Source organism: Bactrocera dorsalis, chromosome 6 (genome assembly GCF_023373825.1).
Source record: "Bactrocera dorsalis isolate Fly_Bdor chromosome 6, ASM2337382v1, whole genome shotgun sequence".
Lineage (NCBI taxonomy): Eukaryota > Metazoa > Arthropoda > Insecta > Diptera > Tephritidae > Bactrocera > Bactrocera dorsalis.
In genome coordinates, this window is record NC_064308.1 from 12,846,098 (window position 1) to 13,134,455 (window position 288,358).

At 36.4% G+C, this 288,358-nt stretch overlaps 3 protein-coding genes and 1 pseudogene across 16 annotated transcripts; 3 read left to right on the forward strand and 1 right to left on the reverse strand.

Annotated features, from left to right (window-relative positions):
- The first annotated feature begins 9,026 nt into the window (after positions 1-9,026).
- LOC125779186 (uncharacterized) lies at positions 9,027-10,127 on the forward strand. Its single transcript, XM_049459830.1, has 6 exons — positions 9,027-9,168; positions 9,231-9,308; positions 9,378-9,398; positions 9,498-9,679; positions 9,766-9,916; positions 9,996-10,127. The coding sequence occupies exons 1-6, from the start codon at positions 9,159-9,161 to the stop codon at positions 10,118-10,120; spliced, it is 567 nt and encodes a 188-aa protein (XP_049315787.1). The 5' UTR covers positions 9,027-9,158; the 3' UTR covers positions 10,121-10,127.
- A 28,014-nt stretch (positions 10,128-38,141) lies between these two features.
- LOC105227165 (paired box protein Pax-5) lies at positions 38,142-237,174 on the forward strand. 14 transcript variants are annotated; one of them, XM_049459623.1, is made up of 14 exons: positions 38,142-38,342; positions 51,630-51,670; positions 51,739-51,932; positions 55,157-55,333; positions 56,140-56,178; positions 95,241-95,406; positions 98,473-98,670; positions 157,183-157,622; positions 209,699-209,784; positions 209,870-210,077; positions 210,366-210,461; positions 214,195-214,803; positions 226,088-226,198; positions 226,516-237,174. In XM_049459623.1, the coding sequence occupies exons 4-14, from the start codon at positions 55,276-55,278 to the stop codon at positions 226,680-226,682; spliced, it is 2,178 nt and encodes a 725-aa protein (XP_049315580.1). In that variant the 5' UTR covers positions 38,142-38,342; positions 51,630-51,670; positions 51,739-51,932; positions 55,157-55,275; the 3' UTR covers positions 226,683-237,174. The 14 variants fall into 14 exon arrangements, with proteins under 14 accessions (XP_049315580.1, XP_049315571.1, XP_049315572.1 ...); XM_049459619.1 differs by having other exon boundaries at positions 38,143-38,443; XM_049459614.1 differs by having other exon boundaries at positions 38,142-38,443; positions 51,630-51,932.
- On the reverse strand, positions 228,999-232,889 carry LOC125779668 (uncharacterized; annotated as a pseudogene).
- A 31,981-nt stretch (positions 237,175-269,155) lies between the features above and the next one.
- On the forward strand, positions 269,156-271,066 carry LOC125779155 (uncharacterized). The gene has a single exon (XM_049459798.1). The coding sequence runs from the start codon at positions 269,847-269,849 to the stop codon at positions 270,798-270,800; it is 954 nt and encodes a 317-aa protein (XP_049315755.1). The 5' UTR covers positions 269,156-269,846; the 3' UTR covers positions 270,801-271,066.
- The last annotated feature ends 17,292 nt before the right edge of the window (positions 271,067-288,358 follow it).

The following is a 288,358-nucleotide window of genomic DNA, read 5'->3' on the forward strand; positions in this document are numbered from 1 at the left end:
ATCTAACGAAGCGTTGATCGAATTTTTCAAATCCCTTTTTGTTGGTTTAGCGGCATGCGATGTCGTTGTGTGGTGACCACTGGCTGAATGTCGTTTTGTAGTGGCATCCTGTGGTAAATTGCGCTGTTTTATTAGGATGCGCCAGTTTTACCGGGTAGAAGGGGTGGATGCTTAACTCATTTAAACATCCTGGGCCCCTTAGGCGAATATTTTGCCTAGTCTTGCACGTTGTTGCATGTATTTCGGCCTACTGCTTGTAGGGTTGCCGAGAGCGCAGAATATTATACATGCTGTAAATCCTGAAAATGCCTTTGGTTTTAAACATAGTATTTGGTATTTATTTACCTTTAGGAGCGTCTGGCAAGGAACTATATTTTGCGGATTTATCCGACTTACTTATATTATTATAGTAAAAAAGTGTATGCGTTGCTTGCTTTTATTAATTTTATTTGCGGTTTTATTTAAAATTTATTATTTATCGTTTTGGCTTACCGGTGGTTTATTATATGCCTTTTCTATATTATCGGCTTATAAAGGATAGTAACTCCATGCCTGGCTCAGATGTGGCTAGAATGGATACTCCTTAGCCCTAGATTTAGGACTATGAAATTCGAGGGATCTTGCGAGCGAGTAGCCGGTAATTGCGAACGTCTTCATTTAGAATTATAATTTTTTTTAAGTGGGATGTTCAAGATTCCCATTCAAAACCTTATGTGGTGAGCTTATGTAGGGACGATAAGAGCGACCGCTCCTTTTTTTTGCTATCCCTTTGGAACAATTTTGTTATATATTGTATTTAAGTGCGTATGCACTAATTTGGTTTTTAATAGCCATCGCTCAAGGATTGATTCAGGATTGTGTTTTTTCCATTATTGGCGAAAGCCATCCTGCGGGGTCGAAAAGTAACATATATTTGAGTTTTTAATATTGTTAGACCGAAATCTTACTTTGTTTTTTCTACCAATATGTGAGGTATTGGAATATTGTGGCTCTGGTGGTAGTCGTACGACCTACCGGCCATTATTTGATCGAGTAGTTGTAGCTTTAGAGAAGTCTTCACAATACTGATCTTCTAGAGTTTGAAATTTCCTTAATTGTGAATTGTACTCAACTTGAGTTGGTATGGTTGTAACTAGTTCGGTAACTAGTCCACTTTACGTTTCGCTGTGCAGCGTTTGAACTTTTTGTGCCTTCGAGCAACATGGTGTCTTTTGGCAATTTTTAGAATTTTGGTTTTCGGGACTTGCTTTTGCTAAACCCGTTGTTTCTTTTGTGTAAGCGCTTCTTTGGAGTAAATTAGGATATCTGCTATAATGAAGCATCGAATGGTGTCTTTTGTGACAATGTAAGCAATTAAATTTGCTTTTGCAATTTGTATATGTATGCGCATGTGACAGACAATTTGTGCAAAGTCTCTTTGACCTGACAAAATTATTTCGTTCGTTTACTTTTAAGTTTTTAAACCTCTCGCAAGATGTAAGTTTATGCCCTCTTTTACATAGTTCGCATGACGTTTGTTTTCTTTGTTCTGATGTAAACGTTTGTGTTTTGTAAAAGCTTTTGTTTAAATGTTTGTTGCTTCTAGCTTGGGGTCTATGTAAGCCTGCATTTTGGTCGTGTTTAATGTTCTTGTTTTTTATTCTTTTTTCTTTTAACCTTTCCGCAATTTCATATTGGGCGGTAAGAAAATCTTTCATTTGTTGCCACGTTGGGCACTTTTTTCGTGATGAGAGCGATATTTACCAGAATGGGGTCCCAGCTGTCTGTGGGAATATTTAGTGTCGATAGAATCGATAAGCAATTTGAAACAGTGGATTCTAGTTTGATGAATTCTACACTTGTTCCTTTCTTAACTTTTGGCAAGTTCGATAGTGTCATTACTTGTTTATCGACCAGTATTCTTTCATTTTCGTATCTTGCTTTTAGAGCTTCCCAATCCAAATTGAAATTATCGTCATTAAGAGCGAACTGTTTTACTATTATACCTGCTTGGCCTTTCGTTTTGTATCTGAGGTGATACAATTTTTGCGCTTGTGATAATTGAGAATGGTTTATGTACACGGCTGTAAACATGTCCCGGAAGGACGGCCATTCTTCATAACCTCCATAGAATGTTTCTGTGTCACATGCGGGCACCTCGAGGTGGAGGCCTAAACTTGCCTCTTGATATTGTTGCATTTGTGGCAGCTCTACTCTCGGATGTGGAGTAGGTACAATTGCTTTTATTAGCTTTAATTGATCGGAGATCATAGCTTTTGTTTCTTCATATTGGTCATATATTGCGTAAGCCGATTGTTTCAAATTTTGTGGTAGGTCTGAATCGTCAGATTCTACTATGGCGTCATGAGCCGTTTGGAGACGAGTCTAGAAATTTTCAAGATTTTGGCTTTTTATTTCTAATAACGATTCAGAGTTTTCGTGGATCGGTGAAGAGGCAAATCTAGTGCAGTATCTTGTTAAACTGTCACTTACTGAAATAAATTTAGCAACCTGTTTTAGGCGTGTAGCTCCTGCAGGTGTATTTTGATTATTGTTGTTGTTAACCATTTTTCAAAATAACATTATTTATTTATATTTTAGGGCGAAAATATAATTGAATTGTTAATTGCTATGAAAAACCCGGACTTTTTATTAATTAAAATATTTTATGTCCGATTATTTTGTATTTAGGTACACCCTAATACTTGGACTTATATGTATGTTTGTATGCGCATATGAAGTTGCTTATGTTTTGTGCAATTGAGAGCTCGTCGAAGAGATCAATATGCTTTGTACATAAGTATGCACGAATTATTTGTTATGATTTGTTCGTAAGCAATTGAGAGCTCGTTAGAGAGATCAATTAGACTTTTGTCCACAATCCTGCTTGTTTTTGTTTGCCAAAGAACAAGAGGTATTGCCGGATAATTGCAAATGTGGAATTTGAACTTTTATGTTTTAATATAAGATGTATGTACAATTGTAATGTGCCAATAATATATTTGTATATATATGTAGTGTTCATAGACTTATTTATATTTTGTGATACTAATTTGTTTTTTTTTTTATATTCGCTCCAATAAATGTATTTTTTGATTTTTGCTTCACCGTTCCGTTTAGTTATTTACGGAAACTACGATAAATTTTTCTTTGAAAATTAATTAAAATTTAATAATTTGATATGTCATACCCAGCGTAGTGTATGCTATCATAGGCTGATTCTATCCCGTACATGTACATATGTATGTATGTTCGTATGTATGAGAAGAGAGAGCGAAAGTGAGTTGGGTAATGTCCCTGTATGCTCCAGTATACACTTTGTTAATATATTTCTTTTGTTTCTGTTTTGAAATGTATTTGGCAGATTGAATGCCGTATGTTTGTGTATACTTGTATATTTATTTTTAATTTTTCGCAAAAGTGAGAGAGCGAGAAAACGGAATAGCAAAAAGGATATTTTCCTTTGTTAGCGCATATGTAAATATGTATTTTTAATATAAAATGTTAGCAAATGTATTTATTATGTATGTATGCATTTACTTTTGTTTGTTGATAATGCTAGTTGTGTTTTAAATTTTCTTTTGCTTATTTGTTTATCCTGCTTACTGTTTTTCTTTTGTTTTTTTTTCCACAGAAGAGGTATTGCTAAACACAAATAGGCAAGCGGTTACTACCTATCTATATATGTATGTAGATTAGGGTGTGCCATTCTGAGGCAACCTTTTTTTTTCAACTGAAAAACAGGCTCAAAACTTTCGAAAATGTGTAAAAAAAAACGTCACTCAAAAGATGAGCTCCTAATATTAATATTAAGAGGTGTCTATTTCAAATTTTCTATTTTCCATATAAATTACATAGAAAAAAAATCATTTTTTTTGTGGTGGTTATTGTGCGGAGGTTTTATATGTGTTCCGATGGCTGCCAGTAGGGATGGTAAACTCGATCCCGATTATACTCGTGAATCGAGTTTTCTCGTAAAATAATCGATTTTTCGAATGTCAAGAACCGATACTGGAGATCGATTCCGAAAAATCGATTATTTTACGAGAAAACTCGATTTTCGAGTAGAATCGGAATCGAGTTACCATCCCTACTGGCAGCTATCGGGACACATATAAAACCTCCGCACAATAACCACCACAAAAAAAAATTATTTTTTTTCCATGTAATTTATATGGAAAACAGAAAATTTGAAATAGGCACCTCTTAATATTAATATTAAGAGCTCATCTTTTGAGTGACTTTTTTTTACATATTTTCGAAAGTTTTGAGCCTGTTTTTCAGTTGAAAAAAAGGTTGCCTCAGAATGACACACCCTAATGTATATAGTATATACATATATTTATATATATAAGTGAATATATAAGGCCGGATTATTTTCGTTAAATCCGAAATATTAACCGTATAAAACTAGTCAACGGAATCGTTACTAGCGTTGTAATATTGCATACAACAAAATTTTTTTTTCATATAATACATACATTTTAAATTAAATGAACTGAATACGCTCACTTTGGATTTGTAGGGTATATTCCTGTATATGGCATGCCTGCTCGTATTTTTCCAATTCCTCTTTCCTTCTTCCAGCTGCTTACGGGGTTCTTGAAAGTGTTGTTTGTTTGTTAAATTCGCGACCGATTGTTTATTAAATTTTGTTTTGTTTGCTGATTTCGCGCCTGGTTTGTGTTGGGGTTTTTTGGTTTGCTGGAATTGTTTTACTCTGTATTTTTATTTTTGTTGTAATTTGTTTTTGCGTTTGTCACTTAACCCACCGTAAATCTTTATATTTCATGTGTATGTATGAATGTATGTTACATTTTTGTATACTGCACTGCACTTTCTTTTGTTTCTAATTTGATTTTTATTATGTTTAAATATTCTTAAATTTTTTCTACCGCATTTTTGTCTCTGTTTGGGTCACTGCACTTTATTTTATTTTTTTTTTTTGTTTTTGGTCGCCACTGCACTTCACTGCACTGCACTGATTTATGTTTCGTGTCATACATATAATATGTGAATGTTGTTTATTGTTTTTGTTTTTTTTTTTTTTGGCTGAGTCACTTTTTTTTCCTGTGTTTCTTTTGGCTTTTGTTGTTTTGATTGTTCACCACTGCTCTGTACCGCACTGCACTTAATTTTGTCTTAATTTATTTTCTTTAAAAATCCATAGTGCCTGTCACTATGGCTCGAAGGACCATGTTTACACGGGGCAAAGAAAAGTACTTTTATATTTTTCAAAACAATTTACTTTAATTAAAAAAATATATTTTGACACTTCACATTTGACAATAAAAATTTATAAGTATATAAAGGCATTCACTGCATGTCAAGTCACGATCGTATAAAAAGCGTATCCAGATGAAAATTGGACGATATGTGCAGGATCCCGGTCGAATTAGTCGTTGAATGACGAAAGCAGGATTGATCCGATTTAGTATATATGATCTATAAGCGAGAATTAATTGCAGCGCGCGGGTTGGGTGTCGAAAAAACGAAAATTGATGTGAAAAGTCTATGCCGAATGTTGACGTGCGAATTGTATCTAACGAAGCGTTGATCGAATTGTTCAAATCCCTTTTTGTTGGTTTAGCGGCATGCGATGTCGTTGTGTGGTGACCACTGGCTGAATGTCGTTTTGTAGTGGCATCCTGTGGTGAATTGCGCTGTTTTATTAGGATGCGCCAGTTTTACCGGGGTGGATGCTTAACTCATTTAAACAATTTATAATCACTGATTTATCGATAGTTCATCAATTATATATGGCGCGTTTTTGACCGGAGGCACCGGTTGACCTAAAGTGATGCTGTGAGCGCGCGCTCTCTGCCCTCTATCTCGAAAACGGTTCACCGTATGAAAAATTTTTTCAAACAAAATTTGTAGAGAATTTTGTATTCTACAATATTGATAAAAAATACAAATAGCAAAAAACCCATAGTAAATGAGATATTTAAAAAAAAAGCGCAAAAAAACGATTTTTGTGACCTTTGACCTTGAAATTTAATAGTTGGGTACACCCTACCATATGTAGGTTTTGAGACAACTTTTAGGATGTCAATATACAAGTATTTATAGACTTACAGCTGGGTATCTCGAATTCCGAGGTGAACTTACTATAATGACTGGACTAGACTATTTGGCTGCCACATTGACTTGTGACGTTGCTGATGCTATTTAAGACGATTGTTGTTTTTGTGGAATAATATTTGTACTTTATGCGGGCGACATATTTACATGTGTACGCATATTTGTATGTTTTTTTGTGTATACATTATTTATTCGGCAATGTCGTTCACATACATTAGCATATGTATGTAAGTATATATACAAGGTCTGTCGCAAAAGAAACAAAACTTTTTAAATATAACTGTTTCTGGTGACGTCACCTATTGGTGGGTATATGAAATAAAAAATTTGATCTCTTGTTGACATTTCGTAAAAATTTTAAGACAATAACTACAATCGATATTATCGATCAAAAAGTGACAGCAGCTTTTGGTCATCGGTCGTAAAATGCATTTGAACAAAGAGCAAATTTTAAATTTTGTTTAAACTTGGGAAAACGTTTACTGAAACATTTCAAATAATGAAAAAAGTTTATGGTGATCAGTGCCTATCCCGTAGTAATGTGCAAGAGTGGTTTAAGCGATTCCAAGAAGGTCGTGAGGACCTCTGTGACGATCAGAAGTCGGGCCAAAAAAAGTTGTCTTCAGAAGAAAATAAAGACAATGCTGAATTCTTTTTACGATACCGAGGGTATTGTATACCGCGAGTTCGTCCCAACTGGCCAAACGATTAATGCTGTGTTTTACCTTGGTGTTATGAAGCGTCTTTTGTCACGCATTCGTCGTGCTCGACCACAATACCGTGAGGCAAGGTCCTGGCGCCTGTTGCACGATAATGCGCCGTGTCATCGGTCGACGCTTGTCACTGATTTTTTGACAAAAAACTCCATATTAACCATTAATCACTCACCCTAATCACCTGATCAGACACTCTGTGATTTTTACCTATTTGGAAAACTTCAGTTGTCCATGCAAGGACACTGGTTTCAGGACATTTCAGCTATCCAAAATGCAACGACCGATATTCTCAAGAGCATTCTGAAAAATTACTTTAAACACTCATTTGAAATGCTACACACAAAAAAGTAAAGTGTGAATTCTAAACCTTTGGAAGCAATATTAACACCAATTTATGGTGTCATTCTCATTTGTAACACCAAAACAGTGCAACGTGAGAAAATGTGGAGTCATTTTACTAATTTACTCGCTGATCTGCACATTAAAGTATAAGCTTAACACTATTTGGTAGTCAGCATTGCTGTTCATTACAAATGGCGTTACCATAAGTTAGAAAAAAATTGACTACAATACCAATCCACTACTTGCAATTTGATGTACGCCATAAATGCGAATTGCTTTTCTTGCAAAGTATCACAATTATACGAGTATATATAAAAATTTATATCCTTCTTTTGTCGACTAATTTGGTTTTAACTTGAAAAATTATTGACAAATTACGTCTATACCCATCTCTCACAATGCGAAAATTCCCTAGAGTAAACTTATGGTTTATTAATTACCCAATCTGGCAATAAATTCTCGCGATGTTCAAAATCGCTCTTAACCGCTGTCTGTCTCCCATCTCATGTATGAATGGCAGTATACACTAACTCGCATATGGATAGAGACAATGTTTGAATGATGGATCATGATGTTTTACAGAAACGATTTACCGACGGTTTTTTAATTTGTTTGTATTTGTCTAGAGACAGAAGCGCCTACTTAAATATATTTCAAAATTAATGGTAAGGCAGGAAGTTATTCTTTGTATGTGCTCGTCTTCTTCTATACAAAAAATAAAAATTGTTCATTTTTCGAAAGGTCTAAGACAAAAAAGCGTTTAATCACAATGGTAAAATGTTGAGGCCTATCACTCAGCTACGGACAATTGTATTTCATTTTAAACGAGAAAAAATATGTTGAAAAATGGAAAAATCCAATTATTCCGACATCAGTTTTTGTTCCTATTCAAGTGCTCGCAAGTGTACGTACATCTGTATGTATATAACAAGCGAAATTAACAGTTATTCGTGGACGCAAAGAAAGGGTTGCCATCAAATAATGCAAGATATACCTTAAGTATGAAATATTTTTATTGACTTATGGTATATTTACATTCCCATACATGGGAGCAAATGTATATACTCGTACATATGTTACTTGTGCATTTATGAGTAGATATTTGTTTAGTTTTATAATAAAACCACGGATTAATAGTACCTATGCTGTTATGTGCATCTGTATGTATTAAAAAATTGTTGAATAATATATAAATGTTCATCTGTAAAAAGGTGCAAAATTTAATCTCAAACGATAGTATAGTTTAAGAAGAATTTATTTTTCAATTTAAATATTAACAAATACACACCAGTGATCTGCAGTGAATGAGTTAAACACAACTTTGAGCCACTTGCGAAAAATTGAGTATGAAGCAAGCAAATTATTCACGGAATGAGTATAAGTGTGAATACTGCTCACTTACAATTATGAGAGAGAGAGTTTTGGCTTGTGAGCTGCTTAGCTTGTATCAGTGATCAGCAGTAAATACTTGGCTTATGAATACGCTCTCATATTCATGAATCACCCCCAATGTTCACTCACACTTGCTCTCACTAAAAATATCTTCTCACAATCACATGGCTTGCTTGTGTAATAATGAGTGTGAATATGTCTCACAATCACTTATCGCTCACACTTGGCTTGGCTTGCTTCTCTGTATACAATTCTTTGAGCTATTCGTTGCATACCATTAGATGAGTTGAAAGGCTCATGAATACATTCACTAATAACCCTGCCAGCAATTCGGTAGTCAACTACGCAAAAAACACATTTCTAGTTAACTTTTATGAACTAACTAAAAGCTAACTACAATGTAATGCATAAATACCCCACATCAGGGCGAGCATAGAGAATGCACGTGTTTATGTTTTTGATTTTTTTTCCCATCTTTACTGTTAGTTCTTTGGAATGTCTCTTTTCGTTATTAGTAGGCTGTAGTTAATTGTCCGTGAATCAGTTGATCAATCGTGTGCAAGCAAAAGTGACGTAAAATTTTGAAAGATAAAGTTATTAATTAAATTAAAAATAGTACAAATTTTCACATTCAGTATTCAACCAATGCCTCAGTGTAAGTATTAACTACAATAAAAATGTTGTATATAACTTGGCTTCATAGAAATTGGTTTACAGATAGCGACGAAACAAGCTGCTGCCCAGGTTGTAGCAGCCTCAAGGAAAATATTGAGCAACAATTTAAGGAGATGAACAGTAAGAAATTCGAATTGCAAAAAATTAGCGAAACTTAAATTAATTTAAATGTAAAAAAATTCTTTTCAGATACCATACAAAAGCTTCAAGGTAATTAATCCTTATAAAACAGATTGTTATTTATATTAAATATAAATAATTTCACTACATCTTAATTCTTATTATTATTCATTACCAAATGCAATGCAGAAACTATTGTCAACCAAAATGACATAATTATGAAGTCCTTGGCTGAGCAGAAAGTGTTGACGGAAAGGGTTCTTCACCAAGAGGTAACCAACAATAATGTACGTGCAGTTTTCCCCATAAAAAGTGTCAACGACTTACACGACTTCAACACTATTATTAGTGAGGACAATCGTGACCTCTACGTAAGTCTTAAAAATTGTGTTCCATGAATTTAATACCTTGCTAAAATGCATTACTATACTAAAAGTTTTTATAACTTACTTAACAGGTTAACAGGATGAAGGCTTTGTTAAAAGGACGCCTGGCGAAAACATTGACAGATGTTATTTCCCAAAGTGTGTGCATAGAAGTCAATTTGGATGGAGTCCACGGCAAGAAGCGTTTGAAAGATTTCAAAGCTTTTTACCAAACTTTAATGGGTAACCCATATATTGAAAGCATATTTCCATATTTCCAATAACATAGCTCAAATATATGTATTTTAAATATTTTAAACAGATGCTTGTCGTTCGCTTGGTTTTGAAGACAGCGAAAAGGAGATAAGGAATGCCTTAAAAATCATTAAAAAACGGCATTTCCATGCAGAATGTTTAAAAAATAAGAAGAATAAAACACAAAATTAATAATTTATTTCTCGGCCTTTTTTTAATTTGGGTAATTGATTTGTAGCTAATTTAAAAAAAGTCAACTGATAGCTTACTACTAAATAACTAATTTTTAACTAACTACTAAGTAACCAACTTGTAGTTAACTTAAATAAATAGCTAATAGCTAATATATAGCCAACTACTAAGTAGCTAACTTTAAGTTAGTTGAAAAGTCATGCAGAGTCGGATAATTGACTACTGCCTAGGACATGGCAATGTTAAAATAGTCAGTTGGCTCCATGAAAAATAGTCGAAGTATCAACCGCCTCTAGTTGCGAAATAGTTAGATTAAAGTGCATTAAAAGTTAGCTGAGTTGCCGGTAGGGAAGTGACTCACTGTTTATTCATGAATACATTCACAAATTCCGTGCCTATTCAAAATGTATTTTATACCTACGCGGAGGGGCTTAAAAGGAACGAAACGAGCGATTGTAGTGACTAAAAAACTGAAACTTCTTTGTTTATTATCCTTTTATTCAATTATTTCTTAAACCTAGATGCAAGCTTTATCTTAAATTCTAGAAAGTGAAGAGCTTAGGTAGATGAGTCCCTGAAGTTTATACCTACGCGGAGGGGTTTTAAAAGGAACGAGTGAGTCTAGCGACTTCGTAAAAACTACAAAACTGAAACTTCTTTGTTTCTTATCCTGTCGCAAGTGGCTCAAAGTTGTGTTTAACTCATTCACAACTGCGCAAAGTTGGTAATTATCCATCTCGGCAACAAAAAATAGGTCTTGCAAAAGCCATTACCGCCAATTTTCCAGTTTACAAATGCAGCGCAGGCGAGATAGGAGGAATTGTAAGTGAGTTTTTTTAAGTAAAGGGCGATAGTAACTATAAATACGGACGGCGATTATAATCCTTTTTTCACAGGATCTCTTTTACAATCCCGCGGAAAATTCAGGATACCTGGTTTCAAAGCTAAAAAAATTGAATGGAAAAAGGCGCACGAATCTTAGCCAGAGTTCATGTGAATCAAATACAGATGGACGTAAGAACACAGCAGAGGAATTTGATGTAGGTTTCTTCAGAAATTGTGTCGTAGGAGGGAACTCTGAAGATTTAAAGCAAAAATTGAAAACAATGTTGAATAAGAGAATTCGATATTGTACCCTACATCTTGATGTTTTGAAAGCTTTTCCGATTTTTCGATACGATCCATCCCTGGTATATAAGACAACATTTGTAAAATAATCTTTATTACTAGTAAACAGTTTTCAGATTTCATTCGATTTTGAACTGCGCTACAATCGTTTAATAGCCAATAGCCTATTTACTTCTTGGCGAAGTTATTTAAAATTCACAGGTGACGTTTTGAAAGATACTATTGGAAGCTGTCTAATACCAGGTGAGCATCTTCACTTAGGAAATACATATGTATGTATTAAAAATTCTGATTTAAATTTTAGATTTTTAGAGTGGTTTATTGAAATCAAACCGTTTTTACATCTGCTACGACTACTACCTTCATTTACACTACGCTCAAAGGAAAATAAACAACAACGAGTAAATTTCGAATCACCCATCAATAAATTTATAAATTTTCAGAATGTAAGTATGTATGGAGTAACGTTTGTGATAAAACTTTAACTGTTGTCCTGCTTTTATTCAAATATAAATTAAAAAGTAGCAATAAATTGTCCTATAAGAAAATCAATAATTTAACTATCTTTATAAGTTTAGATAAATACACCAATAGACGACTTCGAATTAAACTGGAAAAAGTAAGGAGGAAATTGTTCAGTATTTTATTTTAATTGACGGTAAAGCTTTACATGTGCCTATAACATATACTTTCATTGAGGTATTTGATTTATATTTTAAGTCATTTTATGTATTCCATATAGAATTGGATCCAGCATTGTCAAACTTTTTGATTGATGATTGATATTCTTAATATTTACGAGGTGTCTCCTTCGAAAAATAAGGAGGTAATCCCCTTTGACGAGAAAACTCGATTTTCGAGTAGAATCGGAATCGAGTATACCATCCCTACTGGCAGCTATCGGGGCATATATAAAACCTCCGCACAATAACCACCACAAAAAAAAATGATTTTGTTTCCATGTAATTTATACGGAAAACAGAAAATTTGAAATAGGCACCTCTTAACATTAATATTAAGAGCTCATCTTTTGAGTGACTTTTTTTTTACACATTTTCGAAAGTTTTGAGCCTGTTTTTCAGTTGAAAAAAAAGGTTGCCTCAGAATGACACACCCTAAAATATATATATGTATGTATAGATTTCTAAAATTTTAAGTATAGATAATTAGGGTTTTCACAAGACTCCTAAAGTTATAAGTTATAATGATTCAAAAACATATCATTGAGAATTGTAAATGTGTAAACTCATTTTGGTATGAAACCCAACAACAATTTTTTTAAACAACTGTAAAAATGTATAATTTTACGATTTTACGATGCTTTACGACGGGTTGTGAGTACCCGAAATATATGTTATAAATATTTATTTATCTATATATGTATGTACTATATATGAATTTTATTTCCGCGTACGTATTTTGAAGAGCGCAGAAACCCGAAGTCTACGCCAAAATGAGAATGATGAAATAGTGTTGTTCCCGATTATTTTTCGTGCCGGTATATATATTTGTAATATAAGTTAATGTATATTAAATATATCTATGTATGTATGTTTGATTTTATCTTGGATCTTTAGCCGTTTTTATGCTTTAATCTGCCAGCGCTTAATTATGTTACGAATTGCTTCAGTAAGCAAGAGAGGCAACTAAAAGTTTCGGCAAGTATAAACTGGAATATTTATATGTATGTATACATATCTTTCCCTTTTTTCTTTTCGAAGAGCTTAGCTAGATTTATGTATATTTTTACACAATCGTTTTGTAAGACTTCAAACCATTGCCAATATAGGCTTCAAACATACATACTTACATATTCATATATACTCTGCTAATATACTAATAGGCATCGATACGACTCACTTTGACTGAAGTTCTGGGGGGGGCGTGGGGGTCTCCATACAGGGTTTGCCTTTATCTGAAAAGCTCTACTCCTCTTGTCTCCGCAGGTTGGGTTAGGTGTATATGTTGGTTTATTAATTTTTTTTTTTATTATTACTGTTATTGTTATTATTATTATTATTTTCCGCGCCCGTTTATATTGAGTTATTTTCCATAATATTTTAGTTTCGCGTCCGTTTGTATTTGATCGTATAATATATGTGTGCACTTTGTCACTTTACCTTCTTAGTAAAATTTTAATTTTTTTTTTGTTGATTTATTGTGTCACTGCACTTTTTCGAACATCTTTATTTCCTGTGTAAAAATTGTAACTGTTTTTTTTTTGTTTCAAGCGCATATATATATATATATACATGGATGATTCTATGTTATTGTCCGTAACTGTATATACATATATATATATATGTATGTATATCAATATATGTATATACTGTTTTGTTTTACCGCACTTTATAAATTTGTTTTCCGTTGTTTTAGAGGTATTTATTATATATATATATATAATTTTAAGTATTTTTTTTTTTTTTGTTTTTTGAATACCGCACACCGCCAAGAATTTCCACTCTTCACGTTTTAACCGTTTTGATTTTAGTTTTCCGCCACAGTGCCTTTCATTTAGGCTGGAAGGACCATATTTCTTTTGTTCACCAATATTTCGAGAGTACTTACCGAGAATTCGAGAGTTCTGCCGGACGATGTGGACGTTACCTTATATGGTTAGAACACGGAACAGAGGAATGCTTTAGAAGATTTTCTTCTTCTTGAGTTTCACGATTAGTATGATTATATTTTATTCTTTTTGTTCCAATATGATTTTACAATATAAGCTTTACAATTTCAATTTTTTTTTCTCTCTGAATTTACCCTTCTTTTCACACCGCCGTGTGATCTATGGTTTTGCTTATCCAATATACTTAAGTTTCACAATATCCGTTTTACAATCTAAGTTCTTTACAATTTCAATTTTCTTTTCGTTCTTTACACTTCCTTTCACAACTATGCCAATATCTTTCAGTTTTAAACACTCTCTTTTAATTTTAAACAATATCTTTTCACTTAAACAATTCAATTTTTTGTACTGAGTTTTTCGCTAACGGACCGGTGCGCGTGTATGTCGGTGTAAGTGCTTTTTCGGACTGTGTCGAACAAGTGCCGGCACAGCGTCACCTTCCCTTGGGTACAAAATGAAACAGGGACAAAGGATCAGTGATGCCCCTTTCTTTTTTCTGATTAGCTTGTTGATGTAGAGAATGTTGTACTTATTCAGTGCTGCCTTTTTTCATGATTAGTGTGTTGATGTGGAGAGTGTTGTACTTATTCAGTGCTACCGACTGGAGTTCATTTCGACATAAGAGAAAATCAAGGATTATTATTAGTATTATCATACGTTGTTCTTTAATACGCAGGCTTATCTCTTCAACAACGGATGAATCGACGTTGCGAGTTTTCGAGAGAAAAGTTCTGCGAAAGATTTGTGGTCCTTTGCGCGTTGGCCACGGCGAATATCGCATTCGATGGAATGATGAGCTGTACGAGATATACGACGACATTGATATCGTTTAGTGAATTAAAAGACAGCGGCTACGCTGGCTAGGTCATGTTGTCCAGATGGACGAAAACACTCCAGCTCTGAAAGTATTCGACGCTGTACCCGCCGGGGGAAGCAGAGAAAGAGGAAGACCTCCACTCCGTTGGAAGGACCAAGTGGAAAAGGACCTGGCTTCGCTTGGAATATCCAATTGGCGCCACGTAGCGAAAAGAAGAAACGACTGGCGCGCTGTTGTTAACTCGGCTATAATCGCGGAAGCGGTGTCTACGCCAATTAAGAAGAAGAAGAAGAAGTTTACTATCACTGAGTGCGGTCAACATCCAAGTGTGCTCCGCAATTGCGACAATTTGCAAACAAACTAATCCGTGCTAATTCGTGGGTGTGTGCGCCGTGGGAGGCATTGATGTTGTCAACATGTTTCACATCGATTTCCTTGGATTCGTGGTAGAAATTGGTAAAAATAATTCAAATCAAATCACATTTTTAATCGAAGTTTTTTTTTTTTTTAAACAATAACAAATCAAATAAACACTCAAATAATTTATTTTCGCGGGGAAAGAAGTGCTTATCAGCTGTTCGTTTTACACGTTATTTCTGCATATATGAAATCAGCTGTTCTGTTCTAACAATTTCTTCTGGCAATCAGCGCTGCCATACTGGTCAAATAAAAACAAAAAAAAAACTTCTTATTAAAACTGCATTATCGACACAACGACAGGTTCCTAATACCCAGTAGAGAAATAACTAGAAAATAAAAATGGCTGAACCTCTTCATGAGATGACGCTCAGAAGCAGTCTCAGCTCATTTAGAGTAAATAAAATAAGAGAATTAGAAAAAACTAACTCACTTATAAATGAGGGGCTTAGAACTTTGGAAGCGATGTGCAATCAGTTACATAAAGATAACATGGAATTTAAAAAAGAGAACGAAGAACTAAAATCTAGTAAAAGCAATCATGTGAGTGTTGAAGCAAAACCTTCTAGTATGAAGGTAGATCAAATATACGAAACCGATGAAGATGAGCTAGCTAAAAAAAGTGATGCTCAAAAAGAAGCGCTCTTCAAAAAAATGCAAAGCTGATACTTCTCCAACAATTGTCAGCCCTTCGAAAAATAAAAATAAGGAGCAGGCGGCCAACAATGATACTAAAACCCACCGCCCACCTCCTATTATAATTAAAGACGTAAAGGATTTTAATAAATTACGTTCCAATATTACAGATCTAATAAAGAACAACTTTACAATAAAGCTTTTGAGCAACGGCTACTACAAACTTAATGTCTTCGATGCAAACAGTTATCGCACAATAACAAAATATTTATCTAATGAATATATACCTTGGTTTAGCTACGAGAGTAAACATATTAGGCCAATAAAGGTAATGATAAAAAATATACACCACTCATGCGATATACCATCCAATTAATAAGCTTAAATGGTAGACTAAAGAACCGCTATATATGTTTTTAGTAGTATTTGATGCCACCGAAGACATTAAGAAAATTCACCAGATCAAAACCATTCTTAGTACCGTTGTCAAAGTTGAGCTTATTAAAGCATCTAAATTAATTCCTTAGAGCAAAAACTGTCAAGCTTTTGGACATACAAAAAACTTCTGTGGTAAGCTATCGAGGTGTGTGAAATGTGGAGGCAAACATCCCACTATTGAATGCCGAAAAGCTGGAAAAGACCCTGCTAAATGTTGCAACTGCGGCGATTATCATCCTGCAATCTACCGTGGTTGTGTCGTCACAAAAGAACTGCAACTTAGAGATAAAAAGAATGGTAATTCAGTGGAGAAGAATGCCAATGCTCCGACGAACAAACCCGTTGTGAACACAGGAGAAAAAAGTAGTCCGTTATCTCAAATCTTGGATAAACTAATTGAGCAAGAGAAACTATTTAAGTCCTTTAATCAGCGGCTCAACGCTCTTGAGTACCATCTACAAATTATTGATGAACAGTAACTTTTTGAGATAATGCTATGGAACGCTAATGGCCTTTCCAAAAGTAAAAGTGAATTGGAAATTATTCTACACGACAGAAATATTGATATATGTCTATTATCTGAAACGCATTTTACAAGCCAATAATTTTTTAAATTCGAAAATTATGAATTATATCACACACCACACCCGGCAAACTCAGCACGAGAAGGGAGCGTTATAATTATCAAAAGCAATATTGAACACTGCGAGGAAGATCCGATTAAGATGGAAGAAATTCAAGCTTCAACTAGTTTAGGTTAATTGCACAATCACCCATTGTATCTTATTGCTCTGTATAGTTCACCTAGACATAATATAAAAATAGAAACGTATATGAATTTATTAAAAAAATATGACGGAAGGTATATAATTGGTGGCGACTTTAACGCAAAACACACTCATTGGGGATTTCGTTTAACTACAACCAAAGATCGAGAACTTCTCAAAGCTATACAAGCAGTTGGATGCAATTTTGTTTCTACAGGAAAACCAACTTATTGGCCTGCAGATAGATAGAAAATGCCAGACCTTCTGGACTTCTTTATAATCAATAAAATACCGAAACTCAATTTATGTATTGAAGATTGCTCAGACCTAAGCTCTGACCATTCTCCAGTGCTACTAACTCTGTATGAAAAGCCAATTATTTCGGCCGCCAAGCCAACGTTATGTAATAAACACACTAATTAGTATAAATTTAAACGCTGCGTGGAAGAGTACACCAAATACCCGCGTGAATCTAAGTGGTACCAAATACCCAAAACACATCTTAGAAAGTATCCATAAAAAGCGCAAGCTTCGACGGAGATGGCAGCAAACTAGGTCCTATGCTCTCAAAACCGAGCTTAAAAAATGTACAGCGAAACTAAGAGCACAAATTAAAGAGTTTAAAAATTTTTCCTTCAAAACTTATCTGGCTAAACTCACAGCTGATAAATTCACCGACTATTCACTCTGGAAAGCTCCAAGAAATATTAATAAACAAATAAAACATGTAGCACCATTAAAACTAAACGAAACTACATGGGCCAAAACAAATGAACAGAAAGCTGCCGTATTTGCAAATCATTTGAGAAACACATTTACGCCTAACGATGGGTATGAGATAAACTCTGAAAATAGTTGGTTGGATCCACACATTAACATTTCTCCAGTTACTATTAAAGAAATTAAAAATCTTATCGGGAACACAAGACTCAAAAAAGCATCTGGGTACGATTTAATAACTGGAAAAATATTACGCAATTTACCAAAGAATTGTATAAAAAAACTTGTAAGCATTATAAACAGTACTTTATGAATAAGATACGTGTCATCGCTTTGGAAAGTATCTGAAGTCATAATGATACCTAAGCCGGGTAAGCCAGTACACGATGTTACATCATATAGACCAATTTCGCTGCTGCCAGCCTTATCTAAAATCTTTGAGAATGTATTTTCGCCCTCTATAAAAGATACCAACTGCCTCGGATGAGAGACCCCCCTTTTGATTACGAAAACAGCAAACGAAACAAGGATTATGATTTGAGGGCATGCACCTGGAATGTTAGGTCCCTGAATTGGGAAGATATCGTTGCCCAGCTAATTGATGTCCTCGCTAACATCACCGCCGTCCAAGAAATGCGTTGGACGGGACTGAGGCGAGTAGGCCTTTGTGGCATTTACTACAATGGCCGTATAAAGGAGCGCAAGTTTGGTGTGGGATTCGTGGTGGGAGGGAAACTCCGTCGCTGACTACTGACATTCACCCCGGTGAATGAACGTCTAGCCACAATCCGCATAAATGCGAAGTTATTCAACATATCGCGGAATTGCACCCGCGCCCCGACGGAAGAGAAGGACGATGTAACGCTCCGATGTACTAACATCAACTCGAACCACTACCTTTTTGCAGCCAAGATTTGCACCCGTATTTGTACAGCAAAAAACGCACGTAAAGAAACAAAAGGAAGGCTCGACGTCGAGAAGCTGCAATCACAACAACAGCCGAACGATTTTCTACTCGGCTTGCACTCGTCAACAACTCGGTATAAGGGAACTATGGGGTGGCATTTCAAACTCCTTACATACAGCTGCAACCGAAACCATTGGTTTTCGGAAAATGCAAAAGAACAGCTGGTACGACGAGGAGTGCCGTGTCGCAGCGGAGACAAAATAGATTGCCTACATCGCAATGTTACGACCGACCACAACACGTGCGGGATTGGATAGATACCGAGATTTGAAGAGGAAAGTGAGACGCATTTGCAGACAGGAAAATAAAGAGGCCGAAATTCGTGAGTATGAAGAGCTTGATAAGACCGGAGCATACTCTTGTAGAACCCCCAAAGGTGATCTAGCGACCGATGCCCAAAGCATACTAAAATTATGGAGGGAACACTTTGCAAACCTGCTGAATTGCAGTGAAGGTACAACACCAGGAGAAAGCGAACCCGATTCCTCAATCGATGGCGATGGTGCAGACGTTCCATTGCCCGACCATGAAGAAGTTCGTATAGAAATTACTCGCCACCAAGGCGGCGGGGGCCGATGGATTGCCGGCCGAGCTATTCAAACACGTCGGCGAAGAACTGATAAGGAGAATGCATCAGCTTCTTTGTAAAATATGGTCGGACGAAAGCATGCCCAACGATTGGTATTTAAGCGTGCTCTGACCAATCCACAAAAAGGTAGACCCCGAACGAAACACTCCAGCTCTGAAGTATTCGACGCAGTACCCGCTGTGGGAAGCACAGGAAGAGGAAGACCTCCATTCCGTTGGAAGGGCCAAGTGGAAAGGGACCTAGCTTCGCTTGGAATATCCAATTGGTGCCACGTAGCGAAAAGAAGAAACGACTGGCGCGCTGTTGTTAACTCGGCTATAATCGCGTAAGCGGTGTCTACGCCAATAAAGAAGAAGAAGAAGAAGATAGTTGAAAGCCATGAATAATTGATCCCATAAACATGGAATTTGAGAAAAAACACATCTAAAAAAAACACACTGTAGCACTTAAAGATCACGGTTTTAACCCAAAAAATGTTGCAAATATCTTTAGTAAAAACAAAATCCCACAGCCTTTGTTCAAAGTTGAGCTTGAACCAGAAATCAAAAAACTGGGAAAAAATTGTTTTCGTTTATAAAATTCAATATTTGCTACATCACTGTGGAGCAACCGCATAAAAGAATCGGCCCTGTATAATGCACCAATTGCCAAATGTATGGTCACACCAGGTCTTACTGCACACTTCGCGCAGTGTGTGTAGCTTTTGGCGAATTTGCACGACTCTGCCACTTGCACATCAAACAAAAAATAGAATAACCAAATGCAAAAAAGACTGGAAACTGCGGTGGAAGCGACACAGCAAACATAGGTTATCCAGTCTATAAGGACGTAAAAAATCGAATGAACCAACGTGTAGTCTCCGAACGCAACCATAATGTACCGAACGTTTTATCTTCTAATCTGAATCCGTTGATAGCTCCATCAAAAACCGTCAAGGGCGTATCGTTTGCAAACGTCTTAAACTCAGGCCTAGGAAAACTCACAGCTACAGTAAAAACAAGTTTTATTGAGCCGCAAGAACAGCAGCTCCACGTTCAATCCGGTGGTCAATCGAATATCGAAGCAATGATAGCGTCAATGCAAAAGAGCATGATGAACTTCATAACATTCATGCAGAACACAATGCAAGAATGCTTAAAATTGCTTTATGAAATGCAAATGGTATTCTTAATGACTCCAAAAATGATTATAGAGCTGCCAAACTGTGCTATAATCTGCATCTGTATGTTTTTCAATGCAATCACAAAACAAGCTCACTTTCCTCCACATCTTCAAACCTACAACATAAACCATCTCACCAATTTGGCTTCAGGGAAAGCATGGAACGATCAAGCAAGTACAAGGATCACATCTGGAATTCAAATAGCTTTTGAAAAACGGGAATATTGCTCTGCAATATTTCTTGATGTCACGCAGGATTTTGATAGAGTATGGTTATGTATAAAATAAAAACGCTACTCCCACAAAATACCCCCGAACTGTTTAAGTCCTACCTTTATGATTTTGTAGTTCGATGTAACACCACTACACCTGAAGCCCAAACGATGGAAGCTGGTGTACCACAAGGTAGTGTTCTTGGCTCAATGTTGTATGTTTTACACACTTCATATATCCCAATAAATGATCGCTCATACGAAATCATATTGAAGCTGTGGCTTCAGGTTCTTTGCACTGGCTTATTAACTCTCGTTCATCCCTGAGTCTGGAGTATAAAGTCATTATATTGTATACAACACAGTTTTAGAACCAATTTGGACCTACGAATCTGAGCTGTGGGACAACGCGAGAAGCATCAACATCAAAATTCTTCGTCATGCGCAATCAAAAATCTTTCATACAATCACCGGAGCACCGTGGTACATAGGCTGCTATACATATTTCTGGACTAGGCAACACTAAGTGCTGCCAGGTGCAATCTGATATTTCCATTGGAAAGTTTGACATTTTTTAGCATAACATCACTCAGAACGTTTTGTCATTTAATCGTGAATTGTTTTATTTACAGGGAATTAAAAAATTCATCTCGGCCAAAAAATGCAATTAACTCGTGAACATTTTCGTGCGATCATTTTTCACAACTTTCGACGTGGATTATCACGACAAGAGTGCATCGATGAACTAAAATCTTTGTACGGCTATGAAGCACCATCCTATAGCACTGTGAAAAACTGGTACAACGAATTCAATCGTGGCCGACGCTCGCTCAAAGACGAATTCCGTGAAGGTCGTCCAAAAACAGGCGTTGTGAAAAGAAAACAACGATGTCGTACGTGAACTGATAATGCAAGACCATCATGTAACATACCTTCAGATAGAGGCATGCCTATGCATTTCTCCCACCAGCATACATTCGATATTGCATGAACACCTGGCCGTAAAAAAGATTTGTTCTCGTTGGATCCCGCACAATTTGACAATCGCTCAAAAAAGGCTCGTGTAGATTGGTGTAAAGAAATGCTGAAAAAGCACGATCGCGGTGCTTCAAAAGACGTTTATAAGATCGTCACAGGTGACGAATAATGGATCTATGCGTATGAGCCCGAAACAAAACAGCAATCGACCAAGACGAGCCAAATCCAACAACAAAAAAAACATTTTCGTTGATAAATATGCCTATTTTCATTATTAGGCCAGAAATATATATAGCAGCCCTCGTATATCCGAAATGAGAACATCCAACGCGGCATAAAAATTCCAGATGTACGAACTGAAACAGAGCAACGAAGCACAAAATATGCCTTGAAACTGTCGGTTCACCCAAACCAACTAGCAATATCGTTATTCCGTGTGAACAGGAGCTGAAGATTACATAGAAACGACTTACCAGCCCAGACGTAATATATTTTAGGCCCAGTTAGAAAAATAATCATCCATGTAGGATGTAAATTAAGTGAGTAATTTAAGATTCGCAAACTTATTGTTAGGCTTTTAATTCGGGTATGTTTTATAAATAATAGTAAAGTTAAAAAAAACGCTTAAGGGATCAGTAGGGTAACCTGGCCTTTTATCATAGAAATTTTTATTCTACAATAGAACTTTTTTTACATATCATAGGGTATATCGTGGAGTATATAAACAATTTTTTTTCGGAATTTTTTGATGGCACCTGTCGGAGAAATGGCTAGGTGAATAAGATGCGTTTTTTCACTGGCGGACACGATTTCTCATGTTTGGATCATCTGAAACACAAAAACTCTATTTATTCTTAAAAAGTACGGGAAAGGTTATTGTCCCTAATAGAATTATGAAAAAAATATTGATAAATAAAAAAAAACGTTTTTTCCCATTTTTTTCACATAAATAAATTTTGTCATAACATTGTCAAGAAATTATAAAAATTATGAATCCAGTAGGGATGATAGCCATGCGTTTTGCGAACATTTAAAAAAAATGAAGCAAATCGGTTGAGTAATTCGACCGGAATTATGTCCGCCATTTAAAAAAGTATGTTTTGAGAAAAACGCGTTTAAAGTTTGAGGCACAGGCCAGGTGTGGACCCCGAGCGCTCCGAACGTCGAACGGTATTATTATTTTTGGGTCTTTTTCGAAACCTTCGAATGGTAAAGTGGGTTTCTACATTACTTCTAAGGGTATAAGGGAACAGAAAATGTAAAAAAAAAATTAAAAAAGATTAACTTTTGCATTGCGAAATCTTGTTAAATTTATAAGATTATTGGGATAAACTACTCAACAGCCGAAATCTTGTGAAAATCTTTTTTGCTGACCTAAACTTAGTACTTGTAGATTGAGTTCACGACCAAGGTCTGGACCAATATTATTCATATTCAGTGCTAAACTATAATCTTAAAATTTTAATGAAAACTTTTCCATTTAATTTTGAGGATGGAGTAATGTGTACAAGTTCACACAAGTGAGGAAAGTTCTCTGATCACCATTCACATGAGAGTGGCCAGAAATGATTCTTTTACATATAACTCAAGTAGCTCACGACTTCTGGTCCTAGACGACGTATCCTCTGAATAGCCAAAGAACATCCGTTTAAAGGCGAGCTAAAGTCAGAAGGTGAAACATCCCCTCTATAGGATTGGGTGCTGGCAACGGCACAACGGCATACTCAGCCTCCAAGAGGAAACATCCGAAATAGGTTGAGGCTGATCGACTTCGCCGGGCCCGAAATATGGTTATCCATAGTACTAGATTCTAGCATAGAAAAATTCACCAAGCTACCTGACTGTCTCTGGCACCAACCAGATTGATCATGTTGAGATAGACGGAAGACAAGGAAGGTTCGACGTCGAGAAGCTGCAATCACAACAGACAGTCAAAAGGTTTTCTCCTCGGCTTGCACTCCTGCTCTCTGAGAACACTCATCAGCAACTCGGTATAAATAAACTGTGGTATGGCAGTTCGGAAAAGAGAAAAGAATAGCTGGTACGATGAGGAGCCAAGATACCTACGGTGGCCAACGAGCAAGGGACTATAAATCTTTCGCAGAACCTTTTTCTCGAAAGCTCTTAAGGCCGACACATCAGATGTTGTAATCGCCCATGCCTCGGCACCATATAGCAGGACGGGAATAATGAGTGACTATAGAATTTTTTCGAGAGAGGACTTTACTTCACAATTGCTTACGCACTCCGAAGTAGCACCTGTTGGCAAGAGATATTCTGCGTTGAACTTCGAGGCTGATATTGTTGTTGCTGGTAATGTTGGTTCCAAGATAAACGAATTTATCCGTAGCCGTGTACTGTCATTCACTCCGGTATATGAACGTCTAACCACAATCCGCATCAAAGCGAGGTTCTTCAACGTATCGCTCCACCACCATGGCAAAATCGTACTTGACGATTTTAACGCCAGGGTGGGCAAGGAAGGTATCTTTGGCGCAATAGTCGAGAGCGAAATGCGTGAGTATGAAGACCTTGACAAGCTAGCCAACAAGGCTAATGCTCGAAATTTCTAAGAAAAGATGCGGCGACTTACAAAAGGTTTCAAGACAGGAGGATACTCTTGAACTTCTAGGGGTTATCTAGTAACCAATGCCCAGAGCATACTAAAATTAAGGAGGAAACACCTCTCCAGCCTGAAGAAAGGCAGTGAAAGCATAACATCAGGAGATTTCCCAATCGATAGCGATGGAGCTGAGATTCAATTGCCCGACTATGAAGAACGACAAAGCGGCGGAGGCCAATGTATTGCCGGCCGAGCTATGCAAATACGGCGGCGAAAAACTATTTAGGGGCATGAATCAGCTTTTTTGTAAAATATGGTCGGATGAAAGCATGTCCGACGATTGGAATTTATGTCTTTTTTGCCCAATCCACAAAAAGGGAGACCCCTCAACTAGCGTTGTGTAATGGAAATGTAAGGTTCTATCGAGCGTATTGTGGGAAATATTAAAGCCTACCATCAATAAACTGGTTGCACCTGATCAGTGTAGCTTTGGACCTGGAAAATCAACATATATCCAGATATTGGCCATACGGCGAATCGTGGAAAAGACCCATGAAAAGAGAATCGACACATATCACCATTTCGTTGATTTCAAAGCTTCTTTTGGCGGCACGAAAAGGAATTGCTTTTATGCCGCGTTGTCTGAATTTGGTACCCCCGAAAAACTAATAGGGCTGTGTTAACTGACGTTTTGCATAAAAAAAGCTCCGTCATAATCGAGAAGGAGCTCTCCTCAATTTCAGACAAGGTGACTCCTTTTCGTGTGACTTCTTCAATCTACTTTTGGAGAAAATATTTCGAGCTCTAAAACTAAACGGAGAAGGTACCATCTTCTATACGATAAATCGGCGTTAACAACTGTGCCATTAGTTTTGCTTTCTTCAGAATGGATAAGGAAAGCAAATGGGTCTGGTGATAAACGAGGGCAAGACAAAATATCTCCTGTCATCAAATAAACAGTCGTCGCACTCGGGACTAGGCACCCATGTCACTGTTGACAGTCATAACTTCGAAGTTGTAGATAATTTCGTCTATCTTGGAACAAGCATTAATAGCAACAGCAATGTCAGCTTTGACATCCAACGCAGAATATGTCTTGCCAACAGGTGCTACTTCGGACTGAGTAGGCAATTGAGAAGTAAAGCCCTCTGTTGCCGATCAAAAGCCGAACTCTATAAGTCTCTCATTATTCCGTCCTGCTATATGGTACAGGGGTATGAATGATGACATCATCTGATGAGTCGACGTTAAGAGTTTTCGAGAGAAAGATTTTGCAAAAGGTGTAGGGTCATTTGTGCGTTGGCCACAGCGAATATTGCATTCGATGGAACGATGAGCTATATGAGATATACGATGACATTGACATAGTTCAGGGAATTAAAGACAGCGGATACGGTGGATAGGTCATGAGTGCAAAAACACTCCAGCTCTGAAAGTATTCGACGCATTACCCCCCACCGCCGGGATAAATAGTGACAACTCAAAAATTTTCGAAATAAATTGTTTTCGATATATCAATAATATATTTATGTACCTACCCAAGAAACACGTTGTCACTACGGAAGGGCGGCACGTCGCACGGCTAAATGAAGCATAGCGAATATGCAAAAATGTTGCCTTGTTTGAATAAACATATGATTCAATATTTTTATTGTATTGTTAATATTGTTATTAAAGTAACATAATTGAAATCTGCCAATTAATTATACAAAAATAAAAACAAAATTAAATTATCTTTGGCTTCAAAATGATTATTTTATCATAAATCTGGAGTTTTTACCAATATTCCCCCTTTTATTTCAAAAGACTATTTATAATTATAAATTTTGCAATATCATAAAAATTGTGGAGGTAATTGTAAATAGGTATGGGTATAGATAATTCATACCAGAACAATATTTGTGTCTATTTGTAGCTTTTCCGTTGTTCCCTAACGTCAAAATTACTTCTTCTTTAACAATCTCTGTATAAATAGTACGGATAAATACGTCTGCATATAGTTTCATATTATATAGTATAGAGTTAACGTCAATAAAAAATACTAAAACATTGAAAAATATAACTTACTTAACATCGAGAAGACTGGGCGGCTCTAAAATGTAGGAATTACGGTTCGCTGAACCTGCTTTCTCATTCATGGTTAAACATATGCGTATATGTACACTCCATTACATACTATCAAAAAATAAGTCGGTATACCACAGCTTTTTAGTTGCCGGTTTTGTTATGCACTTTTGCCGACTTGACTACGGCCTCCATACAGAAATAAGAATTTATGTATGCTCGTATGTGTATATATGTATAGGTATAATAGGGTGGGTAAAAAAGGGAATTTTTTTTCGCTTCGTATTCTGAAAAATTGATCGATAGGAAAATTTACTCTGAAAAAATTTTCGATTAAGTTAACCATTTACGAAATATTTATAGTCAAAAACTACGATAAAATAAAACCAATTAAAAAATTCAAAAAAATAAATAAAAGAAGAATAAATAAGTGTCCTTTTTTATAGAGCAAATTTCCTACAAAACTAGGAGTTTTCCGATTTGGAACATTTTTTTTTTGTTTTTGAGTTATAAAATTGACAAATAAAAAACTGTTTTTTTTTTTTTAAATAATTAAATTTTAGCCGTTGATAGTCTTTTACGAAAAAATCGAAAACCATTAGGCAGAAGACCATACTTGAAAGCTTTTCTAAGAGGTGTCTATCAACCAATTTTTCAGAATACGCAGCGAAAAAATTTCGGATTTTTACTCACCCTAATGTATATACATATACAATATAAGCAAAAAAAGAGGTGAATTAAATCACTACTGTTCGCACTTAATATGGTTTTTTCCATTTAACGGTTATATTCCTTTGCATGTAGGGTGGATGAACACTAACATATATAATATGTATATGTGACTATAAATACATACATATAAATAATTTTCTGATATCAATAAACGGATAACTAATAACGGTATAATCGACTATATCTAAATAATTCTATAGAATAACAAACTCTAGTAAAATTACATATGTCACATAACTTATGGCTCAAACCACGTCAAGTGGTCCATTAAAATTTCGAAAAATCTCCGATTTTGAAAATTAGCAGTTCATTAGGGAGGGGACCAGACGCATACCTCGTGATATAAATATTTCATATAACTTTTTTTGTTAAAGTTATTGAAGGTTGAAATTTAGAGGACGATAAAATTGTAAAATTATTTTCTCCTAAACTACAGGAGATAAATCGGTGAAGTTTTGTGAAGTCAAAGAAAAATGTTCGTGCTATATTATAAATATTTTTTCATGATCCATTTGTTTAAATAATAATATAGCGCAGTGCGCTCGTAAGCTCCCGACGTCTGTGCCACAAGAAAAGCATAAGCGCAACGATCGCATATTGCGCAACAATTGATGCTCCATACGTTTTAAGAGAGGTAGGAGGACAAAAAATTCAATATCTTTGGGATGGTATCATATATAAATTGATCAGAATCTCTTTCTAGCTCTCTCGCTTATCAGCTGGCAGCGGACCTTGATCTTTTTTCTAAGCTGGAAACAAAACACAATCAGGGTCCCGTCAACCAGCAGTTGGTGAAAAAGGCGGGATGCCAGAAGAACAGTGCTAAAACGAACTGCAAAAATTAGTGCGTTGTTGAAGTTTTGTAAAATTAGATGTCAGTAGTTAGTAAAATTATTTACAAATATATATGGGTGATATAGGCCTACGGGGGATACGAACTTCTTCTTCTTTACTGGCGTAGACACCGCTTACGCGATTATAGCCGAGACAACAGCAGCGCGCCAGTCGTTTCTTCTCTTCGCTACGTGGCGCCAATTGGATATTCCAAGCGAGGCCAGGTCCTTCTCCACTTGGTCCTTCCAACGGAGTAGAGGTCTTCCTCTTCCTCTGCTTCTTGCGGCGAGTACTGAGTCGAATACTTTCAGAGCTGGAGTGTTTTCATCCATCCGGACAACATGACCTAGCCAGCGTAGCCGCTGTCTTTTAATTCGCTGAACTATGTCAATGTCGTCGTATATCTCGTACAGCTCATCGTTCCATCGAATGCGGTATTCGCCGTGGTCAACGCGCAAAGGACCATAAATCTTTCGCAGAACTTTTCTCTCGAAAACTCGCAACGTCGACTCATCGGTTGTTGTCATCGTCCAAGCCTCTGCACCATATAGCAGGACGGGAATTATGAGCGACTTATAGAGTTTGGTTTTTGTTCGTCGAGAGAGGACTTTGCCTCTCAATTGACTACTGAGTCCGAAGTAGCACCTGTTGGCAAGAGTAATCCTGCGTTGGATTTCCAGGCTGACATTGTTGGTGGTGTTTACGCTGGTTCCAAGAAAGACGAAATTATCTACAACTTCAAAGTTATGACTGTCAACAGTGACGTGAGTGCCAAGTCGCGAGTGCGACGACTGTTTGTTTGATGACAGGAGATATTTCGTCTTGCCCTCGTTCACTGCCAGACCCATTTGCGTTGCTTCCTTGTTCAGTCTGGAGAAAGCAGAACTAACGGCGCGGGTGTTGAGACCGATGATATCAATATCATCGGCATACGCCAGCAGCTGTACACTCTTATAAAAGATTGTACCTGCTCGATTCAGTTCTGCAGCTCTAATAATTTTCTCCAGCAGCAGATTGAAAAAGTCGCACGATAGGGAGTCGCCTTGTCTGAAACCTCGTTTGGTATCGAACGGCTCGGAGAGGTCCTTCCCGATCCTGACGGAGCTTTTCGTGTTGCTCAACGTCAGTTTACACAGCCGTATTAGTTTTGCGGGGATACCAAATTCAGACATCGTGGCATAAAGGCAGCTCCTTTTCGTGCTGTCGAAAGCAGCTTTGAAATCGACGAATAGGTGGTGAGTGTCGATTCTCCTTTCACGGGTATTTTCCAAGATTTGGCGCATGGTGAATATCTGGTCGGTTGTTGATTTACCAGGTCTAAAGCCACACTGATAAGGTCCAATCAGTTTGTTGACGGTGGGCTTTAATCTTTCACACAATACGCTCGATAGAACCTTGTACGCGGTGATGTGGAGGCTTATCCCACGGTAGTTGGCGCAGATTGTGGGGTCTCCTTTTTTATGGATTGGGCATAGCACACTTAAATTCCAATCGTTGGGCATGCTTTCATCCGACCATATTTTGCAAAGAAGCTGATGCATGCTCATTATCAGTTCTTTGCCGCCGTGTTTGAATAGCTCTGCCGGCAATCCGTCGGCCCCTGCCGCTTTGTTGTTCTTCAGGCGGGCAACTGCTATTCGAACTTCTTCATGGCCGGGTAATGGAACGTCTGCTCCATCGTCATCGATTGGGAAATCGGGTTCGCCTTCTCCTGGTGTTATGTGTTCACTGCCATTCAGCAGGCTGGAGAAGTGTTCCCTCCATAATCTAAGTATGCTCTGGGCATCGGTGGCTAGATCACCTTTGGGGGTTCTACAGGAGTATGCTCCGGTCTTGAAACCTTCTCTAAGTTGCCGCATTTTTTCGTAGAATCAAGCTGTTCGTACTCACGCATTTCGGCCTCTTTCTTCTTCTGTCTGCAAATGCGTCTCGCTTCCCTCTTCAAATCTCGGTATCTATCCCATCCCGCACGTGTTGTGGTCGATTGAAACGTTGCGAGGTAGGCAGCCTGTTTTCTCTCAGCTGCGACACGGCACTCCTCGTCGTACCAGCTGTTCTTTTGCACCTTCCGAAAACCAATGGTTTCGGTTGCAGCTGTACGTAAGGAGTTTGAAATGCCGTCCCACAGTTCCCTTATACCGAGTTGTTGACGAGTGCTCTGACAGAGCAGGAGTGCAAGCCGAGTGGAAAATCTTTCGGCTGTCTGTTGTGATTGCAGCTTCTCGACGTCGAACCTTCCTTGTGTTTGTTGGCGTGCGTTTTTTGCTGCACAGAGGCGGGTGCGGATTTCGGCTGCAACAATAGAGTGGTCCGAGTCGATGTTAGGACCTCGGAGCGCACGCACATCTAAAACACTGGAGACCTGTCTTCCGTCTATCACAACATGATCGATCTGGTTGGTGGTTTTTCGATCCGGAGACAGCCAGGTAGCTTGATGTATCTTCTTATGCTGGAATCTAGTACTACAGATAACCATATTTCGGTCCCCGGCGAAGTCGATCAGCCTCAACCCATTTAGGGATGTTTCCTAGTGGAGGCTGAATTTACCGACCGTAGTGCCAAAGATACCTTCTTTGCCCACCCTGGCGTTGAAGTCGCCAAGCACGATTTTGACATCAGGGGATACGAACACGCAAACATAATATCGGTATCGCGCTATTTGCATACCTCATGTGGAAACTGCAAAATACGCAAAAGTTGTTTATAAAATCTAATATTTTTCAGCAGTGGCATCATTGACAAATGTAAAAAAAAATGCGAGTTTTGACAGCTCTCTCTCGAGCTTAAGAGACTCGTATCAAGTCATCTATGATGGTATGAATGAACAAAATTTTTTTTGCAGATTATTAAAGGTGAATATTTTCCGCGTTGTGTCACATACTTTTAAATTTTTTTAGCATGAAGAACACTTAAAAATTGTCAATTGTTTAACAAAACATTATGCAAATTATTAATATTTAAACAAATGGATCATAAAAAAAATATTTAGAATATAGCACGAACATTTTTCTTTGATTTCACAAAATTTCATCCATTTATCTCAAGTAGTTTATGAGAAAATAATTTTACAATTTTATTGTCCTCTAAATTTCAACCTTCAATAACTTTAACAAAGAAAAGAACAAAATAACGAATTAACGAAATATTTATATCACGGGGTATGCGTTTGGTCTCCTTCCTAATGAACTGCTCATTTTCAAAGTCGGAGATTTTTCGAAAATTTCATGGACCACTTGACGTGGTTTATTCCAGTGATACATTTTGTACTGAAAAGTAAGCGACATCAACTAGACCAAAGTGATAAACAGTACATTGGGTATGGAAGGGGAACTAATTAAAAACTTGTTAGGCTGATGGAAAAGAAATCCGAAACTGGATGAGGCAGGCCACAATTTAGAAAAAATGAAATTAAAATTAACGGGTAATTAGAAATGTTGTGATCAAAAGGAGTTGTTACAATCTAGTACGTAGGTTGACTTTTATCTTTTGGGATTTGGCAATTTTATCCCTGCAATCTGACAACTCACAACTTTATCGTAAAATTTGACATTTTTGATGATTTGTGTTGTTTACAGTATGTTTATGTGGGCGAAAAAAAGGAGTCGTGACAAATAATGAATCGAGGACTTGCGAGTATAAGCCCGGGGGCAGTCGTCTGTATGGGTATTATAAGATGAGGTGACTTCCTGTACATAAAAACTAAATTAAGAGGACAAAATTTGCGTTCAAAAATTGCGTTCAGAACGCATATTTTGGAGATACCAAACGCATTCAAAATGAAACTACGACTGAACATATGTATTTGATGTTCGTAATGAAACAAGTAAGGAAGGGCTAAGTTCGGGTACAACCGAACATTTTATACTTTTGTAACTTGCAAAAATCGAAGCCATGGAAATAGTTTAAAGTTTAAAACCAATCATGTAGAGCAGGGATGGGCACATTTTTAGCCCGCAAAGTTAGCAAAGTGCGCACGGGGGCTAGATGAGGGGAATATCAGTTTACGGAGAGAAGGGCATAACAAGTTGAGAAAAATTGCGAAAAAAAATGAATTACATTCCTCCGTGAATTGATGTTCATCACAGAGTGGTTGCGGCAATACTGACATTGTACACAAATTTAAGGGTGGAAGTTTACTTCATATCGGAATTGTACAGTTGTGTGAACAAAAAGGGGTAAACATAATTTGCAGAGTTTAGGGTTTCGCATTAAAATTTTTTTTTATTTACCTTTGCATGGTGGGAAATTTTAATCACTGTTAGGAAAAAATATATATATGTTATGTTATGTATCTAAAAACAATTTTATTTAATAAGAAAACAGCATATTTTAAAACTTCACAACACCTTATGGTTGTTTTTATTTTGTTCACACCACTGTACATGAATGATAGATCAGTCAGTGGTGGTGGAAAATACGTTGCTCTCATTTGTAAATATGGAGTGGTAAAACTTTGCTCTCACTTCCCTCTTCATGTTTGCCCGCGATGATCCCCTCACCTAGCCCTCAAAATGTGCACTCGTGCCCGCACGGGCAAAATGCCACTGAGGGCTAATGTGCCCATCCCTGATGTAGAGTAAAGTCAGCTGGATGTTCGAAAATTCTAATATTAGTTTTACTAGGAGCGTTCCAAAGTAAACAGGACTTAAAAAAAACTGAAAAAATGTTTTTTCTTCGGCAAAATCAATTTATTTTATTCAAAAAAGTCTCCCTCTGCTTTAATACGGTTTTTTTCACGGTCCAAAAGCATGTCGAACGAGTGTTTTAGCTCGTTGGCCGTTTCGCTGCCACTACGCCGGTGCAAGCCTTTTGAATGGCCTCTTTCCTTTCATGGCCTCTTTCCTTTCATGGTCAAACGCATTTTCCGGAAAGGAAGAAGTCGCACGGTGCCATATCAGGCGAATACGGGGAGTGGTTAAAATGTGATTTTTGGTCAAATAATCGGTCACAAGCGTTGATTGATGAGACGGCGCATTATCGCAACAAACGCCAGCTTTCATCTTCGCGATATTCGGGTCGAATACGGCGCACCAAACGCTTTAAAATTCCAAGGTAGAATACCGCATTAACGTTTTGGCCTGGTGAAACAAATTCTTTGTGGACAATACCCTTGGAATCATAAAAATAAATCAGAATTCTCTTCACTTTTGACTTCTCCATGCGCGATTTCTTGGGTTTTGGCTCGTCCGGTTCCTTCCATTCAGCACTCTGGCGTTTCGTTTCGGGATCATATTCGAAACACCTCGTTTCGTCACCAGTGACAATATTGTAAAGGAAATTTTTGACCTCTTTAATGATGTCCTTCGAATGTTGGATTCCGAGCAGTTTTTGGTCGTTAATCAATTTGTACGGAACAAACCGTGCACACACCTTTCGTAAGCCCAAATTTTCGGTCAAAATGCGATAAATCGATGTTTTGGAGATGTTCAATTACATTTCCATGAATTTCAATGTTGATTTCGGCTGATTTTAGATGAATTCACGCACAGTTTCAATGGAATTTCCGGTGATCACAGATTTTGATGGATCCACATGTTGATCGTTATTTATGTCCTCACGACAAATTGACCATCCTCGGTCAAACGATCTTGTGCCCAATCTGCGAACTGTAGAATAGTGAATAGCGACCCATTTCGTAAATTTTAGACTTTTTACTGAATTTGAAAACGTTGAAACTACTCGTGCACTCTGCTACAGGATAGGCAATCATCGCCATTAACTTGTTTCAACAAGAAGATGAAATTCTCACTAGACAATCGATAAAAATAGCAGATTTTAACCCACTAGTCGACATATAGATGGCGCCACCAGGGGGCGCTAGATTCAAAAATTCCTGTTTACTTTGGAACGCACCTGTATATTGCAAAAACAAATGTTTATAGTATTAAAAGTTTAATTATTTATTAATTAAATATAATTCGGAAATATAAAATGCAATAAAACAATATTGAACAGGTGTTTGCTTGGTGTGCTTTATAAAATATGTTGCACTAAAATCATAATTTTCTATTTACTAAATCTAACACTGAGATCATTGTATAGGGTGGGCCATATAAAATTTTAAATTTCGAAGATAAGGCGTAAAAGATTGAGTGTAGCGTTTGCTGTATGGCACGTAGCGCCGTCCAGCTGGAACCAAATGTTGTCCAAGTCTTCCTCTTCAATTGAAGAAAAATTCGGTTAACATTGTACGATATCGCTCACCATTGATGGTTACGGTTCCTTCTTCATGTTCTAAGAAAAATGGGCCGATGATTCCACCAGACCAAAATCCGCACCATACAGTGATTCATGCTGGGTGCATTGGCTTCTCGACGATTACGTGCGGGTTTTATTTATTTATTTATTTATTTAATAAACCATACGCCAATCGGCTTTATACATCAAATAGTTAGTAAAAATATACAAAATGATATAGAGATATGAATGTGAAAAGTGATATATACAATCGGTTGAATGTAAGTAAAGAGTTAGTGGTAGATAAACAGTAAATTTTTGGTTTGCGAGATGAAAGCTTGATATGTCCCTCCATAAAAATCAATGTCTGCGTGTAATGAGTTTACGAGATTAGCAATCCTATTATTTGGTCCGTGGTATATGTAGTTTCGTTGAGTCTTGGTTGTTTTTAACAGTCTGTTATGCCTGAGCGAGAGGCTAGCAGGTGCAAGCTCAAAACTGCTGAGTGCTTCTGAGGAGTCAATCAGACCGTTGACAATTTTGTAGAAAAATGCCGCATCAGCGACCATCCGACGCGAGGTTAAGCTGTTGAGTCTGAAACGGGAGCGGATGTCCTCAGTGGAGAGTCCCTGCATCCTTAGCGATTGATGGAACAACAATGTCTTGCAGAATTTGTTTTGAATCCTCTCAACTCGGTTGATTTGTGTGTCAGTATATGGAGACCAGATGACACAGCCATACTCTAATATAGGCAGTACAAGTGAACGGTATAGTGTGACCAGAGAATTTGGGCTGTTGAAATCCCTTCCTGTTCTGTTGATGAGTCCAAGCACTTTAAAAGATTGCACAGTTATTTTGTCAATATGTTTTGCAAATGTGAGTTTGTTGTCTATAGTAATGCCTAGATCCTTGATTTCGGTTAATTCCTGTAGATACTCGTTGTTGAGATTGTAGTTGGGGACGATGTTGTTATGAGAGCGTGAGAAGGATACGACAGCGCACTTTTTCGCATTGAGATCAAGATTATTATTAAGGCACCAGGTTGTTAGGCAGTCGATATCTTGTTGTAGTTGTGTGACGTCGGAATCGTTAGAAACAATTCTGAAGATTTTCAAATCATCGGCATATAGCAGACATTCAGACTGTATGTTGTGTACAATGTCATTAATAAAAATATTAAAGAGTAGTGGTCCTAAATGCGATCCCTGAGGAACTCCAGATGTGACCTCATATTCTCTAGACAGATGTCCATCCACCCTGACTTGTAGGAACCTGTCAGTTAAATATGATTTAAGCCAATCCAGTGCGGTGCCATTGACGCCATATTTATGTAGTTTAGAGACAAGTATCATGTGGTCAACACGGTCAAAAGCTTTACTAAAATCGGTGTAGATTGAATGTACTTTTTGTCCTTCATTCAGTGCGTTGAGTATGTAGTTGACATACAGATAGAGATTTGACACAGTTGATCTGCCACCCACAAATCCATGTTGTTTTCTGTGCCCAAATGCGACAATTCTGCTTGTTAACGTAACCATCGAGGTGGAAATGAGCCTCGTCCGAAAAGATGATTTTTCGGTAAAATTGACCATCCTCGGTCAAACGATCTTCTGCCCAATCTGCGAACTGTAGAATAGTGAATAGCGACCCATTTCGAAAATTTTAGACTTTTTACTGAATATCTGTCACTTTCCGAATGGTATTTGACGTTTCCAATGTCGAAATATAGATAATTCAAATTTAAAACGTTAGATGGCCCACCCGTTACTAATGTCATTTTATATTTACTGGCGTAGAAACTCCTTACGCGGTTATAGCCGACTTACTGTTCATTGAGGGCATTTTTTACGTAGCGGATCCCAAAACCAACGCACAACCTTGTGTAGGAGATGTTTCGCCTTCTCACTTGAGCTCGCTTTCAAACGGCTGTGCTTAGGGTACCCATAAGATACTTGATCAAAGACCGGAAGTCGTTAGCTGCTACAGCCATATGTAAAAGGATCATTTCTAACGTCATTTACTATGCATAAATCCTGCTTACCAAAGTGCGAAATGTTTTACTTTTACTTTTACATTTACTAATTTATTTGTATGAGAGATAAACTTACTATTACTTTATACAAACAGTATTGTTCATCAGTTGTTGACAGCTCATAGTGGTTGATTTCTTTCCAATCCCACCAAACACTCAGCATAACCGTTAATCCGCACATTATTGTCGTATTTCATCCACTTTTCGTATCCTGTTACCATTCGTTTCAGAAATGGTTCCTTTTCATTTCGTTTCAGCAAAGAATTTACTACATAAATATAATTCATGTGATCGAGCTTTTCTTGTAGTCAGCCTTTTTTAAATTGATCAAAACCGTTTGATGACGAATATTAAGTTCCTTAGCGTTGTCATGGCTGCTTATGTGATATTTTCCATAATTTCATAGGTTTTTTCAACGATAGGTCGACCAGACATTGAAATTTCCAGAACGAAAGCGAGTTAACCATTGTTGTGTCTCCACAAACTTTACAAATTTCATTGGTGGCTTGTGTGGCATTCTTTCCTTTTTTATACAAAAATTTCAAAATATAGCGAATTTCTTCACTTTTGAACAGCTGTAACTTTTTCTCAACTTCTTCGAATTCAATTTTTTTTGATTAAATGAAGCTTAAAATCTCACTTTTCCAACACTATATGGTACGTCACTGGAGATATACGACTGCAACGACGTCTTTTGAATACATACGAAAAGACTTTTTCGACTACCTAATATTATACATACGCACTCACGTATACCATATATGTATATTAGAGTGTTTTTTATTGAACTATAAATTAAAAAATAAAATTAAAATTATCTGAAAATTTTGGTTCTTAAAATTAGCATTAAAAACTGGACCAAGGCCTGTGAAAATTTTCCATAGAAAATACACTATAATCGTGAGTTTTTATCTTTAAATTCCTACAGATCAGAGGTATTTTATGGCATAGCTTTGACTTTAGCATATTTCTCAGAATTGTTCACTCTACAAAAGTGCCCAGTGCAACAAAGTAGTAACTCACACCCGATTTTTCCAAGAATTTCGAATTTTTTTGTATATATCTCGTGACCTCGGATCTTTTTTTATAGTAAAAAAAATTTCCTACAAATTTGTCGTGTTCATTTTTTCTATAGCTCCTGTCTTAATGTTAATAAATATTGGGTTGCCAAAAAAGTCTTGCGGTATTTTCGCTAGTTGGCGCTGAAAGCGCGTAGTTCTAGTTTTATTCGTCGCATCGGGTCATGCTATACCTTTTTGGAAAGCTCATTTCACGCGCTAACACGTGTTTGATTGATTGTCGTTTCTTTTAAGTCATTCGTGAGTTATAGCGTCGCAATATTTTACAGTACTACGGCATATTTTACAGTACTACTACGATAAAGGCAAAAATGCATCTCAAACCACCTATAAAATTTGTGCAGCAGTGGACCCAATACAGTTTCCATTTCCACCGCATAACGATGGTTTCAACGTTTTCGTTCTGGTGTAGAGGTGGTCGAAAATTGCGATAAAATCGCTGAATTGGTCGAAAGAGACCGGCATAGTAGCAGCCGTAGCATCGGTCAAGAGCTGGGCATGAGTCATCAAAAATTCATTTAAATTTCAATAAAGAAAAATTCAATAAAAATACCGCAAGACTTTTTTGACAGCCCAATATTAAGAGCTAAAATTTTGAGAGAATTTTTTTTAGGGTATTTCCAAGGAAATTTCGTGACGGGACTGAAAAAAATTAATAGTTCAACAAAAAAGCACCCTAATGTATTATATTAAAAAATTAACAGAATATAAGAATTTACAATAACATTTGATAACGTTTTGGGCAAAGTCATATATACATATTTATATATTATGTGCCCATATATTTACATATGTAGATATGTATGTATGTATTCAAAAGTAAATTAATTCGTATATACTAAAGCGTGGATTGAATTTCTGCGACTAGCAAGAGGAAGCGCTCTCCACACCAATCGAAATTAAGGCACACATCCATATATACAACCACTGGCCTGTGATCCTAGTTAAAATGAAACAAAGCGAGTCAAACGTATGAGCGAAAGAACGGCCGCAAACTAACGATCGTATGGAGTGAACGAAGCGTAACGATGTTTGACTTTGCTTTGTACTGCTCTGCTCTACACCAGGTATAATAATTTTTATTGCAAAGGTAGTTTTAATCGAGATCTTATTGTTTGCGGATGTTTCGGAGCGCAGGAATAATAAAATTGTTTTCTTACAGAAGTACAAAATAAAAAAAAAAACTATATTATTAAATTCAAATCTCAATACGAAACTCTGTGCAACAGTTAAGAGAGCAACGAGTGACAGAAAAAATATTTTAAATTTGTGTGATATAAATGTAATACATACATATAAATGCAAATTTATATTATAATGATTTATAAATATTAATTTCTTCGATCTTTGTGCAACAAATTCAGTCGTTTCAGTGCGGATCGTGTAAGGATCAATTAAAATCTATATGAGTGTTCGTAATTGTATAATGTCTAAGTAAAATTAATATTAAAGCCTCGTTTTGATATGACAACCTCTTCTATTTTCACAAAGCAAGAATACTCTCGGGATAAATAAACATTACATACATTACAGGATTGACTGTTTTTTGAGATTCTTATGAATCCTACAAATTATTATATTTATAATTTAAAAAATAAGACAATATGTTTGTAAAATGTTTGTTTCAGTAACTAATTTGGTCATCTGTGAGAAGAAAATATATATGTGCATAAATGACCTTATGGATTAAAATTTATATAATAATAATAATCGGAATTAATTGAAAAAGGAGTTTATTTTAATCGATTTTTTCTTGTTTATATACACCTGTAAATTTTGCATAGGGTGTAACAAATTATGGTTGGTAAAGAAAAAATGGTTACAAACGGACTATAGCCATTCAGACTAATTGGTTTCGCTTTATAAATACAGAAAGTGATATAATTGTGTAATACATAATTTTATGTTTGTATAGTTAAGATAGTACACTTCCTTGTTACTTATATTAATGGTAACTTTTAATCGGTGTTCTACCTTTATGACTACAAATGTAAATTATACCTTTGAACTCCTATCACGGAAATAGCTATAACTAGTAATATTCAAACCAACATTATTATTGTAATTGTAAATTATTATAAATTGTTTAGTTATTACTAAAAATATCGTATAAGAACATGCAGGATGCTTCTATTAACCAGTATTAAACTCTTGATTTCCTCAAAAAATAAAACATTAACTACGTCGTTGCTTGTGTGACTGAGAGTATATGCATTCAAATGGATATAATCATGAGCCAACTCTATCTACTCATGGCATTGTTTACAGTTTTTTTTTCGTCTTGAGTATAAGACTTAATAAAAGTATACGAAGATGGGAAAATATAAGAGTTCCCATCAAAGATAAACAAATTGTAGCAATTAAGAGGGCTTACGTATTACCATTGAAACTGAAATTTAAAAAAAGTTCAAGGTCAGGTGCATGAGAATTCCTCATATGCATATACATTAATGCATATATTGAAAGAATAGAAAATATTAAAATACATACAGTAAAATCTTTTTTACGGGAGGTACGTTCTTAAGAAAACCATGTAAATCAAAATCGTGTAAAAAAATACACGATTCATATGTTTATTTGGAGTGCTGTTCCACAACCTTAAAAAATCGTGTGATATTAAAGAAAAATCAAATAGTTTCTTAAAAAATGCGCAAAAAAGTGATATTAAACTCCATTAAGTAATAATAAAACAAAACAGTTCAAATTTATTACAAGAAAACAAATTTAGTTTACAGTTTAAATTCAATCCATTAGTACAAAAAACAATCTAAAAAATTACGAAACAAGAGTACTCTTCACTTAAAAATAGTACTGTCACCAGAAGATATGTCTAACAGAACTGTTGCGTTTTGCTCTAATGCCGAACTATCTTCATTATTGGCGGCCTCTATAAGATGTTTTTGTTATAAAGTCTGTTAAAAGAAGTTGTTGTTTTTTTGTTTATCCAGTTGTTTAGATAATTCTTGATACCCAGTAACCCAAGATTTAAGTTTACGTTGGAATAGTAATACACGCTCTATGTCAGGATCATGAGCAAGAAAAAGTTGTTCCAAATTTGTAGCGAATTTCAAGCCCTTACGAATTAAATTAGACGATAAACCCGACCTTCACCTTCGTCATCGTCGATATCAACATCTTTATTCTGATTGATAGTCATAATTTCAATTAAGTCGTCATCATCAATACGATCTTCTTGCATTATTTCATCGATGTCAGCCGTCTGGATGTTGTGAAACCCATCGCCACACACACTCTGTCCAGAAAGTATCGGGAATTCTTCATTTAAATCTCCCGCTTATATGGAAGACAGGTACATTTTTTTTCTAGGTCGGTATAACTGTCCTTAATTACGATGCCAAAAATTAGCGCGATCTGTTAAACTTTTTCCATGCTTCCATAACATTCCAATTGTTTTCTTCAACTGAATCTAAAATATATCTCAACGTTTGCTTGATGTAGTACATTTTAAATGATGCTATACTACTCTAATCGAGTGGCTGAATCAGAGAAGTGGTATTAGGCGTCAAAAACAACAACGGAATATTCGGATGTACCAGAACTGGGTGACTTAGTGCATTACCAACAAGCAAAAGTATTTAGAGTTCTGAGCCTTTTTGTGTCATATATTTCTGGACTTTGGGAACAAAACAATCACTAAACCAATATTTAAACAAATTAGCCGTCATCCATGCCTTTTTATTCGATATAAAATGAACTGAAAGTTGTTTAATGACCTTTTCGTCGGCATTAAATATTTGATCTGGAGTATATCTGCTTTCTTGAACTATTTTTGCTAGTTCATCCGAATAGTTTGATTTGACATCCATGTACAATATTAATTACGGCACTATAAAAACGAAATAAAATAAAATTGCTTATTGCAATTTTCTATGACAACAATCTAACACAATGTTACCTTTTGCAAAATTAATAAACAATTACGATTATGCAATTTGAAGATTTCACCAACTTATAAAACATATACTAACTTAAACTTTAACTTTTAACAGTATTGAAATTATATATAGCGTCATCAGCAAACTGATATGTTGAATAACGAGGGTATTTCCTTTAAAGTTAACAAGCCGTGAAGTAGAGTTGCCATTTGGATGATATCCAGCACTTCAGAAAATCATGTTGAAAAAATTAGAAATTTGTGTTAAAGCGCCATAATCCATAAAAAAAATCTTCGAGTTAGAGAGCCTTCGAGTTATAGAAGTTTTCACGAAAACATACATTTTTTCAAAAAGCTTTAAAATATAGGTTTATACAAAGTTTTTTTCACTTTATGATTTTGTAATTGATTTAAGAAATGTTTAACTTTAAGCTATAATTTTATTTTTTTATAGATATTTCAACATTTAATTTACAGCATAAAATCAATACGGTGTTTGCTCATTTTACTAAATTTTTCTATCATTTCTTCTGCTTCCACAGCAATGTCGTTGTTTATGTTGAGGAGTGCTAAGCCGTTCAATCTTTTTATCGTTGTTCTGAGCCAAGTTTTGATTCGGCGCAAATAAGAGAAGGATCGTTCAGTCTGGCTTGTGTAGCTGGCAAAGTGCAGAGTACGTGTAGGAGAATATGAATCGACGGATATATATCCTTATCACAAGTGCTGAGGGTTTCTAAGGCAAAAAGCACTTGTGTTCTCGTAGTCATTTGCATTTTTTTTTTTTTTGCCATTGTTGTTGAAAAAGTGCTACTTCTGCTTTGAACTTAATTTTTTGCAGTTTTTCGTTTCCGGGCAAGATTTTCCCAAAACGTCTAATTAGGCACTCAATGAGTACAGTTAAGTCCTTTTCTTCCAAATTTAGGTTAAATTTTAGTAACAGCTGACTCAAATTGAAAATTTCAAGAACTTTATCGGAAAATCACGTTTTTAAATCTTGCATGACCGTGTCAATGAGTGGAATGTATGCAGAAACCTTGTAAAAGTCTTCACAGTTTTGAGATGGGTGATTGGATCCGCCCCTGCGAAAATGTTCATCATTCATCTAGCTAAGAACTATACTATACTTAGTTAAAAGTCGCATGATTAGAAGCATTGGCCTTGGAAGCGTCCATGTAGTCATAATATAACTCATATAGATATTGAGTTTAAAACGTAATCAACTGCTCGTTATCAAGTCAATTCCACTTGTTTATAACTTGGGATACCGATCACCAAAACATTTTAGACAACGAAAATACAGACGAGTTGCCCAAATTAGAGGTTTATCTTGACGAATTCTAGGCCCGCTAAAAACGACCATGAGATCACAATTTGAAGCTTAGAACGGATTGAAATCTATGAAGATAACGAAGCAGATATAGCAAAAATACGGCAAGGCAAGAACTAAGAACTTATTTAATAGGTTCAGACTCCCTTGGTATCATTTAGGTACTAAACCTGGCTATCTAATAACGCATAAGTAGTCTCTTGAGGGCACCAAATGGTTTGGACTTCAGTAATATACCACAAATTGAGCGATATTTTCGTACGAAGACCGCCATAGGCCCTATGGTCCACATGTACATTAAAGAAAAAGTTGAAAAGTTATTTTCAGATTTCGGCAATAAATAAAGCATATATTAAAGCAGTATTTGTGCAAAGTTTAATTTCGATACCTTAATTTGTTATTGATTTATATATGTACATATATACCTTGAAGTGAAAGAATCATATAAAATCGCGACATATGGGAAATAAATGCGGTTGTAATCTGATTTAGCTACTTTTCACAGCTTAATATATGGTTATCCAAATAGGATATTATAGTACAACCAATTTTGTTGAAATTGGTTAAGTTATTCCAAGGGTACCAAAGCCACATTCCAATTTGCATACTTTCTTAATGCTTCTGACGTATTTATTTAATGAGTATGTAAAGTGAGCGTGGTTATCATCAGATTTCAACCATTTCACTCTGAGGTACTCAAGGATTCGTTCCAGCAAGTTTTGTTGATATTGATTTAGAGATTTGTGAGATATGTTCATCAAACCTATTAGAGCACAGGGCCAGTCCAATAACACTACGAGCCCTCGAACACGTTTGTCTAGTTCCATTAATATTATTTCAATTTTTACTTAAGTTATCGCTTTCGGACGGACAGATCATAGATTGGAATTCAATTATTGGAATATATCAGTTAAGATTATTGAATGAGTTTCAAGCAGTATCTTATTCTATATAGACTTGGGCCAAAAGTGGATAAGGTCGAATCAATATTTTTGTCACCCTTCAGTTAATTAAAGTAAACATTATTAAACTTTTTCTGTTGAATCGGCGGCCATCCCTTTTACTATGTATTTCCATAAATTGGCGATCTCTATACGATTTAATAGTATAGAAATGCTACTAGTAGTAATTTATTATGAATAGAGCAATAACCTTTTTAGTTCACTTGCTTCCGACAATTCCGAATAATAATTACTACATACATATGTATATACCATACATATGTAAAACTTTCAAAAGCAACAGATCGTTGAGGGAGAAATTACATATCAAAGTACATTCATACGAGTACATAGCAATTTATGCATGAACATATATCCTAGGCATTCGGTGACCACACTTGTTTTTTTTACTTAAGAACCAAATACGTAGTACACGAACTGTAAAGATAATAAACATCTACAGGTGGCGATGCACATTTTGTTGCAGTTTATTTCCCCTTCCTAAGTTTGGAAAGCATATGCCGCGCAAATGCTAATACACCAAGAACTATCGTCATATAACAAGTGGTTACTAAAACTATGGTGGTAAAAAAACTAGTGATACACTCAAGTCTTGTAACTATGCTTCAGCTAGTGGTAGAAATGTTGACCTTCAATTCTATCTCTTGCATCAAAATTTGTGCAAGTGAAAAATTGGAAAAAACAATAGGTAACATTAGGGAGAAATAACGTATAAAAGCAAAAGTCAATTATAAACAGGTGAGTCTCTTAAATGACCGTCCGTATAAAAATGCAACAACCACCGATATTTTCATAGTACATTTTCCAAGACACATGTTCCTTGCATTTAATACTTGTGAAAGAGGGTTGAAATAACAAACACAGTTTGAAATAACGACACATGAGGTAACCTCTCCGAACGTTTGTTTGTGTTAACAATTTTTTATAGATAAAAAAAAAAAGAATTGATAATACAGATGGCCAAATAAAAATTTTATGGGACCTAAATTTAAATTATGTATTACTAAAAAAACAATTTATATGTGTAACATGTACACATTCAATAAAGCGACTGCCGATCCAAGTTTGTTGAAAGTATGAAATTGTGTACATAACCTAAAAATCAACGTGTAGCAACTTATTTGCAAAAATTTATTATACTGTTTTATGATCTTAACAAAGTTCAAACTCCAGTCTGACAAATGGAAGGGGTATACACTTGGCTTACATTAAATTTGTTTATAATGTCCTCCCTACATCCTTATAGAGCTTAAGAAGATGTTAAAAAAGTTGCAACTGTTTTATTTCATTGACGACCTTGAAGTCAACATCTACAACTTTCATAAATACATATGTTCATCTATATGTTAGTTGTTATGAATACTCTGAGCTACTAATAATCTTAAGACAAATGCTGGCACCTATTATCAGAAATCATCAAACCAACCACTGAGGCTTTGGTTTATCATACTGTAAATGCTAAAAGCATATAATTTTAAGTATAATCTTATATTGTTTTGCATACTCGTAGATACGTTGTTGTAATACAAAACAACCTTGTTACATAATATGCGGAAAATAGATTTTCGATTTGAGTGCCCTTGTCGTTGCAGCAAACAACGGTCAAGCTTAAAGCATTAAATTTATAGGCGAACGATGGATAGAGTTCATGTGCTGAAAGATGCCAAAGACTATGCTCTAAACACAAGTGCGGCTTCACATAAAGAGGCACAGGTTTTGTTCCGGTAGTTCACTTCGAAATTAGTTGTTTTTACATTTTTTTTATTGCAATCATCATTTTTGCATAGTTTACAAGATGTGTTATTTAAGCAAGAAGTCTGGAATAAAAGGAAGCATTGGCGCGTGCGCCCTCTAACAGTCGCTTACCTGTTGATCACCACCGCAAATCAGTTGATGTTGAACATTACGTGCTTAGTAAAAACAAGGAAATCACCAACTAAAAGAACGATAATAATACACCTAACAATATTAGTAATAGTAGTACTCAGTAAAAGCACCTGAAGTAGCAAATCAGCAGGTAATAACGACGAGGGCAAAAGCAGGCGCAAATTCGGATAGCATCAACAATGACCATCATCATGCCCACTATTACGCGCAACTAACGATTTGCACTTTTTGCATTCGCTGTACATATTACTTTCAATCGAGATATTTTTGTAGTAGTTCCTAACTTTTGACTGGCTTCTTTCTTAACTTAAGCTGCTTGTATGTTCTCTGACATTGCTTTGGTGTGTTGCGTTACATTGCAGTCTAATGTATTCAGTTGATATAAGATATAATATAAAACACGTGAAAATTTGCACCGGTATTACATTAGTCCTGCACTAGGTCCTAACCGAGGTTTTTTTGGCAACATACATATGTATGTAAATATTTATAACTCACGAACCGATTTAGCTGAAATTTTTTATCGTTTTATGTTAAAAGTCAAAACAATTCAATATTCATGTAAAAATCATTTTAATGTTTTTTATTTCAAAAACTACAAAATAACTTCACACGGCTACTTCCAGTACAGTAATTTTTGTTTACACGCGTCTTTATTTATAAAAAAGTTGGTCTCACGTTGCTTGTCCGCGATGGACTCTTAAGCTACTGAACAGATTTTAGTAAAATTTAGCATATTGTGTCCAGTTCGTACCAACTTAGAGGATAGGATAGTTAAAACAAGTCAAAAATACAATGAAAGCTTTCTTAAATGGACGCCCTATTAAGCGGCTAAATTTGCTATTTTCCAATGAGGTTTATTTGTATGAACACATTGAAAATTAAATCTTAAGTAAACTCCCTTGGATTGTTATACCGACAAAAACGTTTTCGTAAATACTATTTTCACTGTATTGAATAGTTTATTATATTAATAATAGTATAAAATGTATACCACAGCAGCGCGTGGCCGGATCCCCTAGTATAAATATAGATTAAACTGATTGTTTTTAGTGAACAAGGTGTTTTTTTTTTTGGAAAAATCATGTGGAATCGGTATCAGAACAGAAAATCGCATTGGCAGATGCGATTGTAGAACTGTGACCGTGTTGAGAAAATTTTCAATCATATGATCATAAAATGAGTGCATGATATAATTGACAAAAATTTTATTTTTCGCTTGGTCCTTTAAAACTTCCATTTTTAGACTCCTCTAAGAAAGCTTCTCTAAGTATGAGGTACTCCAAATTACAGCTTTCTTTGTTTTCGTATTGTCAAATATCTCTTCCAACTTACTAATAACTCGCATAAGAAACCATTTTTGTAGAGCATTTTCGGACTTATAATGTTTTTTTTACATAAGAAAATAAGTAAAGAGAGGCAACCGGGTGCAACCAAACATTTTATACTCTGGCATCTTGCAAGAATCAAAGCCAGGCAAATACTTAAGGGTGTAAAACGAATAATAAAGTGTAAAGTCACCCGGAAGTTCGAAAATCTTCATATTAAGTAACGGGTGATTTTTTTGAGGTTAGGATTTTCATGCATTAGTATTTGACAGATCACGTGGGATTTCAGACATGGTGTCAAAGAGAAAGATGCTCAGTATGCTTTGACATTTCATCATGAATAGACTTACTAACGAGCAACGCTTGCAAATCATTGAATTTTATTACCAAAATCAGTGTTCGGTTCGAAATGTGTTTCGCGCTTTTTTTTGTTCAGCGATGAGGCTCATTTCTGGTTGAATGGCTACGTAAATAAGCAAAATTGCCGCATTTGGGGTGAAGAGCAACCAGAAGCCGTTCAAGAACTGCCCATGCATCCCGAAAAATGCACTGTTTGGTGTGGTTTGTACGCTGGTGGAATCATTGGACCGTATTTTTTCAAAGATGCTGTTGGACGCAACGTTACGGTGAATGGCGATCGCTATCGTTCGATGCTAACAAACTTTTTGTTGCCAAAAATGGAAGAACTGAACTTGGTTGACATGTGGTTTCAACAAGATGGCGCTACATGCCACACAGCTCGCGATTCTATGGCCATTTTGAGGGAAAACTTCGGACAACAATTCATCTCAAGAAATGGACCCGTAAGTTGGCCACCAAGATCATGCGATTTAACGCCTTTAGACTATTTTTTGTGGGGCTACGTCAAGTCTAAAGTCTACAGAAATAAGCCAGCAACTATTCCAGCTTTGGAAGACAACATTTCCGAAGAAATTCGGGCTATTCCGGCCGAAATGCTCGAAAAAGTTGCCCAAAATTGGACTTTCCGAATGGACCACCTAAGACGCAGCCGCGGTCAACAATTAAATGAAATTATCTTCAAAAAGTAAATGTCATGAACCAATCTAACGTTTCAAATAAAGAACCGATGAGATTTTGCAAATTTTATGCGTTTTTTTTTTTAAAAAAGTTATCAAGCTCTTAAAAAATCACCCTATATATGGGGCTTAAGAGTAGTATTGGTCTGATTCAACCCATTTTTGATATAGAGACAAACCATTCTAAGAGAAGGATTATCCCTTAATTTCATTTATATATATCACACTTTAACCGACATTTTCGATCAAAAGTCAACTGTAGCTACCGGAGTCTAAATATTCAGTACTTGGGAACTTGAGCAGTTTTTATTGGACTTAAACAATTGTCATAAAGTGACACACACTAAAGATATTATTTGTGCAAAGTTGTATCGCATTATATTAATTGCTTCTTGATTTGTGTACTTAAAACTGAACGAATCAAGTGGAATTTAAAATTGTTCTATATGAGAAGTAGGCGTGGTTCTTATCCGATTTCGTCCATTTTCACACTGTGACATACTAATGAGAAAAAAAAGTTACGTACTAAATTCTAAATTGGTTTGGTCGGGTCCCGAGATATGAGATCCCATCGACCCATTTTTAACTCGGTTCCCGTAAGTCTATCTCATACTATCTCTGCGGTAAAATCTAATGTCTCTGACGTATTTAGTTATTGATTTATCGCGATTTTAGTAGTTTTTAACAGTACCGTTTTATGGGAAGAGGCCGGGTTATCCTCCGATTTCATCCATTTTCACACTGTCGATAGAAGTTCTTATAATATTTGTACTTAGCAAATTTGGTTGTTGTAGCTTAAGTGGATATGTATGTACATTAAGCTTGTTAGAGAGCAGGCCAAATCCACTTTTTCAAAAAATTTTGCCCACAGATGCACCTTGCTACTGCGATCCTCTGTACCAAATTACAGTTTTATACCTTCATTTAGTGCTTAATTATGGCACTTTATATGTTTTCGGTTAATGCCGATTTGTGGGCGTGACAGTGGTCCGATTATGCCCATCTATGAACTTGTAATTTTTTTTGTGAGGAACTTACATACATACCATGTTTCATCGAGATAACTCAATTTTTTAAGCAAGTTGCAGCTTGTACGGATGGACGGACAGACAGACAGTCAACCGGAATTCAACTTTTCTCGTCATCCTGATCATTTGTATATCTATCTATCGTTAGGTGAACAAAACTATAATACTCTGTAGCAACTGGTTGCAGAAGTATAAAAATTGAACGTTACACTATTGAAGAGCGTGTCTTCATTATTGTATAATATTTCAACACACTCTAGTACACTCTTATCTTAATTAGCGAAATGATTTGTTTGATTACTTTAGTATGTCTCTTCTCATCATATAAATATTTAATAAGCTTATGTTCCATGTTGTTTTACAAGGTATGTTCCAAAGTAAACAGGACTTAAAAAAAACGGAACAAATCGTTCTTTCGGAAAAATCAATTTATATTATTTAAAATAGTCTCCTTCTGCTTCAATACAGCTTTTTGCACGGTCCAAGAGCATGTCGAACGAGTGTTTTAGCTCGTTGGCCGGTATGGTCACCAGTATGTCAGTGCAAGCCTTTTGAATGACCTTTATGTCTGCATAACGCTTTCCTTTCATGAGCAAATGCATTTTTGCGAAAAGGAAGAAGTCGCATGATGCCATATCAGGTGAATACGGGGAGTGGTTAATGGTTAAAATGTGATTTTTGGTCAAACAATCGGTCACAAGCGTCGATCGAATGCTTGATTCTGAGCAATTTTTTGGAGATGTTCAATTCCATTTCCATGAATTTCAATGATGATTTTGACCGATTTTATGATGAACTCACGCACAGTTTCGATGAAATTTTCGGTGATTACGGATTTTGATTGGCCCACATGTTGATCGTCATTTATGTCCTCACGACCACTTTGAAAACGTTGAAACCACTCGTGATAGGCAATCATCGCCATCAACTTGTTTCATCAATTGAAACGCTTCGGTAAAAGCGTTCAAAGCTCATTTTCTCACCGATAACACAAACATACTGACACTTGAAATGCAATAACTTCACTTCCAATCGATGAAATGTCATGAAATTCTCACTAGACAATCGATAAAGATAGCAGATTCTAACGCACCAGTTGAGTTATAGATGGCCACGAGGCCCACCAGGGGCCGCTAGATTCAAAAAGTCCTGTCTACTTTGGAACAAACCTTATATATCTTCTTGGATTTCTTTTCTGCTCTCGCAACATGTTGCTGCAGAAAATAATACACATGATTTCTAATTCCAAATGATACTTTTTATTTCGGTCACTGTCGGAATTATCTTCATAAAATGATATAGGAACATATTCTTGGGTATACTTTAGTAACTCCAAAAGTTAAAGCCATTAGTCCGTTAATGTTGGTAAAAAGTTTTGAGCTGAATAGGAATGAAATGGTTCTAGACCTTGGTCGAAACCTCATATTCCTAATATAATGATTTACGTCTAACTAGTTACTAACTAAATTATTAATATTAAGAAAATTGGCACGGTACATAAACTTGCCCAAGCATATGTAAAGGGTGATTTTTTAAGAGCTTGATAACTTTTAAAAAAAAAAAAAACGCATAAAATTTGCAAAATCTCATCGGTTCTTTATTTGAAACGTTAGATTGGTTCATGACATTTACTTTTTGAAGATAATTTCATTTAAATGTTGACCGCGGCTGCGTCTTAGGTGGTCCATTCGAAAAGTCCAATTTTGGGCAACTTTTTCGAGCATTTCGGCCGGAATAGCCCGAATTTCTTCGGAAATGTTGTCTTCCAAAGCTGGAATAGTTGCTGGCTTATTTCTGTAGACTTTAGACTTGACGTAGCCCCACAAAAAATAGTCTAAAGGCGTTAAATCGCATGATCTTGGTGGCCAACTTACGGGTCCATTTCTTGAGATGAATTGTTGTCCGAAGTTTTCCCTCAAAATGGCCATAGAATCGCGAGCTGTGTGGCATGTAGCGCCATCTTGTTGAAACCACATGTCAACCAAGTTCAGTTCTTCCATTTTTGGCAACAAAAAGTTTGTTAGCGTCGAACGATAGCGATCGCCATTCACCGTAACGTTGCGTCCAACAGCATCTTTGAAAAAATACGGTCCAATGATTCCACCAGCGTACAAACCACACCAAACAGTGCATTTTTCGGGATGCATGGGCAGTTCTTGAACGGCTTCTGGTTGCTCTTCACCCCAAATGCGGCAATTTTGCTTATTTACGTAGCCATTCAACCAGAAATGAGCCTCATCGCTGAACAAAATTTGTCGATAAAACACATTTCGAACCGAACACTGATTTTGGTAATAAAATTCAATGATTTGCAAGCGTTGCTCGTTAGTAAGTCTATTCATGATGAAATGTCAAAGCATACTGAGCATCTTTCTCTTTGACACCATGTCTGAAATCCCACGTGATCTGTCAAATACTAATGCATGAAAATCCTAACCTCAAAAAAATCACCCGTTATATTCATATGCCTGCAAAAAAATTACCTCTAGTTATAAAACTGACATACATAATTTAAAATAAATTATAATAGATCAATTGGAAAATCCCCGGCCTACCCTAGTAACACATATTTTTTGGCAAAATTCGTTTTTTTTAATCAACAAAGTTCCTTTCATGGGATACCATTTTTGTAGTATGATTTGTTTTTTGATTCAAAATAAGTACTCCTCAGTTTCGGCTATTACCTTTTCATTCGACGAAATTTATTTCTTCGAGTATTATTTTTGGATCTGAGAGCAGGAAATAGTCACTGTAGGCCAGATCTGGAAAGTGCGGTGGATACAAAATCAATTCGAAGCTCGATTCATGGATTTTTGCCATCGTTTTCACTGAATTGTGACCCGGTGTATTATCTTGGTGAAACAACACCTTTTCTTTTCTTCGAATTTGATCGTTTTCCGGCGATTTAGTCCTTCAAACGATCCAGTATCCAGTATCGATGTGAAATGTCCCATATCGAAGCTAAAACTCAGTTCTGTTATTGTGGTTTTGTTTTAATTAGAAGAAATGGAAGTCTGCGTTTTTGCATATATTTGTTTTCATAACAAAAATTATTTGCATTGCAGAAATTACAATGTTATATAATTATGATTCCGACTATTACAGGATCCATTACTAAGCACAACATGGAATTACAAACATTACAAGTAAATAATAATACCAGTTCATTATCACAAGTGATATCTAACAGTAATACTATTGGATCCAATCACAGTCATCACTCAAGCTCACTTAATGTGCAGCATTTACACCAACCAACTTCACATAGTACATCTGCACTTCACCTACATTCTTCACCTGCTGGGACTTTATCAGCAACTTCAGCGCAACACTTAGCTCAAATACAATCGCATCAACACGAAAATCCATACTCGCAAGCTATTCAAAGTGATAATGAGAAAAATAAAGGTAAATGTGTAAATTTTTTAAGGAAATTTATGAAGATCAATGGATATTTATTAAGACTATATTTAGAAATTGTATTTCTTGCCATTTGAAATATTTATACAGCAGCCACTCGTCAATTGAATATGGAATTGTTTCATTGAAAAAATTTTGATAGAAACTCTTGCATAGTTAATGGCTTAACTGCTGACTATATACTATTTTAATAATTTCAAGAGATATTTAACTGAACTCATGCTTTGTAAGGTTTTAAAGGAAAAAAATGATATATTTGTGTTTTTTTTTTTTGCGGCGACATGAGTAATATAATTTTATTAAATGTAATGACATATTCTTGTAAAACTTTTGAACTGTTGAACATTGAAAAAATTTCAATGCAAAACCTTAAATATAAGTAGACGGCCTGGTTTTTACTTGTACGTCATCACTTTTCCGACCAATAGAATTGTCTTAAATTTTAAATTAAAATTGTTACCAAAATACATTGTTACTGAAGATCAATGGATATTTATTAAGACTATATTTAGAAATTGTATTTCTAGCAATTTGAAATATTTATGCAGCAGCCACTCCTCAATTGAATATGTAATTGTTTCATTGAAAAGATTTTGATAGAAACTCTTGCATAGTTAATGGCTTAGTAACTGCTTAACTATTTATACTGTTTTAATAATTTCAAGAGATATTTAACTGAACTCATGCTTTGTAAGCTTTTAAAGGAAAAAAAGGATATATTTGTGCTTTTTTTTGCGACGACATGAGTAATATAATTTTATTAAATGTAATGACATATTCTTGTAAAACTTTTGAACTGTTGAACATTGAAAAAATTTCAATGCAAAACCTTAAATATAAGTAGACGGCCTGGTTTTTACTTGTACGTCATCACTTTTCCGACCAATAGAATTGTCTTAAATTTTAAATTAAAATTGTTACCAAAATACATTCAGCCCTATCACGCAATCCATCGTAGCAAAGCTACGAATACGAATGTCCGCTACGAATACGAACAATTTGCTATCATTGAATTCATGTGAATTCGAAACTTTTGTTGCCAGACTTAATTTTGAATTTTGACATGTCGAAATCAGCTGTGTAGAAGAAAAAATAAAAATTAGGATTAATAAAAGTGGAAACGTTTATATTCAAATTGATTTTACGAACAAAAAATATGTATTCGCTAACGTTTTCATTTATGTTGCTTGAGGAAGAACGTGAGAGAAGTCGGCGTGATATAAAAATTCACCGAAAATCACTGAGGGACAGGAGTAACCCTTTCGATGTGGACGAAACAATGTACAGTTCATAAATCCATAAAAATTCATTGTTAAATTTTAGGCGGCCTTTACGTATGTCCTCGATGTTCTAGAGAGGAATGCAAGTTCTTCAAGATCGTCGTCTATATCTTTACTTCATCGATTGTCTTCAGTTTTACGGTTTTTAGCTGAAGGAGGCTATCGGCATGGAGTGGGTAAAGACTTCGATATTCCAATGGCTCAGTCAACATTTTGTTGCATCTTAAAAGAAGTATTGGGATTGCTTCAGTCTCATTTATGCCCTCAGTGGATAAACCTCGATTTAAGTGATGTTGAAAAAAGGGAAGCGAAAAAGGATTTTTTTCAGAAATATGGATTTCCAGGCGCGATTTTATGTGTAGACGGGACACATATTAAAATCGTTGCCCCAACTAAAGATAAGTTTCTCTATTATAAACGCAAAGGATACTTTAGTATCAATGCCATGATTGTAAGTTTGGTGACAAATTCGCATTTCAAACATCTTAATCAGTGTTTTGCAGTTATGTGACAATAAAATGAAAATAGGTTATGTCAATGTTCAGTTTCCTGGCAGCAATCATGACTCTCACATATGGAAATTTATTTCTCCGTTAGCACAAACCTGTCGTACAAAAACTCCGCTAAACTTAAAAATTTTCCGTTCCGAGTGAATTCAGTGATCGCAACTCTACGAATTTCGAACTTACTTTCGGAACTGTTCGAATTGCATGATAGCAGCTTCGTAACTTTCCCGAAAAAACACTCTACGATGGATTGCGTGATAGGGCTGATTGTTTCGACTGTTCTTTTGTGTGTATCAGATTCATATGTCGTCGAAAATTAAGAAAGTACTTTCAACATTAAATACTATAGATTATGTTTTAACTATGTATGTATGTATGTAAGTCCAATATTTACATGTAAGGTATCTTCGCTCTCTCTATAAAATAATGACAAAATAACGGGTGATTTTTTTGAGGTTAGGATTTTCATGCATTAGTATTTGACAGATCACGTGGGATTTCAGACATGGTGTCAAAGAGAAAGATGCTCAGTATGCTTTGACATTTCATCATGAATAGACTTACTAACGAGCAACGCTTGCAAATCATTGAATTTTATTACCAAAATCAGTGTTCGGTTTTTTTTTTTTCGGACAAATTTTGTTCAGCGATGAGGCTCATTTCTGGTTGAATGGCTACGTAAATAAGCAAAATTGCCGCATTTGGGGTGAAGAGCATCCAGAAGCCGTTCAAGAACTGCCCATGCATCCCGAAAAATGCACTGTTTGGTGTGGTTTGTACGCTGGTAGAATCATTGGACCGTATTTTTTCAAAGATGCTGTTGGACGCAACGTTACGGTGAATGGCGATCGCTATCGTTCGATGCTAACAAACTTTTTGTTGCCAAAAATGGAAGAACTGAACTTGGTTGACATGTGGTTTCAACAAGATGGCGCTACATGCCACACAGCTCGCGATTCTATGGCCATTTTGAGGGAAAACTTCGGACAACAATTCATCTCAAGAAATGGACCCGTAAGTTGGCCACCAAGATCATGCGATTTAACGCCTTTAGACTATTTTTTGTGGGGCTACGTCAAGTCTAAAGTCTACAGAAATAAGCCAGCAACTATTCCAGCTTTGGAAGACAACATTTCCGAAGAAATTCGGGCTATTCCGGCCGAAATGCTCGAAAAAGTTGCCCAAAATTGGACTTTCCGAATGGACCACCTAAGACGCAGCCGCAGTCAACATTTAAATGAAATTATCTTCAAAAAGTAAATGTCATGAACCAATCTAACGTTTCAAATAAAGAACCGATGAGATTTTGCAAATTTTATGCGTTTTTTTTTTTAAAAAAGTTATCAAGCTCTTAAAAAATCACCCTTTATTAACTATTAAATTAAAATGTAGCAATCATCATTAATTTTAAATATTTTCTTTCAAGTACACAATTTAAATAATTACAATGGCAGTAACGGGTGTGATGAAGATTTGGGGACTAGTTCTTTAACAACAAACAATCCGATAAGCGCTGAATCTTCAACAAATTCAACAACAAACTTCATGCAACAAACCGCTGTAGAATGGTTAAACGCAATGAATGAAGCTCAAACATCTGTCGGTGAGTACGAGCATCTTTTTCATATCAGTATAGTACTAAGTATACCTATAAGAAGCCAAACATCGAAATGGTTAGAATATTTACGCTAGAACTATTTTACAATTTACAAATTACATTGCTGCAGTATATGTATATAATATTATACTCTTCAGAACAGAAGTAAAGAAAAATGGGATTTTCTATGGGCGGTATCCGTTAAATAGGCATTGTTAGAAGTGAACATATGTTACATATATTATATTGTATATAAATATAATATAATATATTATATATAATTATATATTATATATCAATATTAAATGATAACTTAAGAATACATTTTCTTAAATTGTACATGAATAATGTTGCCTCTATTATAGATTTAATCCAAGTGAAATTCTTACATTTTGTTAATAAAGCAAATGAAATAAACATAAATTGTGGCCTATCTCACTTGACTTCATACAAATATACTAGATATAAATAATATCTTTTACTTAGAAGGGTACAAATCTGTTTCTTCTTCCAATAATTGATTATGTATACGTATCACAAGAAAAATTGTTACGTATTGAATATATTGATTTTGTGTATGGATAAGCTCTTTAAGTAGGAATTTAAAAAGTACTAGTGAGTTGAGAATTTTGAGAATGCTAGAGCAATTTGATTGAAAGAATGACACTTTTTAATAAATGAATGTAGGTAAAATTAAAATCATAACAGCCTGCAACTATGGTTTTACGGTGTAGTTTGTTTATTCTATTACGGTTTATAAATTATTTGTTATATTATATATAAAGCGAAATTACTCTTATATCTATTTTCAGAAGACAATCATAGTTCACAAGGAAGCTTATCGGGTGATGGTAAGTTGAAAATAATAAATAATTTTAAACTATAGAAGGTTTATATACAAACCCGTTTCAACTTTGAAATACTACAGCGAGCTCCGATGACAGTCATCTTTTACGAATCTCTTTAATTCATCGATCCAATCATAAATTAAAAGAATGGTCGATTTTCAAAAAACCGACACAAAGCGTCAAAAGCTTTATACAATTTTTTTAATGATATGGCATACGCATTTAATTTTTCATATTACGATCACCCAACACAATTTCATGAATTTTAATGATTTTTTCTGGCTTAACCGTCTGTTGGCCTTCCTGAGCGGAGTTTATCATTAGTGTAATAGAAGAAGTCTTTTTTGTGATCAATAACTTAAGAATGATTGGACGAAATGTCACAACGCTTCTATTTAAAAGCCCAAATCCTTATCAGCATATACATATATAATGCTAGAATGCAAAAAAAAGAATAAATTAGCAAAAAAAAAAAAACAATTCGCAATAACATCTGAAACAATTTATGTGAAAAAATATAAAAAAATCTATGTTATGACAAATATTAGCATAAAGAATTCATTATTGTAACTTAGTAATTTAAGCATTTTTTTAAATTATTTTAATTTTATTCAGAATATTAATACAGTTCCTTCTAAATGTTGCATATTGTATCAAAAAACTACAAAACTACGGTAACCTCATTTACAACTTAATGGATGCCATGGAACAGCAATTAACTCAGGGGCTTCAAAATATTACTCACTGCTAGATTATCTTGTTTCTTGTATCCTCGCCAATTCACATATTTCAACGTAAGCCTTATTATAAAGTTTTACATAAAGTACTTTTGGTTTTTTGGAATGCCATTCGATTTTTTTCGTATTTTAGGGTTTACTGTTTACAATATTTGTAATAAATCCATTCGAGTTTAAGGCCTTCCATATTTTTCTAAAATCGATTCACATACCAGTTAGCAAAATATTTCGACTTAAAGGTATATTAATATTTTATACATTTGTTTGAAATGAGGCATGAACATATCATTTGAAGCCATATAATAGTGTTTTAAGCAAAAAATAGATAAATGTAAGTTCACACGACTGCACACATACATATGTATGTATTATTGCCAGTAGTGTTTACCTTTTCTTACCCAATATATCAACACAGACTAGTGCAGAAGCCTTATTATTTGTTATTATATAAAGAAGGGAAAACATTCAAGATAAAATAACTAACATTCAGAAAAAAATAATTTACGGACGATCTGAGATCGAGAAAAGGAAAGGAAATGCGCATCGTGATTGAATTTTTAAGGGGTTAAAACGGTTTACCTCTATTTCCGGCAAAATTCCGAGTCCTATTAAAACAGTTCTATGGAAATTTTGTAGGTAATGAAAATATCTTTAGCTTTAGTGTGCAGTGTACAAAATTTGCAATAAAAAAATCTTAAGTCAAAATTTTAGATTTTTGTTTAAAATGTGTGGACTTTATGATTCCTGAAATCTCTTCTTTCTATTACTATGATAAATTTGCTTAGAAAAACCAAAAAATAACCCACTATACAGCTGAAAAACGATTCAAAACTCGTTTTTTTATTTCATCTACATAGTAGCAGCTGTAAAAACAACATTTTTAAATCGTTTTTGCATGTTCTGATGAAATTTACCGTAGTAATTTATATACACACTTTTAATACCATCAGGAAGAAGATACAATCATAAAACCTCCTCATATTATACAAAAATCTGAATGTAAATTCGCGATTTTTCGATTCCAAAAAGCGTTTCATTTGTTGGAGCCGCCGGTGTCGGACCATTATAGCATATGTATTACTACCATACAAACCAGTAAATGGTACAGTAAAGGTTTAAATCCTACTTTTTACTAGCTTTAACTTTAGATACAAATGTTTAGTCCAATTGCCATTTTTTGTTTATATACGAGTATATGCCCCTGAAGTACGATTTTACCTCTATTAATTGCTTATTTTATCTGTGACTGCCGCTAAGGTTAGATAGTTAGATGTGTTCTTATGAGCTGGCGTTTTTCGTTTGTTAAAAGAAATGGATCCAAGATGAGCAAAAGCAAACCCATAACGCATACCCAGGCTCCATATTCGCCAGAGATAGCTGCGTTTAACTTTTGATTATTTCCAGAAATAAAGAGAACCTTAAAAGACCATCATTTTACAATCATAGATGCCATTAATGTCGTAGTTTTTTTCAAAACGCGACCAACATTCTTGGATCTATAATAAGAGAACTTATACTCAAATTACTATTTATAAGTTATGCAGGGAAATCTAGGTCATGCATTGCGGTGGCTAAGGTATACATTAAATTATATTATTATAAACTTCTAAATTTTAACACTAGCAATTTAAACATTTTTCAACCGAAAAATTATTTGAAAGCATTTGGGGCCTTATCTTAATATCTAGAGAATTATATCGGAAAACCGGTACGTAGCCCGATACTCTTAATTAATTTTTTTTTTGAGAAAAACTGTGAGGCAGTTTAATGCAATGCGTATTTGGTTGCAGTTCTTTTCTACCATTCTCAAAATCTAGCTAATTGTACGCGCATGTTTTTTGTCAACCAAAGTGTTGTAACATTTCACCATTCAACGAACAGACAATTGTCAGACAGTACTACCGAAAAGTTCATGGTTGCAGTTTAAATCTTGCAATACATCGAAAATATTTGTGAGCTATTATCCACTCATCTCAAATTATTATTGAACTTTTTCTCAACACTGCAGTTATGCCGTTATTTTTTACATGGTGCATTTGGTTTGGTTTGGTGTCGTTCGCTCATCATCTAGCAAAGTAGCCGAAGAAGAAATGTCATACCAGTTCAAGGTCCAAGAAAACTCTCTTTGCTCAGTAGCAACGATTGGTAGAATCCATGTACATTAGGGTGATTCAAAAAAAATTTTTTTTTTCAATTGGTACTCGCAAAAATAGGATCCTAGACATCTCTAAGAAAGCCTCTCCAAATATGAGATTTTAATTGTAACGGGAAGGTCCTCCGCCTAACGGTTTTCAATTTTTCTTATTATCAGATAGAAAAATTTATATCTCGCTTCCAACTACTTGAAAAAATATCTTGTTAATTAGGTTTTGTGGGAAATTGAATGCTCTAAAATATGGTCTCTTATGATTTTTTCGTAAACCCAACCGTTTAAAAGATATTAACGGTTGAAATTTGACTATTTTTGGAAAAATTCTTTATTTCTTATTAATTTTATAATTCAATGAAAAAAAAATAATTACGAATAGGTTTTTGGAGAGGCTAACTAAGAGGTGCTAGAGGAGGACCTATTTTTCAGAGTACCAAACGAAAAAAAAAATTTATTTTTTTTGATCCACCCTAATATGCACTGATTTTTGACGATGAATATCTCGTAAACGCTTAACTTTATCGAAAAATTACAGTAGACCATTTTTATAGAGCAGTAAATTTCCCACAAAACTCTGAGTTTCATCATTCATAATAATTTTTTTTCATTGAGTTATAAAATTAATAAGAAATAAAGAATTTTTCCAAAAATAGTCTAATTGCAACCGTTAATATCTTTTAAACGGTGGGGCTTACGAAAAAATCATAAGAGACCAATTTTAGAGCATTCAATTTCCTACAAAACCTAATTAACAAGATATTTTTTCAAGTAGTTGGAAGCGAGATATAAATTTTTCTATCTGATAATAAGAAAAAATTGAAAACCGTTAGGCGGAGGACCTTCCCGTTACAATTAAAATCTCATATTTGGAGAGGCTTTCTTAGAGGTGTCTAGGAACCTATTTTTGCGAGTACCAATTGAAAAAAAAAATTTTTTTGAATCACCCTAATGTACATATATGAAATTTTAACACATGCTTATGATTTTATAAGTATATAATATTTTTATATATGAATTGTTTCGAATTTTTGAATAATTGAGATATAAACTGTCCTATTTTTAAAGTTCTGTCAAATTGAAAACAGTGTTCTAAATTAAAAAAAATCGGCTCCTAAACTAGTTTAACAAAATCAGTAGCGTCAGTTGCATTTTGTCATCCTACGTTTTATGTGACAGTCCACGAGAATACTGTTATACTTTATTCTTATTCATGTTCTTATTCCCAAAAATTTTCAGGAAAATATCTTCAGCCGACCTTGAGTTTAAATAGTTTAACGGCTTTCTTGTATAATACATAGTATATATATTATTACCCTTATCCTTCATTGAGTTACACCGGATATCCTCAGAGCATTCAGAAGAAAATAAAATCATTTGACAATTTTTGAATTACTCTGAAAATATATTTAAATTGTAACATTAACATTACTGCACATTGTAGATAATTAATTTCTATCTTTTAGTCAGAAAATAATTTCTTTTTTTTTAATTTTTGTATGTCTCGGATGTTAATATGCTAGTAAAGCTTCGCTTCCCAGTATTAATTTTAAGCATCTCGTCTAGCGGTGTCTACGCCAATAAAGAAGAAGGTAATGCCAAAACATTGTAAACAACTGAAACAAACAAAATAATGACGTTTGGTAAATTTAATCACTTTGCTTAGAATACATATAGCAACTTATATATGTATGTATATGTATATATTAATATCGTCTCGTATTGATCTACGGAAAATGCGAGAGTAGAAAATGTTTGGTTACACCCGAACATATCCGTTTCTTAGTTGTTTATAAATACTTTTTAAATTTAACATACAATATTTTGCCCCTTACACAAATACCAAAACTCTCAGATTTAATATCACTTGACAAATCACTTATAACTTATGTTTTGACTTTTAGTTCTTACACCATTGGGAATTATTCTAATTATGATTATGACGGACAGTTTCATTTTCACTCTCCGACAAACGTAAAGCAGAACAAGTAAGGGGATATTTAGTTCGGTTGTAACCAAATATTTTATATCCCCACAATTTTCAAAAATACTTGAAGGTATTCACAAGCCTTTAAATCAAACAAACCTGCTTAAGAAACAAATTTTCATTATGCCACGAAATTATCAATGGATTACGATAAGCTTTGATATGTTTTTATAGGTAATTGTCACACTTATTTTCATAGCTAAATTTTTCTTCGGGCTCGAAACATTTGTTTTAAAATTTTATTTAGTGAAAGTTGCATTAAAATATTACATATTTTGACTGATATAAATAGTTAAAAGTTTGATTAGGTATAGAGAAATGCTTGGACTGAATGCTTTAACTTTTGATGCAACATAAAGTTTTTAATGATTACAAACTTTGTTTGTTAGTTTTTGAGAAATCCGAATGAAATTTTGTAAATAGGTGTATTTTGCTTTTATAATCTTTTGTCAAAATCGGCTAGATCGGACAACTAAATTACAAATCTCCCATACAACCGATTATTTAGATTTTTAATCTTCACTTAAAAATCGCTAGACCGAAACCGGTTTTAGGACCCATAGTCTCTTAAGTGAAGTTGTTCAGAAGGATAAAAAAATATGGCCTGCTCTGATGTACAGTATACATTAGGGTGTGTCATTCTGAGGCAATCTTTTTTTTCAACTGAAAAACAGGCTCAAAACTTTCGAAAATGTGAAAAACAACGTCACTCAAAAGATGAGCTCTTAATATTAATATTAAGAGGAGCCTCTTTCAAATTTTCTGTTTTCCATGTGTGTGGTTATTGTGCGGAGGTTAAATGGTAAACTCGATTCCCATGGTAAACTCGATTCCCATTCTACTCGAAAATCGATTTTTCTCGTAAAATATAAATGTAACAAATAACTGTTACGTGAACACAAGTGTTATACTCTGTAGCAAGATGTTGCGAGAGTATAAAACCGCTGCCGTTTGTGCTTACATAAACTCAAAAATAAGAATAATAACATAAGTGTATGCATCAAGTAAGGGGAAGCTAATTTTTGTGGGAACCAAATGTAAATAATGTCGCAAATTGATAGATTATAAAGTGTTAACTGTTTGCTCTAAATGCTTTATTTCAAATAATAAGGCGACTGAAGTACTCGTAAATATATTTGTTATTTAACACTTAGAAGTGAAGTTATAAACCGATTTTTTGATTTTTCAATTTCACATTCTGTTTGACAAATTTATTGTTTTGTTAATAGGAGGATCAGAAATCATTATATTTAATACATATGTAGGTCTAAATGACGAAAGTCCCATGCCAAGTTTCCATAGTATCATAATAGAGTTGTGTTTCAATTGATGATTTGGTAATCTTTTAAAAACAAAAGTAATCAAGGAGGACTGAAACTGGCTTGATATGTGAAGCCCTGTCAAATTTTGTAATTTTTTTCTAAAATGTTTAATAGAAAAGTTATGCACCGAATTGCAAACAGGAACATTCATGGTTATTAAGTATTAATTTGTACCCAGAATATTAGAGCAATAAAGCATATTAGAAAAATCCACCTAGCTAAAAGAAGACAACAACTATTATATTATACCCTTGGGCGGCATGTTGTGAGAGTATAAAAATGAACAACACTTAATCGAAGAATGCAAAAAGATTACCTACTCTTCTTTGTCCTTTTAGAACCACAATGATTTCATTAATGTTTGTGCTAGCATATAAACAAGGGTTGCAAAAGCTCTCAATTAAAAACATGTTGGATGTTTTCTCCATCTAAAAATTACTTCAAATACCACCCGGAATTCTCATTCAATTTTCTGCAATGTGGCAACTGTTAAGTATGCTTGAGAAAGATATCCAATAATGCAGAAAACCACTCATAAGTGCAGAATACAATACTGGCGACAGACGACAAACGACATGTCAAATATTAAAATACACACGTTCTTATGGACACTGTTATTTTGACAGCTGCACGACTACACGACAGCAGGCCGACGGTTGTCGTTCTCGCTAACTTCAATGTACTCCTGTATTTGCCAACGACAGTAGGACGACAGTAGAGTTGACAGTAGAATGGAAGATAGAGAGATGAGGAAGAGTGTTGATGCCACTAATATGTAAAATGTAAAATTATTCACAGCTCTAACAAACTTGACGTTATTTTACAAATAAAAGCATAAAATAGCTCTATTATATCATTTGTAATAACAATTGATAATTTAAAACAAAAATATATACCTATTTACTTATTTTTTGCATAAAAAAATTTCACTTTGAACAAAATATTAAAATTTTATTAAAGTGCAAGGTATTAATATGGCCACAACGAAATTGTGTACATGCAAAATGGAGAGCTGTGTTGTCTTGTGTACATGCGTTCATATTGTAGGATGCACAACTCCGTTTTCAGTTCACTGTTGTGCTGCCATGTCGTGTCGCGAGCATTGTATTCAGGATAATACCCTCCACTTTTTCACACCCGATGTCGCAAATATCAAAACAAGGTACATACAAATTTCATTTCTTTGTCATTCATTTCACTTAAATTGGATTTTCCTTCCGCCACCAAATCAAGTACACTGTTTTATATCAAAGGCTGTTAATGTTTATTTGTAAAAAAGATAATGATTAATATGCATTAAACAAATATTTTAAATTAACCCGGCGTCATTGTTGCCGGGTATCTGATACCCGAGCGATTTTAAAATTGATTGATCTCATAATAAATAGTTTTCTTTTTTTGTTTGATTGTATTGTTGATGTTTTAATAAATAAATGTTTAATTATTATAAGTAATATGTATTATTAATGTAGTATACTAGTATTGACATAACATTGATTCAATGTTCAGCAATGTCCACGGGTAAAATACACCCGGCCACAACGGACAAGTTCTATTTAGTAGCCACAATGACGCCGGGTTAAAGGAACGTACAACTTTAGAATAAAGATCTAAATGGTAAAAATGAAAATTAAGGTGAATGCAATAATTATTTTAATTTTAAAATAAAAAAGTTACAGTTGTTTATTACCTTAAACTCAAATTCTAATATGAAATTCCAAAATAATTCAAAATTAACCGCGTATTAAGTTTTATTGGATAAACATTGCTTCATTTTCTAATTCATGTCTTTAGTCTGAAAATTTTAATTCATTCATACAAATGTAGCTGTCACTATACAAAAGTAATTTATTGGGCAAATAAGTAAGGGAGTTCGGGTGAAACCGAACATTTTATACTCTCGCAATTTGCGGCGGAGAAATACTTTTAAGAGCAGCAAAACTTTATATTAGGAGATGTGGTTTGGAATATACATATGTGGCGTATCCAATACAAGTATTATAGACCGGGAGCTGAGTAGAGTTGAGTGTGCAAAATATGAGGACCGCATTCTATAAATAGTTTTGAACAAAGAAAAGCTTGCAGATTATGATTCTGAATTTTGCCGGTAGACTTATTGGTCCAATTTTTTTTTTACTCCATCCCCGATAAATTGGACGAAACAAATGCTTTAAAATTAGAGGGCTGAAGCCCCCCCCGAAATAAGGAATTTTTTTAAATAAATCGCAAATAAAAAAGATTTATCACTGACTGAATCTTTAGAAACTCTTATACACAACTCAGTTCAAACCTATAACAGTCGTACGCAACTACACTAGACGGTGACTGAAAACTTATCAAAAGTCATACTTAATCGTTGTACAGATCTTCATCTTGATATGGTGAAGTTGGTTGGACAGGGATATGACGGAGCAGCAAACTTGTCAGGGCATTTAAGTGGAGTGCAAACCAGGATAAGACAACTGTATCCAAAAGCACGATATGTTCATTGCGCTAGTCACCGATTGAACCTTACGCTTTCTAATACTATGTCATTACCTTCAATACAGAACTGCCTTGGTATTGTCAATGAAATAGCAAATTTATTTAGAAACCATTCAAATGCAAACACAATTTTCCAGGACGTTATACAGAAGCACGCACCAGAAAGCAAAAAAAGGCGACTTGTTCGCCTTTGTGAAACAAGGTTTATAGAAAGGCATGAAAGCATTATAAGCTTTGTGGTCCATTTCGTCTAAAGCATCAGCCTTCTTAGCAGCGGTAGAGAAAAGCGATTTTTTGCTTAGTCTATTCGTCTGTGAGCAATTGTTCAGCTTAACGCTGCCACTGTCTGTGCAACTCCAAGAAAAATCTATGGATTTTGTATCAGCAATGAACCGAGCCAAAGAATTAATAAGAACTCTGCACCAGATAAGAGAAACAGCGGATGGTTTTTTCAACGATATTTTCCAAACAGCATCACAAATGTCTAAAGATCTTTTTGCCACAGATCTTGTAGTGCCTAGAGTCAAACTACTCGTGCTAATCCACCTTGCACAAGCCCTGAAAGCCACTTCAGAGTTACAATATTTATTCCATGCGTTGATGTTCTGATTCAAAACATGACAGAACGTTTATTAGTGAATGAGGATATACTCTCGTCATTTCAAATTCTACTCCCAGGTTTTGCTGCAATTGATAATGCCGAAGAATTAAAAAATTTAACTATTTACTTCGAGGAGCAAATATCAATGACAGCATTAAAATCAGAGTATCGATTGTGGTGTGCCAGCTTATCATCAATAGATCCAACCATAGAAGTGTTGAAATTACTGCAACATTGCGATGCAACGTATTTTAAAAATATTCACTACCTGCTTACAATTTTAGCAACTCTTCCAGTGACGACCGCTTCCGTTGAAAGAACTTTTTCAACCTAAAAAAGAATAAAAACTTTACAACGCAGTGTGATGGGCAATGAGCGGCTGAGTGCACTTGCTGTTATTGCAGTGCACTGGGATATTAAAATAGATCCAGATGAAGTAATTAATGATATGGCAAACAAGAAGAAAAGAAAAATATTACTTATTTAAGTTACAACTACCAAATAATTTAAATAATATGTATATGAATTTATGTTGTTTTTTTTTTTTTAATAAACAGAAAATTTAAAGTTTATATATGTTTTTACTTCAGCCCTCCCCGAAATGAAAAGCTGGCTACGGGCCTGTCCAATTGTTTTTTATAATTAAAGGTACTTACATCTACTCAATTGGAATAAAAAAAAAAAAAACAAAAAATAAAAAAAAAATAAAAATAAAAGAAGAATTGTTGGAAAAAAAATGTATTACGAAAAATCAAATTTTTACATACATTTAAAAAAAAATGAATTAACAATCTTTTTTCTTTTGATAGTCATTATTAATGCATTTGCATAACAAAATACAGCTCAGTTGTGATTTTTTGCACGAACAAGCCTGTGTTTGATATTTCGATGTGCATTTACAAGGCTGAATTAACAATTCGGGCAATGGTGGTTTTGTCAGTTGCCGTGGGTACAATTTATCATATCTTCTTTCATAGCCTAATACGAGTAAGTTGTAATCAATAGGCTCTAGTAGTGTTTGGTCAGCATTTATTCATACATATGTTTGTGCTGAAGCTCTTAACAAATGTAAATTTAGAGCATCTGATGTACAAATTACTCTTGATAAATTTAATCCGAAGCCGATATTTTGGGAAATTAATTTATACCGAAGTTGATCAGAAGTTAATTTTTTTTTTGTGAGAAAAGATAAGTGCAAATAGTTTCTACTTGTGTTAACTGTTCGACACTTAGGTATGGATTCCCTAAAAGCCTTAGTGCTTTTTGTACAAAATCTAATGACTTTAGCAGCTTTTAGACTTTTTTTAGGCTAATCTGCTAGTCGAATCGCAGCCAGTTAGAGAGTGTAATGCTAGCAAAATACGACAAATGTTTTCGCCAAGGGATCCGTCGAACAACCTAGACGTGCAAGTTTATTCCAAAAATAAATTCCCTATATAAAAACATCTGTATCAACGCTAAGGATTATGATATGGGCAGATTGGATTTTTACTGCGTGAAACACGTGAGAAACATCCTTGAATCGGCTTCTAAGTGGTTTGAATAAAAGTGAGGTACTTCAAAAAACGAAGAGCCTTGTAATTTAAAACATTTTTTTGAATCATGAAATCCTCCACAAATATATAACTCGCAATCTTCTGGTACTTGTAAATATCTAGGAGCAGCAGTACATAGGAATCGAACGAGCTTAAACTTATTTTCAGTGCTTGAGTGCTGTATCATCTGTATCAACGCTAAGGATTATGATATGGGCAGATTGGATTTTTACTGTGTGAAACACGTGAGAAACATCCTTGAATCGGCTTCTAAGTGGTTTGAATATAAGTGAGGTACTTCAAAAAACGAAGAGCCTTGTAATTTAAAACATTTTTTTGAATCATGAAATCCTCCACAAATATATAACTCGCAATCTTCTGGTACTTGTAAGTATCTAGGAGCAGCAGTACATAGGAATCGAACGAGCTTAAACTTATTTTCAGTGCTTGAGTGCTGTATCATCTGTATCAACGCTAAGGATTATGATATGGGCAGATTGGATTTTTACTGTGTGAAACACGTGAGAAACATCCTTGAATCGGCTTCTAAGTGGTTTGAATATAAGTTAGGTACTTCAAAAAACGAAAAGCTTTGTAATTTAAAACATTTTTTTGAATCATGAAATCCTCCACAAATATATAACTCGCAATCTTCTGGTACTTGTAAGTATCTAGGAGCAGCAGTACATAGGAATCGAACGAGCTGAAACTTATTTTCAGTGCTTGAGTGCTGTAGGCTTCAGTTTGATTAAATTTATTTCATTTTCGTTCGGTTTTTGTTCTTGATAAATCACCATTGCTGTAACATGAGTCGAGTCTTTTCCGCTTAATGTCTCTTCACTGAAATCATTGTTGTCAATAGCTCCATGTAAAAATAACGATGAATCTCGAACTATATTTTCAGGAATAAGCAGCTTTTTTTCTATATTTTCACACACAATTGACGTTGCTACTTTTTATCGAGATTCTTTAATGCTTTGTAACTGATACAATGCCCAACTATATTCAATACGGTGATTAAATGCTTAGATCGAGTCAAATGATGGATAGATTGAGCTAAAGCTATATGCTTTGGAGTCTGTTTCTCAGTAATCGTGAAATATACATATATCATGAAACACTGATGCTCGTCGATTGTAATTTTCACTTAGTTTCACATTCTTGGCACTGAACAAGGCTTGCATAAAAGTTTGCCAAGTAGTTGGCAATTGACCTTTTTTTAAAAAGTGTTCAATTAAAATTTCGTCACATAAATACCTATCTGGTATTACTTCAGTACTTATTATTTCTTTGCAAAGTTTTTTTGCTACTTGAACAATGTGATTTACTGATTTTGAGGTACGAATATGTTCAATGATTTCACCCAGTGGTATGTTGTTAATAATTGCCATTGATGATTTCGGTCGATCACTTGGATATGAAAATATAATGTTTTCACCATACTTATCAATGAGTATTGATTTTATAACGCGGTTTTCTACAACTGCATCTTGTATATATTTCAGTGAGTTCAGTTAATCGCTTAGCCAATAATGAGACTTCAAAAGAGTGAGATGTTATTGAAGTTTTATTTCATCCATCAGCTTCTCAAATGCCTGTATAAGTATGTCATGTTGTGTTTTATTTTGAAATATCAGAACACATATATAGGTATTAGGTTTGTTAATGTAAGTTGCCATACAAGTTCGATGCCATGAACAATTGTGTTCAGTAAAGTCTGTATTATTTTTTATTTTCCCACTAATGTCATCTTTTCTCCGATTTGCTGCATTTTGAATGCTGATGAACGATTGTGGTTTCGGTTCTTAACTAAATGATCCGTTTTATCACAAAAAAACACGATACTTCGTTTAGTCTTCGCTTCTTTACATTTATCATTTGTAGTGACATTGTCCTCGTTTTTGTTTAACACTAATAGACTTGAATACAAGAAAACATCAATAATTTTGCTTAGATACAGCAATATGAACAGTTAAGCACTAACAATTAGTTTCTACTGACTACAAGGGCTATGACACATCGCCGCGCATAGCGGAGAGAGGCGGGTGGGCCAAAAGGAAAGGGACCAGCACAGCTGCCGGCAACATGTTTTTTTTTGTTGTTTGGGATCTCAGGTAAAAGAATTTGAGCATAGTTGACGGTCCTCACATTTTGCATACTCAACTTCCTTTGGCGCCTGCACTATTATGCGTTCAATTAGTTTTATTAAAACATTATATATCGCACTTGTTACGTTAAAGTACAACAACTCAAAATTCGAACATTTTCAGTAGAGACGAAAAACTGTTTCCGTAAATATTAATAATATATTACAAAGAAAAAACAATGTAATTGCACGAAAATATCATTAAAAATAATATAACCTTTGTTTCATTTTTATTTGTTTAGTATTTGCACGAAAATAACAAATTTTGAGTTATTACTCTTTTCCTGAAATTTTTTTATATACATAGTGGTATTATTTTGAGGTGTCTCTGTTTAACAATTCGAAATGTCACACTTTATGTGATACACTAACGAACCAATTTGATAAAACACTTCGAGACAACTAAAAATGTAACTCTTTAGTTGAGTCGAAAGAAGTCATTCTGAAAACAAAGAGAGAGTCATAACGTTTTTTTAACGAAAGACTAGACAAATCACTGAACGATTTTTACAGTGGGTAGAGATGACCACTGCACATTATTTTCTTGCAAAAAACTAAAATTTGGAAATTTTGAGTTGTTACACTTTAACGTAACAAGTGCGATATATTGGCTGATATACTTTTTATAATTTTAACCCGAAGTCTGAAATTTGTATATTTAAAATATGGGGCCTATGCTAGAGACCCAATGTTATAAAAGACATTCGGTGAATGAAGTGCTTTCAGATTTCTTGAATGTTGACCGGTACATATTCAGTATAAAGCCGACCGGAATTTGTTTATTATTATTATTATTTATATGGGGGCTAATGTAAGTACTGACTCGTTTCTAGCGAATTTTGACTTAATCGTACACTATTATCAAGAAAAGATGCTCTCTGAGTTCTAATAATATTATATTCCCCACAGATACTTATGTGTTTCCAGTGCGATACCTTGTAACAAATAACGTTTTGTATTATTTACACCCTGGTATGGCCCTTTATTTGTTTTTGCTTAACAGCATTTTGTGGACAAAGCAATGATTTGATACTACCCATATTTCATGAGTACTAAGGAACACGCGTACCAAGTTTTTGCAAGATATCTCAATTTTTGCTCAAATTATGCTTGCATGGACAAACCGGACAGACAGACAGACATTAATTTGTCCGTCTTTATGTGTAAATGTATGTATATATAACTCTATATGTATCTCAATTAATTTAAGGTGTTATACTATATGTTACTATAATACTCTGTAGCTACATGTTGTGAGAAGAAAATGAAGAAATATCTTATTACTGCTTACTGCCAATCTGAGAGAATAATTGAAAACAAGTAAGTTCCATTTTAACCGCAACATTTTTAAGTTTCATGTTGACACCTTACCACTTTGTTTTGCTTCACTTTGCTTTGATAGGAAGTAGATATTTAGTTCAAAGCTGAAAAAGTGAAAAAGGAGAATAAAAAAGTTTTATTTTCAGTCCGACAGCGCATTCCCATACACATACATTACGCATATTATACATATTTATAAGTACTTCAATGAATAAATGATTATTTTCTGTGATCGCTTTAGTCTGCGGTGACTCTTCCGGTTGCTTTTATAACGGGTGATTTTTTTGAGGTTAGGATTTTCATGCATTAGTATTTGACAGATCACGTGGGATTTCAGACATGGTGTCAAAGAGAAAGATGCTCAGTATGCTTTGACATTTCATCATGAATAGACTTACTAACGAGCAACGCTTGCAAATCATTGAATTTTATTACCAAAATCAGTGTTCGGTTCGAAATGTGTTTCGCGCTTTACGTCCGACAAATTTTGTTCAGCGATGAGGCTCATTTCTGGTTGAATGGCTACGTAAATAAGCAAAATTGCCGCATTTGGGGTGAAGAGCAACCAGAAGCCGTTCAAGAACTGCCCATGCATCCCGAAAAATGCACTGTTTGGTGTGGTTTGTACGCTGGTGGAATCATTGGACCGTATTTTTTCAAAGATGCTGTTGGACGCAACGTTACGGTGAATGGCGATCGCTATCGTTCGATGCTAACAAACTTTTTGTTGCCAAAAATGGAAGAACTGAACTTGGTTGACATGTGGTTTCAACAAGATGGCGCTACATGCCACACAGCTCGCGATTCTATGGCCATTTTGAGGGAAAACTTCGGACAACAATTCATCTCAAGAAATGGACCCGTAAGTTGGCCACCAAGATCATGCGATTTAACGCCTTTAGACTATTTTTTGTGGGGCTACGTCAAGTCTAAAGTCTACAGAAATAAGCCAGCAACTATTCCAGCTTTGGAAGACAACATTTCCGAAGAAATTCGGGCTATTCCGGCCGAAATGCTCGAAAAAGTTGCCCAAAATTGGACTTTCCGAATGGACCACCTAAGACGCAGCCGCGGTCAATATTTAAATGAAATTATCTTCAAAAAGTAAATGTCATGAACCAATCTAACGTTTCAAATAAAGAACCGATGAGATTTTGCAAATTTTATGCGTTTTTTTTTTTAAAAAGTTATCAAGCTCTTAAAAAATCACCCTTTATAAAATAAATTGTGGAAAAATGAATCTGAAAATAATTGAACCAGTTAAAAAGTGATCGTTCTTCATTCATAATCTCACAATTTGCAAGAATAAAGAGCATAATTTAATAAGGAAGGGATAAGCAAGGCTGCCGAGGGAAAATCTCGGGTCCAGGGGTCAAAAGGTGGGGGGAATCCAATTTACGGGAATGTTTCTAATACTTTATAAACTTTATTAACTATCTTCCCACTTACTACTTCCCTGTTTTTCTCTTCTCATGTTTATTAATTTGCTTTCTGGTTGATGTTGTGTGGAACAACATTGGTTTGTACGATTTTAAAAATATGCATAGGGGTATCATATAGTCTTATAAATTTAAAAGTAATAAATAAAATAAATAAATAGTAAATCGAAAACATAGCGTTGTGAATTGTAATTGCGAAAACGCTTGTCTGTATATAATCCACAAAAAAATTTTTTAAACAAGCGTAAAAATTTATGATTTCACGATGCGTATTGTGAGTTCCCTAATAATGCATAAATCAAAAAATTATTCAAAAAATTTTAATTTTCTCATTCAAACATTTATTTATCGATCGAATGACTAAGAAACTGGTTCTTTGAATCTGTCGACTATCGTTAGTAAGTATATATTTGAACATGCAATTTAAAATCCCGCAATCTTCTATTATTTAGAACTTTGAAGTTATATTTTCGAGCTATAACGGCAGCGAATGTGCCGATAATAGCCTGGAAACCCAACTTCTTGGCTAATTCTCCTTTTAGGTACAGTGTGGTTAATCTTAAAATCTTGCCCTATGTCGAGCATAATTGATGAAAATTTCCTATTAAAACACTTAACGCATGTTGAAAACTTGCAACAGAAACAGGAAAAGTTCATAATATTCTCAAAGCGATGAAATTTTTTGGAAAAGTCTTGGAGCGTGGATTTGATCTCTTGAAGAAAGAGGTTTCTTTCGCTGATTGACTATAGAATTTTAAACCATGTGGATGTCATCGAATTGCACTCAAATGTCATACATTTCAAAATTCCATCAACGCCTTGACGAGTTTCTTCATAAGGTTTGGTTATTTAATTTTTTTCAAAGCGGTTATTAATACGGGAATATTTTTCGCAAACAGCTCCACGGCATCAATTTTGGCAGTACATCTATTAGAAAGACAGTGAAGTTAATTGGATATTTTGGATTTCAAAATTTTTCAACGTTGTGCCTGCTCGTGTCGAGACGACTCCAACTAAATTCAGCTTGTGGGCACCACAAAGCGAAATAACTACATACTTATTTTTACCTTGGATTTTCATATTTCCCGCTCATATTAATACCATTATCGGAGCCCTGTCCACTGCAATCTTCCAATGTTTTACGTATTAATGCGGTAATAGCTTTGCCAGTTTTTTCGTGGCAATCTACAAAAGCGAGGAAACTTACTTTTATCGGTAATCACAACGTCGAAAGTCATTCATTATTAAAAAATTTAAACATCAGACAAGAATATGCCGAAGCTGGATTTAAAACTCCGTAATTCGAAACTACATGCTACCGGTTAAATCATTAAACGATATTAAAGATTTCAGGAAGTGATAGAAAAGTGGATTATCTACAAAATACAAGTAGTATGACAGTATCTTTATTGTTTACCTTTATGTACATCCATACACAGGGAGGTGTTTCAATTTTGTCCATAAAAGTAGGATTCTAGAAACTATATTACATGAAAATTTTAAAATCAGAAGTAAACAGTAATACGTATGTACGTACATTCTTTTATCGTAAATGAATATGCCAGGAAATATGAGATACAAAAGGTACAATTTATAACAACGCTCAGGAGGTGGTTTAATACAGTATAGTCATGTTTATACTATTTATTATATTAGGAAAATATTTTTTAATAATTATCTAATATTTTATAAGATACCAGCATTAATAGGTAGAAGTATATTTATATACTATACTAACATTTATTGTTTGACGGCATGCATAGTTGTGCTCGCTATTTTATTTTTATTAAAAAATTGGAGATATAACATTTACATACCAATGATTTCACTAACAATACCAGAATCTTTAAGTAAGTAGGTAGTATATTTGTGCTAGAATATCATATTGTAATGCATCAGCAGTACTGGCTGACGAATAAGGTGAAAAGTACTGTAACAACTGAAGCAATAGGAATACGACCTCTTCAGCCAATCAAATTTGTCTAAGGGATGAACCAAAAAGTGACGCACCAATCAAACGCTTGGGAATTTTACTTGTATTTGCTTTGCTTACTCCTTCATTTATTTATTTCATTCACACTTATTGATACTTACAGACGGTTTTGGAAAATAGTATTGACCGTTTTGTAATTCTTATGGTTTTAGTACATTTTTTAGAAAAGTATTAGGATGGTTCATTGTCGCCAGATGCAATATAAAGCATTTTTAACTCTTATTGTATGGAAAAGTTATTCATAAACATACATAAGTATGAGATGAAAGCCCACATGATGTTTATATATGAAAAGTAAATTCGGTTTTAAAGTTCCATTGGCCATATATAATATGTATTCCATTAAGTGTCCCAAAAGACAATTGCGAAAATAGAGAAACTTATTTTACACAATCGAAGTCTCGACTTATAGTAATATTTGCTTAAAATGAAAATAGTTATACCTATTTTAAAAATTATTTCTCTAATATTTGGAGATAATGAAAACAATGTATTTCTAATTGCTAAATTCCACAATTGAAATCATAGTGAATAGTGAAAAAAATAAATTAGCATTCACAACGCCCAGCATTTGTTCCTTAATATGGGCAGTTTTGTTTGTTCAACACCAGAGTAAGCACCAGAGCGGAGAGCTAACATTTCAAACATTAATCTACAATTGATGCCATAAGAAATCAGTTTTATTTTCGCTTAATGACGGGAAAATATTTGTAAAATTTTACAGATACTTACATAAATTTAAATTATATAATTGGGTGAAAATAAACCTTAAAATTTATTAATGAATTGAGTTTACAAGTTTTATAAAAGTAATATTGTTAAGCTATCGTTGATAGTAATAAAAATTTATTTATGAGACTCCAATTTCAATATCTTGGTAGGTGGAAAACATTTCAGAGACTTTATACTACTAAGTTTTATAGTTTGTTATACAGGGAAAATTTATTTTTTCTTCTAGATAATGAAGCTTTGTTTAGCATAACGAGATTTGAATGAATCATTAGTTTTAATGTTTTGATATTTGGTACCACAATTGATGTGGCTAAGAAATTATTATTACATATGTAAAGTGGCTTATGCAGAGTAATGGTATCTTCTATGAACAAGGTCTTTTTATAAAACTATTATAACCCGACTATTATAACCCCGGTGTAGCACATTGTGTCTTGAGTCGACTAGTCTTCTTATAACGAATATATGAAACTGCTGACTTATTTTGTTTTTAGTTTTTACTGGTCAAATATATTTCTAAATTTCCTGTTTCAATATACATATGTATGTACGTATATGTATAATATATGTATAATATAACAAAAATGAGTGAGTGATTAGTAAGCTTTTGAAAAAAATTAGGCTTTGGTAATTATCTGGTATATATATATATATATATACATACATAAGTATTTTTCGTTTATTTGGCATTTTTAACGCAGCACAAAAGTCTAAAAAAATTTACACCCCAAGTTATAGCAAGCGAAGCTCTTATGTATGACAGTAGTTAACTATGTAGCATGCACAAAATTCATGTTTCTTAATTCATTCAATTTCCGTTCATTCGAATGTTAACATCGGTCATTCGGGTGGGCCAATGTTTCGAAGTAATGCTTATAATTGCTTCAAATACAAGATATTTCATAAACATTTTATATCAGGATAGAACAATGGAATGGGTAGAATTTTTTAACTGTGCAAAAAAATAACCATCTTAGCTTTTGTGTAATTTTACATGTATATTAATGTATACATATTCAACGAAATATATACTATATGTGCATTAATGTGGGTGAAGAAATTGGGATTAAAACTCCGCCTGGCGCATGCCAAGTTATTCAAATATTCATACAGTGGGTATCATTATCGAGTTGTTTTCAACCCAAAATGTAATTTTGGTGGTGGAATTGGTTACACACTTAACCGCGTAATTGTGGATAAGAGCACTCAAACGTGATAATAATACGGTTTTTATCGCACGTCGTGCAACAATTGGTTAGCTGTTCACATTAAAACAAACTACTTGTGCCATATTATTAGTATTTAAAAACCAAATTTACGAAAATGGAATAATCTGTCTATCTTAGAATACATCTTAAAATATTTTAGTGATGCTACATGCAAGTTAAAGTGAAATTAAAAAATAAAAATAAATTATATGTGACAGATATACAAATTTAACAACGATCGCAACGTCCAACTGAAATTTTATAAAAACTTTGCATCTAAAAATGGATTTGTCAACGGCATATCGATACAATCAAAATATGATGGAGTATTATACATGTAACTAAAGTTTTACACAATTCATTCCGATATAATTATGAGTAATAAACAATATTACATTGATAATAACTTAAAACAATTTTAAACCTTATCAGTACTTCTGGTTTTGCCGTGATCTTAAAGAAAGCAGCAAATGTTCAAATTACAAAAAAATATTGTATATGGTATACATATGTATGTATGTATGTGCATATACAAACTCAACGTTTTTATCTGAATCCATCTCAACATAACATAAAATTCGTCAAATAAAACTTGGGGTTGAATTTAAATCAGATAAATATTAACTATATTTTAAACATTTACTTGAAACATCAAAATTATTTTATTAAATATTATCATTGTGGACAAATTTCAAATTTTGAGAATCTTTCGAGAACTGCTTCTGTAGTGACTTCGATGTCATGATGCGTGTGCAGCAAGGCCAGGCCGATCAATCTTTAAGCATGTTCGTCCTCAGTCACATTTTTATGCGCCGAAGTGTCGAAAGAACGTTCAGATCTTGCATTCGCCACAGGAAGTGTGCAAAATATGCGAAGAAAACTATGAATTATGGGGTATAGGTCTACATCGCAGTTCTCCAGTTCCAATGAAGTAGTCGGTAACTTGTTGTCTTTTGACTTTTGCTTCTGCCCCCAATGGCACTGAGAGTGATCAAGTTCACCTTTGAGCTTCAAACGTCGCACGACGTTCTCATTATCCAAAAGGCCTTTGAATCTATCTATCAAGCCGTCAATAAGATTTTCCATTTCTTTGGATTTCAAAGCACATACTTTTTCTAGAAGCAGCAAACTCAATTGAAATCCACCCAATACTCTCTCGCGCAGAAATTTTCGCGTTTAGTTTGTCGGCCGCACAATCTTGGTCTTTCGCGGAGAATGTATCAATCGAACATATCACAGATGGAGCTGAATGCAACATCTATTTCTATCTCTATCAATCCTCGTCGCTTCAAATTTAGCCCTTTCAGTTACGGATCTGATTGGATTGGATTGGATTTAATCTGCATACGTTGGCTACACTTCAAGTGGTATCTTAGCATTATTTATTATTTTCGAAAATGACGAATTTATGGTTTATATTTCTGTTACTTTATATTTTTTCAGAGTAGTGAAATTACTCATAAGCCATTTAGCTCTTAGGGGGGTTGAAATTTTCCCCATTTCCCTCTCTGAACCCGCCATTACATATACATACAGCTATGGACACATAAATTTCAAATTTTTTATATCATCTTTCTTGTGTTACAGTATCATAAATATTTTTAATAAATAACAATTGTTCGGGGTTTTTTAAAGGTTCATTCTTTGTCTTCAGTACAAAATGAAGTTGCAATTCATTGCCAAAAAAAAAATCATCAAAATGCAAAAACTTTGGTATAATGAGCTGGACACATACGAGTAAATGGCACAAACTAAAAAGGTGTACTTCATATGCTTTTCAAACCATAATATTTCCGCCACCATGCTTTGTCGTCTTCTAAGTGTACCTAGGATTATATTCTTGGCACTTAGGACGACGCACAAATATTCTGCCATCTAGTCCTATCCTGTTAACCTTTGTTTCGTCACCCCACAATACATTTTTCCAAAAATGTAAGCTATTCTTTTGATGAGCTTTGGCGAAGATCAGTCGTTGTGAAATATTTTTTTTTTAAGAGTGGTTTCTTTCTCGATATGCAGCCGAACAATTTTGCCTGATTCAGACGTCTTCTGACAAGTATAAGTTCTAAACTCAATGATTGGTTGATGTGAGCTGCTACTTGCCGTGATGATTTGAGCGCGCACGAGAAATTTTTTTAGCAATTTCGGCCACGTTTTGTCCTTTATTCATAATATTTCTTTCACTGAAATACTTTTAACTATTTATTTTTCAACAAAACATAAAATGATGTTTTAAATTAAAATCTGCGCGAGTATTACTTTTACTTTTAAACAACTTTAACTTAAAAATTTTTAGCATTTATATGAAATGAAATTTGTGTCATTTATGTGTCCATAGCTACATATAAATGTTTATGTGTCCATAGCTACATACATACATATGTATGTACATAAGACAATAACAATATCTAGCAACATAAACGAGGAAGCATCCACAATAAAATCTGTTATACTCTCAGCTGCACACTTAGCCATTCCCCAAACTAATACTAAATAGTTTTCCACAAAGCTTCCATATTGGTCTAAAATGTTATCTGTGATAAGAAATAGAAAACAAAAGTTATGGGCTACCTACAAACACAACCGAACAATCAACAACTTAATACAATACAAAAAAGTCAATGCCACTTTTCGAAAGGAATTAAAAATGCAAAAAGACAATCGTTTGTAGAATTTACAGCTAACATAAAGCCTACCTCTAGTCCTAAAAAGGTTTGGTCGGATATAAAACCTCTGTCGGGCGCATCTAAACACCATAAAATCGATTTTATCCACTCTACACAAGGCCCTATCTATGACCCCAAAGAGATTGCTGAACACTTTGCAAGTTCATGGTCTAATGCTTCTCTTAATTCTAATTTCCACATGGATTTCAACTCTCTAAGTAATATAATTACCACAACCCGTCACTTTGCCCTACAGCTTCCCTAATCGAATCAGCAATCTCACTTCACGAATTCGACTCGACTATTTCTACTATGTCTGGTAGCTCTCCAGGCCCGGATAAAATACCCTACTCCCTCCTCAAAAACCTTCCTTATACCCTTAAACTCCAACTCCTATCCTTGTATAACAGAATTTTTGATAAAAGCACCCTTCCACAAGATTGGAAAAAAGCTGCTGTTATACCTATTCCCAAACCTAACAAAAACTGCCCTTCCGTCCTCAACTTTAGACCTATATCCCTAATACCCTGTATATCTAAGGTGCTTGAAAAAATTATATCCGTGAGAATTATGTGGTACGCCATGAAAAAAGGGTTGATAAGCTCTAACCAGTTCGCTTTTCAAAAAGGTCTCGGTGTCATCGACCCACTTCTGTATTTTGAACACTGTGCTTCGACAACGTTCTCCGCAAGAAACCACCTGTCTGTCCTTAGTCTAGATTTTGAAAAGGCTTTCGACAGAATTGGTGCACATATAGTTTTACAAGAATTAGAACGCTGGTGCGTTGGAGACAAAATCTACAGTTTTGTTAGAGCCTTCCTCCTGAACCGTAAAATTTTTGTCAGCGTAAATTATCAAAACTCTAACATATACCCCTTGCACAACGGCGTGCCACAGGGCCCACCTCTTTCAGTCACCTTATTTATAATTGCTTTTAATGAACTCAGCTCCCTATTATCCCAATACGATACGGTTGAGCATTTAATGTACGCTGATGATGTTCTAATATTTTGCGCCATCTATGACCTTACAATAATGACAGAAACTTTCACGAGAATTCTAGATGACATATCCAACTGGTCAAAAACTTCTGGATGTAAAATCTCATCTAACAAAGCTCAACCTTCCACATCTGCAGAAAACATAAATGCACCTTTCCTATCCTATCCCTTTCTAATACCCAAATTTCTCACACTAATACACTCAGAATACTTGGTATAATTTTTGATAAAAAACTAACTTAGAAGGAACATTGTAAATATGTTAGAATAAATTTAATATCTAGACTTAACATTATTAAGTATTTATCATCTAAGCACTGTCATATACATATGTCAAATCTTGTAAATATTGTAAAAGCACTGATGTTATCAAAAATTGATTTTGGACTCGCGATATATGGACACTGCACAAAATCTCACCTCGCATGCATCCAAGCGCCTTACCACACAGCAGTAAGAAGAAGCATACGCGAGTTAATTTTTACATTGAGTAAAAATGAGTCAAAAGAATATATTTCAGCTGCACCGAAATGTGTACTCTTTACTTATACTCTTAAGACTAACTTATTACATGGTTCTTACTGCTATTTATACTAACTAGTATGTTTACTTATTACTAGTTCAAAGTTTGTTTACAGATTATATTATTTGTTGTGGTTTGTTTACAAATATTGTTTGCTTAGATACATTTGCTTTATTTTAAGATAACGTTGTTGTTCCAACTTAAGGTTGTTTTGATGCATTCTATTTACTGAAACAAAAGATTGTTTTGTTGTTTGTTACTATTATAAGGAATACGTTCCTTAACTCGCGCGTTCCCCACCTCTCCGATCAGAGCTGTTTTAGCCGAAGCAGGCCTACCGAGCATCCAGCAAAGAGCTAAATATAATACCATGATGCTTGTACCTAGAATTCTCCATAATAGGAGCAAAACCTTTTTCAACATCCTCGAGACGTCTACAACTAGGATGAATGCATCGAACAAACAGTCCACCCTCATGCAATGCATAGCCCTGATCAACGACCTCAATTTAATATCCACACCCGAATTGCTCGTCGAACCTGACCATACACAATGGTTGACTCCCAAACATTCTTTTATAAACACTCAAAGCACCAGAAACTAAAAACCAGCTCCAACGAATTTTTTCGGCTCTTCAACGAGGCTATTGAGTCTTATAAACCAGAATGGGAACCCATATATACCGACGGGTCGAAAACGGATACTACTACCACGTTTGCAGTGTCAAACGATCAGGATGTCGCTATTACTGTCGGTGCTTTGCCAACATATTGCTCGGTTTTTACAGCAGAAGCTGCAGCAATTTACGAAGCGGTTCTATTCGCCTCATCAACAGGAGAAAAACATATAATATGTAGCGATAGTAAATCAACCATTGATGCACTTCAAAACTCAGAAAATAAGTCATGGCTAATACAGAATATACAAACTCTTCCATCATGAAAACAGCATAAAAATAATGTGGGTACCAGGGCATGCTGGTATAAAAGGCAATGAGACAGCAGATAAACGTGCAAAAGAAGGTAGTAGAGAGCCGTTGGTGTTCTTTCCTCACTTTACTACTAAAGACATCAAAGAACATATAAAAAAAACTGCCATCATATGCATCTCCGAGATTGGACTAGCTACCAACATCACTACAGAGATCAAAACCCAACTGGTGTAAAACCTATCTACCCATCGGACTGCTCATGCCACAAAATCAAGACGTTCACTTGTCTTAGAATAGGCCACACTACAAGAACTCACAGCCATATTCTTAACGGTACCGATCAACCAAGCTGTCACCATTGCAACGCTCCTACCCAATCAGTCATTCACCTCATCGATGAATGTCCTGCACTGCATTTATTAAGGAAATCAACCTTTGGGAATAAGAGACCTTCCGACCTTCTCAAAGCAACAAATAGCGATAACATCAGTGCCATTAATAAATTTCTTAAACTGTGTAACATCAAAGACATATAACACCACATACAACTAAATAACCTTACTAAATATTTTCTTTTTACCATAATCTTAGTATTAAGAGCCGAAAGCCCTGGTAGCCAGTGTTGATTCTTACAAGTGGATTAATTATTTATAATTAGTTCTCTTTTAAATAAATATAACTAAAAAAAAACAATAACAGGACCGTCCATATAGGCAATTGTCTAGTGCGTAAGAGTTTTAGGGCGGCATTTTGGCAAACTTTCTTTGCTTACATATTTTTGTTTATTTCTTAATTTTATTGTAAAGAATATAAAATAATTTACAAAGTTATTTTATTTATTTAATTTGATGTTCGTAGAGAATGTTAAGGATTTTATTCTAATAGTCTTTGACATTCTCTGATATTAGTGATGGCATGTGATCTACCATAATGTTAATTATATGTAATATACCAAAAATATACCTAATATAAGATTTTCAAACTTTCAGTTTCAGTTGGCTTTATATCATATACATATATTGATCAATACGTAAGATATCTTACCAAAATGAACTGAACGTATAATATTGGACATACTATAGTTTAATACTGCAAGTATGTGAAATTGGTCCACAAATATCCCAAACTCCCATATACAACACATAATGTTTTTCATTATTCTAACAAACCTTATGCCGAATATGTCGTTCAGTGTATGACTTATATATTTATAAAATGGCTCGAAAATATATTGACGAGTATACCTGAGTGATGTCAAAAGTTTGTGCAAACAGTTTAGACCTTGTCCGATTTCGGATTTCCAATTTGTCTTTAAACCCTTTAGCTTGGTCAAAATGTTAATAAGTACAAATGTGATCGTAATCTATTCACTATTTCGTCGAACAATGAGTCATGAATTCTTTCTTAACATTTTTTAATATAAAGTTTTGCCATCATTTCAAAGTCTTTCCTCTGAACTTACTTGTTTTTAATAGTAGTGCCTATTGGTTGTTTTGTATGAAGTACCTGCAAATATTTCGTTGATTTAAACAAAAATGTAAGGTATTTGTCTATGTTTAATTTTTCTAAGTTTAATTATGTGGGGAAAGATGAGCCAATTCGCGATGCTAAGCAAAATTAATTTTTATTTTTAGTCCAGTCATTTAAGCTTAAATTAGGTAAGAATCTCGGAACCCATTTATATGTCTGTAAATTCAATATACAAGTATTTACAGACTTCCGAGATGAACTTACTATAATGACTGGACTATTTGCCAGTATTCCTCAGCTGTGAACTTTTTCATACAAAGGCATTTTTGAACATTGTAAAAATATAGAAATGTCATTAACTCACTTTAAATTAGATGCAACAGATTTACATATGTAATACAAGCTGGAAAAATTTTTCATAAAAGTACACCACTGGATTTTGAAATTATATTTGTTGAAACGAGTTATTTGATACTGTTCTATATATATACATATATTTACGGTAATGTGTGTCAGGCAGAATGGCAGAAACTCCTAAAGCAGTTGTGTATGTTTTTTCCAAACTAAAAACACTTCGTATCACATTTTTTATAATTATGTCAAACCTTTAGAATATCAGTTTATTTTGAAAAAATTACCTAAATATCTGAATAAGTTTCGAAAATTAAAAGTGTTATTGTTAATGCAAAGTAGACTTAGAAGAGGTGCGGAATTTGACATTTGCGGAGGGCGGGAAATTGTCTGAGTCAGGCCTTGGGAAGCCCTTTTATAATTTAAGATATGCTAGTTATAAAAACGCGAAAGTGTTCGTATTGTTTTTAAAATCTAATTTTTATTGTATTTACAGTAAATTAAAATCAAAATTGGTTACACATATCGCTCATTTGCTGCAAGACCGGCATAAGTCAAAAAAATCGATTCTCCAGAAAACGCGTTTAAAGTTTTCAACTGACTACAACCTTACACAATGACTCCAACCTTACACCTCTTCTCAAGCGGAGCATATAAGAGGTATTCATATGAATTTTTCACTCAACATGAAGTATGATATAACGAACAATTCTGCAGCATTAACTCAAAAATCAAGTTTTTTGATTTATGTTGGTCTTGCAGCAAATGAGCGATATGTTTAAAAGTTAAGCAAAATGTCGCAAATATTTATAAACATAAGAATATACAGCCACCCGGAATGTCGAATATCCTTATATTGCGTATGTTGGCATTAGGGGAAACTCTGAATTGATTTCGCTTACTTTTGGCAAGAAATCGAGAATATGTTTCCACACAATTGTTTAAGATAGCTTATATATTGATCGATATTGCCGGTATAAAATTAACCGAAAATTTAAAACTCGTATGTAAAAATAGGTATATGAAGGCTAGGAGTAGTATTGATCAGATTTTATTCCTTTTTGTATTCTTCTTCTTGTGTATTGGCGTAGATACCGCTTACGCGGTTATAGTCGTGTTTGCAACAGCGTGCTAGTCGCTCTTCTTTTTTACTATTTGGGGTTAATTGGAGAATCTAAGTCTAGCCAAGTCCTTGCCACCCGATCTTCCTAACGGAATGGATCTTCTCCTCTGCTTCCTTTGGCGGGTACTGCGTCAAATACTTTCAGAGCTGGAGTGTTTTCATTCAGTCCGATGACATGACCTAGCCAGCGGAGCCGCTGGGTCTTAAGGGGGTAGTAAAGTATTTTTTTTTTCTTTATTTTATATTCATGTACAATATCTTAAGATTATTTTGTGAAAATTTGAGAACAATTAAAGCAAAATTGACGGAGATATACACTGGTAAGTCTCAGCCCTCCGATTTGATTGTGAGCGTCTGTGAAACTTTAAACGTGTTTTTCTCACACTTCACTTTTTCGAAGCCGGTGAACTCTTTAGCTCAAAATCTACTAAACCGATCCTTTTGAAAATTTCCAGAGTCTTTCTTTACATAAACATAACAACAAAATTTCTGATTTTTTTAATGAAAAATCAGTATTTTGAGTTCCGAGCGTTGTAAAAAATTGAAAAATCATTAAATAAAAAGAAACTCGACAGAGTTACCTGAGGAAACTTATCAACTAAATTTGGTTTTTTAATTTCAAATGATCCAGTCATGAGTTATGCGGTTCACCGCGAATCAATTTTTTTTGGAACGTCTGCGAAGATTCTCCGTCACCGGCTCATTTTTTAATATTTTTCTATGAAAATTTCACAGAATATTCTTTAAATATCATACAATTATGCTATAGCTATACAAATAAATAAATATTGATTGTATCTTTAAACAAAATTATTGAAAATATGCTTTTTATCGCTCGAATTAACTTTACTACCCCCTTAATTCGCTGAAATGCGTCAGTGCCGTCGTATATCTCGTACAGCTCATCGTTTCACCGACTACGGTATTCGCCGTTGCCAATGTGCAGAAACCCATAAATCTTCCGCAGAATTTTTTTTTGAAAACTCTCACCGCCGACTGGGGCAACAGAGACTTGAGAGCTAAGTCACGAATACGACAGCTGTTTGTTTGATAACGGGAGATATTTCTTCTTCGCCTTGTTCACTACCAGACCCATTTGCTGCGCTTATTTGCCCAACCTGGAGAGAGCAGGACTAACATCGAGGTTGTTATGGTTATCGGCGTCCCGCAGCAGTTGTACACTTTTGTTGAAGATTGTACCTTCTCTATTCACCTCTGCTGATCGAATTATTTTCTCCAACAGCAGATTGAAGAAGTCGCACAATAGGGAGTGAATGACAGTTTACACAGCCGTATTAGTTTTGCGAGAATTACAAATAAGACAAAGCGGCATAAAGGTAGTTCCTTCAATGCTGTCAAAAGCAGCTTTAAAATCGACGAAGAGGTAGTGTGTGTAAATCTTCTTTTCATTGGTCTTTTCCATGGTATGGTGAATATCTGGTCCAATCAGTTTGTTGACGGTGGGCTTTAATCTTACACACAATACGCTCGATAAAACCTTATATACGATGTTGAGGAGGCTTATCCCACGGTAGTTGGCGCAGATTGTGGGGTATCACTTTTTATGGTTTTTCGTTCTGGGGATGTTTCATCATAGAGGCTGAATTTAATGATACAATTTGCTATACCCAAATATTGCTTTTTTAAACGATAGGATCGGCAGCAATATAGTATTTCCATTACTTTGTCTTATTAGCACTTCAACATTATGTAAAGCAAATGTACTGAAAAACCAGTACATATGCATGTAAGCACATTTATATAATATGTACACATGTGCAGTCACAAACAAATGAACTTGCGTGAGTGACTGACAAACTTTAAGCATTTGTCTGTATATTATAACAAAATTCCAACCACCACGAGAAGAACCTTTTCTCCCTACTGCAGGCGCAGCGGCGGGCTTAGGTTCCCCGCCGCCGCACAGTGGTCGATTTGAAATATTTAGGCGGTCAAAACTATTTTTGGACGTTAATGGCTTCGAAGGACTGTATTTTAAAAAACTGTCTATTTATTTTAAAAAATAAATAAGAAAAACATATATTTTATAATAAAAATACATTTTATTCTCATAAATCATAAATAAATAAAAATGCATTAAATTGTCTTATTAAAAGATGTTTCTATCTCGACTTCTTCGTGCTCAATACTTGATTGTCTGTGGGGCTCGGCAGGTTCTAATAGTTCTATAACTTCACTGGAAAAAATGTTGTGTGAAGCTTTCTTTAACTATCTTTCACTACTTACGAGTGGATCTGAGGTAAGAAGCAATTTTTGATAAATATCACGGTTGCATTCTTCCCTTGAAAATTTTCTTGAAAAATTCTGTCTGTATGATCGAAAATGTTTATTTCGCGCTTCTGCAGCCTCCTCCGACAATTGGCCGATTGGCAACAGTGCATTATCTATGATGGTCGCACCATGTAATAGTAATTTATGCATTGTTGGAGTCATGGGATGCCAGCCGTATAATTCCGATCGCGCATCGCGAATTTCGTATATCTTTGAGCACTTTTGAGGCATTTCTTTTTCCCTTCGTTTGCAATATGACTTGTGCGGCATGTATAATCATTTCATCATTAACATTTGATCGAATTCCCTCAGTTTTTCTTCTCTAGCTTCGTTCACTCGAATCCGAAAATGATTTGCTCGGACGACCTAGTTGATTAAGCGAATGCACTGGTATTTCAAAAGTGCCTTCCAGCCACTTCTGGTTGTTTTTCATAAAAACTTCTTCAACTTTATGAGATTTTAGCCATCTCTGTTTAAATTTGTGTTTGAGGAAAATTTATGCTTAAGGTTCTTTTTTCTTTCCACAGTGTCTCCGCAAGACAATAGCAAGTGGTTTTCTAAAAACTCCAATTTCTCATCCATACTTAGCAAGTTTTGTAGTTGCATTTGCTCAAACATACATTTACGGGTCACTATTTTCACCCCCGACGAACTAGGTATCTCCATAACTGAAAAAAAACATAAAATTAAAAAAAAATGGTTTTTTAAATTTTTTTAACAAAATACTTTGAACTGCTGTCTTTAAGGAGTAAGTGGGATTCTACGGCTCTTGTTTTTTTATAGAAAAGCTGAATGTGTAACGTATTCAATAAACAAAAAAATAGGATCCGGACGAACCCTGATCCAGAGCAAAATTGCTTTTGAAATTAAAAAAATACATTTTTTATGTGAAAAAGAGGGTATGTTCAACTACCGAAAAATATAATGAAAGTTAAAAATAAAAGTTAAAACTATTCTTTATTTAATAGAAGCTTACCTGAGCTATGGGAATCACTTTCACTTCACTACACAACTTAAAATAAACATACATGCGTATTGCGAAATTTGATATAATTTGGACACCCAAATAGAAATACGTATCAAGTCAACGATCAAATTGCGTCTAACTGCACGGAAGCGGTGACATATGGTTGTTGAAAAAAAGGCTGGGGGGTAATTCGTGGAAGTGTTTACTATACGTAGACGTCAATATTTTGTGCCTACTAATATATTTAAGATTTTGACTTTTGGCCGCCTAAATACTTCAAATTGATCACTGTGCGCCGTAGGCCTGGGCTGATACGCCGCCCCTTTTGATAAACTAAATTTTATAAATTGTGATTTACAATTGTTAATAAAATAATTTTTTTATTCTTTGAAATGTAACTATTTTTATATGTATTACTGAATAACAATACAAAGAATTTTTTAAATTTAAATTTTTTTACGTAGACTTCATGACGTAGAATTCACGATTACACGTTGTAACGTTTAATTTTGAATTAATAATTTAATTTCTTCAAAGATTCTTTTAGATAATGCGTCATTGTTTTCTCTTAACATGTGTAACACACCCAAACTCTATTCGCACAATATGTATGCTCACACCATTTCACACTTCCATTTTTACAAAAATTGAATTTGCATCAATAGGATTTATTATTAACAAATTCTGTAAAAAAACATTTTATATTTCTAATAATTACCAAATGTTAATCGGTACGTATTTCTCTTTAACTTCAAAAGTAAAGTGAAAAAGCAATAAGTAATTTTAAACAACATTTATAATGCTTTAGCTTTAAATATGTAAGAATAATATCATCAACGATACAAAAAAAAAGGCATCGAGTATTTTGCAAAAAGATTATTGATATGAAAATTTCTTTTAAATAACATTATTCCATAAAAACTAAAATTGCTTTAACAAAATATTAATATTACACCCAGGAATTAAGAAGTCAAGGAAAAATTAATTATATTATATAATAGTTCATAATTTTAATTTTGTATAGGTACAATAAAACTTACTAAATAATAACGTTCTAAAAAGGGCGTGGATAGCAATTCATCACTTTACAGGCGGTTAACAAACTATTTTCTTTATATTTCTATTGGAGTCAGTATTGGGTTAGAAAGGATTCCTGGCAAAATCTGTTTTAACACATTTTTATTTTCTAGAATTTTCGATCTTAAAACTATATTAATGCATATTAACTTGAGTCTTAATAAACAATTTGCAAAGGTTCTTTATTATGACTCCGAAACTTTAAAATATTTGATTTATTCCAAAGCTTTTAGAGGCGAAAATAATAGCTGAAATCATTGTATTAATGCCTCAAATAAAAATTACTATGTGTGCTGTTATTATTATTATTTTTTTAAGTAATAAATTAAAATGATTCTTACATTAATTTTGAACATAAAATTATTATTTGATATATAATTTTTGTATTTATGAATTATATTGACTTTTAAGATAAATATATCCTACTTCCGTCTCCTGGTTCTAAGTTAACTCCCACCAATTTTCAGAAAATCGGTTCAGCCGTCCTTGAGTTATAAATAGTGTAACTAACACGATTTTCTCTTCAACACACAGTACTATAAAAGAAAGTCGATTTTGCTATCCTTATGTCCTTTTGTATGCTTAAATCTTTAAAACTACGCAATGGATTTTGATGCGGTTCTTTTTAATAGATAGAGTTATTTAAGAGGAAGGTGCATATGTACATATGTATAACACCATCCATTAAATAGTGGAGAAATACTGTTAGTTTGGAGATTTCTAATGTAAATAATCACATTTATTTTCTGCTTACATTGCAAACGCAGGGTGAACCCTACGAGATTTATCAAAATAATGTTATAAGTATTGTGCACATTGAAAAGGTCTACAGAGAACACTGTCTATCTCTTACAGATATCCCACATACTTTTTACAAACAAAGATTAATTTTCGAAGCGATTTTAACCAATATGACATTAATTAAATGCCTAAAATATATTGTTGATTTAATATATGTAGATCTATTTGGCTCTTTACAGCATATGATTTAAACAAAAATTCGAAGACATTTTTCTTCTTTACTGACCTAGACACCGCTTACTCGATTATAGTTGAGTTAACAACAGCGCGCCAGTCAATTGAAAATTCCGAGCGAAGCCAGGTCCTTCCTGGTCCACCTGGTCCTTCGTACGGAGTGGAGGTTTTTCTCTGCTACCCTCGGCGTGTACTGCGCGAATACTTTCAGAGCTGGAGTGTTTTCGTCCATTCGGACAACATGAACTAGTCAGCGTAGCCACTGCCTTTTAATTCGCTGAACTATGTCAATATCTCATACGGGTCATCGTTCCATCGAATGCGATATTCGCCGTTACTAACGCGCAAAGGACCATAAATCTTTCGCAGAACTTTTCTCTCGAAAACTCGCAATGTCGACTCATCAGTTGTTGTCATCGTCCAGCCTCTGCACCATATAGCAGGAAGGAAATAATAAGTGACTTATAGAGCTTTGTTTTTGTTCGCCGGGAGAGGACTTTACTTCTCAATTGCCTAATTAGACCGAAGTATCACCTGTTGGCAAGAGATATACTGCGTTTGATTTCGAGGCTGACGTTGTTGTTGGTTCCAAGAATTATCCACAACTTCGAAGTTATGACTGCCAACTGTGACGTGAGTGCCTGTTAGCGAGTGCGACGACTGTTTCTTTGATAACAGGAGATATTTCGTCTTGCCCTCGCTTTCTTGCCCAGTCTGGAGAAAGCAGAACTAACGTCAGGGGTGTTGAGGCCGATGATATCAATATCATCGGCATACGCCAGCAGCTGTACACTCTTATAAAAGATTGTACCTGCTTGATTGAATTCAGCAGTTCGAATTATTTTCTCCAGCAGCTGGTTGAAGAAGTCGCAGGATAGGGAGTCGCCTTGTCTGAACCCTCGCTTGGTATTGAACTGCTCGGAGAGGTCTTTCCCGAACCTGCAGGGATACCAAATTCAGACATCGCGGCATAAAGGCAGCTCCTTTTCGTGCCGTCAAAAGCAGCTTTGAAATCGACGAAAAGGTGATGTGTGTCGATTATCCTTTCACGGATCTTTTCCAAGATTTGGCGAATGGTGAATATCTGGCTGGTTTGCCAGGTCTAAAACCACACTGATAAGGTTCAATCAGTTTGCTGACGGTGGACTTTAATCTTTCACACAACACGTTGGGCATGCTTTCATCCGACTATATTTTACAAAGAAGCTGATGCGTGCTCCTTATCAGTTCTTCGCCGCCGTGTTTGAATAGCTCGGCCGGCAATCAATCGGCCTCCGCCGCTTTGTTGTTCTTCAGACGGGTAATTGCTAATCGAACTTCTTCATGGTCGGGCAATGGAACGTCTGTTCATCATCACCAATTGGGGAATAGGGTTCGCCTTCTCCTGGCGTTGTACGTTCACTGCCATTCAGTAGGCTGGAGAAGTGTTCCCTCCGTAATTTAGTATGCAAATCGGTCACTAGATTACCTTTAGGGCTTCTAGAATAGTATGCTCCAGTCTTAAAACCTTTTCGAGCATTACCCCTGTCGGCCAACTTATCAAGCTCTTCATACTCATGCATTTCAGCCTCTTTCTTTTCTGTCTGCAAATGCGTCTCGTTTCCCTTTTAAACTCTCGGTATCTAACCCATCCCGCACGTGTCGTGGTCGATCGTAACGTTGCGAGGTAAGCAATCTGTTTTCTCTCCGCTGCGACACGGCACTCCTTGTCGTACCAGCTATTCTTTTTCATTTTCCGAAAACCAATGGTTTCGGTTGCAGCTGTACGTAAGAAGTGCTCTCAGAGAGCAGCAGTACAAGTCGAATAGAAAATCGTTCATCTGTCTGTTGCGATTGCAGCTCCTCGACGTCGAACCTTGCTTGTGTTTGTTGGCGTGCGTTTTTTGCTGCACAAAGGCGGCAACATATCTTGGCTGCAACAAGGTAGAGGTCCGAGTTGATGTTAGTACCTCGGAGCGCACGCACATCTGAACCACTGGGTACTTGTCTTCCGTCTATCACAACATGATCGATCTGGTTGGTGGTTTTTCGATCCGGAGACAGCCAGGTGGCTTGATGAATCTTCTTATGCTGGAATCTGGTACTACAGATAACCCTATTCCGGGCCTCAACGAAGTCGATCAGCCTCAATCCATTTGGAAATGTTTCGTCGTGGAGGCCGAATTTACCGACCGTAGAACCAAAGATACCTTCTTTGCCCACCTTGACGTTAAAGTGGCCAGCTCTTATATGTGCGCTCCAAGCGCTCATAGAAAGCATCTCTGGTCATATCGTCCTTCTCTTCCGTCGGGGTGTGAGCTCTTATCAGCGATACATTGAAGAAACTCGCTCGCACTGATGCAAATTGTAGCTAAAAGTTCATCCACCGGAGCGAATGACAGTACCGGCGGCGGAGTCTCTCTCCCACCACGAAGCCCACTCCAAATTTGCGCTCCTTTATATGGCCACTGTAGTAAGTGCCACAAGGACCTGCTCGCCTCAGTCCTTGTCCCGTCCATCGTATTTCTTGGACGGTGGTGATGCCAGCCTTCACTCTAACGAGGACATCAACCAGCTGGGAAGCAGCACCTTCCCAATTAAGGGACCGGACATTCCAGGTGCATGCCCTTAAATCGTAGTCCTTATTTCGTTTGCCATGGTCGTCATCAAAAGGGGGCTCTCTCATCCGAGGCTTGTTGTTCTTTTTCATTGGGTGCGTTTTTTACGTGGCGGGTCTAAAACCCAGCGCACAACCCTGCGGAGGGGATTATTCGCTTTCTCACATTAGCTCCCCTTCAAACGAATGGTCTTAGGCTACCCAGAGGATACTTGGTCAAAGACCGGAAGTCGTGAGCTGTTTGAGTCATATATAAAAGAATCGTTTCTGTGACCAAAAATTGTTTAAGTCCAAAAGAAACTGTTTAAGCCCACAGGTATGAAAATTTTCGACCTTACGGGTGACTTTGTACCGCATCTATTGGCTAATATGTGAGTTATTCCAATGAAAATAAAAGAACGTGTTTTACTCATAACAATGTATCTGTGTGTGCCTACAATGGATAAATTTGAACGAAAACTTGGCCTAGCCCTTATATAGCTCATATCAGGATTATCGAACATTCGGCTAACTTTATTTTTCCATATATGATTGGTTTACACCTTAAATTATTTCCCTGGCTTTGATTCATGCAAGTTGAAAGAGTATAAAACGTTCAGTTGCACCCGAATTTAGCTCTTCCTTACTTGTTTATTTAATACTAGCTGACCCCACAGCCGTTGTCTTGCGTGAAATTATGTAGTTTGAAATGAAAAGAAAGTGAAATTTATCATTTCATTTTTTTTTCAATGTAACGCAGCTTTATAAACAACATTTTTCGGTTTCTGTTCCGGTGTACAGAAAAGACGGTTTTCCAACTCGTGATCACGCTACGGCCGTGTGAAAAACATAGCATTTCCAAATTTATGCCTCACACTTTGCGACTATCTTTAGGCCCTGTTGACAGTCATCTCAAAATCAATTTTCACTGGAAACGGAATACGTTTGAACTGAAATGGCAAATCGTTAGAACTCAAAGGAATTCGTACGATCAAGCATTCTGTCCCCTTGTATTCGATAGGTGCGTCACAATCAGTCGGGTTCCATTACACAGTTTCGGCGCATGAAGATTGGGAAACACGACGGATCCTACTTTGAGACGCAAATGATGCGGTGGCATACCAAGCCTGTCCAAAGAATTTAGGAATACCACTGGATAATTCACGGCGTCTTCTTCATAGTCAAGACGATCGATCGATTTGTATGAGCGCAAGTCTCCCGGAACTTGACTTTGAATCTTCCAGTTGAAAACAACAACATCGGTATTTTTGGCAGCTAACATTGCGCGCACACTTAAGGAATCGTAGTTATGATAATTTGGCCAATGTCCGAACATTGTGATGAGTTCATCCTTCATGAATTGATAAAGATACGATGGAATTGACATCGAACCACCCGAAGTATCAACCGAAATTGTACCATTTCCAATTTTTAGCGAAGGCGATGTAAAAATGTCTTTGATAATGTCCATGATTATATCGAAAAGTATGCGAACTTCATTTTCATTCCAGTGATTAACGTGTTCCAGCAATTGTAATTGCTGGCTTACTTCTCCAAAACTTGCACACATCGAACCATTCACAGTAAGCAATGACTCAAATAAAGTTGAACCGCGTACATTAATCAATAGCAACCGAAGGTAGAAACAATCGAAAGTAGAAGAACGTTTTTCGGGTGGATTCCTGGATGTCAATCAACTGGTTGGCCTTGCTTTCTGCGTAATTACTTCTTCGACGATGCATTCCATCTATGTATAATATCAAGGTATGTCCTCGCAAACGGTTCACTGACGAAAGTTGAGAAAAAACTCGTCAATGTTAATTTTGATGTTGGCGTTGTTTCCGTTGGCTGCATTCTCTGGGCTGAAATACAGTCTTTGGTCTTCTCCGGATGAACTGCGGGATGTACACTGTCGGAAAACGTACATGAATTGAAAAAATAAATATCTTACAAACCGCTTCATTGCAGTTCACTAATCGATCTCATCCCGTTCAAGACCAATAATCGTCATGTTGCTTCCTTTGGTGACGTACTTTCAAACGTATTTTGTCGATTTCACCAAACTGCAATACTAAACATTGATATGAGTTTTGAATATGAATTAGACAATATTGGTGAATATAGTACGATCCATATGTTGTAAACTTCGATATTCACTCTTCTTAGTTGAATCCTGCATGTTCTGTTATCTGGTGAGCGACGCCGATAGAGTTTATATCCATCATTTCCAGTTTGTGTTTCCGAAAGAAAGCACGTGGATAGTGTTTCGTGCATTTATTTTCAGACATACAAACCGTAGTGGGGTTGTGGTGTCCGCAAGGTTCATGAACCTTATTGGTTTTCATCACTTCGTATAATACTGGATCTTTCTTTGCATCAGGAATTGCCGCATTATTGAATGATTTCATCAATTTGATCTGGTGTAACCACCTTCCACCATCCAAAGAATAATCTATGCGTGCGGCAAACCTCGCTTTTGCCACTCAACAGAGTACATCTAGCATCTAAGAGCACCATATATACGTTGCTTCAATATAAAGTCCATCGAAGCTGTTGCTTGAAAAGTCTCACAGTGACATCGTGACGATCGCTTGCTGATTGACCGCGATCCATAATACCGCACGTACCTCATCGCATACTGGGAGTACTCGTTCATGTGCTTTGGTCTGCTAATGTATGTCGATGCCAAAAAGAACGCCGACCGATATTACCGCGATCTCTTCATGGCATCGTAACAAATTTCAATCTGTAATTGATCACTTTGTGTGCAACACACATTTTCACCGAATAATTTTCAAAATTTTTTGGAGCAAACGCCAAATTTGAAAGATTTAAATAATTGAAAAACAAAACAAAAAAAAAATAATTAAAAAAATTTGTATGGAAAAAGTTTACTTTTTGGAATTGTTCAATTTTCCTCATGAAAGACATACAGATTTTTTATTTCTAGACCTTTCCCGATCCACAACGAACAACCTCTTAAAATTTCATCAATATTGGTTCAGCCGTTCTCTTAGCGTTACTAACGAAAACATTCATTCGTTTGTATGGGAAAAAGAAAAGGGCTGGTTTTAGGGGTTTTCCGGCAATTATTCGAATTTTTTGGTTCAGTCGTATGAAAGTTATGAGCGTACATACATTTTGGCGATTCATTTTTATTTATATAGATTTGCTTTGATACAATAATTTGTAAATACATATAGATTAAATTAATGCTGTAAATTATAACTTTGTTCATTTATCTTGTTTATAGTACGGATATTTCATTTCCTTTTTCTGAACATCATTACTACTTAAATAGTGAACACAACCAGCCGAATTCCAAAAATTTCAATATATAATTAATTAAAGGATCGTTATATGCTCTTACCCATTTCTCGCTTGCTAACATTTATTAACAAAATCTTTAAAACATTGATTTAATGGAAACTTTAAAAACAATTATTTCACGTTAATTTCTGAAGGTCACGGTGGTGTAAATCAACTGGGTGGCGTTTTTGTCAATGGTCGTCCACTTCCCGATGTGGTACGTCAACGCATCGTTGAATTAGCACATAATGGCGTCCGTCCATGTGATATATCACGGCAATTGCGAGTTAGTCATGGATGTGTATCTAAAATATTGTCAAGGTAAGAATTAATATACGCATATAATATGCCACAGTGAAAGCATTATCCTATTAACAGGAATATTAATTAATTTATCATGACATGGTTTTTTCGGCATCGTTTCACTTTTGCCATGATATTCGTCCGATTGATCTTCTATTTTCAGACAGACGTTACCGCGACGCTATTTTTGAAAAAAATTTGTAATTTTATACTGTTCACTGCGCAACGCGTGAGGAGCACATGAACAATTTCAATTGTTTAATAAACAATTAAGTAAAATATTACTATTTAAGCAAATGGATCGTGAAAAAATATCTATAATGTAACACGAAAATTTTGTTTGATTTTACAAAATTTCATCGATTTACATATTTCAAGTAGTTTTTGAGAAAATAATTTTACAATTTTATCGTGCTCTAAATTTCAATCTTCAATAATTTTAACAAAAAAAGAATTTTGACGAAATATTTATATCACGGGGTATGCGTCTGGTCCCCTTCCTAATGAACTGCTAATTTTCAAAATCGGAGATTTTTCGAAATTTGCATGGACCACTGGACGTGGTTTGACCCATTATACGAGTATGTTGACGAAAATGGACATTTACTCATTATAGAAATTTAGTTGATTATTGGATACATTTTTCGTATGGTAAAAGTTTTTTTACATTAACACTAGAACTACCAAGACCGTCATTTTGACGGTTTTCAAATTACATGCTTAAAAATTTGATTATTATTTATCGTATAATGGTTATGGTGTGGTTATTTGATTATTATTTATATAATGGTAGATTGCCATCACATACTGTACCATACTAGAAACTGTTTTTGTTTTTTCATAAATAGTTAATGAATTATTATATTAAATGTTGTTATTGCTAAATTGTATTATTTTATTTACTTAAACTAACTCAAAAGTTACTATGAAAGCCATAATAAAAAATCTGTCAATTTGACGGGTGCGGTAAAACTAGGTACAGTCCCTGGCCAAATTATTAGACGCACTATTGATTTTTATGCAAATATCAGCTATCAGTTATCTCTTTTCGGACTCAAATTTTCACATGATTCAACTTTTTTCTTAATACGTCACACACTAGCTTCAGACAGCTTCAATCTTCGTGAAATTTCACGGTTTGAAAACAGTTTTGTATTAATGAGAGCCTTGACTTCGGCTTTTTTGCGTGGTGAAATGTCCCCCACTTTACCCATCTTAAAAGATAAGAAAACGAAAAAAATCACGTTAATAACTTTTCTAAACAAAATAAACACCCGAGAAGTCAAAAGTCATGTTGCAAATACAAAAACGATACTGAAATACATCCACACTGTTAGTAATCACGCACGCAACCGGATCATGTTCAAACATGAATGCGACTTCTCGCTGTCATAACCCTACCTACCTACTATTGTTTATTATTGTTACGTCTTTTTTTGAAAATAAGTAAAGAATACTATTAGTCAAAAAGGTTTGGCTATAAAAATTAAGGTTTGTCTCATTATTTTACACTAAAAAGGCTATTAAAATAGGTAACTACGAAAAATCAGTGATGCGTCTAATAATTTGGCCAGGGACTGTATATATTTAACATCGGTAGTTCTAGTGTTGAATTTCATTTGACATCGAGTTGATAGAATGAGAGAAATTGTCGTCCGTTTCATTCCTTGCTGGAACCATTTGAAATCCAGAGCTAAATGTTTCATTAGTCCCCTGTTCAAGGGCGGATGCAAAGGAAAAAAAGTTAAGTTAAAGTTATACATTATTTTGATCTTAAGTGACATTCCGCAAAGTAAAAGATTTTGAGTTGCAAGTACAAAATTCTAAAGTTCACCCCCCTCCCCCCAAAATTCTACACTGGATCCGCCACTGCCCTTATTTTTCACCTCTCTTCCGACCAACGCGGTTTACGCATTTAATAAAACCTTTTGTGGAATGCAGAAACGATAGTACCACTGCTAAATTCTTTTAGAAAAATATTCAACTTTATAAAATAACTAAAACTCATTCAAATCAACAATTTTTTAAATTCGAATATTCTACTTAAAGTTATAATTGTGGTTATATTGTATGTATTTAAGAAAAACCGATGAAACTTAAATATAAATTGCAAAACTGTACTGAATGTGGTTAAAAGAGGATAACAAATTAATGCAGATAATTCCTTCCAGGTTCTACAGCTGCGTACAGGTCTTTATGAGTGTAAAGTCAATTGGACAGTAAAATGCAGAATATATAATACTTCTTGTATAGTATGAGTATTCCCTAATTAAACGAATACAAAATGTCTAATAATATTCACATGCTTTTGATTTCTATATTCAAACACCTTTTTCCGGAAGAAATTGTGTCTAATTATCTTATAAAATTGATTTATATTCGGACTAAACACAACAAGAGACTTTAAAAATACTAGTTCTGCTATTACGGGTATTATCATTGAGAATTTCATAGTTGACTTATAAATAAATAAAAATGTGTTAAACTTCAAATAATTCACAAAAGTTATCTATCTTATAATAAACAAGTAAAGAGGGGCTAAGTTTGGGTGCAAACGAACTTGAAAGAATCAGAGCCAGGGAAATACTTTAAGGTGTAAAACCAAATCATATATAGTTATATAAGGGCTAGGCCACGTCCAGCTCCCATAAAGCTCTGTATACCATCTCGGTGATAAAATTTAATGTTTCTGGCGTTTTTAGTTTTTGATTTATCGCGTTTTTAGTAGCTTTTAACGGTACCGTTATATGGGGATTCGGCAGAGTTATCCTCCGATTTTATCTTTTTTCACGCTGTCGGTAGAAATTCTTATAAGATTTGTACTCAGCACATTTGATTGTTGTAGCTGAAAGTTGTTAGTGCTTATTTATGGCACCTACATACCACGTTTCATCAATATATCTCAATTTTTATTCAAGTTATAGCTTGCATGCACAGACAGTCAACAGGATTTAAATTTATCTTATCATCATGACCATTTATATATGTATATAACCTTGCCTCAATTAGTTTTAGGTTATTTTCAAATATAATTATTTACTCATGATCTTCGCAAAATATTGTATCTCGGCTTTTTGTTTTAAGGTATTATGAGACTGGAAGCTTTAAAGCCGGAGTTATAGGGGGTTCCAAACCTAAAGTAGCCACTCCACCAGTTGTCGATGCTATTGCTAATTACAAACGTGAAAATCCAACGATGTTCGCTTGGGAAATACGAGATAGACTTTTAGCGGAAAGTATATGCTCGCAGGATAATGTACCCAGCGTGTCATCAATTAACAGGTAAGAATAAACATTTTGGAACAATTAAATTAAAGTTAAAGTATCTTATGTTTTGTGATGATTCGCCTTGATTATCTTTAAAATTTATTAAGTTCGAAAGTATAGTTATTTAACGAAAGTAAAGTAAACCTAAATTTAGCGTCAATTCTCACCTCGGCTCATCATTCAGAATTAAAATAATACAGAGGGTGCTTTAAAATACAAATCAAAGGGCAACAAGTTTACAAAGGTTATATTACATTATCGAAATATCAAGGTTTATTTGTTACCTGACTAAATAAAGACAGAAAAACAATTAACCGAAAATTTTGTACTATCTCGATTATCAAAAATTAAAGGCTGGGGTATTATTTCAGTGTTTACCAAAACTTTGTATTTAAAACATAAAAAAGGAAAATATTCGGATGTTGCGGAACATTTTATACTCTTGCAATTTGCAAACATCAAAGTTCGGAAAATACTACCATGGTAAACTCAACATTAATTACTCAACAATATCGTCAAAGATTGCAATCATATTCAAAAATCTTATTAACTCAAATTTTAGGTCATAAAAGCACCTTCTTATTACACTTCGCTTCGTGTCAGAATAATTTATTTTTAATTTAAATTTAGCTCGAAGACCCATTTGCGCGAAGCTATTCGTAGAAAGAGGCCAGAGTTATGGGTCGAAAACTCTTTGGTTTTACACCTTGATAATCCACCCTTGCATACAGCAATTATTCCTCGTGAGTGTTTCGATAAATTTTCAACCGGATGCCGCAACCACTCTAGAACATGTTTTCACGTAATTTTATAAAGATAACTCACACACTGACCGACATTTTTGACATAAATCTGCTAGAATACCGACGAATGTATATACATACATATATGATATATTAGACCTGGGTAATTTGTGAAATGATTTTACAGATTTTCTGTATAGTAGTATATATAGTACGTAAACTAATTTTTCTAAGATATCTTAAATACAATATTGACCGTTATATGCGGACGACATGATATCAACGATGTTTCCCTTCACAATCAGTGATATTATGGAAGGAGCCCTATACAGGTACGATGTAGGTGTTAACCTTAGTAAAAAGGAACTGATGTGTATCGCGGATACAACCAAAATACTTTAATTTAACCTTTCTTCACTTAGTGGTACAACAATTTCTTTGTTTCCCATCGATAGCAACATATATGCGAAAAGTATGCAACATATATGTATATATAAAACTAGTTTTGGGGACATTTAAATAGCATACTGAGTTGGGCGTCGATCGTTCATAAAAAGCAAGGTTGTACAGTAGAGCATGCAGTAATTTATCTGGGCTCTCGACTGTTTGCTGCTGGACAAGCTTAGTCGTTGTAGTGCTTTGTGACATATTTTTCATATATCGAGCATGCCACGCTTTTCTCACAATAATGCAAGAATTTTTCTTTCATTATTATTGTTAGTTTATACAAAGAATTATTTTTCACTTTTTAGTTTGATATGCTTTAAAAGCGTGTTTTTTAGTTTTTTTAAACTATATTTATTTAATTATATAATTGATATATAAACCATCCTACATTTTAAGTTGCGCTAAATTTTACTAAAATCGGTTCATTAGATTATCACAGAGAAATCGTAACACGTAATTATTATATATGTAAATACTTATATCGAAATACTGTAAGGTAAAATAGTCAGATGGTATTTCGTACTGTGATATATGGGGTAGACGTGGTTGTTGTCGGATTGGGCCCACATTCACAATGCAACATAAGAATGTCGCAGTAATGTTATGCACCATATGACTAAAATTGGTAGAGATAATTCCTTAGATATAGGATTTTAACTAAATTTGGCCGGTGCCATGTCCATCGTTAAGCTATGAGGCTCTTCTAAATAATTTGGTTGTGAGTTTTATCATTTTACTGGAACTATTTATTTTGATTTTTGATGAATTATGATAATTGAATTTTAGTCTTTTGTTTTAAAAACACAATAAAAAATAATTTTATATTTTCATTTGTCATTTGAACCATTCACAATAGTAAAAGTGAGTTTTAAAACATTTTGCATTATTGAATATATGTATATACTTTAATAAGGTATATGACAAGAGAACGGAGAAATGACCAATCGAAGACAGCTAATATACATACATATATACTTATGTATGTAGTGTATAAGAAATTTCTTATTTTGCAGGTATGCCGGTAAGAAAAAAGAAAAAGCAACTTAATTCAAATTTTTTTCTCATATTAAAAAATAAAATATTTTATTAGAATTTTTTAATATTATAAACTTACTCTATTAACAAAGAAATTTTGAAATTTTTGGAAAAAATATTTTAAACTCGACAATTGCGACGCCATTTCCGGTGACCCCTCGGAAAAAGATGCGCCCGCGTTGGCAGGACAACTTACAGGATCATCTAAAGTGAAAAAATACGTATTTTAGTTAAAACCTTGGAAAAAAAAAACAAAAAATTTTATTTTTGGCACACATTTAGAAAACATTTTATATTACGCGGCATTTTTTTCTTTTTTTTTAACAATTGAATTCGAAAAAAATCCTTTGTTCACGTCTTCAAGAATTGTAGCTCCAACATCGGTTGAGTAGTTTTCGAGAAATATTGCCAACCGAATTCAAAAACATTGTTCTGAGAAACACGCGCCCAAAGACGGCGCACTTAATAGAGATGAGCGATATTGCGATTTTTCGACATCTGTGATTTCAGTGATTGCTATTTTTAAATCACTGTGATTTTATATTGCTGTTGCGATCGCAACTTAGTCGACGTTCAAACGGCAAATCCTGCCGATTTGACAGTGTTTGGCCGAATAAAAGTCCGGGTCCGTTCCATTATGTAGACTTGACTGTCGTGGGAACGACGGAAACCTTTTGTCGTTATTGGCGGCAAATTCTCTGTTGGGCCCTGTAACTCGAATCAAGTTTTTTCGCGTTTCTTTTCATTACATTTTCGCAAATGTTGGAGCGGTTCGGCTACCTGACACTTAGAGCGTATTGCATAGTTCATTTGTATGTTGGTATGATGGTTTCACATATTTCTTACAAGGAATTATCATTAGTGTGGTTGATCATTTGTTTGTTTTCAAAGAAAAACTAATGACAAATGAATACTGTAGGATGTCTATTCTGGACATAAATTTTAATTTGTTAAAGATGTTTTATATGAAATTTTTGATTTGCAAACATCTGCCATACTTCACTTCTTTTCCTTGATACATTTCCTGTCATTATTAAAAATTATAAGAACGTTACATTCAAAACATGTATACAATATATACAATACCCTGAAGAAAGCTGCTACTTTTCTGCTATTTGCTATTTAAAAATCACAGTTTCACAAGTTTATTGTGAACTGCTATCGAAAATCATAGGTTCTAACTGCTATCGCAATCGCAGTTCATAGAAGCGAACTGCTATTTATAAAATGTGATCGCAGTTGCAATATGCGATTTGTCAATCACAGTGAAAAAATCACCGGTACTGAAATATCGCTCATCACTACTAGCTAACCTTTGAAACCGAAACTATTGCTCGGATCAACTTTAAAATTTAGGGCAATGTTCTAGAGGTGCTGTAGAGTTTAATAAGCGAATAGAAAAAAATAGATTTTTTGAAACCCGTAAACCCATGCAACTCCTTAATTCAGATTGAAATAAATCAGTCTGAGCGTAAGAAATAGATAAATAGATAAAAGTTAATTAAAAATAAGGGGAATCTGAAGATATATGTATGTATTTAAAGTCTTTAGTCTATTTAATACATAATAGTTTTAAATGAAAAATTTGGAGAATTTTTATTACAAAAATTAGGTATATATGTAGGTAATACATTCCATTATCTATATATATATATAAGAAAGTCGTGTCAGTTAAATTATTTATAACTTTAGAACGGCTGAACCGTTTTGGCTGAAAGTCGGTGGGCGTCGTCTTTCCACGCTTGAGGACCGGTTCGTCATGTGCAGTCCACTAGGCTGTTTGTCGAGTGTGAAATGTTTCGATTGTCACACAACGATGCAAAAATTCGGTTTTATTACGATTAAAGAGCACTCAAACACTGCTCAAAATCAGCAATTCGTTGTGTTGCATTATGAACTTGCGCACCCACTTTGCACAGAGTCATTGTTGAAGCGGAAAAGTTCTGCCGAGTATACAGTCCATGGACGGATAAAAAATCCGGCTCCGTACGTAACTGGATCCGACACGAAATAGTTTTTGATCCATTTTTTGTAAACTCAAAGATATAACCTGGACATAATATCTCCTGGTAAGCCGACATACAGGCCCAATGACAGAAAAAAAACACCAGACTTAGTACAGTGATGTGCGATGAAATAAAGCCATACATTTTCTGATGATATTATTGCACTTAAATTTTTTTTAAGAATCTAACATGCCATGAACTAACTGTAGTTCAGTACTCACATCATCTGTGTATATTTTTCCGTTACTTCTGAATTCAACTTCGCGTTCATTTTTAACAAATCAGTGAAAATGTGCTATTAACTCTGCAGCAACGTGTGCGTTAAAATAGAGCCATCCGATAAAGTAAAACTTTTAGTCACATTAAAACATATTTATACAATATAATTTTCAGGCAAACGTGAGTAAAGGTTTCTAGTTTTTTGAATTTAGAGTAAATTTGGGTGTTTAATTCTTTTTAAGTCTAAAAATGGGTAGAGCCAAACACTGCAGCCCTGAATGCAGAAAATTGATAAAAAATTTAAGAAAACAAGGCAAAAGTCAAAGGGAAATAGCTGGATTAGTTGGCTGCTCAAAAAAAAAAATGGTTGAAAACGCCATAAATTACAAAGATATCCCAGAAAACAGAGTCAAAAAGCCCAAATTCAACGAGGGTTTGCGAAGGCGTATCCTGCGTCACGTTAAAAAAGATCCGTTTGTGACCTCTTCCGCACTCAAAAAACAGGTTTCTTTGGATATGGATACTTCAACAATTAGAAAACTGTTAATCAAAGAGAGATTAAAGGCTAAAACAGCTCGAAAGGTACCGTTTCTAACCAAAGCAAACGTAAAAAAACGATTAAAATTTGCCGAGGATCATGTCAATTGGCCAGCGAGTACGTGGCAAAACATTCTTTGATCAGATGAAACAAAAGTGAATTTATTTAACTCTGACCGAGGCAGCCTTACTGTGCGAAGGCCCCCCAATACCGAATTCTGCCCTCAATATACTGTGAAAACGGTAAAACATGGCGGTGGGAGTATAATGGTATGGGGGTGCTTTTCTTATTATGGGACTGGTCCTCTATTTCGGATAGAAGGTACAAGGGATGCCTTGCAGTACACTAGAATTTTGAATGAAGCTATGTTGCCTTACGCAGAGCTTAACATGCCGCTTCGATGGGTTTTCCAGCAAGATAACGACCCAAAACACACATCGAAGCGGGCAAAAGAATGGTTTAGTCAAAATAACATCCAAGTTCTATGCTGGCCGCCACAGTCGCCAGATCTAAACCCAATTGAAAATTTGTGGCGAGAGGTTAAAGTGGCTCTTAGAGGAAAAAATCCATCAAATAAAGATGCCCTTTGGAAACTAGTGAAGGACGCATGGGAGCACATTCCAGCTACTAAGTGCCAGAATCTAGTGGATTCGATGCCCAGGCCTTGCTTAGCAGTTATAGAAAATAAAGGATACTGCACTAAATATTGAAGTAAGGTTTAGCATAGTTGCATCGTTTCTTTTAATTATTTCATAAAAAATTTTGATTTCAGGTCATGAGATACGACTGAAATTGAATAATTACTTTTGGCTCTATTTCAAGTCACAGCCGAAATAAGATATACCAATGAATTTTGAATTTTTTCGTTTATGTTTTAGACTTAAGCTGTTTAATTTGTTTTTTAATATACGTCTCATAAGTTGTTCTTTTTTACCTATTAAAGGAATAAATGAAAAAAGTGAGTTTTTATATGATTTGTTAATTTAAATAATTTTGATAGTACTGGCTCTATTTCATCGCACATCACTGTAGATTTTACTGTAGTCAAAAATATAGATAGATCGCTGATACATTTACAGACTTATCATCTGATCATTCACCTGAACTAATAAAGTTATACGAACCGCCCATGATATTTAAGCCAAAAGTTTCTCTAACATCTCATAAAACTACAATGACAATTAAGTCGCTCCCCTTAAACTGAAATCTGCTGTACGTAAGTTAAAAAAAGCGCATAAACGCGAGGAAGAACGCAACACTGAAAATTATATAAAAAACTGTGTCCAAATTCTAGCAAGCAAATCTTTCTTTGGAAAGCCCAAAAGTCTTTTAAGCCCCTAGTAGATTACTCTAAGACAGTTGAATGGTAATTGGACAGGCAGTGATAAGGAAAAGGCAAATTGCTTTGCAAAGAAAAGGAATTTCAACCTAATTGCGCAAAGAACAACTTTAAGTTGCTAACGAGTCGCTTTTGTCGGACTTCTACTTCTGAAGTTAGTAGAACCATAAAAGAGCTAAATCCGAAAAAGGCATGAGGACTCGTTAATATTACCAAATATTGCTATAACGGTGCTCTCCTGCTCTTTAATGCAATTCTTTATATCGGATACTATCCAACTTCGTGGAGGAAAACGTCGCGGATCATCATGATAAATAAATCTGGGAACGACTGTGTGTCCTCCTACAGACCAACACGAGTAAGTCTCTTACCCTGTATTTCTAAAATATTTGAAAAAGTGTTACTATCAAACATGAATCGTTTCCTCGATGAAAATAATATAATACCATCGGTTTTCGTGCTAAATTTAGCACTGTAGAGCAAGTAAATAGAGTTGCCAACAAAATCAGGAAATCATTCGAGCACAGAGAGCACTGTTCAGCTAGATGTAGCTCAGGGGCTCGATAAGGTCTGGCATGCAGATTTATGGAAATCAAAAGCGATGAAATAAGCAAAAATGCAAGTATGTTACATTCTCGCTAAGACCAGAAACGTGTCGGACAGTTAATAAACAATGTTCTAGTACCCCAAGCGAATGAAGTAACTTATCTTGGGATTCACCTGGATCAAAAGCTCACGTGGCGAAAACATATAGCTTGTAAAATAACTTGCATGAAGTTAAAAGCAGCAAATTTTAATTGGCTTTTAAACAAGAATTCTAAACTGGATCTAGACAACAAACGCAATCATAAAAGCGATTTGGATGAAGGCATTCAAATGTGGGGTACGACCAACCAACATTGATATACAAGAATACAAAGGTTCCAATCTAAAATGCTTAGAACAATCACGGGTGCACCTTCGTACATGCGTAATGAAAACATACACAAAGATCTTGATATTCCTATGGTAAAGAAAGAGATAGAGGACAGCAGAATGAGATATGTCTCTAAATTTCATCCAAACTCATTGGCTAATGCCTTGGTAAATTCCTGCAATCAAACGCGTTAAAAAAGAAGTGATCTACGAGCCTACTAGAGAGCAACGTTCTACCAAAAAAGCTCAACTGCATTCTTGAGCTTCTTTAGTTTTAAATAGATTTAAGATTGGAATACTTATTTTAGGCTTTACCAAGCAGATCCAATAAATTATGAAATATTGAAAAAAGTGTTCTAAACTAACACAAGTTGTTTCACCTCAAATGCTATATCTCATTAACTAATAGTTTCTCAGTTGCCAAATTTGTATACGTATCTTCTAAAGGAAGCCGCTGACTAGAAATCAAGTAGATGGTATTAGATACTACTATTCAAAGTATCAGTCACGCAGCTCCCTGTATGAAAAAAATTCCAACGCAAAAAAATATTGATTGCGCGTCAATATGAAAATGCCGACGGCAAAACGTAATTCTATGCTTGTTGGCCTCCCTCGTGGTGTATACATGAATTACACGTATCTAAGGAAATATATCAAAGTACATATTTTTAAACCACAACTTTTTAAGTCAAAATTGAAGATAAATTAAATAAAAAATAACAAAATAAAAAATATTGGCATTTAAAAGAAATTGAGAGTTCTGAAATAGCATATCCCCGATTGTTCAATAATATCCCTGTTTGATCATTTTAACAAAGCAGTAATTTTTCATATTTTTTTTTGCTAAATTAGTACAATGTTAATATATCACATAGTGAGTTCCCTCTTTCGCCGGGAGGTGAATCCCCCAATTTTGTATTTATTCTCGTTGATTGTATGTACATATATAATAGATATGTATATAGAACTACGAAGGAAAAGAAGAAATCAGCCTCGGATAAGAGACCCTCTTTTGATGACGACCCCTGCAAATGTGTTAAGGATTACGATATAAGGGCATGCACCTGGAATGTCCGGTCCTTTAAATAGGAAGGTGCCGCTGCCCAGCTGGTTGATGTCCTCGTGAAATGCGATGGACAGGACAAGGACTGAGGCAAGTAGGTCCTTGTGGCATTTACTACAGTGGCCATATAAAGGAGCTCAAGTTCGGTGTGGGATTCGTGGTGGGAGAGAGACTCCATCGTCGAGTACTATTATTTACCCCGGTGGATGAACGTTTAGCCACAATCCGCATCAAAGCGAATTTCTTCATCATATCGCTGAGTTCTACCCAAGCTCCGACGGAAGAGAAGGACAATGTGACCAAAGATGCCACCTGTGAGCGCTTAGAGCGAACCTATGAGAGCTGCCCCAGCCACGATATCAAAATCGTGCTTGGTGGCTTTAACACCAAGGTGGGCAAAGGCGGTATCTTTAGCACTACGATCGGTAAATTCAGCGTCCACGAAGAAACATCCACAAATGAGTTGAGGCTGATCGACTTCGCCGGGGTCCGAAATATGGTTATCCCTAGTACTAGATTCCAGCATAAGAAAATTCATCAAGTCACCTGGCTGTCTCCAGTTCGAAAAACTACCAACCAGATCGATCATGCTGTGATAGACGGAAGACACGTCTTCAGTGTTTTAGATGTGCGTGCGCTCCGAGGTCCTAACATCGACTCGGACCACTATCTCGTTGCAGCCAAGATTCGCACCTGCCTCTCTGCAGCAAAAAATGCACGTCAGACACAAAAGAAAGTTTCGACGTCGAGAAGCTGCAATCACAACAGACAGCCGAACGATTTTCTACTCGACTTGCACTCCTGCTCTCTGAGAGCACTCGTCAACAACTCGGTATAAGGGAACTGTGGGACGGCATCTCAAACTCCTTACGTACAGCTGCAACCGAAACCATTGGTTTTCGGAAAGTGCAAAAGAACAACTGGTACGACGAGGAGTGCCGTGTCGCAGCGGAGAGAAAACAGGCTGCCTACCTCGCCACGTTACGATCGACCACAACACGTGCGGGATGGGATAGATACCGAGAGTTGAAGAGGGAAGCGAGACGCATTTGTAGACAGAAAAAGAAAGAGGCCGAAATGCGTGAGTACGAAGAGCTTGATAAACTGGCCGACAGGGGTAATGCTCGAAAATTCTACGAAAAGAATACACAGAAGGTTTCAAGACCGGAGCATACTCTTGTAGAACCCCCCAAGGGGATCTAGCCACCGATGCCCAGAGCATACTTAAATTATGGAGGGAACACTTCTCCAGCCTGCTGTATGGCAGTGAACGCACAACACCAGGAGAAGGCGAACCCAATACCCCAATCGATGACGATGGAGCAGACGTTCCATTACCCGACCATGAAGAAGTTCGAATAGCAATTGCCCGCCTGAAAAACAACAAAGGGGCAGGGGCCGATGGATTGCCGACCGAGCTATTCAAACACGGCGGCGAAGAGCTGATAAGGTGCATGCATCAGCTTCTTTGCAAAATATGGTCGGAGGGAAGCATGCCCAACGATTGGAATTTAAGTTTGCTATGTCCAATCCATAAAAAAGGAGACCCCACAATCTGCGCCAACTACCGTGGGATTAGCCTCCTCAACATCGCATATAAGGTTCTGTCGAGCGTATTGTGTGAAAGATTAAAGCCCACCGTCAACAAACTGATTGGACCTTATCAGTGTGGCTCAAGACCTGGAAAATCAACAACCCACCAGATATTCACCATGCGCCAAATCTTGGAAAAGACACGTGAAAGGAGAATCGACACACACCACCTCTTCGTCGATTTCAAAGTGCGAGTGTGTAAAATGTTAAGTTACACATAATCTTAGCCTTTCCTTACTTGTATCATTATGTTTATTATCGAAGAAGATTATATTTAAGAAATGTAGTACATGTTTTACAGTTTCAATATACGACTTTTCTACTATATATATGTATAACATATATTACATCAGTTATAATGCCATAAAATATTTATCATTCTAGGTAGCTGTAATATTACCCATTTTCCGTCCCCATTGTTAATCCGTTAAGTTAAGCGTGTATATTCAGAACCGGAAACAAAATGCAGCTGGTTGTATAAACATAAGTATGAGATTGCTGTTGTTTGTCATTCAACCAGCATCGGCTTCCGGAGAAGATGTTATATTAATTGCAAACGACTAATATGGCTATATATGTACATTTATAGGAAAGGAATACTAGAAAATGTTTAATAAAAATATCAGCGAAACCTTCATCTTTGATAATTTGTTGAAACTGACACACGACAACCACAATATGTTTCCTTCCGTTGTTTGCTCGGTCATCATATCGAAACCACGACAAAATTACTACTGGCAGAAAGTAGTACGTATAAATATGAATGCTTACACTTCAAACAAATTCACTTTCAATCCGATACCTGGTGTTCTATCTTTTACATCCACTATTAAATTTTTTCTTTTCGATATCTTTGCTCTTTTCTTTTTTCCCCCTTTTGTGTTAAAAATGATGTTGCGCAAATGGCATGCAAGTGCATAGATAAGCGACTTCAGATAACTCCACACATAGTCCAGCGGTGTTATATTCGCACTATTTTAAAGGCCACGCCGCAGGCCAACGACTCGAGATAATGCGCTCACCAAAAGTTTCCTTCAATAAATTGATTGTTTCGTTGGTTCTATGGTAGTAGTAGCGCCATCTTGTTAGAACCAAAGATCGTACACATCAACATTCTTTGATGCAGGCACGAAAAAGTTAATTAATTAATTTTTAAAGAAATATCGACCAATGATTGCCTCTACTCACAGAACACTGCAAACAGTGGCTTTTTGAGAATGTTACGCCATATCAACAATGGGTGTACCACATAATACCCAAAATCAAAATCCCCAAAATCAAAATCCCCTTTGCGCGGCGATTTTAAACCTACTTTCAATGTATTTCACACAGAAAAAGGGGATTCTATACTCAATATTATATCTAAATTGAAGTTCACGCGATATTTTATGTTTATGGGCCTTTGGATCATGATTATGGGCAGTAGGAGCGCGTTGTATTTCATGATCGCCACTATTTTCTTTTGTCACAACAACACTTTTACACATTAGGGATTTTCTTTGCGCACACAACCAGCGGAACTCTTTCTTCTTTTCATTTTTGGAATGAAAATGGTAATCAAAACCATCCAAAAATATTATTATTATATTATTACTTCCTTTGTTTGACACAGTAACGACGACTTCTTTAAATCTAAATATTATTTAACACGATATTTAATCAAAAATATAACTATACAATTTTAATCACAATTAATTACACGTAATGTGATAAATAATATGAAAAAATGCATATGGTAAAATAATTGTAGAAAAGGTAACGGTACTATTTGTATTTTAAGTCATACATAAGCATGTACATATATTGGTTAATGGATGACAATGTTGAATTATGCTCTGATTTTCTATATTCTTTTGTTTTCTACTCGATAACAATGCTGTTGAAAACCAAAGTTTTCTTGTCCTCTGCAGCTGTCATTGGGTTCAAATCCGGGTCTGGGCCGCTTTTTTAAATACTATTTTTTTTTTAGCTTTTTAGTCGCTAAATTGATGAAATAATTATTTTTTTCCTCTAAATCCGTCATGCGTTCTCGACTATATCTATATATTGTCATATATGCGTACATATATATGTAACCACGAATTAAAACTCAACTAAAGAGCGGTTTTACTATTTTTTATATGATCTCTAATAATATTTAATAAAAATAAAAAAATGGGGATTTTGTTACACTGCCTCAAAAAAAAGTGGGGATTTCGTGTTAGGGGATTTTAATTTTGGGGATTTTGATTTTGGGGATTATGTGTTTGGGGATTTTTTTTTCAGCTGGGGATTTTGTGTTTGGAGGATTTTGTGGCACTCCCATCAACAATGGCTTATGGATTATTATGAATTAAAATGTTTATTAACATACCGATTTATCCAAAGTTAGCTTTTTCGCTGAAACAATTGTCTTGTGAAAATTGGGATCGGACTGGTTTTGGACCCATTTACCAAACATACGACGCGCTTGATTATTCGGCTTCTTGCGCGAGTTAGATTTTACAATTGTTGCGCGAGAAGGCGGATGGACTCATTCGGGTCTTCTTCGATACTCTGTTCTATAGCATCAATAGCGTTTTCGGTATGCACTGTTTGGCATCTCTGAGGATGCGTTTTATCTATTAGAGTAAACGTGGTGGGAAAGCGATGATGCTTGATTTACTTACGACTGGCGACCAATTATTAGACGCAGAGCGCGATTCGCGGCGCGAACAGAACCATTATTTGGGTAATACGTTTAATTTTGCACGATTCGCAAATATTGTTCCGAAGTAAGTTTCTTGACTACGATATGGAAAACCAAATAAAGTGAATGCTGTCAAAAAGACCAAATCCGAAACATTCCTAAAACAAAAAAGTGAAAAAAGAAGAATTGTAATATTCAAAGGGAGTTTTCTTAAGTTAATTTTCCGGTGTTGTTTATTGGGGCCATTTGATATATTCACATTAATCGCAACCAATAGCTCTTCTGCATTCAGGACATCTTCGTTAACAACCGTTGCAAATATAACGGGTGATTTTTTTGAGGTTAGGATTTTCATGCATTAGTATTTGACAGATCACGTGGGATTTCAGACATGGTGTCAAAGAGAAAGATGCTCAATATGCTTTGACATTTCATCATGAATAGACTTACTAACGAGCAACGCTTGCAAATCATTGAATTTTATTACCAAAATCAGTGTTCGGTTCGAAATGTGAAAATCCGCTTTTTTATCGACAAATTTTGTTCAGCGATGAGGCTCATTTCTGGTTGAATGGCTACGTAAATAAGCAAAATTGCCGCATTTGGGGTGAAGAGCAACCAGAAGCCGTTCAAGAACTGCCCATGCATCCCGAAAAATGCACTGTTTGGTGTGGTTTGTACGCTGGTGGAATCATTGGACCGTATTTTTTCAAAGATGCTGTTGGACGCAACGTTACGGTGAATGGCGATCGCTATCGTTCGATGCTAACAAACTTTTTGTTGCCAAAAATGGAAGAACTGAACTTGGTTGACATGTGGTTTCAACAAGATGGCGCTACATGCCACACAGCTCGCGATTCTATGGCCATTTTGAGGGAAAACTTCGGACAACAATTCATCTCAAGAAATGGACCCGTAAGTTGGCCACCAAGATCATGCGATTTAACGCCTTTAGACTATTTTTTGTGGGGCTACGTCAAGTCTAAAGTCTACAGAAATAAGCCAGCAACTATTCCAGCTTTGGAAGACAACATTTCCGAAGAAATTCGGGCTATTCCGGCCGAAATGCTCGAAAAAGTTGCCCAAAATTGGACTTTCCGAATGGACCACCTATTTATAATTTTATGCGTTTTTTTTTTTAAAAAAGTTATCAAGCTCTTAAAAAATCACCCTTTACTTCACGCATTAAATTTTATACTCTTGCAACTTTTTGTTACAGAGTATAATAGTTTTGTTCACCTAACGGTTGTACAACATTAAACTCGAATATCGAAATAGATACTCAGTTATTTACATATATGTATAATAGGGTGATTGAAAAAAAAAAATTTTTTTTTCAATTGGTACTCACAAAAATAGGTTCCTAGACATCTCTAAGAAAGCCTCTCCAAATATGAGATTTTAATTGTAACGGGAAGGTCCTCCGCCTAACGGTTTTCTATTTTTTCTTATTATCAGATAGAAAAATTTATATCTCGCTTCCAACTACTTGAAAAAATATCTTGTTAATTAGGTTTTGTAGGAAATTGAATGCTCTAAAATATGGTCTCTTATGATTTTTTTCGTAAACCCAACCGTTTAAAAGATATTAACGGTTGAAATTTGACTATTTTTGGAAAAATTCTTTATTTCTTATTAATTTTATAACTCAATGAAAAAAAATTATTATGAATGATGAAACTCATAGTTTTGTGGGAAATTTACTGCTCTAAAAAAATGGTCTACTGTAATTTTTCTGATCCACCCTAATATGCACTGATTTTTGACGATGAATATCTCGTAAACGCTTAACTTTATCGAAAAATTACAGTAGACCATTTTTTTAGAGCAGTAAATTTCCCACAAAACTATGAGTTTCATCATTCATAATAATTTTTTTTCATTGAGTTATAAAATTAATAAGAAATAAAGAATTTTTCCAAAAATAGTCAAATTTCAACCGTTAATATCTTTTAAACGGTTGGGTTTACGAAAAAAATCATAAGAGACCATATTTTAGAGCATTCAATTTCCTACAAAACCTAATTAACAAGATATTTTTTCAAGTAGTTGGAAGCGAGATATAAATTTTTCTATCTGATAATAAGAAAAAATAGAAAACCGTTAGGCGGAGGACCTTCCCGTTACAATTAAAATCTCATATTTGGAGAGGCTTTCTTAGAGATGTCTAGGAACCTATTTTTGTGAGTACCAATTGAAAAAAAAATTTTTTTTTTTCAATCACCCTATTATACATATATGTAAATAACTGAGTATCTATTTCGATATTCGAGTTTAATGTTGTACAACCGTTAGGTGAACAAAACTATTATACTCTGTAACAAAAAGTTGCAAGAGTATAAAATTTAATGCGTGAAGTAAAGGGTGATTTTTTAAGAGCTTGATAACTTTTTAAAAAAAAACGCATAAAATTATAAATAGGTGGTCCATTCGGAAAGTCCAATTTTGGGCAACTTTTTCGAGCATTTCGGCCGGAATAGCCCGAATTTCTTCGGAAATGTTGTCTTCCAAAGCTGGAATAGTTGCTGGCTTATTTCTGTAGACTTTAGACTTGACGTAGCCCCACAAAAAATAGTCTAAAGGCGTTAAATCGCATGATCTTGGTGGCCAACTTACGGGTCCATTTCTTGAGATGAATTGTTGTCCGAAGTTTTCCCTCAAAATGGCCATAGAATCGCGAGCTGTGTGGCATGTAGCGCCATCTTGTTGAAACCACATGTCAACCAAGTTCAGTTCTTCCATTTTTGGCAACAAAAAGTTTGTTAGCATCGAACGATAGCGATCGCCATTCACCGTAACGTTGCGTCCAACAGCATCTTTGAAAAAATACGGTCCAATGATTCCACCAGCGTACAAACCACACCAAACAGTGCATTTTTCGGGATGCATGGGCAGTTCTTGAACGGCTTCTGGTTGCTCTTCACCCCAAATGCGGCAATTTTGCTTATTTACGTAGCCATTCAACCAGAAATGAGCCTCATCGCTGAACAAAATTTGTCGATAAACACATTTCGAACCGAACACTGATTTTGGTAATAAAATTCAATGATTTGCAAGCGTTGCTCGTTAGTAAGTCTATTCATGATGAAATGTCAAAGCATATTGAGCATCTTTCTCTTTGACACCATGTCTGAAATCCCACGTGATCTGTCAAATACTAATGCATGAAAATCCTAACCTCAAAAAAATCACCCGTTATATTTGCAACGGTTGTTAACGAAGATGTCCTGAATGCAGAAGAGCTATTGGTTGCGATTAATGTGAATATATCAAATGGCCCCAATAAACAACACCGGAAAATTAACTTAAGAAAACTCCCTTTGAATATTACAATTCTTCTTTTTTCACTTTTTTGTTTTAGGAATGTTTCGGATTTGGTCTTTTTGACAGCATTCACTTTATTTGGTTTTCCATATCGTAGTCAAGAAACTTACTTCGGAACAATATTTGCGAATCGTGCAAAATTAAACGTATTACCCAAATAATGGTTCTGTTCGCGCCGCGAATCGCGCTCTGCGTCTAATAATTGGTCGCCAGTCGTAAGTAAATCAAGCATCATCGCTTTCCCACCACGTTTACTCTAATAGATAAAACGCATCCTCAGAGATGCCAAACAGTGCATACCGAAAACGCTATTGATGCTATAGAACAGAGTATCGAAGAAGACCCGAATGAGTCCATCCGCCTTCTCGCGCAACAATTGTAAAATCTAACTCGCGCAAGAAGCCGAATAATCAAGCGCGTCGTATGTTTGGTAAATGGGTCCAAAACCAGTCCGATCCCAATTTTCACAAGACAATTGTTTCAGCAAAAAAGCTAACTTTGGATAAATCGGTATGTTAATAAACATTTTAATTCATAATAATCCATAAGCCATTGTTGATGGGAGTGCCACAAAATCCGCCAAACACAAAATCCCCAGCTGAAAAAATATCCCCAAACACATAATCCCCAAAATCAAAATCCCCAAAATTAAAATCCCCTAACACGGAATCCCCACCTTTTTTTGAGGCAGTGTCACAAAATCCCCATTTTTTTATTTTTATTAAATATTATTAGAGATCATATAAAAAATAGTAAAACCGCTCTTTAGTTGAGTTTTAATTCGTGGTTACATATATATGTACGCATATATGACAATATATAGATATAGTCGAGAACGCATGACGGATTTAGAGGAAAAAAATAATTATTTCATCAATTTAGCGACTAAAAAGCTAAAAAAAAAATAGTATTTAAAAAAGCGGCCCAGACCCGGATTTGAACCCAATGACAGCTGCAGAGGACAAGAAAACTTTGGTTTTCAACAGCATTGTTATCGAGTAGAAAACAAAAGAATATAGAAAATCAGAGCATAATTCAACATTGTCATCCATTAACCAATATATGTACATGCTTATGTATGACTTAAAATACAAATAGTACCGTTACCTTTTCTACAATTATTTTACCATATGCATTTTTTCATATTATTTATCACATTACGTGTAATTAATTGTGATTAAAATTGTATAGTTATATTTTTGATTAAATATCGTGTTAAATAATATTTAGATTTAAAGAAGTCGTCGTTACTGTGTCAAACAAAGGAAGTAATAATATAATAATAATATTTTTGGATGGTTTTGATTACCATTTTCATTCCAAAAATGAAAAGAAGAAAGAGTTCCGCTGGTTGTGTGCGCAAAGAAAATCCCTAATGTGTAAAAGTGTTGTTGTGACAAAAGAAAATAGTGGCGATCATGAAATACAACGCGCTCCTACTGCCCATAATCATGATCCAAAGGCCCATAAACATAAAATATCGCGTGAACTTCAATTTAGATATAATATTGAGTATAGAATCCCCTTTTTCTGTGTGAAATACATTGAAAGTAGGTTTAAAATCGCCGCGCAAAGGGGATTTTGATTTTGGGGATTTTGATTTTGGGTATTATGTGGTACACCCATTGTTGATATGGCGTAACATTCTCAAAAAGCCACTGTTTGCAGTGTTCTGTGAGTAGAGGCAATCATTGGTCGATATTTCTTTAAAAATTAATTAATTAACTTTTTCGTGCCTGCATCAAAGAATGTTGATGTGTACGATCTTTGGTTCTAACAAGATGGCGCTACTACTACCATAGAACCAACGAAACAATCAATTTATTGAAGGAAACTTTTGGTGAGCGCATTATCTCGAGTCGTTGGCCTGCGGCGTGGCCTTTAAAATAGTGCGAATATAACACCGCTGGACTATGTGTGGAGTTATCTGAAGTCGCTTATCTATGCACTTGCATGCCATTTGCGCAACATCATTTTTAACACAAAAGGGGAAAAAAGAAAAGAGCAAAGATATCGAAAAGAAAAAATTTAATAGTGGATGTAAAAGATAGAACACCAGGTATCGGATTGAAAGTGAATTTGTTTGAAGTGTAAGCATTCATATTTATACGTACTACTTTCTGCCAGTAGTAATTTTGTTTTGTATATATATATATATATATATATATATATGTATAAATAAAAAGAGAGAAATCTTGATGAAACTTGGTAAGCGTGTTCCTTGGTAAAAAATAGGCATGGGCCTATCCCCGCCCTCTAATAAACTTAATGTACATACATACATATATCCTAAACCACTAAAGCAAATATTATAAAGACTCCTACCGACAGAGAGAAAATATGTGAAAGCGGATAAAAACCAATAACTAAATACGCCAGAGACATTAAATTTTACCGCCGCGATGATATGAGAGGTCTGTATGGGAGCCGGAATGAAAATTGGACTACGGGCGTGGCACTGCCCACGATAAAAATTTGCACTAATAATTATTTTAAAGTATGCCACCTTATGACCAAAAATTTTCCAAATCCAACCGAAACTGTTTAAGTTCCCAAATACTCGAAATATTGACTCCAGTATCTATTGTTGAGCTTTGACCAAAAATATAGGTCAATATATGAGATATACAATTGAAATTCAGAGAGAAACCTTGCCTACCTAATATAAAGATTTTCGAATCGGCCAATATGTGAGTAGTCGCAATGAAAATTGATTCCAACTTTCTGGTTGACATTTTACGCCTTAAGGTATATTCCTGGCTTTGATACCTACAAGTTGCAAGAGTATAAAATGTTCGGTTGCATCCGAACTTAGCCTTTCCTTACTTGTTTTTTTTTTTTTTGCTTTTCTTTAATTGCTTCAACTTCAGTTCAACTGAGTGGAGTTAAACCCGTAATAAGGGTGTAACGTTAAAGCTTTTGAATACGAGTATTTTTGTTTTTAATAAAACATTCAAAATTTGTGTTATTAAGGCCTTTTTTTGCCAGTATTGCATTTAATGCATCTTATTATAAATTTTCTTTGAGACATTAACATTGTTTTTGGATAAGTAGCTAAAGTAATATACACATTAATTAACTTATGCATAATACTCGTATACGTCTACATGCATGCAAATAGAAATATAAACGTAATTGACGTATCACAATGGCAAACGCAACTAAGTGGCAAAAATGGCATTTAATATATGAGACGCTATACGAGTGTTTACATCATAACAAATTCTCATACTTTATTCTTACGCCCATACTGTTACTCATGATCCTTTTCTAGCGGAGGTGACTTCGTCGCTCGTGAGCGTGTGCAACCGCATGCGGCACGTGCGCTCATTTGAAATCAATTCGCTTTGCATTAATTCGTACACTTATTCTTACTTTTTAGCACATTAGTTATTTTCATCCACTAAGTTAAGTGTTTGGATGTTATGTAAACCGATGACATTTAATGCGTATTAACTGTCAGCGCATACATGCGGCGTTAAGGCAGGAAACAACAAAAATGGACTTCCTCCCAAAAGTCATTTTTATTTTTTATTTTGCACTAGGATTATATCGTGTCCAATTCAGAGTGATGTTGTAAAATCTTCCTTAGACAATTTCACATTCATAGCAAAACAGAACGTGTGATATAGTGTTAGGGTGGATTATAAAATATGGGCAGAAACCTGGCCATACCAACAATGTCATTCCTGCCACAAAATATTTAATCGCAATAAATGTATACATTAGGGTGTGTCATTCTGAGGCAACCTTTCTTTTCAACTGAAATACAGGCTAAAAACTTTCGGAAATGTGAAAAAAAACGTCACTCAAAAGATGAGATCTTAATATTAATATTAAGAAGTGCCTGTTTCAAAGTTTCTGTTTTCCATATAAATAACATGGAAAAAAAATCATTTTTTTTTGTGGTGGTTATTGTGCGGAGGTTATTATATGTGCACGCGATGACTGCCAGTTGGGATGGTAAACTCGATTCCGATTCTACTCGAGAATCGAGTTTTCTCGTAATATAATCGATTTTTTGGAATCGATCATCAGTAGTTGAAGTCGATTAAGAATCGATTCTTGACATTCAAAAAATCGATTATTTTACGAGAAAACTCGATTCTCGAGTAGAATCGGAATCGAGTTTACCATCCCTGCTGGCAGCCATCGCGTGCACATATAATAACCTCTGGGTTTCCCTGATATAAGACGACCTCAATATGCGAAATTTCGACTCATTTGTAAAAGTATCCAGATATAACAAGTGTTCCATTTTTCTAGTCACAGCATGCCTTCTTATTAGCTGCTTTGTCATAAAAGTCAAGATCCCGAACCACTCCAGCTCATGTACACCAGGGCTTCCCTAATTCATATTGTACCTCAATATACAGATATAATTTATAACTCGTGTTGAAACCTTTATTGAGAGCTTCTTTCCGTGTACTATATATCACAAAGCTTTCACTAAGGAACCGAGTAACCAATGTTGCGGGTTTGAAGCATCTAAAATATAAAAATTGCGATTTTGAGGACCGAGTTACGCTTGTGGTTAAGGGACCCATTCCTTAAGTTCGGTGTTTGCAATTACGCTCACAAAACCAAACTAGTTATTTTCGGTAACTTACTGTGAACATTACTGGCTGTATTACAATCTAGTCCCTGGTAGTACAGAAGTGTAGGTATCAAATATGATGTGAAACAAGAACGATAATCCATTAAATTGGCAATTATGTGGACAATACAAATGTATCAAATATTTACCAGAAACATTTCCACTTATAGATTACATTTTTTTAATAAGTATTTGCGGTTTGTTTACAACTTACTCGCAAATTTCAGAGTTTTCTTCCTCATAATTGTTAAAGATGTGACTTTATCTGTGTTCGCGAGTCATAATGTTGTCTTTACAGTTGCTATTCCCTTCTGGAAAAAGAACGAAGTTAATAAAAAAAATTAACGCAAAAGGTGTTAAATTTGACCGCAAGAATAGTAAGGGAAGTTTGCTAGTGAATCGATAAAAGCAAGTGATGAAGAGCATAGCACCATCACGGTGAAATTCTATGTATCATAAAATATTGTGAAAACGGGAGAATTAATACAAGGAACGTTCCAAAGTAAACAGGACTTTAAAAATAGCAGAACAAATGGTTTTTTCGGCAAAATCAATTTATTTTATTCAAAATAGTCTCCTTCTGCTTCCATACAGCGTTTTGCATGGTCCATAAGCTTGTCGAACGAGTGCTTTAGCTCGTTGACCGGTATGGCCGCCAGTATGCCAATGCAAGCCTTTTGAATGGCCTCTACGTCTACATAACGCTTTCCTTTCATGGGCAAATGTATTTTTCCGAAAAGGAAGAAGTCGCACGGTGCCATTTCAGGTGAATATGTTAAAATGTGATTTTTGGTCAAATAATCGGTCACAAGCGTCGATCGAATGTTGGATTCTGAGCAATTTGTGCGGAACAAACCGTGCACACACCTTTCGTAAGTCTAAATGTTTCGATGGAATTTCCGGTGATCATGGATTTTGATTGGCCCACATATTGATCATTTGTGTCTTCACGACCACTTTGAAACCACTCGTGCACTTTGCTACGGGATAGGCAATCATCGCCATAAACTTGTTTCATCAATTGAAACGTTTCAGTAAAAGTTTTAACAATTTTAAAACAGAGTTTAATGTTGGCTCATTGTTCGAAGCTCATTTTGGCACCGATAACACAAACATACTGACACTTGAAGCGCAATAACTTCACTTCCAATCGATGGAATCTCATGAAATTCTCACTGGACAATCGATAAAGATAGCAGATTCTAACGCACCAGTCGACAAAAGTTCTATTTACTTTGGAATGCACCTTGTAATACAAAATACCATATACCCAGATTCTTTCAAGTTATAATAGACAACTCAAACATCAAAAAAGATGCCCAAATACATCTAAGCACAAATAGAATAGAACAATTCAGATTCAACATAAAAATTATAAAAAAATGGACCACAACTTTTCAAGCCTCGAACCGATTATGACGTTCTCAAAGCCTATAGCTGACTATATACCAAAAATATAAGTTAATCTGTAAGGTTTCTTAAAGATACTAAGTCTTTTCTTGATGATAATGAAGTCTGGTACGAGAAATGGATAATATTTATGTACTTATATTTCTAATATACATATGTACTATATATGATTTCCCAAATTCAAGATATATACATATAACGGGTGATTTTTTTGAGGTTAGGATTTTCATGCATTAGTATTTGACAGATCACGTGGGATTTCAGACATGGTGTCAAAGAGAAAGATGCTCAGTATGCTTTGACATTTCATCATGAATAGACTTACTAACGAGCAACGCTTGCAAATCATTGAATTTTATTACCAAAATCAGTGTTCGGTTCGAAATGTGTTTCGCGCGCGTGTTTTGTTCAGCGATGAGGCTCATTTCTGGTTGAATGGCTACGTAAATAAGCAAAATTGCCGCATTTGGGGTGAAGAGCAACCAGAAGCCGTTCAAGAACTGCCCATGCATCCCGAAAAATGCACTGTTTGGTGTGGTTTGTACGCTGGTGGAATCATTGGACCGTATTTTTTCAAAGATGCTGTTGGACGCAACGTTACGGTGAATGGCGATCGCTATCGTTCGATGCTAACAAACTTTTTGTTGCCAAAAATGGAAGAACTGAACTTGGTTGACATGTGGTTTCAACAAGATGGTGCTACATGCCACACAGCTCGCGATTCTATGGCCATTTTGAGGGAAAACTTCGGACAACAATTCATCTCAAGAAATGGACCCGTAAGTTGGCCACCAAGATCATGCGATTTAACGCCTTTAGACTATTTATTGTGGGGCTACGTCAAGTCTAAAGTCTACAGAAATAAGCCAGCAACTATTCCAGCTTTGGAAGACAACATTTCCGAAGAAATTCGGGCTATTCCGGCCGAAATGCTCGAAAAAGTTGCCCAAAATTGGACTTTCCGAATGGACCACCTAAGACGCAGCCGCGGTCAACATTTAAATGAAATTATCTTCAAAAAGTAAATGTCATGAACCAATCTAACGTTTCAAATAAAGAACCGATGAGATTTTGCAAATTTTATGCGTTTTTTTTTTAAAAAAGTTATCAAGCTCTTAAAAAATCACCCTATATGAACGTAAATAAAACAAAAAAACTATGTGTTCAGTTTGGATGGAAGCTATATGCTATAGTAATCCTATCTGAAAAATTTTTTCAGAGATTATAAGCAGTAATCCATGTCGAATTTCGTGAAGATACCACATCAAATGCGAAAGTTTTCCATACAAGCCCTTGATTCCAATTGTTCGGTTTGTATGGCAGCTATATGCGAGTATATGCTTTTGTTAACCGATCTGAACAATTTCTATGGAAATTACATTATTGCTTTAGAAAATAATCTATACCAAATTTCGTGAATATATCTTGTCAAATGCAAAAGTTTTCCATTCCAGCACTAGGTTCCGATCGTTCAGTTTGTTCAGCAACTATATGCTATAGTAAGCTGAGCTGAACAATTTTTTCGAATATTTCATTATTATCTTAGAAAATATACTGTGCCAACTTTTGTGAGGGTACATTGTCAAATGTTAAAGTTTTCCATACAGGAACTTGATTCCGATCGTTTATTTTGTATGGCAGCTATATGTTATAGTGGTCCAATATAGGCAGTTCCGACAAATGAGTAGCTTCTTGAAGAGAAAATGACGTCTACAAAATTTCGATACCTTAAAAACTGAGGGACTTGTCCGTGTATATACAGACGGACATGGCTAAATCGACTCAGATCAACATACTGATCATTTATACATAGTATATACTTTATAGGGTCTCCGACGCTTCCTTCTGGGTGTTACAAACTTCGTGGCAAACTTAATATACCCTGTTCAGAGTATAAACATGAAGGAAGGAATTGCGAACTAGATTAAAGCACGGACAAATATTTCAGGTATTGGTAAAACTTAATGTTAACAACTAAGGAAATGCGAGTTGTGTGAAAGACTACAGCTCGCTATCAATAAACTGAGTGAATCTTATCAGTGTGGCTTTAGGCCTGGAAAATCAACAACTGACCAAATCTTTGGAAAAACTCATGAAAAGAGAATCGACACGCACCACCACTTCGTCGATTTCAAAGCTGCTTTTGACAGCACGAAAAGGAGCTGCCTTTATGCGGCGATGTCTGAATTTGCTATCTCCACAAAACCAATACTGTTGTGTGAATTGACGTTGAGCAATACCGAAAGCTCCGTGAGGATCGGGAAGGACCTCTCCAGGCCGTTCGATACCAACTGAGGTTTCAGACAAGGCGATTCCGCTTCGTGTGAATTCTTCAATCTACTCTTGGAGAAAGTAATTCGAGCTGCAGAACTAATTAGATAAGGTGCTATATTCTATGAGACTGTACAGATGCGGGCTTATACCGATGATAATAATATCATTGTCCTCAACCACCGCACCGTTAGTTCTGCTTTCTCAAGAATGGTTATGAAAGCGAAACAAATGGGTCTGGTAGTGAACAAGGGCAAGACGAAATATACTCTGTCATCAAACTTATGTCACTGTTGGCAGCCATAACTTTGAAGTCGTAGATAATTTCGACTATCTTGGAACCAGTATTTATAGCAACAACAATGCCAGCTTTGAAATCCAACGCAGAATAACTTTTGCCAACAGGTACTACTTTGGACTGTGTAAGCAATCGAGAAGTAAAGTCATCTCTCGACGAACGAAAACTAAACTGTATTAAGCACTCATTATTCCCGTCGTGCTGTATGGTGCAGTGGCATGGACGATGACAACAGCTGCTGAGTCGACGTTATGAGTTTTCGAGAGAAAGGTTTTGCTGAAGATTTATGGTCCTTTGCGGATTGGCAACGGCGAATATCGCATTCAATGGAACGATGAGCTGTATATGATATACACCGACATTAACATAGTTCAGCCAATTAAAAGACAGCGGCTACGCTGGCTAGGTCAGATAGCATTTGGCTATAAGGTGGTATACTTTGAATACATAATTCATGCAAAGTTTTATCCTATTATATTAGTCCACCAGTTAAGTTGGATAGATAACGAGAGTTGAAGAGAGAAATTACTCGCATATACAGACAAAAAATGCCGACTAACGGATTTCAGCATCGGATCCAAAGTGGTAATCTAGTTGCTGATGTTCATACCAATCTGAAGTTACAAAGAGAACAGTTCTCTTGTGTAACATCTGGAGATGGCGAACTCGATTCTCCGATTGATGACGATGGAATAAATGATGAGGTACGAATAGCAATTACAAAGCGGCTGTACCCGATAGATTACCTGCCAAGCTAGTCAAATACAGCGGATTCCACGCTCCAAAGACACTTTTGTACAAATTTTTATTCCGATATCTCCTTTGTTACTTGATTTCTAAAATGTAAAGTGAAAGAATGGACACACTCATTGTACAAATATAATATAGGCTTCTATGAATATCGATTATACCGCCTTGGATGTAAATTTAATGTTTTTGACATACTTATTTAGTGAAATCGCTTTTTTAGAAGTTGTCAACAAAATCTTTACTATCTTTACTTTACTATTCGATTTCATCAATACATATATTCTGTCCTATGCAAATTTGGTTTGTGAGATATACAAGTTGTCCTCGATTCGCTATCTGCTCGCTTTTGTTCTTATATAGTAGTATATGGTGAAGCAGCAACAAGGTTATCAAGTTGAATTAGAGCTAGAGAGTGCGCGGTTATTTTATTTTCTCACTATCTTTTGTGTTACTAAGCTTTGTTTTGCATATTTTAGATCAGTTTTATTATGTGAATGGCTAAAGGACATATGAAAATATAAGATTATTTTTTTTTTTTTATATATGTACAAATTCAAAACGTAATATTTAAAATCAATTATAATCGTTAATGGAAAACATAATTAAAGGTCTAACACTTTTTATGTGAAAAAATTAGGTGTTACAAACAACCATTAGGTGAACAAAACAAAAAAAAATCAATGATAATGAGCATTACACGACGAAATTACAAATGATTTGTAACCATTTTTGGTATCTTATTAACTTATATTATGATTTCAGTCCTGTATTAACTTTTATTAAAATGATACATATGCGATATAAACGTAATCAAAAAGATGAAATTTTAAATATTGGCAAAATTAAATAGAGGTGAGAATACAGTTATATTAGCGTTTGTGGCTTTTAATGAGTTCTGTCATATACAACTAATATTTAAGAAAACACTTATTTAAGAGAAAACAACTAAAAATATCACATATATTAACCTAAATTAAAAGTTTTAAGCCACATCCCTTCCATCCGTTCTTTGGTGCTCCATATCAAATTTTTAATTTTAATTTGTGACTTAGTTATAGCATTTGTTCCACAGTAAAACTTTCGAGACCGTAATATTAAGTATTAAGTGTTTTTGGATATAAAAATACCTTCTTATTTGCGATATAATGTCAATATTAAAACTATAAGGCACTTGTTTATGGGATGAATAAAAGACATTTTTGGATTGAAAGGCTATTTTATATTTTTGAAATTTCTCTGCGTGAGGAAGCAATTTGTATTATTATTTTGTGGATTAAAAGATTTCCCTTTGGGACATTCAATGAAGTGGTAGGACTTTGTGCGCACTGATTGCATTTACAAGGCACTCGCTATTTTATTATACCCCAAAGTGCTAGTGTTAAACATATGTCTCAATTGTGTTCGACTTGAACTGACATGCTTATGGTAGGTAACTTTTGAATGAAGAGTTCGTGTTGATTTAATTCAATTTTCTTCCAATTGAGTTAACCCCCTCGTGACGAAGCGTCTAACATATGGAAACACAAAATTGACTTTTAAAACAAGAAAAAACAGGAATGATGAGCACATTTATATGTATTTGTACGTGTTTATTGGTTAACACAGGCAATTTGAAAGAGTTTCCTTTAATATATGTTTTAGGCACACATCATTTGTTTGGATGCACATTGAATGAATTACAGCATGCAATTAACTCAACCAAAATAATATACAATTTATTTAATGTAATTGTATCTAGAGACCTCAGAACCTCTCATTTGCGTGCATTTTTGCACTGCCAATCACAAAGTGGATTACACTTGTTTTTATTTTGCCTTGTTTTATGTAAAAAAGGAGCTCGCGAGCGAAGGAAACTTCTATGATTTCACATATACGCAACACATCGTTCAGTTGACATCGATCCGATTCATGCGAGCACCAATTGCAAAACATTATACACGGTTTTGAACTGCCTTTCAAGGTTACAAATCTCCGATTAAATATATTTTACAAGATTAGTAAAAGTAGTTTTATATCAGTGGTCGGCATTTCTTAGCACAATTGTGCAAACTAACTTCACACGTATGCTTTCGCTCTATCGTTCAGTCGTTGTCGAGCCAGCAACGAATTAACATCACGTAAGACTATAGCGCAAAGAAATATGTTACGATTCTAAATGCCTTTGGTGTCATGCAATGCCTTTTATGTTCCAAGTCTTTTAAAGATAATAGGGAATATATCCTTAAAAGACATTTTGTTAATTTTCATTATACTACATATTAATTATTTAGAATAGATGCTTAATTTTAATTCCAATTTCTCACTGGGCTACTTTTCTTTCGTGCTCACCAACACAGTGACAGATCCCCTCATGCCGACCACTATTTTATATACTCCTACTCGAATCAGTCAACTGTCAAAGTCGAGTAAGTGATTTACGCTCTCAATTTCAAGAGAAAGAGAAATATTTACCTTTGATATATTTGCACCCAAATAACAAAAGGATAATTTTTTTCATAGCTAAGATTATTTTATCGAAATACACAGAGATTTAAAATAAAAAGTCTCAAAATATGAGCTTACAGAGTTTTTAATGATTTTTTTTTTTTTGTTTTACTTTCGTGATCACCTACACAATAACATATACTATAAACCAATAACATGAGAGGTATAGAATAAAATGGCACAAAATTTGCAGTATTCTGGTACATGTATGTCATGAGTATATTAAAATCACTTTTGTTATAAAACAAGATATACATATTACTTTCCAAATATAAAACAAAGTAATGTTTGTAGTCCTATTTGTTTTGTTCGGTATTGTTCTCTTTTATGACGCCACTAAGTTTGCGTCAAAGAAAAGCGAAAAAAGTAAATACGGCCTTCGTTCGCAATTTACTTGGTTCAAAGGCGGTGTCAGGTGTTAAAACTTTATACTAATAAATGTTGCCAAAAATATTCAATATTAATTATTCGATGAAAACGTAAAAGGATTGAACTACTTTTTAATATACTATTAATTTATACTATGGGTGATATTCTCACATACTTTCGTTAGAATATTTTACTTCGTATCAGATATGTTTATCTTAAAAACTAATAAACTGAAATGATATACGTACATATATACATATATGCGATATAAGTAAATTTAATTACTACTATTTTGGTATATGTATAAGTTAAACATCGACCAGAGGATGAAAATTACTATCTTAGGATTATGATGTAAAGTAAAGAGGAAAATGCGAAATCGCTTTATATCCGAAGGAAGCTAGGAGAAGTACTGAATTCATTAATTTTTGGCATTATTCAATCGAAAAAAATTTTAAAAGTAATTTTGTGAAGGTAATTCCACATATTCTGCGTAACGAAAATCTATATGCTTAAACAGCATGATCGCCAACTTTCAATGCGATACCTCACACATTGATGAATATACAATATAAGGCAAAAAAAAAACAATCGAGCTTTTGGAAACCATATATTAGGTATTTGGCGTAGTAATCATCCGATTTAAAATATTTTAGGCATAAGGAGAAGCGTTCATTAGGAATAGACACAGTTTTATTAAAACAACTCACGTACCGATATATGCAGTATAAAGTCAGCCACAAGTTCAATCATCTTTGTACAAGGTGAGTTTCAAGTAAACAGGACTTTTTGAATCTAGCGCCCCCTGATGGTGCCATCTATATGTCGACAGGTGCGCTAGAATCTGCTATCTTTATCGATTGTCCGGTGTCAGTAAGTTTGTGTTATCGGTGCGAAAATGAGCTTCAAACAAAGAGCCAACATTAAATATTGTTTTAAAATTGGTAAAACTTTTACTGAATCGTTTCAATTGATGAAACAAGTTAATGGCGATAATTATCTATCCCGTAGCAGAGTGCTCGAGTGGTTTCAACGTTTTCAAAGTGGTCGTGATGATAAATGACGGGCCAAACTGTGCGTGAATTCATCAAAAATCAGACGAAATCATCATTGAAATTCATGGAAATGGAATTGAACATTTCGCATTGTTTTGCTCAGAATTCTATCGAATGACATCATTGAGACCGATTATTTGACCAAAAATCACATTTTAACCATTAACCACTCCCCATATTCACCTGATATGACACCGAGCGACTTCTTCCTTTTCGGCAAAATGCATTTGCCCATGGAAGGGAAGCGTTATGCAGATGTATATGCCATTAAAAAGGCTTGCACCAGCATACTGGCGGCCATACCGGCTAACGAGCTAAAACACTCGTTCGACATGCTTTTGGACCGTGCAAAAAGCTGCATTGAAGCAGAAGAAGACTATTTAATCAGCTCAGTTGAGAGGTGCTCTTCGCTACCTTTCCGTCTAAGTAGTTTACAGCTCTTTATGTCCTAAGAATATCCGTAGCCGTATGCATGCTTATATCGAGGGGTAGGTGCTTGTTTGTTAGCAGTAGTAGCTCTGTTTTCCCCGCAGCAAGCAGGAGGCTGTGTGAGTCGAGCCACGCTTGCGAACGTATCATGACCTGGTTCAGCTTTCGCGCTTCTTCTGTAACCTATGTTGTGATTACTGCTGCAATGTCGTCCGCGTAGCCAATTTAATCCGATTCATCTGGCATTTCTAGTTTTAATATAGCGCCGTAGTCTGGACCTAGAATGGATCCTTGCGCTGCTCCTGACGTGACTGCTATCTGTCGTGATCCCTCTTTAGTTTCGTACAGCAGTTTCCTCTTACTAACCGCACCACAGCCCTGAGGTAGTCGGGTATCTTAAAGCTTTTCTCGAGAGTGTCGATCATATCTACCCATCTAGCGCTGTTGAAGGCGTTTAGGACATCTAGAGTCGCCAGCAACACTATGCATTGGTATTTATGCCATCTACGCTGCGCGGCTTCTACGCTTTCGATGACGCGTTTTATAGCTCTAATAGTTGATCTGCCGGATCTAAAGCCATGTTGTCTAAGGGACAGTCCTCCAGCTTCGTTGATAGCCGTTTCGAGTCTGGGTTTAAGTAGGCTTTCGTACAGTTTTCCCGCTGTGTCAAGCATGCATAGTAGACGGTATACTGATGCAGAATTGGGGTCTCCTTTTCCCTTACTGATTAGCACCAGTCGTTGTTTCTTCCAGGGTTCAGGGAATATTTCGGCTTCAAGGCATGCGTTGCACATATTCAGTAGTACTGCCGGGCGCTCTGCAGCGATTATTTTGAGGATTTCTGCCGGGATCCCGTCCGGGCCGGCATGTTGGCCTTGAGCTTGCCAGTGCTTTTTACAGCTCTTTAAGGGTAAACTGGGGGATTTGCGGAGATCTTAGGGTATATTCTGGATTTCGTGTGTAGGGAATAGTGCGTTCACGATGTGATCAATTTTGGCCGCGGTTACGTCAGGTGGCTTTGTTCGAGTGCCGAGTTTCTTCATCACCATTTTATACCCGAGTCCCCAGGGATTTCTGTTTATATCCTGCTGCTTTATGTTTGTTGTGAGAAACCTTGGGATTGAATTTTGACAGGCTTTTTTATATTAAGCATAGTGTGCTCGAGTGTTTTTCTTGCAATAATGGGGGAGTTGATAGATGGGTTCTAGTCGTCTATTGTGGAGATTAATTTCGTTGTGTCTAGTTTCGAAATGTTTCACTTTCGTGATCCAACATTTTTTCTGTACTGGTAAGCGTTTCTTCCAGTGTCGATCATGAATGAGATGTTGTGGTGATCGCTGCCATTGTAATCCTCCAAGACTTTCTATTTCTTTGTTGAGCCTGTCATACGTTCTGTTGACAGTGTAATGTCTGGTGTGGTTTCCTCGCATCTCGGTCTCCTAAACGGGGTTGAGCACTATTATAGCAAGCCAAGCAGCCATTTCTAGAATGCGATTTCCTCTCGAGTTCGTGTTTGGCATACCCCACTCTACGGCTCTGGAATTTATTTCACCGGCGATAATTAATTGACCTTTTATAGACCTGGCTTGGCGTCAGGTAGCAGCTAATTACTGTAAAAAGGTTCCATTTGGCCTAGACGAAACCGTTGCCGTTCCGTTTGTTTACAGTGATGGCGTTACTCCCTGGTGCTTCTCATATAGCGGCAGTTAAGCTGCTATCTTCTAACCAGACACCTCTCTCTTTCTTTGAATACTTAATAACAGATGATCTGTCATTAATAAATAACAAAAACTGGATTGGACCAAGATGGCTACCTTAGGGAACGCCTAAACGAACATTGATTCTATCAGAAAAAGTTTCGTTAAATATAACTTGTTGAGTTCTATTACTAAGATAAGAAGCAACTATTTTCAGAAATACTGGTTGAAAACCAAGAAGATCAAGTTTATTCAAAAGAATTGAATGGTCTTAAGACTAACTTATTACATAGTTCTTACTTATATTTATACTAACTAGTATGTTTACTTATTACTAGTTGATAGTTTGTTTAGATACAGATTATATTACTTGTTTATGTTTGTATATTGTTTACAAGGATATATTTGGTTTGTTTTAAAATAAGGTTGTTGTGGTATTCAAACTCAAGGTTGTTTTGATGTTTGTTACTATTATAAGAAATACGTTCCTTAACTCACTCGCGACTAGGCTCCCGCGTCACTGTTGACAGTCAAAGCTTCGAAGCCGTAGATAATTTCGTTTATCTTAGAACCAGCATTAACACCAACAATCAGCCTCGAAATCCAACGAAGAATAACTCTTGCCAACAGGTGCTACTTTCCCCTATAGTTTTCAATGGATGACCTAAATCCACTCTTATGTAAAGGAATTATAAATGTGTTTTTCCATATAGATGGAAATAAGCCTTGCTTAAGAGATGCATTAAATAGTTTTGTTAAGGGCTAGTATATATACTATTTGGCACATTTGTTAAGAAAGCATGAAGGAGTCATATCTGGGCCATTACTAAATGATTGTTCTAACATATTTAACTGGTATAAGACGTCTGACGGAAATGTTAGGTGCATTAATTACAAAAATCGAACATAACTTGTGCTGACGCGGAACATTTTTTGGAGATTTGAACAGTATTTGGACCCAAAGAATTCAGCGAACATATTAGAAATGGTGTGATTGTCACTAGACATACTGGACTTATATTTCATAGCGGACGGAAAATTAGAAATCTTGCGTTTGAAGTTGACGAAACCACCGAACAATTTTGGATTACGTATAATATTATTTTTTACTTTGTTTATATAATTGTGTTCACATATTTTGTTAAATTCGGCAAATTGTCGACGCAATTTAGAGTATTTTTAATAGTCAACAACTAAACCGTTTTATTTAAAAAGTTTAAAAGCACTAGATTTTCTATTTTTTATTTACATAACTCTCTCGAAAACCATAAATTAGAAGTCATTCTTTGAGTAACAACACATTTCGGCACATATTTTTCAAATAAATTTGAATTTTTATAGAGACATAGCTTTTTCACCAGTATGTTTCCACTTAACTACATAACTTAATTCTTATGTAATGAAGTTACAGCTTGCATAGACGTGCGAACAAACAGTAACCCAGATTTCAAATCGTCTTGTCATCCTGATCAATTATTTACATATATACATACATATGTACAACTCTTTAAATAAAATATTACGATAATTGCAGGCGTTATTGATTTTATAGGTAAACAAAGCTACTATTATCTGTAGCAAAAAATTTTGGGAGTATAAATATTATATTATATGTTATTCTTGTTCTTGTTATTCTTTATGTGTCATTATGCTTAATGTATAAAAGTTATTAACACATGAAATTAGTACAATAATTAAAAGCTTAACGCATAACGAAAATCATTATTATTCCACGAATATGTGAATAAAGACAGACGGCAATATAAAAGTTTTTTCTTAAACTTAACTAATCTATATCCGACCCGCAATAGATCAAAATACAGTTGGCTATGAGTAAAACATTACTTTCGTAGGTCAATCCATACTAATTCGAAAGTTTGGCTTTGGGACTTGTTTGTAGTTAGAGCAAAAGATGTTTTCATGGGAAATCGAAGCCGTTTAAATGTGATTGGCAGATCACTTGAGGTCATCGGAATCCTAGGAATATAAGCTTTTTGACCAGCTCCTGGGCCGGTTATAATGGTTGCTACAAGTAAATTGCCCTTCAATTCCTTAATAAGCAGCCTCATCCCGTTGCACATGCTTGAAGATCTTAAATTCCTCAAATGCATAATTGGAATTCCAATTTTTAAAGCCAAGTCATGTGGTGGCAGTCCAGAAGGGTTTAATAAATTTAAAAACTCCTGGGGATAATGGACTGCGTCTTCGATATTAGTCACGGTATCTATCAATTTTTATTTTTTTATTTCTCCGGGAGCTGTTTGAATACTGGGTGACACTATTGCCATATAACACAACCAAATGAATTTCATTTCGTACAAATTCTCAATGTCAGAGTATGGTGCATCTTTAAAATTTCTAAACTATGGGCCATTTGGGCTACAGACTCATCCAAAAGAATATTACAATTACTGCTTAAATTTTGAACAATTTTAAGTAGTTGCTGTGGAAAATCACCATCAGTGCTCCAGGAAGATGATCTCTTATATTCGTCCGCAATTTTATATTTTCAATCGAAGTCTATAAGGGCGATGATATTAATTATGCTTTGATGATATTTGCTCACGTACCTCTGTTAATGACAGGAAGAGTCTGTCTGTGATCAACAAAGACAAAAGTTATCCCGCCCATGAGAGCAGAGGAGTTTCTACGGTCTTTTAATAATCTATACACAGCTTCTATATGTGCTTTATGGCTCATGGTGGATGAAGCAATAGGTGTCTTGCAATAGTTAACCAAGAGGCCCATTTTTGCGGATAGATCATATTGATTGTTGTTCAAGATTTATGGATAGCGGATATTTAAAAGATTAGTGACAGTTTTTCAACTACAGCAACTCCTGACGAAGCAGCTGTTATGGCTATGTTCCCTGATTGTTTTATTTTCCTAAGTGTTAAATGGCGCATCCAAAAAAAAATTTTGTTTTTATTATTATTCACGATATTACTATTTCTAGAAAATCGAGATCTAAATCTTTTTGGCATTTTAAAATGAAAAAAAGTTTAACTGTACTAAATTATTTGCTTAAAATCTATAAAATGTAATTGAAAAATTATTAGAACTACTTGAGACGCTAAGCTGTTTGGATAGTTAAAAGTTACAATATATTATATACTGAAGAATTTAAAAAATGGATTTAGTTCTGAAAAGAACTGGTGTTTAGATTTGAAAAGAACATTGTTTATTTAAAAAAAAGTACTAACTTTTATTTTGGTAAGTACGTAGGAATAGTAGGTAAATACATATGTGTGCTTCTTGTATGTATGTTTATAGTTAATATTATAATGAGAATTGTTGGCATATATGAAGATATTTTTTTTACTGAAATTAGTACCGTTAAATAGATCTATGAGTATTCTGGAATAATTATTGAAATCATATCAAATCAAATCATTTCATAATCTGCAAATTTTTAAACGGTTCCAGAGCTCGAATCTGCTCGGCGTATGCTATAAACTTTTGCTTGCTCGAGCGGCGACCACGCGACTTTTTTCAAATAACTTACAATTTTAAACTTGTGATATCTTTCGAATGGAATGTCTAAATTGAATAATGGTATTGAAGCACACTTAAATATGAAGTCATTTGTTTTGATAAGGATTAATTTCAAAGCATAAATAAAAAAGTTTTTATAGCGGTGGCATTTATATATATTTTTTAAGATGATAAAAACACTTATTGTGACAAAACTATAATAGTTAGACATATGTACATATGCTGTCATATGCGAAATTTTTTGTACATACCTACATATTTTATCTGCAAACCAATACTTTTCACAGCGCACGCGATTTAAGAAAGTTTTTTGGTAATTTTTTCACGCCTGGGGCTATGTTATTGGAGTTTCAGTATGCTTCCCAACAGTAAAAGAATTTTTACTGTTTACGGTCAACTAGTTTCGGAGTCTTTTCAATGCAAACAAACACACAATCAAATCTTTCCTCTTTATAAGATTAGTATAGACGAAACGGCTGATCCGATTGCAATGAAATTTTCTAGCAATCTTCAGGATGGTTCAGCGACGCCCTGTAAAGTTTGGTGGCGGTAGGAATTAAAAAAAAACTTTTTATTGTCAATGACATTTTTTACTACTGATATGATATTGTTTTATTATACAATTTTGTTGACACGTGGGTCGTGTATATTTATGTCATTCAAATAAACATATGTATGTAGCCTTTCAAGTATATAAATAAGCCTTATAATAAGCATTTTACAGTTTTTAAGGTTAGTAATAGTGCCGTGAATTTGTACACTGTTAATGTTTCATTTGACTGTTACTACAGGAAATCTTACAAGATTTGTGCGGAAAGTAATAGGACTAATTTTCTTCTGCCGCGACTGTACTTCGGAACTTGCATGTACCGACTGGATTAGGTAGAGGGCGTTCCTAGGGAACAAACGAGCGGCTGGTCAGTTGTCTCCGCGCACCTGGAGAATCAGGACAAACATTTTCCCGCGACGTGTTTTTGTGAGTGGTGCAAACCGAAAATCCAGCGTTCGTTATAGCTCGAAATCGGTAAATCTGCCACAGAGACGTTTGATATGATCAAGCAGGCTTACCCAGATGTTGCTTTAGCAAGAAATAATGTGTTTCGATGAGCCGGGAAGAGGTCGCTGATGAATACCGGAAGAATGAGCAAACCCAAAGTGAAAACGATGCTTATTGTCTTTTTTGAAATCAAAGGCATCATCCACCATGAATTTGTCTATCCTAGATGAACCATAAACGCAAAGTTTTACGTGGAATCCTCAAGAGACTCAAACGAATGGTAAATCGAGTCCGACAATACATCGCAGCCGATTGGAAGTTGCACCACGACAACGCTCCGGTTCACACCTCCATGTGAACAGCTACCTAACAAAGGCCGCAGCAGTCCTACAGCCTAGATGTGGCCCCCCGGATTTTTTTGTTTCCTTGCTTGAAAAGACCGATGAAAGGGGATCCAGGCAGCATGCACCTCGACCGGAGAATGCCTTCCGGGACGCCTTCAATGCTTGGAAATCGACACAGAAGGAGCCTATTTTGAAAGTTTTTAAAGAATTGCAACGATTGGTTCAATAAATTTTTTTAAATCGACTCAGTCCTATTACTTTCCGGACAAACCCTGTATTATTTTTCATTGATATTTTTTTAGCAGAATTGTTGTAATTAATAATAATGCCACTAAAAAGCAGAGAAGAAAAGGAGAATTGCAGAAACTGAAGAAGAGTGTAAATCATGACTGCCGCAAATGTGTGTGAGAGTATATTCAGTGCAAGCTTCCAAAACAACCCAAAAGGCATGTGCCTAGTTTTACAGTCGATACTAAAGTTGTACCCAAATAAAATCTTAGCTAAGCATTGTCGCAGACTGAGCAGTCGTTTGCGTTTCACAGTCAATGCTTAATTTCTATAAAATTGTATTATAATATGTGTCAACATTATAGGTAACACACGTTTTGCAAATGTCATTCATAAAAATATGCTTGAAATATTTAAATTATAACAGACAATACAAAAATTTGTGAGGAAAGTTATATCGAAAATGGATGAAAACACACCGTCGGAGCACCTATTGGAACTGGTGGAAAAGTGTCATCAAAGGCAAGCGGACGGACACTTGCTCGAACGCTACGAGAGATATCACTGAAAACTTTAAACAATTCAAAAAGTCAGCTGTTACTTAAGCACTGCTTAAGTCTCCCATTTTCAGTACTTAACCATAACTTAAGTATGAACAGTAAAACACTATTTTCCTATTTTATCTTAAGCACAACTTAAGTATGGGCGGTGAAACCGGGCATTGATGTCATTTGCGAACGAAACATAATCGATGACCCGTTCGCGGCATTCCATCGGCGCAATGAACAAAGCTTGTTTACATTCTAGTGCTTTGAAATAATAGTCTCAAGGAATGTGTTATTTATTATCAACAAAGATTCGGCCACCTGAGCAACTTCTTAGTAATATTTCTGGTGCCAATCCAACATCCGAAAATGTATTTTATACTTCAAAAATAATCGGCGTGGCACAATCAGTACTGAAGTTAAACGAGAAATCGTTTTGAGAATTCACGCTATGTCCCCTAGAATTTTTATACAGCCCATAAATATTGAGTGGTCGGTGCTACTAGTGGTACACATATGGAAATATAATCACTAGATTGCAACAAGCAAAAATTTGCAAATTTACTTACATATTTTTAGGATTTGTGTAGGTAGTGTTTAAATAAATGTTGTAAATATAAGTAAACAAGAATTGTGACGTTGGTAGCCGCCCACTGCAAGTAAAAAATTTTATATTTTCGGACACACATAGGTACGTACAAAAGTACACATAAGCATAGATGTGCCAAACAGCAAACTCGAAATAGTGGTTGAAATTTTAAGCGGATTCTTTATTCGTTCTTTAAATACATTTAGGTCATAATCAGTATAGCAAAGCTTTGCAGATTCGTGGCTTTGCTTTAGCTAACGATTGGCGAATAAGCTGTCATAAAGGGGTTGTTCGCCTTAATCCACCACTTGTCAAAGAAGTAAAGCTGTATACCGCAGAGACGCAGTGTTAAGGTCAATATTTTAAATATAAATATATACATAAAAACGGGTATACAAATATATGTACATATGTTACGGTGAAGATTTATGGATTCGATTTGCACAGCCTCGAATTTAAAAATGTGTACATGCTGCTTCATTTCTTCTTCATGATTTTATCATGTTAACATTATCTTAGCTTGTTCTTACTAAAACAGCGATATGATCCTAATGGGTATTTGAATCTTTACTGCTCTTTTCGCTCATTTCGCCTCTAAAATTCATCGAGATATCCGATATACATATGTACATGCATATACATATACATATGTATGTGTGTACATTAACATGTTGTCCTATTTATGCGAAATTTTCGTGCATAGAAAATTGAGTTTTCGATGCATAGATGTTCTAACCTCTAAAAATTAAAATGACGCAAGTTACTTTAATTTTTTCAATAGCCAATAAATCGTTCAACTTTAATACGAAAATTTACGTTCTGTAAAGAATAAATCGTTCAACTGTAATACGAAAATTTACGTTCTGTAAAGAATGTGTTTCGCGCGTTTCGCTGAACTTATGGTCAAATAAAGGGCCTACTGATCATACTATTCGCAACCCATCTTGAGACCCAACATCCATTATTGAATAATATTCAACCGAATAGACCATTCTCAGCTGGCATTGAAGAAAATAGCAGCCGTAGCTGAGAGTGTTTACGAAGACCGTGGAGAGTCGATTTGGCGCCGTTCGCAGCAATTCGGACTGGCCGCTTGAATTCAGGACTTGGAGCAAAACATCACACGTCATTCGCCAGTTACCAGTCGAAATTCTCGAACGAGTCATTGAAAAATGGACTCAACGGATGGACGTCAATCTGAGACGTAACCGCGGCCAACATTTTAAAGAGATAATCTTCAAAAAATAAATACTAAAGAATGTTCTTTCGAATGATAATAAACAATCTGCATTAAATGTGAAGTTTCTGTGCTTTTTCTTTAAAAAGGTAGTAAACCTCGAAAGGGATCAATTTTTACAATTGTACCATTTGTGCGCAATTGAACCATTTGGATTCGGAGTGAATTCCCTTCATTATACGCAATGCCCGCACCAAACCATCCGTTTATTGCAGTGTGAAAATGCGTCATAAAGATTTTCAAAATTGGAATAACAACCAGGGACAAAAAATATGTAAGACTCTTTAGCAAGCTTCGAAATGCTACATTTGAAAAGACAATTTATTAATTTTTTTAAAAAGTTAGTATTTTTATAATTCTAACATTGAAACCATAAAAGAATTTAACATTAATTTTAGGGTTGAATTAACGGTTATTAAAAAAACACCTTTATGCATTAAAATATATTAATAACAATAGTAATTAAAAATTAATGACACAAACAACTTTGCATCAAATAAATACCACGTGCAGTACCTAAATTTAAAACATTCAATACATATAAACTATGTTTTAAATGAATCCAATGAAGAATACCACAGGTCAACAAATGAATAATAAATGTATCTGGTTATATGTGTACCTATGTATAGTAAGTATGTATATGCACATACGTTTTTAAGCGTTTTGACAATGTTTGATTTTTCAGCCCATATACTCGTAATGTCAATCTCTTCATAGATTCCGAATTCGTTTTGGAATCTGAACCAAAATACCATACCTCATCAACTCTGAAGATTTGAATGATTTCATTAGAGACTTAAACCATCAAAAGTAAGGCTGAGTTATTAACATCTCAGTAGCATTAATGGATTTTACTGGATTCCGGTACGTACCGATCAGGAAATTGTGAAATGTAATATTAAATGCGAAGAAATTATCTACCCTAAAACTATACTAATGCCGTCTTTTATTGTATTGGTTGTAATCAAACTGCAACTTATTATACTCTCGCAACAAAGTTGCTAAGGAGAGTATTATAGTTTTGTTCACATAACGGTTGTTTGTAAGTCCTAAAACTAAAAGTGTCAGATATAGGGTTATATATACCAAAGTGATCAGGGTGACGAGTAGAGTTGAAATCCGGATGTCTGTCTGTCCGTCCGTCTGTCCGTCCGTCCGTCCGTGCAAGCTGTAACTTGAGTAAAAATTGAGATATCGTGATGAAACTTGGTACACGTATTTCTTGGCTCCATAAGAAAGTTAAGTTCGAAGATGGGCAAAATCGGCCCACTGCCACGCCCACAAAATGGCGGAAACCGGAAACCTATAAAGTGCCATAAATAAAGATATTAAAGTGAAATTTGGCACAAGGGATCGCATTAGGGAGGGGCATATTTGGACGTAACTTTTTTGGAAAAGTGGGCGTGGCCCCGCCCCCTACTAAGTTTTTTGTACATATCTCGGAAACTACTATAGCTATGTTATCCAAACTCTACAGAGTCATTTCCTTCAGGTATGTCCATATACAGTTCAAAAATGGAAGAAATCGGATAATAACCACGCCCACCTCCCATACAAAGGTTATATTGAAAATCACTAAAAGTGCGTTAACCGGCTAACAAAAAACGTCAGAAACACTAAATTTTACAGAAGAAATGGCAGAAGGAAGCTGTACCCAGGCTTTTTTTAAAAATTGAAAATGAGCGGGGCGTCGCCCACTTATGGACCAAAAACCATATCTCAGGAACTACTCGACCGATTTCAATGAAATTCGGTATATAATACTTTCTTAACACCCTGATGACATGTACGAATTCTTCCAATATAACGCTATTTTGAATTCCATCTGATGCCTTCTCTGTATAATGCAATATATACATTAGGAACCAAAATAAAAAAATATGTAAATGACGGATAATGAAATCTCGATTATCACTTTATCATGCGAGAGTATAAAATGTTCGGTGACACCCGAACTTAGCCCTTCCTTACTTGTTTTTCTTTATATTTATACCAATAAATAACTATCTAATATATTAAATTGGGTTTTAATAAACAATTTGCAAAACCTCTTATTATAAGCCCAAAGCATTCATATACATGACATCTTTTTGCAAAGCTTTCAGAATGTAGGAATGTGGCAAATAAACAAAATTATAGATTGTGATATTTTGCAATGTGGAGACAGTAGCCCTTGGTTTTCTAGGAAAAGAAACACATGTTACATTCTTATTTAGAGAAATTTAAAGATAATATGAGAGCTTATTGGGAAGAACAAGGAGAAGGCGTTCATGAAGGTATAATGGTATTTGAGAATACTAAGGGCAGTATATTGAAATCATAATGGGGATATATGAGATAAACTTCTACGGAACATGACGAAGAAAGAGAAATATTTATTTTTAAATTATTGGGGTCTATTTCAAAATGTTTATTGTAAAGAAAACCTAAATGTGTGATCCTTATTTTTTTTTAATAAATTGTTGATATGCAAAATTTTTATTATGATATGTTTAACATTTAATTTTTTTATATGTAAAAGCAAATTAAAAACTGTTTTTTATTCTAGTTTTGAGGTATAAAAGCAAAACAATAAGGTATGTACCTATATACCTATAACCCTAGCGCAATTAATGCTGTAGACTGGTGTAATTCTTAAATCTAACATTATCATTTCTAATTAATTTCATGAAACAAAAAAAATTGCTATATAATACCAAAATTCTTTCTTTTGTAAGTTAAAATCAACATATTAAGTGTATTTTTTCTGTTACCATAAGTTAGTCACTACATGCTCAAAACTTAGCAGACGAGTTTATCGTGTGACAATATTTACAAAAATAGGTAGAATTCTTAATTAAATTATGGCTGGTATAATCTGTTGGTCAACTATTATTATACCCTGAACAGGGTATATTAAGTTTGTCACGATGTTTGTAACACCCAGAAGGAAGCGTCGGAGACTCCATAAAGTATATATATAAATGATCGAGAGGATGATAAAAGTTGAAATCCGGTTGACTCTCTGTCTGTCCGTCCGTCCGTGCAAGCTGTAACTTCAGTAAAAATTGAGATATCTTTATGAAACTTGGTATGTGGGTTCCATAGTACAAAAAAAAATTTGTAGATGAACGTTATTGGGCCACATAAAGTGCCATAAGTAAGCACTTAATTAAGGTGTAAAGCTGTAATTTGGTACAAGGGATCGCAGTATTCCTAATAAACCTTATGTGGATTCTGTGGTTGAGGTTTTACACCTCAAAGTATTAACCTGGCTTGATTCTTGAAAGTTGCAAGAGTATAAAATGTTCCGTTGCACTCGAACTTAGCCACCTACTCCTTTTGTTTTGTTATGTTGATATACCAAACATGCCAATGAAGTACGATCAAATGTTTAGCTGTATTCATTGCTCACTGTCTGTATCAGCCGCTAAGATTAGATGGATTGGAGTTTGGCGATTTTCGTTTGTTAAATTAACTTGAGCAAAGAATTTGTTCGCGATTTTTTTGAAAAAAAATACTGTAAAACTCAAATACTGTAATGATTCCTCTACCACCATATTTGCCAGACATAGCTCCGTGTGATCTTTCCTATTTCCAAAAATATAGAGATTTTAAAAAGGCCGTCGTTTTACCAACACAGATAACGTTAAAAGATGACATACTGAAAATCGTATCAGTAATTTTAACTATCGAATGATAAAGCATTTCTAATCGAAATATGTATTCTCACATTATTTTGTTGAGATATTTATTATTAGTTTGGGTAAAAAATAGGAAGACTTTTTAATTTAAATTTTTTCTCTTGGTTGGTGTGACTGTCAGTGCGATATGCGAGATATTATTAATGGAACTTAAATTTTGTTTATGGAATCAAATTTCTGGTGCCGACACGTTCAGAATGTTGGAAAAGAGCTTCGGAGATAACTATTTTTCTTAACTTTTTGATTGATAAAAATTATTCAAAGAAGGTCAAAGGTGAGCAGAAGCTAAAAAAAAACACAATAGGTTCATTACAAATCAAATAAACACTCAAATAATTAATTTTCGCGGGGAAAAAAGTGCTCATCCGCTGTTCCTTTTACACGTATTTCTGCATAAATGAAATCAGCTGCTCTAATTCTAACAATTTCCAATTGCAATCAGCGCTGCCATACTGGTCAAATAAAAACAAAAAAAGACTGCTTGTTAAAACTGCATTATCGACCAAACGACAGGTTGGAATTAAAAAGAGAAAACGAAGAACTAAAATCTAGTTAAAGCAAGCATGTGAGTGTTGAAGCAAAACCTTCTAGTATACGAGGGCTGTCCGATAAATAACCGACCTAACCATGATGCACATGATGCACGCGACTTTTTCAAATTTTTTTTTTTTTTTTCTACATAGTCTCCTTGTAACTCCACACACTTCTCCCAACGATGCTCCCATCTCTGCAACCCTTCCAAATAGTACTTGGCATCTTTGTCTGCAAAATACGAGTTCACGAAAGAGATTGCCTCCTCATTTGACGAAAGTCTCTGGCCGCCGAGCGCAGTTTTAAGTCGAGGAAACAAAAAAAGTCGCTTGGTGCTAGATCCGGTGAATAAGGTGGATGGTCAAGCAGTTCGAACGGCAATTCGTGGATTTTCGCCATGGCGACTGTTGAGGTGTGAGATGGTGCGTTGTCTTGGTGGAACAAGACTTTTTTTTTTGCAAATGTGGCCGATTTTTCGAAATTTCTTCCTTTAGCTTGTCCAATAATGATGCGTAGTATGCTCCTGTTATAGTTTTTCCTTTTTCAAGATAGTCGATAAAAATAATTCCATGGCTGTCCCAAAAAACACTCGCCATCACTTTCCCAGCCGAATACACAGCTTTAGGTTTTTTTGGGGCTGGTTCCCCCTTTTCAATCCACTGTTTAGATTGGTTTTTTGTTTCGGGCGTATAATGATGAATCCAAGTTTCGTCTACAGTTATCAATCGGCGCCAAAACTCGGTCTTATTGCCTCTAAACTGAGCCAACAGAGCGCTGGAAATGTTCATGCGCGCACGTTTGTGGTCTAGCGTAAGCAAACGCGGCACCCAACGCGCGGACAGCTTTCTCATGCCCAAATAGACTCACAAAAACGACTGTCAACAGATAATTGCGCCAGATAAATTTCTGAAATTTTGGCGAGTAGCTATTATAATATCCACAATTTGAAGTAGAAACTTTTTTTTCAGATCTGCCGCTAGCTTCACGTTGAGGTCGGTTATTTATCGGACAGCCCTCGTAAATGTAGATCAATTGTTCGAAACCGATGAAGATGAGCGAGTTAAAGAAACTGAGCGGATACTCCAAAAATAGCGCTCTTCAAAAAAACGCAAAGCTGATACTTCTCCAACAATTGTCAGCCCTTCGAAAAATAAAAATAAAGAGCAGACGGCCAACAATGATACTAAAACCCACCGCCCACCTCCTATTATAATTAACGAGGTAAAGGATTTTATTAAATTACGTTCTAATATTACAGATCTAATAAAGAACAACTTTTTAATAAAGCTGCAAACAGTTATCGCACAATAACAAAATATTTATCTAATGAAAATATACCTTGGTTTAGCTATGAGAGTAAACATAATTGGCCAATAAAGGTTATGATAAAAAATTTACACCACTCATGCGATACACAATCCATTTTAAATTATCTAAAATCTCAAGGTTTTAAGATCATAAATGCAATTAATAAGCTTAAATGGAAGACTAAAGAACCGCTAAAAATGTTTTTAGTAATATTTGATGCCACGGAAGACATTAAGAAAATTCACCAGATCAAAACCATTCTTAATACCGTTGTCAAAGTTGAGCCAAAAACTGTCAAGTATTTGGACATACAAAAAACTTCTGTGGTAAGCCATCGAGGTGTGTGAAATGTGGAGGCAAACATCCTACTATTGAATGCCGAAAAGCTGAAAAAGACCCTGCTAAAGGTTGCAACTGCAGCGATTCTCATCCTGAAAGCTACCGGGGTTGTGTCGTCGCAAAAAAACTGCAAAAACTTAGAGAAAAAAAGAATGGTAATTCAGTTGAGGAGAATGTCAATGCTCCGACGAACAAACCCATTGTGAACACAGGAAAAGTAAAAATCCTTCCTTCCGGTTTTAAGATTTCATTTTCGCAAATAGCTAAACAAGGCCATACAAATACAATTCAAAGTAGTCCGTTATCTCAAATCTTGGATAAACCAAATAAGCAAGAGAAACTATTTAAGTCCTTTAATCAACGGCTCAATGCTCTTCAGTACCATCTACAATTTATTGATGAACAGTAACTCTTTAAGAATAATGCTATGGAACGTTAATGGTCTTTTCAAAAGTAAAAATGAATTAGAAGTTATTCTACACGTCCGAAATATTGATATATGTCTATTATCTGAAACGCATTTTAAGAACCAATCATTTCTAAAATTTAAAAATTACGAATTATAACACACACCACACCCGGCAAACTCAGCACGAGGAGGGAGCGCTATAATTAACAAAAGCAATATTGAACACTGCGAGGAAGATCCGATTAAGATGGAAGAAATTCCAGCTACAACAATTTCAGTTAAATTGCACATTCACCCATTGTATCTTATTGCTCTGTATAGTCCACCTAGATATAATATAAAAATGGAAACGTATATGAATTTATTAAAAAAATATGACGGAAGGTACATCATTGGTGGCGACTTTAACGCAAAACACACTCATTGGGGATCTCGTTTAACTACAACCAAAGGTCGAGAACTTCTCAAAGCTATACAAGCAGTTGGATGCAATTTTGTTTCTACAGGAAGACCCACTTATTGGCCTACAGATGGACAGAAATTACCAGACCTTCTGGACTTCTTTATAATCAATGAAATACCGAAACTCAATTTATGTATTAAAGATTGCTCTGACCATTCTCCAGTGCTACTAACTCTGTATGAAAAGCCAATTATTTCGGCCGTCAAGCCAACGTTATGTAAGAAACACCCTAATTGATATAAATTTAAACGCTCCGTGGAAGAGTACACCAAATATCCGCGTGAATCTAAGTGGTACCAAATACCCAAAACACATCTTAGAAAGTATCCATAAAAGGCGCAAGCTTCGACGGAGATGGCAGCAAACTAGGTCCTATGCTCTCAAAACCGAGTTTAAAAAATGTACAGCGAAACTAAGAGCACAAATTAAAGAGTTTAAAAATTTTTCCTTCAAAACTTATCTGGCTAAACTCACAGCTGATAAATTCACCGACTATTCACTCTGGAAAGCTCCAAGAAATATTAATAAACAAATAAAACATGTAGCACCATTAAAACTAAACGAAACTACATGGGCCAAAACAAATGAACAGAAAGCTGCCGTATTTGCAAATCATTTGAGAAACACATTTACGCCTAACGATGGGTATGAGATAAACTCTGAAAATAGTTGGATGGATCCACACATTAGCATTTCTCCAGTTACTGTTAAAGAAATTAAAAATCTTATCGGGAACACAAGACTCAAAAAAGCATCTGGGTACGATTTAATAACTGGAAAAATATTACGCAATTTACTAACCAGCCTTATCTAAAATCTTTGAGAATGTATGTACTCATAAATAGGCTCAAACTAATAATCGCTCAGAAAGACCTAATACCAACACATCAATTTGGCTTCCGTGACCACCATTCAACAATTGACCAGGTACACCGAATCGTTAATTTCGTTGAAAATATATACAATCGATATGGCGGCCTTTTTGGACGTATCAAGCTTTTGACAAAGTTTGGCATACGGATTTAAGCAGTATTAAATTGAAATAAATGCTACCCAAACAATTTTGTGAAATAATTGCTTCATACTTAAAAGACAGATACTTCCGCATTAAAGAAGAGGATGCATATTCAAACTTGCAACCGATAGAAGCCGGTGTTCCCCAGGGAAGCGTGTTGGGGCCAATGCTTTATTTGCTTTTTACCACTGACCTCCCATCTAAGTACCTAGGTATCGCCTTAGGTGCTAAGCTACGCTGGAAAGAGCATGTCAAAAAAAAGAAGCGAGCTTGATATGAAACTTGGCAAACTTTACTACCTAGTTGGCAGGAAATCCAAGTTATCAATGCAAAACAAACTGTTACTATATAATCAAGTCCTAAAGCCAGTTTGGGGCTACGGAGCCTAACTATGAGTTTGCTCAAGTCAAAGCTGTATTGCCAGCATTCAGCGCTTTCAAAGTAAGGTACTAAGGACTTTGGTTAATGCTCCTTGGTACATTAGATCTGCTGACCTGCACCGTGATCTAGGGTGATTTCAGTGGTAAATTAAATCTCCAAGTTAGCAAAGTCTCACGAACTGAGGCTTAGACAGCACGTTAATGAGGAAGCCTCCAGACTCATCGAAACTGCTGGACGAGAAATCAGGTTGAAACGCAAGAAGCCTTCTGACCTAGTAAGACAACAGTAGCAGCAAATGTATTTCTTTGCATTTAATTATTTGGACCAGAATTGTTGTTAGTATTTTATTTTTGTATACTAGGTACAATGTAAAAAAATAAATAAAAAAAAGAACAAATTACATAGAGGGCTTTCCAATAAGAGTAATATGATTTATTTTAAAGAAAAAGTACACTAACTGTTAAGGAAAACCGAATTCGTTTTTGTTTAATCAAGTACAATCGATAAATTAAGTTCTGATTGTAACAAATTCAAATGTCCACGACTTCTTTTGTCCCTGCAATTTGATGAACCTAATTTTCGAGTACTTTTTCCACTAAATCAAGTCGTATGACATGAATAGCATGTTCAATATTGACTTCTAAAGATTAAAGAGAGTCTGGTTAATTGCTAAAGACCAATGACATCAAACAACCCCACAAAAAGTAGTCTAATGGTGTTAAATCACAACTTCTTTGAGGCCATTCAATATCACAATTTCTTGAAATAATCGAGCCTCCAAACTTTTCTGTCAATAATTCGGTTTTTGCACGTGCTGTGTGGCACATAGCTCTGTCTTGTTATAACCAGATGTTGTCAAGATTAACTTCTTCCAATTGCGGTCATAAAAAGTTGGTCATCATCGATCTATGTATATCGCTCTCCGTTGACAGTAACAAAGGCTTCACCACATAAAAAAACAATCCAAACTGTCAATTTAGGTTAGTGATATCCACAGATTTTTATTTATCGCGCCACCAAGAAGAAAGTGAGTAATTTTCTTATCGTTTTCAAGTTGTTCCACGGCAAAGTCAATCTATTGGCTTCAGTTCTTGAGAGAGAACAATTTTATAAGGATGCAAGTTTAAATCCTTTCTCCAAATCCGTCCAATTCTAGAGAAAGTCCTGGAAGCGACAAATTGCGTCTTCAGCACAACTTGCCCATATGGAACCAATATTTAAATTACTTCTACCGTTTTTTTGTCTTAATGGTACTTAGACATTATGTAAAAAAATTTAAGCTCGAAATTTTTAATAATTCAACGAATAGCGAGCACATATGGACGATTATTACGTGTGGATAAAAAGGCAAAAGCGTACAAAAAGTTGCAATTGGAGAAAAATCATTCTTTTAATAAAATTGAATAATCTGTATCTTGCCATTGGTGAGATTGTAAATAATACTGAATACCACAAAAAAATTAGAATTACAAATGGCCGGAACGACTTAGATCATATCGTCCCTATTGGAATACTCGGTACATATCCATATCCGAACAGAAGGCCAAAAATTATAATATTGGTTTCAGCAATAGGCTTTTAAAGTATAATACTAACTTACCACCTCTATGATATACGGGTATGAAAAATAGATGTTGGCCAATTCTCAGACCAACCCAATAAGCACACCAAATTTCATCAAAATCGGTCTACCCGTTTCAGAGGAATTTCGGAAAGAATACATGTTAAATAAATTTCAATACAAATTGACCGAAATATTTTTCTTATATATAAAAATATGTTGGGTTTTTGTCTGTCCGCTATAGCTGACTACACCGTTGCATGAAATGAAAAGCGGACTGAACCACTTTGGTGATACTCCAACGAGGATGGTTTGTAAAAAAATTTTTAAAAATTTTAATTTTTGACCGACTTCTTTTTACTGGCGTAGACACCGCTTACGCGATTATAGCCGAGTTAACAACAGCGTGCCAGTCGTTTCTTCTTTTCGCTACGTGTCGCCAATTGGATATTCCAAGCGAAACCAGGTCCTTCTCCATTTGGTCCTTCCAGCGGAGTGGAGGTCTTCCTCTTCCTCTGCTTCCCACGGCGGATACTGCGTCGAATCTTTCAGAGCTGGAGGTTTTTCGTCCATTCGAACAACATGACCTAGCCAGCGCAGCCGCTGTCTTTTAATTCGCTGAACTATGTCAATGTTGTCGTATATCTTATACAGCTCATCGTTCCATCGAACGCGATATTCGTCGTGGCCAACGCGCAAAGGACCATAAATCTTTCGCAAAACTTTTCTCTCGAAAACTTGCAAATTCAACTTGTCAGATGTTGTCATCGTCCATGTCTCTGTACCATATAGCAGGACGGGAATAATGAGTGACTTATAGAGTTTGGTTTTTGTTCGTCGAGAGAGGACTTTCCTTCTGAATTGCCTACTCAGTCCGAAAGAGCACCTGTTGGCAGGAGCTATTCTGCGCTGTATTTCTAGCCTGACATTTAAGTGTGCTATGCCCAATCCACAAAAAGGGAGACCCCACAATCTGCGCCAACTACCGTGGGATTAGCCTTCTCAACATCGCATATAAGGTTCTATTGAGCGTATTGTGTGAATGATTAAAGCCCACCGTCAACAAATTAATTGGACCTTATCAGTGTGGCTTTAGACCTGGCAAATCAGCAACCGACAAGATGTTCCTGACCTTGGAAGAGACCCGTGCAAAAAGAACCGACAACACCACCTCTTCGTTGATTTCGAAGCTGCTTTCGACAGCACGAAAAGGAGCTGCCTTGTGCCGCGATGTCTGAATTTAGTATCCCCGCAAAACGAATACGGCTGTGTAAGCTGACGTTGAGCACGTTCGGTACCAAACGAGGTTTCAGACAAGGCGATTCCCTATCGTGCGACTTCTTCAATCTGCTTCTGGAGAAAATAGTTCGAGCTGCAGAACTAAATAGAGAAGGTACCATCTTCTCTAAGAGTGTACAGCTGCTGGCGTATGCCGATGATATTGATATCCTTTGTGCGTTGGCCACGGCGAATATCGCATTCGATGGAACAATGAGCTGTATGAGATATAGGACGACATTAACATAGTTCATCGAATTAAAAGACAGCGGCTACGCTGGCTAGTTCGTGTTGTCCGAATGGATGAAAACACTCCAGCTCTGAAAGTATTCGACGCAGTACCCGCCGGGGGAAGCAGAGGAAGAGGAAGACCTCCACTCCGTCGGAAGGACCAGGTGGAGAAAGACCTGGCTTCGCTTGGAATCTCCAATTTGCGCCACCTTGCGAAAAGGCGCGCTGTTGTTAACTCGGCTATACTCTGGCAATAATAAATACGTCAACCTTCGACTTCTTGATTGCGGTTTTTCTTTTGGACTTTAGGCTTTATTTTTATAATCCTTCTTGCATATAAGTGCGCATGCTTTCGTTTTGCTTTAATCGTACTGTTAGTCGCGTAAAAAATGGTGCATATTAGTGAATGTTTTGTTTATTATGGCCCTAGGGCCTCCTAACCTCGGAGAAAGTAGATTTGCTTTGCTTACCTCTAGCCCCAACCCCAAAAGAAACAAGCAAACCACTTGAAAACTTTCCAGAAATTATCCAAGTTAAAAATATTGCCCGAAGTTTGTTCGAATATTTTGCAGCAGATTCGGAAAAAACAATTTACAAATACTATTGTTTCGCTGTGCATAAAATCTTAGAATCAATAAGCAAGGAAATTTTATCTTTCACCAAATTACGTGATGGAAAACTACTCTTACTTGTTACAAACCATAAAATCGCTGACAATTTTCTAACAGCAAAGAAATTAAATTGAATTTGCGATATTAAAGTTAAATTACACAACAATTTGAATTGCTCTAAAGGTAAAATTAACGCTCCATTTCTATACGTCATTGCAGAAGAAAAATTTGTTGATAATTTAAAAGATCAAGGAGTCACTAAAAATCTAGAAGGCAAACAAAGACCTAGTGGAGTGGTTCTCCTTTCATTTGACCTCTACAAACTTCCAGAAAAAATCGAAGTCTCAGGGCGCACAATGCGCATTAGAACCTAAGAGGTGTAAAAGTTGCCAGCTTTTAGGCCACCCAACTAAACGTTACAACAACAATCCAGACTGCGATACGTGCAATTTCCCTCTTCATCTCCCCTCGCCATGCAACCGCACCTTTTGTGAAAATTGCTAAGGTGATCATCCTTCCTCTTCACATTCTTGTCCTAAATACAGTAGAATCGCAAAAAGGTTAACCAAAATGTCCCAAGAGTGTTTTACTATTCCGAAATATTAACTTTTCCAAAGCGTTTTCGAATTTGAAAAAAAAAACTCGGAAATAAACATATTTTTGATGACAAAATACGTTCAATTCATTTGCAGGACTCACTTTTACTCGTAACAAAACATAAACTTAGATTTAGTTTATACTTTCCACATTATATATATGTACATATTAATATGGTTGCTGGTTTAAAGAAGAGGTCGAGACTTGTTTGTTTTTATCTTTTGCGTAATAGCTCCTGACAATTTTCGTGAGCATATTAAAAGGATATGATATATGATTTACATCAAGGTATTGATGCATTCAGCTATTTCCGAAAAACTCACTTTCTGTTATTGCTATTCTCCTTGATAACTGGTTCTTCAACTTCATTGTCAGACACTTCGAAATCTGCGTCATCTTCCGTATTTTCATCGTCGTCCCAATTTTCGATGTCTTCACTACTGACGTCAACATCACCCACCTAGGACAATAAAGAGTGTACCTCCCGAAGTCGTCTGAATTCAACCAAGACTTTTTCGATTTAGCATATTCCAATGGGTTTTCAAACCTGGAGGATGCGGATTTACCAATTATCAATGACTTCAACTTATGCGAACCATCTGCGCTCTAAAGAACATAAATGTGATTCTAACCTTAGCTATTTTTCGGCCAGGTGCCGTCTTTTCGTAAATTTAATCTGATTTGCAATGAATTTTTCTGCTTTGTTGACATTCTTTAATACACTAACTATAAACAACTCACAAGTTGAAACGCTCATGACAAACAATGTAACGGGTGATTTTTTTGAGGTTAAGATTTTCATGCATTAGTATTTGACAGATCACGTGGGATTTCAGACATGGTGTCAAAGAGAAAGATGCTCAGTATGCTTTGACATTTCATCATGAATAGACTTACTAACGAGCAACGCTTGCAAATCATTGAATTTTATTACCAAAATCAGTGTTCGGTTCGAAATGTGTTTCGCGCGCGTGTTTTGTTCAGCGATGAGGCTCATTTCTGGTTGAATGGCTACGTAAATAAGCAAAATTGCCGCATTTGGGGTGAAGAGCAACCAGAAGCCGTTCAAGAACTGCCCATGCATCCCGAAAAATGCACTGTTTGGTGTGGTTTGTACGCTGGTGGAATCATTGGACCGTATTTTTTCAAAGATGCTGTTGGACGCAACGTTACGGTGAATGGCGATCGCTATCGTTCGATGCTAACAAACTTTTTGTTGCCAAAAATGGAAGAACTGAACTTGGTTGACATGTGGTTTCAACAAGATGGCGCTACATGCCACACAGCTCGCGATTCTATGGCCATTTTGAGGGAAAACTTCGGACAACAATTCATCTCAAGAAATGGACCCGTAAGTTGGCCACCAAGATCATGCGATTTAACGCCTTTAGACTATTTTTTGTGGGGCTACGTCAAGTCTAAAGTCTACAGAAATAAGCCAGCAACTATTCCAGCTTTGGAAGACAACATTTCCGAAGAAATTCGGGCTATTCCGGCCGAAATGCTCGAAAAAGTTGCCCAAAATTGGACTTTCCGAATGGACCACCTAAGACGCAGCCGCGGTCAACATTTAAATGAAATTATCTTCAAAAAGTAAATGTCATGAACCAATCTAACGTTTCAAATAAAGAACCGATGAGATTTTGCAAATTTTATGCGTTTTTTTTTAAAAAAAAGTTATCAAGCTCTTAAAAAATCACCCTATATATACCTCGCGACACCGACAATAATTTTATACATAGAAATTTTGGGAATACATAGCAATTATTTTTCTTGCCAAACAAAAAGTTGGGCTTGAAAACAAAATAAGCTCAAAAAAGTAAACCAAAATTACCTTTTTAGAGCGGTACGTGGACGATCAAAATTGGTCAATTTAGCCGAAGGTTTAACTTTCTCGCGAATTAACTTTTGCGTGATTCTACGGTACCTACAATCCAAAAATATTCTTAAAAAAAAACAGCAACAAAATTTCCAATGCGAGAAGCACTAAAGCTATAACTAACGTGGTTCCCCACCGCTCATCATATCCTCCCCTACCACTCCCCACAGACACTGTACTAAAATCCCCAACAACTTATCCTCTTCCACAACAAAAGAAAACCATGAAAGGAAACAAAAACAATTGCGATCTCACATTCCAATAACCATCTAAACTCATTAAAACAAACTACAAAAGAAACAACAAAAAACCTTCCTAACTTAACGTTTCCCCAAACAAAAACAAACCCAACCAAAATAAGCATTCCAAAAACTTCCAAAACAGATTCTCTTAACATCAAAATCTCTCTCTCTCCCTACACACAAAAGCCTATACCTACCTATACAGACTATATCTCATTTTATGTAATTCTCAAATCTCACAATGAAGATCAATAACTTTTATGATTCCTCCGCACTTTTTTCACAACATACATATGTTCAAATTTCTCCGATGGAATATGAACGGATTCTACAACAATTACACTGACCTTAAATTACTAATAACAGAACAATCACCAAATGTTATATCACTACCTATTTCTCCAACTTAACACAAAATCAAGGTGTTTCTACTTTAATAAAAAAAGATATCCCACACAAACTTTATTGGATTTAAATTAACCATCTTAACAATTTACATTCCATCACACCAAAACTTTAATATCAAAGAATTACGCGATATAATTAGACATATCCGCACACTCGTACTTATACTTGCCGATTTCAATACCTAGAGTCCTCTTTGGGGGCTTCACATGTACTAACCAAAGAGGTAAAATCATAGAAGACCTTATATTAGCGAAAAACTTGACAATTTTAAAAGACGGTTCTTCTACGCATTTTTCTACACATAATTCGTTCACGATGTAGACCTGGTCTTTTGTTCTTCTGCTTTCGCCCCCAAACTTAACAGCCAAACACTAACTGATCTATATAACAGCTATCACTTCCCCATTATAACTCACTTATCAGCCCTTTATCCAGAAAAGGGTCGGCGAAGCCAAAACTTCTGTAGAAAAAGGCAAATTGCTCCAAATTTCAACAACTCTGCGAATATTTTTCTGCTACAAATCCCATTGACGATAATTTATGTAAATAAAGAAATAGCTACGATTACTAAAATAAGCAAAACTTCTGCTCACCTCTCTATCCCTTCAAAAGCTTCAAAAATCATGTGCCTTATTGGTCTACGGAGCTATCTAAACTTAGAGAAGGAAAACAATCACTATGGCAAACAAAAGAACTCGCTCTATTGATAATTTAATAAAATACAAAAAAGCCAATGCAGTCCTTCGGAAAAATATTAAAGAAGCTAAGAGGGCTTGCTTATAAAAACTTACCAAAGCTATCACTCCGTTAACAAATCCCAAGAAATTATGGGCCGACATAAAAATGTTTTCAGGCTCCTATACGCAATTGAATCCTAATGTACAAGGTCCGGCACTCGAAGTAACCAATTTCACACCGTCCGCGCGGCTGTCGAACTGGAATAAGCTGTTTATAAATTTGATGAATGACAGATCGGAGTATTGTTCACAAGTGAACAAAAGCGTTTTGCTAAAAGTGAACGCAAAAAAAGTGATCAGCGATGGAATTCAAACGTAAAAGCTTTATATTTAGCTTGAAAATCAGAGCCAGCAATTGTTCGTCAGCTCAAACACCTTAATGTGAATAAAGTTTTTGTTTATCGTACCATCACTCGTTACAATGATACCAGTAGCATCGCAAAACGCCATGGAGATGGTTCGGAAAGTGAAGAAGCGACTTGAGCGAAATGCACGATGAAGTGCCAATCAAATGGCTGAAGTACTGAAAATATCCGAGAGCAGCATCCGACGCATATTGAAAAATGAGCTCAAGGTCAAGCCTTACAAGTTCCAAAAGGCCCATGATCTCACACCGAAGCCGCAACAAGTAAGACTTGAGAGAGTCTTCCCTTGGCCGAAAGCGGTCAAATACCGAACATTGTGTTTTCTGACGAAAAATTTTTCCAATTGAGCAATTCGTAAACTCTCAAAACGATAGGGTTTACTTAACCGACCGTTCATACGAGAATCATCGGTTGGCCACCAGGAGGCAGCACGCGCCACAAATAATGGTTTGGGCCGCATCACCGCAGATGGGCGCTCTCCAATTGTTTTCATTGAGCCTGGCGTCAAAGTAAATGCGACATATTATCGGGAAAGTATTCTGGAGGCTGCTTTCAAGCCATGGGAAAACAAACATTTCGGTTGCAAACCATGGACGTTTCAACAAGACTCAGCACCGTCTCACAAAGCGCGAGTGAACCAAGAATGGCTGAAAAACAACGTTCCGAACTCCATTACGACCCCACAATGGCTTTTGAATTCACCAGATGCGAATCCAATGGATTATTCTCTCTGGGCCATTTTGGAGAGCAAGGTCCGAAAGAAAAAATACCGGCAAGTCACATTCGGGCAGCTTGCGATTCGTTTTTTACCGTCTCAAGGCCATAGTTAAGGCAAAAGATGGTCATATCGAGCAAAAGTGAATTGGTTCTAAATTTATGATTATTTTCACACATTTTGTACTTTAAATTAAACAAAAATAATTCTCCAAACCGAATTTATGGCTTTTTTAATCGGTGACACTTCGAGTACCGGACCCTGTATAAACACTCCAAATGGCCCACTTTTCGACTCAAAAGACATGGCTGATCATCTCACCTCTGTATGGTCCGATTATTCGAGCGATTCAAATTTCCACCCCTCGTTAGTATCAAATAAAAATGAACTTCTCAGAAGAAGGTACCTTACCTCTATCTATTACCGAATCTGCTATAACCATCGTAGAATTCGATTTCACTTTATCTTCAATGTCTGGCACGACTCCCGGTGCAGACAGGATTTCATATCCTATGCTAAAAACCTGTTCTTTAAATCTCAAAAATAGAATTATTAAATTGTACAACAATATTTTATGTCAAGGTGTCTACCCTCAAAGCTGGAAAAATGCGGTGATAGTAGCATTTCCTAAATCCAATGTAGTGTCTACAGATGTTCTTGGTTACAGGTCAATATAACTCCTCTGTTGCATGGGCAAACTATTAGAAAAAATCATATCACAACGTATGTATCTCGTGGTTCGCAATAATTAAATAAAAACTTTCTCAGTCGAAACCAAGCGGCATTTAAGGTAGGGCAATGCACTATGGATGCTTTACTCTATTTTGATGATTTCGCCAAAACTGCTTTATCGAAAAGGAACCACATTTCCACTCTCAGTTTGGATTTCGAAAAAGCTTTCTACAGAGTTGGTTCGCATGTTATTCTACGACAGCTTGGGAAGTGGCAAATTGGTGAAAAAATATTTAACTTTATTAAATCTTTCCTAATCAATCGGAAATTCACGACCAAAATCAATAACACTTACGAATACGTACAATATGTACAACGGGATACCACAAGGACCACCGTTGTCTGTTATACTATTTATATTCGCATTTAACGAAATCAGTACAATAATCTCTAAACGTAAACTCATTTCGCATATTATTTACTCTGAAAATGTGCTCCTTTTCTCCAAACAAAATAATCTAAATACTGTAAAAAATACATCCTTAAAGATCCTTAATGATATTTCAAATTGGTCCAATTGTTCAGGTGCGAATATCTCTATAAACAAATGCAAATTATTCCATATTTGTAGAAAACACAACTGCAATAACTTCAATCTAATATACATATAATAATATAAAGATTGTTAATACTACTAGTCTTAAATTCCTAGGTTTAATATTGGATAAGAGGCTTACTATTTAGGAACATTGTACAAATCTTCGTAAGCAACTAGTTTCTAGGCTTAATATATGTAATTAAGTATCTATCATCTAAATACTGTTTGATTCTTCTCTCATCACTATTACACGAGCTTTAATTTCATCTAAGATTGATTATGGTCTCCCTACCTATGGCAATTGTGCCAAAAGCAACATAAAGCAAATCTTTGCACCTGCTGTTAGAAGAAGTATTCGGGCATTCCCAACATCACCAATAAAGTTCACATTAACGGAAGCCTGACTCCCATCTATCGAGGAAAGCGTTATACACACTCCGCAAAAGCTTATTCCAAAACTACTACTATGCAATAACAAGCTCTTATGTGGTATAGTAAAAGCCAAATGGACCGACGAGTATAACTGTATTATTATTTTACAATTAATAAAATACTAATAAACTTCCGTTATCAATAAATCTTGAACAACAATCAATATGTTCTATCCGCAAAAATTGACCTCTTGGTTAACTATTGCAAGACGCCTCATTAATTATGTGGGATGAATGCACCATGAGCCATAAAGCACATATGGAAGCTGTAGAGAGGTTACTAAAAGACCTTAGAAACTCCTCTGCTCTCATGGGCGGGATAACTTTTGTATTTGCTGGAGATTTCCGACAGACTCGTCCTATCATTAACAGCGAGCAGATACCATCGCGCTTATGAACTTCGATGGAGAATATAGAATTACGGACGAATATGAGAGCTCATCTTCATGGAATAAGTGATGGTGACTTTCTACAGCAACTGCTTAAACTTTCGAAAGGAATTTTTCCCATTCCAAATTCCAAGCAGAAATTTTAATATTCTTCTGGATGAGTCTCTAGGCCAAATAACCCTGACATCGAGAATTTGAACGAAAATTCATTTTTTGGTTGTGTTGTATGGCAATAGTGTCATCCAGGAATGATAAAAAATTCAAATCGTTAGACACCATGACTAATATCGAATCCCAAGGAGTTTTTAAATTCGTTAACCCTTCTGGACTGCCTCCACATTAATGGGCTTTAAAAATTTAAATACCAATTATGTTTTCGGGGAATTTAAGTCCTCCATGTGTGTAACGAGACGAGGCTGCTTGTTAAAGAATAGAAGAACGATTGTAGCAACCATTATCACCGGACGAGCTCATATACCGAGGATTCCGATGATCTCTAGTAATTTGCCAATCCCATTTAAACGGCTTCAATTTCCAGTGAAAACATCTTTCGCTCTAACTACAAACCCGAGGACAAACTACTGCGGAGAGTTCAACTCCCTCCCCAAAAGTTAAAAGTTATTAATTATTTCCATCATAAGTGACACCCCGCAAAGAAAAAAATTTGACTTGCAAGTACAAAATTATAAAGTTCCCCCTAACATATATGTAGTATGTATATATCACATCCATTCAACTAAACGTTTGAAACGAATATTTATAACGTCTCGTTAGAGATTTATCGCATTTTCATTACCGCTCCAAGGAGGACGAACTTAATTTTATTCATTTGCTATTGCATCCATGGGTACAATTTTGTTTACGGTCTGCGTAGACATAGGGTCAGTAATAACCGTTACATTTATCAGTTGAGTTGATATTCTTTGGGAATACTATTGCAGAATCACTGAAGGTTATTAGTTCTAATTTAAAAATATTGCGACAATCTCTTTGTAGAATTGTTCGAAACAAGGCCGCAGAGAAAGCAAAACATGTCCACCACCATCAAGCACAACAACACAACAGCGGCTGTTCTGCAGGTAACAGCGGCAACTCCAATCACAATGCAATGGATAGTGTGGAAAGCAATGGGAATGATTTGAGTCACCATCAGCAACAAAATAGCTCTACTAACTCAAATACTAACACGACATCAGTTATAGCACATGCACCAGCCACCACTGTTGCAGCAGCGGTGACACATTTACAACAACACCAGCAACAAAATATTCTTAATACAGCGGCAACAACCCCAACTCTAAATGTAAATGCCACTAATAATCACAACGGCGTAGAACACCGATCAACGGGATATAGTATAAATGGGATACTGGGTATACACCACTCTACAGATCCAAATGGAATTTGCATTAAAAGAAAACGTATCGACGATCATGGTAAGTTTTCATCCCAAAACATACGCTGTGTTTGTATATGTATATTGTAGCTACATTTCACTGTTTTTTTTTTTCAAGAAAACAGAATCGCTAAAGATTTATTTAATTATTTATTTATACAAAGCTTACATAATAATTAATTATCATATAAACTAAAGCAAACGCAGCGCTAGCAGCAGAGGCTTTCGGCTGTATACTTTCGCTAAAGATTTATAAATCGCATGCCGAATAAAATATAGAATTTCACTATTACTATTAATTATCCCTAATTGAACCTTGTATCTCGCACTATATATTGTACTTCGTTCATATGTATGTACCTTATTTTAATATCACTTCTTAATTTATATGTATACTATATGTATGCTAATCAAAACTATATTTTATCCACTAAATAATCTACATATAGTACATACAAACATACATATGTTCTAACATGAACGCGGTTGTGAAAGGCTACGTGCAAACTGCCCTTGATGAGTATACTTAAGCAATCGCTTGTCGCTTCAGTAATTTTCATAAAAGTACTTAAGAGCACACTTATAAAAATTATTTGTATTGACATATGCCACACAATGCTGCGTATAAGTACAAGTATAATACTGGCATATGTGTGAACCTCTAAGCTGTATTGCGGTAGTTCGATATCTTTAAAATTGCATTACGGAGAGATTTAATAAAAATGGATGGTCTGAGTTTTGGATAACATGTTTTAGTTAAAAATTTTTAATAAAAATTATTTTTATCAGAAAACTGTTCTACATTTTGTATATTTTCAGATTATAACAGGTAAGGACGGGCTAAGTTCCGATGTAATGTAACATTTCATACTCTTGCAACTTACAAGGATCAAAGCCTGCGAAACAGTTTTAGGCCCATGGCAAAACTTTATATCAAACATACACTGTTATCAGAAAGAGATTCCTTCTGAATTTCTGAAAGGTCTCTTACATCTTGACCGATAGATGCGGTATAAAATGAACCGAAAGTTAGGAGGTTGTGATCCGATTTTACCAATTTTGGCACAAGTTATGGACGATTTCGATTTTGTGCATAAGATAAAATACCTTGAGAGCACTATTTCTGCAAATATTTACTCTGACAACTTAAAAGTTTATTAAATGGAAAGTAGTCGTGGTTGTCATCCGATTTCACCCATTTTCACAATAGCTAACAGAAATGTTTCAAAAATAATCTCACACACCAAATGTGGTTCAACTCGGTCAAGTTGTTCCTAAGATATATGATTCCACCATTTAATCTAGTGCTTAGTTACGGTACTTCACAAGTTCTCGATTAATAGTGGTTCGAAAGTCCTATAGTTATCTCGATTAGTTTTAGGTTGTATATATTAGGTGAACAAGATTAGAATAATCTGTAGCAAAAAAAAAACGTTAGTTATAATATCCTTCCCATATACAAACGCTATATGTATGTTACAGTAGTGAGGGCGGTTCAGACAAATGAGCAGCTTCTTGGAAAAAATACGTGTACAATTACTGAGGGACTAATTGCATATAGATATAGAGACCGTTATCATGGCTAAATTGTCTCAGCTCGTCGTTCTGACCATTCTGCGTGTTACAAACTTAGTGAGTTTATTTACGGTTGCACCGAATGCTATAGTGGTCCGATCTATATATTTTTTTTTGGAGATTGTATCGTTTCCTTGGACAATAATCCATGTTAAGTTTCGTGAAGATAGCTTTTTATTTCAGATAGATAAACAAACAGACTGGAATGTCCAAATCAACTCAACTCGTCATAGAATTATTTTTGTAAATACTTATACATATGTATACGAGTAAATGTATTTTAGGAAGTCTCCGACATTTCCTTCTGGGTGTCATAAACTTCGTAAGAAAGTTAGTAGTTAAACTAGGTCCTTACGAGTATTAACTTTGTTACTAAAGAAATATACATATATAGTATATACTTATATAGTATATAGTAATAGTATATACATATGTATGTATATTTTAATATTTTCTGTGTTCACATTCGTAAATATCTGTACAGCTGTACAGCCAACGGAATATTGCATCTGCCACTTTTCTCTGCAACATATCGAATCTGTAGTATTTAAGGATTCAAAATTTCGATTTACACTCGTGGCCACTCAAAATTTTCAAGTGTTGAGCATATTTGACAACACTTTCCAGCGGTACTTTTGCGGTATAGAAAATTTTTGTTTAGAATTAACTTAATGGCGTGTTATTTATTAAAACTATTAAAAATTAAAAACAAAACACATTGAAAGTTATTGAGCTTTACAAAATGAGCTCGAAAGTAAGAGACTGACATGCGATTAAAACATTATATATTTATTTTTTTTTATTTATTATTTTTTAATTGAAATTAACCCTCGTCGAGACCAACGGGTCTGGCCAGGCATATTTTGTTTTTAAATGTTATTTAAATATATTTAGAGCTTGTGCTTCCAGGTAGCTTCCTAGAATTTTATTGTCTATAGAATTCAGAAAAAAAATTCAAGGATATCGTATCGAAAAGGACGAAAAAAAGATATTATAATATTACACCTTAGTCGAGACCAATGGTGCTTGGCTAGGCCCCATATATTTTGTATAAAAATATATGAACTTTGGTATGTTTCTATCACTTCGCACGGTTGATTTATCTGTTTTCATGTTCGTTACATGTCCAAATTGATTTAAATGTTATCTAGATCAAATACTTTAGCCGCTAGAGCGTTTTAAAGGTTAAGAAAAATGTAATTTTTCTCAAAATGTTACATTTTTTGTGAACGCTATTGCCACGCCCCTGGCAGGGATAGAGGGGAAGTTGAGGGCTTTCCTGAAAGCCCCAGGGGTGAACTAACTCGCAAAATTGTTCTGATTTCCCCCGGCCCGAAACCCTCCCAACTGTAGTGAAACAAAGGGGGGACATGGTGAAAACCTATTTTCGCCTATTGAAACGCCCCCGGTGGGGCCTTGGGGGCGAGTTATACATTTCCTGAAGCATTTTAAAAGGTTAAGAAAAATGTAATTTTTCTCAAAATGTTACATTTTTGTGAACGCTATTGCCACGCCAAGCGTGAACAAGGCATTTCAAAAATGTATCTATATTGTACATATATGAGCGTAAATACAACACGTATTTCCATACAAATGTATGTAAACACATGGGGGCTTAGCCAAGCACCATTGGTCTCGACTAAGTGTATCAGACCATTGGTCTCGGCCAGGGTTAATGTTTTATTTTTTTTTTTTAATTGAAACACGAAGTTTGGTGGCGTTATTACTTTAAAAACAATAAAATCGGCCGCTTATGTATAAGCATAGAAAAGGTAGTTTATGTTTTGATCATTAAACGTAATAAATCAAAATTTATAATTATAATTAGATAATGTAATTTAGTTTACTTATGCTTACTAAAAACATAATAAAAAAAACAAAATTGAAAAAAACCCCGAACGAAAGAAAAAGTGCGAAAAAGTGGTAAGCATTGCATCGCCACTAGTGTATTTTTCAATGAGTAATAATGAGATATGTGGGCATATGTATCTAAGATTAATATAAAGATATCATTTTTATTGCTTTAATAATAGAGTAATGGAGGGTATGTAGTTCAGAAAAGAACAACGCTTTATAATTGGATTACAGAACTAATAGTATTCACCAGAGTGTGACAAAATTGAACATTTAGCAATAATTGTTTATGGCACATGTGAAATTCATTAAGTGCAAAGTAAGAAATACACAACTATAAACATTGCTTTATGAATAAAACATGTAAAATTCGCTCGCTATATAAGAAAAGGTTCAATTAGATACTAGTAAATTAATGCTTTATTAGCAATGTCACATAAATTCCGTAATTAAGATTAAGAAATACCAGGTTGTTCAATAAGTATTGTCGATTGATATGAAAAACACAATTTTATGATTCAAAATAACCTTTATTATTCAGTATAATATCCCTGAGCAAGTATATTAGCTCCAACGATCATTCAATCTGTGGATCTCGTTCCTGAAGTGAGAATCCGGAAGGTCTGCAAATACGCTTCGAAAACCGTTATGAGCGCTTCATTTGTTGAAAAACGCTTGCCACGCATAAACACTGTAAACAAACGGAAGTCGCTAGGGGTCAAATCTGATGAATACGGTGGATGCTTCAACAATTCCAACTTAAATTCCCGAATTTTAGCCATTGTCAAAATGATCTTGTGACACAGTGCATTATCCTGATGAAAAAGAATATTTTTCTTCTGCAAACCGGGATTTTTTACGAATATTTTCTTTCAATTGGTCCAAAAGTTTGCAATAAAATTTAGAATTAATTGTTTTACCAGTTTGAAAGTAATCCACAAACAAAATTTCTCTCACATCTCATCCGGACCCGAACTCGTTTCGAAGCCGAACAACCAGGTTGACTTTTTAGCCTCTTGTTTTGATTCAGGATCATGGCGATAGACCCAAGTCGCATCCATAGTGATGAATCGACGCACAAAATCCACAATGCGTTTTTGTTCCATTGTTAGCGAATGCGGAACAGCTTTCTAAAACCCAAAATTTCACACAGCCTAATAAGATGTGTAGAGCCTCTACTAAATCTCTCTCAGTCAATCGACGATCTTCCAAACCCATATACTGTATTTTGGCTACGATTTCTGGTGTTGATGCGCTTTTTGGACGTATTTCACATGAATCGTCAATCGGTCAGCTATTCATTTTTCAACTGTTCTAATTGTAAGTGAACAATCATTATACACCTTCCAAAAATAAGAGTTTTATCACTGCACGATTTTAAATTTTTGGCATTGTAAAAAAATATTGTGACACGGCAACACTAAATGGCTTGTAAGAATGAATTGACAGATTGAAATGAAACATCACATACGTACATACGAAGAGTGTACGAGTATCAACAAAAGAAAAATATGTTGGGCTAGCAGCAACACCCTCTCTTATCGAATGATACAACTTATTGAATAACCTGGTAGTAATAATTAACACCATCGCAAAGAAAAAAGTTTAACCACTGTCCATCCAAATGATACCCAATGAGACCCAATTTTATCAACTAAATATGTATGCATAAGACCAGGGATGGGCACATTTTTGCCCGAAAAGTTAGCAAAGTGCGCTCGGGGGCTAAATGAGGGGAATATCAGTGTACGGAGGGAAGGGCATAAGAAGTTGCGAAAAAAATCAATTACATTCCTCCGCAACTTAATGTTCATCGCAGAATCAGGAATAAAGGGATGTCCAACTTATTCCAGTGTGAGAGCGCCTCCAAAATAAACGTTTTTTATGACATTTTTCATTGTAGCCAGATCAGAAAAAAAGCTATTTTTTGGGCATTTTAAATAAAACACCCAATTCGCATTTTCCACTCCACCTATGAGGTATGCAAAAGGGCGTGTTACCGAAGTTATTTTTGGGTGCTCGGTTCCCCAGTAGGCCTATATCGCCCATTAAAAATTTATTTACATAAAAAAATTAAAAAAAAAAAAACGATAACAATTCATATATAATAGTATAAAAAAAAAAATAACGAAAACAATATCACTTCATATCACAGTATATTAATATAATACTTAAAACTATAAAAATAAAGATATATATATACAAATGCCAATATTTAAACCCCAAATTCTAACTTGTTATTAAAAACTTTCTATTAAACGTTCTAACTTTAGAGCCTCTTAATGCGAATCTGCTTAAAAAATCTTATTTTAGTATAAAATATTTAGCTCATTGCAACCACTAAAAAAGGAAGATAAAAACTGCAAATGTGAAACACATAAAATTTTACTCTTAAAATTGGGTAAAGATAAATCTCTATTTAAAAATTTCGTCACAAAATACCAAAGACCTTTGGGTCACAGTCTTCACAACACAAGAAGGGCCTAATATCTTTTAATTTAGCAAAAAGAATTTCTCCTAATCCTATTTTATGACAATTTCTGTCAAATTCCTCAACAAATTTTATTTCTAAATTATTAATAAATGCAACAAATTCTTGAGGCGGCTTTACTAAGCTGCATTTATCGATCTGGTTTTGATGTATGAAGATGAATTCATCAGTAGGAATTTCATCTCCTAAATAAGGTGATGGCAGGAGGCATGTGTGCATTTTAAAAATTTTCAAATAAAGGTAGCCGCAAAAATAACTAAAAGCATTTTCCTTTAAAAAGCTAATTTCTAAACTACTATCTAAAGTAATGGATCTAACAATGGAGTGTTCGGGCCGTGGTAAACCCTGGAAATCCTGCCAAGAAAGGTCACTTAAAACGGAATCATTGCATACATTAAGAAGAACATTATGGCTATGTTCTGAAATAACTGTGGCTTCGGGTTCTAAAGGCAGCTCACAGTTACCTTTTGTTACGATATTTACGTAACGTAAACCCCATGACTTCCTAAATAAACTAGAGAACATGAAAGGTGTAACTCTAGTACCTCCCCTACTTCTAATCTGACCAAAAAAATCCTCTAAGCTGTCCTGACATAGTCGTATTGTCTTCAGGTAAGGAAATCCTGAGTGTGACAGCAATCGCCACAATCGTCTTAAACTATTAATATTAATTAACCACCCCTTTATAAAATTGAAATTATTCGTTGTGTGGTTTCCTAACTCATCTACGACCCGAATTGTTTTCAAAACTTTTTCTGCCTCATCTAAAAACTGGTTTTGCTCTGGGGAACTTATAAAACTTTTTTAGTGGGTACAATGGCCTCAGTGAAACTACTATTAAAGATATCGAATAATTTATTGAAAAAAGAAACGAAATCCGCGGTATTAATAAAGCTCATACTTTTTGAGCTTAAGGCTCCCGAGCTGTAAAGAGAAAGCGTACCTGAAGCGACCGTATTACTTAACACTTAACTTTGAAAGGTATTGGGGTAAATATGAGCATCGGTTAATTTGTGCGCACACCGATAACTCGATAATGGACTATGTCTGACCAACATACGCGACTATTTTTAAAATCAACTTTATTTTTCATATTTTGTAAGCAGTTTCGACTACATTTTAATAAATGGGGGCTATCGTAAAAAAAACATATTTCCTTACCATTAACGTTGAAAAACGGCCGTGACATTGAAACACCTAACAAATTAGCTAAATTTTTAAAATTGGAACTAGCCCTATATTTTGAAGTTGGGTAATGGCTTCAAGAATATATTTCTTGAGGACATCCCCTTTACATGAGCCTCTAATAAAAAATAAGCTAACGGGTGGGACCAAGGTTCCCCACCAATACCTTGCACCATTATGGTCAATGCAGTTGTGGCTATTCTAGATGCGCGATTTTCATCGCCATAATCTTCAAGACCTATCACCCTATCAAATTTCCTATCATACTGCAAATGACATTTCAGTGACATTTCATCACAAGAAACTGATATGAACTTTTGTTCGAAAGAAAATCCCTTACTCCTAATTTGTAAAGACTTTATGCTGCTTTGGGTGCAACCAGGGAAACGAGGCCAATCTGCGACAAAATTATGTAAGGTATTTTCTGAGGGAAAACTAAGTTGGTGCTTTAGGTAGCGGTAAGCGATTGGCGACAAAAAAATACACCCAAAGCTAAAGTTTAAAAAAAACTATCATATCGCCGACCGTGATTTTGGCGACTACTATTTAAAAAACTACTCCTAATACAAGCACCTAACTGAGGAGGAACTTTGCTGCAAACTATCTCAAGAGGATCTGACTCTTCCCTAAATGAACTACTTCTTAACATGTCCCTACATCTTTCTAATTCAGTTGCCATTTGGACCAACTGAGCTTTTAAACTCCTATTCTCCTGTTCTTTTTCATCCAATTTTATTTTTAAAATCCTATTCTCTTCTCTTAATTTTTTTTTTCTATCTGTCCCTGCTGTCAGACCCCTACCTGTTTGCGCGGCTTTTTCACTACTCTTTACTAGTTCCTCCTCAAGAAGTGGCAGAGGATCTAAAATATTTTCGCGGTCTTCCCTTTCTGAGAGTGGAAGCAGCTGCCTCGATGCACCGTTTGCATTTGAGGCAGATCCTTCCATTTGGAGAAAAAATCTTCAACGCCTATTTCAATTATATTTTCAGAATTTGGGGCGTTAAATATTAGCTCATTAATTAAATTTATGTCCGGAACGGCTCTCGGACGCAATTTTTTTGCGTTACGCATTTCATTGGAAAAATGCCGCTCGCACGCAAAAATGTGTTTAGGTATTTTTTCACTCAGATCTTCAAAAACACCCAAACGTTTGAGCCAACATTTACGCCTATTAAAAGAAACAAAATAAAATACAAAATGGTAAAAATTTAATTATAAAATATGTATAATAATAATAATCATAGTGCAAAAAGTGTATATTTAATGAATATTTAAAGTACGACTTTTTTATTACTATCATAAATATTCAATTATAAATCGTTACTTTAAAATAATTTATTTAATTAATTAACGGCAATGGCAATAAATTGACAGTTACGCTCTGAACAAGTAGAGTGCGACAGACTGCAAGCGACATTTGTCATATATTGTGTTTAAACATATTGCAGTTCCATTTAATGAAGATGCATATATAAATATATGACTTGTGATATTTTCAGTTTGGTTGTTTTATCAAAATATTCAAAGAATTGAAGTTTTTTTCTATAATTGTTTTGTTAAATTTTAAAAATCTATGTTGCCTCTGGAAATGTATTAAAAGAATAATATGCGCTATAGAAAGAGAACACATATTTTCAAAAATATAAGAAATCATCAAATAAAAATATATTTGCGCGGTATGGCATTATTGATTGAGAGCGGCTAAGCACACAAATAGAGTACAAACGCTAAAGGCAGAAACATCTTCTCACTTCGCTACGAGCTGCAAGCGTTTCATTCTCGTTTTCATTTGAACAATGTTGCCATTACTCAATACGCATATGTAGTTTTGTACACATCTAAGTTTTCAATTATAATTTTTCATAATATAAAATATCAAAACTGAAATCAAACTATTAAAACTATATTATATATTTGTAAATAATATCATTCGATTCTAAATTTGAGTTATTTTAAGAAAATTTCAAATATATTGAAGCCAATTTTTATAATTACTACAGTATATCGAGCCTGTCATCCCTGCTGTGTGAGAGAGCAATCAGCTGAGTCGTTTCTACGGAGAAAACCCCAAGCCGTTTGAAATACTACGATTGGCGGGTGGTAGAAGGGTTGTTGGGTAATTATTTACATTGCGCTCTCATAAGATAAGGTCATATCGCTCATTTGCTGCAAGACCGGCATAAGTCAAAAAAATCGATTCGCCAGAAAACGCGTTTAAAGTTTTCAACTTACTCCAACCTTACATGGAAAACAGGAAATATATTCTCTTCTCAAGCGGAGCATATAAGAGGTATTCATATGGATTTTTCACTCAACATGAAGTATGATATAACGAACAATTCTGCAGCATTAACTCAAAAATCACGTTTTTTGATTTATGCCGGTCTTGCAGCAAATGAGCGATATGTGTTTGAAGAAACAGTGGTTCATAAACTGAAGTTATTATTGAAATTACTTTTTATAAGGAAGTTTAAAGAAATAACCTGGTTTGAAACTTTTTGCTTCGAAAATTATACAAAGTATCTAAAATAAGAAGTAGGTTATCTGATTTAAATTTTGGTACAATAATGCGTGTAGCTATAGCAAATGAGATTAAACCAAACATATAATTTATTATTTCAAATAAACAAAATTAAATGCTGATATAAAGACATATTAAAAAAATGATTACTAAAATAAAATATTTATTATACCTTTTGTTATTTGTCTTACATTTTATAAATTTATAGTAGTTACAAAGAAACTTAAAATTGTTAGGCAGTTTTACAGTTATTACCCACAGTGCAACTTCCCATATATGCGCGCGCTCTCATTTGTAAACATAGTGTGGAAAAATACGTTGCTCTCATTTGTAAACATGGTGTGGGAAAATACGCTCTCATTTGTAAATATGGAGTGGTAAAATACGTTGCTCTCACTTCATGTTTGCCCGCGATGATCCCCTCACCTAGCCATCAAAATGTGCACTCGTGCCCGCACGGGCAAAATGCCACTGAGGGCTAATATGCCCACCCCTGCATAAGACTATTGTAACCAAAGGGGGCTATAAAATATTTAATTTTTTATACTGGCATTACAGCACTCACTAGTACGGTCCTCAGTCAACTGTACTGTTTCGAGGAAAAAATTCTAAACTGAGAAGAATTAATCAAGGGGTTCCTCTCCCCACTATTGTTAACTTTAAATCTCGAATCTTCCACAGCCACTAGAGGGAATTTCCATAACCTCATACGCTGATTATTGCACGATATTGACGTCGAGCAATGGAATCGATGGCATGTATTCAAAGGTAGACGGTTATCTCTCCGACTTTTCTCGCTTCTTTTCCGCACGAAACCTAACACTCTCTCCCACCAAATCCACAGCGACCATATTAACAAATGAAGGACGGGACGAAGGAGTACAGACTTAATATCACACCGACCTACAGTCGACGGCTTCAAGATTCCGACTGTCAATAATCCTAAGATTTTAGGTGTAACTTTTAATAATCTATGCTCCTTCACTCCTCATACGACCGCAATTATCGCCAAAGTACAGAGCCTCAACAAAATCTTCAAGTCTCTAGCCAGCAGCACATGGGAAAAGGACAAAGAAACGTTGTTGGCAACATACAAGGCAATCGGCCGGGCGGTCCTCAACTACGCCGCACCAATATGATCGTCTGAATGCGGTGGTACGCAGATGAAGAAGCTTCAGACTTGTCAGAACACTGCACTCCGAAGTACGACAGGACGCTTTTTGATGTCTCCAACCGAACGTTAACATAGTGAGCCACTAATTGGAGGAGTCCTTGGTTTTACGCCCTTACTGTGAAATTATACTATGTTATGGATATATTTTGTTGTGTCTAGTGCTCTCTAACGGGTATGTTTATACTGTGTCTTTCGATAAATAAAAATGGGATTTAAACGTCAAGTAAATCAAATTCTAAATGTGAGTTTAAAAAATATTTATACCCTAAAATGGCCCATCTTATGCCCGTCTTAGGATCCGAATATTTTATTTCATTCATGTATGGTAGGAGTATTTTATTTTATAAATCCATTTGTTTGTTTGTAGGCACTATTCCTTTGATAAAGTTTTTAAAGATTTTAATCTTTCAAAATGCAAATCACAATTTTTAGGAGAAAAATTGGCAACCATTCGTGGAAGCACGTTAAAAGTCCCGAATTAGGAATAATGTGTTGAGAAATGACAATACATGAAAAATTATTGCATTTACCGTAGAGCACGTGCACACTAAAAGCCTTTCAAAATATTACATATCAACGGTTTCATAGCCAGGTTGTATTATACACTTTTAATATATATGTACATATGTATATACATATGTACGTAAAATCATATATTCGTATGTGTGCTGGTGGCAACTCAAATAAACTTACTTAGTTTATACTGCTGCAATTTGCTACAGAGTACGAGTATAATAGTTTTTTTCACCTAACGGGCTGTCTGTCTGTCCATCCGTCCGTTCGCGTCCGGATTGCAGTAACAAAGCGCCCCTGTAGGTAAAATAAGTATATTAAAACAGTGGGCGTCTTTTTTCTCTTAAACCACTCACGCTTCATCAACCAAATTCAGCTAACGCAAATATTATAAAAACTCTTACCAACAGTGTGAAAATGGATGAAATCGAAACATAACTATGCTCACGGTACAGTAGGAAACTGTTCAAAGCAAAACAAAAGGGTAACTAAACAGGTCAGATACATTAAGTTTTGCCACTAATATGGTATGACTCCTATCTAACGTATTTATACACATACGTATACACCAGAGGCCTGCACGATTAAGGTAGGCATCGTACGATTACGTTACTAAGTAACACTTCTGACGATTACCACGATGCGAAGGTAACATTGCGCATCGGCATCGCGGCATCGTGGCATCGTACGATTACTATCTGGTATCGTCAATGGCAAATGAAACGCTATAGTCTTACATGATGTTGTCGTTGCTGGCTCGACAACGACTGAACGATAGAGCAGAGCCGCTCAAAATAATGCGCAATTTATTTACCAACGCATACAATCACACATTTGATATCTGCTAGCGTATGATTGTGTGCGCGCGCTTGCTTAGTACACTGAGTGAAATCGTGCTATTTGGTTATTTTGTTATTAAAAATTTAGAAAAAAATAAAAAATTATGGTTTTTGATTAAAAAAGCAATTAAGAACAACAATAATTTTAAGTTAATTTTTTTAACTTTCCATGATTTTTTCCATATCGACTTCAAGATCGTAAGTTTTGATTCTCATTAAGTCCTCTATATGCTTATTCGAAACTGAATTCCTGTATTTCGAGTGTATTTTTGACGCTGGCAGAATTAGCGTCATAGCGTACATGCTTCGACTGCATTTGCTTGCCTATACTCCGAGTATAGGCATGAAAAATTTTGAGCGGCTCTGCGATAGAGCGTAAGCGTACGTGTGAAGTTAGTTTCCACAATTGTTCTAAGAAATGCCGACCACTGGTAACATGTTAGTAATCGGCGATGCCCGCGATGCCGATACCCTCGATGCCGATGCCCACGATGCCAAAGTACCGTTACGTAGCGTGTACTCGCCGCATCGGCATCGCCGCTTGCTAACATGTTACTTTTTTAATTACTCGTGCAGGACTCTGGTATACACCATAGATATTCTGTTATCAGTTGCTGCTTGTGTGCATTAGTATTTGGAGTATGTATGTTTGTTTTAGTTTTATGTATATACTAATTTATGTGATTTATTCAATAGGCAATGATTTTCACATTTTTATGAGCAAGTTTCATATTACAATTTTGTTGCTTACCATTGCACTTGACATTTAGTGGACTGTATTTTCTGTTTATTTCATTTATTTTTTACATGTGTATATTTATATATTAATTTACTTGTGTCACAAATATAATTTTCTACATATAATTCTACCTTAAGAAATAAAGTGTCATGTTCATATATTTATGAACACTTCTATATGGGGACTACCTAATCTAAAGATTTTCGAACTTCCGGGTGACTTTATACCTCGCTAATATGTGAGTTATTTTAATAAAATTGAGAGATGGTGCTTTTCTAACATCGGTAAATTTGTGTGCTTAAAATGAATAAAAGCCGTTTAAAACTCGCCATAGACTCAATATAACTAACAAGCCTTATGTGCCTGAAAGTATTAGCCCGGCTTTAACCCTTGCAAGTGGCAATATTATGAAATGTTCGCTTATACCCTTCTTTACTTGTTTTTTTTTTTTTAATTTGTATAATACTATTTCGGTTGTGCCAAACCTAATATTATGCATGTTATTCTTGTTTTTTTATACTCTTGCAACCTGTTGCTACATAGTATCATAGTTTTGTTTACCTAACGATTAACACTAAAAACTAAGCGAGATAGACATAGGGTTGTATACATATATTAATCCTGGTGATTTTCTGTCTGTCCGTCCGTCCGTCCGTTCAAGCTGTAACTTGAGTAACTTGAAACCTGGTATGCTGGCTTCTTATTACAAAAAATATACGAGTTCGTAGATGGGCATAATCGGACCACTACCACGCCCACATATTACCGAAAACCGATAAGGAGCCATAACTAAGCACAAGATTAAAATATAAAACTGTAATTTGGTACAGAAGATCGCAGTAGCAAGGCAACCTGTAGGCAGAACATTTTGAAAAAGTGGGCGTGGACCGTCCTCTAATAAGTTTAACGTACATATGTATCTTCTAAGCCACTAAAGCTACAATAGTCAAATTCGCTAGGCACAAATGTTAAAAGATCTCATGCCCACAGTAGGAAAATGGATGAAATCGGAAGATAATCCCGCTCACTTCTCATATAACGGTAAGATTAAAAAACTACGAAAAGCGCAATAAATCAATAACTAATTACGCCAGAAACGTTAAAACGGAATGGTATGGAAGGGGTTTGTTGGTACCTATGTGAAAATTGGAAGATGATCGTAGCACCGCCCATATTTTGGTGAAATCACATGTCTCGGCAAAGGCAAAAACTATTTTACATATTTTTAGCGATTATATATCAAAAAAATTAAAGATTCTACATAAAAAATGTTTAGGCACACATATGCAAACTATTGTTTTGAATCCGATTTTTTCAATTCTAATATTTTGTTAAACCTCCTTCGGCCTGAATAACTGTTTCTTGAAGTTATATTTGCTCATTCTGTACGTAGGGCCTCTTTAAGTAAACATTTCGAAGTTATATGGTGAGTCCGTTTTTGTTTTTTTCGGTAGATACCAAATATGCTCTATAGGGTTAGTTGTTGGAGGTTGCGGAGGTGTTTTTAATTGCTTACAATGGTAGATAAGCCATTCTTGCACTTGTCTTGTTCAAACAAGAATGACCGCCCACTAAAGCCCAACTTCTCAACGCTTGGAGCTAAATTTTCCTTTAAAATTTTCAAATATGAGTGGTTACCCATTTTATCATCAATGAAAATGAGATTTCTCATACCAGATGCTGTAATGCACCCCCAAATCATTATGTAACCGTCGCCATGTTTCACAGTCTTAATTATATTATTTTCCTATAGCTTTGTTTTGTTTGCGTAAAATTTTTTGCGCACCATCGGAACCAATTATTAAATTTTGATTCGTCACTAAATATTACCTTATTCCAGAAATATTCCGTCTGATTAACATTAAGTTTGGCGAACTTCAATCTCTCTTCAGTTTCAGCTTACTTCGAGAAACTCACCCATAATAACCAGCTTTGTTACATGTTGTGTGTTACGAACAGTTTGCGGATCAAAGCTTTGCATCTTTTGACACTGCTTTACTGCTAAAATCTTTGATTTCTGAGTTACTGCAGCTATACAGCTCGTTCCTGATAAGGCGTGAAATTTTTTATATGTTTTATAATATTTCGCTTACTTGAATACCACGTTGTTCAATAAGTTTTGTCGTTTGATAAGAAAACACACAATTTTATGATTCGAAACACACTTTATTATTCAGTATAATCTCCCTGAGCAAGTGTATTACCTCCAACGATCCCGCAATCTGTGGATCCCATCCCTGAAGTGAGAATCCGGAAGGTCTGCAAAATACGCTTCAACAGCTGTTATGACCGCTTCACTTGATGAAAAACGCATACAGTTTTTGAGTTCTGGAATCAAATGGAATTCGATGATCAGTCCTCGTGGTAATAAACGTGGGGTGCAACACCCAAACCCGGAACTAAAGAAAATTTTCTTCATTTTGTGCACTCAGTATTATTAAAGTTTAATATTGAGTGCACCGGTTTTGGGTGTTGCACCCCACGTTAATTACCATGAAGACTGATCTAGTAAATCAGCCCTCACTTTATTCACAGCCTTTGAACTTTTGTTACAATTAATTTTATGGTTTTTTTATAACGATTGTCTTACAAAATATATTACTAATGCACGAGATGAGCCAATTAAAAAGACTTTTATGATTGCACACGTGAAATGATGTGGTCCGAGTGACTTGAAAATAGCCCGAGATGTGACTTCTTTCCGTTTATAGTGTGCCTAGAGTATGGGGAATGCATTGGCAATCCGTAACATTCTGCCCGCCATCAGAAGCGTGCTTCTGATTTGATTTTGTTGCCCTGTTTAAGGATTGGCAACTTTGCGATTGGTCTGACGAGAGTGGTAGTTGCAGTTTTAAGTGTAACAACCCTGGTGAATCCATCTGCGCCAGGATGTAGTTGAGTGATTCTTGCAAGTGGCCATTTGCAAGGTGGAAACCTCTCGTCAGCGAGTAATACGAGTGAGCCAATTTCTAATTGATTGTTTGGGTTCCACCATTTCGTCGTAGCGAGTTGACGTTGCAAGTATGATGTTGACCAGTGCTTCCAGAATTGTTGAAACTGATGATGTATCATCTGCCATCGTGATAGTCGCGTGATATTGTTTGGTTGTAGAGTAGGTTCTGGAAGTGTTGTGTGTGCTTGGCCGATCAAAAAGTGACCTGGCGTGAGTGCTGCGAGGTCTTCAGGATCATGGCTGAGTGGTTCTAGTGGCCTTGAGTTGAGGATGGCTTCGATTTGTGTGAGTAAAGTCATAATTTCATCGAGTGAGTATCATGTGTCCCCAAGTGCTCAAGTGAGATGAAATTTGATTGACTTTACCGCTGCTTTCCACTTGCCGCCCATGTGCGGTGCTGCAGGTGTTTTTTTTTTTTTTGTTTTTTTGTTTTCGGAGGGGGAATCTTTCATAGATACTGATACTTAGTTGTATGCAGTATGCACGATTCGTACTGCTAGCTAAAGGTGCACCTCATTCGGGACCACGCCTAATAAGTAATATCTTACTGTCTTGGACTTGCGGAACAGCACGCCTATGTACTAAACCCTTAACTCCGTCATCTGTAGCTTTATGGAAAGGTCCTGCGGGACCGCCGCTAGGCATTACATCGCAGGACCAGCTTAGCCTACTGGCTCACGTCATTAGCTCGCTGTTTGCGGCTCTAGCTTCACTGCTTCTTTGGTGTTCGGCTATTCTCAGCTCTTGCAGTATCAGAGCTGTCGTTCTCTCCATGGCATGCCATACTCGTCTGTTTTGCAGCATATGCTTTACTATGTTATCAGGTGTTACTCAGCCTGCCACTTCTATCTCCAGGGCCTGGCGCTCTGACGTAAATCTCGGGCAGTAGAAAAATACGTGCTCCGCATTTTCGCTACTGGTACCACAGAAAGAGCAAGTAACACCATTGTCATGACCATACCTATGCAGGTACTCTCTGAAGCATCCGTGTCCTGTCAGAAACTGCGTCATGTAAAAGTCTGTCTCGCCATGCTTTCGTTCCACCCATTCTTGTACTTTCCCGATTAATCGGTGCGTCCATCTTCCCTTTGTTGCTGTGTTCCAGCGATTTTGCCATTCCTCCATGCTTTCTTGTCTTTCCGCTTTTCGATCTGCCGTTGTCAGCTTTCTGCCTATACTTTTGCTTTTGTCATAGATCCGCTTCAGTTCTCGAGCCATTATATCTGGCGGCATTATCCCAGATATAATGCTAGCGGCTTCATGAGATACCGTGCGGAATGCGCTAATAGTTCTAATTGCGCTTAGCCGAAACACTGATTGTGCCATTCTGGCATAGGTTTTTTTGCATAAGCGCTGGTCCCCATACAGGTGCGGCGTACATCACAATTGACTGGCTAACCTTGGCCAGAAGTGCTCTGCTACTTTGTCTTGGACCTCCTATGTTGGCCATAATTCTGGTTAGGGCCGCATTTACTCTGGCAGCTTTTTCGCAGGCTTTCTCAATGTGTGTTTTGTAGCTCAGTCTCGCATCGATCATTACACCAAGGTACTTTAGTGCTGATCGTGTTGTAATGCTGTGTCCGTCAATGTTGAGAGTGGTATTCTCTAGTTTTTTCTGCTCGAAATAAGCACTGCTTCCGTTTTTTGTTCCGCGAGTTGAAGTTTTGAACTGTTTAGCCAGAGTTTTATTTTTGTTACCGTCTCACTACATATCCTTTGAATATGATGGAGTTCTTTGGCCACTATGGTTGCCGCTATATCAAGAGTGGACCCAGTACGGAGCCTTGTGGCACACCACCAGTTACCGTATACTCTTTTGGACCTTCGTCTGAGTCGTAGAGCAGTAGCCTATCGGACAAATAGCTCAGTATGATGCTCAACAAGTAACTTGGTATTTTTTTCGCCTGTAACACACGCAGTATGTGGGGCCAGTACGCCGAATTAAATGCGTTTTTCACATCGAGCGTTACGACCGCGCAGTATTGTTTATTGCCGTACATCCATCTTTTTCCTTCTATGGCCTTTTCCGCAATACCTGTGAGCTTCTTAATTGCGTCAACAATTGAGCGTTTTTTCCGAAAGCCGTATTGGTTATTTGATAGGCTGCAGGCCTCCCCTTCCAGGTAACTTTCTAGTCGGACACAGATAATCCACTCCAGCATTTTTCCCATTGTGTCGATCATGCAAAGTGGACGGTAGGAGCTCGGTTCCCCTGCTGGTTTATTTGCTTTCTGCAATAGCACTAGACGTTGCCTTTTCCATATTTTGGGAAATATTCCGTCACGTAAGCATCGTGTAAATAGCTCCACAAATGGTTTTGGTTTATATTTCACCGTGAGTTTTAGGACCTTGTTTGGGATTTCATCCAGGCCTGGTGCTTTGGAGTTGCCGAACCGTTCAGCCGCTTGTAGCACTTCGAGCACATTCACTGGTGCTGCATCTGTGGGCTCTGCTTTTTCGAGAAATAAGCTTCCACCTTCTTGGCTTTGCTTAGGAAATAGCGTCTCTACCACATTTCTTAGCAATGAGGGACAGGTCGGTGCTTGCCCCTTGCCTCCTCCTATCCTTCCCATCACTATCTTGTACGCCTCTCCCTATGGGTTTTCATCTACTTTTTCGCATAACATCTTGAAGCAAGAAGTTTTTCTTGCCTTTATCGCTTTCTTGAGGGCCCTGCGCTTTTCTTTGAAAATTTCTCTCATCCTCGTAACATTGTCGCTGCCTATGCAACGTTGAAATAGGCGCCTCGCTTTGTGGCACTCGCTTCTCAATAAAGCAATTTCACTGTTCCACCAGTATACCGGCTTTCTATGGGCTGTTTGCTTCCTTCTGGACATAGCCGCATCACAGGCTTTAGATATGTGTTCTACAAGCAATTTGGCTTGGAGTTCTACATCAATATCTTCTTTCAGGGTATCGTCCAGCATAAATCGGAAAAGTTCCTCGTCAAGTGTTTCGATCCTCCATCCTTTGGACTGCACTCTTTGGCGACAAGTGGTTCTGCGTAGCCCTTGTATGGGGTTGTTAATGCTTATTAATATAGCCTGATGATCACTCTGGGTATATGTGTCGCTTACCCGCCAGTCAGTTGATCGAATTAATGCTCTGCTAGCAAAGGATACGTCAATAATGGATCCACGTCCATTCTTTTCGAAGGTGTTCTTTGTTCCTGTATTCAGCAGGACAGCGTCTAGCACCTTCCTCTCGGGTTAGTGGCTTTGCTTCCCCATTCTATCGCCCAGGCATTGAAGTCCCCCGCAATTATGTTTTGGGTAGTTGTCATTGCATCTTTCACGAGTTCGTAAAGTATTTTTTCATATTCGTCAAGTGGGATACTTGGCGGTATATAGCAGCTGTAGAAATTGATCCCATATATTTTCGCTCTTGCGTAGTAGGCCCTTTCCGTTAATGGTTTGTGCTGGAACGTTTTGTCTCCACATGCCCATATTGCTACCTTTTTTGTGGTATCTGAGATCCACTTGTCAGTCGTTTTATTTTTGTATTGTTCACAAATTATTGCTACGTCAATAGTGTATTCGTGTACCGTTTGCGTTAATAGCTCCTGAGCCGCCTCACAGTGGTTCAGGTTTATTTGCAGGATCTTCACCTTATGTTTTTACTGCACGCTGCTATGTAAATGGGACATTTTCGGCTCCCTATTTGGTGTTCGGTGTTCGCTTTTCCATTCTTTTTGCACGCAATGCAGAAAGGGTTATTAGTGCAGGATTTCGCAAAGTGACCCTCTTCTCCGCACTTGATACAGCACTTGCTCCTGTCTTCCAAGTTTCTGCACGCCTTCGCCACATGTCCATACTCGAGACACCTAAAGCACTTCTTCAGCTGAGCTTTCTCCCGTATCCTGCAGACTGTCCAGCCGATCTTAATCTTCTGGGCCTGTAGCAAATATTTTGCTTCTTGCGCAGGAAGACTTATCACTGCTATCTGGGTGCCTGCGTAGGCCGCTCTGATGCTTTTTATTGCTGATACATTGAAGAGGCCACGTTCTTTAATTTATGCTCGTATTGCTTCCACTATGTCATCCTTTGTGGTAATATCGTCCAGGTCCCGCAACTCCACTGTGGTTTCTTGCTTCAATGTTTTGATTTGTGCCTGGTCGCCCAATATCCTGCTTATCTCTTCTTTGTATTCTTCAGTGCTTCCTGTTTGCTCCTTCTTTAGTTCAATTAGAATCTCTCCTTTGGCTGTCTTTTTTACTCTCGTCACATTTTTTCCAAGTTCTTGCAGTATCCCATTTGTTTTGACTGTTCGAAGTATGTCTGCGTATGTCATTTCACCAACTTTTGCAATCACGATAGCATCAGGTCGGAGACGTTGTGTCGTGTTTGCATTCTTCTTAATCTTTTTTTTCTGTGTTCTACTCTGGACCGTGACCCATTCTTCGTCTGTGGCCGGTTTCGTTCTAACATCTTTAGGATAGCTACCTTTGTCCTCACTTGTTAAATCGACTATCGTTCTCATCGATAGCACTTCATGGGCGGTTTTGGTTTTTTTTGGGGGCGTTCTTCTCCCCATTTGCTTGCCGTCACGTGGCCTTTTAGGTGTTATTTCAACAACCTTTGTATGGCTTGCCACCTTACGCTTTAATTCACCCAGTCGGGCGTGCTCCTCCTTGGCACATGCGTGGAGCTTCACGTTGTTGATGGTGCGCTGTGGTGGGTGCATCATAACAGATATCTTCTGTATCATTTCTCCTAATTCCGTCATGTGATCTCGTTCGCGTAGTCCTCCCATTAATGACGGCGTATTTTCCTGCAGCGCCGGGGGTGAAGATTTGGCTCGCGCTGGTCTATCCACCGATAGCACTTTTACAGGCGATTTGGCCAATCGCGAAGCCTTCTTAAAGGGATCCATCTCTGGGTACTCCACATTTTTGTTGATGCTATTGTTGTTGTCGTTGTTAATTTTTTCCTTTGTTTTCTCCATAAATCAGTTTTACCAGCGCATCGTGTGCAGGGAGGCGGCCCGAAATAGACAGGAACGGGTGTACCCTCGGGGACGATGCCCCTACCCCAGTTCCCTGAGGCCTGTCCTTCGCTTTACCGGTCCCGGAATACGCGGACGAACCGGCGCTCGCCCGGAGCAACGCAGACTACTACTTCTGCGCCCAATGGACACTTCTTGACCAAGGCCCGAAGGGGCTGGTTACTGATACACATCGTGGCTAACACTTCGGAAGAGCAAGCTCACATCACCCTTTTCACACCATCAGTGGGAAACAGCTGATGGTGCTTCGTGGGACTCCCAGTGCGCCCCGGTATGGACCGGTCATATTCGCAGCCGCACCTAACATGGTGTACAGGCGCTGACCAGGAAGCCGCTCACTGTGAGTCCGTCGCGCCTGGGTTTCGATCGGTCACATATATTAGAGAGGCGGTAACTATTCGCCTCTGTCACATGAGTTTCATCGGCTTGGCTGGCTTTTATACCGCATCCTCCACTCCTGCCGCTCATCGTCGGGGATTGCTTATTCGTTGTAACTTATTTCGCAACTAACCTGCTACTACAGGCCATCCAGCTATCCGCGACCTGCCGACCCCCCCGGTAGCTTAGAGCTCAGCTGGGATGCCTGATCCCGTAGGATCCAAGACCTACCAACGGGGGTGCTGCAGATGTATTGAATTGCCATTGAGTGCCGTCATCCAGTAGGAGTCAAGCGAGGTCGATGTGCTTTCTGATGATCCTTGAGTGAATAATTTTTTGAGTGTGGCAGATGCCTCTGCGTGCGGTGAATCGTCTGTACGCAGCAATGAATGTGTCAGAAGTGTAGTCAGTTGCCACTTCAATGTGCACTGCTGATATGCTCATACAAACAAATACACATATCCAGCCTTTAAATTGTTTGGCGCCTCGGCCTCTCCATGATTTGACTGTGATTACTCCAGCATAATGCACAGCAGTGTGGAGAAATGCTCTTGATGGTTGAACCCTTGCTGTAGGCAACTGGCCCATGAGTTGCTGTGCTCGTTTACGAAACCTCCCTGTGGCGAGCGCATTTCATACAGCGTAGTATGAGTGTTTTGATTGCTGGTTTTCCACCGACAATCCAGTATGATTTTCGAACTCCTGCCATCGTTAGCTGAGTGCCACCGTGCACTGTACGGAGGTGTGCGTTGTAGATGACTAATGACGTGAGTGTAGAGTGTCTTAGCAGAATAATTGGATGCTGTTGATTGTACGTGAGTGTGGAATTCGCGAGTCGACCACCAACTCGCAAGACTCCGTGTTCGTCGATAAATGCTGTCAGTCGGTGAAACGGATGATTTGCAGGTAGTGCACGATTGGCCTTGAGTTGATGCAACTCAAGTGAAAAATACGCTGCTTGACTTGACTTTGCCCAGTAGATTGTTGCTTTCTCAATGTTTGTTGGGGTGAGTGGTGCGGCAAGAGTATACCTGCGGATCAACTCCCATTGATTAATCGGCTGAGTGGTTGTCATGACGAGAGTGAGATTTGGACGAGCTTCTAGACTAGTGGTGTTGTCCTGAGTGTCTGGCTGCCGAGGCCAGTTGCATCGTGACTTTGAGAGCCATGGTGGTCCCGTCGACCACAGTGAGTGTGATGATAGCTGAGCGAGAGTGATGCCTCGAGATGCACAGTCAGCTGGGTTTTGTTTACCCGGAACATACCGCCAGTTGCAATCTGTGGAGAGTTTTTGGATGTTGACAACTCAATTCCGTAAGTAGTCCTTCCAGCGTGACGCATGTAATCGAATCCCAGAGTCCAGAGAGTGATTGATTGTGCGTCAACTTGAAGAGTGGCTTTGACGTAAGTTATTAATTTCGATAGTAGCAGCGCTGCTGATAGCTCTAGTCGTGGGATAGTGAGTCGTTTGAGTGGTGCTACTTTTGTCTTTGCGCAAAGGAGTGTCGTGAGTGTCTCTCCGGATGCTGAGTGGACAGTGACGTAGATTACTGCTGCCATTGCGAGCTGAGATGCGTCGCAAAACCCGTGGAATTCACAATTCGTGCAGTGATTGCTATGATTACAATACTTTCGGCGGGACCTGGTGATCCCAACCGATTTTGTGCAACCACGATTGCTGCAGCAGCATCTTTGCCTTGATTGTGAGCGGTGATAAAAATCCCAGTGGATCGAAGATCTGAGCCACCTCAGATAAGATTGTTCGTTTGGAGGACTTGTTTTGATTGTCCGAGTGGCACTTCATGATGAATCTAAGATTGTCCGACTTTGCGTGCCAGTACAATCCTAGTAGTTTGCTCGTGCAGTCTCCAAGCTGGTGCGGTTCATCACGTGCTTCAGCTGGTGAAATGAAATTGAGTACTTCTTCACTGTTTGCCACTTGGCGAGTGGGAAACCGCACGCCGTGCAGATTTGTTTTAATTGAGTGGCGATTGCTTTCAGCTTAGAAGTGTTATCAGCCCCGCCGAAAATATCGTCGACATATCTGCCGTACTTGAGTGCAGGTACTGCGAGTGGATAATTTTTTCCTTCGTCCTCCACGAGTTGTTGAAGGACTCGGACGGCAAGGAACGATGCTGATCTCGTGCCGTTGGTGACTGTGGTGAGATGATATGGCGTAATCTCTTTATTATTATTGAACTACAGAATGCGTTGCAAGTCCCAGTCGTCTGGGTGTACGTTTATTTGCCGGAACATTTTTTCAATGTCTGACGAGACGATGTATTGGTGTTATCGGACGTATAGAAGTACGTCGGTGATATCAAACTGAATTTTTGTTCCGATGTGCAGAAAATCGTTGAGTGATTTTCCTGACGTGGTGACACACGAGCCGTCGAAGACGACTCTGTGTTTGGTGCAGACACTGCGGGACCTAACACTCCGTGATGTGGCAGATAGTATACTGATTGAGTGCGCTGGTGACATTTAACAGCTGAATCACCGTTTGAGACCCTCAACCCTCCTGATACCGAAGTATCATGTGCTAAGGTCATCTCGGTGGTGAAATCAGCTGATTCAATGTCGTTGTCACCATTGAGTGAAGTTGGAGTGTTTGACACGGCAGTCATGTGTCCCATTCCTTCGTATACCTGCATGAATTCTGTGTAGAGTTGTTAGTATTCTTGATTGGTGTTGAGTTTCTTGCTGATTTGCTGTAGCCGTCGATGTGCTGAGTTGTACTGAGTTTCCCAGATTCAATTTTTCTTAGATGATTGACAGTCGGACGATATATCGCCCCGATTGGTCTCGTTGATGTGCCGTTTTGAAGTGTTTTTCACATTGCTCTTCTTCTGGAGTCAGTTCACTGACCGATTGCTCTGAAACTTCTTCTTGAATTCAGAGTCGAGTGAGCAACTCGTCGAGATTGCTTTCTTGTCTAGTGTTTGAGGTGGTGGTGAGTGAAAGACGAGGCTGCTGAATTGATGTGAGTGCTGCTGGTCCAATGATGAGCCAGCCAAAATTTGAAAGTTGAGCAATTAAAGTGATTGATGGGTACCTGATGATGTTTGGTTTAATAATTCGACCGAAAAAATCAGCTGATGATGATGTCCACTGTTTGTGGCAGAAAGAAACTCAGATCTGCAAGCTTGATATGGTGTGGATTAGTCCATTGTTCAGATGACGTGCGTGATGATGGTGAACGCACAGTAAGAATTGGTAAAATCTGAGCAACGATTTGCACAGTTGTGTCAGAGTGACTTGCCTTAAGTATAAGGTCAGCTGACCCCTTTGATGTGATGACATTCTTGCCGCCGATTCCCGTGATGGTAACTGATGAGTGGCGTCTTTTGATTGAAGCTTGCGTGAGGAGATGTTCAGAGACGAGTGAAATTTCTAACCCAAAGTCGATCAGAACTCTAACGTTAATTTGCTGAATCGGCGTGATGATTAGTGCTTTTGCAGTAGCTAGTAAAGTGATTGCAGTTGATGAGTGCGAGGCGGAGTTGAGTGATGATTGAATTGAGTGGTTGGATTGACATGAGCGATTGGAGGCTGTACAAACATACTATTATTGATTGTCGGTAAATTTGCGTGGCTCGATTTGAATTGTAGCAGCTGGCAAACTTGTTGCTGTAGCTGCTTCGTGCAACATTGAGTGGTGATTGCGATTACAAGTCTTGCACCGCGCAGAACTTTTGCACGGTGCAAGGTTGTGTCTGCCCATACAGTTCTTGCAGATGCGTCGTTGAATAACTACTTACGACGATCTTGAGGTAACAGAGTGCGGAACTTTTGGCATGACGTGATGAAGTGCGCTCCAAAGCAATCACATTGCTAAACCGAGTCTTGCTGAGCTGGCTGAGTGGCAGTTTTGCGTGCGGTAGCGTGAAATGCATTTTTTGGTTTTTGCTGATTGCTTGAGGTGCTGGCAGTTGATTGCTGACGAGCTGACTCTGTGTTCTCGAGAGTGCGAGCCCGCTGACTGATAAAGTCCTTGAGTTGCGTGTAAGTTGGATGTGTCACTTGATTGCTAACTGAGGATTACCATAGTTCGCGAGTGCGGCTTGAGAGTTGCTTGATGATAAAATAAACTACCAGACAATCCCAATTGTCTGTTGATTGGCCAATGAGTGCGAGTGCGTTGAGTGCTGAATCTACCCCAGAGATGAGTTGCTGCAGAAATTCGGCAGATTCTTTCTGCTTTTGGGTGGTTGAGTGTTCTTGAAGTAGATGTGCAAGTTGAGCGTCGATGAGAACTCGTTTGTACCCGTAGCGCTCTTTGAGTGCTGTCCAGGCTGTTGAAAACGCAGTTTCAGTAACCGGGAAATGTGAGATGAGCTCGAGTGCTGGACCAGTAACGGCAACTCGCAAATAATGCAGTCGCTCAAGATCTGTGAGTGTTGAGTTGCTGATTACCATTGACTGGAAGAGAGTGCAGAGCGAGTTCCAGTGCTGGTAATTACCGTCAAAGTTCGGCAGCGCAGAACTTTGACAACTTTGGCTGAGGTTGTACTGCTTCACGATATTACTGAGGTGCAGGAGTGTCGATTGGCTGAAGACGGACTGTAGTGAGTTGACGAATATCGCAGATGATGCTTGTTTCTTGCGCATAAATATCATCCGCAAAATACTCGTAAGTGCGATGTGCTACTTGCCAGGTAATTTCCAGAAACGAATGCTCTTTGAGGAAAGCTTTGTGTATTTCCTCCGCTGATTGCAGAATTGCCTTGATTGCAGAACTGTCCTTATCCCGGAAACTATTAATTTGATTGAAGTATAGAGTGAGTGCCTTCACGCGATTGAGTTGCGATCTGGCTTTAAGCACGAGCTCGTCAGGTAGCCGTGCGGGTGATTGTGCACAATTTGACGAGCGAGTGGATTTGACAGAACCTGTCTCGTCCACATCTGAGTGCACAGGTGATTGTCGTCCTGACGTAACAGGCATGTTGAGTGAAGGTGCTGATAACACCGTTGACTTGCTACTTTGTGTCGATTTGACTGATTGCACGTCCGAATCTTTACAATCTAAACTTTACACTGATTGCGATTTAGTTTTGAATTGTCCACACGCAGAAATATGGATTGTACCAAAAATCAAGAGAAAAAAAAGTCACAAAGAATTAACCGGCAATTTCCCTCAAGAAATTATTGATTGTTGAGCGTAATGAGCGACACGAGAGCACAAGATTAATTAATTACCGAAAAGCACAAAAGCCGCGGGTAACAAACGCGAGATGATCCGCCTCGAAGGACCAAAATGTTCTTGACCGATTTCCGGACCCGAACTCGCTTCGAAGCCGAACAACCAGGTTCACTCTTTAGCCTCTTGTTTTGATTCAGGATCTTGGCGATGGACCCAAGTCTCATCCATAGTGATGAATCGACGCACAAAATCCACTTTTTCCTCTTGATAACGCTGCAAATGTTGCTGAGAAAGTCGCAATCGAATATGTTTTTGTTCCATTGTTAGCGAATGCGGAACAGCTTTCTAAAACCTAAAAATTCATTTAAAATATGGCTCCCACTGCCTAATGAGATGTGTAGAGCCTCTACTAAATTTCTCTCAGTTAATCGACGGTCTTCTAAATCCATATCCTGTATTTGGCTACGATTTCTGGTGTTGATGCGCTTTTTGGACGTCTTACACGTGGATCGTCAATCGTTCAGCTACCCATCTTTTTACTGTTCTAATTGTAGGTAAACAATCGTTATACAAGTTATGTTTTAACAAACTTTATTTATATAATTGATAATATAATCATCAAATCTATATATATAAAAATGAAATGGTGTATAGTTGTAATGCTAAAACTCGAAAACGGTTGAACCCAATGAAATACTTCCTTTGGGGGATTTGTTTGTTATTACCACGCGCAGGTCATGTCTTAAAATCAAAATAAAATATTAAGGGGGCGTTGCACCTCCCATACAAATTGAATTTTCCAAGTCGAATATCTTCAAAAGTGTTTAAGGTAGGAACATGAAAATTGGTACAGAGCTACAGGATGACAACACCACTCTCACCTATAAAACCGGGGGCTATCGAATAAGGGGGCATGGTACCTCCCATACAAACTAAATTTTTTAAGCAGAATGTCTGTGACGGGAAGAAGGGTTCAAGGTAGGGACCTGAAAATTGGTTTAGACCTGTATGGTATCAAAAGCCTTCTTACACATAAAAGAAGGGATAATCGGAAAAGGGGGCGTGGCACCTCCCATACAAACTGAACTTTTCAAGGTGAATATCTTCAAAAGTGTTTAAGGTACGAACATGAAAATTGGTATAGAGCTATAGGAAACAACACCATTCTCACCCATAAAGCTTGGCGTTATCGAAAAAGGGGACGTGGTACCTCCCTTACAATATTTAATTATTTTGGTTGTTAATCCACCATATATTTATCTCATTTTCCACCTAGCACGACATTTTGGTTGTTCTTGCTGCAGCGGTTATATGGTAATTTTGGTTGTGTTACGTGCTATTTTTGGTTTATGGCAATGGCAGTTTTATGAAACAAACACAAATTAAATTAAACGTCAATTTTGCTTTGCAATCAAACACGCAAAATTTAGAGGGCAATAAAAATGCGCCTTGCTTTACTGATATATTGATATATTTTGTTTTAAAAAGTGAGTTATTTAGTGAAAGTGATTTAGCGTGTTGGCGAATACCGATTTATGTACATTGGAATTTATCATTCAATTGATCTGCTTCCTTAGTTTAATTCATTCATTTTTGGAGTTTTCAAAGGTAAGTTATTGGTCCGTAAAACCTTATATGAACTTTATGCAAATGAATGATCATTTCCAATTAGATATTTGTTACGATGTCAAGAATCAGTACGTATGGTAACACTTCTCGGAGTTCCCAGGCCGCAAGGAGAACACGAAATAGCAGAGCATGTCAAAGGGAAAGTGTTATTGAGAGGGTATCACCACGAAATAGACTGCTGGACAGTAGCACGCACCAGTTAGAAGATGTCAACCAAACATACAATCAGCAAGAACGATTGAGAAGAAGGGAAGTTCACAATTAGCAACGACGATCGAGAAGAAAGGAAGTTCGTGCTCACCAAAGTGATGAAGTAAGATCACAACATGCGATTATTCGACGACAACAGCGGCAACATCTTTCTTTTGTGAACTTTGAACGGGCAGGTTTTCGATATGATCCAAACATTCAATATAGCGCATCTGTTCAAATCGGTCAGATGTCAGTAGTTTGTCAATATTTCAATGCAGTCAAATTTAAAAATGAACCGTTGCCAGAATTGCTTCCACCACCACAGCCATTGTTCCAGCTGCTTTACGGTGAATCTCCTCACTCGAGCCATTTCGTAAAGCAAATTGTAAATGAACAAAACTACAATCCAACGTTTAAGGTATTTTTGCCAAACAATATTCGACAGAAACTACAGAGCTTTCTTCCAATTATACACGTTCATGGGCAAATGTTTCATCTCGCTGGATCGCTGTTGCCGCATCCAGATCAAGAACACAAATATCTCCAAATTTACTTTCTGGGAGATTCACATGATGAAGTAAATCGGCGTTGTGCTATCTTCAATACAACGAAAAGAGAAATAATCGAACAATTGCAGCAAATGTTACACGAACACAATGGCCTCATTAAACTGTTTACGATTTCGTTGGAACGTATGCCAACAGATGATCATAGTATAATCATACAAGCGGACAAAAGACCAACAGGGTCACATGAAAGACAATATAATGCACCTACAGTTAGCGAAATATCAATTGTTGTTGTTGGAGAAAAATTGCAGTCGCGTGATATTGTTATCAAACGTAGAAATCAAAACGCACTAAAACGGATAAGTGAGACACATCAGTCTTACGGCGCAATGCAATATTCGCTCATGTTCTGCCGTAGAGAAGACGGATATCACTTAGGATATAAGATGATAAATCCGGTGAATGGTTAGTAAAAAAAAATTTTTGTTTGCTACTTCATATAGGTAATTTAAGCTTTTAGGTGTCGAGACAAATAAAAAAGTCAGTTCAATGAAGTTTTACGCATATCGAATGATGATTCGCCAAAACTATGACAACCATTTACTGAGATATGGACGGTTATTTCAACAGTATGCAGTTGACATGTATGTTAAAGTTGAGACAGAACGACTTAATTACATGCAATACAATCAGTCGAAGTTGCGATCTGAAGAGTATATTCACTTAAGAGATGCAATGAATGGTGATGCAGATATTACAGATATTGGTCGACTCTATATTTTGCCATCGACATACATACATTGGCAGTCCTAGACACATGCATGAGTACTCCCAGGATGCGATGACTTACGTGCGCAATTATGGACGGCCGGATTTGTTTGTTACATTAACTTGCATTCCAAAATGGCCAGACATTACGAATCTATTGCATCCCGGTCAATCACCAAGCGATCGCCACGATGTTACAGCACGCGTGTTTAAACAAAAACTCAGATGTTTGATGGACTTTATTACGAAACAACGTGTATATGGCACTGTTCGATGCTGAATGTACTCATTGGAGTGGCAGAAGAGAGGTTTGCCCCACGCACACATTCTTCTTTGGATGGTGGAGAAAATTACACCTGACCAAATTGATGACATCATTTCCGCCGAAATTCCTGATGTTGAAATAGAGCCAGAGTTGCACGAAGTGGTGATGGCCAATATGGTTCATGGGCCATGCGGAGAACACGATCCATCTTCGGTTTGTATGTCGGACAGTAAATGCAAAAAACGCTGTCCCCGTGCTTTTATTTCGGAAACTCAAACTGGAAACGACGGATACCCTCTCTATCGGCGTCGCTCACCCGCTGACAATGGCAGAACATTCATCACTCAATTGAAAGGAAAGAATTTCGTGGTTGATAACACATGGATCGTTCCATATTCGCCAATTTTGTCTAAGGCATTCAAAACACATATAAATGTTGAGTATTGCAGTTCAATAAAATCAATTAAGTATGTTTGCAAATATGTCACCAAAGGAAGCGATATGGCGGTTATTGGCGTTGAACGAGATGAAATTAGCAAATTTCAAATGGGCAGATATGTGAACTGCAATGAAGCAATCTGGAGAATATTTTCATTTGCAATTCATGAACGCCATCCTACTGTTGTGCATCTGTCAGCTCATTTGGAGAATGGCCAGCGAGTTTATTTCAACGCAGAGAACATAGTACAGCGAACGGAAATACCACCAGCAACCACTTTAACAAGTTTCTTTGCAACTTGCGCCAGTGATCCGTTCGCGAGAACATTGCTTTACTCGGAGATGCCTCGGTATTATACATGGAATGCATCGTCTTTCCCCCGGCGCAACATAACCCTGGCGGTTCATTTTTAAATTTGACTGCATTGCAATATTGACAAACTACTGACATCTGACCGATTTGAACAGATGCGATATATTGAATGTTTGGATCATATCGAAAACCTGCCCGTTCAATGTTTACAAAAGAAAGATTTGTAAAAATTTTGTTAAAGTATACACAACTAGCTGTTACCCTATGCGCTTCGCTACACCTAAATCGATTAAAACTCTTGAGGGGTTTTACTTAGTGTTTTATTTCTTGTTGTAAAACTGTTACTTAATTATAAAACATTTATAAAACATATTGGTATACAACATTTTTGGTTTTTCCACCTGGCGCGTAAATGAATAAGCACCTTGGTGTTCCCACTCTCGAGCATTCGACGAACAATTGGCCGTGGGAGAAGCACGGTTCTTCCAAACTGACGCCGCACACTTGAAACGTTTGCCCTTGCGATTTGTAGATGGTCATCGCAAAGGCAAGACGTACTGGGAACTGCAAGCGCTTAAATTCAAACGGCATGTCCGTTGGAATTATGGGAATGCGTGGTAAGAGTACAACTTCACCTGTTGCCTTGCCATTTAGTATTTTTGCGTTGATAGTGTTGAACAATATTCGGAAATACACTTTCAATCAATTCTTCTTTCGATTGTAAAAGTCTACAAAAGTTGTTTGGCAATGTGATCAAACCGGTATCATCGATTGGTATTTTGCCTTCGCCAATGTCCAACAACTGCTTCGAAAACGCCGCTGCGGATCGATCATTGGACTCGCATGTTGATGGTAAGAGTCAGCCTTTGAACATGTCTCCACAAAACTGACGATTTTAAACATGCGTTTATTTCGTCGGCAGGAGTTGAATGACTGGCAAAGTTTGCCGAAAATAATAAATAAAAGTTGTTGCTTTTGGGGTAAATCTTGCATTGTTCTATTGAATGCTTCTAATTACTTTTTCTTAGCCATTGGGCATTCATCCCATAGAACTATTCCAGCTCCTCGCAAAACTTTTACCATTGCTGAATTCCTCGATATGTTGCACGTTGGTGTTTCAACGACTTGGATGTTCAACGGTAATTTCAACGCAGAATGTGCTGTTCGGCCGCCATTATGTAGAGTAGCAGCGATGCCTGACGAAGCAATTGCCAGCGCAATTTTCTGCTGTGACCGCATAGTAGCAAGAATCAAAGAGGTCAGAAATGTTTTCCCTGTACCACCGGACGCATCCAGAAAGTAGAATCCACCGGCGTTATTGTAAACCGCATAAACCGTATAATCTTATCATAAGCATTTTTCTGCTGAATATTCAATTTGGTAATGTTAGCTTGTATGAAAGCACGCAATTCATTGCAATCGTGTTGTTGTTCACGTTGAAGCTCATGGTCAAGCATATCTATCGCTGAACGATTGGGCGCAGCTATGCCAAGTTGCGTTAATGCCTTATTCGCAATTGTAAGGCACAGATCTTCAACCAATATCAAAGCATCATTATACATTTGTAATGTATATAGCAAGTCTCCGTCCGATGCTCGATTACGCGCCAAAATTAATAAGTCCTCGGTCATGCAGTCTTTGTACTTATTCCACAGTTCTTGCGGATTTGACGGAAGGCATGTAGATATTATTATGGCGAATAGTACGCGTATTTGTTTTGGAAGAGATGTGAGTGATGCCTCATGAAGTGCGGTGTCCCAATGTATATCATCTTCTAACAAATGCAATCGCTGACATGCTTCACGATACCTCGCACACAACTGACCGTCAACAGTTTTCAAATCATCAAATGATCTTGGTCCGCGCACGTTGACTAATAGCAGACGCAAATAGAAACATTCGGCGTTGTTCCGATGGATGGTGTAAATGCGTCCTATGGCATCGGTTTTACGGACATTTGGATAACCGTCAACACGCTCCCCTTGCTTTCGTCGTTGAAATGTTTTCGATGATGGATTCCAAGTGAAATATTTTGGTATTTCGGAACACAACTCGAAAAATGTAGTTAGTGTTGTCCCCGGTGGTCGTGCTGCGCTCTGTGGTACATTGTCTGCAGTGAAATAAACGGTAACTTGGCCGTTGATTGTCGGCGAATTCAGCTCTAATCTGTGCACGCCGCTCTCTGTACACCGCTCTACCTCGGGCATTTATTTGAGCGCGTCGCTCTTCGCTTTGATTTCTTCTTGATATTGACATTCGACGTGAATCACTCGTATGCTTGCCAACCGTATTACGTTGGCGTAGTCGAGGCATTTTCTAGAGTATGCATATTTGAAGTACATAAATAAAAATGGAAAAAGTAACCTAAAACTACATCTTAAACTATGTATTTTACCCACACACGTATATGCAATAAGACCCACAAACAGTGTATTTGCAAACCGCATGGAAACACTTACGAAACAATAACAATACTCACTTGCTTTGTGTTGTACGCAGAATGTTAATCACGTTGAAATCTGAGAAAAATACACATAATGTTGAAACATTTTTTTTTATACACTCAGTGCATTCGGAACACTTACGTTCTGTATGTCTTGTTAGCTTGACAGTCATCCATAGAAAGAACGAATGACGGGCAAAAACGATCAACGTGCGATGTCAATGTTTTTTTTTTATTAATTGTAAACATCCGCCAGTTGTTCCTTTTTATTAGTAAAAGGCATTTGACAGGACTGTCAATCTTGCGGCAAAACATTATTTCATGAGAATTTGTATAGGCGGGATGCATAATTTTTTTTTTTTTTTTGCAAAACGTGCAATGATACACACATTGAATTTCTTATGTGCACCCTCCAAACAGACCCCAATCACCCCTGAACATGTCATTGAAATCGGGCAAGCGGTCTAGGAGGAGTATGCGAACAGGAAGTTTTGCCACTTAATTTTATATATATAGATGAAATTAGGAAAAATCGTTCATATTCTATTAAAATTAATACCGGTGTAATTTTTGAAATGAAAAAAAAATCTATTTTGGGCAGAACGAAGTTTGCCGGGTCAGCTAGTTTTATTTATAATTTCAAATTAAATTTTGTAAGGCACAATTGAAGAAAAATGGCGTTAGCTGTTCTGTAGCACTCGAACTGTACAAGAGAAGCCTTCCGAAATGAATGTAACCAAAATGAGCTTTTTCCGACATTCCGTAATTCAGTTTGGGTATTCCACAGGAGATGTCCGAAAAGGGGTATTTTACAACACCGAATTGGTGTTGCCAGATTTGGTGTGTCCCCACAGTTGAATACAATGTTTTATTCTTTAACTCTTCCCCCTCGAATTTATGCTTGTCCTCAAGCGATTTCCAGGAATTCGGAATGTTACCAAATTGGGGCAGGTTACTTCGTATCTCGATTCTTGATTCATTGCAGTTCGGTGATGCGGCTATGGCTGCTACTTTTGTTTCTGCGACTGTTACAAGTTCTATCGGCAATATTAAACACTTCAACCGTTGATTGTATTTGTGCAATCCGAAGACGAGAGTCAGAGCAATGCCCAAAAGGGTTACCAGAGTAATACTCTAGAGCTTCTAGGAACAATATCCTCAATCGTTCAATTTCGCTAGGTGTAAACTGTACGAGAACAATTCCTGGCTTCATTATGGTGGATTCCAAGTTGCTGAACCGTTTGTTGTTGATTACCGAATCATCAAATGTTTGTATTGTATAGGTGCCCTCTAAATGCAGATCTGTGCCATTCCAACTTATGTTACCATTGTAGCTGTAGTTGTTTAATAGAATGATACTTTCGCCGAGCTTTTCCGCCAGTACAATATGAATCTATATAAAGGGTGATTTTTTAAGAGCTTGATAACTTTTTAAAAAAAAAACGCATAAAATTTGCAAAATCTCATCGGTTCTTTATTTGAAACGTTAGATTGGTTCATGACATTTACTTTTTGAAGATAATTTCATTTAAATGTTGACCGCGGCTGCGTCTTAGGTGGTCCATTCGGAAAGTCCAATTTTGGGCAACTTTTTCGAGCATTTCGGCCGGAATAGCCCGAATTTCTTCGGAAATGTTGTCTTCCAAAGCTGGAATAGTTGCTGGCTTATTTCTGTAGACTTTAGACTTGACGTAGCCCCACAAAAAATAGTCTATAGGCGTTAAATCGCATGATCTTGGTGGCCAACTTACGGGTCCATTTCTTGAGATGAATTGTTGTCCGAAGTTTTCCCTCAAAATGGCCATAGAATCGCGAGCTGTGTGGCATGTAGCGCCATCTTGTTGAAACCACATGTCAACCAAGTTCAGTTCTTCCATTTTTGGCAACAAAAAGTTTGTTAGCATCGAACGATAGCGATCGCCATTCACCGTAACGTTGCGTCCAACAGCATCTTTGAAAAAATACGGTCCAATGATTCCACCAGCGTACAAACCACACCAAACAGTGCATTTTTCGGGATGCATGGGCAGTTCTTGAACGGCTTCTGGTTGCTCTTCACCCCAAATGCGGCAATTTTGCTTATTTACGTAGCCATTCAACCAGAAATGAGCCTCATCGCTGAACAAAATTTGTCGATAAAAAAGCGGATTTTCTGCCAATGGTCTTTGGTAATAAAATTCAATGATTTGCAAGCGTTGCTCGTTAGTAAGTCTATTCATGATGAAATGTCAAAGCATACTGAGCATCTTTCTCTTTGACACCATGTCTGAAATCCCACGTGATCTGTCAAATACTAATGCATGAAAATCCTAACCTCAAAAAAATCACCCGTTATATAAAAATGAGTCCGTATATGTACGTTGCCGAACTAATCCAAAACGCGTCGTGCGACGATAACGCATGTGCGTGCGGTGCCAGAAGAATAATAATACGTGAATTGCAAGCATTGTTTCATGGACATAATGATTTGATTAAAACTTTTCGGACAGCACTTGATCAGATGCCGTCTGATGATCATAAAATAGTGATTCGTGCTGATAGAAGACCAATCGGAGAACACGAACGAAGATTTAATGCACCTATAAATAATGAAGTTGCTGTGGTGATTGTCGGCGATGAGTTTCAATCACGTGACATTGTATTGCGTAAAAGAACTAATCAATTACAACGTGTTTGTGAAACACATCGCACTTACGATGCCCTACAGTATCCAATTTTGTTTTGTCGAGGTGAAGATGGATACTCTATTAATTTAAAAATGGCAGATCCCGCAAACCCAGGTTGTTGGGTTTAATATACTCTTCCAATTTTGTTTAACAAGAATTAGTATGAAATGATTTAAATTTCCATTTGTTTTTTTTTCTCTTCAGAATGTGAACTCAATAAAAATGTCAGCGCTATAAACTATTATGCACATATAATTATGATACGACAAAATCAGAAAATTATTTTATTATTTTGAAATGTCGGAGACTCTTTCATCAATATGTCGTAGACATGTATGCAAAGATAGAAACAGAGCGTTTGAACTTTATTCGATTCAATCAACGGAAGTTGCGATCAGAAGAGTACTGGTATATACATCTCCGCGATGCAATCAATAGTGATGGAAATGTTGATAATGTTGGACAAGTTGTTATTTTACCAGCAAGTTGCACAGGCAGTCCAAGGCACATGCATGAATATACACAAGGTTCCATTTGCTATGTTCGTTGGTATGGTCGACCAAATTTGTTTATTACATTTACATCTAATCCACAATGGGACAAAATCAAACAATATTTATATGAAGGGCAATCTTCTACAGACCGTCACGACATAACTGCATGAGTATTTAGACAGAAACTGAAGTCATTGATGGATTTTATTGTTAAACATCAAGTTTTCGGCGAATTCGATGTTGGATGTGTTCGGTGGAATGACAAAAGAGAGGATTACCACATGACCATATTTTGGTAATGGTTAGTCAACAAAATAACAAGCGATCAAATAGATGACATCATCTCAGCAGAAATTTCTGATCAGAAAATCGATCCAGGTTTATTTGATGTTGTTACAAAAAGTATGATTCATAGACCATGTGTTGCTATAAATATTAATTGGCCATGTATGAAAGGTGGGAAATGCACGAAGCGGTATCCCAGAGATTTGATTTCCAAGACAATTAATGGAAATGATAGTTACTCATTGTATCGCCGACGCTCAACAGATTATAATGGCAAATCAATCAATATACGAGTCAGTAATCAAGATATTACAGTTGATAATAGGTGGGTTGTCCCCTATTCGCCAATACTATCAAAAGCATTCAAAGCTCATATCAATGTAGAATATTGCAATTCTGTTAAATCGATTAAATATATCTGCAAGTATGTAAATTAAGGCAGCGACATGACTGTGTTTGGTGTTGCAGAGAACCGAAAAGATGAAATAACACAATATCAAATGGGAAGGTATATCAGTAGCAATGAGCCAGTTTGAAGAATATTATCGTTCATGATCATTCATTTGTCAGTACATTTAGAAAATGGAAAACGTGTATATTTCACAGTTGATATGTGTTCGAATTTCGAATTGTGTCAAAATGATCAATTAGCTAAAACATTGCTTTATTCACAAGTACCAACACATTACACTTGGAATTCATCTAGAAAGAAATGGAACGGACGTAAGCAAGGAAGACCAGTTCAAGGATATGCTGGCATTTTTGAAAGTGATGCCTTTGGACGTCTCTACACAGTGCATCCCAGTCATGCTGAATGTTTTTATTTGCGTCTATTATTGATGTTCGTGGGCCTACATCTTTTTTGAGTTTGAAAAGAGTTAACGGCCTACAGTGTCACACTTTTCGTCAAGCACGTCAGGAATTGCATTTACTGGAAGATGATAATCACTGGGATGCGACACTTAGGGATGCATCAGCAACAGGTTCTCCTCATCAAATACGAACATTATTTGCCATTATTATTGCAACATGTTTTTCATCTGATCCATTGCAATTATGGAAAATTTTAAGGATTTTATGACCGAAGACATTTTGCATCGAATGTGCCGAATTGCAGGAAATAACGATTTAATGATTACATTGAAGGTATTTGTTTGGTAATCGCAAATAAAGCATTGACACAATTGGGTTTGCCATCTCCAAATCGACCAATGCATGATGCATTCAATCAAGAAATAAATCGAGAAAAACAATGTGATATGGATGAGTTGAGCACATTTATAAACTTGATCCAGAACAGAGACACGCATATGATACCATAATGGAATCAGTAGGAAACGAAACTGGAGGAATGTTTTTTTAGACGCTCCAGTAGGAACTGGCAAAACATTTCTGATTTCCTTGCTATTAGCGACTATAAGATCACAGAGTAATATAGCATTGGCACTTGCATCGTCTGGAATAGCAGCGACGTTATTAGATGGTGGTCGGACAGCCCATTCTGCACTTAAATTACCACTGAATATGAATGTAAATGAAAATCCCACCTGTAATGTTTCCAAAAATTCGGGAATGGGCAAAGTCTTGGAACAATGCAAATTAATAGTGTGGGATGAATGTACAATGGCCCATAAGAAATCAGTGGAAGCGTTAGACAGGACATTGCAAGACTTGCGTAGTAATGATCAACAGATATTTGCTGGCGCTTTGATTCTGTCGGCTGGTGATTTTCGTCAGACATTGCCTGTGATTCCCCGTCATCTTATTTATGGAGACATGTACAAATACTCAATTTGACTACAAATGTGCGAGTATAAATTCAAAACGAACCATCGGCCGACACATTTTCAAGGCAACTGTTGGCAATAGGCAATGATCAACTTGCTGTTGATCATGAAACTGGCTTAATCACTTTACCAAATAACTTTTGTAATATTGCACCGACAAAAGAAGAATTGATGTCAAGCGTTTTTCCAAATATTGCGGAATATTATCGCCGATTCCGCGATTATGCAATGGGACAAGATTAGCAGTTAAAAAGGTCAGGAACAATTTGATCGAAGCAACAATTTTAAAGGGGAAGTTTATAGGTGAAGATGTATTGATTCCACGAATTCCAGTGATTCCATCAGACTTACCTTTTGAATTCAAAAGACTACAGTTTCAAATACGTCTTGCATTTACTATTACAATAAATAAAGCGCAAGGGCAATCGTTGGAATTGTGTGGAATTGATTTAGAATATCCTTGCTTTTCACACTGCCAGTTATATGTTTCGTGCTCACGTGTTGGCAAGCCTTCAGTTCTCTTTATCTACACAGCAACTCATGGCAAAACCAAAAATGTTGTCTACGAAAGAGCTCTAAGATAGTTTAAGTGATACATAGTCTAAGATTGTAAGAAACTAGAATTAAAAGTTGAATAATAGGGAACAAAACCAACTTTATTAAAAACAATTGTGTTTGTTTTCTTATTTTGTTTTGCCGTGCGAAGCAGGCACCGGGCCCGCTAGTTACTTATATTAACAATTTTGTTTTAACTATTTCGATGTAATCATATAGTTGAACCAGCGCATTTTGAATTTGGTTACGGTCTATTACGTGTATTAATTTTGCCGTTGAGGTCTGTAAATGTTAAGTTTTGATAAGGCTTTTATAGATTATTTTTCCTGATTCTGTTAAAATAGTGGTGTTTTTATTTTCCTTTACTACTTCCTTTCTAAATCTTGGGGAAAGCTTCGATCCTAGCCTGGTATTTACTTATATATATACCACCTGTCCTGGTTGATAATTAATTATCTTCTTACGATTTCTGTTATGGTTTAATAAGTCTGCGTCTCTTTTTGTCCTTAGCCTGACGATGTTATCTTGTCGAGCCTTTTCATATTGATCTGTATCTGTTGTTACTTTCCTACCGTAAAATACCTCTAATGGTCGTTTCTTCGTGACTGAATGAAATGAGTAATTGTATTCGTATATTGCCCTGTCTAAAAGTTCTTTAAAATCTCGATGAATGGATTCCTTTTTAAGACACCTCATTATTTCTGATAATGTCGAGTGAAATCATTCTATTTGTCCGTTAACGGTGCTCTTGTATGGTGGAGCAATATAAATTTCTATTCCTAGTTGTTCTAACATGAATTTAATGGACTGTGAATTGAAAGATTTTTCGTTGTCCATAACAATATGCTTATGGACTCCGAAATAAAATACAATACCTCGCAAAGGGGTTCTAATATCTTCTGTAGCCTTTGATTCAATGATTCGAGCTTGAGCTAGTTTGGAAAATTTATCTATTGCCGTTAGTACAAGATGTCGTTCGGTGGGGGTCTATCGTACTTGGATTCTTTATAGATTTTACATTGTCTAACTATGTTTTCAATTTTTTTCTTCTTTCTAGGGAAATACAAATTTCCTGAAAGTTGTTGCTTGTTTTCTAATGCGTTACGGTGAGCTCTTTTATGGGTTTTCAAAATTTCTTCCTCTTGTTGGGTTTCGGTAGTCAGATCTTCGACTTTTGTTTGTGAGAAGCGTGTTTTAATGCTTCTGAAATGACTTTGGTAAAATAGTTGAATTTTTCCCATTAAGTCCTCGGTTGTATAAATACCATTTATTACGGAAGGATTAAGGTATTTTTTTAGGACTGCTATTAGTTCGTCTGAAGTGTATTCTGGTCGGAATATCTCGTGTCTATGGAAGGTGGGGAACGGAATTGTGAATTTGTAATCAAGATTTTTTGCTTTATAAATGAATATTTGGTTTTTGAATACATTTATCGGAGCTTCAATGCTAGGTATTAAATGGTGACTGGAGCTTTCAGCGCTGTGCTGTGTAGAGGCAACTGAATGGATTTGTTCTTTTGGTATTCTGTAGAGTGCGTCAGCTACAACGTTCTCTCTCCCTGGTTTATAGAATATTTCATAATCATATTCCTCTAGATAGGCTTTCCATCTCTTTCTCATTAGCAGCATAATTTTCTTCAGCCTTAGAGAGTGTTCAAGAAAAGAACGATATAGGCTGGTTATCTTGTGATAGAACAGCTCCTACTGCGAAATTAGAAGCATCAGTAGTTAAATGGAAATCCTTATTGAAATCTGGGTAACGGAGAATTATGTCTTTTGATACAAGACTACATTTTAATTTTCTAAAGGATTCTAGTGCTTCTTTGTCTAGTATAATAAATTTTTTAGATGACATTCTTTTGGACACATGTCCATCTTCCCCTCTTAAAAGAGATGTAAGTGGCTTTGCTCATTTAGCGTAGCTTTGTATAAATCTTTTGTAATAGCCGGAGAGGCCTAGGAGGGATCTTAAATCCCTCAGAGTTCTAGGGCATGGACAGTTCATTATCGCTGCGACTTTGTTAGGGTTTGTTTCTATTCCTTGATCGGAAACAACAAAACCGAGAAATTCTACTTTGTTCTTCATAAAATCGCATTTATCCAGCAGACAGTTCATGTTAGAATCGTGTAGAGTTTGAAAAACTGTGACCAAGTTTTTTAGGTGGGTATCATCATCTTTGCTAAATATTATGATGTCATCTATGTAAATGAAATATATTTTCCCAATATGTTCTCTAAGTATGTCATCCAATGCTCGTTGAAAAATTGAAGGAGCATTTTTGAGACCGAATGGGACTCGTGTAAACTCGTATTTTCCGTTATTCACGGAGAAAGCGGTCTTTTCTACGTCGCTGTTTTTTAACTGAATTTGGTGAAAACCACTTTTAAGATTTAATACAGAGAATATTTTATTGTTCCCTAATTGAGTAAGTACTTCGTTTATTTCAGGAATGGGATATTCATCTGCAAAGGTTATTTTGTTAAGTTTACGGTAATCGATAACCATGCGATATTTTTTTCAACTAAGGCATTTGCCTTTTGATTAAGTAACTTGTTAAGTTTTGTTTTCTGAATTTCGGATAAATGGGATGTTCTCGGAGTTATAGTGTTTATGGCTTCGAATCTTTTTTCTTTGATAGGAATTGTAATTCCATTTTCAATTTTCATAATGTTTTTGCTGATCTTTATTTCGGCACCTAACTCTTTTAAACTATCGTTGCCTAAGATAGCATCGAAAGATTTCAGTAAGGGTAATACGAAGAATTTTTTTTCTACGTCAAGAATGTTAAAATTATTTGCTATTTTATGATGTGTAACTTATGTGCTGCCTCCTACGGAAATAGCATTGAATGGTTTTTGATTTAGAATTCGATTGGATATAATTCCTATTTGTGTCTATCAAAATTTTTAAAATCTGACCCTCCCTCATCTTGCATACAACATATGGAAGGGAGGAACTCTTTATTCTAAAAAATTTAGATAATTATTATCACGGATTTCGTTGTCGACTTCGTCTATTTGGTCTATATACTCGTTCAAATTTTCTTCGAGATCATTATGGTTTTCGTAATCTGTAATTGCTCGGTCGTATTCTGTCGTTGTAGCGTACGTTTCAGCAGATAGCATTTCCTCTTCTTTATAAGTGGTTTGTATGTTAAAGTTTCTCTGTCTTTCCTGTGCATTTGCTATTAGGTCAGATGGTCTTTTGCCAACTTTGAAGCGAGGTCGGTTCATGTAATTGACCATTTTCGTTTGTATACTGGGGTCCACGTCCATAGGTTCTGGACGAGGCAGTGGTTTTTGTGCCGTAGGCCTAAGTGTATTCTGGTATAGGTATTGTCTATTTGAGAATGGTTGTCGAAGTGCGCCAGTAGGTTGGAAATTGTTAAAGTTCTGTCTTGGTTGTGCGATTGGTGGTTGTAGTCCATATTGTTGACATTGGTAAAGTCTTGATGGGACTGGAGGTTGTTGTCCATTTTGTTGGTATTGGTAGGGTCTTGTTGCGTGCAGCAGCTATAGGTTTGGAATTGCTGAAGTTACTTGTTTGTCCTTTGTTTGCTGCGTGGTTTGCACGAAATGTTTGGTTTTCCAACTTCAAACACAAATGGAGTGCTGAAGGTAAATCTACTGGTTCTTCATTTCCTAATAGGCGAGGTAAGTCACCTCGCAACCCTCGTACAAAAGTGTCTAGAGCTTTGTCTCTGTACGTTTTTGTCATTAGTTGTCCTGCTTCTCTACCTAACCCCATACAACCAATTTTATTCAAAATTAGGGATAAGTGTTTGTAAACTATCTGGTCGAATTCCTCTACTGATTGATTGGAGTCTTGGACTAACATAGTCATTTGGTATTCTAAAGTATTTATGTCGCGTTTGTCCGCATAATGTAATGTCAGACATTTGGAAATGGCTAACCAATTAATTGGGGTATTATAGGATTCCAATGCCATATCGGCATGTCCTATTATCTTATTCCGTATGGTGTGCAAGATACCATAGTATTACCTTGATAAGCACTATATGCTTCTAGGATACGATCTACTCCCTTTTTCCATGAACTGAATTCTGATGGGTCACCTGAAAACTCGCGTATTGTTTTCACTATGTCTCGTACCCTATCTAAGTCACCTAGAATTCCTGACATGTTCTGGGGCGATCACATGATCGGCTACATCGGCGAATTCCTCCGGTGAATTCTGTCGCCTTAATAATTCTGGTAATTGCTGCGCTATAATTTCACTAATTATTACATAATCGTGGCTGCAAGTGCAGCTCGGTCAACGTTTTCAACCATAATTCTGGTTTGTGTTGTGGATGCGCTAAGTCTTGAAGGCCTGAATAGGTTGTTTGCATTGGCCATAAAATAATCACGCAAATATCAATTTAATTACGGTTCAGAAAATGAGTAAATTGTTTAAAAGTATTAACAAATTTTATGCAAATTTCGGAAATAATCCCCTAATTTTTGTTGAAATCATGCAATTTTCGAGTTTAATTATAACAAGTTGGCTGTTTACAAAAATCGTATCGTTTGAATTTTTTTATATCAATTTCCAATTGATTCCAATAATAATTAATAATTTAATTAATTTTTTAATAATAATAATATTAATAATTTTTAGTAATAAATTTAATTAATATTAATTTTACAATACTAGAGTTAATGGTGCGCCTAATCCCTTCGACGATGCGGATTTCATCCTTTTTGTAACCTTCCTGTTACTACTGAGGATAATGGATCATAAAGCATTTCGTGTGTCAATGAAGCATTGCTTTTTGGGAAAAGTACTGTTGAATTTGGGCTCAGGGAAATCCACCGTTGAGTTGCAAAGTAGGTGCTCGCAAGTTCATAATCCAATAAAAACAACGAATTCTCTCAAATTGCAATAAAGCCGAATTTTTGCGTCGGTGATAGAAATATAGCTCCCTCATTTCCCACTGGAGTCCAATCGACAGTCATTCTAGTGGACTGCACGTGATGAACCGGTTCTTAGGCGTGGAAAAACGAAAAAGGCGGCTGGAAAGGTTGTGCCATCAGTTTTTTGGGAAGCACGTGGTATAATACATCAACGACTGATTACTGAACCATTTATAATCATTTCACTGCGTATTTGGTTGCAGTTCTATTTCAAATACTTAACAATTGTATTATTTTTGAGGAAGTGTTTCCGCTGGCTGTACTGTATTCGCTGGGTTGAAAAACACTCTTTAGCCATTCTTCAAATGAACTGCGAGACGCACAACAATCGAAAAACGTTCATGAATTGCAAAAGTAAATACCCTACAAAGCGCTTTATTGCAGTTCACGTATCTACCGTATCGTTCAAGACCAATAACCGCCATATTGGTTCCTTTGATGACGTACTTACAAACGTATTTTATAGATTACACCAAACTGCAATACTAAACATGGATATGAGTTTTGAATGTGAATTAGACAATAGCGGAGAATATAGTACGATCCATATGTTGCCAACTTCGATATTCACTACTCTAAGTTGTATGGTCGTCTGATGAGCTACGACGATAGAGTGGATATCCATCATTTCCAGTTTGCGATTTCGAAAGAAAAGCAAGTGGATAGTGTTTCGTGCATTTATTGTTACACATAAGTACAAACCGAAGTGGAATTGTGGTGTCCGCAAGGTCCATGAACCATATTGGTTTGCATCACTTTGTTTAATACTGGATCTTTCTCTGCATCATGAATTTCCGCAGAAATGATTTTATCAATTTGATCTGGTGGAACCACTACCCACCATCCAAAGAAGAACATCGTAACTGTTGTTTGAAAAGTCGTGCTGTGACAACGTGACGATCGCTTGCTGATTGACCACGACCCATAATTCCACACGTATGTCATCGCATACTGGGAGTACTCATTCATGTGCCTTGGCGTTGATGGCAAAAAGAACACCGACCGATATTAGCGGGACCTCTTCGTGGCTTCGTAACAAATTTCAACCTGTAATTGATCACTTCGTTTGAAACACACATAAATACTGAATAATTTTCAAAATTTTTTTTTAATAGCCGGAATAAAAGAGCAAGCGACCGAAATTGAACGATTCAAATAATTTACAAATCAAAATATTGAAAAACAAAAGAAAAAAGAACTGTATGAAAAAAGTAAATTTTTGGAAATTTCCAATTTTCCGACTTTTTCTTATTAAAAGATTTTTTTTTTTTTCTGACCCTTTCCAGATCCACAGCGAACAACTTCTGAAAATTTCATGAAGATTGGTTTCGCCGCTCTCGAGCCTTAGCGTTACTAACAAACAAACATTCATTTTTACTTACATATGTATATACAAAATAAATCGTTTGTATGGGAAAAGGAAAAGGACTGTTTTTAGGCGTTTTCCGGCAAGTTTCGTAACTTTTACATAAGAACCTTCTACTAATAATAACAAATACAACAAAAAAAGAATTAGTGAAATCGGTCCAGCCATTCACGCGTGATGCCGTGACAACGGAAAAGTCGCTCTAGTGGTTATTATTGTAAAAAGCCTTTTTCTGGAAATTCTTATCTTACGAATTTCTTTTTCTGTGAATTAATTAGTTTGCGTTTTATATTATCCTCATGGATAATTATGTTATTAATTTAAGTTTTATTTCCTAGATCATCTTTAACAACTTGTTTTTTATATCTTGCTTGCAATTTATTTCTTTCTGCTGTAAATTTTTCATATAGTACTTGTCCAGCATTTTTGCACGTTCAATTTTTAAAACTTCTAGAATGTCTTCATGAGATACTTTTGTTTGAAATACTTATATCAAATATTTTCATTTTGGTAATAGATAATACTGTTGTAATTCTCGAAACATAATTTTCAAACTGCTACAATAAATAGTTATACTTGTCCATTCGTGGTGCTGTGTCTTGGGTCGCAAAAATATAAAATGATATTTCATCTTTGCCTTAGTGATTTCAATTGCGAAGTGCTAAAGCTTGGTTTACAAGGGTTATGATAGTTTTTCGCTTAGGTTTAATTTATTTTCTATGTTTTTGACAATTAGAAATTTAGAATCGGCAATGACGCAAGTTATAAATTAAAGTTTTTCAGGGTAAAAAATGTCTAGATGCTTTTCTCATTTCTTGATTGGTATAGGAGCTTGCTGTACGAGTATTAGTATTTTAAAAGAGTGTCTGTCGTATTTGTTTTTGTTACAAATTTTACAATTTCTGCAATATTCCTTGAGTTTTTAACTCATGTAGTGTCAATAGTATATTGTTTATATGTAGTTGTTTAATATTTCCATCATAAGTACGATGTGCTCTAGGATATCGTCTACAGCTCTTTGAAATTTGTGTTTCATAAGAATGTCATGAAAACATGATTTCAAATCTACAGTCAAGAAATATTTTTACTTTTCTAAATTGGAGAGAATTCTGTTGGACTCAGGATACCTGTGACGTATTGTTCACGCATTTAGTTAACAACTAATCAGTGTTTGTAGGTGCCATCAGGATTTTGACCTTTATTTTGAAACTACTCGTATTATATCGCTTTGCAACATCAACGACAGCATAATCAGGATTTTTCTCAAATTATAATTTTTGTTTAATATTTTTTCAATGTTGGATACATCAATGACGGCATGTACAGGATTGTTTCCCAAACTTCTATTTTTATTTAATGATTTATCTTTCTTATCAATTTCTTTTATATTTTCTTCTTCGTTCGATAATATATATTTGCTCTTTTTCCGCTAAGTATGTTAAAATAACTTTTTTATATCTATGGAGCCTTGAATTTTTTTTAACAAATTGTAACCGCAGAAGTTTTAGCTTCTAATTTGTCAATTCATAGAATATTTTTTTTTCTCCAAAAATATGAACATAGTGGTAAACTATAGGATATAATCGTATATTCATCAACAGTTTTGATGAGTTTCTTTATTGTCAGATCTTTTTTTTTGCAGATGCATGGCATCTGTATCGATAAGAATAATAAATGTTTTATTTATACGGTAGTTCCATCGGTAGATGATTGGGGACTGGCTGTTGATCTAAAAAAATTATCCTCGTTTAAATTGTCAATAACTTGTGTATTCACTGGTGGCTGGTTGTTAGAGACACAATAGAGTTCCTACGTTGTTTTAAATAATTCAGTTGACCCTACTGATTTTTGTTGGTTAGATTTGGGTTAGTTTGATAAAATTTTAGTTGCTTTTTATGGAAAGTTTGGAGTTTATTGATGAATGTGAAGTTGAACTGAGCGATATATATCAATAGGCTTTTTAAATTTTTTGTTCGCCTTGACTTAGGTTATTTGCTTTGAGCTACCGCAAATTATTTGTAATTTCGTTAAAATGTGAAAAGCAATTTTGCCCTCGAATTGTTTAACTCAAGCTCTTGGGCTTTGGCAAAGAAAGGTAAGCCACTCTGCTTGATTACCATGTATCATAATCGTTTTGTTAACAAGTAGAAAATTATTTTTTATTAACTAATATATAACACGGGTCAACACAAAATTTGACCTTAACTTTAAAGCAGTAAATTTCCAGGTTTTAGGTCGTAATTAGACGAAACAAAATATATGCCATGAAAAAGTTCGCTTTTTTTATTTAGGAAACCGCTTAAACGATAGTATAATTATCTGCAATTATTATAAAGTATTATATAGTATTATTACTATAGTTCGGACGAACTTTTGAGTTTTATCAGCTACACCCAGAAACCTTAGATCGATTGTTGCTTTATTTTCCTAAATACAGTCTTACAATCACATAGAATATCTTTAATTATCTCCTCCTGTACTACCTCCTGACAGCTTCTATAATAGTCATCATACGGCGTTCCTAATCTACTGAGAAGTATGCCTATTAGACCTGTTATGTACTCCTACTAGAGTTATTATATCATCATTCCTTTTAAACTTTAATAGACGACATGTGCGGCCCATATTCCATTCATGATTGTCGAGCTAGTCAGGGGTTGTTTCCACCGAGGCTCGGCTATGTTTATAACACGTTTGTCTATTAAATATCTGCAGGTCGCTAGAGGTATATACGAGAGTACCCTCTTTTTTGGAGTCTAATTATAGGTTGGTGCCTAATTTATCTGCTTCACAGTTTCCAGGGATACCATTATGCCTACAAAAATTGAATGTTTTATCCATTAAAAAAATCTAGTTTGACGAAACCCTAAATGACTATTAGTGACCTCAAAGCAGTCTAGTTATATAAATATATCCCGTGTTGTGAGTACACGGGTCTAGTAGGCGAAAGAAGATCTTGACTTCTACCACCTCCCACTCATTTATCCAGCATTGAGCCATATCCGTATAGATAATTATCCCCGCATCCTTGTCCACTTTTCTATGGTAGGGAAAGCAATATTGAGGACCGATTTTAGAATAAACTGCTTAGAAATACTACGAAAAAAGTACTAGCTCAGTCTTCCAAGCTCCTCAAGTCTTCAAGTTAGAAGTGAGTATCCATTAGAAAGCCCAAAGGCACTTTACTGAATACCGTTCAGCCTTGGTCTGCCTTCTGAAGGTATCCGATACTATGCACCGATTACGCTACCCAGAGGATACTTGGTCAAAGATCGGAAGTCGTGAGCTGCTTGAGCCATATGTAAAAGAATCGTTTCTGGCCACTCTCAAGTGAATGGCGAATGGCCTCTAAGGCTTGTCGCCGAGAATCTGTTAACAGGTTAACAAGGATACTCAGTTACTATTTTTTTTTTTGCTCTTGCAGGTACATCTGCCAGTTAATTTTCCTGTCATTCCCTAACTTTTCTATCCTGCTTACCTGGTCTTTAAATATGCATTCAATATAGCGGTGATCCAAAAAAAGTGTTCGTCGAGAACTCTCCATTGGATTAACTTAATTGTTCCTCCTCCGACTTGAGTGCAAATTCTAACACATCTTGGAGGTTTTTTGTTATAAATGTTAACACATTGGAACAGCTACATAACAAAATTACTCGAAAGGTAGTTAAAGAGCAACTCACCCCTTTCGTTGATATCCGTGCTACCCCATAAAATTTAGTGTGCATTGGAGTCACATTCAGGTATTATCAAGAACATAAATGCTTCATATGGCATAAAGCTACCTATTTCTCAGCTTATTGTTGTAGTGTCTTGATTAAATTCTCCTTTACATTTGTGAAACCATAGTAAATCTCCATGCCACTTTTCCTCAGCGGTCTTATGGATCTTTTTGTTAACAATAACATAATCCACATTGTGGCTTGTTTCATCTCCACACCAAATTCCGCCGCGGGGTCCTCGACGGCCTTGACAAATCTCTATCCCTCAGTTGGCTAATTTTGATATCAGGCTCTTGCCCTTGTTCGAGATGCGATATCCTTCCAGTTTAACGCTGCTCTCTTCTGGGGACAACTAGCTTCCTCCGGACTCCTTTAAATTATTATTGGTTTAATTATTACTTTGGCTCATATTCGGACCCACGAGTGTAGAGCAAGGTATGTCCTCTTGCAGATAGCTCCCGCTGCGCAAGTAAGGCTGTCTATAACTGAGTTCGCCAAGACTGGACTGGGCTATTAAAGAACCTCCTGGCAGATTAATGCTCGATACCGGTCGCATTACACCTTGATCCAGGCCTTTTTGTATCCCCTACAATGGAAATACTCCGCATCCAGATGCTGTGTTATTGACGAGCAATGTACGCCCAGGTCGGAAGTCTGACATTAGCTATAAATCTCACTACTACAACAGGGGCGAACTATTGCTTGCCTACTTCGTGAAAGCGTGGTATCTATTACCAAACGGTAATTCTTTGTTTTCTATGTGCTGATTCTGTGTTGATCCCTTAGATGTGTGGTTGTGGGTCGTTTTTTCTACAGGGTTTATGCAGAAAGTTGTAGGACTGAGTCGATGTAAAAAAATTGTTTGAACCAATTGTTACGCCATCGTTGGGATGCCGGCTTTGGTTAGGTAGCTGTTTACAAGAAAGGTGGTGTGAACCGGAGGTTGTTGTAGTGTAACTTTCAATCGGCTGCAATGTCTTGGCGGACCCGATTTACCCTTCGTTTGAGTCTCTTGAGGACTTCCACGTAAAAATTTGCGTTGATGGTTCGTCCAGGATGAACAAATTCATGGCGGACGATGCCCTTAATAATAGGTTGTCAAAAAAGTCTTGCGGTATTTTTATTGAATTTTCAATCGTTCATAAAATTGGTTACAATAATGCGATTCAAATCAAATATGCGCCGTTTTGTTCGATGACGCGGTTCCAACAAGATGCCAACTACATAATGCCCGTCTCTTAGAAGCTCGCTTCCCTATTGGCAAAAAACTCGGAGAGCCAAATTTCACAGGACTCTCTTGTGGCCAACTTCAGACTACCAAGTGCGTTCGCCATGGACAAAAATAGGTGGTAATCACTTGGTGCGAGATTCGGACTATACGGTGGATGTAAAAGAACCTCCCATTCGAGCTCCCGGAGCTTCTGGCGCGTCACTAAAGATGTGTGTGGCCTGGCGTTGTCCTGATGGAAAACAATTCGGCCTCTGTTTATCAAAGATAGCCTCTTCTGCACGAGTGCTGCCTTCAAGCGGTCCAGTTGCTGGCAGTACAGGTCCGAATTGAGTGTTTGGACATAGGGGAGCAGCTCATAGTGGATTATTCCCTGCTAATCCCACCAAACACACAGAAGAACCTTCCTGGCCGCCAATCCAGGCTTGCCACCATCTGGGCCGCTTCAGCGCTTTTCGACCACGACCGTTTGCGCCTTACGTTATCGTAAGTGACCCACTTTTCATCGCCAGTCACCATACGCTTCAAAAACGGGTTGATTTTGTTGCGATTCAAAGCGATTCGCATGCGTCGATACGGTCAAAGATGTTTTTTGCGTCAATTCGTGTGGCACCCATACATCGAGCTTCTTAGAGACTCCAAGCTTCTTCAAATGGTTTATAACGGTTTGATGACTCATGCCCAGCTCTTGACCGATGCCACGGCTGCTACTATGCCGGTCTCTTTCGACCAATTCAGCGATTTTAACGCAATTTTCGACGACAGGCCTTCCGCAGCGTGGCGCATCTTCGACCACCTCTACACCAGAACGAAAACGTTGAATATATTGGGTTGTCAAAAATGTCTTGCGGTATTTTTTATTGAATCAATTCGTGTGGCACCCATACATCGAGCTTCTTAGTGACTCCAAGCTTCTTCAAATGGTTTATAACGGTTCGATGACTACTATGCCGGTCTCTTTCGACCAATTCAGCGATTTTATCGCAATTTTCGACGACAGGCCTTCCAGAGCGTGGCGCATCTTCGACCACCTCTACACCAGAACGAAGACGTTGAAACCATCGTTGTTCGGTGGAAATGGAAACTGTATCGGGTCCATAAACTGCACAAATTTTATTGGCGGCTTGAGATGCATTTTTGCCTTTATCGTAGTAGTACTGTAAAATATGCCGTATTTTCTCTTTATTTTGCTCCATGTTTGCGACGCTATAACTCACGAACGACTTAAAAGAAAAGACAATCAATCAAACACGTGTTAGCGCGTGCAATGAGCTTTCCAAAAAGGTATAGCATAACCCGATGCGACGAATAAAACTAGACCTACGCGCTTTCAGCGCCAACTAGCTAAAATACCGCAAGACTTTTTTGATAACCTATTATAAATCAACATCTGGGTAACTCCCTTCGTCAAGCGTCCCTGTCGCAGATTTACCGAGTTTCACATAGAATTTAAACGCATACCTTTGCTCTAACAAACGCTGCATTTTCGGCTTGCATCACTAACAGAAACCCTTCGCGAGAAATTGTTTGTCCTGACTGTCTTGGTACTCGGAGATAACTGACCATCCACTCGTTTATTACGAACACCCTCTACCGAATCCAGCCGGTGCTCGCACGCTCCGAAGTACAGTCGCGGCGAAAGAAAAGCAGTCCTGTTACTTTCCGGACAAAACTTGTATTATATGGCTTTCACTTAGATGTTACTGTTTTTTTTTATTAAGAAACACTTTCAGGTGGCTTTAACTTTCAGTTTTTCTGTTTTTCACTTCTTTTCAGTAGTTTATCGCTCCCGCAATATTTTTATATTTAGTAAGCAATCTTCCCAAAAGTATATTTTTCAGCAAACCGCCGAGAAAAATAAAACCTATTGGTTTGAGCTCTGAGTTGACTGATTCCTTATTTTCCAAGAATTCGTAAGCTTATTGATTAATGCTTACATAAACTAATTGTCCCTTAATATATCTATGTGTAAAAGATTGAAGCAATCGGCATCCTGTTACATTTTTTGGTAGTCTCAATATTGTTTTATTTTATGTGGGTTATATGGAAGCAATCTTATTTACATTCGTTAATGAACAGTTTAGTGTTAACTTGTACATATGTAAGCACACATGTCTTCATGAGTACGCTTTATTACTACCTTAAACGTAAATACGAACATTTTATACTTGCAGATGAAAGTCGGGATGTTAATATGCCTTCAGAGGACGACGTAAAGAGGCAAAGAATAGCGTACAGTGGTGACCAAATCTATTCGAATGCAAGTGTTATACAATTCATGTCTATAGTTATTTTCATTAATATGTTTATCTTTCCTGAATTTAATTTGTGTTTTGGTTAAACAGATTTGGTCTGGGAAATGGTGCATCAAGGATGAGCATAAACTCCTGTCAGAATTAGGTGGTTTGACTACGAATAGTAATACAGCCTATTATGACGCCCATAATAACTTTTCTGCAACAGGAGCCGCCGGAAACGATGCAATGATTTATGACAGTATTACATCAATATCGCAAAATTCGCTATATACACCGTCACTAGGAGCATCCATTGGTAAGTATAGAACAGAAATATGTCTACAAGAAAAGTGTCGAAATACTGTAATCGTTACATTCAAGCATAGTTATCTAACTTTTAATCAATCAGAAGTATTAAGTTCCTGTCTAAGACTTTGCAAAATCCTAACACACTAATCCAGTCAACGGTTTTTATCATACATATGTAAATGTAACATGATGCGAAAACTTAGACTGCAAATAAATTATACATTTTGTTACTATTTTCTATTGATTTTTACATTCATATAATTTTATTGCTCTTTTAATTATAACCTTTTATCAGGCAGTAGTTCGTTAACCCCTCTAGTGCCTATAAATATGTCAGACATGAAACTAAATGCAAGTTCACTTGAAACAAACATATCGTCCTATTACACAGGTAAGCAAAGTGTGATACGTACCATAAATGTAATTTAAATTAGCTAAAACGTAGAAGACAATAAAAATATTATTATGCGATACTTTGTAAAATTGTAAATATCTCGTAGAAATGTGATATAACTGGCACTAGACTTTTTCCACGCCCACAGAACAACCTTAATGGAAAAGTATGAAGGATAAGACGTCATCGCCTATTAAGCTACTAAACTCCAATAGGAGCATATTAAATTCGTTAGATTCGTATACAAAGAAAGTTCAAGTAGTAAAACTGATCGACTAGTATATGATAAATAATATGGCTGTAAACGATTCCCAAATTATAATATAGCACTAAATTATATTTTCTCAACTCTGATTTAAATTTTAGAGACATCTTTAAACTGTCAGATTGACATACTTGTGAGCAGCACAGCTCTAATAACATTGTTTAATAAATAGCCCCTTTACAACAAAAAGTGCGTTGTATAAAAGAATCTATCTCATCGATAGATAGGTGGTGCTGATCTTCCAGTTTCTTGCAAATCTTTGTAAGAATATTATTTCCAGGCCACCAAACACATATTTTCCCGACACTAGTCTGTATCATAGCTCTTCCCAAATTGACTTATTATGCTAATATCCTCGATTATTTGACCGAGTTGCCATTGACTCCGCGACTGACAGATACTCTTAGTATTAGATCCGAACTTACCCCGTGCTACTATGAGCATATTGGAAACCAATACTCTTTATGACAATATCGTGGATACAAATATGGATTTTATTATTGAAGTAACCTTTACCTACCTATGGATAGGTTACTTGAGTATATGCCTACATAAAGCATTCTAAAAGTAAACGACCAGTAGTTAGCAGTTTCAAACTTTGAGTTAATAGTGGATTTTTGGTTAACGATCTGCTTTCCTATGATGTTTTCGGTCACACCACTCAGCCTTTGGGACGTGTAAAGTTAGTCCGTCAAATATGAGAATTATGAGGCAGAATTTCTTTGACCTTTAATTCGATACGATTTTTAAGGTCCCGAATTGGATATTTCTTAATTCTAAATTACTCTCAATTAAGTACATAACGAGACGATTTTATTTTTGTAGAAGCCATGACTTGCTACTAGGGAGATCATGAAAAAAGTGCGAAAATTGTTTTTGTATACGTTTCAAATGAAAAAAGTGAGAAAACGTTTACAACAATAATTTTTTTCACTCAAATATGTTGAACTTTATGTATTTTTGTGAATAGTTCTTTTACATTATTTTAGAATGAAGGTCGAAAACTCTATCTTAGCGAGCATGCCAAAAGTGGCACTTGACAAAAATGTTGTGATGGATCCCTTACGACAACCCAAATGCAAAAAAAAACGGCAATTGGTGGTATCAGAAGGGCGTGTTGTAGGATGAGATTCTAAGCCCGATTGAAACCTTTAATGGGAAAGGAAATCTCCCGAAATATACGACTAAACATGATAATGAATTATGAAACATTGACATTGGTAGCAGCGAAGCCATAATACCCTTTACAAACGCAAAAGTTTCTGTATTCATTAATCGTATTGAATTGTTCCCTTAAACTGTAAACTTAAAGCTGTGCCAAATTTCGTAAAAAAAAAATATTTTCAAACAAGGACATCATTGTGATAGTTCACTTTGTATGTTTGCTATATGCTATAGTGGTTCGACATCGACGGTGCCAACAATTGAGGTTGTTGGAAGAGAAAAGAACGTGTGCAAAGTTTCAATTCGATATCTCAAAAACTGAGAGATTAGTTCTCATATATAGAGCCTAATGAACAGACATGGCTAAATGGACTCAGCTCATCATGTTAAACTGGGTATATAAATTTGGTATGTTTCTTTGTTTATAATCTGTATTGAAATTACCACATCAAAAAGATCCATTCGCGAGTACATTTTTCTATATACTAGAAGTTCGAAACCTAAATCTGTGATAATTACTATTTTTGGATTTATTTTAATATAAATTAAGGCAATTACAAGTTTTATGTTATTATCAAGTTGACTTATAGCTAAAATATATACTTATATCCCTCACATGAAAAGATTACATGTAGTGTGTGATTGTACATATGGTAACGCGTACAGAGATGTACAGGTGTAAGCTGTGTTCGATTCGCAGCTTTCTCGTAAAAAAATTGCATGTGAAAGCAACAATAAATTTTCGAGTTGAATTCGTACAAAAAAGTATGCGGATACCTCACTGAGGAAGTATAACTGCATTCTTCAACGCTACCAAGTTTTACTTTGCATATTTTTCTCAAGTATAATCGCTCAAATGACAAATTATTCTCAAAAGTAAAAGTTTATTTGCAAAACAAAGGGCTAAATAAACTATGATTGTTCACGAGCAAACACTAAGGTGTTACTAAAACTTTTTTTTAGGTGCAGAAAGGAGAATTGCTCCACCAAATATACGAGGTTTGACAATTAAGTAATGAGACTGATTTTATTGCCGCGCTTGTGGTAAACCTGTGACCTTGGAATTCCCTTTCTCTTTTTTCGGCATCCCTCCCCTCTTCAATGATATACTCGTATGTACCATCGCTCTAGCTTGTTTAGTTCTCCTGCTGCGTCAGGTTGAGCAGACGTATGTTTGTAGTGCTCGTCACGAAAATGGAAAAACGAAATCAAGAGCAACGCGTCGCGATAAAATTTTGCGCCAGATTGGGCAAAACAGCTTCGGAAACGTACGTTAAAATTGTAAGAGTGTATGGTGATAGTGCTCTTAGTCGTACCCAGGTTTCGCCAAAGCTCACAATGGTTATCTCCACGCGCCCCCCGCCCAAAAAAAGCAAGTCGAAGGTTAAAATGATGATTATTGTCTTTTTTGATAGCCGTGAAATCGTCCACAAAGAATTCGTTCCACCGGGGAAAACTGCGAATCAAGTCTACTATTTCCAAGTACTCGAAAGATTGCGAAAACGAGTCAACAGGGTGCGCCAAGACATCGCTCGTAACTGGATCCTTCATCACGACAACCCGCCGTGCCACACCGCCCTCAGCGTGTCCCAGTTTTTGGCCTCTAAAGGGATCACCGTGTTGCGACAGCCGCCTTATTCGCCCGGCATGTCCCTCTGTGACTTTTTTTTGTTTTCTAAAACAAAATCGGTGGTCAAAGGAACCCATTTTGAGTCGATTATAGACATCCAGGCGGCCTTGACGAGAGTACTCGAGGACTCGAGAAATATTATGAAGCATGGAAAACGCGCTGGAATCACTGTATACCTGCCCAAGGGGACTACTTTGAAGGGAATGGCAGAGTTGTAGAATAATTTTCAAATATACGGTTTTATGGAATCAGTCTCATTACTTAATTGTCATACCTCGTAGGATCACAACGCATGCGACAGAAAACATGTGAGCGCAGGGTTGCACCGCGAGTATTGTTCGCTTCTCGAAATACTCTTATATAATATGTATGTAAATATGGAAAACTGTAATGCGACATGAGACAGCTGGGCTATAAAACTAAAATGATAAATTCACTTTAACAACAATAGTTGCATTTGAGTACACACATTATATATTTTTTTTATTTTTAGAAAGTGCTTATGAATATAGTTTTAATAATGTATACATATATACACATATATATAATACGGATTTTAATGAGAAGAGTTACTTGGCAATATCTGTGACGTCTTTTTTGTTTTAATTGTTAAATCTACTTTTATTTCGTATAGATTTTATTTGTTACTTATTTTTATACTGTTCTCATAGCAATAGCCATAGAAAATGGGCACTTTGGAACAATAGCACATGTAGATAATACAGTGGGCACAATAAGCAGTGAACCACCATCAATTGGTTCTCATTCTAGTGGTAATGTAGCATTACCATCTGGAATACTACCTATTGCAATTTTAACCGGAAATACTGATATTAACAATGACGATGGAGCACAAGATGATAGTATAATACCTTCAATAGAAAATAGATCAGCCATAACCCCATCATTATTAAACAGAGGAGAAAGTGCCAAAAATGGCGTTCCCAACAATATCATGACAGAAGTATCCACAATGACTGTATCGTCTAATACTCAACAACAAAGGCGTTTAGTAAATGTACTTGAAAAACACAATAGAAGTGATATAAGCGGTAATGTTACAAAGTCTCCTGATTCACATTCAAATACGAATGAACAAGGTTGTGAGCATCATCGCCAGCACATTCAACAGCAGGTTCTACAATCCAGTGTAATAAATTCACCTCTTATACTTCTTCAGCCAAGTGCCCAACCAAGAGATACCTCAGGCGGTGATTCCATAAATAATAATCCTGCAGAATATTCCACGATTTTACCAAGTTTTAACCATTATTCGGCAGGCAAGTGCTTCACTTAGTTGAGTCATATGTACACCTGTATTTAAGAAAATGCTATCCGTTCAGTATTTGTACTCATTTTAGAAAAAATACGCAACACCTTACTTACTTTTAGTAGTCACCTACATATATATTTCGTCCACATTAAATATGCACTTCTTATGATTACCTCCCATTATTACTAATACACTATATCATTATCAAAGTGCACAATTATGTACTAAATAACTACTTTTAAACAAAATAATTATTTGATGTAGAGAAATTTTTTTCTACCCAAAAACACGAATTTACCGTTACGAAATCACTCAAATAGACATACTTTTATAAAAATGAAATAAAATACTAAACGAAATAAATTACCTAAACTGGCCAAAAAAAAGTATTAGACATCTGCATTTTTTTTTTATTTTTTCTCTGACATATTTATTAATATGAACAAGTAACCAAACAAGAAAAAACGTTAACTTCGGCTGCACCGAAGCTAATATACCCTTCACAAGTGCATTTCTTTTAGTAACTACGTGTTCAGTTTGTATGGAACCTATTTGCTATAGTAATCCGATCTAAACATTTTTTTCGGAGATTATAGTATTGCCTTAAGCAGTAATCCACGTCAAATTTCGTGAAAATACCACGTCAAATGCGAAAGTTTTCCATACAAGCCCTTGATTGTGACTGTTCGGTTTTTTTGTTTTTGCATTTTTTTTTATTTTATATGAAAGTACAATATCTTAAGATTATTCTGTGAAAATTTGAGAGCAATTAAGGCAAAATTGACGGAGATATACACTTGTAATTTCCGCCCTCCGATTAGATTGTGAGCGTCTGTGAAACTTTAAACGTGTTTTTCCAACAACTCACGTTTTCAAAGTCGGTGCCCCTCATAACTTCAAAACAACTACACCGACGTAACGCTGGAAAGTTTTTTTGTTCATAATTTTGATTTCGCAATAACAAATTGGCTGATTTTTTCCCAAGAAATTGTGTTTTTCACTTCAAAGCCTTCGAAAAAACTCAAAAATTGGAATTTCAAAAACGTTACCTCGTAAAATATGGACAGAAATAGTGTTTAAAATTTTAAAAGGATCGGTGCAGTAGTTTTGAAGTTATGAGAGGCACCGATTTTTCAAATTCGGGACCCGTCCGGACAATTGCTGCCATTGTCGTATTTTTTAATATTTTTTTGTAAAGAATTGATAAGACATTTTTCGAATGTCATACTTCAATGTACCATTGGTTGGATAAATAAATTTGGACTGTGTCATCAGGAAAAAAATCACAAAAACATGTCTGCTTTCCTATGATTTGACCTTACCCCCCCTAAATGCTTTAGTGAGCCGTTCTGAGCAATTTCTTCCGATATTACATTATTTATATGAACAATAACTCATACCAAATTTCGTGAAGATATATCGTCAAATGAGGAAGTTTCTCATGAAAGCATTTGATTCCGATCATTCAGTTTGTATGACAGCTATATGCTATAGTTAACCGACCTGAACAATTTCTTCGGAAATTACATTGTTGCCTTAGAAATTAAGCCATACCAAATTGCGTGAATATATCTTGTCAAATGCAAAAGTTTTCCATACCAGCACTAGATTCCGATCGTTCAGTTTTTATAGCAGCTATATGCTACAGTAAGCCGATCTGAAAAATTTCTTCGTATATTACATTATTACCTTAAGGAATAATCCATGAAGATACCACATCAAATGCGAAAGTTTTCCATGCAAGCCCTTGATTCCAATCGTTTATTTTGTATGGCAGCTATATGTCCGATATCGGCAGTTCCGACAAATGAGCAGCTTCTTGAAGAGAAAATGACGTTTGCAAAATTTCAAAACGATATCTTAAAAAACGTATATATACAGACAGACAGACGGACATGGCTAAATCGACACAGCTCAACATACTGATCATTTATATATACATAATATATGGGCCATTCCATCAATTGGCGACATGGTTTGGTACCCGTGGTACTCCGATTTTGACGAAACTTTAGAATATCATAATATAGACTAAAATAAGAATATCTGTAAACTTTTTAGTGGCCAAAGTTGCTCCATTGATTTTTGGCGCGCACTTCAAATTGAGATCAAACAAAAAAATGACTTTTTCTTTTATTTTTTAACGACCTCAAAATTGAGTGAAAAAAATTTTGAAGTTATCCATTTTTATGTAAAAAAATCTCAGCTTTCTGATAAAAATATTTTCAGAATCCAAAAAAAAATATCAAAATCCAAAAGAACCATGTTTTTTCCAAAAATCCCACTTTTTGTGCTCTTCCCCCACTTTTTTTTTCAAAATTGACTTTTCCATTCGATTCCTCGTTAAATTTTACATAAGAATCAGTGTTCAAAAATATGGGACTCTGATCTCATGAACAGCAAAAAAAATTCAAAGTTGACGCTCAAAATCCAAAAAAAAAACATTATTTTCCAAAAAATCCGGTTTTTTGTGCTTTTCCACCAACTTTTTTTCAAAATTGACTTTTCATTCGATTCCTCGTTAAATTTTACATAAGAATCAGTGTTCAAAAGTATGGGACTCTGATCCCATGAACAGCAAAAAAAATTCAAAGTTGACGCTAAAAATCCAAAAAAAAACATTATTTTCGAAAAAATACGGTTTTTTGTGCTCTTCCACCAACTTTTTTTCAAAATTGATTTTTCCATTCGATTCCTCGTTAAATTTTACATAAGAATCAGTGTTCAAAAATATGGGACTCTGATCCCATCAACAGCAAAAAAATGCAAAGTTGTCGCTATATGACACATATTTTTATGAATGAAGACTGTGATTTCTTCTTAATTCAAGTCTAAGAATACAATTTACACATTTACCTCTTTCACACAACCTTCTAAGCGAACACACTGCGCCGTATAGCGACAACTTTAAATTTTTTTTGCTGTTGATGGGATCAGAGTCCCATATTTTTGAATACTGATTCTTATGTAAAATTTAACGAGGAATCGAAAAATAATGTCAATTTTGAAAAAAAAAGTGGGGGAAGAGCACAAAAAGTGGGATTTTTGGAAAAAACATGGTTTTTTTGGATTTTGAAATTTTTTTTGGATTCTGAAAATATTTTTATCAGAAAGCTGAGATTTTTTTACATAAAAATGGATAACTTCAAAATTTTTTTCACTCAATTTTGAGGTCGTTAAAAAATAAAAGAAAAAGTCATTTTTTTGTTTGATCTCAATTTGAAGTGCGCGCCAAAAATCAATGGAGCAACTTTGGCCACTAAAAAGTTTACAGATATTCTTATTTTAGTCTATATTATGATATTCTAAAGTTTTGTCAAAATCGGAGAACCAAGGGTACAAAACCATGTCGCCAATTGATGGAATGGCCCATATACTTTATAGGGGCTCAGACTAGGGTTGCCACTTTTTTTTGCAGTTAAAGTGCATTGGTTATTATAGGTAAGAAAAAAAGTACATCTTCTTCTTCTTTACTGGCGTAGACACCGCTTACGCGATTATAGCCTTGTCAACAACAGCGCGCCAGTCGTTTCTTCTCTTCGCTACGTGGCGCCAATTGGATATTCCAAGCGAGGCCAGGTCCTTCTCCACTTGGTCCTTCCACCGGAGTGGAGGTCTTCCTTTTCCTCTGCTTCCCGCGGCGGGTACTGCGTCGAATACTTTCAGAGCTGGAGTGTTTTCATCCATCCGGACAACATGACCTAGCCAGCGTAGCCGCTGTCCTTTAATTCGCTGAACTATGTCAATGTCGCCGTATATCTCGTACAGCTCATCGTTCCATCGAATGCGATATTCGCCGTGGCCAACGCGCAAAGGACCATAAATCTTTCGCAAAACTTTTCTCTCGAAAACTCGCAACGTCGACTCATCGGTTGTTGTCATCGTCCAAGCCTCTGCACTATATAGCAGGACGGGAATTATGAGCGACTTATAGAGTTTGGTTTTTGTTCGTCGAGAGAGGACTTTACTTTTCAATTGCCTACTCAGTCCGAAGTAGCACCTGTTGGCAAGAGTAATCCTGCATTGGATTTCCAGGCTGACATTGTTGGTGGTGTTTACGCTGGTTCCAAGATAGACGAAATTATATACAACTTCAAAGTTATGACTGTCAACAGTGACGTGAGAGCCAAGTCGCGAGTGCGACGACTGTTTGTTTGATGACAGGAGATATTTCGTCTTGCCCTCGTTCACTGCCAGACCCATTTGCGTTGCTTCCTTGTTCAGTCTGGAGAAAGCCGAACCAACGGCGCGGGTGTTGAGACCGAGGATATCAATATCATCGGCATACGCCAGCAGCTGTACACTCTTATAAAAGATTGTACCTGCTCGATTCAGTTCTGCAGCTCTAATAATTTTCTCCAGCAGCAGATTGAAAAAGTCGCACGATAGGGAGTCGCCTTGTCTGAAACCTCGTTTGGTATCGAACGGCTCGGAGAGGTCCTTCTCGATCCTGACGGAGCTGTTCGTGTTGCTCAACGTCAGTTTACACAGCCGTATTAGTTTTGCGGGGATACCAAATTCAGACATCGCGGCATAAAGGCAGCTCCTTTTCGTGCTGTCGAAAGCAGCTTTGAAATCGACGAATAGGTGGTGAGTGTCGATTCTCCTTTCACGGGTATTTTCCAAGATTTGGCGCATGGTGAATATCTGGTCGGTTGTTGATTTACCAGGTCTGAAGCCACACTGATAAGGTCCAATCAGTTTGTTGACGGTGGGCTTTAATCTTTCACACAATACGCTCGATAGAACCTTGTACGCGATGTTGAGGAGGCTTATCCCACTTCAGTTGGCGCAGATTGTGGGGTCTCCGTTTTTATGGATTGGGCATAGCACACTTAAGTTCCAATCGTTGGGCATGCTTTCATCCGACCATATTTTGCAAAGAAGCTGATGCATGCTCCTTATCAGTTCTTCGCCACCGTGTTTGAATAACTCGGCCGGCAATCCGTCGGCCCCTGCCGCTTTGTTATTCTTCAGGCGGGCAACTGCTATTCGAACTTCTTCATGGCCGGGTAATGGAACGTCTGCTCCATCGTCATCGATTGGGGAATCGGGTTCGTCTTCTCCTGGTGTTATGTGTTCACTGCCATTCAGCAGGCTGGAGAAGTGTTCCCTCCATAGTCTAAGTATGCTCTGGGCATCGGTGGCTAGATCACCTTTGGGGGTTCTACAGGAGTATGCTCCGGTCTTGAAACCTTCTGTAAGCCGCCTCTCATCCGAGGCTGTATTTGCTTTTTCATTGGGGGTGTTTTTTTACGTGGCGGGTCCCAAACCCAGCGCACAACCCTAAGTAGGGGATAAAAGTACATACTATCAAAATAAAGTATAACTTATTTTTCTTTATTATTATATTTAAAAACATATTTTTTATTGCTTTTTGAAATTTGTATCAAATTAGCATCTTTACTGAACAATTGCACGGCATCTTTGCATTCTATGTATATTTAAATTAAAATAAATAAGTAATTCATTTTTTATCAAATTCAGAGGCGCTTTGTTCCTTTCGTCTCGCCATTTGCTATTCATCACAGAAAAAACTCTTTCTGTGAATGCTGACGTGGCGGGAATAGACAATAAAAATGAAATTACCTTATAACGGGTGATTTTTTTGAGGTTAGGATTTTCATGCATTAGTATTTGACAGATCACGTGGGATTTCAGACATGGTGTCAAAGAGAAAGATGCTCAGTATGCTTTGACATTTCATCATGAATAGACTTACTAACGAGCAACGCTTGCAAATCATTGAATTTTATTACCAAAATCAGTGTTCGGTTCGAAATGTGTTTCGCGCTTTACGTCCGATTTATGGTCTACATAATCGACCAAGTGAGCAAACAATTAATGCGATTGTGACCAAGTTTCGCACTCAGTTTACTTTATTGGACATTAAACCAACCACACGAATGCGTACAGTGCGTACAGAAGAGAATATTGCGTCTGTTTCTGAGAGTGTGGCTGAAGACCGTGAAATGTCGATTCGTCGCCGTTCGCAGCAATTGGGTTTGTGTTATTCGACCACATGGAAGATTTTACGCAAAGATCTTGGTGTAAAACCGTATAAAATACAGCTCGTGCAAGAACTGAAGCCGAACGATCTGCCACAACGTCGAATTTTCAGTGAATGGGCCCTAGAAAAGTTGGCAGAAAATCCGCTTTTTTATCGACAAATTTTGTTCAGCGATGAGGCTCATTTCTGGTTGAATGGCTACGTAAATAAGCAAAATTGCCGCATTTGGGGTGAAGAGCAACCAGAAGCCGTTCAAGAACTGCCCATGCATCCCGAAAAATGCACTGTTTGGTGTGGTTTGTACGCTGGTGGAATCATTGGACCGTATTTTTTCAAAGATGCTGTTGGACGCAACGTTACGGTGAATGGCGATCGCTATCGTTCGATGCTAACAAACTTTTTGTTGCCAAAAATGGAAGAACTGAACTTGGTTGACATGTGGTTTCAACAAGATGACGCTACATGCCACACAGCTCGCGATTCTATGGCCATTTTGAGGGAAAACTTCGGACAACAATTCATCTCAAGAAATGGACCCGTAAGTTGGCCACCAAGATCATGCGATTTAACGCCTTTAGACTATTTTTTGTGGGGCTACGTCAAGTCTAAAGTCTACAGAAATAAGCCAGCAACTATTCCAGCTTTGGAAGACAACATTTCCGAAGAAATTCGGGCTATTCCGGCCGAAATGCTCGAAAAAGTTGCCCAAAATTGGACTTTCCGAATGGACCACCTAAGACGCAGCCGCGGTCAACATTTAAATGAAATTATCTTCAAAAAGTAAATGTCATGAACCAATCTAACGTTTCAAATAAAGAACCGATGAGATTTTGCAAATTTTATGCGTTTTTTTTTTAAAAAAAGTTATCAAGCTCTTAAAAAATCACCCTTTAGAAGTTTAAAAAATTATCATCACTCACATTAAATACCTGCTGCCATTTTTGGGCAGTTGATAGCTCTGCAAAACCCTTAGAAGTACATAATTGATTATAAACTTGGTTTAATAAAGCGATTTCTCCATAAAGATCATCCATATCCACATTAAGTTTTTGCAGATTTAAATTTTCAATTATGTTTACAATATTGTCAAATTCTATATTACTCTTTAAATTTATATTACCCAGTGTAAATAACCAGTTCGTGTTATTAAAATCAAACCATTTATTCATGTATTTTGAACAAGTACTTTATTTTTATAATATAACACAATCGTCTTAATACTCGCTCTTATAAATTTCATATTGCCAAATTGAAAATGACGTCGGCATATGTACAAATGGGATATGTTGCCTCTTCATAATTCTCATAGAAATGAAAATTGCGCTGTCAAACTGCTGAAGTGACAGCTTCTAGCTTACGATACATGGCAAACTAGATAGTATCTATATCTAGTAAGCTATGAGCAATGTGGAGTCTCCATAGGCAATGGGCGCGGCAATGCAGCTAGTATTCTATATATTCTATCCTGTCGAGATGCTCCGTAATTGTAAAAAACGAGTGCTTCAGTGATGTGGCGCCAACGAGTGGCAACATCGATTCAGCACTAAATCACCAATCTGTAAATTTCGTTTAACAAATTCATCGACTAAACTTTCCAAAATCTCAAAGAAATCAAATCATGCGAAATAAAGTATTTTTGTGAACTTTGTTGTTCTTATAAAGTATAGAGTACAATTAACGTAAAATACTTTATAATAAAGTACGGGTGGCAAGCCTAGCTCAGACGCTTCCTTCTGGGTGTTACAAACTTCGTGACAAACTTAAATACCCTGTTCAGCGTATAAAAACAGTCTTTTTTAAAGCAAACTTTTATTTAATTTGTAACTTGATGAGTTTTATGATAATAAAAACATGAAAACTGACCAAAAAACCACAAAACTGAATTACTCCAAAAATAAAAACAAAATAATATTCGGCAATTCAGAATCCAAGTTAAAAATCAAAATGTCATTGAACCATTGTTCTATTACTATCTGTTTCATTTGAGTTTTGCGTTGGGATTTAAAACTTCACTTTGAGTAGAAGTTTTAATTACTCTAGGGCAATTGTATAAAAGCAACAGATTTGTATTTAGTGCGGAATGCTTTGGGTAGCTATCTTGGAAAAACTGGAATGCCGCTCCGATTCCGAGATTTCCTGCACTAAATAGTTCGTTAGTTTTTCTTCAAAATTTCTATATACATATTACACACACAGTATGCAATTACTTTGCCATCACTTCCAAAAAGGTTAAATTTGCTCTCAAATGCAAAGATCACATTATTCCAAAATTCAGCGGGCTTGTTTACATATGTACGCTTTTGTTTAGCTTAAACTTTTTAAAGATATTGGCTTTTTACGCGCAACTCTCCCCATTGACTTTCTAATAATTTGGATTGGTTTGGAGAATCACATCTATATTAAGGTTTTCTTTAAGACTTTTGCCATTTGTTTTGGTTTTTGTTTTAACCTTGCGTACCAACCAACATTCGTTTGTTTTAGAAAAGGCCTAAGGGCGACAACACCTTGGATGATTTTCAACCGACGTCTTATCTTTCATTTTTTTTTATAATATAATGAACAATTGGACAATGTTAAGCAAAATTTTCAAACCCATCGTTACTTTTTACTTTAAGCATAGGAATTCGCTCCTTTGCGTAATTGGCGATTATTTTTTTGATTTCATTTTCAGGGTAAATTTGTTTTCGTCCGTTTTTTTTTGATTATCACAAAACTTATCAAGTTACAAACTAACTAAAAGGTTGCACTGTTTTTTAGTTTCTTATTTGTTTATATTAAGGAATATTTAAAAAAACAAACAAAAAAATATATACAGATGTTGAATACTTTCTTTGACCGGTGTACATATTAATAAGTACAAGTTGAGCTCCTTTCCAAAATGGCTAATAGGATGCGTGTGCTAAAATAGTGATATAGTATAAATAACTATATGTGTGGGTTGTCTTTTATAATTGGTTATTTTGCAACCCTAGTGTTACAAACTGGCAATTTCACAACTACTTCGTAAAGTTCGACAATTTTGATTTTATACATACTCAGAAAGTTTTGACACACGAGTGCTGTTTGATTTGATTTGATTTGGTATGATAAATTCAATCGACGCCATAAATCATCCCAAGACGAACTTCTTGAAACTCGTTCACATCAGTTCTTTTTCCGGAAACTATTGATTCTGATTCTGTGCACAAAAAGTGATATTGTAAGATCGTCATGCGACCTATCGTGAGATTTAGACAACTATAGATGCACTAGCGGGACTAGCATACATTCAATATTGCATGGACATTTCATTGTAGAAACATTAGTTTCTCGTTGGATCTCATACAATTTGTGCATCACTCAAGAGAGGACGAGAGGAATATAAATAGAATGCGATAACGATGCTTCGAAACACGTTTATGACATGGTGACAGGTGGTGAACCGTGAATTTATGCGAATGAGCCCGAAAGTTAACAGTAGTCTACTGTATGGATATTTCAAAATGAGCCGAATCAGAAAAAGCTGTTCGCGCACGAAGCATCTCCAAGCAAATGGTTGCCAGTTTTTTTTTTTTAAACTGAACATGTCGTAACCCTACCTCTAAAACTATACAGAAGAGTAAAGTCTGAGTGGTACACAACCATTTGCTGCCATTTGTCTCTCAAGAAATCAGGAAAACCAACCAACGAAAACAGATTCTCTAAACCATGGCAATTCGAGCTCTCATACATTGCCTAATATATTTCATTTTTGATCACTGAAAACATGAATTTGATGAGTAAATCACGGTAAAGTGCTGACTTGGCGTCGAAATACTTCTTTATTTTCGTGCGAATAAAATAAACTAAGCAACCTACGTATATATATGTATGTTTAATAAAATTAATATTAATAATAACAATATAATGTTTACTATTGTGCAAGTATTTATAAGTACAAAAATAGTATTTTATAATACAAAGTTGGACATATTATATCTTAAGACCCTTTGGAGTACATTTTAAAACAAGGCCACGACTGGATCCTACTATTACTTTTAAAAGCGAATTTATCCATTTAATTACCTTTATATTATAGACATATTGTTATGTATTGATTTCAAAAACAAAAGAATTTACCACAATCCCACACTGCATAGCACTAATAATTACTATTTAACCTCTATGACAGAAAGACATGTCAACATGCTAACAATGCTAACCAAAGTAATGCTAATAATTAAGTAAAATCAGGAGCTTATTATTCCATTTAAATTAAGAAAATAGTTAAATAAATCGAAAAAATCTTAACATCACTTTTTATTAACAAGACTTGCGCAATTTACCTTCTAATCTAAATAAAAAATCCATGACAGAAAGTAATCAAGCCTAAAAATAATAATACTTAAGTCTTTAAAAAATATTATAAAATAGTAATAAAGAAGTAGAAATTGAGGCACGACAGAACTACTATAATCAAAAATATTTACTTTACTCCCACTTTCAAAGCGACGCTGCGGTAAAAACAACCCCTGTATGTTTTGCACTTTACGTCGTCATTCTTTTGTTAAGTTAAAATAAACTATTTAAGCAAAATATTTATCGTAAATTTGTGGATGCATATGTATATCCAGAACATAATTCTACGAACAACACTCCAAGCTAAGTATATGTAGTCGATCGCGTAAGCGGAAAATGTTCAACGGATTATTCTGAACAACTTTGCCTGAGAGAATATGTGTCTAAAACAGGTTTCGAGCAAACGAATAAAGAAAATAGAGGTTATTGCAAGCAAGAATCTTTATTTTCACTGACCTTGTTATTAGAAAAAAGTTTCGCAAATATGTGCTATTAGCTTTTTAATTAAAAGCAGGATACCGGAAAATAAAATAACGGAATAATAGGTTGTATAGGAGATATGTGACATAGTTGTCCGATCTGGCCGATTCTGACAAGTGATCAATAGAACAACAAAATGCACCAATGCGTTTAATTTCATTTGGATATCTTAAAGATAACGAAGAAAATTTTATAATCCCGAAAAAATACACTTGACCTAAAAAATCACTGGCTCAGATTGATCTCTTGAACATTTCGCGCATACACGATTTTTATGGTTGTTTGGCTTCCTGTCCTCTAATAGTATGTATCCCACCTTGATTTTGCACAAAACGATTTGATTATAATCGCTTAGATACTCAAATTTCACTTAGTACTATTCATTTAATTTGTGTGCTACGGTGTAAGAGAGAAGTTGGATTTAAATATAAGAAAGTGAAACGGAATTAATATTTCTCTTCATCAGTATATTCTTTTTTTATAGCAGCTTGCGGGTCCGTTGTGCCTACCACAGACTACACCTACAATCCGGCATATTCTCAGTATGGATCCGCGTATGGGTCTTATGGATATACAGCAGGCACTGGTCTATTAAGTAAGTTTAATAAATGTAAACTATTTAATGTTTAAAATAGTTAAACTTTATCTAACAACAAATCTTCAGAATTATACCATAAGAATTTTCAACTACTTCATCGAACTATTAGTTCAATGAGCGTTAGAAAGATTTTGCTCAATGTGAAAAATAAAATAAAAATCCAAACTGATGTCAGTATCGAATTGTGTAAGAAAATACTTGAAAATATAATAGATTTCTACGTTTGTATTCCTTAAAAAACTCGTATTAATCGCAAATAATATTTGAAGCATTAAAATTATATTTCTATTCACTACTTCTTTCACTTCCAAAAGATTCTTCTTACTACTATGATGGGAGTCAAAGTCAAACAACAGGCGCATTAAATCAGGATATGCGATCACCTTTGGCAGCCACCCGCGCCAACTCTTTGGCGTCTGCTGCATCACCGACTGGAAGTGCCTGCACGAAATCGGAAACATCAGACATATTTTTGGTATAGTAGTTTAAAAATACAAAACAAAATACCACACATATAATCGAAATTAAGAATTGTTGCAATAATACCAATATTTAACTTATATTTAAGATTATAGCAGGCACTTTCGAAATACAACCAGGAATTTAACTTTATCCTGTTGTATTTTTGAATCCTCGCAAATATATTAAGATGACTTAAAATCGAATATTTCCTTCGGCAATGTCAAATATAGATAGTATCTTGAAATAAAATGAAAGTGAAGCATAGAACTTCCTCTAAATAAACTAGAAGCTCACTTACTAATATAAACGGCAGCTGCTAACTTTACTGCGTCTATTTTTACTCAAATGCTCGTTAAGAAGGAGGTAATTTCATATAATTAAACTTTATCATGAGCAAATGTATTTAATGCTAAATGCTAACATCAGTACAGAGTGTCCTTGAAGTAGTGTTACTGAATTCCACAAAAATTATTTCTACCGAACCGTTTATTACGTAAGCTGTCATTGCCGAGTGTGCTTAAACGGTCAGTTGTAAACTTTCGTACAAATACCAAACATCTTTTTAATATAAATTAGTATAAGTAATTCAACATTTCATAGCACAATTATGCCTAGCACTCTTCGCATTAGTACTCGTACTATCTATCGTCATTATTAACACAGCACGAAACAACACTACACAAAACTGTGATGTTGGGCAAATATATTATACCTTACGCGAAAAAATATGTGAAGATGGGTCAAACCACGTCAAGTGGTCCATGAAATCGCAATATAACCGATTTTGAAAATTAGCAGTTGATTAGCGCAAGTAACCTCCCGACAAAGCAAAAGCGCATTGCGCAACGATCGATGTGCAATATATTTTAAGAGCAGTAGGGGAACAAAAAATTCAATTTCTTTGGAATAGTATGAATGAACACAATTTTTTTTGCAGATTATTAAAGGTGGATATATTCGGCGATGTGTCACCTACTTTAAAATTTCAATTGTTTAACAAAAACTTACGTAAAATATTATTATTCAAATAAATGGATCGTAAAAAATGTCTAGAATGTAGCACGAACAGTTTTCTTTGACTTCACAAAATTTCATCGATTTATCTCCAGTAGTTTTGGAAAATAATTCTACAATTTTATCGTCCTCTTAATTTCAACCTTTAATAACTTTAACAAAAAAAGAATTTTGACGAAATATTTATATCATGGAGTATGCGTCTGGTCCTCTTCCTAATGAACTGCTAATTTTCTAAATCGGTGATTTTTCGAAATTTTCATGGACGACTTTACGTGGTTTGACCCAGATAAATGCTCTCGTTTTGATAATTTAAAGATAATAAAAAAGAAGAGTTCTCTAGAGCTGGCTCTACTTTCGTTCGCACATTTGTATATATATTATTTTGGCTTTTCTTAGCCGACCACTGACTTAAAATGATAAGAATACGGCCAAGGATTCAGTAATATAAATATTACAGGGTTTTGTTCGGAAAGTAATAGGACTGAGTCGATTTTAAAATATTTATTGAACCAATCATTTCAATTCTTTAAAAACTTTTTAAAAGGCTCCCTCTGCGTCAATGCAGCTCTGACAGCGCGATTTCCAAGCATTGAAGGCGTCACGGAAGGCATTCTCATTCTAGCCTTGAGAGTCGAGGTGCTGCTTGGATCCCCTTTCATCGGCGTTTTCAGGCAAGGAAACAAAAAAGTAAAAGGGACCACATCTGGGCTAAAGAAACACGTCGAGCGAAAATTTTGTCCTGACTCTCCAGGTGCTCGGATACATTCATTCGTTCGTTAATTAGGAACGCGGTCTATCGAATCCAGTCGGTGCGCACACGCTCCGAAGTACAGTCGCGGCGGAAGAAAATCAGTCATCATTGTTTTACGGACAAACCCTGTCATAAATGGTGGTTGGCGAAGTCATTGGTTTACTTCTTTTGTTTTTGATACCAAAAGTCATTTGAATAATTATAGTCTCCTAATGCAGTCTTAAGTGTTGTCTAACATTTTTATGGTAAAATTAAATGGATGGGGTTCCCAAAGCAGATAGGTGTTTAATAACGGACAGATAAATGGAGAGTTTGCTTTTAAGTTTCATTCAAATACCTATTTTACAGGGATTTTTTGGATATTTTTTTGGGATTTGTCTTTTTGTCATTTAAAAAAAAGTAATTGCTTGAGTTCAATAGTGATATGTGAACAAAATCTAATTATCCTCCTAAATATATCTTCCTTCCCTGATTAATTTTACTTATGTACTTATATTATAACAGTGTAGTCATGTGGTGCCCTTTAACCTTTTAGTGAATCAGTCTTTTATTTCAAATATCCCGGCTTTAGTTCAATTCTATGCCCTAAGTATGAATAATCAATATAGCACAATTACATCACAAGTTATACAAACGAACATACCTCGTAACACGTGGAAATCTTTCAGCGCATTACACTAATTTATATCGGTATTTTGCTTGTCACGTTTGTCTCAAGTCTCTAATTATCACAATCGTAATTTAGGATTTGTCACCGGTGTAAGAAGCCATGGCTCCAATGGATATCCCGAATCAACCAAAAAACAATTTAAAAGCTCCGTCAGAGTGTTCTCTTATAAGCTTTATCCTTGCTGGCGAAGTAATTAAGTAATTACGATTGTGACAATTAGAGACATGAGGCAATCGTGACAAGCAGAATACCGATATTAGAGTCATTTTCCGACTGTGACCTTAGAGGTTATTTCTTTCTAATTTTGGGTTGCTAAAACCTCATAGCACATCAGTCGTAAATTTTTCTTTTTTATGTTGCCTAGTCAGTTCACGTAGGCAATTCGGGTCGGGCAACTTTCTGCATTCCCCTTCGTATCTTTTTCTTGTAGGTAGGTAGGTTTTTTGTCATTTTAAAAAATATTTCCGTTACGTTATGCTCATTTGTAAACATGTTTGCATATTCCATACAAAAAATATATGACAAAATTTATAGTTCCGAATATTATATTGTAAACCTTTTTCAGAAATTGGGTGCAATTGCAGCCAATCGAAGAATTTACAATGAACAAGTAAGGAAGGGATCGTGCTTAGTTATGGTGCTTTACTATATATGTTGGTTAATGGCGATTTCTGCTCATGGCAGTGGTCCGATTACGACTATCTTCGAAGTCGTATCTTTTTTTTTTGTTTTAAGGAACATTAAACAAAGTTTCATCGGAATATCTAAATTTTAACTCAAGTTACAGCTTACACGGACGGACGGGTAGATAGACAGGATTTCAACGGATTTCTCGTCGTCCTGATCACTTATATTTAGTTTGAAATGATACGTACTCGTACAACCGTTAGGTAAACAAAACTGTAATACTCTGTACCAACTGGTTGCAAGAGTATAAAATGAATGGCGTTGTTGTTGTTGTTGTTCTAACGGTTATCAGTCCCCGTTGGGATGATAAGGGTTATCTAGTTTGTCGTCGACATCATCTAGCGGTAGGCCCAGGAAACGTGCGGTCAGGGGTCGGACCAAAGGGTGTTAGATGTGGGGGGTTGGCGGGGTTTTCAGGGCATGCAAAGTGGTGGTCAGTGTCATGCGGAGACTCATTGCACGCAGGACATATTGGATATGTCGGGATCTATTCTGGACAAGAAGGAGTTTAACCTACTACAGTATCCAGAACGAAGCTGCGCAAGGATCACTTGCGTTTCTCGCGACAACTCGAGCTCTTCATGGCGGTCAGTACCTGTCGGAAGTTAGTTGTGTCCGAAGTCCGGTTGGCGTACTGTTCGATGTCGCCGACGTAATTTAGGAAAGACCTATTGATGTTCCTAGGAGGAACTGCTTGTAGAGGAGTTCGTAATGCTCCTTAACTGAGAGCATAACCATCTCACTGTGTAGATGTTCGACGGGAGACATCAAGAGCCATCCTGTCGTGGTCTGGAGTGCAGTGTTCTGGCAGGTCTGAAGTTTCTCCATCGGCGTACCAGGCGATCTTATTGGTGCGGCGTAATTGTGGACCGGCCGGCCGATTGTCTTTTAAGTTGCCCACAACGTTTCTTTGTCTTTTCCCCATGTGCTTCCGGCTAGCGACTTGTTGATTTTGTTGTATGAGGAGTGAAGGAGCATAGACTATCAAATATTACACCTAAACTCTTAAGACTATTGACAGTCGGAATCTTGACGCCATCGACTGCAAAGTTAAGCTGAATTCTATACTGCTTCGTCCAGTTCGTAAATATGGTTGCTGTAGACTTGGTAGGGTAATGTGTTAGGTTCCATGCAGAGAAAAACGAGAAAGGTCGGAGAGATAGCTGTTTACTTTTGAACACATGCCATCGATTCCATTGCCCGACGTCAATATAGTGCAATCATCACCATACGACGTTATGGAAACTCTCTCTGGTGGCTGTGGGAGTTTCGAAATATAGAAGTTAAACAGTAGCGGGAAAAGGACACCACCCTGCGGAACCCCCTGTTTAATTCTTCTTAGCTTAGATGTTTCTCCTCGAAATAGTACGGATGACTGTCGACCGCTCAGGTAGTTCATGATCCCCTCTTCAGTCCTAGGGGGAGCGTAGTTTTTTCGATGTCCTGCAGTAACATTGTGTGATTAGCAGTGTCAAAGACTTTTGACAAGTCCAACGCTATGAGAATCGTTCTCTCACAGTGTGGTTTCTGGTTGAGGCCGCGAACTTTCTGAGCGTTTATGACGCTAAGTAGTGTGGTGGTTCTGTGCACTTTTCGGAATCCATGCTGGTGGCTGGCTAGGCTCAGGTGGTGGGTGAAGGTCGGGAGTAGCAAGGCCTCAAGTGTCTTCACTACTGGTGAGAGGAGAGATATCGGGCGATAGGACTCCCCTTTGTTGGCGGGTTTCCCAAGTTTCAGTAGTGGAAGGACTCTTCCGATTTTCCACACATTTGAAGAGAGGTTCAGCGGCAGGTAGAAGACCTTGGTTAGATAGCTAACTCTCGTCGAGCTTAGATGCTTTAGCACAAGCATGTTGATTCCATCAGGCCCATGGATTTGGATGATTTTGCTTTGTTGATGACATTTTGAACCTCCTCATCGGTGAAAATAAGTGGTCGTTTGGCATTTTGCGCAGCCGTCGGTTAACGCATCGCTTGGCTTTATCTACCGAAGGATGCAGAGTAAACTGCAGGCTGAAATAGCTCGCGCACTTTTTGGGGTCCGAAGAGGCATGGCCTTTGAATTGAACTTCAACTCGGTCATCATATCTCTTCGGGTTAGACAAAGCCCTGACAGTAAGCCAAAGCTTACTCACACCGGTGGAGAGGTTGCAGGACTTCAGGTGCTCTATCCATTTCGTCCGCTGGTTTACCAATCGCCGAATCTTCAAATTGAGATCCCTTATTCGGTGATCCCCGAGATCGGCATGGCGTAAGGTGTCGCGCTCGTTAGCTAAAACGGCTACTTCGGCTGGGAAGCTGGGGCGGATTTCCGCTATTCGTCCAGCTGGGATGAAGCGAGCGGTAGCTGCTGAGATCACCTTGCGTAATCGACGTTCGCCAACGTCCGTAGGAATGAGCAGAGCGTTAAAGGTGCTCTCAGTAAATTCTGTGAAGCCGACCCAGTTAGCGTTGTTAAAGTTAACGAAGGTACGGTTGTCCACAGAAACAAAATCGAAAGGTTTCTCGATTGAGATAATTATGGGCAGATGATGCGAGAGTTAGCATAGGTCGCCAGGTGCCCATAACTCTTGTAGTTCATTGTGCAGAATATCGAATCGTCAATCTGTTCCGCCAGCTCCATCCCCCTACGATCGTTTGACAGGCAGGAATGCCAAAGATGGTGGTGCGCGCTAAAGTCGCCTAATACCAGACGGTTTTCACCACGAAGTAGCGCACCTATATTCGGGTCATATTCTGAAGGGCAATTTGTAACTGGGGAGATATGTATACATATATTAAATATTTCGAGTTCTACATCGCCTGACCGGATGGCTATACCCTAACATTTTAGGGTAGTACCCTGCGGTCAATGTCTACATCGATTAGACTATACAGCACGGTGTTGTGCAATATGAAGGCTAAGCCTTCACTATAATCTCGCTCGCGATCCTTATGTAAGACGTTGAAACTGGCACAACTCCAAAGATCTGAGTGGCTGTTTAGCTTGGTTTCTTGGACCAAAACCATCGATACGCGTTCCCGGTCCACAAATTCAACTATCTTCTTGATCTTACGCTGGCGTTCATCGCAATTGAATTGAAGTATGCGGGCTTTTCGCATGTCTCCGTGGGTGATCCTGGGGATGAGGGAGTGGAGTGTAGGTGGTGTTTGTTGCAGCTGTAGAACCCGCAGTGGCGGTTGGCAAAGTGGGAGCTATGTTACCTGTTTGAACTCCTGGGGACCGTGGAGGTTCTCTGTTGGCCAATTGGAGTGCGTGGCGGCGCAGCGTGCGAAATTGAAAATTGCACAGCCGTGCTATTGTCGCAGTATTGCGTTGGCAACATGGGGCTACGTAACTCGTTGTCTACTCCCTATGTGTGTTAAGGCTGAGCAGGTCTTGCATGTCCATCCATTGCATGTGTTATACCAGATCGAGGTGGAGTTTAGATGGAGTCTTTTAGCGCAGACGCAGCAGAAAAATTCCTCCGGGCCCGGGTTGGACTCAATGCCAGCACGAGTCCGGAGGATACGGAGCAACCCTGCTGCAAAGCATTGCTCTAATGACGACAAACTTAGATTAACACAAACAGATCGCCGAAAAAACAGCTCTTGGCCGGATAAAATCCGGGTCAATTCCGGTGCGTAGAACCGGCTGTCGTGGGAAAAGAATAACGTATTAGGTAGCAGTGAACGCCTAAATTACAGTTTTTCCTTATCGCTCTCTCGGGTGCAAGTTTCCTCAAATGAACAAGCACGAAGGAAACTTTTTTTTTATACCCCTAACGATTTGAGAGCATTTTATGCCGAAACAACATCAAATTATATTTCGGAGGAATTTTCTTTATATTTTTTATGTTAAGCATGTAATGAAATTACTCGAATGCGTTTGCGAGTAACCTAAACGTAGCTAATAATGGACGATTATTTTATTATTTTCAAAGATATTATCGATTTGACAAAACCGAAGTTAATAACTTATACATGAAATGTAATAATTTGATACTCTGGAACTCGAAAAAGTATTAAGTAAAAAGTAAGGAAGGTCTTAGATCGGGTGTAACCGAACATTTTATACTCTCGTTATATGCAAGGCTCAAAGCCGATTAAGTATTATCAGGTATTGACAAAACTTTAACTTAAAAAATGTTTCGAAGGAAGTATTGTAATCATACTATGTGTCTTATTAACTTATATTATAAGCATTGGACTCACTTATCTTCATTTCTATACTTGTTTCATGTCCTAGGATTTATATTAAAATCAATGTAATCAACTCAAATGATATGCATGTGATATATACACAACCAAAGTAGCTAAATCAGTTGAGGAAAAGGTCGACAAGAGAAACGATCTAGACCAATTTCATTCATATTTAGCGCTAAACCTCATAATGCTTAGGAAAACATATCCATTTCATATCATTGAACTAACTCATTTGTTGACCAATTTTAAACGGTTTAAAGTTAGCTGAAAAGTGAGAGATCATTGTATCGGATGTATTTGAGTCTGGACTGGTTGCCTTAACTTTTGCTATTACTCAAGTATACTGGGATACTCCCCATGTAATTTTATAAAGATAATTACCACGAGAGCTAAGGAAATTTGTTGAAAGATTTCACACATTTTCGTTTGAAACTCTGTTATTAACTTGTTGTTGTCGAGCATATCATGCACTCATCTGAAATTATGGTTGAACTTTTTTCATCACTGTTGCTATTCCGCTATCTTTTGTTATGTAACATATTTTGTTTGTGCGTCCTTCGCCGATCATTTAACAAAGTAGCCGCAATACCTGACGATGCATCTGCTTAGACGATTTTCTGTTGTGTTATTATTAATACCATGATTTTAAATGGTGTGTCCAAAAAAAAAACGTTTTCTTCATTAACAACAATCAGTATAATCCATAAACATATTTATATATGTATGTTAACCAAAATTGCTGAACCCTGGCCGTACGAGTAACTGTGTGGTGATATTTTTTTTTTGGAAGTAAAGAAATATTCAAATGATTCTTACATGAAAACTGGACACATACTTGATCTGAAATATATTGGGTTGTCAAAAAAGTCTTGCGGTATTTTTTATTGAATCAATTCGTGTGGCACCCATACATCTTACTTCTAGTGACTCCAAGCTTCTTCAAATGGTTTATAACGGTTTGATGACTACTATGCCGGTCTCTTTCGACCAATTCGGCGATTTTCTCGCAATTTTCGACGACAGGCCTTCCGGAGCGTGGCGCATCTTCGACCATCTCTACACCAGAACGAAAACGTTGAAACCATCGTTGTGCGGTGGAAATGGAAACTGTATCGGGTCCATAAACTGCACAAATTTTATTGGCGGCTTGAGATGCATTTTTGCCTTTATCGTAGTAGTACTGTAAAATATGCCGTATTTTCTCTTTATTTTGCTCCATGTTTGCGACGCTATAACTCACGAACGACTTAAAAGACACGAAAAACTAGAAAAAACTAGACCTACGCGCTTTCAGCGCCAACTAGCGAAAGTATCGCAAGACTTTTTTGACAACCCAATATTTTTATATGTATGAATTGTTTTCACTTTTAACATAAAAATATAAAATGTGTCCATCCTCAAAATAATACCTGTGCAAATTTTTAAGTTTTTCCGCGCTGCTGTTCGGGCGTTATGCGGGCACAGAACGAGTTAGTGTTTCATTTTTATACAAGTATATAAGATATGAAGGCTAATTTAGTATTGAGCCATTAGTCCATATTTGACTTAACGACATACTATTATTTTGTGACTTTAAATGGGATACGTCGCATATTGACCAATATATAAGGCTTTGGTTTAAATTGGTCTATTAGTTATTTAGATATTGGATTTCCCCTAAAGGTGAGTGGAGCCACACCAAAAGTCCAATTTTGTGACCGGTTCTTTTTTGTACCATCTCGGGTGTACGCACAGACAAACATTCACCAGGATTTTGACTAAAACTATTATACTTTGTAGAAACATGTTACGAGAGTATAAAAATATTTATTGGATTAATGTCATAAAAGTAAGAAATACTATTCTTCATTTCTGTCACTTATGTATAATAAATATATAAATCGAAAAGATCAACGTTCGTAGGTTTAAGCTAAACAATTGAAAATTGTAATAATTTTGACTGGATATAGTTACAAGCTAGTCATAGTTTTTCTCATGGTAATGATTAGTGTGAGAAGTATCGATAACGGGTATTTTCTCAAATATAAAAATAACACCAAAAATCCAATGATGAGCGTAGAAATTTCAGTCGCGAAATATAAAATTTGTACTAATATGTTATTTACGAAGAATGTCGTAGCATTGAGTACTACGATCCATTTAAGCAAGTCATTTTAAGTAAATATAATTCATTTGAAATAATGAGCACTGCTCAATTTTTAGTATCCGTAAACATCACTCTCAATAGAAAGTTCTGAGCTCCAATATAATAGCCAACACATAAAATAATAACTGTACTTACCATTTGTCAGCTTAATAAGAGAATATATGCAATATACTTGTATATATTTTTCTGGGCTTAACCAAGCATTAAATACAAAGATTTTTTAATAAAACATAAGCAGTAATAAGACATTATATCGTAAGTAGTTTCTTGTAGATGTAAATTTGGATAAATTACGAGTATATGATCAGATAAATTTATATGAGATAAACAATGAATTAGAATAATAAAAACAAGACAAAGAAATATATTTATTTATTATATATAGTAAATAAATAATAAAGAAATACATATGTAGGAAGTGCATAACAAATCACAAATTTAGTTAGCTTTGAGTGACCTCTTTAACACATAGTCAATAGGTATTATTTTAATGATTATGTGAAAATATGTATAACAATCAATCGAATCAATTTTTTGTACTTATGTATAACTTAATAAAAAATACAGTATTATTAAATATGTTGATTAACAGTAATTTTGAAGACAAAGATGCTTTTGAAACCAAAAAATTGTCCAGTTTTATATAAATCAATATTTTTTAGTAGAAGTGGAACTTGCATTTTATGTGATTTGTGGACGTATGTTTATTTTAATAATAAAATAAATATTGCAAAGATGTATGAAACTTTTATGTGTCGAGGATGTAAATTAGTGATCACAAGCATCAGTACTTATATCATAAATCTATAAGTAATTTTAATATTGTATCTGAGATTATATATTGTAAACACTTTTAAAACAGTTTAATCAAATGAGCAGCAGTAAAAAATTTAATTATAATTATTTTATGAATAGCAGAATATTTACAACTTTTCATATTATACTATATATTTATGTACAACTATATTTTTATTTAAATAATCTGCAGCCCAATTTGTATAAAACCTGAAAAGCGAAGACACAAAGAAACAATAAATAATATTTCAATGAAAAGTATCCATTGTAAGTTATTGTTTAAATCTTATTTCAGATTTAACCTTGAAATGTAATGTAGCAATCAAAGCCGGAGAAATATTTTCAGGAGTTATTGTATTCAACAAGTAAGGAATAACTAAGTTCAGTGAAACCTAATTGCTATATTCTTTCAATGACAACTATATCTATACATATAAAAATGAAACCCGTTTTCCGTTGTCACGGCATCACGCGTGAATGGCTGGACCGATTTCACTAAATATCTTCTTGTTGTATTTGTTATTATTAGGAGAAGGTTCTTATGTAAAAGTTACGAAAGTTGCCGGAAAACGCCTAACAGTCCTTTTCTTTTTCCCATACAAACGTTTTATTTTGTATATATGTACATACATATGTAAGTAAAAATGAATGTTTGTTTGTTAGTAACGCTAAGGCTCGAGAACGGCGAAACCAATCTTCATGAAATTTTCAGAAGTTGTTCGCTGTGGATCTGGAAAGGTTCAGAAATAAAAAGAATACTTTTAATAAGAAAAAGTCGAAAAATTGGAAATTTCCAAAAATTGACTTTTTTCATACAATTCATTTTTCTTTTGTTTTTCAATATTTTGATATATAAATTATTTGAATCGTTCAATTTCGATCGCTTGCTCTTTTATTCCGGTTATTAAAAAAAAAATTTGAAAATTATTCAGTGAAAACTTTTTGTGTGTTTCAAACGAAGTGATCAATTACAGGTTGAAATTTGTTACGAAGCCACGAAGAGGTCCCGCTAATATCGGTCGGTGTTATTTTTGCCATCAACGCCAAGGCACATGAACGAGTACTCCCAGGATGCGATGACATACGTGTGTAATTATTCATCGTGGTCAATCAGCAAGCGATTGTCACGTTGTCACAGCACGACTTTTCAAACAACAGTTACGATGTTCTTCTTTGGATGGTGGATAGTGGTTCCACCAATTCGTGATGCAGAGAAAGATCCAGTATTAAACGAAGTGATGAACACCAATATGGTTCATGGACCTTGCGGACACCACAATCCCACTTCGGTTTGTATGTGTAACAATAAATGCACGAAACACTTGCTTTTCTTTCGGAATCGCAAACTGGAAATGATCGTCGTAGCTCATCAGACAACCATACAACTTAGAGTAATGAATATCGAAGTTGACAACATATGAATCGAACTATATTCTCCACTGTTGTCTAATTCACATTAAAAACTCATATCAATGTTTAGTATTGCAGTTTGGTGTAATCTATAAAATACGTTTGTAAGTACGTCACCAAAGGAACCAATATGGCGGTTATTGGTCTTGAACGATACGGTCGATACGTGAACTGCAATAAAGCGCTTTGTAGGGTATTTACTTTTGCAATTCATGAACGTTTTTCGACTGTTGTGCGTCTCGCAGTTCATTTGGAGAATGGCTAAAGAGTGTTTTTCAACCCAGAGAATACAGTACAGCCAGCGGAAACACTTCCAACAACATTGACATTGACGAGTTTTTTCTCAACTTGCGTCAGTGATTCGTTTGCGAGAACATTGCTCTATTCGGAAATGCCTTGATATTATACATGGAATGCATCGTCGAAGAAATAGTTACGCAGAAAGCAAGGCCAACCAGTAGATTGACATCCAGGTGTGTTCTCAACTAATTCCTTAGGACGAATTTACATAATCCACCCGAAAAACGACGATTGCTAATACCTTCGGTTGCTATTGATAAATGTACGTGGTTCAATTTCATTTGAGTCATTGCGCACTGTGAATGGTAGAGTGTGTGTAACTTTTTGAGAAGCATGCAAGCAATTACTATTGCTGGAACATGATAATAAATGTAATCAAACGATGGACGGTTCGATAGCTACTTCGCATGCCACTGAAGTTCGCACACTTTTCGCGATGGTCATTTCGACACATCAGACTTCAAATCCGCGTCAATTTTGGAATACGAACAAAATTACATTGCCGAAGACATTTTACATCGTATTCGATAACAATTGGAAATAGGCAAATTTCGGTTCCAGTGGTTTGATATCAATTCCACCTGCCTTTTGTCAATTCACTTCAACGACATATGAACTCATCACGAATGTTTATGCCAAATTTGGCAAATTATCGTAACTACGATTGCAAGAGTGCGTGCCAGTTATACGTGGCGTGTTCCCGAGTTGGAAAACCATCTTCTCTGTGCATTTACGCTCCGGAATTCATTTCAAAACACATAATTTCACGCAGGACAACGTATGCGGGGTCAGCTAGTATGATATAAATATAACAGCGATTAAAATAAAAAAAATTTTGGTACACTAGGAAAAAGTCATCCAGAGGTGTCATTCATATTCAAAGATAACTTACATACATACATATGCCGCCAAAATCCTGCTAAAATCTTGAAAATTATTATTTCATCAACTAAAATGCAAAATTTAATTTTTTTTCAGTTTCAAGGAAAGGAAAAAAAGTATTTCATATCTACTTTTATGGAAACCATTTTTTTGTTTTAATTTTGGTTGTGTCTGATAGCAGTGAAGCCAAGGAGGCCCAAATTATTGTTCACTGAAAATGAAAGTGCAGTTCACCTACCCGACTTTAACAATTGACTGGATCGGGTATATTTTGTCGTTTTACAATTGGAAGTTTAAATCAAGTAGTTTATAAAGTTAGTGGTATTAATATGTATACCACTAAATCATAAAAAAATGTATTATGTGACCAACCTATTATAACTTTTAATCGTAATGAATGTTGGGTGTTTTAATTTATGTAAATACCTAAAAACTAATATAATGCAAGTGTTTTAAAAAAAGATAATTATAATGGACTCTTACACTGGAATAAGTAGGGTCTCCCTTTATCCCTATTAAGAATACTGTTTGCAGTTCTTACTAGTGTACAAACAACTGAGGTATACCTTTAGAGTCCATTGTTTCAAGTAATGGGAAAATTTTTAGCCGAAACGAACCAGGGCTAGATAGGTTCACCACACCGAATCAAAAGCACGCATTCACCTCATCACGCGACATCACATTATATTATACATTAACACACACACATGCACCAAAACACGGTGACACCATCCAGCATTCCAATTAGAAAAAAAGGGAAAGAGAAAGGTTCTCGCGCACCTTTTTTCGATACGACGTCGATCAATAAACATCTCCGCTTTCGCAGCATCCCGGTTCTTTCCGCTAGTTACCCCCTGTAAATATATATATATTTAACGTTTTTAAACTATCTCATTTTGTAATAATTCAGTTTAATTAAACACATTTTGTTATAACAATTAGAAGTGCATTTCGAAAGGAATAAAAGTTTATAACGATCTTTCGGAATTGGTGCATTTTTGTTTTTAAAAGAAAGTGTGAGTGGCCTTTAAGGGGAGTTTTTGTACTTGGCGAAACTACTTGAATCCTTTTTTATGATTTTATGGTATATTAAGACAACTGACTTTTGATCTTTCAATACTTAGTAAGGTTAATTAAGCCTATCAGGCTTCTCAATTAATAAATGTTTTAAATCATTCGTAACTGAAAATTAATTCTACCCTGCATCACATGGCCAAACCTTTCAAGAAATATATTTAAACGTCGAATTTTCTTTGGCTTTTTACGTACATATGCAAGGCATGTATCTACATACATACATATGTAAACAAAAAGATACTTGTGACCATAATATACATTTTCTTTAAACATATTGCAGTTCTATTTAATGAAAATGCTTATATAAATATATGATTTGTGATATTTTTCAGTTTGATCATTTTACTAAAATAAGAACTGAGGTTTTTTCTATAATTGTTTTATTAAATTTTAAAGATCTACGAGTAAGTTGCCCCTGGAAATGTATTAAAACTATATTTTCAAACAAATAAAAAATCATCAAGTAAAAATATATTTGCGCGGTATGGCATTATTAATTGAGAGTGGCTAAGCATACAAACGCTAATAGGTGTGTACTGAGCGCCCATTTGTGCATATGTATGTGTTTGAAATAGTAGTTCATAAACTGAAGTTATTATAATTTAAATGTGCAGAAATATTATCATCGCGTGAAAACAGTGTCCAAAATTTAAAAACAAAAATTAATTCATTTAATGTGGAATGGGAAGAAAGTATTTAAGTCAGGATGTAAAAATCATGTTCAGATAAAGAAATACAGTATTCAAAGACATTCTGAAGCGTAACACAAAGAATATCATTGGTATACAAGTGAGTCCCGTACCGATTTTTTATGAACGTATGGCAACATTAAAACAGAGGTTTGTAAGTTATTAAGTTATTCCAAATATGGCAATATCTGGAATATTGTACTTAGGAGTGTTCTGTTGATAGTTACGGTGCAATTCATGTCAGCTATGCGATTGCACTTAAAATGGTTTTAGGTAACCACTCATTTTTCGATGGAGGTTTCATTAAAGAATTCATTTTGGAAGCAGCTGAAACTTTGAACAAAGGACATCTTCTGAAATACAAGGTGCGTTCCAAAGTAAACAGGACTTAAAAAAAGAGAACAAATGGTTTTTGTGGAAAAATCAATTTATTTTATTCAAAATAGTATCCTTCTGCTTCAATACAGATTTTTGCACGGTCCGAAAGCATGTCGAACAAGTGTCTTAGCTCTTTGGCCGGTATGACTGCAAGTATGCTGCTGCAAGTCTTTTTAATGACCTCTACGTCTGCATAACGCTTTCCTTTCATGGGCAAATGCATTTTTCCGAAAAGGAAGAAGTCGCAGGTGAATACGTAAAATGTGATTTTTGGTCAAATTTCTGCAGAACAAACCGTGCACACACGGTATGCGTCTGGTGCCCTTCCTTATGAAATGCTAATTTTCAAAATCGGAGATTTTTCGAAAGTTTCATTAACCACTTGACGTGGTTTGACCCAACATTAAACTAAACATTCTTCTTGTTACGAGTATAAAGCTCATTAAATGTCAAGTGCAATGGTAAGCAACAAAATTGTAATATGAAACTGGTTCATTAAAATGTGAAAATCATTGCCTATCGAATAAAACACATAAATTTGTACATACATAAAACTAATATAAATACCCCAGTCAAATAATTATTTGTGCAATGCTTCAACTTTAATTATTTTAAAAAGAAACAAAGAAAGAATGTGGAATTTTTTTTATTGTCCTTTATAATTAAAAGTATTAAACATTACATAACAAAATTTTATTCAAATATTTTTTTTAATTAAAAAAAAAAAAATACTTTTTGAAATTTCCATATCAAATATTTATATGTGCAAAAAATTATTTCAATCCAAATACATATCTTTTTATTTATAAATGAAATAGTTTTGAATTTGTTAATAAGGGATTGTATTACCCTTATGTATCTTCACCAATTGGACACGATGAGGCATTGACTCCACCCGTTTTTTTAGTACAGACATATCAATTTTGTCCCATTCGGCCACAATGGCATGCTTTAGTTGCTTAAGGCTGTCATATTGCTTGGAAGATGCATAAATTTTGCCTGAAACAATTCCCCATAGATCCTCGATCGGATTCAGATCTGGACTTAAGGCAGGCCACTCCAGCAATTCAATTTTCCGAGAGTTAAAGAACGCCTTTGTCTTCTTCGCAACATGGATCGGTGCATTGTCTTGCTGAAAAATCCATTCATTGCCATGTAAATCACCAGCAAAATCAAGGAGTTCGTTTTCCAACAAATCAATGTAGATTTCTGCATTCATTTTGCCTGGAACAAAGCATATTTTGGACTTGCCTTTTGATGAAAATGCTGCCCATTCCATTAGCGATCCACCACCGTGAACGCGTTTATGGCATGCCTCCCGTGGGCGTCTTAAATCCCTCCAATATTTATGAAGACCATCTGGCCCATCCAAATTAAATTTTTTTTCGTCACTGAATACCACAGATTCGAATTCTTCATCCCAAAATTTATACTTCTCATAAAATGCAATTCGTGCATTTTTATGACGTTGCTTTAGGCATGGCTTAGGCACTCGATTTTCATATTTAAGGCATAAATCTTTTCTTATTATTTGATGCACACGTTGTTTAGTCACATCTAGACCAAGTTCCACTTTTATTTGCCTGCAACTCATATGGCTATTGGTTGCTAGCTGCTGAATCCGCCGTTTGGTCCTGCCATCAATGGTACCTATACGACCACTACGCTTAGTAACTCCATAGTTATCTGGATTTTTCAGAAAGTTTGTTATTGTGTTCCGATGCCTCTTTACAGAAAAGGCAATTTGGCCAACTTTCATGCCAGATTGACTCATTCCTTTAATCAATCCACGGTCCTCATCTGATAATTCAGTTCCACGTGGCATTTTCCTACAAATTAAAAAAATGTAATTTACTTTTGTCGTCTTAAACCTTTAATCATGTATTGTTACTTACTTAAAAATTTGTATCTCCGCTTTTTCTACTGATATGTTTACTTGGCACCAATCAGAACACAAATGGTTCATTTTGCACATATAAATATTTTATTCGTAAGTTGCGACTTACTTCATTTGAAATAACGGTACTATGAATACGGTGCGGGCATGAACTTTTTAAATGACGCTAAACCATAAGGTAATTACAAGAAAATATGCATACCAAAAATTTTTGAAGTACCGTTAGTAGAACATAAATTACAGAGAAAACCAATTTTGCACATATAATTATTTGACTGAGGTATAAAAAACATACATACTCCAAATACTAATACACAAAAGCAGCAACTGATATGTAGTAGATTACCAAGTGTGTGTTTGTATGTGAATCTAAACAGTTGTAAACTAGCAGTGCATTGTTATCTGAAGTATCAAAGCTAGGGAACTACTTCAAGGTGTAAAACCATTCATATAGAGAGCAGTTTTCTGAGTATCAAAAATGGGTTCAATTGGGTCAATACTTCCGTCAGCCCTCACATACAAGGTGTGTTCCAATGCAAACAGGACTTTTTGAATCTAGGCCCTCCTGTTGGCGCCATCTACATATATGTCGACTGTATATGCTATCCTTATCGGTTGCCCATTGAGAATTTCATGGCATTTCATAGATTGGAAGTGAAGTTATTGAGTTTTACGTGTCAGTAAGTTTGTGTTATCGGTGCGAAAATGAGCTAAAACACTCGTTCGACATGCCTTTGAACCGTGCAAAAAGCTGTATTGAAGCAGAAGGGGACTATTTTGAATAAAACCAAAAAAAAAATGTTGCCGAAAAAACATTTGTTCTGTTTACTTTGAAAGGCTCCTTGTACCTTAAATAAAGGTTTTCGAACTTCCAGGTGGCTTTATGATGGATATATTGGCCAACATTTGAGTTATGTCAATGAAAATTACTGAACATGTTTTACTCATAACAGTATATCCTTGTGCTTAGAATATATACATTTGGGCGAAAATTTTACGCAGCCGACATATGTACATATTCATTTCTAACTACTTTAATGAAACCCCATTGCACATTTTTTTAGAATGTGACATGATAATAGTTAACAGATAAATTCGGGTCGATACTACTCCAACTACCATATACATACCTTGTATAATGATTTTCGTTTTTCTGACTAATCTTATGACGAATTTGTCAGTGAGTGTATGATTTATATAGAATATATGTATACATATACGAAATTATTTGATTCCGATCCTCTGCAAACTCAGAACAGACGACTAGAAAAAGCAAATAATTGATGTGGTTTTTAACGTTGCAACATTAAGATAAATCATTAGGCACTAACGATACAACTAAGCCACAAGCTTAAGTGACTTAGCTGAAAAATAATACAGCAAAATGTTTGGATCCGGCTAGTAAAATGGACATAATAATTTCAAAATGGAATTTAATATGGTATAGTTATTACGAATTAAATACTTATAATGATCGGAAACATAAAATACAAGAATTTATTAACAGACTTGAACATCAATGCAAAATATTGACATATTAGCTGACCCGGCAGATTTCGTACTGCCTCAATCGATTGATAAAAGATCGAAACTATTCTATAAACTAATTTCAAAGCAAACAAAACGAACCCGTATTACAAAAAAACACATTTTTTTAATGAAGTATGAAGTTTTATTATTATTTTCGATAGATCATGTTTGCTTACAACTGGTCCTACTTTTAACTGCAAATTGTGAGGTGGTAATCCAGGCAATTCCAGTGAATTTCTGTGGAATAGTTGACTACGCCATTCTGGCTCATAACGGCGTCGACTGATTTGAAGGAAAGAAACTGTTCTAGAAGAAAATTCTGAATGGCCGCATTGAAATCCTCAACATTTTTATGTTTCGCCGCCAATACATATTGCCGCCAAACACGCTCAAAAAATTCCTCTTTTGGTTCTGTGATGTGACATAAATCTATGGGAAATGTGATGAGTCCGGTCGAGGTGTCCACTGCGACTTTATTATTTCCAATTTCTAACAACTGCTTAACAAATACATTTGCAATTTCATCTTGTTGCAAAAATACTCTCATATTAAATTTTAATTAGAGTGTTTTAACGTACTGCCACAAATTTGATTTAGGCATGCATTTATCATTTCGTGATCTGATTCTGGCCAAGGGCTAACCCACAAATATTTTGGATTCGAGGGGAAACATGTCGATATGATAATCGCAAACAATGTACGAATTTGATGCGGCGATGATGATATTACAGAACCCTTGAGCGTATCATCCCAGTGCGAATCATTTAAATAAAATAATAAATAATAATAATAAAATAAATGTAATAAGTAGTTGACATGCTTTACAGTAAGTCGCACACAGCCGGCCACTTACTGTTCTGTTTTTTAAATGAATATTCACCAACAACAACCGCAAATAATAACATTCATCGTTGTTTAGATGTACTGTGTAGATGAGACCCAGAGCATCTAAAGCAAGTACATTTGGATATCCTTCAACTGGTGTTCCTTGTTTTCGACGCAGAAACGATTTCGATGATGCATTCCATGTGTAATAGCGTGACATATTGGTTGTGAAAAAAGTCTTGCGGTATTTATCAATTCGTGTGGCACCCATACATCGAGCTTCTTAGTGACTTCAAGCTTCTTCAAATGGTTTATAACGGTTTGATGACTTAGTAGTGCCGGTCTCTTTCGACCAATTCAGCGATTTTATCGCAATTTTCGACGACAGGCCTTCCGGAGCGTGGCGCATCTTCGACCACCTCTGCACCAGAACGAAAACGTTGTAACCATCGTTGTGCGGTGGAAATGGAAACTGTATCGGGTCCATAAACTGCACAAAATATGCCGTATTTTCTCTTTATTTTGCTCCATGTTTGGAACGCTATAACTCACGAACGACTCAAAAGAAACGACAATCAATCAAACACGTGTTAGCGCGTGAAATGAGCTTTCCAAAAAGGTATAGCATGACCCGATGCGACGAATAAAACTAGAACTACGTGCTTTCAGTGCCAACTAGCGAAAATACCGCAAGACTTTTTTGACAACCCAATATATTATAAACAAAGTGTGAGTAAAATCACCAGTTTGATAGACTGTGAACGTGGACGTGCCGCTCTCTGCAGCGTTCGATTCATTAAAATAAACTCGTTGACCATTTTCTAATATCTATATATATAAAAATAAGTCCGTATATGTACGTCGCCGAACTAATCATAAACGCGTCGTGCGATTTCAGTGGTCCATATATGGTTTATATGAAGTTTGGTTGAAATCCGGTAACGCATGTGTGTGCGCTGCGTTTGTGAAGTGAGTGTGTTTTTGCCGCAGGCTTTTTTTGTACCGCATACAGCATTCATTAGTATTGAATACATTTTGGTCGTTTGTGTATTGGAGACCATTGCACGGAGTGATGCAAATAGCAATTTGTTATAATTTCTCTTTTCTCTTTGGACGTCATTGGTGATTGATCTTATCATAATCGATTTTTGAAAATATTAATTTCTTCGCATTTTTTGGTGAGTATTTTGATAAAAATAAATTAATTTTCGTTCTAATCATCGTTTTAATTTGAATATTTTGTTAAACAAAATTAAAAAAAAAACAATGATTACTGAGATAAAAATCGATTGTTTTGCTAAACAAGTGTTCTGATTGTTGCAAGTGACATAATCACAAATTTGATATTTTGTGAAAAAAATTGAGTGAATTTTTTTTGCTTAATGTCCGATCAGTGAGCTAAAAATTACTTGGATTTTTTGGCCAATTTTTAATTGAATTTTGTCACATTTTCAGCAGATTTTCGTATCTTTTCGTCACTTTTTGGTGCTTTTCGAGTACTGACGATCTCGAACGTTTCATTTTCGCTTCCGAACGGTAAGACAAAAATTATTTCGATTTTTTGGCCAATTTTTAATTGAATTTTGACACATTTTCAGCTTTCGAGTCCAGAATTTGCTGGATTTCATCAATTTATTACTGAAGTTCTTTATGATCTTTAGTTTAGTTTCTTCTAAAAATGCCACGAAGAGCAAGAGCTGACATTAGACGTCGGTCGCGTAGAACGCAAAATAGATCAAACGAAAGGGAAAATCAGTCGCAAGAACAGCGAGAACTAGAGATTGCAAATACAAGAGAACGTGTTGCAAGATCGGGTTCAGATCGTTGGCCGACAAGTATTAATCAAAATGTTCAAAGGCGTGCCGCAAAAATCTACGTTAATGTTGTTTGTTGTTGTTGGTGCTGGATTTAGATATAATCACGCAATTGTTTACAGTTTGCATAAGTTTGTGGTTATGCACATAGAATTATGATGCGACAAAATCAGGAAAATCATATTTTGAAATGTCGGAGACTCTTTCATCAATATGTCGTAGACATGTATGCAAAGATAGAAACAGAGCGTTTGAACTTTATTCAATTCAATTCAATCAATCAATATACATCTCCCCGATGCAATCAATAATGATGGAAGTGTTGACAATGTTGGCCAAGTTGTTATTTTACCAGCAAGTTACACAGGAAGTCCAAGGCACATACATGAATATGCACAAGATGCCATTTGCTATGTTCGTTTGTATGGTCGACCAGATTTGTTTATTACATTTACATGTAATTCACAATGGGACGAAATCAAGCAATATTTATATGAAGGGCAATCTCCTACAGACCGTCATGACATAACTGGACGAGTATTTAGACAGAAGCTGAAGTCATTGATGGATTTTATTGTTAAACATCAAGTTTTCGGCGAATTCGATGTTGGATGTATTCGGTGGAATGACAAAAGAGAGGATTACCACATGACCATATTTTGGTAATGGTTAGTCCACAAAATAACAAGCGATCAAATAGATGACATCATCTCAGCAGAAATTCCTGATCAGGAAATCGATTCAGGTTTATTTGATGTTGTTACAAAAAGTATGATTCATAGACCATGTGGTGTTATAAATATTAATTGGCCACGTATGAAAGGTGGGAAATGCACGAAGCGGTATCCCAGAGATTTCATTTCCGAGACAATTAATGGAAAAGACGGTTACCCACTGTATCGCCGACGCTCAACAGATGATAATGGCAAATCAAGAAATCTACGAGTCAATAATCTAGATATTACAGTTCATAATAGGTGAGTTGTTCCCTTTTCGCCAATACTATCAAAAGCATTCAAAGCTCAGTTCAATATAGAATATTGCAATTCTTCTAAATCGATTTAATATATCTGCAAGTATGTAAATAAAGGCAGCGAGATGGCTGTGTTTGGTGTTGCAGAGAACCGAAATGATGAAATAACACAATATCAAATGGGAAGGTATATCCGTAGCAATGAGGCAGTTTGGAGAATATTATCGTTCCCAATTCATGATCGAAATCCGACAGTTATTCATTTGTCAGTACATTTGCAAAAGGGACAACGTGTATATTTCACAGTTGATACTGCACAGCAATTTGTAGAGCGACCACCATCAATTGTTTCGAATTGTGTCAAAATGATCAATTTGCTAAAACATTGCTTTATTCACAAGTACACTTGGAATGCATCTGGAAAGAAATGGAACAGACGTAAGCAAGGAAGACCAGTTCAAGGTTGGCATTTTTGAAAGTGAAGTCATTGGACGTCTCTACACAGTGCATCCCAGTCATGCTGAATGTTTTTATTTGCGTCTATTGATTCATGTTCGTGGGCCTACATCTTTTTTGAGTTTGAAAAGAGGTAACGGTGTCACACTTTTCGTCAAGCATGTCAGGAATTGCATTTACTGGAAGATGATAATCACTGGGATGCGACACTTAGGGATGCATCAGCAACAGGTTCTTCTCATCAAATACGAACATTATTTGCTATTATTATTGCAACATGTTTTCAATCTGATCCACTGAAATTATGGGAAAATTTTAAGGATTTTATGACTGAAGACATTTTGCATCGAATGCGCCGAATTGCAGGAAATAACTATTTAATGATTACATTGAAGATATTTGTTTGGTAATCGCAAATAAAGCATTGACACAATTGGGTTTGCCATCTCCAAATCGACCAATGCATGATGCATTCAATCAAGAAATAAATCGTGAAAACCAATATGATATGAATGAGTTGAGCACATTTATAAACTTGATCCAGAACAGAGACACGCATATGATACCATAATGGAATCAGTACGAAACGAAACTGGAGAAATGTTTTTTTAGACGCTCCAGTAGGAACTGGCAAAACATTTCTGATTTCCTTGCTATTAGCGACTATAAGATCACAGAGTAATATAGCATTGGCACTTGCATCGTCTGGAATAGCAGCGACGTTATTAGATGGTGGTCGGACAGCCCATTCTGCACTTAAATTACCACTGAATATGAATGTAAATGAAAATCCCACCTGTAATGTTTCCAAAAATTCGGGAATGGACAAAGTCTGCAACAATGCAAATTAAAAGTGTGGAATGAATGTACAATGGCCCATGAGAAATCAGTGGAAGCGTTATACAGGAGATTGCAAGACTTGCGTAGAAATGATCAACAGATATGTGGTGGCGCTTTGATTCTGTTGGCTGGTGATTTTCGTCAGACATTGCCTGTGATTCCCCGTTCAACACCAGCAGATGAATTAAAAGCATGTTTAAAGTCATCTTATTTATGGGGACATGTAAAAATACTCAATTTGACTACAAATGTGCGAGTACAAATTCAAAACGATCCAACGGCCGACACATTTTCAAGGCAACTGTTGGCAATAGGCAATGGTCAACTTGCTGTTGATCGTGAAACTGGCTTAATCACTTTACCAGATAACTTTTGTAATATTGCACCAACAAAAGAAGAATTGCTGTCAAGTGTTTTTCCAAATATTGCAGAAAATTATCGCAATCATAATTGGTTGGCTGAAAGAGCTATACTGGCCGCTAAAAATAAAGACGTTGGTCAAACGAATGCGACATTTTAACCCATGTTCCTGGCGTGGTTGTAACATATCAATCAGTTGGCACGGTTACGAATCAAGACGGCGCTGTTAATTATCCGACAGAATTTTTGAATTCATTGGATTTACCCGGATTTCCACCTCATCGTTTACAATTGAAAGTGGGTGCTTCCATTATTATGCTTCGAAATATAAATCAACCACGATTATGCAATGGGACAAGATTAGCGGTTAAAAAGGTCATGAACAATTTGATCGAAGCAACAATTTTAAAGAGGAAGTTTAAAGGTGAAGATGTATTGATTCCACGCATTCCAATGATTCCATCAGATTTACCTTTTGAATTCAAAAGACTACAGTTTCCAGTACGTCTTGCATTTGCTATTACAATAAATAAAGCGCAAGGGCAATCGTTGGAATTCTGTGGAATTGATTTAGAATATCCTGGCTTTTCACACGGCCAGTTATATGTTTCGTGCTCACGTGTTGGCAAGCCTTAATCTACACAACAACTTATGGCAAAACCAAAAATGTTTCTACGAAAGAGCTCTAAGTCAGTTTAAGTGATACATACTCTAAGATTGTAAGAAACTAGAATTAAAAGTTGAATAATAGGGAACAAAACCAACTTTATTAAAAACAAGTGTGTTTCTTTTCTTATTTTGTTTTGCCGTGCGAAGCAGGCACCGGGCCCGCTAGTACTATATATAATACAATTTGTTTTCTCCTGGTAGCGAGTCTGCGTTACAGGTATAAACCATTTTTAAATTATCTTGTTTATTTCTAACAAAATTCTAAACTTTAAATATATGTTGGCTCATGTAAATTATTTCTCTATTTCATGTTTCAGGTTGTACAATTTGGTAACAAAATGTTTTGCTTCCCAGGAGCCTCAACCTCATTTTCCATATTTTAGAGATCTGTTGAGCTTCATTTTTGGGAAAATGCCACATCTAATTCGTATTTCCAGTGGGCATCATATTGAAATCTAGGTAAGTTATCTCATTATCCACGCTTTATCACAAATGTAACGGTAAATCCACGTGAAGTGCCAAATCTGTTCGAACTGAATGCCAAAAAATTTAAACAAAGAGAAACATGTTTCACTTGGTATTGTAAACTTTGCTTGAATCTTTCAGAATTTACTCGCCCTGGCAGGATCGCCAGGAGGATGATGTCATGTGTAGAAGTTCACGAAAATGAGGAAAGTTCTCTGATTGCCATTCACTTGGGAGCGGCCAGAAACGATTATTTTATATACAAGTAGCTCAAGCACTTCACTAATTCTGGTCTTTGACCAAGTATCTTCCGGGTAGTCAGTAAACATCCGTTTGAAAGCGAGCTAAAGCGAGAAGGCGAAATATCTCATCCACAGGATTGTGCGCTGAGTTTGGGACCGACCACGTAAAAACACTACCACTGAAAAAGCGTAAACAGCCTCGGATGATAGACCCCCTTTTTGATGATGACTATGGCAAATGCACTTAGAATAACGATTTAAATGCATGCACCTAGAATCTCCGGTCTCTTAGGCAGATGCCGCTGCTTAGCAGGTTGATGTCCTTGTTAGAGTGAAGGCTGACATTACCGCTTTCCAAGAAATGCAATGGACGGGACAAGGACTGAGGCGAGTAGGTCCTTGCGGCATTTACTACAGCCATATAAGAAAGCGTAAATTGGGTGTGGGATTCGTGGTGGTTCGAAAGTCCATCGTCGAGTACTGTCGTTCACCCCGGTGGATGAACGTCTAGCAATAATCCGCATAAAAGCGAAGTTCTTCAACATATCGCTGATTTGAACCGACGCCCTGACAGAAGAAAAGGAAGATGTGACCAAAAATGTCTTCTATGAGCGCCTAGAGCGAACTTATAAGAGTTGCCCCGGCCACGATATCAAAATCGTGCTTGGCGACTATAATACCAGGGTAGGCAAAGAAGGTATTTTTGGCACTACGGTCGGTAAATTTAGCCTCCACGAGGAAACATCCCCAAATGGGTTGAGCCTGATCGACTTTGCCGGGATCCGAAATCTGTAGTACTAGATTCTAGCATATAAAAATTCATCAAGCCACCTGGCTGTCTCCAGTTCGAAAAATCACCAAACAGATCGATCATGTTGTGATAGACGGAAGACACGTCTCCAGTGTTTTATATGTGCGTATGCAAATGCACGTCAACAAACACACGAAAGGTTCGACGTCGAGAAGCTGCAACCACAACAGACAACCGAACGATTTCCTTCTTGACTTGCACTCCTGCTCTCTGAGAGTACTCGTCAACAAATCGGTATTAGGGAAGTGTGGAACGGCATTTCAAGTACCTTACGCACAGCTGCAACCGAAAGTGGTTTTCAGAAAATGCAAAAGAACTACTGGAACGATGAGAAGTACCGTGTCGCAGCGGAGAGAACAGACCGTCTACCTTGCAACGTAACGATCAACTACAAAACGAGCGGGATAGAATAGATACCGAGAGTTGAAGAGGCAAGCTAGACGCATTTGCAGACAGAAAAAAGAAATGCTCGAAAATTACACGAAAAAATGCGGCGACTAACAGAAGGTTTCAAGACCGTAACATATTCTTATTAAATTATGGAGGGCACATTTCTCCAGCCTGCTGAATGGCAGTGAAAGTACAACGTCAGGACATTCCCCAATCGTTGACAATGGAGCAGACGTTCCATTGCCCGACCATAAAAAGGCTCGAAAAGCAATTTCCCGTCTGAAGAACACCAAAGCGGCGGGGGCCGATAGGTTGCCGGCTTAGCTATTCAAACACGGCGGCGAAGAATTGATGAGGAGCATCCATCAACTTCTTTGTAAAATATGGTCGAACGAAAGCATGCCCAGCAATAGGAGTTTAAGTGTGTCCTGCTCAATCCACAAAAGTGAAGACCCCTCAATCTGCGCCAACTACAATGGAATATGTCTCCTATATATTGCATGTACGGCTCTATCGAGCGAATTGTGTGAAAGATTGAAGCCCACTGTCAACAAACTGATTGGAACTTATCAGTGTGACTTTGGACCTAGAAAATCAACCACCTCTCCGTCGATTTCAACGCTGCTTTTGACAGCACGAAAGAAGCTACCTTTATGCCGCGATATCTGAATTTTGTATCCCCACAAAACAAATACGGATGTATAAGCTGATGTTGAGCAATACCAAAAGCTCCTTCAAAATCGAGAAGGACCTCTCCGAGCTCTTCTGTACCAAAGGAGGTTTCAGTTAAGGCGACTCCCTTTCCTGCGACTTCTTCAATCTGCTCTTGGACAAAAGAATTCGAGCTGCAGAACATAATCAAGCAGATACAATCTTCTATAAGGGTGTACAGCTGCTCGCGTATGATGATGGTATTGATATCATTGGCTTCAACAATCGCGCCGTTAGTTTTGCTTTGTCTAGAATGGATAAGGCAGCGAAGCAAATGGGTATAGTAGTGAACGAGGGCAAGACGAAATAGCTCCTGTCATCAAACAAACAGTCGTTGCACTCGCGACTAGACACCAATGGCACTGTTGACAGTCATAACTTCGAAGTTGAAGATAATTTCGCCTATCTTGGAACAACAACAACGTCAGTCTCAAAATCAAACGCAGAATAACTCTTGCCAACAGGTGTTTCTGCGGACTGAGAAGTAAAGTCCTCTCTCGACGAACAAAAACCAAACTCTATAAATCACTGATTATTCCCGTCCAGCTATATGGGGCAGAGGCATGACGATGACAACATCTGATGAGTCAGCCTTAGGAGTTTTCGAGAGAAAGGTTCTTCGAAAGATTTATGATCTCTTGCGCGTTGGCCACAGCGAATATCGCATTCGATGGAACGATGAGCTGTATGAATCAAGAGACAGCGGCTGCGCTGTATAGGATATGTCGTTCGTATGGACGAAAAAACTCCGGCTTTAAAAGTAGTCGACGCAATACCCACTGGGGGAAGCAGAGGAAGAGGAAGACCTCCACTCTGTTGGAAAGACCAGGTGGAGAAGAACTGGCTTCGCTTGGCATTTCCAATTGGCGCCACGTTGGGCAAAGAAGAAATAGCTGGCGCACTGTTGTTAACTCGGCTATAACCGCGTAAGTGGTGTCTACGCCAGTAAAGAAGAAGAAGAATATCAGTGTGTAGCAGCTTAGCTAAATGTTAAACAACATGCTCTGTTATAAGTAAGTAATGAAGTTTTTTGAATTTACGCTCCTAAGTCGGTTAAAAATGAACATTTTCTGATTTTTTTTACAAACCATTCTCATTCGATTCCCTTCAAAGTGGTTCAGACCATTCTTCGTTGCATGCAACGGTTTAGTCAGCTATAGCGAACAGACAAAAACCAAACTTTTTTTTATATATAAGATTATGAAGATGCCTGTAAAACTTTAAAGGGCAGCTATAATTGTCTTATAGCTAATAATGAATAGTTCGTAAATGAACAAAATTGAAAAAGGAGAGCACCATTCGAACGTTAATTCAATTTCCCATATAATTTGGAATTATGGGTGGTGATGACTAAGGAAATATGAAATCAAAGAAATATTTTCGACCACCCATCATTTGGCAAAATTATAATTAACTCTACCATAAATATATTAACCATGTCAAATTTCGTGAAGATACCACGTCAAATGCGAAAGTTTTCCACACAGCAGCTAAATGCTATAGTTAATCGATCTGGACAATTTCTTCGGAGATTACATTGTTGCCCTAGAAAATAATCTATACCAAATTTCGTGAATATATCTTGTAAAATACAAGAGTTTTCCATAAAAGAACTTGATTCCGATTATTTAGTTTGTATGGCAGTTATATGTAATAGTGGTCGATATCGACAGTTCCAACAAATGAGCAGCTTCTTGAAGAGAAAATGACGTTTATAAAATTTCAAAACGATATCTTAAAAACTGAGGGACTAGTTCGTATATATGCAGACAGACGGACGGACAGACAGACAGACGGATATGGCAAAATCGACTTGGCTCAACATACTGATAATTCATTAATAAACTTTATAGAGTCTCCGACGCTTCCTTACAAACTTAATATACCCTGTTCAGGGTATAAGAAGACAACAGATGAAGTTAGTAGTAATTTTGAAAAAATGAATGAACAACTTAATAAATTTTATAACAAACTAATGAGAGATTAAAATGCGAGCGAGTGACCTTGATGTTTCAAATATTAACCTCAATACATAGGTAATATGATTATTGCAGAAAGGTAGATTTATATAAATGATCTACTAACTCGGAGAATCATTATCAGTGTCCTTGATATTGGGCTTGGATATCAACGACGGATAGTTCATGTGAAGTAGGAGCTGTAAATCAGTTAGAAGATGAAGCATGTGAATTCACACTTGCTAAAAGTAAAAGTATTAAGTATTTAGCAAAATTATATCTAGAATTTTTTTTTATTATTATTTTACATTGTACCTAGTATATAAAAATTAAATACTAACAACAATTCTAGTCTAATTAATTAGGAGAGATACTTAAAAGCTAAATGATAAGAAATGCATTTGTTGCTACTGTTGTCTTACTAGTTCAGAAGACCTCTTGCGTTTCAACCGGATTTCTCGCCCAGCAGTTTCGATGAGTCTGGAGGCTTCCTCATTAAAGTGCAAGCCTCTGTTCGTGAGACTTTGCTATTTTGGAGATTTCACTTACCACTGAATTCACGCCTAGATCGCGGTGTAGGTCAGCAGATCTAATGTACCAAGGAGCATTAACCAAAGTCCTTAGTACCTTACTTTGAAAGCGCTGAATGCTGGCAATACAGTTTTGACTTGAGCAAACTCATAGTTAGGCTCCGTAGCCCCAAACTGGCTTTAGGACTTGGTTATATAGTAACAGTTTGTTTTGCATTGATAATTTGGATTTCCTGCCAACTAGCTAGTAAAATTTGCCAAATTTCATATCAAGCTCGCTTCTTTTTTTTGACATGCTCTTTCCAGCGTAGCTTAGCATCTAAGGTGATACCTAGGTACTTAGCACTGATGTGGTATAGGAATGTTATTTATATAAATTGGACAATTTGCCGGCTTTTTCAAAGTAAAGCCGACATGAATTGTTTTGGTGTCGTTTAATTTCATGCGCCACTTAGATGCCCACTTAGTAATTGCGTTGAGTGCTGTTTACACTCGTCGACTAGATACTGAAGTTGTCTCTCCAGCTGCTAACAAAGCTGTGTCATCCGCAAATGTCGCTGTCATATAACAAGAATCAGATGGGAGCTCACTGGTAAAAAGGAAATAAAGCATTGGCCCCAACACGCTTCCTAGGGGAACACCAGCTTTTATCGGTTGCAAGTTAAATATGCATCCTTTTGTTTAATGCGGAAGTATCTATCGTGTAGGAATGAAGCAATTATTTCACAAAATTGTTTGGGTAGCATGTATTTCAATTTGAGTAGTAGACCCGTATGCCAAACTTTGTCAAAAACTTGAGACACGTCCAATAAGGCCGCCGTACAAACGTTCTTTTTATCGATTGTATTTTCAACGAAATTAACGATTCTGCTCAATTGTTGAATGGTGGTCACGGAAGCCAAATTAATGTGTTGGTATTAGGTGTTTGCAGTAGTGGATTTACACTAGGGGCAGTCGGGGCTAGTGCCTAGGGCGGTAAAATTTGGAAAGTAGAAAAAAAGTGAGCTGTCAGTTAACAGCTGGCAGATGTGAAACATCGAAATTATTTTATAAAAGTAATATCAGGGAACGTATGTTTATAGAGAAGGTTCACGTTGTCGAAAATTTATGGATATTTTAATTTTAGGATATGTACGGTTATGAGCGTGTTTCACCACTTAACGTCAGGGGCAGGAAAATAACAGAACTGAGCATTTTCAGTGTTATATGAGAAAAATTATGCTATTTCCGATGTTAAGGAATGTACGCTTACAGATTCGCATATTTACAATGCGCCAAAGACTCCGCATATAATTCATATATCAAAGTCACTATTTGTAAGAAAACTTATCAACGATGAGAAAGTTCCACGCCCATGGCTCATTTACTCTGTTAAAAATGGGTCTGTATTCTGTTTAGCTTGCCTTCTTTTTGACGGAGACTGTTCATTTTGGCAAAAACGGATTGAATGACTGGAAGCATGCAGGCGTTCGTGTTAGTGAGCATGAGAACTCCAAACATCATATAAAATGTATGTTAATCCTTAAGCAAAGATCGGATACTAAGGATAGTATAGACCATGACTTAGTCATTCAAACAGAGACAGAAATGTCCAATTGGAGAAATGTTTTAAGAAGAGTTGTCGCTGCTACTAAAGCCTTAGCTTCTCGAGGACTTCCATTCCGAGGAAGTGATGAAAAGTTTAGGTCACCAAATAATTTAAATTTTGTAATGCTGATTGAATTTTTTGCTTCTTTTGACCCATTCCTAGAAGAGCATACTCCAAAATTTCGCAATAAAGGATCTGGCAGTACGAGTTACTTATCAAAAACTATCTACGAAGAATTTATACAGCTTTTATCAGAAAAAGTATCTAGTATCATAGTTCAAGAAGTCAAATCAGCGAAATATTATACGATTATTGTAGATTCCACACCTGATACATCTCTTGTCGACCAACTTTCGTTTGTTATCAGATACATACGTGCAAAAAGATGGAACGCCTGTTGAACGTTTTCTGATGTTCGTTGACCAACATTCTGGACATAAAGCTGAAGATTTTCTAGTTGCCGTATTATCGATTCTCGAGTTTTTTGGTCTTGATCTCACCGACTGTCGAAGTCAATCATATGATAACGCTAACAATGTATCAGGAATTTATTCAGGTTTACAGACAAGAATTCATGAAATTAATGATCTGAACATGCTCGTTGTGCTGCTTATTCTATGAATTTAGTTGGAATTCACGCATTAGAATGAGCGCAAAAAGCTGCTTCTTTTTTTAATACTATACAAACTTTATATAACTTCTTTACTACATCGACGCACCGCTGGGAAGTTTTACAATTTCATACTGGGAAAAGAATTACGTTACAATCTTTATCTGCAACCAGATGGTCAGCTCGTTATGAAGCTGTTCATGTACTTAATCAACATTTCGACGAAATAATCACGACTTTGATTATTATTGAAGAAAATATGGAAGAAAATGCAATTACAAGACAAGAAGCTAAAGGTTTACGAATTCAATTGGAGCGACTTGAAACAGCATTAATGCAGATACTTTGGCTTTTTTTACTTTCACGATTCAATGATGTTAGTCAAAGATTGCAGAAAGTTGATTGTAGCATTGCTGACGTGATCGACGATTATCGTGGTTTGATCAAAGTTGTTTCTGACACGAGAAATGAATTGAAAGTCTATGAAAAAACTGCTTTAAATATTTCAGAGATAAAAGAATATAAAACGACAGTTTCTAGAAAAAGAAAGAGAAAATTCCATGCTGACGAATCACGGGATGGAGATGTACAACTGTCAGGTCAAGACCCCTTTAGAGTCAACACTTTTAATGTCATTCTTGACAAACTAGATTGTGAATTGGGAAAAAGATGTGTTGCATATGAAAAGTTCCAGTTGTTAATGAATTTGGCAATTTGGATAATAGAGAGATTCGTAACAGAGCTAAACGTTTACAAAATGTTTATTTTTCAGATCTTGAGTCCTCATTGGAGGACGAATTTGTGCACTTCCATGCTTATTGCACTAAAAAAAGATGGAGCAAAATTCACCTTCCGATATTCTGAAACTTTTGCGTGCAAACGACTTTATACAGAGTTTCCGAACGTAGAAATTGCAAATCGAATATTTATTACTTTAGCTGTAACAAACTGTAGCGCAGAACGATCGTTTTCTTGTTTGAAAAGAGTTATATGCTGAACACAATGCTCGCGACACGACATGGCAGCACGACAGTGAACTAAAAATGGCGTTGTGCATCCTACTACATGAGCGCACGTACACAAGATAACACAGCTCTCCATTTTGCATGTACACAATTTCGTTGTGGCCATACTAATACCTTGCACTTCAATGAAATTTTAATATTTTGTTCAAAGTGAAATTTTAAATTGTGAAGATTTAATCGACCAATTTGCAATTCAAAAAGTCAGGCGTGTTTGCCTGTGAAAAAAATTATTGTTATACAATTATTAGTCAAGCTCAGTGCAAAATTTGTTGTTTTAAGAACAAGAACCTATATTTTTTATATTATACTGAAGTATTATAATTTCACGCAGGACAACGCCTGCGGGGTCTAAACTAGCTGAATTATGTGTTTCGAAATGAAAGTTAAATTTAACGTTGCATTTTTTTTTCAATGTAACGCAGCTTGATAAACAAAATTTTTTGGTTTTTGTTCTGGTATACAGAAAAGATGGTTTTCCAACTCGTGAGTACGCCACGTAAATCTGACAGAGCATTTCCAAATTTATGCTACACACTATGCGACTATTTCCTGTTATTTCCTGTTGATTGTCATCTCAAATGCAATTTCCAATGGAAACGGAATACGTTTGAACTGAAATGGCAAATCGTTAGAACTCAAAGGAATTATTGGAATCAAGTATTCTTCCCCCTTCTATTCGATAGCGCAATGCAAATGCAATTTTCACTGGAAACGGAATACGTTTCAACTGAAATGGCAAATCGTTAGAACTCAAAGGAATTTGGCTAAATGAGTTATGCTTCCCGCCCTGACGCGCCACTACACCACACAGCACATCACTCACAAGCAACACAGCACATCACTCACAAGCAACACTGGCACACTCTCCACACTTGGAGAGAGCAGATTTCCCACACACCACTCAAAAGCAACACTGGCATAACTCTCCACAGCCCAACGAGCAAAAAAGGGCTCGTCCGGAAAGCAGCGGCCCTTTTCGATCGCGATTTTCAAGCTACGCACATCGGCGCACGTTTCCGTACACAGCTTTCGTATTTTTCATCAGTTTGATATATACGCAGTTTTCATCAGTTTGATATATACGCAGTTTTCATCAGTGTCGGCCAGTGCTCCACGATTATATGTACTCAGTTTTCATCAGTGTCGGCCAGTGCTCCACGATTCTATATACTCAGTTTTCATCATTTTCGCTCCACGGTTTTATATACATATCTACCTTTTCATCATCTTCGGCGCGCAGCAGCGGAATCCACACATCATCACCACATCGTTTTATAGAAAACCTGTACACTTCCACTGGTACCCGACCAGGGAGTCCACGAGTTCAATACAGCGATCGTACATCATCTATTTTCATATACATTGTCACCTTCACTGGTATCCGACCAGAAGATCCTTATTATAACGTTTTTTATCCTTCAATAAAAGTTGCGATACATTGTGAAGTGAACCAAAAAAAAGAAAGTATATATTTCGTTCTCAAAGGAGTGGGTACCAAAGTAAGTACTAAATTATATATGGTCCTTCGAGCCATTCTGAATGGCACTATTGTGAAGCAAAGAAAAAAAAAGATAATAATAATAAGAATAAAATGGCGAAAATTTGAAACAAAATTATACAGCCAAAAGTGAAAAAAAAGGCAAAAAATATTAAGTTAAAGTGACAATCAAGGGTGAATAGGTGCGCAAGTGCAAATGCAGATGCAGTGAAATTTACAAACAAAAAAAAAAAAAAAAAAAAAAAAAGAAAATAACAAAGAGTGCAAGTGCAGACAGTTTGTAAAATATATATAAAAAAGAAGTACCAGATTCAGTGCCCGAAAAGAAAAAAAAAAAAAGGGTATAAGTGTTAAAAGTGACTACAACACAGTTTGGGTTGTGACAAAACCAGGAAAACAAAGCGATTAAAATCAAACAAGAATACATATACATATACACATACATCACAGTACGGTGAACAGAAACAAAAAAATAAGCAGTTAAAAAAGGGCGCGGGAAAAAGAAATCAAAACCACGTAACTAATAAATAAAAAACAGCGGGCGCGAATATATAATCATATATGTATATAAAAAATACATATTAACATAAAACGGGCGCGGTATAAAACAACAGAAACATAACAACAAGCCAGCAAACAAGGAACCAACCGAATCATCCCAGGGCAGGATTATAAGGACAAAAGCCGTCCGACCCACAATTTGGCCATACCTAATCCCCAAAATCCCATGACGGATATCAAAGTGAGTCGTATCGATTCCTTTTAGTATTTCATTTTTTAAACTCTCAATTTTGCATATATGTACTATGTATTATTACGGTAAAAATTTGTGACAAATTCATTTAACTTACATAGAATAACTCATCCAGTTATTCTCACTTTATTTATTGGTTTCGCAAAAACAAAAAAAAAAATATACCGGTTATCAAACAGTTATAAGTAACTTTTGATAAAATCGGAAATACCGCAAAGAAACAGTTGGGTTTTAACCGACAATATATATATATATGTATATATGCATATATATATATATTTATATACCGTATATATATATATTGAAATATATAAATGTTTTGATTGCCATTTACTGCTTACCTTCGTGTGTCAAAACACAAAATATCCCCAACCAAAAAAATAACAAAATTCAAGTATTTACTTGCACAAGTGTCCGGCGATACCCCTTATGCTTGATCAAGCAATAAGCAGGATTGCCTTAAATAAGTAAGCTAAAGTGAAGGCAAACAAACAAAACAAATATATATACGTGTGTACACCAAAAGCGAAAATTACATATTTACATATATGCACTAATTTAATATACATATATACGCTTTAATCTATTTAAAATTTATGATACGTACATATCAGAGGCCTGCACGATTAAGGTAGGCATCGTACGATTACGTTACTAAGTAACACTTCTGACGATTACCACGATGCGAAGGTAACATTGCGCATCGGCATCGCGGCATCGTGGCATCGTACGATTACTATCTGGTATCGTCAATGGCAAATGAAACGCTATAGTCTTACATGATGTTAATTCGTTGCTGGCTCGACAACGACTGAACGATAGAGCAGAGCCGCTCAAAATAATGCGCAATTTATTTACCAACGCATACAATCACACATTTGATATCTGCTAGCGTATGATTGTGTGCGCGCGCTTGCTTAGTACACTGAGTGAAATCGTGCTATTTGGTTATTTTGTTATTAAAAATTTAGAAAAAAATAAAAAATTATGGTTTTTGATTAAAAAAGCAATTAAGAACAACAATAATTTTAAGTTAATTTTTTTAACTTTCCATGATTTTTTCCATATCGACATCAAGATCGTAAGTTTTGATTCTCATTAAGTCCTCTATATGCTAATTCGAAACTGAATTCCTGTATTTCGAGTGTATTTTTGACGCTGGCAGAATTAGCGTCATAGCGTACATGCTTCGACTGCATTTGCTTGCCTATACTCCGAGTATAGGCATGAAAAATTTTGAGCGGCTCTGCGATAGAGCGTAAGCGTACGTGTGAAGTTAGTTTCCACAATTGTTCTAAGAAATGCCGACCACTGGTAACATGTTAGTAATCGGCGATGCCCGCGATGCCGATACCCTCGATGCCGATGCCCACGATGCCAAAGTACCGTTACGTAGCGTATACTCGCCGCATCGGCATCGCCGCTTGCTAACATGTTACTTTTTTAATTACTCGTGCAGGACTCTGCTGGTAACATGTTAGTAATCGGCGATGCCCGCGATGCCGATACCCTCGATGCCGATGCCCACGATGCCAAAGTACCGTTACGTAGCGTATACTCGCCGCATCGGCATCGCCGCTTGCTAACATGTTACTTTTTTAATTACTCGTGCAGGACTCTGGTACATATATATACATACTAATCCGTTGAGAGCAAGAGCACTCCCGGAATATTTGCTCATCTACATCAGTGGTCGGCATTTCATAGCAAAATTTTGCAAACTAACTTCACACGTACGCTTACGCTCTATCGTTTAGTCGTTGTCGAGCCGTCAACGAATTAACATCACGCAAGACTATAGCGCAGAACCAAATATGCCCTGCGAGAAATGAATATGATTCTAGATGCCTTTGGTGCCATGCAATGCCTTTTATGTTCCAAGTCTTTTAAAAATAATAGAGAATATATCCTTAAAAGACATTTTGTTAATTTTCATTATACTATTAATTATTTAGATTAGATGCTTAATTTTAATTCCAATTTCTCACTGGGCTACTTTTTTTCCGTGCTCACCAACACAGTGACAGATCCTCTCATGCCGACCACTGATCTACATGCATACAATACATATGTATGTAGATATATATTTCAACTCTTCATCATACTTACATATCTATACTCATTCGTTGGAGAGCATCTAATTGCGATACCGGAACTTGTGCTCACAATAATAATTACATACATACATAAAGGGTGATTTTTTAAGAGCTTGATAACTTTTTTTAAAAAAAAAACGCATAAAATTTGCAAAATCTCATCGGTTCTTTATTTGAAACGTTAGATTGGTTCATGACATTTACTTTTTGAAGATAATTTCATTTAAATGTTGACCGCGGCTGCGTCTTAGGTGGTCCATTCGGAAAGTCCAATTTTGGGCAACTTTTTCGAGCATTTCGGCCGGAATAGCCCGAATTTCTTCGGAAATGTTGTCTTCCAAAGCTGGAATAGTTGCTGGCTTATTTCTGTAGACTTTAGACTTGACGTAGCCCCACAAAAAATAGTCTAAAGGCGTTAAATCGCATGATCTTGGTGGCCAACTTACGGGTCCATTTCTTGAGATGAATTGTTGTCCGAAGTTTTCCATCAAAATGGCCATAGAATCGCGAGCTGTGTGGCATGTAGCGCCATCTTGTTGAAACCACATGTCAACCAAGTTCAGTTCTTCCATTTTTGGCAACAAAAAGTTTGTTAGCATCGAACGATAGCGATCGCCATTCACCGTAACGTTGCGTCCAACAGCATCTTTGAAAAAATACGGTCCAATGATTCCACCAGCGTACAAACCACACCAAACAGTGCATTTTTCGGGATGCATGGGCAGTTCTTGAACGGCTTCTGGTTGCTCTTCACCCCAAATGCGGCAATTTTGCTTATTTACGTAGCCATTCAACCAGAAATGAGCCTCATCGCTGAACAAAATTTGTCGATAATAAAGCGGATTTTCACATTTCGAACCGAACACTGATTTTGGTAATAAAATTCAATGATTTGCAAGCGTTGCTCGTTAGTAAGTCTATTCATGATGAAATGTCAAAGCATACTGAGCATCTTTCTCTTTGACACCATGTCTGAAATCCCACGTGATCTGTCAAATACTAATGCATGAAAATCCTAACCTCAAAAAAATCACCCGTTATTTACGGGAAATTAAGAGAGTGCACATTTGCGGATCAAAGTGCACAAACGATTTTATTTTACTTTATTTTGATGTTTTTCTATTCCGTCTATGCGCGCACGCTCAAAGGAGAAACAAAATACTCCTGCTTACAGGTACTCATAGGTGTATGAGTAATTATATACGGAACGTTGATTATACCCTACGAGGGTACCTCAAAATATTATATACTTAGTAAACGGTTTGGTAGGAAAAGTATAAAGTATTACAATATATTTACATATATAAATAATATAATAATTAATTATTGCGAACAATTTAAATTACATGTTCAAAGTCCAAATTGGCACATTTTCGGCAATACCCCTTGTTCTTTGATAAGCAAAAACAAGCAGGATTGCGTATATACATATGTACAAAAAGCGCTGATCTCTTATACGAGCACTCAGTTGCAAGTACATACAAACGTTTTCGTCTATAGGTATACCCTATAAGACATACAAACAAAAAACAAATAAATTAAATAAATATTGCATATTTTAAAAATAAAATAAAAATAAATAAATTCGGTAATACTTTTATACTTTTTTCGAGATCAATTAAAACGAAACGCGTTATTTAATTTAATCCGAGCAACAAAATAAAATAAAACAAAACATTTTACAATTTTACCAATTTTCAAAAAACTTTCGCATTTTCAAAAAATTCGTAATCAGCAATTCCGTTCAAAGTCAATCAGTTTACACTGATAGAAAATTTTTTTGGATAAAATTTAATTTGTTATAAATGGACACAGATTCCAAAGAATCTAAATCTTCTCAACTATTGAAAGTTCCAAAAATGGTTTCGGACGAAAAAAGTCCATGTACACCTGCAGAAGCTACACGCTCAAAGCAAGGTGTTACGAAACAAAAAAGGGGGAAAGACATTACATACAGTAAATTTATTGCTGAGAGTGACAGTTTTATTAAATACTGCACTCGATTTTCATCTTCGCCGATTCAAGATAATTCTGAATCGGCATTAGAAATCAAAAAAGAAAATCTGGACAATTTTTGGATACGTATCCAAGCTTCTTATGACGCAATAGTAGAATCTGATGATTCAGATCTACCAGAAAATCTCAAATCCTCGGCTTACGCCAAATACGAAAATTGCTTAGAGCAATTTGAAGAAACGAAAGCAATGATTATAGATCAATTGAAACTAATTAAAGCAATTGCACCTACTCCACTTCCGAGAGTAGAGATGCCACAAGTACAAAGTCACGAGGCAAGTTCAGGCATCCACCTCAAGGTGCCCGCATGTGACACAGAAATTTTTCATGGGGGTTACGAACAATGGCCGTCCTTCCGGGACATGTTCACAGCCGTTTACATAAACCACCCAAAATTATCTAATGCACAAAAATTGTATCACCTCCGATACAAAACGAAAGGTCAAGCTGGCGTCATAGTAAAACAGTTCGCATTAAGTGACGACAATTTTAATATGGCTTGGGAAGCTTTAAAAGCAAGATACGAGAATGAACGAATATTGGTCGATAAGCAGATAACAATTCTAATGAACTTGCCAAAAATTCAAAAGGAAACCAGTGAAGAATTTATCAAACTTCAATCCACTGTTTCCAATTGTTTGTCGATTTTATCGACCCAAAATATTCCCACAGACAACTGGGACCCTATACTGGTAAATATATGCACAGCAGCATTACCAGAAAAGTCTTTATTATTGTGGGAGCAATCGCTCTCATCACGTAAAAAATGCCCAACATGGCAACAAATGAAAGATTTTCTCACTACCCAGTACGAAATCGCAGAAAGGGTAGACAAAAAACTAAATACAAGTAAACCAAAAGGTATTCAGCAAGACTTCAATAGAAGCTTCCACAAGCCCCAAGCCAATAACAACAACAATTTAAATAGAAGCTTCTTCAAAACGCAATCGTTCTCATCTGAACAGAATAAATATCTATCATGCGAACTATGTACAGGAGGGCATAAGCTCAAATCTTGCGAGAGATTTAAAAAATTGAATGTTATCGACCGCAACAATTTCGTAAAAACTAAAAGACTTTGTACAAACTGTCTGTCACATGCGCATACACTCAAAGAGTGCGAAAGCAAATTTAACTGCGTCTATTGTCATAAGCGACACCATTCGATGCTTCACATAAATAATTTTTCCAGCTTACCCCCAAACAGCGCAAATATCAAAAGAGCCGCGGGTTTAGTTGCAACAACAAATCCCGAAGTGCCAAATTCACAAAATTGCCAAGAAGCACCATGCTGCTCAAAGGCATTAAAAACTCAAACGCTTCACAGCGAAAATCAAAGTAGGGTACTATTACCCACAGCAGTCGTCTCCATCGAGCATCGAGGAGAACTGTTTAAGCTCAGAGCCCTAATAGACCAAGGATCACAACGATCTTTCATAGCGTCTAGGGCACAAAATAGGCTAAATCTGCCAACAAGACAAGCCAACTTTCAAATTACGGGAATGGGCGGAAGAGTAGTTCAAAACTCCAATAAAATCTGCCCCATTACCCTATTTTCCCCCCAAGCGGATATAAGAATACAAGCAGAAGCTATAGTCTTACCGCAATTAACCAATATGTTACCAAGCTATCATATAAATAGCAAGCACTGGGAAAAGGTTTCACACCTTAAGTTAGCAGATCCCAACTGCAACACCCCCGCTCAAATAGACCTTCTATTAGGCAGCGATCTCATACCTCAAATAATACTCGAAGGTATTGAGAAAATTTCAAACACACTGTTGGCACAAAAGACTATTTTCGGTTGGATCCTAAGTGGACTAGTTACGGAACCAGTCACAACAATGACAACTCAAGTTGAGGAAATCTCGAATGAGTACCTCAATTCACAATTGAGAAAATTTTGGGAGATAGAAGAACTCCCCCCAATTTCAATCAAAACCCCAGAAGAGCAGTATTGTGAAGACTTTTACAAAGCCACAACTACTAGATCAGATAATGGTCGGTATGTCGTACGACTACCACTAAAACAACAATTTCCCAACACAATCGCCTTAGGTCACTCTCGCACCTCTGCAATACAGCAGTTTCAAAGTATGGAAAGAAACCTACTTAAAAAAGGTGAACTAAAACCAGAATATGATGGTGTGTTGGAAGAATACCTCCATTTAGATCACATGGAGGAAATAAGTCCATGCGAAAAAATCATCAATGGCAAATACTACTCATTTTACTTGCCACATCATGCAGTAGTAAAGCCAGATAAAAAAACAACTAAAGTAAGAGTTGTCTTCAACGCCTCAAGATCCACTAGCTCGGGGAATTCTCTAAACGATATCCTGTTTACGGGACCCACGCTCCAACCTGATTTAATGCTGCTTATTCTAAACTGGCGTATATTCAAATACGTATTCAACGGGGACGTCGAAAAAATGTATAGACAAATAGTCGTACATAAAGACGATCAAGATTTTCAGCGAATTATTTTCCGAAAATCCCCCAATAGTCCACTACGCGACTTCAAGCTAAAAACAGTGACCTTCGGCGTTAACTGTGCCCCATACTTAGCCATTCGAACACTTCATGAATTGGCTGAAAACACCAAGTCAGAATTTCCTCTGGCGACCCAGGTGTTAAAAACACAAACGTATGTAGACGACATTCTGTCTGGAAGTCACAGTCTTCCACAAGCATACGAATCATTATCACAAGTAATCCAAGCCCTCAAATCCGCAGGGTTTCCACTAAAAAAGATTACGGCAAATCACCCAACTATATTAAAAAATATACCAAAAGAAAATTTGTTGGACACTAATTTCCTTATTTTCGAAAAGGAAAGTACAACAAAAACTCTGGGCATCCAATGGAATGCGATATCGGACCAGTTTTCCTACACAACTGAGTCCATATCCGCACTATCCGCCAGTACAAAACGCCAAATTCTCTCCTCTGTGGCAAAACTTTTTGACCCCGCAGGATGGCTATCGCCAATTATGATACAAGCCAAAATCCTGATACAAGAATTATGGCTAGATGGTACCAACTGGGACGAGCAAGTAAAACCACTTCGTTTAGAAAAGTGGTTCCAGTTCGCGAGCAATCTAAAAGATATCACACAAATACAAATCCCAAGATGGGTTAATTATATCCCAGAGCACAAAGTCGAACTACACGGCTTTTGTGACGCCTCTGAAAAGGCGTACTGCGCCACTATATATGTTCGCACACAAAGCGACAAGGCGACCACAAGCCACTTACTAGTCGCAAAAGCAAAGGTGGCTCCTCTAAAAACCATAAGTCTACCACGACTAGAACTATGTGGTGCACTACTACTTGCCAAACTAGCATCCATAGTGCAAACGCAACTGAATATGGCAAAAAATAAATTATATCTCTGGTCCGATTCCGAGATTGTATTAGCCTGGTTGGAAAAACCACCACATGCATGGAAGACGTATATCTCCAATCGAACGTCTCAAATTCTTGACCTAGTGGGATCAGCCACTTGGCGACACGTAGCCAGTGCTGACAATCCTGCTGATCTAGGTACAAGAGGGTGCAAACCTCTGCACCTTGCCACCACCACCCTCTGGTGGAATGGCCCCCGATGGTTAACAGAATCTCCCGATTCTTGGCCACAATCGCCCATGCGCAACATTATTGCCCCAGAAAGTCGAAAAATCGACTCCTTTCACACAACATTGGATGATACTGTCATCCTTGAGAGATTTTCATCTTACCCCCGAGCCCTCAGGGTAATCGCTTACATGTTCAAATTCATCGAGCGACTCAAACTTAGAATTAAGGGAATACGCACCGTATATCCCCAAGGCGATACAGTGACGCACCTAGACTTACAAAAAGCAAAGGTCGCTCTTATCGCATCTACTCAAGCGCGCTACTTCAGCCAAGAGATATCGTAACTAGGAGAATCGAAGCCAATTGACAAAAAGAGCTCACTCTTAGTACTAAACCCATTCATAGATACGAAGGGTCTACTTCGTGCAAATGGTCGGCTTGCCAATTCAAGCCTAACGTATAACGAACGTCATCCCATTGTTATACCAGAGAGATCGCAACTTGCCACATTATATCTCAATTATGTCCACGTACTATTATTACACGCAGAACACCGCCTCATGCAACAAATAGTCCGCCAAGAGTTTTATATCCCAAGACTCAAGCCAAAGATAAAGAAATGCATTTTTTCGTGCAAGATCTGCACTATGCAAAAACAAAAGATGCGAACACAGATTATGGCAGCACTTCCACCGGAACGCTGCAACTTTGCTCTGCCCTTCACTATCACAGGTGTCGATTTTGCTGGACCTTTTCAAATAAAGGCGTCCATGCTAAGGTCTCCCACACTGATGAAAGGCTACGTGGCTGTATTTGTCTGTTTTACGACAAAAGCAGTACACCTCGAGCTATGTAGTAATCTGACAAAAGAGGCTTTCCTCGCGGCATTTGCTCGCTTCGTCGGACGACGTGGTTTTCCGTCAAAGCTCATGAGCGACAACGGCAAGACATTTATAGGAGCTCAAAGAGCCACTGAAAAACAGTTCGTGGACTTTATCAACCAAGTTTCCCCTGAAATTGTACAAAAGTACGCTCCCCAAGGCATTAACTGGCAGTTCATCCCTCCAAGCGCTCCTCATATGGGTGGTTTATGGGAATCAGCGGTAAAAAGCTTTAAATCCCACTTTAAAAAAGTAGCTGGAAACTACAAATTTAACTTCGAAGAATTCACAACATTATTAATTCGTATTGAAGCCGTTCTCAATTCACGGCCATTGACGACACTCTCGCAAGATCCCTCAGATCTAACAGCTCTTACACCAGGGCACTTTCTCAAAGGAGCACCCATTCTGGCCATACCTGAGCCAGGCGTGGAGTCGCTATCCTTACTAAACAGATGGGAAAGAATTAAAATTCTCCATCATAATTTCAGCCGCCGATGGAAGGAGGAGTATATAAAGGACCTTCACAAAAGGTACCGCTGGAAAACTCCCGAAAAGGCGCCAAAGCTTGGAGACTTTGTCCTAATACACGATGATTGTCTCCCCCTACAGAATGGCGGCTTGGTCGCATAGAGAAGCTTCATCACGGCTCCGATGGTCATATCCGAGTAGTTGACCTCCGTACGCAAAACGGAACGCTGACCAGACCGCTCGTTAAACTGAGCTTCCTACCAACCGCAGATAATAGCGAAAATGCGCGTAATGAACAATCCGTACAATCCGTACAATAATACCGACACGCAGAAAACGAAACATCCGTTAATAACTAAAACCGAAATCAATCGCGCATATGATAAATCAAAAAGATATTGAAAAATAATGGGTAGATTAGTAAACTCTGACAAACCAAATAAAGTTGGTTACAAATCGCACAATTTCATAATATAAAGAAATGAGTTGCAATTAACACGACTTTCTCTCCATACAGGCAAACATGGATGCAGAAAACACGGCCACTCCAACGCCAACACTGCGATCGGCCATCAGTGTGCCCCGTCCTGGGGTTGTCCCAACAGCGGCGCCCCGTACAGTCACCGCAACCGCACCGTCAACTGCAGCTCGTAATGGCACACGAGCACCAGTACCCACACCGTCACCACCAGCAGAGCCGCATCGCATACGATGCCCCCTTTGTCGCCGCCCCCATCGACTACAACACTGTGGGCTCTTCAAGGGCATGTCACCCATCCAGCGGCAGCAGGTAGCACAGGCGCATGGGCATTGCAACAATTGTCTGGCACACACGCACGCGACTGAGGACTGTGACTCTGGGGCATTGTGCCAAATGTGTGGCCGGCAGCATCACTCTCCACACTTGGAGACAGCAGATTTCCCACACACCACTCAAAAGCAACACTGGCATAACTCTCCACAGCCCAACGAGCAAAAAAGGGCTCGTCCGGAAAGCAGCGGCCCTTTTCGATCGCGATTTTCAAGCTACGCACATCGGTGCACGTTTCCGTACACAGCTTTCGTATTTTTCATCAGTTTGATATATACGCAGTTTTCATCAGTTTGATATATACGCAGTTTTCATCAGTTTGATACATACTCAGTTTTCATCAGTGTCGGCCAGTGCTCCACGATTCTATATACTCAGTTTTCATCATTTTCGCTCCACGGTTTTATATACATATCTACCTTTTCATCATCTTCGGCGCGCAGCAGCGGAATCCACACATCATCACCACATCGTTTTATAGAAAACCTGTACACTTCCACTGGTACCCGACCAGGGAGTCCACGAGTTCAATACAGCGATCGTACATCATCTATTTTCATATACATTGTCACCTTCACTGGTATCCGACCAGAAGATCCTTATTATAACGTTTTTTATCCTCCAATAAAAGTTGCGATACATTGTGAAGTGAACCAAAAAAAAAGAAAGTATATATTTCGTTCTCAAAGGAGTGGGTACCAAAGTAAGTACTAAATTATATAGAATTATTAGAATCAAGTATTCTTCCCCCTTGTATTCGATAGCGGAGATTGCGGAACATAATAACGACAGATCCAACTTAGAGACGCAAATTATGCGGTGGCATACTACCAAGCCTCTCCAAGAAATTTTGAAATTCCACTGGATAATTCACGGCGTCGTCTTCATTGTCAAAACGATCGATCGATTTGTATGAGCACACGTCTCCCGGAATTTGACTTTGAATCTTCCTGTTTAAGTCAACAACATCGGTATTTTTGGCAGTTAACATTTCGCGTGCACTTAAAGAATCGTAGTTACGATATTTTGGCAATGGCCGAACCTTCGTGATGAGTTCATCTTTCGTGAATTGTTAAGCGGCGAATGGAATTGATATCAAACCACCGGAAGTATCAACCGGAATTGACCCATTTCCAAGACGATGTAAAATGTCTTCGGCAATGTGATTTTTGTTCGTACCCCTTAATAGGTGCGGATTTGAAGGCTGACATGTCGAAATGATTATCGCGAAAAGTGTGCGAACTTCATTTGCATTCCAGTGATTGACATTTTCTAGCAATTGTAATTGCTGGTTTACTTCTCCAAAATTCGCAGACACCGTACCATTCATAGTACGCAATGACTCAAATGAAGTTGAACCGCGCTCATTAATCAATAGCAACCGAAGGTAGAAACAATCGTCGTTTTTCGGGTAGATTGTGTAAATTCGTCCTAATTCATTAGTTGATAACACACCTGGATGCCCATCTACTGGTTGGCCTTGCTTTCTGCGCAACTATTTCTTCGACGATGCATTCCAGGTATAATATCAAAGTAATTATGAATAGAGCAATGCAACGGATCACTGACGAAAGTTGAGAAAAAACTCGTAAATATTAATTTTGTTGCTGGCGGTGTTTCTGCTGGCTGTACTGTATTCTCCGGGTTGAAATACACTCTTTGGCCATTCTCCTAACCAAATGCGAGACGCACAACAGTCGGAAAACGTTCATGAATTGCAAAAGTAAATATCCTACAAAGCGCTTTATTGCAGTTTACGTATCGACCGTATCGTGTTGCTTCCTTTGGTGACGCACTTACAAACGCATTTTATAGATTTCACCAAACTGCAGTACTCAATAGTGATATGAGTTTTGAATGTGAATTAAACAACAGTGGGGAATATAGTACGATCCTTGTGTTGTCAGCTTCGATATTCACTCTTCTAAATTGAATGCTGAATGTTCTGGCATTGTTATCTGGTGAGCGATGCCGATAGAGTGGATATTTTCAGTTTGTGTTGCCGAGAGAAAAGCACATGGATAGTGTTTCGTGCATTTATTGTCGGATATACAAACCGAAAAGGGATTGTAGTGGATGCAAGATCCATATAATAATGGATCTTCTGGATTTGGTGTAACCACCATCCACCATCCAAAGAAGAATGAATGCGTAAGGCAAACTCTCTTTTGCCACTCAAGAGAGCACATCTAGCATCTAACAGCACCACATGTACTTTGCTGCAAGATAAAGTCAACCAAACATCGTAACTGTTGTTTGAAAAGTCGTGCTGTGACATCGTGACGATCGCTTGCTGATTTACCGCGATCCATAATACTACACGTATGGCATCGCATCCTGGGAGTACTCGGTCATGTGCCTTGGGCTGCTAATGTAAGTTGATGCCAAAAAGAACGCCGACCGTGGCAAATTTCAATCTGTAATTGATCACTTTGTGTGCAACACACATAAAATTTTCACTGAATAATTTTCAAAAATTTTTGAAACAAATGACAAATTTGAACGATTCAAATATTTGAAAAACAAAACAAAAAATTGAAAAAAAAATTGTATGGAAAAAATTAACTTTTTGGAATTGTCCAATTTTCCGACTTTTCCTCACAAAAGCGTACAGGTTTTTTATTTCTAAACCTTCCCCGATCCCCACAGAACATTCTCTGAAAATTTCATCAAGATTGGTTCAGTCGTTCTCTCAGCGTTACTAATAAACGAACAATCATTCGTTTGAATGGGAAAAATAAAAGGGCTGGTTTAGGGGTTTTCCGGCAATTATTCGAAATTTTCTTGCCGTAAAAACCTTCCTTGAACCTCAAAGAACATTTAAAAAAATTGGCAAAATTGGTCCAGGCGTTGTTGAGTTATGCGCTTACCAACACATTTTGCGATTCATTTTTATAAAGGGTGATTTTTTTGAGGTTAGGATTTTCATGCATTAGTATTTGACAGATCACGTGGGATTTCAGACATGGTGTCAAAGAGAAAGATGCTCAGTATGCTTTGACATTTCATCATGAATAGACTTACTAACGAGCAACGCTTGCAAATCATTGAATTTTATTACCAAAATCAGTGTTCGGTTCGAAATGTGTTTCGCGCTTTACGTCCGATTTATGGTCTACATAATCGACCAAGTGAGCAAACAATTAATGCGATTGTGACCAAGTTTCGCACTCAGTTTACTTTATTGGACATTAAACCAACCACACGAATGCGTACAGTGCGTACAGAAGAGAATATTGCGTCTGTTTCTGAGAGTGTGGCTGAAGACCGTGAAATGTCGATTCGTCGCCGTTCGCAGCAATTGGGTTTGTGTTATTCGACCACATGGAAGATTTTACGCAAAGATCTTGGTGTAAAACCGTATAAAATACAGCTCGTGCAAGAACTGACCGAACGATCTGCCACAACGTCGCATTTTCAGTGAATGGGCCCTAGAAAAGTTGGCAGAAAATCCGCTTTTTTATCGACAAATTTTGTTCAGCGATGAGGCTCATTTCTGGTTGAATGGCTACGTAAATAAGCAAAATTGCCGCATTTGGGGTGAAGAGCAACCAGAAGCCGTTCAAGAACTGCCCATGCATCCCGAAAAATGCACTGTTTGGTGTGGTTTGTACGCTGGTGGAATCATTGGACCGTATTTTTTCAAAGATGCTGTTGGACGCAACGTTACGGTGAATGGCGATCGCTATCGTTCGATGCTAACAAACTTTTTGTTGCCAAAAATGGAAGAACTGAACTTGGTTGACATGTGGTTTCAACAAGATGGCGCTACATGCCACACAGCTCGCGATTCTATGGCCATTTTGAGGGAAAACTTCGGACAACAATTCATCTCAAGAAATGGACCCGTAAGTTGGCCACCAAGATCATGCGATTTAACGCCTTTAGACTATTTTTTGTGGGGCTACGTCAAGTCTAAAGTCTACAGAAATAAGCCAGCAACTATTCCAGCTTTGGAAGACAACATTTCCGAAGAAATTTGGGCTATTCCGGCCGAAATGCTCGAAAAAGTTGCCCAAAATTGGACTTTCCGAATGGACCACCTAAGACGCAGCCGCGGTCAACATTTAAATGAAATTATCTTCAAAAAGTAAATGTCATGAACCAATCTAACGTTTCAAATAAAGAACCGATGAGATTTTGCAAATTTTATGCGTTTTTTTTTTTTAAAAAAGTTATCAAGCTCTTAAAAAATCACCCTTTACATAAGATTATTTGCAATACGTTAAATATTTAAATTTTTTAAAAACATAATATCAAATCAAAATGATTTTGAGTGAAATTGCAGTGACGCCTTTTCTCCAGTGCCCAAGGGCGGCAAAAACTTAAATCCGGCCCTGGGTGTTTATGAGCGATTATTGGTTTGAGCCTATTTATGAGTACATGGTCTATATGATGTAACATCGTGTACACGCTTACCCGGCCTAGGTATCATTATGACTTCAGATACATACCAAAGCGATGACACGTATCTTAGGCATAAAGCACTGTTTATAATGTTTACAAGTTTTTTTATACAATTCTTTGGTAAATTGCGTAATATTTCTCAAGTTATTAAATCGTACCCAGGTGCTTTTTTGAGTCTTGTGTTCCCGATAAGATTTTTAATTTCTTTTATAGTAACTGGAGAAATACTGATGTGTGGATCCAACAAATTCTTTTCACAGTTTATCTCATACCCACCGTTAGGCGTAAATGTGTTTCTCAAATGATTTGCAAATACGGCAGCTTTCTGTTCATTCGTTTTAGCCCATGCAGTTTCGTTTAGTTTTAATGGTGCTACATGTTTTATTTGTTTATTTATATTTCTTGGAGCTTTCCAGAGTGAATAGTCGGTGAATTTATCAACTGTGAGTTTAGCCAGATAAGTTTTGAAGGAAAAATTTTTAAACTCTTTAATTTGTGCTCTTAGTTTCGCTGTACATTTTTTAAGCTCGGTTTTGAGAGCATAGGACCTAGTTTGCTGCCATCTCCGTCGAAGCTTGCGCTTTTTATGGATACTTTCTAAGATGTGTTTTGGGTATTTGGTACCACTTAGATTCACGCGGGTATTTGGTGTACTCTTCCACGCAGCGTTTAAATTTATACCAATTAGTGTGTTTATTACATAACGTTGGCTTGACGGCCGAAATAATTGGCTTTTCATACAGAGTTAGTAGCACTGGAGAATGGTCAGAGCTTAGGTCTGACCAATCTTTAATACATAAATTGAGTTTCGGTATTTCATTGATTATAAAGAAGTCCAGAAGGTCTGGCAATTTCTGTCTAATTGCAGGCCAATAAGTGGGTTTTCCTGTAGAAACAAAATTGCATCCAACTGCTTGTATAGCTTTGAGAAGTTCTCGATCTTTGGTTGTAGTTAAACGAAATCCCCAATGAGTGTGTTTTGCGTTAAAGTCGCCACCAATGATATACCTTCCGTCATATTTTTTTAATAAATTCATATATGTTTCTATTTTTATATTATGTCTAGGTGGACTATACAGAGCAATAATATACAATTGTTGAAGCTTGAATTTTTTCCTTCCTAATCGGATCTTCCTCGCAGTGTTCAATATTGCTTTTGATTGAGTGTGGTGTGTGATATAATTCATAATTTTTAAATTTTAGAAATGATTGGTTCGTAAAATGCATTTCAAATAATAGACATATATCAATATTTATGTCGTGTAGAATAACTTCTAATTAATTTTTACTTTTGGAAAGACCATTAGCGTTCCATAGCATTATTCTCAAAGAGTTACTGTTCATCAATAAATTGCAGATGGTACTCAAGGGTGTGGAGCCGCTGATTAAAGGACTTAAAAGGACTTCAATTTTCTAAAACAAAATCGGTGGTCAAAGGAACCCATTTTGAGTCGATTACGGACATCCAGGCGGCCGTGACGAGGGTACTCGAGGACATCCCAGTCGAAGCGTTCCAGAAATATTACGAAGCATGGAAAACGCGCTGGAATCGCTGTATAGCTGCCCAAGGGGACTACTTTGAAGGGGATGGCAAAGTTGTAGAATAATTTTCAAATATACGGTTTTTATGCAATCAGCCTCATTACTTAATTGACATACCTCGTATCCGCTTTGCGGATTTTTGAATAGCGCTTCTTTTTGAGTATCGACTCAGTTTTTTTAGCTAGCTCATCTTCATCGGTTTCGGACATTTGATCTAAGTTCATGCTAGAAGATTTTGCTTCAACACTCACATGCTTGCTTCTCATTTATAAGCGAGTTAGTTTTTTCTAATTCTCTAATCTTATTTACTCGAAATGAGCTGAGACTGTTTCTCGGCGTCACCTCATGAAAAGGTTTTTCTTATTAATTGGCGTAGACACCGCTTACGCGGTTATAGCCGAGTTAATAACAGCGCGCCAGCTATTTCTTCTTTCCCCAACGTGGCGCCAATTGGAAATGCCAAGCGAAGCCAGTTCTTCTCCACCTGGTCTTTCCAACAGAGTGGAGGTCTTCCTCTTCCTCTGCTTCCCCTAGCGGCTACTGCGTAGAATACTTTCAGAGCTGGAGTGTTTTCGCCCATCCGGACAATATGACCTAGCCAGCGTAGCCGCTCATCGTTCCATCGAATGCGATATTCGCCGTGGCCAATGCGCAAAGGACCATAAATCTTTCGCAGAACCTTTCTCTCGAAAACTGGTAACGTCACCTTATCAGATGTTGTCGCTGCAGCATATGGCAGGAAGAGCGTAATGACATTGTTGTTGCATTATTAAGTTAATAGATCATATTAGGTTGAGGAGACTTATACCACGATAGTTGGCCAGATTTTTGGGTCTCCCTTTTTAAGGATTGGGCAGAGCATACTTAAATTCCAATTATTGTTATTAGATATTTCATTTGTGCTGTTTACTAAACAGTTAAGTTTTTTTATTAAATGCTTCATTTATTAAGATTTGTTTATTATTATTACTGTTTAATTCGTTTATATTTTTACTTATAATTTCAAAATGATCCGTACTACCGTCAATATATTTCCATACCGTTCCGATCAAATTAATAGCCCTTTTACTTCGGAAATGTGGTCGTTTAATATCTTGATGGGTTTTCATAGCTTAATTTAGGTATTTCGTGGGTTAACATAGAATAAAAAATGTGGGTTTTTTTGTCATATAGAAAATTGTCACATTGGTTGAAATCTATTAAATGGATTACGAGTATCTTAAGCGTTCTGTACCTTTGGTTGTTTGTATGTATTTTACGGTAATAATGTGCGAACAAATAAGGCCCGAAAGTTGTTTTTCTAAAGCCTAAAATTAGAAGACAAAAATTTTACTGTCGGTATGTTTTTCTTATGCACTATTCGTCCTGATTTGGTATTAACTGTCGTGTTCCTTGCCGTGTTTCTTTTTTATTCCTTGGGGCAATTCATTGCTAATTCTACTTTTTATGTCTCCATCGGAATATGCTTTCATATCCGCTCTATTTTTATTATAATTTGCCAGATCAGCGTTTTGTTTATCTCGAATTTTTTCGTTATGTCTTCTCTTTCTTTTCGAATTAAATTTATATGAGTACTCACACGTATACCGCCAAAGACTTCTACTGGTTTCCAACCTGTTGTAGTATGCATTTTAAAATTATACTCCTTGACAAAGCGAGGATTTTGTAACAGCAAGTTAGGAAATTTTAACTAAAGCAGTAAGGACTAATTGCTTTCATGCTATATACAAGGTTTGTCCGGAAATAGGGCGGTGTTTGTCGAAGTCGCAGATTTTCCAGCGCCGTCTTCATCAGCGACCTCTTCCCGGTCCTCCAAAAAGGTCCGATGCCCCCGAAACACACTACTTCTTGCTAAAGAAACATCTGGATAAGCCTGCTTGACCATATCAAATGTTTTTGCCTGCATTTTCGGTTTACAGCACTCACGGAAACACGTCGCGCGAAATGTTTGTCCTGACTCTCCAGGTGCTCGGAGACAACTGACCAGCCGCTCGTTCGTTAGCGAAGAACGCCCTCTACCGAATCCTGCCGGTGCGCGCAAGTTAGGTTCCAATACTCCAGCCAAATGTTAGTTATATACACTTGTGTACATAAAGAAAATGCAGAACATCCTACTATTTCCAAATTCCAAATTCAGCTGAGTTGAGTTGAGAGTGAGCGTATTCCTGTTATGTCAACGTCAACTCAACTATAAACATATATACAAAGAATGTCCACACAGTTAATCTTAAGGGGTTAGGGGTAGTCAGAGGCACGAAAAAATGAGAATTTTCAGTATTTTTTTATTATCAAATCGTGTTATTTTACAAAAGTAGTAATATGTCATTATTATAGAATATGTTGACTTGAAGTCACGAAAATTTCAAAAAAAAATAATTACTTTCCAAAGTTATAGTTGTTGACCAGTTCAAAAAAAAGGTACCCCCGGTGACAACCATAAGTCCTTGGAAATTCGTCTAAAATCAATCGGACGAAAAAAAATAGTTTTATAAATAATCCTGGACCTGATCGAAGGATTTTTTATTTTTTTTTTTAATTAACAAAATGGCGGTCTCAGGAAATATTTTTCTAAATTTTTGGGAAAAAATCAACAGTTAATTGGTCTTAAAAAATCGAAATTAAAAAAAAAAACAAAAATCCTTCGATCAGGCCCGAGTTTATTATATATTCTAAAAGCTGTATAAATTTCATTAAAATCTACTGAGTGCTTTTCGAGTTACCGTTGTCAGCAGTTCAAAAAACATAGTTTTGAGAAAAACGCGTTTAAAGTTTTACACAAGCGCTTTGAAGTGCCTGAGTTCTCTTTGTTATTTCTCGAAGAAATCAAAAACTAATTATCAGATCAACGTGAAATTTTCAGACAATATATTTAAGATATCGTACTTAACGAAAATGCAAAAAAAAAAAATTTTTTGAAAATTCTGACTACCCCTAACCCTTTAATATTAGAATTAAGCGAACTAACAAAGAATATTAGTACAGATAGCTTTATGATTAGGAGTAAGAAAACTAACAAGCAACGTCAATTAGGTCAGTCTTAAGATTCAGCTCAATAAAGTAGGTTCTGAAAAAGGTCAAAGCTTTTTTTTATTACTGGCACAGCCGGGTAAATTTTGATCAATAGATCAAAGAAAGCGAACAAACGTATTACCGAAAATACTCGTATAACTGAGAAAAAGTTTTATGCTGAAAAGCAACACAAAAAAGAATCAATATTAATGTTACAAAATTAAAAGATACATAAATCAGTGAAATTAGTGAGAAATATAGACTGAAAAAAAGTGCAAAAAGTTAAAAAAGAAAACTAAAATATACATTATACAAAGAAAAGTGCGAAAATAGTACAAAATTTTATAAAAACGAAAGCTACAGCGAAAAACACAAAAAAATTTTTTGGTGAAGATCGAACTAAAATATACATTAAAAAACAGAAAACTGCGAAAATAGTATAAAATTCTATAAAAAATGAAAACTACAGTGAGAAATAAAAAAAAAATAAGAAAAAATGTTTTTCTGAAAATCGAACTAAAATTTACAAAAAATCGTATTAAAAGTGTTAAGTCAAAAGAAAGCGTTATACAAAAAGCACTTAAATCCTGAAAAAATAGAAGCGAAAATAAGTGCTAAAAAATTTAAAAACGGGGAAATCGTGCTAAAAAGTATGACAAGAAAAAAGAACAGTTTCGACAAAGGAAAAATTGCAGTATATATAAATATATTGCAGTAAATTAATACTGTTTATTATAAAACAAAATTGTTTGCTGTAAAACGTACAGTATCGACAAAGCTACAATTTACAGCATGCAACACGCGATAACAACGATAACAACGGAAATTGCGGTATATACATATATGTATGTATATGTATATAAAGCACAGTTTCGAAAAAAGCAAAATAATAATGTTTAAAATTAAACAAAATTATGTAAAAAGTACAGTGTCGACAAATATACATATACATATATATATATATATATATATATATAAAGCACAGTTTCGAAAAAATAGCAACTACATTTTTACAACCGTTTTGTGAAACGCCACAAAAAAGGCAAGTTAAAAGCAAATAATTTTGCGGAACCAACAAAACCAAACAGTTAAAAAAAAATCACATGGTAACAAATCAACATACAGTAGTAAAGCGTGCTACCTACCTTATCTTTCATCATTTTTTACCGAAAAAGAAGATCTTTTCACATGTGTCAAAAAATATAAATATATTGAAAAAAATAAAACAAATGAAATAAAACAAAAACGAAAACGAAAAATATTAATGAAAAATATTAAAATAGTTTTGTGAAAATTGAACTATTTAACAATCATTAAAATAATAAGAGAAAAAAAAACATTTCTAAATCATAAAAATATACACAGTTACGGACAAAAGAATATAACCATCGAAATAAAACAAAACACGCCAAGTAATACTGGTTATAGTGCAAAAATTTTGAAACAGAAAAAATATTATTATTATTATTACTTCTTCTTCTTTACTGGCGTAGACACCGCTTACGCGATTATAGCCGAGTCAACAATAGCGCGCCAGTCGTTTCTTCTCTTCGCTACGTGGCGCCAATTGGATATTCCAAGCGAAGCCAGGTCCTTCTCCATTTGGTCCTTCCAACGGAGTGGAGGTCTTCCTCTTCCTCTGCTTCCCGCGGCGGGTACTGCGTCGAATACTTTCAGAGCCAGAGTGTTTTCATCAGCGTAGCCGCTGTCTTTTAATTCGCTGAACTATGTCAATGTCGTCGTATATCTCGTACAGCTCATCGTTCCATCGAATGCGATATTCGCCGTGGCCAACGCGCAAAGGACCATACATAAATCTTTCGCAGAACTTTTCTCTCGAAAACTCGCAACGTCGACTCATCGGTTGTTGTCATCGTCCAAGCCTCTGCACCATATATCAGGACGGGAATCATGAGCGACTTTTAGAGTTTGGCTTTTGTTCGTCGAGAGAGGACTTTACTTTTCAATTGCCTACTCAGTCCGAAGTAGCACCTGTTGGCAAGAGTAATCCTGCGTTGGATTTCCAGGCTGACACTGTTGGTGGTGTTAATACTGGTTCCTAAGTAGACGAAATTATCTATAACTTCAAAGTTATGACTGTCAACAGTGACGTGGGAGCCAAGTCGCGAGTGCGACGACTGTTTGTTTGATGACAGGAGATATTTCGTCTTGCCCTCGTTCACTGCCAGACCCATTTGCGTTGCTTCCTTGTTCAGTCTGGAGAAAGCAGAACTAACGGCGCGGGTGTTGAGACCGAGGATATCAATATCATCGGCATACGCCAGCAGCTGTACACTCTTATAAAAGATTGTACCTGCTCGATTAAGTTCTGCAGCTCGAATAATTTTCTCCAGCAGCAGATTGAAGAAGTCGCACGATAGGGAGTCGCCTTGTCTGAAACCTCGTTTGGTATCGAACGGCTCGGAGAGGTCCTTCCCGATCCTGACGGAGCTTTTCGTGTTGCTCAACGTCAGTTTACACAGCCGTATTAATTTTGCGGGGATACCAAATTCAGACATCGCGGCATAAAGGCAGCTCCTTTTCGTGCTGTCGAAAGCAACTTTGAAATCGACGAATAGGTGGTGAGTGTCGATTCTCCTTTCACGGGTCTTTTCCAAGATTTGGCGCATGGTGAAGCCACAATGATAAGGTCCAATCAGCTTGTTGACGGTGGGCTTTAATCTTTCACACAATACGCTCGACAGAACGTATTAAAAAAAAAAAAAAAAAAAAAAAAAAAAAAAAAGAACGTAGTTGGCGCAGATTGTAGGGTCTCATTTTTTATGGATTTGGCATAGCACACTTAAATTGCAATCGTTGGGCATACTTTCGTCCCACCATATTTTGCAAAGAAGCTGATGCATGCACCTTATCAGCTCTTCGCCGCCGTATTTGAATAGCTCGGCCGGCAATCCATCGGCCCCTGCCGCTTTGTTGTTTTTCAGTCGGGCAATTGCTATTCGAACTTCTTCATGGTCGGGCAATAGAACGCCTGTTCCATCGTCATCGATTGGGGTATCGGGTTCGCCTTCTCCTGGTGTTGTGCGTACACTGCCATTCAGCAGGCTGGAGAAGTGTTCCCTCCATAATTTAAGTATGCTCTGGGCATCGGTGGCTAGATCACCTTGGGGGGTTCTACAAGAGCATGCTCCGGTCTTGAAACCTTCTGTAACTCGCCGCATCTTTTCATAGAATTTTCGAGCATTACCCCTGTCGGCCAGCTTATCGAGCTGTTCGTACTCACGCATTTCGGCCTCTTTCTTCTTCTGTCTGCAAATGCGTCTCGCTTCCCTCTTCAACTCTCGGTATCTATCCCATCCCGCACGTGTTGTGGTCGATCGTAACGTTGCGAGGTAGGCAGCCTGTTTTCTTTCCGCTGCGACACGGCACTCCTCGTCGTACCAGCTGTTCTTTTGCACTTTCCGAAAACCAATGGTTTCGGTTGTAGCTGTACGTAAGGAGTTTGAAATGCCGTCCCACAGTTCTCTTATACCGAGTTGTTGACTAGTGCTCTCAGAGAGCAGGAGTGCAAGCCGAGTAGAAAATCGTTCGGCTGTCTGTTGTGATTGCAGCTTCTCGACGTCGAACCTTCCTTGTGTTTGCTGGCGTGCGTTTTTTGCTGCACAGAGGCGGGTGCGAATTTTGGCAGCAACAATATAGTGGTCCGAGTCGATATTAGGACCTCGGAGCGCACGCACATCTAAAACACTGGAAACGTGTCTTCCGTCTATCACAATATGATCGATCTGGTTGGAGGTTTTTCGATTCGGAGACAGCCAGGTAGCTTGATGTATCTTCTTATGCTACACTAGTACTACAGATAACCATATTTCGGGCCCCGGCGAAGTCGATCAGCCTCAACCCATTTGCGGATGTTTCCTCGTGGAGGCTGAATTTACCGACCGTAGTGCCAAAGATACCTTCTTTGCCCACCCTGGCGTTGAAGTCGCCAAGCACGATTTTGACATCGTGGCGGGGGCATCTCTCATAAGTGCGCTCCAAGCACTCATAAAAGGCATCTTTGGTCACATCGTCCTTCTCTTCCGTCGGGGCGTGGGCACAAATCAGCGATATGTTGAAGAACCTCGCTTTGATGCGGATTGTGGCTAGACGTTCATTCTCCGGAGTGAATGATAGTACTCGGCGACGGAGTCTCTCTCCCACCACGAATCCAACACCAAACTTGCGCTCCTTTATATGGCCACTGTAGTAGATGTTACAAGGACCTACTCGTCTCTGTCCTTATCCCGTCCATCGCATTTCTTGGACGGCGGTGATGTCAGCCTTTATTTTCACGAGGACATCAACCAGCAGGGCGGCGGCACCTTCCCAATTAAGGGACCGGACATTCCAGGTGCATGCCCTCAATTCGTAGTCCTTATTTCGTTTGCCATGGTCGTCATCAAAAGGGGGGTCTCTCATCCGAGGCTTATAGTTGATTTTCATTGGGGGTGTTTTTTTACGTGGCGGGTCCCAAACCCAGCGCACAACCCTAAGTAGGGGATATTTCGCCTTCTCACTTTAGCGCGCCTTCAAACGGATGTTCTTAGGCTGCCCAGAGGATACTTGGTCAAAGACCGGAAGTCGTGAGCTGCTTGAGTCATATGTAAAAGAATCGTTTCTGGCCACTCCTAAGTGAATGGCGATCAGAGAACTTTCCTCACTTGCGTGAACTTCTACACATGACTCCATCCTCCTTATTATTATTACATTTATTAGGAAAAATATACAGGCTATTAAACCTAATGATAAGGAGGAGTGCGAGCAGCTTTGGCCATCGACTCCGATATTATAACAAATCTATATTATATCATATTATGTATGTTACATTCCACTAAAAAATTATAAATACGAGGGCTGTCCGATAAATAACCGACCTAACCATGATGCACGCGACTTTTTCAAAATTTTTTTTTTTATTTTTCTACATAGTCTCCTTGTAACTCCACACACTTCTCCCAGCGATGCTCCCATCTCTGCAACCCTTCCAAATAGTACTTGGCGTCTTTGTCTGCAAAATACGAGTTCACGAAAGAGATTGCCTCCTCATTTGACGAAAATCTCTGGCCGCCGATCGCAGTTTTAAGTTGAGGAAACAAAAAAAAAGTCGCTTGGTGCTAGATCCGGTGAATAAGGTGGATGGTCAAGCAGTTCGAACCGCAATTCGTGGATTTTCGCCATGGCGACTGTTGAGGTGTGAGATGGTGCGTTGTCTTGCTGGAACAAGACTTTCTTTTTTTGCAAATGTGGCCGATTTTTCGAAATTTCTCCTTTTAGCTTGTCCAATAACGATACGTAGTATGCTCCTGTTATAGTTTTTCTCCACTGTTTAGATTGTTTTTTTGCTTCGGGCGTATAACGATGAATCCAAGTTTCGTCTACAGTTATCAATCGTCGCCAAAACTCGGTCTTATTGCCTCTAAACTGAGCCAACAGAGCGCTGGAAATGTTCATGCGCGCACGTTTGTGGTCTAGCGTAAGCAAACGCGGCACCCAACGCGCGGACAGCTTTCTCATGCCCAAATCTTGGTTTAATATGTGACAAACAGTTTCTTTTAACATCTTCATAATCTCAGCTATTTCCCTAACTTTAATCCGGCGGTCGTCTAGTACCAATTGATGAACTTTAGCGACGTTATCGTTAGTGGTTACAGTTTTTGGACGCCCAGGACGTTCATCATCTTCCAAGCTCCTGCGACCACGTTTAAATTCAGCGGCCCAAAATTTTACGGTGGTAAACGATGGTGCAGAGTCACCATACACAGAGTCCAACTCATCTTTGATTTGTGAAGGCGTATTGCCTTTCAAAAATAAAAATTTAATTACAGCTCGATATTCAATTTTTTCCATTTTGGGGAAATCACCGAAATAGACTCACAAAAACGACTGTCAACAGATAATTGCGCAAGATAAATTTCTGAAATTTTGGCGAGTAGCTATTATAATATGCACAATTTGAAGTAGAAACTTTTTTTTCAGATGTGCCGCTAGCTTCACGTTGAGGTCGGTTATTTATCGGACAGCCCTCGTACATATAATATTTTCAAAAGATGGTATTTTTAACAGTGTTTAATTTGAGCAGAAATAAAGTGTTTATGCCTAATACTCTCTAAAGCTGGACAGGTGCGTAAGATGTGATCCACGGATAGTGTGTTGGAGCAGAAAGGGCAAGATGACTTAGGATTTCCGGTGAGTAGGTGCTGATGTGTGATTTGTGTATGGCCGATTCTTAAACGTGTAAATACGGTTGCTTGCAGTCGAAATATATTGCTAGGGTAGTAAATTTTATTTCGAAGTGGGTTGCAGTTTTTATACGGGTGTTGGAAATTTCTCCAGTCCGCGCGTCTTCTTTCCTGTACATGCTTTTGTAACAGTTTTCTAAGATCATTTTCGTCATGTAACTCATGGAGAAGAGTCGGTGCTGACTCAAAGTACTTTGCGGCATTGTCTGCATGCTCGTTCCCAGCAATTCCGACGAGGCCTGGTACCCAGAGCAATGAATGGACTAACAGCAACAATAGGAAATCACAGTATTAAATGCCTAATAGATACAGGTTCAACAACTAGCATCATAAAACCAAACGCCTTATTCGATATTCGAAAATTTTCAAACGGAAAAACTTTCCAAACCATAATGCTATGGAACTATCACGGAATTAACAAAATCTATCTAAATAAAAATGAATCGCCAAACTGTATGTACGCTCATAACTTTAATACGACTGAACCAAATTTGATAATTCTTTTTAGTGTGTTCGTTATTGTCAGGAAAAGGTTTGAAAACTACAAAAAATCAAACAGTGAAGTATTAAAAAACGCATTTAAGACAAATTAATGTGTAAATGAGACAGAAGCTAGTGTGGGAGCACTCCTTAATATATTAACACAGCATTGACAGATTGACCATTCACAGTAGAAACTGTGTACGTTCACAATAAAACCATCATGGCCGCCTCTGGTGAATCATGCTGAGTCAGGGTGACGAGAGGTCAAAACGGGTTGCAAAAAGCATAAAATACTGTAATAATTATTTACAACAATTTTCAATTTTGGCTATGGAATGTTGTTTAATGCTGTTAATAAAAAATTATATTATACCATTTTGATATGAATAAATATGCGATATATTTTTAAGCGTTTTAATTAACTTATTCATGGACAAACTCGAAAGTTCAATTTTACTAAGAGGGTACCGGAAGAAATATATATTATAACATAATTTGATATTATAGGTTATAATAATTCGTTTGAACAATAAAAAAAAATTAACATTGTAAGATATATTAAGAGAAAATTTTAGAGCCGATGTTTCTTATAATTTAAGTATTCATTTTTTTAATCACAAATATTCTTTACGTTTTATATTTCAGCGCAAGCAACGTAAATATTTACAATATATCATTAACAACTCTTTACATAAAATAAATTACCATATTGTTATTATATAGTTCTAGGGTTCGTTTTTAATATAGTCGGTAGTAGTACTTCTAAAACAAAATATTTGTTGAATATCCTTTGGTCTAACCGTTTTATACGGTAGCAGTCTCAGAATTTCAGCATTTAGCGATGCATATGTACAATATTTTACTTACAACTCCTTACATAGAAAAACTACTATATTATTATATAGTTTTAGGTTTAGATTTTAAATATGCAGACTTCTTGAATAAAGTATTTGGTTAATTTGCCATATCTTTATTGTATAGATATATTTTTTTCCTAATAAGTAGTTTAAAATTAGCTTAGACAACACTGTTACGCCATACGCAATAGCAATACTGGCAACATCTATACTAATTATATAAAATCGCTTATATGAAAAATGTTTGTAACGGCTAATCTCCTAAAGTTCTGAAGCGATTTTTATAATTTTTTTTTTTTAAATAAAGCATTTGCTCTAGGCTCGCGAGTGGTATACTTTTTTTTTTTAATTTTCCGAAATCAAATCCTT

Coding starts and splice junctions, on each gene's coding strand:
- LOC125779186 (XM_049459830.1), top strand. Junction 9,309..9,377: donor ACAATTTAAGGAGATGAACA/GTAAGAAATTCG, acceptor AATTCTTTTCAG/ATACCATACAAAAGCTTCAA. Junction 9,917..9,995: donor TTTTTACCAAACTTTAATGG/GTAACCCATATA, acceptor TATTTTAAACAG/ATGCTTGTCGTTCGCTTGGT.
- LOC125779155 (XM_049459798.1), top strand. CDS start 269,847: ATGCAACAAATAGTCCGCCAAGAGTTTTATATCCCAAGACTCAAGCCA.
- LOC105227165 (XM_049459614.1), top strand. CDS start 51,650: ATGGAATTACAAACATTACAAGTAAATAATAATACCAGTTCATTATCA. Junction 51,933..55,156: donor TGATAATGAGAAAAATAAAG/GTAAATGTGTAA, acceptor TTTTCTTTCAAG/TACACAATTTAAATAATTAC. Junction 214,804..226,087: donor TTTTAACCATTATTCGGCAG/GCAAGTGCTTCA, acceptor CTTTTTTTATAG/CAGCTTGCGGGTCCGTTGTG.